The 205804-nt window shown below is 47.7% G+C and overlaps 3 protein-coding genes across 5 annotated transcripts in view; 2 read left to right on the top strand and 1 right to left on the bottom strand.

Moving 5' to 3' along the window:
• Positions 1 to 39310, bottom strand: part of SMPX (small muscle protein X-linked) — a 47423-nt gene extending 8113 nt beyond the window's left edge. The window contains exons 1-4 of one of the 3 annotated variants that reach the window (XM_068144781.1): positions 39216 to 39310; positions 33563 to 33622; positions 25309 to 25398; positions 18717 to 18870 (exon numbers count right to left, since the gene is read on the bottom strand). In XM_068144781.1, the coding sequence (XP_068000882.1) occupies positions 18730 to 18870; positions 25309 to 25398; positions 33563 to 33601 (270 nt within the window). In that variant the 5' untranslated portion in view covers positions 33602 to 33622; positions 39216 to 39310 and the 3' untranslated portion in view covers positions 18717 to 18729. Of the gene's footprint in view, positions 1 to 18716; positions 18871 to 25308; positions 25399 to 33562; positions 33623 to 39170 lie in introns of all 3 variants that reach the window. The other 2 variants (XM_068144779.1, XM_068144780.1) reach the window with 2 other exon arrangements.
• An 11638-nt stretch (positions 39311 to 50948) lies between these two features.
• On the top strand, positions 50949 to 105012 carry MBTPS2 (membrane bound transcription factor peptidase, site 2). The gene is made up of 11 exons (XM_068144782.1): positions 50949 to 51058; positions 60752 to 60900; positions 64040 to 64178; positions 68590 to 68693; positions 73037 to 73164; positions 78896 to 79014; positions 80492 to 80672; positions 84233 to 84327; positions 85854 to 86049; positions 94801 to 94876; positions 97935 to 105012. Exons 1-11 carry the CDS (start codon positions 50984 to 50986, stop codon positions 98155 to 98157), a joined length of 1485 nt encoding a protein of 494 aa, XP_068000883.1. The 5' UTR covers positions 50949 to 50983; the 3' UTR covers positions 98158 to 105012.
• A 29726-nt stretch (positions 105013 to 134738) lies between these two features.
• On the top strand, positions 134739 to 200714 carry SMS (spermine synthase). The gene is made up of 11 exons (XM_068144783.1): positions 134739 to 134855; positions 162947 to 163067; positions 170755 to 170848; positions 174464 to 174528; positions 179157 to 179332; positions 183073 to 183227; positions 185055 to 185144; positions 186773 to 186887; positions 188255 to 188334; positions 195834 to 195949; positions 197654 to 200714. Exons 1-11 carry the CDS (start codon positions 134801 to 134803, stop codon positions 197694 to 197696), a joined length of 1110 nt encoding a protein of 369 aa, XP_068000884.1. The 5' UTR covers positions 134739 to 134800; the 3' UTR covers positions 197697 to 200714.
• The last annotated feature ends 5090 nt before the right edge of the window (positions 200715 to 205804 follow it).

Raw genomic sequence — 205804 nt, forward strand, 5'->3', positions numbered from 1 at the left:
AATTAAATCATAGAACTGTCAGGATTGGAAATGACCTCAAGGATCATCCAGTTCCAGCCCCCTGCCATGGCCAGGGACACCTCACACTACAGCAGGTTGATCACAGCCACATCCAGCCTGGCTGCAAAAACCTCCAGGCATGAGGCTTCCACCACCTCCCTGGGCAACCTGTGCCAGTGTCTCACCACCCTCATGGGGAAGAACTTCTTCCTAACATCCAATTTCAATCTACCCATTTCTAGTTTTGTTGCATTTCCCCCAGTCCTATCACAGCCTGACACCCTCAAAAGTCCCTCCCCTTCCTAACACATTCAGAGCTATTTTTATATAATTAGAAGACCCTGCTACAGAAAGGGCTAAAGAAAACTTGTCTTTATTGGAACAGTTTCCAGCCTTCTCTTTTTTAAGCCTAAGGTTGTGTTAAGGCAGCTTGTTTTATAAGAAGCAGCTTGGCAAAGGGGGGAAAGAAAAGCAGCTCTGTGCAGTTAGAACCTTGTAGAGAATCAATGATTCTAGCAAGTGGACCAAGGTGCAGCAACTGCCTCCCACTCCACAAGCTTCCAAAGAGAAAAGACCACATGATGTTTACTCCACACCAGCAGCCATTTATAGATCTCTTACTCACCACTCTCCCAGCCATCCATGCAACATTTATGAAAAGGCAGCAAGAAGTCCTCTGTTTGGGAGAGGACAGGAGGGGTACAGGTGGAGATCTGGGGTTTGTATTTAGCACACTCCTTAACCAAGCTCTGCAATTTGGTTTAAATCATGCAAACTCTAAAGATTAGAATCAGCTGAGATCAAAGAATCACAGAATGTTAGGGGTTGCAAGGGACCTCAAAAGTTCATCCAGTCCAAAACCCCTGCCACCTAGAGCAGGTCACACAGGAACACATCCAGGTGGGTTTTGAGTATCTCTAGAGAGGGAGACTCCACAATGCCCCTGGGCAGCCTGGTCCAGGGCTCTGGCACCCTCACACTGAAATAATTTTCCTTCAGGGTTCCATGGAACTTCCTATGCCTCAACTTCCACCACTGCCCCTTGTGCTGGCATTGGGCATCACCCAGCAGAGCCTGGCTCCAGCTTCTGGGCATTCACCCTGCACATCTTTATCAACATGAATACCCCTCAGGCTCCTCTGCTCCATGCTAAAGAGCCCTCAGCTCCCTCAGTCTCTCCTCAGAATGAAGATGTTCCATTCCCTTCAGCAACTTTATGGCTGTGCACTGGACTATCTCATATAGTTCCCTGAGGTCCTTCATGACCTGAGGGGTCCAGAACGGGACACAATACTCCAGATGCAGCCTCAGCAGGGCAGAGTAGATCATTCATTACACTGCACGTAGACAACAGGGATGGCTGCTTGGAGAAACTCTTGCACTGATTGGAAAAATATTGATAAAAAGGGTCAAAAAAAAATCCTTTTCAAAAGGTCAAGTGAGAAATTAAGGTAATGTCTCCTATGGAGGCCTCTCCACTCTCTCAGCAGCTCAAGGTTTCATCCAATCTGGCCTTCAACACGCCCAGGGAGGAGGCATCCACAGCCTCCCTGGGCAATCTGTTCCAGAGTCTCACCACACTCATACTGAAGAACTTCTTCTTAAGCTCCAGTCTAACCCTGCTCTCCCTCAGCTTCAAGCTATTCCCCCTTGTTGTGTCTCTAGACACCCTGATGAAAAGTGCCTCTGCAGCCTCCCTGTAGGATCCCTTCAGCCATTGGAAGGCAGCTCTAAGGTCCCTCATATAACCTTCTCTTAGGTCTCCCTGGAGCCTACTTTCTCTTCTCCAGGCTGAACAAACCCAGCTCCCTCAGCCTATCCTTGCAGCAGAGGTGTTCCAGCCCTTGGATCATCTTTGTAGCCCTGCTCTGGACTTGCTCCAACAGCTCTGTGTCCTTCTTAGAAAATGTCTTCTTTCAAAGGGAAAAAAAAAAAGTGGTTTTTCCCTCTGTGGCCCTTTTCTAAGCCCTGCTAAGGTCATGGAAGTGTGTGTGCCTACATTGCCTACTTTTTTTCCCCCATTTATTAAATCAATTATTATTAATCAATAATAATGGAGGAATAATAAACTGCACCAATACAGGTTGGAGACTTTCCAGGCCTGTCTGGATGTGTTCCTCTGTGACCTGAGCTAGATTCTATGGTCCTGCTCTGGCAGGGGGGGTTGGACTTGATGATCTCTCTGGATCTTTTCCAAACCCTGATATCCTGTGATCTGTGAATATAGGGGGAAATTGTTATCTGAGCTGATGTCAAGCTACCCTCATTCTCCTCTATCACCTCTGCTTTAAAAAGCATTTGCCTCCCAGTGTAGGCATCGCTCAAGGGCATGGTCCCTTCTGTAAGGTATCACCCTGATCCTGTTAGTAAGTCCATCCAAATAGTCTGCTCATGAAGTCAGATGGCTGAACAAGCTTCACTGTTAAAAACATTTATGGCACTGAGATTAGAAAGGGATTTCCAGGACAGTTCAGTTTTGTTTCATTTTCATTCCCCACAAGGGCAACTCAGGTTCTCAAGACAAAGACTAACAGTGACCATGAAACTTCAGGAATTATTATTGTAGTAAATTAGCTGGAGGTGAGGAGAAAGTTCTTCCCAGAAAGAGAGATTGGCCATTGGAATGTGCTGCCCAGGGAGGTGGTGGAGTCACCATCACTGGAGGTGTTCAAAAAAGGCCTGGATGTGGCACTTGGAGCCATGGTTTAGTTGTCAGGAGGTGTTAGGTATTGGATAATAGGTTGGAGTTGATGATCTCTGAGGTCTTTTCCAACCTGGTTGATTCTAAGAAATTCTTCAGTATGGGGGTGGTGAGACTCTGGCACAGGCTGCCCAGGGAGGCTGTGGCTGCCTCCTCCCTGGGGGTGTTCAAGGCCAGCTTGCATGAGGTCTTGAGCAGCTGAGTCTCGTTGAGAGGTGTCCCTGCCCATGGTGGGGAGGTTGGAGGAGATGATCCCTGGGGTCCCTTCTAACCTGAGCCATTCTGTGATTCTATGATTAACAGACACAGAAGAAAAAAATAAATTATAAAACAAAGCCTGATCATGTGTGCCCTGAAGGTAATTGAATTTTGGTGCTGTTTGCACCTCCATCATTTGGGATTAAAGCTGTAGAGGTCTGCATGATGACTGTTGATGAATTTCAAACCCCAGGCCGACAAAACGAGATGCAGACAGCATCTTGGTGTGCTGCAGACACAACCTTCCTTCCTTCAGTGGAGCAAAGGAGGGGAAATGGCAAGCAAATGACTAGGCTGGATAATTATGGGAGAAAAAGAGATGAGATTGCTTGAGTTGTTGTTTGAGAGTTGGCCTGGGCTGGGGCTGCTGAAGTGTATTTAAATTGCAAGGAGCTTTTGTCCCTTAGAGCCTGCCAAGAGTCAAGCTGGTCCAAGGTTTATCTGATGGAACATTTCTCCACTGGGAAAGGTTTTATGCTTTGCAAGTGCAACTTTTTTAATGGAAACATCGTGCTTTCAGCAATTCTCCTGATGTGAGGTGGCACACGGAGCATGACTGATCTGGGCAGTTTCTTATCAGTCCCTGTGCTGGCTGTCTGGCAGCCTGCCCAAAGGTTGGTGCAGCTTTGGGATGGGAGTTTCCAAGGGCCAACAACTTCATGGAAATCCCAGTTTCTGCAATGTGACTGACCTGTTGGAGAGCAGTGTAGGGAAAAGGGACCTAGGGGTGCTGTTGGACAACTGGATGCCCGTGAGCCAGAAATGTGCCCTTGTGGCCAAGACGGCCAAGGGCATCTGGGGGTGGATTAGAAGGAATGCAGATAGTAGATTGAGAGAGGTTCTCCTCCTCCAGTTCTCTGCCCTGGTGAGGCCACATCTGGAGATTTGCGTCCAGTTCTGGGCCCCTCAGTTCAAGGAGGATCTCAGGGAACTATTTGAGATAGTCCAGTGCAGAGCCACAAAAATGTTGAAGGGAGTGGAACATCTTCCTTCCGAGGAGAGACTGAGGGAGCTGAGGGCTCTTTAGCTTGGAGCAGAGGAGCCTGAGGGGTGACCTCATTCATGTTGATAAGGATGTGCAGGGTGAGTGCCCAGAGAATGGAGCCAGGCTCTGCTGGGTGATGCCCAATGACAGCACAAGGAGCAGTGGTGGAAGCTGAGGCATAGGAAGTGCCATGGAAACATGAGGAAAACTTTTTTCAGTGTGAGGGTGCCAGAGCCCTGAACCAGGCTGCCCAGGGGCATTGTGGAGTCTCCCTCTCTAGAGATACTCAAAACCCACCTGGATGTGTTCCTGTGTAACCTGCTCTAGGTGCTCCTGCTCTGTCAGGGGGTTGGACTGGATAAGCTTTTGAGATCCCTTCACATTCTGTGATTCTGTGCTCCACACTTCTACCTTCCAGAAGCTGCTGGAGACAGTTTTTCTAACCAGGAGATAAATACTCTCCTTTTTAAACCCTAAACAGTATGATTTAACCACAGCTATTCCTGCATCTTTGTGGTCTGGCTGAGGGCAGCACCCAGCTCTGCAGTATGATACAAACCGGCACTTCTAAACGTGTTCCACAGCTACCACCTTCTCCTTCTCTGGAGACTTTCCAAACCCACCTGGGTGCATTCCTGTGCATACTACCCTGGGTGCTCCTGCTTGTGGCAGGGGGGGTGGACCCAGTGATCTCTGGAGGCCCTTCCCAACCTCTAACACTCTTTGATTGTGCGATGCTCAGTGCCCTGCTCCATTGATCTCTACCTTCACTCAGCTGTGTGACACCAAAAAACAAAAAGCCAAAACACCTAAATGCTGCCTTTCAAGCTTCATTTTGATGACTCCAAGCCCTAAAAATGATACTGTGCTCCCCATCTCCTTCAGAGCTGAAGAGTGGACCGTGAGAAGTTAAAACAACAACAACAACAAAAAACAAACCAAAACAAAAACCCCCAAAACAAATCCACCTGAATTTTCTTTTAATTTGATGTCCTGCTTGGTGATTTGACCATGAGGGCTCACCTCACCCCGTTTTTCTCTGCCACTGAAAGGATCACACAGCTACAGGCTGGGGTTGGAGTGTCTGGACAGCAGCCAGACAGAAAGGGTCTGAGGGCACTGGTTGACAGTAGGATGAACATGAGCCAGCAGTGTGGCCAGGTGGCCAAAAAGGCCAATGGCATCCTGGCCTGGATTAGAAATAGTGTGGCCAGCAGGAGCAGGGAGGTCATTGTGCCCCTGTACTCAGCACTGGTCAGGCCACACCTTGAGTCCTGTGTCCAGTTCTGGGCTCCTCAGTTTAAGAAGGACATTGAGACACTTGAATGTCTCCAGAGAAGGGCAACAAGGCTGGGGAGGGGTCTGGAGCACAGCCCTGTGAGGAGAGGCTGAGGGAGCTGGGGTTGCTTAGCCTGGAGAAGAGGAGGCTCAGGGGAGACCTTATTGCTCTCTACAGCTACCTGAAGGGAGGCTGTAGCCAGGTGGGGGTTGGTCTCTTTTCCCAGGCAAGCAGCACCAGAACAAGAGGACACAGTCTCAAGCTGCACCAGGGGAAGTTTAGGATGGAGGTGAGGAGAAAGTTCTTCCCAGAAAGAGAGATTGACCATTGGAATGTGCTGCCCAGGGAGGTGGTGGAATCACCATCCCTGGAGGTGTTCAAGGGACTTGGAGCCATGGTTTAGTTGTCAGGAGGTGTTAGGTGACAGGTTGGAGTCGATGATCTCTGAGGTCTTTTCCAACCTGGCTGATTCTATGATTCATCTTTGTAAACATTCCCCACAATGAATGGGTCAGAAGCCAAGCTCCATGCAGATGCTAAGCAATACACACAGATGTAATAAGAACAAAAACAAACCCCCCAAACCAACCAACCAACCACAACAAAAAACCAACAACAAACACCAAAAACTCCAAAGTGATTTCTAGTGCACAAGAAGTCACAATTCAGGACACAATAACTTGGTGACAAAGGGAGGGACAAGGAAATGGCAGCTCAGTCACACTGGGTATAACAATTAGCAGGCTTACAGTTGGAGCTGCTTGGCGGCTGGCACGCAGCAGCTGCTATTATTTGCATGCAGCGAGGTCCCTGAGCCACCTCGGGGCAGGATTTTGGAAGCATTTAGCTGGTTCAACATGCTAAACCCCCAAGGAGGAAGGCACTCGGATGTTTTTTTGAGTACACCTGTCTGCATCTTTCCCAGGGCTTCAAGTGTTTTAGAAGCCTGCCCTCTAGTTTCCTTTCGGCGTCACTGTCAGCATCCACTGCCACCATACAGTTCTGACTGGGATTTATCTCACTGTAACGATTATTTCCCCTTCTTTTCCACCAATAAAACCCACCCCAAACCTCACCCCAGCCTCCCCCAAACCCTGCCAACAACTCAAAGTGCAAAAGAAATTAGATTCAGCGTTAACCCTTGGGGCAAGGTTCTGTTTGAGAATCACAATGTGAGCTGGGGAAGCCTCAGTTGCATTTTAGAAGAGATGGTTTGAGGGAAAACAAACCAACAAACCACACTAGAAGCCCCTACCGAAACAACAACCACAGAGGAAAAAACCACAACATAACAAAACCAGCCAACCAAACAAACAAAAAAGAAAAAGTAAGGCAGGAAGGCAGTTAGGGAAGAAGGGAGAAAGGGAGAAAAAGAGAAAGGGAGGAAGAGAGGGAGAGAGAGGAAGGGGGAAAGAGGGAAAGAGGGAAAGGGGGACAGGGGGAAAGGGAAAGAAGGAAGGAAGGGAAGAGGGAAGGAAGGAAGAGAAGAGGGAAGGAAGGAAGGGAGAGAGAGGAAGGGGGAAAGAGGGAAAGGGAAAGAGGGAAAGAGGAACAGAGGGAAAGGGGAACAGAGGGAAAGGGGAGGAAGGGAGGAAGGAAGGGAGGAAGGGAGGAAGGGAGGAAGGGAGGAAGGGAGGAAGGGAGGAAGGGAGGAAGGAAGGAAGGAAGGAAGGAAGGAAGGAAGGAAGGAAGGAAGGAAGGAAGGAAGGAAGGAAGGAAGGAAGGAAGGAAGGAAGGAAGGAAGGAAGGAAGGAAGGAAGGAAGGAAGGAAGGAAGGCATTAAGAGAGAGAAAGAGAAAGACAGAGAAAGAAAAAGACAGAGGGTGAGAAAGAGATTAAAAGAGTGAAAGAATTAGAGAAAGAAAAAGAAAGAGAAAAAGAAAGAAAGAGGGTGAGAAAGAGATTGAGAGAAAGTAACAAATAAAGAAGAGAAAGAAAGAAGAGAAAGAAAGGAGAGAAAGAGACTAAGAGAGAGAAGGAATGAGAGAAAAAAAAAGAAAAAGCAAATGAGGGTGAGAAAGACATTAAGAGAAAGAAAGGGAGAGAGAGCAAGAAAGAAAGAGAGAAAGAAAAAGAGAAAGAGAGAAAGAAAAAAAGAAAGAAAGAGAAAGAGACAGAGAGAGAGAGAGAAAGAGAGAGAGAAAGAAAGAGAGAGAGAATGAGAGAAAGAAGTGGGGGAAAATGCAGCCTACATTAACAAACCCAGAGAGAAGAAGAAGAGAAACGACTGTCAGGAAAGCCACAGGCAGGACATGCTGTTCCTTTACATGACTATAGAGAAGAAGGTGGGGGAAGCTCATTTCTGTGGTAGCCAGGGAAACCCAGAAGAGCAGCAGCACCGGCTGCCTGCTGCTGCTGTGAACAGCAAGAGGGAGAAACGCCGCGAGTTAACACACAGACCCTTTCTGCACAGGGAGGTGACGTCCTGATGCTTTTCCCAGCAAAGACAAAGACAACAAGTCCTTGTCTGGCACAATGCTCTGGTGAGACCCGACCTTTAGTACTGTGTCCAGCTATGGAGCCTCTATTATAGGAAGGAACTGAAGTTGCTGGAAGGTGCTCATCCTCCTGGCCCTTCTCTGGACAGAGGGCTGGAGCTGCTCTGCTATGAGGACAGACTGAGGGAGTTGGGGTTGTTCAGTCTGGAGAAGAGAAGGCTCCGAGGAGACCTAATTGTGGCCTTCCAGTATCTGAAGGGGGCTACAAGAAAGCTGGGGAGGGACTTTTGAGGGTGTCAGGGAGTGATAGGACTGGAAGGAATAGAGCAAAACTAGAAATGGGTAGCTTCAGCTTGGATGTTAGGAAGAAGTTGTTCCCCATGAGGGTGGTGAGACACTGGCACAGGCTGCCTAGGGAGGTGGTGGAAGCCTCATCCCTGGAGGTTTTTGAGGCCAGACTGGATGTGGCCCTTCTCTGGACACCTTCCAGCACCTCCAGATCCTTCCTGTAACAGAGGCTCCAGAACTGGACACAGTTCTCCTGGTGGGGTCTCACCAGAGCAGAGTAGAGGGGGAGAATCACCTCCCTCAACCTGCTGGCTGTGTCACCTTATCCAGGCTGTTGAGGCAAACAGCCTATATTTGATTCCCTGTGCTGGTTACCTGCTTCTAAAAATGCAACTTTCTGCTGTTCATAAGGCTCCATCTTGACAGTACTCATATGAGTGGTGCTCCATATAAATACAGTGCACAGCTGATATGCCTACAGATAACATCACAGCACAATTGCACTGTGATTAATTGTGCCTCCTGTTTTTTCTTTCAGTATCACTCTGTGCCAAAGGAGAGGGCCTGAGACATCCCAGCACAGCCCTGCAAATATAGATACAGGAGAGATGGAAGTTAGCTACTGTTTGCACAGGATCACAGGATGTAAGGGGTTGGAAGGGACCTCTGAATATCTTCCACTCCAAACCCCCTCCCAGAGCTGGGCCATAGAATCTAGCATAGGTCACACAGGAATGCAGGTGGTGACAGCCTCATCCCTCAAGGGTTTTTGCAGCCAGGCTGGATGTGGCTGTGAGCAACCTGCTGTAGTGTGAGGTGTCCCTGCCCATGGCAGGGGGCTTGGCACTGGATGATCCTTGAGGTCCTTTTCAACCCCAACAATTCTATGATTCTCACATTCTGTGATTCTCAAATGTGATTTCTCACATTTGATTTGCTGCAGGTTGTAGCTAGCTGGTAGGAAACTTAGCTGAACTCAGGTTTCCTTGAACTTGAGACCAAGCAGAAAGTCTGTTTTTCTCTCCTTCCAATTAGTGGTTGTGTTAGCATGGCTGTGCTTGTTTCTGAGCACAAATGGATGAGCTCCATGTCCAGCCACGGATTCAATAAAGGCCAAATAAAACCTCCTCAGATCTGTTGTTCAGAGCTTACTCCCTGACTTTGTAAAATTGCTATAATATTGCTTTTAATTTAATAATCCAGTTATTCAACTGATACAAATCAATGGAGTCCTCCAGCTTTTAGCTCTCCTGGGCCTTTGTTCCTGTCCGCTGCTTTGGAGCAAACCTCGTCTTTAAATTGCTGTTGCTCCTGCATGACCCTTACAGAGCCTCTCATGGTGCAGAAATTCAATCTCAGAGCAAACAATAGCAGCAGCCCTGAATGCATTTAGGGAAGCGGAGGGTGATGGTCATACTTATCCTGCTTGCTGTCCAATGAACCGTGGGAGAAGGAGACTAAGTGGCCCATGCCTGCTGCTGTGTTAGCGCACTCTAACAGCAGTGGTGGCAGCAGTGCTGGGTGCACATGAGGAGAGAGCAGGACTGGCAGAAAAAATTGCTTTTACTGAGGAAACATCAAAGAACAAAAGCTTCCCCCAAAGCCAAACTGCTGCTGTTGCGAGGGAAGGAGGATGGCAATAAGGAGCTGGTGTTATTTCAAGGCTTTGAAAGGTGCTGCTTTCATCTGCAAGGTGAAACCAACACAAAGTGTGCACTGGAATGGAAGACAACACAAAAATCCCAAGGCTTGGAAACAAATTCACAGTTTCATAGTTTCATAGTTTCATAGTTTCATTCAGGGTTGGAAGGGACCACAAGGATCATCTAGTTCCAACCCCCCTGCCATGGGCAGGGACACCCCACACTAGATCAGGCTGGACAGAGCCTCATCCAGCCTGCTCTTAAACACCCCCAGGGACGGGGCCTCGACCACCTCCCTGGACAACCCATTCCAGGGTTTCACCACTCTCATGGTGAAGAACCTCCTCCTCACATCTAGCCTGAATCTCCCCACCTCCAGCTTCATTCCATTCCCCCTAGTCCTATCACTACCTGATATCCTGAGAAGTCCTTCCCCAGCCTTCCTGTAGGCCCCCTTCAGATACTGGAAGGCGACAATTAGGTCTCCTCGGAGCCTTCTCTTCTCCAGACTGAACAGCCCCAACTCCCTCAGTCTGTCCTCATAGGAGAGGTGCTCCAGCCCTCTGATCATCCTCGTGGCCCTTCTCTGGACACGTTCCAGCACCTCCACATCCCTCTTGTAATAGGGGCTCCAGAACTGGACACAGTACTCCAGGTGGGGTCTCACCAGGGCTGAGTAGAGGGGGAGGATCACCTCCCTCGACCTGCTAGCCACACTTCTCCTGATGCAGCCCAGGATCTGATTGGCTTTGCGGGCTGCAAGTGCACACTGAGAGCTCATGTTGAGCTTTTTGTCCACCAGCACCCCCAAGTCTCTCTCCTCAGGGCTACCCTCCAGCCAGTCACTGCCCAGCCTGTATTTGTGCCTGGGATTGCCTCGACCCAGATGCAGGACCCTGCACTTGCTCTTATTGAACTTCATGAGGTTGGCTTGTGCCCACCTCTCCAGCCTGTCAAGGTCCCTCTGGATGGCCTCCCTTCCCTCCAGCGTGTCTGCTGCACCACACAGCTTGGTGTCATCAGCAAACTTGCTGAGGGTGCACTCAATGCCACTGTCCATGTCCCCCACAAAGATGTTGAATAAGACAGATCCCAGGACTGATCCCTGAGGGACTCCGCTTGTCACTGGCCTCCACTGGGACATGGAGCCATTGACAGCCACTCTTTGGGTGCGGCCATCAAGCCAGTTCCTTAAACTGGCTTGAATGTTTGAGCTGAAATAGGCAGAGTCCAAGGGAGAGCAAACCTGCAGTTCTTTGTGCGTTTGCAAACCACGCTGCTCTGGAGGGCAGCATCCTTCTCAAAAGACCGCCAAAGGCTGGGATAGAGGATGTCCTCTGCTTCAATTAAGGGATCTCAAACCTCTTACTTTGGGATTTCTGTTTCCTTGCTTTTGGCTGAAAACAGAGTTTGGATGAAAGCACTGATGTAAGGAATCATAGAATGGTCCAGACTGGAAGGGACTTCCAAAGGGCATCCAGCCCAACCTCCCCCCAGTCAGCACGGACATCCCCAACTGGATCAGGCTGCCCAAAGCCCTGTTGAGCCTCTCCATGAATATCTCCAGGCATGGTGCCTCAACCACCTCCCTGGGCAACCTGTTCCAGTGTTCCACCACTCTCATAGTAAAGAACTTCTTTCTGATATCCAATTTAAATCTGCTCTGCTCTAGTTTGAAGCCATTGCCCCTTGTCCTGTCACTGCAGGCCTTTGTAAACAGTCTCTCTCCATCCTTCTTGTAGCCCCCTTCAGGTACTAGAAGGCTGCTCTTAGGTCTCCCTGGAGCCTTCTCTTATCCAGGCTGAATAACCCCAGCTCTCTCAGCTTGTCCTCCTAGCAGAGGTGTTCCAACCCACTGTTTGGATGTTAGAAACAAGTTCTGGACCATGAGGGTGGTGGAACACTGGAACAGGTTCCCCAGGGAGGTGGTTGGTGCCTCATCCCTGGAGATGTTCAAGATGAGGCTCAGCAGGGCTCTGAGCAACCTGATCTAGTTGAGGATGTCCCTGCTGACTTCAGGGGGGTTGGGCAGGATGACCTTTGGAGGTCCCTTCCAACCCAGACCATATTATGATTCTATGATTCCCATCTGTCTTCCATTCAATCCTAATACCTCATATCTAAACATACCTGTCACAGACTGCAAAATCAACTATTAACAGTGCAGCCTTAGACAGACAACATCTTGTGCTGCTTTTCTTTATGTTTTGAAGAAAACCATTCTGGAGGGAAAAAAATGGTTTATATCTGAGTGCATAAACACAACATATATATATATATATATATATATATATATACAGCGAGAGAGTGAGAGAGGTTACTGATGTGAAAAAACTTCCTGTATACTGCAGCAGTATGTCTCAAATATCACAGACTCACAGCTCACAGGATGTTAGGGGTTGGAAGGCACCTCTGGAGAACTGCGAGTCCAACCTCCCTGCCAGAGCAGGACCACAGAATCCAGCACAGGTCACACAGGAACACATCCAGATGGGTCTTGAAAGTCTCCAGAGAAGGAGACTCCACAACTCCTCTAGGGAGCCTGTTCCAGTGCTCTGTAACCCTCACAGTGAAGAAGTTCCTCCTCATGTTGAGGTGGAACCTACTATGCTGTAGTTTCCATCCATTGTCCTTTGTCCTATCCCAGGGTGCAACTGAGCAGAGCCTGTCCCTGTCCCCTCCCTCCTGACCCCCAGCCCTCAGATATTTATAAACATTCATTAAATCCCCTCTCAGTCTTCTCTTTTCCAGACTAACCAGCCCCTGGGCTCTCAGCCTCTCCTCACCAGGCAGTCTCCAGTCCCTTCAGCATCCTTGTTGCCCTCCCTTGGACTCTCTCCAGCAGCTCCCTGTCCCTCTTGAAGTGGGGAGCCCAAAACTGGATGCAATATTCCAAGTGAGGTCTTAGCAGGGCAGAGTAGAGGGGAAGGAGAACCTCCCTGGCTCTGCTGGACACACTCCTCTCAATGCATCCCAGGACCCTATTGGCCTTCTTGGCCACCAGGGCACATTGCTGTCCCATGCAGAGCTTGTTGTCCACCAGCACTCCCAGGTCCTTCTCAGCGCTGCTCTCTCCAGCGGGTCTTACTACAAGCCTCATGACCCACATCAGTGACCTCCCTTCATCTTTCCACACAACTGGGATTGCTTATTCAAAACAGCTGTCACTCAGCAGATCCCCTCCCAACCTGTACAGCTGCAGTTTATTCTTCTTTCCCAGTGCAGGACTCTGCACTTATCATTGTTGAACCTCATTAGGTTCCTCTCTGCCCAGCTCTCAGTCTGTCCAAGTCTCACTGTATGGCTGCACAGCCTTCAGCTGTATCAGCCAAGCCACCAGGCTGAAGCTGGTGTAAACCTAAGTATAGAGCAGGGCTCATGATACTTGTAGATGGTCTGCTCCCAGCCAGGGATCAGAAGGCTTATGCAATATCAAACCATCTCTGCAAGAGATGACAACGCATAGGGATGCATTAATTTCTGTGGCTCTCGAGTGCAAAGCTGTGAAAACACAATTAGGCAGCCTTTTATCAAATGAAATGAATCAAAACTCTAAACCCCAAATGATGAGGCACTAAATTTAGGAGAAAAGTCATTTGATTATCACATCAGAGACATGATATTTCAGATCCCTCTGTCAGCTTAATTGGTTACAAGTTAGGAGGATCTAATGAAATTATCTGAGCTGTTAATAACATAGGAAGTTGCACTTTGTGTATTTAAAAGCCTTCTTTTTTCCCCTCACTCTGATGTAGGCACTTGAAAACATTTGTGCTGAGTGCATTTGGAACTGGGTAAGGGGAAAGAGACTGGAATTGCTTATTATCAGTTTGCGTTGCTGATGATTTTACCCTTGGTCCCTTTTGGGGCTGCCAGCTCTGCTGCCAGCTTTGCCAAGCTCACTGGGATGGCTCTGGTAGTCTTCCTGCAGTGCCACCAACCGAGAGATTTCTTTGTGCACAAGGCTGCACTGCTCTGAGTTTCACACAGTCAGGAGACTCTGCCCCTTTGCTCAGTTCTGCTGAGACCCCACATCCAATCCTGCCTCCAGTTTCTGGTGTCCCCAGCAGAAGGACACAGAGCTGCTGGAGTGAGTCCAGAGAAAGCCACAAAGATGAGCCAAGGGCTGGAGGACCTCTTCTACAAGGACAGGCTGAGGGAGCTGGAGCTGTTCAGCCTGGAGGAAAGACTCTGGGGGACCTCAGAGCTGCCTTCCAATACCTGAAAGGATCCTGCAGAAAGGCTGCAGAAGGACTTTTCGTGAGGGTGTCTAGAGACAGGACAAGGGGGAATGGTTTGAAGCTGAGGGAGACCAGGGTTAGACTGGAGCTGAGGAAGAAGTTTATCAGTGTGAGGGTGGTGAGAGTCTGGAACAGGCTGCTCAGGGAGGTTGTGGATGCCTCCTCCCTGGGAGTGTTCAAGGCCAGGTTGGATGAGGCCTTGAGCAGCTGAGTCTGGTTGAGAGGTGTCCCTGCCCATGGCAGGGGGGTTGGAGCAGATGATCTCTGAGGTCCTTTCCAACCTGAGCCATTCTATGATTCCTGTCCTTCAGCATCTCCACCTACCACGTGTGGGACAGTCTCTAGGTGCAGAGAAACAGCATTACTCTCATCTCACTCATAGCTCCTGAATAGTATCACAGAATCATAGAATTGTCAAGGTTGAAAGGGACCTCAAGGATCAGGCAGTTCCAACCCCCTTGCCATGGGCAGGGACACCTCACACTACAGCAGGTTGCTCACAGCCACATCCAGCCTGGCTGCAAAAACCTCCAGGCAGGAGGCTTCCACCACCTCCCTGGGCAACCTGTGCCAGTGTCTCACCACCCTCATGGGGAACAACTTCTTCCTAACATCACAGAATCACAGAATCATCAAGGTTGGAAGAGACCACCTCCCTCGACCTGCTGGCTGTGCTTCCCTTGATGCAGCCCAGGCTCTGGTTGGCTCTCTGGGCTGCAAGTGCTCACTGCTAGTTCATATTGAGCTTCTCACCCACCAGCATACCCAAGTCCTTTTCCTGCTCTCAGGCCAGTTCCTGCCCAGCCTTTATTGGTGCCTGGGATTGCCCTGACCCAGATGCTTTCAGTATGATCTTTTTTTCCCTCTACTCTCCAAACAGTTACTAATGCCCATGGACTTGAGCTGAGCAAGGTCATAAGACCTTTTCTAAATAGCAGGATCTGTTCACATAGCAAAAAGCTGAAATTTTAGGGAATCCTGATACTCTGTTCTGAGATTTCCCAGAAGAATCTATTCTAGTGGTGCTCATTGTTTCATGCTGCAGTTTGTTCATACTAATTAGTGTGATGCAGCAGGAGTAGGGCAGGGATTGTCCCCCTGTATTCAGCATTGGTGAGGCCACACCTCAAGTATTGAGCTCAGTTTTGGGCACTTCACTACAAGAAGGACATTTTAGGGCTGGAGTGGGTGCAGGTAAGAGCAACTAAGCTGGGGAAGGGCCTGGAGAGTGGGAATGATGAACAAGGACAATGCAGAGAGGCTGGTGCTGGGCTCTTCTCACAGGTAATTAGGGATAGAACAAGAGGAAACAGCCTCAAGCTGCACCAGGGGAGGTTTAGGCTGGACATTAGGAAATATTTTTTCCCTGCCAGAGTGGTCAGGGATTGGCACAGGCTGCCCAGGGAGGTGGTAGAGTCCCCAAGCCTGGATGTGTTTAAAGGTGGTTTGGATGTGGTGCTTAGTGGTATGGTTTAGTGGTGAACTTGGTAGAGTAGCTAGCTAGTAGCTTCCCCTGGTCTTTGCCCAGGGGGGTTCTTGTGCTGTTTATCAATTGTAAACACCTGTAAATATTGTAAAATCCTGTGTATTTTGTACATATTCACTGCATTCCATTGTAGACTGCAGTTTTGCCTGTAAATTACAGCTTCCATTTGCTTCCAGCTGGGCTGATCTGGCAAAGTTAGTGTTGGGAGGGAAATTTCATCCCACTACAGTACTGTTAACTGAGAGGCAGCTCAAGAGCAGTCCATAGCATGAAGCTCTAATCAAAATCCCCAGCCCTCAGTGGACAAGGTGAGTTTTGATCCCAGGGTGGCTAACATTCTGTGTGCATAATTAATACCACCACCAAGGCACAGCTCCTAAATATGCATCTAAGACCCCTGAGGTATTCCTTTTTTCCCCTTTCCTCTCTCTGTTTTCCCCAAGTGATGCCAGCCTCAGAGGCTGCTCTGCTGATGACATTCCTCATGTTATGCAAGGCAGGATTCCAACTATGTTATGTAAGAGGCAATGCTGTGAGCAATGCAAAGGCTAAGCTGCCTTGGGAAGCTTTTGCTAGCTGTTTGTTTTTCTTGCTCTCAAAATACAATTCCCTTGCCTCTGTGCCCTGACAACAGAACTACCTGCTGCAATGAAACCACTCTCCCCAGGACACCTCGAGCTGGAAACACCAGTTTTATCTACAAGTATCAGCTTCATGGTTTCTCATGCCTTGAGACACCATCTCACCACCATCAAGACACAGATGGAGGACAGGGAGGTGATTTGAGACAGCCAGCATGGCTTTACTAAGGGCAAGTCCTGCCTGACCAGTCTAGGGGCTTGCTACAATTGACTACAGCAGTGGACAAGGGAGAGGCAATGGCTGTCATCTGCCTGGATTTCTGCAAGGACTTGGACACAGGCCCCCAAAACATCCCTCTCACTAAGTTGGAGAGGTATAGATTGCATGGATGGACTGTTCAGTGGATAAGGAATGGGCTGGATGGTCACATCCAGAGGGTAGTGGCCAATGGCTCAATGTCCAGATGGAGATAGGTGACAAGTGGTGTCCCTCAGGGCTCTGTACTGGGTCCAGTGCTGCTGAGTATCCTCATCAATGCTACAGGCAGTGGCATTGATTGCAGTCTCAGTAAGTGTGCAAGATGACACCAGGCTGTGTGGTGTTGTCATTACACCAGAGGGACAGGATGGCATCCAGAGGGACTCGGACAAGCTGGAGAAGTGGGCCCAGGTGAACCTCGGTGAGGTTCAACAAGGCCAAGTGCAAGGTTCTGCACCCGGGTCAGGTCAATCCTCATTATCAATACAGGCTGTGGGATGATGAACATGAACATAGCCCTGCATGAAAGGATGAGAAGGAGCAGTGCACAAGAAGCTGGACATGAGTCAATGATGTACAGGTTAGTTTGAGGAAGAGAAGGCTGAGGGGAGACCTTATCACCCTCTACAGCTACCTGAAAGGACAATGTAGAGAGGTAGGTGCTGGTCTCTTCTCACAGGTAATTAGGCATAAAAGAACAGAGAATGGCTTCAAGCTGCAGCTGGGTAGGTTTAGACTGGACATTAGGAAACATTTTTAACCTGCAGGAATGGTCAGACATTGGCACAGGCTGCCCAGGGAGGTGGTGGAGTCACCATCCCTGGATATGTTTAAAGGTAGTTTGGATGTGGTGCCTGGGGATATGGTTTAGGGGTGATTATTGTGGAGTAGAGTTAATGGTTGGGCTTGATGATCCTGAGGGTCTTTTCACCACTCTTGCAGGGAAAAAATTCTTCCTAATGTCCAGTCTAAGCCTACCCAGTCACAGCTTGAGGCCATTCCCTCTTGTTCTATCCTGAGAGAGGAGACCAGCACCAGCCTCTCCACAAGGTCCTTTCAGGTAGTGGTAGACAGCAAGGAGGTCTCCTCTCAGCCTCCTCTTCTCCAATCTAACCATCCCCAGCTCCTTCAGTTGCTCTCCATTAGATTTATTCTTCAGGCCCTTCCCAGCTTCCTTGCCCTCCTCTGCCCTGGCTCCAGCACCTCCACATCTCTCTTGTCTTGAGGTGCCCAAAACTGGACACAATGCTCAAGGTGTGGCCTCACCAGAGCTGAGTCCCAGGGGACAATCCCCTCCCTGCTCCTGCTGCTACTCTGAAGTGCAGATTATGTAGGAATGAGCTTGTCAATAATGACCTACCCCACTGCTTAGCACCTCCCTTACTTATGCTGCCAAAGCAAGAAAGAAAACTGGGTCAAAATTAAAACAAACTCTTGACTTCCAATGCACTGAAACTCCCTGATGAAAATTGACAGTAGGAACAGGAAGATTTAGAAATAATTGCTGTAGCTGTAAAACCACTGGGGTTATCTTTTTGGACATATTTGTGTATAATTTTGATGCTTTTACAAGATTGCATTATAGAATCACAGTGCACTGGCAATCACCCAGGGAGTTTGGAGCGATTCTACCACTTTCAGTGGCTTTGGCCTGCAGAGTCCCATCAGAAATACATAACTACAAAAGGAAATCCCTCAGCAGTGGATACCTGTAGAGTTTAATTGTACTGATGTGAGAGAGAATTCGTTTCCAAACCATGAAAACCCAAAGAATGCCCTCATTTATTAGCATTCCCCCTACACAGGCAGAGAATCATAGAATCAATCAGATTGGAAAAGACCTCAAAGATCATCAACTCCAACCTATTACCTAAGACCTAATACCTCCTGACAACTAAACCATGGCTCCAAGTGCTACATCCAATCCTTCACTGAACACCTCCAGGGATGGTGATTCCACCACCTCCCTGGGCAACACATTCCAATGGCCAATCACTCTTGCTGGGAAGAACTTTCCCCTCACCTCCAGCCTAAACTTCCCCTGGCACAGCTTGAGACTGTGTCCTCTTGTTCTGCTGCTGGTTGCCTGGGAGAAGAGACCAATCCCCACCTGGCTACAACCTCCTTTCAGGTAGTTGTAGAGAGCAATAAGGTCTCCCCTGAGCCTCCTCTTCTCCAGGCTAAGCAACCCCAGCTCCCTCAGCCTCTCCTCACAGGACTTGTGCTAGAGACCTCTCTATTGACCAGTCAGTTCACTACTCTTTGTAGAGCAGGACATCCACAGGGTGGTCAGTAACCCCTTCTTGGGGTCCCAGGCAGATGTGAGCATGGGGATCTGGCAGACAAAGATAATCTTTGCTGGATTGACATGGTCAGGCATAAAGCAGACCACTGATTATCCCATGTTCTACTCAAGGCTGCAGGTCATGCCTAAAACAGCTGAACTGGTGAATGCCCTTCTTAGATTTAGTAGAATCAGAATGGTTTGGAGGGACCTCCAAAGGGCTGGGATCAGCCTCCTTCTCCTAGAGCCATGCAAAGAACCTCTTTTACTCACCTGCTTGTTCCAGCTACTGTTCAGCTTTGGGGACAAATTTCAGCTCACTCTTTATGTTCTGAATCTCTGACAAGTTGACAGCAGGGCCTGGAAGTTTCTTAGCTCCTGGAAGATGTTTCTTGTCTTTCTCCTCCTCTGAAGAAGCAGGAATGCTCTGTACAAAAGGACAGCAAGGACCTTAACTGCCACCACAGCACTCTCTCAAGCAATGAGTATAGGTCAGTTATTTGAGGGATGGAAAAGGATGCATTTTATACTAAATGTAATCCTAATGAAAGCTGAGTGGGGTAGGGGGAGGAGAAGGGAAGAGGTTGGTTATTTTGTTGGTTGTTGCCTAAAATGTTTAAAAACACTTTAAAGAAGAATTAGGAGCAAGTGGATCACATTGAAAATGAGGAAGAATTTATAGAGTCAGACCAGAAGCAGAAAATTAACTGAGCTGATCATTTGCCAGGTTCTACACATTGGCCACAGCAACCCTATGCAGTGCTACAGGCTGGGGACAGAGTGGCTGAGAGCAGCCAAGCAGAAAGGGACCTGGGAGTACTGGTTGACAGTAGGATGAACATGAGCCAGCAGTGTGACCAGGTGGCCAAAAGAAGGCAAATGGCATCCTGGCCTGTATCAGGAAGAGTGTGGCCAGCAGGAGCAGGGAAGTCATTGTGCCCCTGTACTCAGCACTGGTTAGGCCACACCTTGAGTCCTGTGTCCAGTTCTGGGCTCTTCAGTTTAGGAAAGATGTTGAGATGCTGGAAGGTGTCCAGAGAAGGGCAACAAAGCTGGGGGAGGGGTCTGGAGCACAGCCCTGTGAGGAGAGGCTGAGGGAGCTGGGGGTTGCTTAGCCTGGAGAAGAGGAGGATCAGGGGAGACCTTATTGCTGTCTACAACTACCAGAAGGGAGATTATAGCCAGGTGAGGGTTGGTCTCTTCTCCCAGGCACCCAGCACCAGAACAAGAGGACACAATCTCAAGCTGTGCCAGGGGAAGTTTAGGATGGAGGTGAGGAGAAAATTTTTCCCAGCAAGAGAGATTGGCCATTGGAATGTGCTGCCCAGGGAGGTGGTGGAGTCACCATCCCTGGAGGTGTTCAAGAAAGGCTTGGATGTGGCACTTGGAGCCATGGTTTAGTTGTCAGGAGGTGTTAGGTCTTAGGTAATAGGTTGGACTTGATGATCTCTCAGGTCTTTTCCAACCTGGCTGATTCTATGATTCTAAGATTCTATGATGTTCTATGATACACAATTAGTTAATGCAAGAAAATATTATTTAGTGACATTATGCTGTTGTTCCTATTTGATCATTAAAAATCTCACTCAGTAACCCAGCCCCAGCTACTCTACATGCTAATATCTACCTTAATGATCTAACACAGTAGCAAGGCACAGCAGGGGAATAAATAAATTGATACAGAAGCTGTTTGCAGGGTGGGGAGGCACAAAATCGTATCAGCAGACAAAGATGCCTTGAGTTTGTACTGCTTCCTTTGATAATTTTCTTGAACAGTTAGGAAATGTGGGTAATTGGGAAAGCCTGTCATTTCCTCCAGCTCCATAGCTCGTGTTAGTACACAGCAGAGAGTATGTTACAAATACAGATTCACACATTGCATTGGCTTGGAAGGGTCCCCCAAAGCTCATTTTGTCCAAGCTCCCTGCAGTAAGTATGCACAGCTCCAACTGGATCAGGCTGCCCTGGGCCATATCAAGTCTGATCTTGCATGTCTCCAGGTCTGGGGCCTCAACCACCTCCCTGGGCAGCCTGTTCCAGTATTTCACCACTCTCATTGTACAGAACTTCTTCCTGATGTCCAACCTAAATCTATCCTGCTCCAGTTTCAAACCATTGCCCCTGGTCCTATCATGCCAAGCCCTTCTAAACAGTCCCTCCCCACCCTTATCGATCCTGTAGGTCCCTTCAGATATTGACATGTAGCTCCAAGACCCCCCTGGAGCCTTCCTCCACACTGAACAGTTCCAATTCTTTCAGCCTGTCTTCACAGGAGAGGTGCTCCAGCCCTCTGATCACCTTGGTAGCCTTCCTCTGGACCCACTCCAGCAGATCCGTGTCTTGTGTTGTGGGACCCAGAACTGACCACATCACTCCAGAGCAGAGCAGAGTGGCATAATCACCTCTCTCAATCTGCTGGCCACACTTCTTTTGATGCAGCATAGTACAAGTGGTGCAAGCTGTGACTATGGTTTGGAGATTCTGCGCTCAATAAATGGATGTTGGCTTTCCCTTCTCACCTCAGGTGTGTGCCTGCAGCCTTCCTTATATTAACCACTCCACTGAGATCAGACCTTGGTCTTCCTTCAGTTTTACTGAAGGAAGTCTGTTTCGAGTTTTACTGAAGGAAGTCTGAAGGGTGACAACAAATGCTAACAAATCCATGCATGGAAATGCTCAGCCTGAAAAGTTGTTTTCTCAAATTCCCGCCCCCTCCCCCCCTTTTCCTTTTCATGTTCATGTGTCTGCTGCACTGACCTGCAAAAATAGGCTTTTTGCATCTCACTCCACCATCTCTTTGAGCAAGACCCAGAATTCCCCTCATCTCCTTTGCCAAGGTTTTAAAATGCAGAGGAAAATGTTAAGCACTGTTAGCCAAAGCTGAGCTTGCCTGAAGCTGCTCTGAAGAACCACGAGCTGCAATGCAGAACTTAATGAGGTGAGGAAACTGCAAAGACAACTCCACTGGCAGCATTTTTCTAGTCTCCTCTTTTACAAGATCTATTTCTGTGCTCTTTCCTCCCTTTGGCTTGGTTGCATATTGGCCATAAAGTTCTCTCTAAAATCTTTCATCAGTGATCTGGATGAGGGATTTGAGTGCACCCTCGGTAAGTTTGCAGATGACACTAAATTGGGTGAGAGGCTGAGAGCCCTGGGGCTGGTTAGTCTGGAAAAGAGAAGACTGAGAGGGGATCTAATCAATGTCTATAAATATCTGAGGGCTGGGGGTCAAGAGGGAGGAGACAGGCTCTCTTCAGTTGCGCCCTGGGATAGGACAAGGAGCACTGGATATAACACAGGAGGTTCCACCTTAACATGAGGAGGAACTTCTTCACTGTGAGGGTTACAGAGCACTGGAACAGGCTGCCCAGAGGAGTTGTGGAGTCTCCTTCTCTGGAGACTTTCCAGCCCTGTCTGGATGTGTTCCTGTGTGACCTGTGCTGGATTCTGTGCTCCTGCTCTGGCAGGGGAGTTGGACTCACAGATCTCCAGAGGTCCCTTCCAACCCCTAACATCCTGTGAGACAGTGATCCTGTGATGTGTTCTTCACTCTCAGCTTCTACAGCTTACCAACACACACAAAGCTCTTTACCAGAGCTGGGGGGGGGGGGATTCTTGGCCATGGCTCAACAACAGGACAGTTCAGTTTCTGCTCACTGAGTAGGCATCTTGTGCCCACTGTGAGTGTTGATGTGCTTGAGGATAGGATGGCTCTACAGAGGGATCTGGACAGGCAGACTGTCAGCTGCACAAGATCTAGCAAAGCCAAGTGTCAGGTCCTATGCTTGGGTCACAACAACCTCACAACAACAACACTCTGCTTGGGACAGAGTGGCTGGAAACTTGCCTGGTGGAAAAGGACCTGGGGGGTGTTGGTTGACAGCTGGCTGGACATGAGCCAGCAGTGTGCTCAGGTGGCCAAGAAGATAAACAGCATCATGGCCTGGATCAGGAATAGGGTACCCAGCAGGAGCAGGGAAGTGATTATGTTCCTGTGCTTGGCATTGGTGAGGTGATACCTTGAATACTGGGCTCAGTTTTGGGCCCCTCACTACAAGAAGGACACTGAGGTCCTGGAGCATGTCCAGAGAAGGGTAAAGGGTCCTACTAAGAACAACTGGGGATAACTGGGGAGAAGGGAAGGCTGAGGGGATACCTCATTGCTTTCTACAACTACCTGGAAGGAGGTTGTACTGAGGTGGGGGTTGGTCTCTCCTCTCTAGTATAAGGTGATAGAATGAGAGGAAATGCTCTGAAATTGTGCCAGGGGAGGGTTAGACTGGATATTAGGAAAAATGTCTTTTTAGAAAGAATGGTCAGGCATTGGAACAGGCTGCCCAGGGAGGTGCTGGAGTTACTGCCCCCGGAGGTATTCAACAAACACGTGGACATGGCACTTTGGGACAGGTTTTAACAGCCATGGTGGTTTTAAGGTTGATGGTTGGACTTGATCTTCGAGATGTCTTCCAACCAAAACAATTCTATGACTCTACAAATGTGAGGCCAAGAGCTTTCATTTCATATTGTCTGTCTCATATACAGCATCCACATAACTGAGAAGCAAAGCAACATTTAATTAGCCAACCAAATCTAATTATCAGCACTAGCCATTCATTTTATTCCTCCAACACTTCCAGAATTCACACATGCTATTTTAGTTTCTGCTTAATAGCATGCAAGCCCTTCAGCAATTTAATTGCTGCAGAACAGAATATGCTCTGACTTCTTTCCAGGGGAAGAAAGCCACAATATGTGTTTAAGATCACTTTATATTTTTGGGTCTTTAAAAATCATAGAATTGTCAGGGTTGGAAGAGACCTCAAGGATCATCCAGTTCCAAATCCCCCTGCCATGGGCAGGGACACCTCACACTACAGCAGGTTGCTCACAGCCACATCCAGCCTGGCTGCAAAAACCTCCAGGCAGGAGGCTTCCACCACCTCCCTGGGCAACCTGTGCCAGTGTCTCAACACCCTCATGGGGAACAACTTCTTCCTAACATCCAAGCTGAATCTACCCATTTCTAGTTTTGTTCCATTCCCCCCAGTCCTATCACTCCCTGACACCCTCAAAAGTCCCTCCCCAGCTTTCTTGTAGCCCCCTTCAGATACTGGAAGGCCACAAGAAGGTCTCCTCAGAGCCTTCTCTTCTCCAGACTGAACAACCCCGACCCTCTCAGTCTGTCCTCATAGCAGAGCAGCTCCAGCCCTCTGCTCATCCTCGTGGCCCTTCTCTGGACACCTTCCAGCACCTCCAGATCCTTCCTGTAACAGAGGCTCCAGAACTGGACACAGTGCTCCAGGTGGGGTCTCACCAGAGCGGAGTAGAGGGGGAGAATCACCTCCCTTGACCTGCTGTCTATGCATCTTTTGATGCAGAGAATCTTCTTAAGGAAGAGTTAAGTCAGCCTGGGTTTAATGTCTTCAAGGCATTTCTCTGTACAGAGAATGCTGTTTGTATCAAATATGTTGAAATTCAGAAAAGAATCTGTATGATTGTGACAGAAAAGGTAGAGTCAGCTCTTAAATAACTAATCCTGACCATTATTGGTTGGACTTCATGATCTTGGAGGTCTCTCCCAACCTGGTTGATTCTCTTATTTAAAGTGCCTGTACCAGGTCAGAAGAGGCTGATGATTTGTACAGAAATAATCTGGCTGCTTGTTGTTAATGAGAATGAGTCACTTGCCACATCCAGTGGCCTTAAATATTGATTCTGCCACTTCGCTCTGGTGAGACCTCACCTGGAATACTGCATCCAGCTCTGGAGCCCTCAACACATGAAGGACATGGACCTGATGGAGCAGGTCCACAGGAGGGCCACAAAAGTGCTCAGAGAGCTGGAACACCTCTGATACAAGGACAGGCTGAGAGAGCTGGGTTTGTTCAGCCTGGAGAAGAGAAGACTCCAGGGAGACCTAAGAGCAGCCTTGCAGTGCCTGAAAGGGGCTACAAGAAGGCTGCAGAGGGACTGTTTGCAAAGGCCTGCAGTTATAGCATGAGGGGCAATGGTTTGAAATGAGAGGAGAGCAGATTTAGGTTGGATGTTAGGAACAAGTTCTGCACCATGAGGGTGGTGGAACACTGCAACAGGTTGCCTAGGGTGGTAGTTGAGGCCCCATCCCTGGAGATCACAGAATCACCAAGGTTGGAAGAGACCTCAAAGATCATCGAGTCCAACCTGTCACCACAGACCTCATGACTAGACCATGGCACCAAGTGCCATGTCCAATCCCCTCTTGAACACCTCCAGGGATGGGGACTCCACCACCTCCCTGGGCAGCACATTCCAATGACTAATGACTCTCTCAGGGAAGAACTTTCTCCTCACCTCGAGCCTAAACTTCCCCTGGCACAGCTTGAGACTGTGTCCTCTTGTTCTGCTGCTGGTTGCCTGGGAGAAGAGACCAACTCCCTCCTGGCTACAACCTCCCTTCAGGTAGTTGTAGAGAGCAATGAGGTCTCCCCTGAGCCTCCTCTTCTCCAGGCTAGGCAGCCCCAGCTCACTTAGCCTCTCCTAGGGCTGTGCTCCAGACCCTTCCCCAGCCTCGCTGTCCTTCTCTGGACACGTTCAAGTGTCTCAATGTCCTTCTTAAACTGAGATCTTCAAGGTGAGGCTCAGCAAGGCTCTGGGCAACCTGACCTAGTTGAGGATGTCCCAGCTGAGTGCAGGGGTTTGGACTGGATGACCTTTGGAGATTCCTTCCAACCATTCTATGATTCTATGTTCAGTTGGGGTACCTGAGGCTGATACACAGTACTGTAAGATCAATTACAAGGCTTCCTTCCATCAATGGCAGGGATTCTTCCCCCTCCTCAACCCCACCCCCCAAAAAAATAAAAATCAAAGCCCCCTTTTTTCTCACCTCCTCCACTTCTTCAGGTGTCAGCTCTTTTCTTTTATGAGGGTGGCCTGCACCAGGTCGAAATGCTCCCATGGGGATGTTAATATTAGCCTGTGAGAAAGACATGATGATGCATTATGGCACTGACTGATAGAGAAAAAACCAGCTGGTAAATGGCAACACTCAAAAGGGGCAGGAGAAGGCTGGAGACATTATCATTGTTCTGACTCCTGCCTGGTGTTGCATCACAACACCACCCCTGTGGGAAAGAGAAGTGCTTTCATCTCCACTTTAAACGTGGCAAGAGAAAAACACAGAGCTCCCCAGAAAGCTTTATAGAGGTTCTGCATTTTCAGCCTAATGCTCCCTCAGGTCACTGGGCTTAAAACAAATGCGTACTAGATACCAACCTGTCTGGAAGCAACTGGGATAGCTTTGATTTGGTGGAGGACAAAGAGAAATTCAGTGCCAGTATCAGCATTTGAACACAAATTACCCCAACCCTACACTAACACTCAAATCACTGGATCACTCCACCTCTCCCACTGACACCAGTTCTCACCTCATTTCATCACAGGTGGTTAGGAAGGAAAGCCTGCCCTGAGTCAACTTAAGCTACAAGTGTTTAAAATGTGATTTGACTGGCAAATTTTCCCCATGGGTGCTACAAACTGGAAGTGTAATGCCTTAGCCCTAGAAACATGCCTCTTGGTTGCAAAATGGAACTGTGGGAAAAGGCTTTTTGACTCCTCCAGCCCCTGGTGGGTTTTGCCTAGACATCCCAGTCTGGTCTGCAGCTCATGGGGCAGAATAGGCTGAGCTGGCTCCAGTTCTGAAAAGACCATTAACTCTCCCTCCAAAATCACAGAATTGTTAGGGTTGGAAGGGACCTCAAGGATCAGCCAGTTCCAACCCCCCTGTCATGGGCAGGCACACCTCACACTATAGCAGGTTGCTCACAGCCACATCCAGCCTGGCTGCAAAAACCTCCAGGGATGGGACCTCCACCACCTCCCTGGGCAACCTGTGCCAGTCTCTCACCACCCTCATGGGGAAGAAGTTCCTAACATCCAATCTGAATCTACTCATTTCTATTTTTATTCCATCCCCCCTAGTCCTATCACTCCCTGACACCCTCAAAAGTCCCTCCCCGACACCCTCAAAAGTCCCTCCCCAGCTTTCTTTTAGCCCTATTAAGATACTGGAAGGCCACAATTAAGTCTCCTCAGAGCCTTCTCTTCTAAAAACTGAACAACCCCAACTCTCTAAGCCTGTCCTTATAGGAGAGGAGCTCCAGCTCAGAATGTTACCCACAAGACTGCATCAATCCATTTTTTATCTGTGGCAGAAAGGTAGTAGCCATAACATAAACAGGGCTGATAATAGACATCTTAAAAGTGATGATTTTTGAGAATGACACAAAACATTGCTCAGGAAAAAGCATCCAAATGTATCTGTTTCCTGATCTGACCCAGCCTGGGTTGTTTTGAAAGTCAAACAGCATGGATCAACCAAATGCACAGTTTACACCTGCTCTTATCTCATGATCTCAGAAGGGAAGCTGCTCGTAGGAAATGTCATCAAAATATCACCACTCCCACTGGTAAAGCCTGGGGGTGAGTAGGTAATATTACAAAGAGGAAGCAGAGAACCTTCCAGCAGCAAACTGTGTTATTGTAGTTGGGCATCTAAGTGATTTGTATCAACTGAAGATCTGTGCTGGGACCACTTCTGTTTGACATCTTTATTGATGACCTTGATGAAGACACAGAGTGTGCCAGCAGTGAGTTTGCAGATGGCACCAAGTTAGGAGTCACTGTTGATCTGCACCAGGGTAGGGAGGCTCTAGAGAGGGACTTGGATGGATTGGATCCATGGCCAACGTTACCAGGAGGAGCTCCAACAAGGCCAAGTGCCAGGTCCTGCACTTGGGTCACAACAACCCCAAGCAATGCTACAGGCTTGGGGCAGTGTGGCTGGAAAGCTGCAGGCAGAGATGGGCCTGGGGTGCTAATGGACAAGCAGCTGAAGAGGAGTCAGCAGTGTGCCCAGGGGGCCAAGAAAGCCAAAGGCATCCTGGCTGGGGTCAGAAATACTGTGTCCAGCAGGAGCAGGGAGGGGATTGTGCCCTGGGACTCAGCTCTGGTGAGGTCACACCTTGAGTGTTGTGTCCAGTTTTGGGCACCTCAATACAAGAGAGATGTGGAGGTGCTGGAGCCAGGGCAGAGGAGGGCAAGGAAGCTGTGAAGGGCTTGGAGAATAAATCTGATGAAGAGCAACTGAAGGAGCTGGGGATGGTTAGACTGGAGAAGAGAAGGCTGAGAGGAGACCTCCTTGCTGTCTACCACTACCTGAAAGGACCTTGTGGAGAGGCTGGTGCTGGTCTCTTCTCCCAGGTGATTAGTGATAGAACAAGAGGGAATGGCCTCAAGCTGTGACTGGGTAGGTTTAGACTGGACAGTAGGAAAAAAAAATTCCCATCAAGAGTGGTCAGGCATTGGTACAGGCTGCCCAAGGAGGTGGTGGAGTCCCCAAGCCTGGTTTGTTTGGGGCTATGGTTTAGGGGTGAACCTTGTAGAGTAGAGCTAATGGTAGGAGTTGGTCTTTTCCAACCTGAATGTTTCTGTGATTTGCTTGGGAAGACCACACAGTGAGGGAGGCTGAAGACCTGATCTGGCCCTTAGAGACCTCTCTACTGTTGCAGTTTTGGGTTTCCTTCCTTCCTTGATCCTGCCCCAGTTTGGGCAACCACAGGTTGCTGTCTTCAGTAACAACTGCTCTCACAGCTGGAATCAATCTTCAAGCAAATTATGAATCAATTTGGCAAGAAATAAGAATCTTGCCCTGAACTCTATTTATTTGTTTCCCATTACAAAAGGGTTGGAACTAGATGATCTTTAAGGTCTCTTCCAAGCTAAAGCATACTATGAATCTCTGGATCACTGTATTTGTGCAAGGTGATGCTGCCACTTCAGTGGGGCTGGCTGGGTCAGCAGGCCCATGTAGTTTATAGACAACTGAGGATTAATCTCATAAAACTTTCTCATTCAGCATTGCTTTGGATATTCTATGATTCTATGATTTAGGAAGAAGTTTTTCAGTACAGTGATGGTGAGACTGGTACAGGCTGCTCAGGGTGGCTGTGGATGCCTCCTCCCTGAGGGTGTTCAAGGCCAGGTTGGACGAAGCCTTAGCATCTGAGTCCAGTTGAGAGGTGTCCCTGCCCATGGTGGGGATCTTGGAGCAGATGATCTCTGAGGTCCCTTCCAACCTAAGCCATTCTAGGACTCTGTGATGTTATTTTAGATAATCAAGGGCCTTACAGCTTCAAACTAGACAAGAGGGGATTTAGATTGGGTATTAGGAACACCACAAACCAGGAACCCCCTAACCCTTCCCTCTGTGGAAAGACAAGAGTGATGTTTTTTGGTAGAATAATTTTCAGCCAGAAGCTGTGCACAGCATTTTGCACACTAAGGGGGGAAGGCCAGTAATGAATGTAACCAGGAGTTAACAGTACCCTGGTCATCTATCACCCTAAACTGCTCATGGGAACCAGTTGCTATCTTTAACTTCCCCACAACTGTGTTTAGTGGCTGTTAGCAAGTGAAGATTTTAGTGTACCTCTCAACGACCTGGCTGAGGGGATTGAGTGTACCCTCAGCAAGTTTGCTGATGATACAAAACTGGGGAGGAGGTGGCTGACACCTGTCAGGCTGTGCTGCCATCCAAGGAGAGCTGGACAGGCTGAGAGCTGGCTGCAGGCAAACCTCATGGAGCTCAGTAAGGGCAAATGCAGGGTCTTGCATCTGGGAAGGAATAACAGCAGGCACCAGGACAGGTTAGGAGCTGCCCTGCTAGGATCACAGGATGTCAGGGGTTGGAAGGGACCCAAAGAGATTATCAGGTCCAACCCCCCTGCCAGAGCAGGACCATAAAATCTAGTGCAGGTCACAGAGGAATGCATCCAGACAGGCCTTGAAAGTCTCCAGAGAAGGACACTCCATGGGCAGCCTGTTCTGGTGCTCTGTGACCCTCACAGTGAAGAAGTTCCTCCTTGTGTTGAGGTGGAACCTCCTGTGCTGTAGCTTACATCCATTGCCCCTATCACAATGAGCAAGAAAGCAGAGCCTGTCCCTTCCCTCCTGACGCCCAGCGCTCAGATATTTATAAACATTTATTAAATCCCTTCTAAGTCTTCTCTTCTGCAGACTAACCAGCCCCAGGTCCCTCAGCCTCTCCTCACCAGGCAGTGCTCCAGTCCCTTCAGCATCCTTGTAGCCCTCCAATGGACCCTCTCCAGCAGATCCCTGTCCCTCTTGAACTGGGGAGCCCAGAACTGAACACAGTACTCAAGATGAGGTCTCACCAAGGCAGAGTAGAGGGGGGAGGAGAACCTCCCTGGATCTGCTGGACACATTCTTAATACACACCAGGATCCCATTGGCCTTCTTGGCCACAAGGGCACATTGCTGTCCCATGGGAAGCAGCTCCATGGAGAAATACATTGGAGTGCTGGTGGACAGCAAGTTCTGCATGGGGCAGTAATGTGCCCTGGTGGCTAAGAGAGCCAATGGGATCCTGGGGGGCAGCAAGAAAAGTGTGGCCAGCAGGGCTGGGGAGGTTCTTCTCCCCGTCTACTCTGCCCTGCTGAGACCACACCTGCAATACTGTGTCCAGTTTGGGGCTCCCCATTCAAGAGAGAGAGAGACCTGCTGGAGAGAGTCCAACAGAGAGCCAGGAGGATGATTAAGGGACTTGAGCATCTCCCCTGTGAAGAGAGACTGAGAGCCCTGGGGCTGTTTAGTCTGGAGAAGGCTGAGAGGGGATCTGATCAATGGCTATCAATACCTGAGAGGTGGGTGTCAAGTGGAGGGGGCCAAGCTCTTTTCATAGGTGCACAGTAATAAGCCAAGGAACAAAGGATACAAACTTGACCATAGAAGGTTTCAGCTCAAACATGAGGAGAAACTTCTCTACAGTGAGGGTGCCAGAGCACTGGAGCAGGCTGCCCAGAGTGGTTGTGGAGTCTCCTTCTGTGGAGACTTTCCAAACCCACCTGGATGCATTCCTGTGCAGACTGCCCTGGGTGCTCCTGCTCTGGCAGGGAGTAGTACTGGATGATCTCTGGAGGTCCCTTCCAACCTCTAATGTACTGTGATATGGTGAGAAAGATGCCACTTAGGATATGATGCACCACAAAATACTTCAGCTAGCCAAGTGCCATTACATTTCCATCCCTGCAGCACGATGTATATTCTCGAGGGGGTGCCAGGCCTACTGTAACAGCAGACAATAGCAAAGGATCATGATGGATGAATCACAATGTATAAAAGGAATGTGACATTTTGAGGCAGGGTGCCTAAAGTGCTCAATGTGTAATAGGCATCGATTCAAGGGTAAGTTCCCTGCTGGAGCAACCTCTGACAGGATCTTTAATAGATTTATTTTAAAGTTCATGTTACAATTTTTCTCCTGATTTTAAATACCTTTGGGGGGGGGGAGGGGGGAGGAGAAAGAAAACCAAAGAAGTAACATTTCTTAAAATATTAAATTTAATGCACTTTTTAAACAGACAAACAAGAAGGATGGTTCTACATTTGCTGTCCTGGAGAGCATCAAGATCAGTGTGGCCAGCAGGGCTAGGGAGGTTCTTCTCCCCCTCTACTCTGCCCTGCTGAGACCACTCCTGCAATACTATGTCCAGTTTGGGGCTCCCCAGCTCAGGAGAGACAGAGACCTGCTGCAGAGTCCAACAGAGAGCCAGGAGGATGATTAAGGGACTTGAGCATCTCCCCTGTGAAGAGAGACTAAGAGCCCTGGGGCTGTTTAGTCTGGAGAAGAGAAGGCTGAAAGGGGATCTGATCAACACCAATAAATATGTGAGCAGTGAGTGTCAAGAAGGTGCTATGCTTGTTTTGGTGGTGCCCAGTAATAGGACAAGGGGCAATGGATTCAAACTGGAACCCAAGAAGGTCCACCTCAACATAAGGAGAAACTTCTTTGGTGTGAAGGTGCTGGAGCCCTGGATCAGGCTGCCCAGAGAGGTTGTGGAGTCTCCTTCTCTGGAGACTTTCCAAACCCACCTGGATGTGTTCCTGTGCAGACTACCCTGGGTGCTCCTGCTCTGGCAGGAGGGTTGGACTGAATGATCTCTGGAGGTCCCTTCCAACCCCTTCCATTCTATGATTCTATGATTTAGAGGTTGGAAAGTCACCATAAAAATAATAAGAAGAATTAGAACTACTTCTTTAAGGGGGGGGAAATATTTGTATGTTCTTATGGAGTTGAAATGTAAAATGCAAATACTTTTTGAGTTCCAAATCATCTCCATTTTGGTCATCAGTCATGCAAACACTTCCATAGTCACTGCAACATGTAAAGGAGAGGTGACAATTTGGGCCCAGGGAAACTGATGGCAAAATTCTGCTAATTTGAACTGAATTGCAGTAGTTTGGATGCCTGTTCCAGTAGAGTTTGTTGCTGATAAAGGGAATTAGCATTTTTATAGTGCCTTTCAACTTCAGAATGCTGTCTAGCCACTGGGTAATTCATCTTCTTGATCCTCCAATCCACTGATCTAGTACTATCTTGAGGAAAGAGAGGACAGGTCAGACTTTAGACACTTCACTTTGTGTGTCTTATGTAATTTCAAGGGAACCTGAACTCATAAACCAATTTCACTGCAAGTGCATTTTACACAACCCAAGAAAACTTGGTGCAGTTCTGCAGCTCAGGAGGCATTTTGGCCTTTTGACAAGAATCAGCTACAGCATGAGCTAAATACATTTTTCATGAGGCTGCTTCATGAGGATGTTGGGATAATCCTCACTGAATCACACAGAATTAACCAGGTTGGAAAAGACCTTTGAGATCATCAAGTACAACCTATCACCCAACACCATCTAATCAACGGCTCCAAGTGCCACATCCAGTCTCTTTTTAAACACCTGCAGTGATGGTGACTCCATCACCTCCCTGGGCAGCACATTGCAGTAGCCAATCTCTCTTTCTGGGAAGAACTTTTTCCTCACCTCCAGCAGAATAGAATAGAATAGAATAGAATAGAATAGAATAGAATAGAATAGAATAGAATAGAATAGAATAGAATAGAATAGAATAGAATAGAATAGAATAGACCAGACCAGGTTGGAAGAGAACTTCAATATCATCGTGACCAACCCATCATCCAACACCATCTAATCAACTAAACCATGCAACCAAGCACCCTATCAAGTCTCCTCCTGAACACGTCCAGGGATGGTGACTCCACCACCTCCCTGGGCAGCACATTCCAATGGCTAACAACTCTCTCAGTGAAGAACTTTCTCCTCACCTCAAGCGTAAACCTCCCCTGGCACAGCTTGAGACTGTGTCCTCTTGTTCTGCTGCTGGTTTCTGGGAGAAGAGACCAACCCCCTCCTGGCTACAACCTCCCCTCAGGTAGTTGTAGAGAGCAATAAGGTCTCCCCTGAGCCTCCTCTTCTCCAGGCTAAACAATCCCAGCTCCCTCAGCCTCTCCTCACAGGGCTGTGCTCCAGACCCCTCCCCAGCCTTGTTGTCCTTCTCTGGACACCTTCCAGCATCTCAACATCTTTCTTCCATTTCTTAAACAGCTGCTTTTATGAGTATCTAACAACCCACTAAATCCTTGTGTGCTATTTGAGGACATACAAGAAGTTTTTTTCATGTAAGCATTGGCATTTACCTCATTTTCCTTTGTCTTTTGAATAAAGTGTTCTTCAATATTGGAAGCTGTGGGCTTTTTTTTTTTTTTGGGGGGGGTGGTGTTGTTTTTTTCTTCCCTACAAGAATGCAGTCATGAAAAGCTTGACAAAACCTACACCATCTTTTTAGCCTGGCAATTCTTCCCCCATCATATTAACTCTATGTAAAAATCAAGGAGCTGCAAGAATTAGCCCTGCTCATCACACTGCTCAGTCCTTCAGCTGTGTGTTGCTTAGCTGATCCACCAACAGGCATAACCTAACCCTGAAAAAAGATCACACAAGCACACAGTCAACCAATCTACCTGATCCAGGTTGTTGCTGTTTTTTTCTTTTATCAGCTCAACATCACCAGATGCTCTTTCAGATCAGACTTTGTTCAGTGCTTTCAGAGCTACCAAGCTTTTAGCTGTAAAAAAAGAATCCTACACACCGCCCCCCCCAACAGCTAGCACTTCTGTCTGAGCAAAAATAAAATGCACTTGGCCAAGGAGTGGACATTGAGATTCATATTTTATTCTATTAGAAAGATAAAGACTGTCTCTTACCTGAATGGCTTTGACATGTGACGCTGGCTGTTTTGACATTTTTAAGACAGAGGCTTATCCCTGCAAGCAAAATGGGAAAGTGTTACAGGCTCTGACATTCTGATAGCTCAGGGAGATAAGCTAGAACGTAACCCATGCAGCCTCTTGACAGGCATCCATTTCATCTGCCCAGCTCTGGTTTCCAGCTCAGTTTCAGAGTTGCTTAGTTATGCCTTCTGGATGTCCAAAGGAGACAGCACACCTGAGCTTCTCTGCTTAATATTTCATAGTCACAAATGGAGCTCTCTCTTTCACATTAAAAACTACAATGAGGAGAGATAAGGAAATACTCAACCCTTAACAGCACTGTAAAATGAGCAAGAATTCAGGGAAGCATTTGAGGGTAAACAATGTGTGATCACCTCTGTCACACACTAGCTATGTGGGATTTATCAGAGCTCACTCTTCAAATACAGCACAACCTGCTAGCAAACACTGAGAAAGGCAGGCAAAAACCATTTGCTGACTCTCAGATCCTGGCAAATATTTAATGCCCACAGATGAAGAGAAGAGAGAGGTTCGGAGAGGTTCGGAGAGGAGAGGTTCGGAGAGGAGAGGTTCGGAGAGGGGAGGGGAGGGGAGGGGAGGAGAGAGGAAAAGAAAATAAAAGAAAAAAAGAAAAGAAAAGAAAAGAAAAGAAAAGAAAAGAAAAGAAAAGAAAAGAAAAGAAAAGAAAAGAAAAGAAAAGAAAAGAAAAGAAAAGAAAAGAAAAGAAAAGAAAAGAAAAGAAAAGAAAAGAAAAGAAAAGAAAAGAAAAGAAAAGAAAAGAAAAGAAAAGAAGAATTAATCAGGTTGGAAAAGACCTTCGAGATCATCAAGTCCAACCTATCAGCCAACACCATCTAATCAACTAAACCAGGGCACCAAGTGCCTCATCCAGACTCTTTTTAAACACCTCCAGTGATGGTGACTCCACCACCTCCCTGAGCAGCACATTCCAGTAGCCAATCTCTCTGTGAAGAACTAATAAGGTGGTCAAACTGTAAATTTCTACAGTACCTTAAGGAGGCCTACAGGAAGGATGGAGTGAGACTGTTTACAAAGGTCTGCAATGATAGCACGAGGGGCAATGGCTTCAAACTAGAGCAGAGCAGATTTAGATTGGATGTTAGGAATAAGTTCTTTACCATGAGGGTGGTAGAACACTGGAACAGGTTGCCCAGGGAAGTGGTTGAGGCCCCATCCCTGGAGGTATTCAAGGTGAGGTTTGACAGGGCTCTGGGCAACCTGATCTAGGTGAGGATGTCCCTGCTGACTGCAGGGGGGTTGGACAGGATGACCTTTGGAGGTCCCTTCCAGCCCAGCCCAGCCCATTCCATGATTCTACGATTCCAACTGCAAGGGAACAAAGTAGCCTCTCACCAGAGACATAAAGATCCACCCATTTTAGTAATGAGATAAAACAGAGCAGAGTTTTCCAAATACTTTTAGGCAGGTGGCAGAAACACACTGAAGTCAAAAGACTCTGAGCCGTTCCCCCCGCCCCCCCCCCCCCTTTAAAGATTTTAATGGCCTGGATCTTTGTCAAAGACAGGTCATTTAACCATGATAATACAAACCAAGATTGCAGTGCTAAAAGGTGAAGAATTATTTCAGCAGAGAGCTCATTGAACACCACCAAACCACAGCATATTTTTGTCATTATGCTTAACCTGAGAGGAGAAGGCAAACATTGAGAAAAGTCCAAAAACTATGCAAGAAAGAACAGTAGAAATATATTGACATATCAAATGTGGGTCAAAGGCTTTGGTACTCCAAAGATTGTAACTGAAACAAAAGCCTAGATGAGTTGTAGGTTGGCTTCAACCTGGAATAGCAGCCTGGAATTTTCTCCCTGGAGCTGTGTGGGAAGACTTGCTCTTGGATGTTGTCACACCACTTTTAAATCTGTGTATAACACTGTGGAGAACTTAAAAGTAGAGATGGAACTTAAAAGCAGAGAACACCTGCCATTAGAGGTCTCCCTCTGATTGCATACTCAGCTGTAGAGTGCTGTCCCAGCCTTAAGTCAGAAGATTATAGAATCATAGAATTGTCAAGGCTGGAAGGGACCTCAAGGATGTCATCTTCATATCTTCTTATGCTTTAAAATGCTTCCACTAAACAAAGAAATCTTCCCCTATGCTCTGCTCTGGTGAGACCCCCACCTGGAGCACTGCATCCAGTTATGGAGTCCCTATTATAGGAAGGATCTGGAGGTGCTGGAAAGTGTCCAGAAAAGGGCCATGAGGATGAGCAGAGGGCTGGAGCTGCTCTGCTATGAGGACAGACTGAGGGAGTCGGGGGTTGTTCAGTCTGGAGAAGGAGGAGACCTTCTTGTGGCCTTTCCAATATCGGAAGGGGAATACAAGAAATCTGGGGAGGGACCTTTTGAGGGTGTCAGGAAGTGATAGGACTGGAGGAATGGAACAAAACTAGAAATGGGAAGATTCAGAGTGGATATTAGGAAGAAGTTGTTCCCCATGAGGGTGGTGAGACCCTGGAACAGGTTGCCCAAGGAGGTGGTGGAAGCCTCATCCCTGGAGGTTTTGAAGTCCAGGCTGGATGTGGCTGTGAACAACCTGCTGTAGTGTGAGGTGTCCCTGCCCCATGGCAGGGGGCTTGGAACTGGATGATCCTTGAGATCCCTTCCTGCCCTAGCAATTCTATGATTCCATGAAAATCCCACCCTAAGCAAAACAAACCCAGCATGCTTCCAGTAAGGCTTTTATTGTAGGTTGACATTTCCATTTACAATTTTAAAATCAGATGTAGTTTTTAAAAGCTTCAGAATTGACTTTGGGGGGGGAAGGGGGGACAGAAATGTTGGCCACTGAATTTCATGACATAATTTGCACAGATTTCAATAAGGCAAAAGGATTTACTGCACTCTCTTTCCTTTGCACAGAGATAACTGTGCTGCTAACCAGTGGCTGTATGCCAAAGACAAGGCCACAAAGATGGTCCAGGGACTGGAACACCTCTGCTATGAGGATAGGCCAGGGGAACTGGGCTTGTTCAGCCTGGAGAAGAAAAGACTCTGGGGGAACCTTAGAGCTGCCTTCCAATACCTGAAGGGATCCTATAGGAAGGCTGCAGAGGGACTTCTTACAAGAGTATCCAATGGGACACAACGGGAAATGGATTTAAATTGAAGGAGAATATGTTTAGAGTGGATCTCAGGAGGAAATTCTTCACTACAAGGGTGGCAAGAATGGGACTTTCCAGAGAGGTTGTGTATGCCTCCTCCCTGGAGATGTTCCAGGCCAGGCTGGATGGGACCTTGAGCAACCTGGTTAGTTGAGAGGTGTCCCTGCCCGTGGAAGAGACCCAATCAACCAATCAGCCAGTCCAGGTTGGATTAGATGATCTCTAAGGTCTCTTCCAGCCTAAGCAATTCTATGAAATACAAAAATAATCCCCCAGTTTATTGGGAAGATAGGACTCATCATACAGAAAGAAATGTTCATTTTCCTTCTCACCTTCTCCTCTTTCTAATCAGAATGAGAACTGGAAACATCAGCACAGGAAGCCAGCACAAACAATTTGAAAGCACTGTCCACAAAGAAATCCATGTACTTCTCCAGTGCCTGTGCACACCAATACACACTCCTTGGGCCACCTCGAGCCAAAGAGGGCAAGGGGTTACCTTGAATCTCCACTTCAAAACAAGCAGAGCAGTAGCTGCTCCTCAGTGAAGTGCTCTGGGCTCCCAAGAAGCATGCATTGGAAATGCCTGCAATCAGACACCAGTTCCTAAAGATGGATGCATGATACAGTTGTGTAGGACTGCTTTTGGAGGAGGTGATTTTCCTACCACTTCAGGCTGCCCTCATTACCGCCAGAGAAATCAGGACAGCAGTGTGCTGCTGAGTAAAAATAGACAATCTGCTCATGGTTCTCTCTCTGCCTTTCCCTCCCTTCCCTGAATTTCCTTTCAGAGCAATACTGACCACCAGGCACAGGAAAATAAATCTTAGATTACAGATGGGTCTGTTACTGGTGAGTTGATTCCTATAAACTCCTTTGTTCTTTTGCCACGCATCTCAGAGAGTCCCAAAAGTGCTGCACTGATTGTATGAAGTTAGTTCTGCCATTCCAATCAGCTCTGCAGACTTCAGAAAAATCCTCTTCACCCTCACTTCTGCAGCAAGGTTTCAGATGCACGCAGGCAGAGCAACACAGATGTACACACCCTGAACTCCCCAGTGTCTTTCTGGCCTCCCCACACCTTACCTTTTGCCTTTTATGGGCTTCATGCTGAGCCCAGCTTAGAAAGCAGCATATGGAATACAGAATTAACCAGGTTGGAAAAGGCCTTTGAGATCATCAAGTCCAACCTATCACCCAACACCCTCTAACCAACTAAACCATGGCACCAAGTGCCTCATCCAGTCTCTTTTTAAACACTTCCAGTGATGGTGACTCCACCACCTCCCTGGGCAATGGCAGAGCTGAGTTCAGTTCGGAGCTGCTTTATGGCAGACTTGCCCCAGCAGATTCTTTTGCTTCCCAGGGAAAGGACTGATGAACAGAACTACTTGTGAAACACCAGACTGCTCCAGGGACATAAATCAATGCTTTGGGGGAAAAAAAATAAAAAAAAGAAAAAGAAAGAAAGAAAGAAAGTTTTTAAAAACAAAGGACCTATCTTGTGCCCCTTTTGCTACAAGGAATTTCTGACAGGGCAAGATAATGAGCCGGCTTCATTCGATTTGGCTTTAAATAGGAGCAGATATCATAATGCCACCTTTTGTAATCCACACAAGAGATGTACAGTAACACACAGATAACACAAAGAGCCCTCCCCCCGCCCCGGGGGTGGGGTGGGGGCCCAGCTGGAAGCTGTCCTTTCTCCCCCCACCACACTCACAGCGTTAAGCACAAGGAGTGTTTCGGACACAGAACTGCAATGTATTATCTGATTAAAAGGCTTTGACAGGAGCTACACTACTGAGAGGCACAGCTAGGACAAAGAAAGAAGAGAAAAACTCCCCACACATATACTTTGCAGCTTCCAGTCTGTCCCACAGAAACTTAACTACACAGTTTAGGCAAATGTGAGCACATTTTCTGTCTCTGCTACAGCTGCCTGTTATGGTCACAATGAAAGAAGCCCTCTCTTACCATCAACCCCCCTCCCCAGGTAATATTTCACTGACTGTCACACAGAGAAAATGAGCATCTACCTACATATTACCATCAAACCCCCCAGGTAATAGCACAGAGAGAAAAATGAGCATCTTCCTATGCACCACAGCATTCAAGCTAAGACACAGCTATGCTGCTCAGGGGTTGCCAGGTATTTGACTTCCCATTTCAAATCTTTAGAAGATTCCCCCACAGACTATGCAGCAATAACTATAACAATCTCCTCTGAGCAGGCTGAGCTGCTGCACAAGACATTAAAGGAAGCAAAACCCCCACAACTATTGGCAGTCACTTTGCAGCAGTTATCAAAGAACTTTTGTCAGAAGGGTCTTCCAAGTCTTTCATTGATCCCTTCAGGATCAGCTTACTTATTGACTTAGATTGAAAGCAAGCAAGCAAGCAAGCAAACAAACAAACACAAACAAAAAGAGCTCCAAACCGTCAAGCAAGTGTGTGCACCTCCTGTGGATGCTGCAAGAGGTACCTTCTTCTGCCAGCTGAGGTATTGATCCTTTCAGTGTGTCTGAAATAGCTCCGATGCCTTCAGCCCGGACGGCACCGAGAGCTGCTCCAAGCTGGAGTGGGTCTCTGCTGAGAAGCAAAGTGTAAAAGGGAATTCCTGGCATAGCTTCCAGTTGTTCTTCCTAAATATAGTGTTTGATTCAGCCTGCAACTCGGTCCCCTGTGACACTTGACCACGGTGGAACCAAGGGCTCGTGTGTCAAGAGGGAGGTGTTGATGGGACACACCTTTGGGTCCCTTTTCCTGCCCTCCCCTCTCCCCGGTCTTCTGGGCTTTGCCCAAGTGCCAGGCACAGGGCAGCAGAAAGCCCCACACAGAGCTCCTCCCGTGGTGCTCGGGGCAGCCTCTGCTTCCCTGCTTCCACACCAGGGAAGGAAATAATTATGGAGACGTAATTATGAAGAACTCACCTCAGGGGAACTAACTGGAGGAGGCAAATGCCAGGCCAGCGTGAGGGGATCGCTGCTGGCTTGGGAGCCAACTGGCACAGCAGCTGCCTGGGGGGCTCAGCATAGTGCCCTTCTGTGCAGGATTGCTGTGCTCGCAGGGAGGAGGGCATCTGAGCTCTGAGGCCATGGAGGCCAGCTGCTGAGCCTTAGGGCATGTGGATGAAGAGAAGCTAAAGGAAGGGGGGAGGGAGTTGCTAGAGCTCACAAGTGCAAGATTATACAGTTGTGCTCATGGGGACTCAAGCATTCTCATCAGTGGTGGCTACTGAAGCAGATCTGCCACAGAAAGTCATGTGTGGGGCACAGCCTCATACTTCTACTCCTCCCATCCACTGCACCTTAGAATCGTAGAATTGGAAGGGATCTCAGGGATCATCCAGTTCCAACCCCCCTGCCATGGGCAGGGACACCTCACACTACAGCAGGTTGCTCACAGCCACATCCAGTCTGGACTGAAAAACCTCCAGGCATGAGTTTTCCACCACCTCCCTGGGCAACCTGTGCCAGTGTCTCACCACCCTCAGGGGGAACAACTTCTTCCTAACATCCAATCTCAATCTACCCATTTCTTTTTTTTTTCCAACCCCCGAGTCCTATCACTCCCTGACACCCTCAGACAGTCCCTCCCCAGCTTTCTTGTAGCCCCCTGCAGATACTGGAAGGCTACAGTTAGGTCTCCTCGGAGCCTTCTCGTCTCAAGACTGAACAACCCCAACTCCCTCAGTCTGTCCTTACAGAAGAGCAGCTCCAGCCCTCTGCTCATCGTTGTGGCCCTTCTCTGGACATGTTCCAACACCTCCAGATCCTTCTTGTAATAGGGACTCCAGAACTGGACACAGTGCTCCAGGTGGGGTCTCAGCAGAGCGGAGTAGAGGGGGAGAATCACCTCCCTCTCCCTGCTGGCTATGCTTCTCTTGATGCAGCCCAGGATACAATTGGCTTTCTGGACTGCAAGTGCAGCCAATGCTGATTTGTCTTCTTCATCACTCCTCTGCCATACCTCTCCTCCACCTGACCTATTACAGGAATGGTGGATGACAAGAGCAGTGTCATCATGGACAATAATGTCCTGGCTACTTGCTGCTGCTACTTACATCTTTTAGGAGATCAATGATTTTGAATTAGTGTCAAAGACATTTAGGGCAACTAGTGTTTGGAACAATGATTTCAGAGAGGATTTCCCTTGACTTTAACTTATTTGACCAATCTGGTGTCCCCATCATAAGAATGACACACAGATTTTGGAGCAAGTCCAGAGGAGGGCCACAAAGGTGATTCAAGGGCAAGGGCGGGAACACCTCTGCTCTGAGGATAGGCTGAGGGAGCTGGGGGTGTTCATACTGGAGAAGAGAAGGCTCCAGGGGGACCTTTAAGCTGCTTTACAATAACTGAAAAGATCCTACAGGAATGCTGCAGAGGGACTTTTCCTGAGAGTGTCTAGAGACAGGACAAGGGGGAATGGTTTGAAGCTGAGAGTGAGTAGGTTTAGGTTGGATCTTAGGAAGAAGTTCTTCAGTACAAGAGTGGTGAGACTCTGGAATAGGCTGCTCAGGGAGGCTGTGGATGCCTCCTCCCTGAGGGCATTTAAGGGCAGGCTGGATGAGACCATGAGCAGCCAAGTCTAGTGGAGAGGTGTCCCTGCCCATGGCAGTTGGAGTTGATGATCTCTAAGGTCCCTTCCAATCTAAGCCATTCTAGAATGAACTTTTGATTTCAAGTATCTTGAAGGGGATATGACCACCCAAACCACTTCATTAAACCAGTGGCTCCCTCTGTGCTGGATGCAATATTCCAGGTGGGGCCTCAACAGGGCAGAGTAGAGAGGGAGGAGAACCTCCCTCGATCTGCTGGACACACTCTTCCTAATGTACCTCAGGAAGCATACTAAGAGTATTGGTATGGAAACATGGCAGAGTTCACAACAGAGCTTACAGACTTATCTTTTACCCAGAATGGAGGAGTTCAGTGTTACAGCCTAAGGTTATGCCTTCCAGACAGCTGGGACCATGCTAAAGCAAAGCTGGAGGTAGGCAAGTGACTTTCCATAGCTTCTTGTGAAGGAACATATTGACATATTGAGATAAATTTATTTCAACTCACATTCCAAGAGTTCTGTTGGAAACCAGTTCTGGAATACACACTTCTTTCTTCCATGTGTCATTTTTATATTGTATAGGATCATAGAATTCTTGTTAGGGTTGGAAGAAACTTCAAGGATCAGCCAGTTCCAACCCCCCTGCCACTACAGCAGGTTGCTCACAGCCACATCCAGCCTGGCTGCAAAAACCTCCAGGGATGAGGCTTCCACCACCTCCCTGGGCAACCTGTGCCAGTGTCTCACCACCCTCATGGGGAACAACTTCTTCCTAACATCCAATCTCAACTGACCCATTTCTAGTTTTGCTCCATTCCCCCCAGTCCTATCACTCCCTGACACCCTCAAAAGTCCCTCCCCAGCTTTCTTGTAGCCTCCTTCAGATACTGGAAGGCCACAATTAGGTCTCTTCAGAGCCTTCTCTTCTTCTGACTGCACAGCCCCAACTCTCTCAGTCTGTCCTCATAGCAGAGCAGCTCCAGCCCTTTGCTCATCATCGTAGTCCTTCTCTGGACACCTTCCAGCACCTTCAGATCCTTCCTGTATGATCCCATCATTGGGTAAATATGCCTAAGAAATACCAGCTCAACACTGTTTCCTTCAACAAATCCTCATAGCAGGGACAAGGAATTTAATAGCCTTAGTGATGTGTAAACAGGACAAGAATCTACCTCTGTCATACACCTAACAACCATAAACTTATCCCAACTAAACTGTATTAAATTGAGGGGGAAAACATTTTCATAGGCTCATAGACTATCAGGTTGGAAGGGACCTCAAGGATCCTCTAGTCCAACCCTTCAGGGTCAGAATATAGTTTAAATGAGATGGCTCAGCACCCTGGCAAGCTGGGCCTTGAAACTGGCTGGTGTAGGGCAATCCACCACCTCCTCTGGGAGTTGATTCCAATGTTTAATAGTTCCAATGGTGAAAAAAATATTTCCTGGCCATCCAGTCCAAATCTCCCCGGTAGCAACTTGTCCCCATTACCCCTTGTCTTTACTGTGTGAGTCCTTGTAAAAAGGGAGTCTCCCTCCTCATGATAACCACCCTCTGTCTACCTGTACATAAATATGAGGTGAGGGAACCCAAATTTTATCATCACCATCAGAAGATGTAGATCTGAGTAGGTATTAAAGGGGAAAAAACCAGACACTTTTCACCCTTCTTTTGCAGGGTACCATAATTACCTTTGAACAACCAGTGGGATGCACAGCCCCATGACTTGCAGATTCATCTGCTAAATATGTGCAGCAGATGATTTAGTAAGTAAATAACGAGGCAGAAGTGCATTTCAGATGATGGATTCGGTGCCTGGCAAGGTACACGGACGCTCTCTGCTTTAAAGGGCTACGTCTCGTGCTCAGAGATCCAAGAGACACAGGAACAATTTGATTTGAAGTATGAAATTCCCAAACTAGTTAAAAATACACTTCTGCTGCATTCCTAGAAGCTTGCCTAATTAACATGCTTCCTGAAAACAGCTTGTTAAGGTTGAAAATGAAGTTGATGCTTACCAGAAAAGTGTGTGTCTCTTCATTCTTGCCTCAGACATTCCACTGTATCCATGTCAGAATTGTTTCTTTAAGCTGTCACTGCTGTATATGCTCACTGGAATGTTTTGGGGGGAAACCTCAGGAGCAGAGAAAGAAATTCCTTGAGGCTCCCAAAAGAAAAGTATTAATTTTTTTATTATACAGAATTGATCAGGTTGGAAAAGACTTTTGAGATCATCAAGTCCAACCTGTCACCCAACACCATCTAATCAAAAGGTCCCTCCCCAGTTCTCTTGTAGCCCCCTGCAGATATTGGAAGGCCACAATTAGATCTCCTCGGAGCCTACTTTTCTCCAGACTGAACAACCCCAACTTTCTCAGTCTGTCCTCAGAGGAGAGGAGTTCCAACCCTCTGCTCATCCTCATGGCCCTTCTCTGGACACCTTCCAGCACCTCCAAAACTGGACACAGTACTCCAGGTGTGGTCTCACCAGAGTGGAGTAGAGAGGGAGAATCACCTCCCTCGACCTGCTGGCTATGCTTCTCTTGATGCAGCCCAGGATGTGATTGGCTTCCTGGGCTGCATCAAGAGAGATCAAAGAAGTCACTCTTGGTTGTATAAAGGAAAATAATGATAGTTCTAAACAACCCCATTAGAGAAATAAGGGACTTAAACTAGTTGTACCAAAACAATCTCTCTCTCTTCTCGCTTCTTTGCTCTGGGAGATACTAACTGGCTTCTGCTTGACCTTAGCTGCATTGTTTTGGCTAAGTCTAACACCTAGTCACCCTGGGCAGCACATTCCAATGGCCAATCTCTCTTTCTGGGAAGAATTTCTTCCTAATATCCAGCCTAAACCTCCCCTGGCACAGCTTGAGACTGTGTCCTCTTGTTCTGGTGCTGGCTGCCTGGGAGAAGAGACCAATCCCCACCTGGCTGCAACCTCCCTTCAGGTAGTTGTAGATGGCAATAAGTTATAGTCCAAACTGGTTTAGTGTAAAGCAAACAGTGTAACACAATTGAAAATGCAACTCAACAAAGGATCAGTCACAGCCTCACTTGAAATAAGACTTTTTAAAAGTAAAAAAAGTTTAAAACCCCACATTGCTGGAGTTTTGCTCCAAATTACAAAATAGTGGCAAAATATTTGAGATCTTTGGCAATGGAAAGCTTTTCTTCCCTGTCTTAATTTTAGCCCTGTAAATGACAGTTTATTGGCAAACAGGAAGAGTGAGCCCCCAAACTTTAAGTATTTGGTTAATCAAGTCCTGTAACAACCTTAATTGGAACTGTTTGGTGAAGAATAAAGGCTGTGCTGCCATTCAGCCAGACCTGGACAGGCTGGAGAGCTGGGTGTGAAGAAACTGAATGAAATTCAACAAAGACAAGGGTAAAGTCAGGCATCTGGAAAAGAGCAACCCCACGGATAAGTTGAGGACTGACCTGTTGGAGAGCAGCATAGCGAAAAGGGACCTGGGAGTCCTGGTGGACAACTGGATGCCAGTGAGCCAGCAATGTGCTTTTGTGACCAAGAAGGCCAAGGGCATCCTGGGGTAGATTAGAAGGGCTGTGGTTAGTAGGTTGAGAGAGGTTCTCATTCCCCTCTACTCTGCCCTGTTGAGGCCACAAGTGGAATACTGTGTCCAGTTCTGGGCCCCTCAGTTCAAGAAGGACCTCAGGGAACTGATTTAAAGAATCCAGCATAGAGCCACAAAGATACTGAAGGGAGTGGAACATGTCCCTGCTGAGGTCAGGCTGAGGGAGCTGCGGCTTGGGGCTTGGAGCAGAGGAGCCAGAGGGCTGCCCTCATTGCTGGGAATAAACATGTGCAGGGCAGTGTGGGGAGGATGGAGGCAGGCTCTGCTCAGGGATGTCCAATGACAGGACAAGGGGCACTGGGTGCAAGCTGGAGCAGAGGAGGTTCCAGGTGAACATAAGGAAAAACTTCTTCCTTGTGAGGGTGTTGGAACAGGCTGCCCAGAGAGGTTGTGGAGTCTCCTTCTCTGGGGGCATTCAGAACCTGCCTGGATGTGTTCCTGTGTGACCCTCTGTAGGTGCTCCTACTCTGGCAGGGGGGTTGGCCTGGATGATCTTCCAAGGTCTCTACCAACCCCTAACATTCTATGATTGTGTAATATGAAAACTAAAGTTGCAGTGCAACTATTTTCCTTATTCAACACACCCAAGTTATTGATTAAGGTTTAAAATTAAGAAGCTTGCTATCATGGAAATAAAATGAACACCACCCATTTTCTAACTCACAGATTTGATTAATACTTTGGGGCTCTTTTTTTTTTTCCCTAGTAAAGATGGATCTACCTCGTGTAACCATTACTTGGCATGCAGGCTTGATGAAAGACAGAGACTTTTAGCAATGGCACTCAGGCACATGAGGTTAGACAGAAGTACAAAGATTTAAAACACAGTGGAGCTAGCAATTGCCAGGCATCAGAAACCATTCTTGCTCTTGCTTTTAATTCTGAATCCCAGATTGGAGAACAAATCTGGTGAAGAGTGACTGAAGGAGCTGGGATGGTTAGTCTGAAAAAGAGGAGGCTGAGGTGAGACCTCACTGCTGTCTACAACTACCTGAAAGGACATTGTAGAGGGGCTGGTGCTGGTCTCTTCTCACAGGTAATTAGTGATAGAACAAGAGGGAATGGCTTCCAGCTGCAACTGGGTAGGTTTTGGCCAGACATTAGGAACTATTTTTTCTTGCAAGAGTGGTCAGGTATTAGAACAGACTGCCCAGGGAGGTGGTTGAGTCAGCAACCATAGATGTGTTTACATGTGGCCTGAATGTGGTGCTTGGGGCACTGGTTTAGGGGTGACCCTTGTAGAGTAGGGTTAATGGTTGAACTTGGTGATCCTGAGGGTCTTTTCCTACCTGAATGTTTCTGTGATTCTGTGATTGCAGGAAGAGTATCAGACCTCAGCTGCTTTGTCAAAAGAAAAGCAGCTTGAGGGCTACCATCTGATGCTTGATTTCTTCTCCCAGTTACACCCCATCTAGATGTTTCTCAACACGAAGAAAGTATCAAGCACATTCCCTTGAGCTTCTGCTTGTACAGCTATGCAAACAACAACAACAACAACAAAGGCCATTGAAATGAGGGATGACATAAAACAGCCCACAGAAATGTTTGCTGTTGTCTAGTGGACAGGAAATCAACAGCTGTATCCAAATGGAGCTAATTTTGTTTCTGTGACGTTTGTAAGCTGCTAAATATTGATTCAACTCCTGCATGGTCTCTTTCTTTTCCATCTAAAAGGATGGAGATTATTATCACAGGCTGTTCCATCAAGAAATAATTAGCCTTGTATTAGGACAATGGTCTCATTAGAGGCTTCCACTGACCTTGTTCTCAATTTCAGAGTTCCAGCACCTTTAAATAGCGTTGTTAGCATCATCTCAGTATTTGTGCTAAGTTCTAAAGACTGAGTTGTGAATATAACCCAAACAAACGTAGAGGACCTCTAGGGAGGTTCTTCCCCCCCTCTGCTCTGCCCTGCTGAGACCACACCTGCAATACTGTGTCCAGTTTGGGGCTCCCCAGTTCAAGAGAGACAGAGGCCTGCTGGAGAGAGTCCAACAGAGAGCCAGGAGGATGATTAGGGGACTTGAGCATCTCCCCTGTGAAGAGAGACTGAGAGCCCTGGGGCTGTTTAGTCTGGAGAAGAGAAGGCTGAGAGGGGATCTGATCAATGTCTATCAATATCTGAGGGGTGGGTGTCAAGATGAAGTTGCCAGGGTCTTTGTGGTAGTGCCCAGTGATAGGACAGGGAACAAGCTGGAGCAGAGGAGGTTCCACAGGAACAGAAAGAATAACTTTTTCCCTGTGAGGGTGACAGAACAGGCTGTCCGGAGAGGTTGTGGAGTCGTCTTCTCTGGAGGCATTCAAAAGCTGCCTGGCTGTGTTCCTGTATGACCTATCCTAGGTGCTCCTGCTCCAGCAGGGAGGTTGGACTGGATGATCTCAGGAGGTCCCTTCCAACTCCTAACATTGTGTGATTCTGAGACATTATTCACCTTTTTCACAAATCAGGAGAATTCACATAGTCATCTATTACCTTTCAGTCCCATAAGAGACTTTAGCTGAAGTCCCTCCCAAGCAGTTGATTATATCTTCTGAACTGGCTCTTGTCTTCAAAGGTCACCTATAGACCTCACCCATTACAAAACTGACCCAAAGATGTATGAGAGCTAGGTACAGATAGAGAACCTGGGGACTTAGAAGCACACAAAGCAATGCACTTATCTCTTGTAATAAAGCATGAAACAGAATTGCAACTGTGCAGGCAATCAGCTCACAAGCAGCTATGGTCCTGCTGTGACAGCAATCACCTAAAGTCTTACAAAGAGAGCAAAGACTAATTTCTGATGATTCCTCATCTAAATGGCATAGTAATGGGGATAAAAGACATAGAATCATAGAATCAGCAAGATTAGAAAAGACCTCAGAGATCATCAAGTCCAACCTATTACCTAACAGCTCTTGAGAATTAAACCATGGCACCAAGTGCCACATCCAATCCATTTTGAGCACCCCCAAGGACAGGGACTCCACCATGTCCCTGGGCAGCACATTTCAATAGCTAATTACTCTTTCTGGGAAGAATTTTCTCCTCACCTCCAGCCTAAACTTCCCCTGGCGCAGCTTGAGACTGTGTCCTCTTGTTCTGTCATAGGTTGCCTGGGAGAAGAGACCAACCCCCACATGGCTACAACCTCCTTTCAAATAGTTGTAGACAGCCAGAAGGTCTCCCCTGAGCATCCTCTTCTCCAGGCTAAACACCTCCAGCTCCCTCAGCCTCTCCTCATAGGGCTGTGCTCCAGACCCCTCCCCAGCCTCACTGCCCTTCTCTGGACACATTCAAGAGTCTCAATGTCCTTCTTAAATTGAGGAGCCCAGAACTGGATACAGGACTCTTGAGTGTGGCCTAACCAGTGGTGAGCACAGGGCACAATGACTTCCCTGCTCCTGCTGGCCACATGCTTGAGATGTGAAAAAATCTGCCAGGCAGAAAGATGCACCCAGAACAAGGCAGATGAATGAATGGTTTGGGTTGGAAGTGACCTCCAAAAGGTCATCTAGTCCAGACATCCTCCACTAGACCTGGTTGCTCAGAGCCTTGTTCAGCCTGAGCTTGAGTATCTCCAGCTACCTCCCTGGGCAATCTGTTGCAGTCTTCCACCACCCTCGTGGTGCAGAACTTGTTCCCAACATCCAATCTAAATCTGTTCTTCTCTAATTTCAAACCATTGCCTCTCATCCTGTCACTGCAGGCCTTTGGAAACAGTCCCTCTGCAGCTTTCTTGTAGCCCCCTTCAGAATCATGGAATCACAGAATTGTCAGGGCTGGAAGGGATCTCAAGGATCATCTAGTTCCATCCCCCCTGCCATGGGCAGGGACCCCTCGCATTAGATCAGGTTGCTCAGAGCCCCAAGGTACTTTAGGTACTACAAAGCTGTTCCCCAAGGTCTCCCCATAGCCTTCTCTTCTCCAGGCTGAACACCTCCAGCTCCCTCAGCCTGTCCTTGTAGCAGAGGTGGTGCAGCCCCCTGATCATCTTCATGGCTCTCCTCTGGACCTGCTCCATCAGGTCCATGTCCTTCCTGTGTTGAGACCTACATCTCTCAAGTTTCTCCTTTGTTTTACTTTGGAGGCTGACACCCATTTCACCTTGGAGGGCAACAGTTTTGGAGGACCTTCTGTTAGACATCATTAAAGTCATGATGCACATAACAGAATTACAATGGATGGATAGATGCTGCATAAATGCTGCAAACTGATAGGAATAAAGAAAAATCTGTCTCTTGTTTTGCTGTGGCTCACCACTGGTAATTAACAAAGAGCTAAAAATCACAGACAAGCACTCTTTGTAGCAGGTTAACCCACTCAAGGCATATTCCTGTGAATGCCTGTGCTTTTCTTTTATATACTTACACTTAAGAGTCAAAACCCCACCTTTCCAGCATGTATTTTTGGTAACCAGGTTAAATACTGCAAAGAAATCCTGAACCTTAATGCAATCCTTTGACCTCATTTCTCTTTTAAATAAAGAGTCTTTTGTGCTGTAATTGGAACATGACAAACACAAGAAAATGGTCTCACATTCTGCTCTTTTTCTTCTCTAGGCTCAGCAATGTTGAAAGCTTTTTTCTTGTTTGGGTTTCAGCATGTCTCCATAATTCCCATTACCTGAATTCCTCCCATATACACAGAGGGTTTTGCATAATAATATTTGTAAGATGAATGAAAACATATTTAGCCTTCAAATATCTACAGATAATGCTACACAGATCTCTGCAGTGTGCCACTCTCTGTATCTCTCCTCCTGTGTCTCAGACTCCTTCTTAACTCTGATTGTTTGTTCCCTCCACAAGGAATCTCCTAACCTGCATAAGTGTTTATTGGGGCATCTATATCATCTTTAACCATCTCTTTCCTCTTTCATACATCCTTGTCTGTGCTTCAACTTCACACCCAGACTTGGGCACTCATTCTGTACTCATGTACAGCATGAAAGCATCCCTTCATTTCAAGTTATGCTGCAACATAAGAGGTTTGCAGTTTCATGCTTCACTTCAGCCTTCCTTTCCTCTGTTAAGCTCATCTTCATGCCCAACAATATAGTAACAAATATTACTCACAACATACCTGAAAACCCATTTCATAGAATCATAGAGTCACAGAATCATAGAATCGTGGAATCACAGATTCATAGAATCATGGAATCACAGATTCATAGAATCACAGATTCATAGAATCACAGAGTCATAGAATCACAGAATCCTAGAGTCATAGAATCACAGAATCATAGAATCACAGAGTCATAGAATCAGAGAGTCCTAGAGTCATGGAATCACAGAATCACAGAATCATAGACTGGTTTGGGTTGGAAGGGATCTCCAAAGTCATCCAGTCCAACCCCCTGCACTCAGCAGGGCATCCTCAAGTAGATCAAGTAGATGGAGTCACCATCATGGAGGTGTTTAGGAGAAGACTGGATGGGGTGCTTGGTGCCATGGGTTAGTTGATTACACGGTGCTGGGTGATAGGTTGGATGTGATGATCTTGAAGTTATCTTCCAACTTGGTTTGGTCTATTCTATTCTATTCTATTCTATTCTATTCTATTCTATTCTATTCTATTCTATTCTATTCTATTCTATTCTATTCTATTCTATTCTATTCTATTCTATTCTACCCTTCGCACTGGGCCAATTCTGTGAAGGCGCAGGGACGCACCCAGGTGGGGTTTAAAGGAGGCGAAGCGAAGGAGACTCCACAGCCTGGCTGGGCAGTTTGTTCCAACGCTCCGCCACCCACAGGAGAGCAGTTTCCCCTCATGTTCAGACGGACCATCCCCTCTTGCAGTTCGCACGCCCTGCCCCTCGCCCCTCCGCCCCTCCGTCCTCACAGGCGGGGAAGGGACGGGGGGGGACGGGGGGGGGGGGGGGGGGCGCCTCACTGCGCACGCGCACATCCCCCCACTTCGTGGCGCCGAGCCCCGCTCCCCAGCGCACGAGGACGTGACGTCACCCACCACCTGCCCTCGCTCGACGCGCTGCCCGGAAGCGTCCGGCCGGGCAGTACAGCTGATATACAAAGGTTCCCGGAGACGTTTAGTTCCGGGGGCTCCTCCGCATGAACCGCGGCCACCGCCACCACCTCGGCTGCGACAATGATCCCGATCCCGGTGGTGGTGTGCGTGCTGGGGGGCTGGTGCGCCATCTACCTGGCGGATACACTGCTCAAGGTGAGGGCTGCGGACGTAAAGCCGAACGGGAGGTGTTGGCCCGCGCACGCCGTGGCAGGATCGCCGCTTCCCGCCTTGCACCCCGTCGGGGGCCGGTGGGAGGGCGCCGGCAACCCCATTCATCCCGGGCGGGGACTGGAGTCGCCACTGGGAAGCGGCCTCCCTGCCTCGCCCACCCTCCTAAGCAGCGCTGCGCACGACTCCCCTTTCTCCCGTCTCAGGGGGACGGAGGCGTCGCTCCCCTGTCCGAGCCTGCAGGCCCGAGCTGGCGGCGCTCGGCCTCTGCTGTTCAAATTTAACCTCCGGCGCTAAGCTTGGTCCGTTCAGCCCCTGCCCGGGGATGGCAGGAGCCCGCGGCCGGTCAGGCTTGGAGCGGAGGGGACGGCCGCACGCCTCTCCTACCCGCCCCAGGCTATGCCAGGCTCTGCGGACGGTGTAGTTGCCGGCGAGGCTGTTACGCTGCACCCCCCCCCAGGCCTCGCTGACCCCCCTCCATGGGCTGAGGCCATCCTTTGGCCGAGGGCAAGCCTCCTCGCCCTAAACCCGGGGCCCTTCTGCCCTGCAGGAAACCAGCAGGGGTGCCCAGTGGGGTGGTGGTTTGCTTCTGCCCATCACGGAGGTTGGACAACGCCTCTCGGCCGGCTGCAGAGAGGAGATTTCGGATCTGTGTTCAAGGACCAAAGCTGGGAAATATTAAGGGAGACTGCTTCTAGTCTACTGCTGAAGTAGTTCTGTGGCGCTTTGACGTGCTTCATGGGGTGTAAAGTGTTATTGTCGTTTTATTTACCTTTAGACACCACCCCCCGCCCCCCCCCCCCCCCCCAAATTTATAAGTTTGCTGTGTGGAGTGTGTGCTTTGTAATGATTAAAACTGCAGTGTGTAAAACCATAGCAGACTTTTCCTCCCTGTCTTTGAATCTCCTTAGTTTTACTGGAGGGGCAAAAAAAAAAAGGCAGGACTCTTTAAAAATAACTTTTAAAAGATCTAAAATTTAATCCTCACAGAGGATTCTAAGACATTCTATAAGTATTTGTAAGACATTTTCCCTCTGGATGAAGAGGAGAGAGTTTGACCAGAGCATGCACCAGGACAGGCATCGTTCATGCTATCTGCAGATGCAGCTGTGCACTGCATACACTTCATTAGGTGGGGTTTGGTTTAAAGCTAGAGAGGTGCCATTTCTGAGAGAAGATGGAAATTGGCAAAGTATGTGTGCAGAATGAGATGTGTGGGGGTTAAAATGAGTGAGTTAAAAATGAAATAAAAATGGCAAGTTTGATCTGCTTTTGGCAGGGGGGTTGGACGTCCAGCTGGCAGCCCGTCATTAGTGGTGTGCCCCAGGGACCAGTGCTGGGCCCCATCCTGTTCAATATCTTTACTGATGATCTGGACAAGGGGACTGAGTCCATCATCACCAAGTTGGGAGCAGGTGTTGATGTGTTAGAGGGTAGCAGGGCTCTGCAGAGGGACCTTGACAGGCTGGACAGATGGGCAGAGGCCAACAGGATGGCATTTAACAAGTCCAAGTGCCAGGTGCTGCATTTTGGCCACAACAACCCCATGCAGTGTTCCAGGCTGGGGTCAGAGTGGCTGGAGAGCAGCCAGGCAGAAAGGGAGCTGGGGGTACTGGTTGACAGTAGGATGAACATGAGACAGCAGTGTGCCCAGGTGACCAAGAAGGCCAATGGCATCCTGGCCTGTATTAGAAATAGTGTGGCCAGCAGGAGCAGGGAGGCCATTGTGCCCTGTGCTCAGCACTGGTTAGGCCACACCTGGAGTCCTGTGTCCAGTTCCAGTGCCCTCCGTTTAAGAAGGACATTGAGACACTTGAACGTGTCCAGAGAAGGGCAGTGAGGCTGGGGAGGGGTCTGGAGCACGGCCCTGTGAGGAGAGGCTGAGGGAGCTGGGGATATTTAGCCTGGAGAAGAGGCGGCTCAGGGGAGACCTTATTGCTGTATACAACTCCCTGAAGGGAGGTTGTAGCCATGTGGGGGTTGGTCTCTTCTCCCAGGCAACCTGTGACAGAACAAGAGGACACAGTCTCGAGCTGTGCCAGGGGTGGTTTAGGCTGGAGGTGGGGAGGGAGTTCTTCACTGAGAGAGTCGTTCACCATTGGAATGTGCTGCCCAGGGAGGTGGTGGAGTCACCATCCCTGGAGGTGTTCAAGAGGGGATTGGATGTGGCACTTGGAGCCATGGTTCAGTAGTCATGAGGTCTGTGGTGACAGGTTGGACTTGATGATCTTTGAGGTCTTTTCCAGCCTTACTGATTCTATGATCTCTGGAGGTCCCTTCCATCCTCTAACATTCTGTAATGCTGTGTAATTTTTTTTTTTGGGAGGGGGATTGCATTAACATTACAGTCCAGTTTGTGCCAAGTGCAGATAGGGCCCAGCAATTTCGAAGTCAAAAATGTTCAGTTTTGTCATTCCTGTTAAATATAGGAAGAAACAGAAGAAAGTTGGAGGCGAGGAGAACGCTTGGGAAAATAAATGGCTCCCCCTGCTGCTAATGCTTGGAGAGCTCAGTAAACAAGGAGAAGCTGTTCCTTGCCAAACATTAGTCTGTAGATAGTGACAACAAAATACAAGATTTTGGCAAATTTTGCTCCAGTGCCATGGTTTAGTCATGAGGTCTGTGGTGACAGGTTGGAGTCGATGATCTTTGAGGTCTCTTCCAACCTTGGTGATACTGTGATACTGTATAGCTAAAACTGCATTCAGGTAGCAGAGCTGTTGTGCCACTATGCTGAGACCCATTGGTACAATGAGATTCTGAAGCTCTCTTTCAGCACTAAAGTAGTTCTCTTCTGTAAAATTATTCTCTTCTGCTTTTCTCATTACAACCTGGAGTAGATCTTAGAAGCAGCACAGGAGAAAAATAAGCGTCAACCCCACATTCTTCTGAGTTGACTTAGTTCCTGATTTTTGCAGGGAAAAAAAGGAAAAGGGAATGCCTGGAATGCTATCTAGCAAGCAAGAAGAGCCCAGGGGTTAAAATTTACCTTTGATCTTTTAAATATAAGTTGACAAAGCTTCTTAATCAGCAGGAAGTATGAGGGAGCTGTTGGGGTTTTAGTGGCCTTCCAGGTTGATCTGATGTGTGTGCCTCTAAGTGATAAGTTTCACTGTGAGCACCACAGCCAAGACAGAGTGAGGATTAAATAACCAGATTTATGTGGTTAGGGAACTTTGAGTTGCTTGGTTTATTGCTGGTGCTGTAAATCTCCCACCACATCCATAACCTGGGGCTGTTGCCACCCATGGCAAAAGATAATCCTTGCAAAAACCTCGAATCACTCACAGTTTAACCTAGAGTGAATGTGAGTGGAAAAAATAATAGAGGAATACTTGTCCCTGTCTGACCCTAGAGAGATTTTGTGGCAGGAGAAGGATGTGTGCTGCACACAGAGTCATGGAATCACAGAGTCATGGAATCACAGAATCACAGACCGGTTTGGGTTGGAATGGACCTCCAAAGTCAAGTCATCCAGTCCAACCCCCCTGCACTCAGCAGGGCATCCTCAAGTAGATCAGGTTGTCCAGAGCACTGTCAAGCCTCACCTTGAGTATCTCCAGGGATGAGGCCTCAACTATCTTTCTGGGCAACCTGTTGCAGTGTTCCAGCACCCTCTTGGTAAAGAACTTGTTTCTGACATCCAATCTTAGTTGACTCTTCTCTAGTTTGAAATCACTGCCTCTCGTCCTGTCATGGCAGGCCTTTGGAAACAGTCCCTCTGAAGACTTCCTGTAGGCTCCTTTCAGGTACTGCAAGGCTGCTCTTAGGTCTTCCTGGAGCCTCCTTTCTACCAGGCTGAACAAGCCCAGCTCCTTCAACCTGCCCTTGTAGCAGAGGTGTTCCAGACCCCTGATCATTTTTATGCCCCTCCTCTGGACCTGCTCCATCAGGTCCATGTCCTTCCTGTGCTGAGGGTTCCAGAGCTGGATGCAGTACTCCAGGTGAGGTCTTACCAGAGCAGAGTAGTGGCAGAATCACCTCTCTTGATGTGCTGGCCAAATGCTTATCCAGTCAAACTGAGGAGCCCAGAACTGGACACGGGACTCCAGGTGTGACCTAACCAGTGCTGAGTACAGGGCAGAATGACTTCCCTGCTCCTGCTGGCCACACTATTGTTGATGCCAGGATGGCCTTTGGCCTTCTTCACCATCTGGGCACACTGATGGCTCTGTGCAGCCTACTGTCAACCCCAGGTCCCTCTCTGTTTGGGAGCTCTCCAGCCACTCTGACCCCAGCCTGTAGCACTGCATGGGGTTGTTGTGGCCAAAATGCAGCACCTGGCTCTTGTACTTGTTAAATGCCATCCTGTTGGACTCTGTCCAGCCTGTCAAGGTCCCTCTGCAGAGCTCTCCTACCCTTTAACAGATCAACATCTGCTTCCAAATTGGTGTCATCTGCAAATTTAGTGATGATGGACTCAATCCCCTCATCCAGATCATCAGTAAAGATATTGAACAGGACGGGGCCCAGCACTGATCCCTGGGGCACACCACTGGTGCCTGGCTGCCAGCTGGATGTGACACCATTCACCACCACTCTCTGGCCTCAGCCCTCTAGCCAGTTGCACAGAGTGCTGCTGTCCAAGCCATAAGCTGACAACTTGGCCAGGAGTTTGCTATGGGGAACAGCATCAAAGGCCTTGCTGAAGTCCAGGTAGACTATTAGACACATCTGATCAAGGTTAGCCTTCAGCTTTTGAGGCCATGAAGCTGAAATGGTTCAGAGCTCTTGGAAGAGATTTTATCAGCAAAGAATGTGAAGGACTCCTGCTTGCTCCAGGTATTTATGGAGTTCCTGGAGTGTTTAGCAGTATTATTTGGAAGGCTTGCATTGATAAAAAAAGGTATTGCTGTCATAGGTAACAAAGATCACTTGGAACTCTTAAATAAGCAGTGCCAGGGCCTGTGTGGAGGAAGTTTGCACTGAAATGTAGGATACCAACATGCCTCCTACTAGGGCTTGAGGGGGTGTGTGGTGCTGTGATGATCTTACTGGGCTCAGGATAAAAAGAGCCAAAGTGTGCATGTGTTTTTGCAAAGGGATGCGGTCCTTCAGTGATCCTGAATACCATTTGCATAACTTGGGAGGAAAATGTAAATGCAAAATGAATTCTGCTGCCTTTTTGATGTGTTTTTTCTTTTTCATCCCCATTTGGCAACTGTGTGGTCAGTAATCTCCTATTTCTCATGGAAAATTTGAGGTTCTTTTTATCCATGCCTTGCTGGAACCGTGGGGCTGTGATGTGGTTGGAATGAATTTGAAGGGATGAGTTTATGGCATTTCTAGGGGGGAAAAATGGGGTTTACAAGCCCTGTGATGAGAGGCTGAGGGAGCTGGGGGTGTTTAGCCTGGACAAGAGGAGGATCAGGGGAGACTACCTGAAGGGAGGTTGTAGCCACATGGGGGTTGGTCTCTTCTCCCAGGCAACCAGCACCAGAACAAGAGGACACAGTCTCAAGCTGTGCCAGGGGAGGTTTAGGCTGCATATTAGGAAGAGGTTCTTCACAGAAAGAGAGATTTGCCATTGGAATGGGCTGCCCAGGGAGACTAGATCTTAGACTTAGGCTGGAGGTGAGGAGAAAGTTCTTCCCAGAAAGAGTAATTGGCCATTGGGATGTGCTGCCCAGGGAGGTGGTGGAGTCACCATCCCTGGAGGTGTTCAAGAAAGGCTTGGATGTGACACTTGGAGCCATGGTGTAGCTGTCAGGAGGTGTTAGGTGTTAGGTAATAGATTGGACTTGATGATCCCTGAGGTCTTTTCCAACCTGGTTGATTCTGAGATTCTATGTGATGAAAGGAATGCATTTTCAAGCTGCCAAATCAATATATCCAGTTAGCTTTAACATAATAATATGTGGTTGACTGAGTTGTTCTTTTTCCTCTCTGTAAATGAATAGGATGCACTTAATTCCCAGAAGACAGTTTCTCATCTCAGAGGTACTTAAAGCCATATGTGGCTTTGTTCTTAATTATCTGGTAGATTATGTAAGAAGGTTCTCCCCCCACTTTGGCTTACATATTATTAATTTTACAAATGTAATCACCTGCCTGATCTCTGAAGGCTAGCAAATGCTGGGTAAGCAAAGGCTGATCTGGTTGTGGATGCTAAACTTAGTAGTGCCATAGGGAGGACCTAGTGTTGATTGGATACATCACAAAGGATTTCTGTAGGTCCCCTCAGCTGACTGAACAAAAATGTGGCTGAAATCAGTGGGGTGAAGAAGGGAATGACACAGAAATGTATAGGCAGAAAGGATAAATGATGTGATAGGTGATAGAGGAACAAGTGGGTCTTGTATCCTAGGAAAATCATTACTTGAAATAGATTTTTAGTGTGAAAATGTTAATTAATTCAGCAGAGTGAGAAAAGCTATTGTGGTGGGTTGAGAGAGAAGGTAGTTCATAGGATCACAGAATGTTAGGGGTTGGAAGGGAGATCTCTGGAGATCTCTGAGATCAGGGCCATAGAATCTAGCACAGGTCACACAGCAAAGCATCCAGATGGGTCCTGAATATCTCCAGAGAAGGAGGCTTCACAGCCTCACTGGGCAGCCTCTGTGACCCTCACAGTGAAGAAAGTCCTCCTCATGTTGAGGTGGAACCTTCTGTGCTGCAGTTTCCATCCATTGCCCCTTGTCCTATCCCAGGGTGCAACTGAGCAGGGGCTATCCCTTCCCTCTTGACCCCCAGCCCTCAAATATTTATAGATGTTTATCAAATCTATCAAATCCCCTCTCAGTCTTCTCTTCTCCAGACTAACCAGCCCCAGGGCTCTCAGCCTCTCCTCACCAGGCAGTGCTCCAGTCCCTTCAGCATGCTTGCAGCCTTCCCTTGGACTCTCTCCAGCAGATCCCTGTCCCTCCTGAACTGGGGAGCTCAGAACTGGATGCAATATTCTAGGTGAGGCCTCACCAGGGCAGATGTGGTGGGTTAACACCTTTTTCTGAAAACAAAAGAAGACAGCAGGGTGGAGGGCTTGCGGGTACTTTACCCTCCCTGAAGGGCGTTTCCCCCCTGGGAAAGCTGAGTCTGTTCCACTCCCCGCTCCCTGCCCAGCTAGGGTAGAAAAAGCAGGACATCATAGCAGTTGGATCTCCTTTTTGGCTGCTGCCTCTGCTGGATGAGAGCTACTGCAGCTGCCCTCCTGCTCCTCAGCCACGTGGCTGGACCTGATCCTTTTCCCCTGCTGCTTCTGCACCTCCTCAGAGAAAGACTGGTTTTGTATTATTCTTTTCTGTCCCACTCCTTCTTGTTCCTTGCCCTTGTGAACCTTTTTTTTTTTTTTTCCTGTTATTGTTATATATATAATTTGAAGAAAAAAATTATTTGCCTCTCTACTTCCAAGCTGACTCCAGATTGTTGCTTAGTGGATTTGCTCCTTACCCTTTTTGGTTTTTTTCCCTCCTCTCCCTGTTTTGAGGGAGGAGGTGGGGGGGAGTGGGGAAGAGATTCTCAGCCTTTTCCCCATTTGAGCTTTTAACTCTCAGTTAAGGCTCAAACCACTACAATTTTTGGCGCCCAACGTGGGGCGCAAAAATGTAATGGGTTGGGGCAGACCCCCTCCCCACCACGCGCAGAAATAACGACTCAGACAAACGGATTGCAAAAGTGATGGAGAGTTTAAATAGAACGGTGAGTGCGTGCAGAAAAAAACAACTAGAAATACAGTGACAAGAGAGAGACCCCAAAACAGACCCAGAGAGATCCCATCCCCACCTGGGGGTGCACCCAAACCCCCAGGGCTCCTCCTTCCCCCCCCCCCACTGCTAGGCTAGTCTCAGCTGGCCAGATCTGAGACTGCCCATCCCCCCATGGCCTTGGGCCTAGCCAGGCCCATGGCCGGGAGATCTCTACCCCAGTTACCGGGTGGCGAGGAGGAAGGAAAGAGGAAGTGCCAGACCCCGCCATAAAACTTATAGTGGTGCAGGGGATCATGGTAGGAAATAACCTAATTTACTGTGCCCACCCACTGGGCTGGACTTCTGGACACAGGAAATACCCCTGTAGCAGAGGACACCCAGCCCAAACTACGACAGCAGAGTAGAGGGGGAGGAGAACCTCCCTGGATCTGCTGGACACACTCCTCTCAATGCACCCCAGGATCCCCTTGGCCACCAGGGCACATTGCTGTCCCATGCAGAACTTCTTGTCCACCAGCACTCCCAGGTCCTTCTCCACGGGGCTGCTTTCTAGCAGGTTGCCTCCTAACCTGTACTAGTTGTGCAAGAGGAGATCCTCATTCCCCAGCACCAGTTTGACAGTGCAGTAGGAATGCAAGGAACTTGGCAAGTTCTAAATTTGTTTAAAGAACCAGAGATGACAGCCAAAAGCTTGTGAAGATCCTCTTGGGGGAGGAGAGTGGAGTCTGTTGTGAGCTAGGCATTCACAGTGTCATCAGTAGCTGCTGCTGCTTGTAGGGAAACTTGGGAACAGTGTTCCACTTCAGATAGCTTTGAAGGCTTGTCTGGAGTATGTCAGAGACAACTCCTGCTTTGGGAACTGCTCAAGGTTAGAAGGCTGTAAGCTCTGGTAGGCTTTTCCTGAGCTGTGAGTTCCAAGCACTGTGTAATATCAAGCAGCAGTGGCAAAACTGTCTCTCAGTCTGTAATATCAGATAATACTGCAGAGAAGCATTAAACATACAATTAATGGGTCACATTCTTCATAAAGGGAAGTCTTTGGAGCTACTAGGAAGGCATTCTAGGAGAATCTTGGAATGCTGGGAAGGTGTAGTGGAGTTGCTGTTATAATGCAGGTGGATGATTTGAAATTCCTCCTGGCTTTTTGTTAGTGTGATCAAATATTTCAGAGTCCCTAGGAGACTTAGTCCTTGTGTCAGAAAAGTAGACCTCATTTTTACCCTCACTAAAGGGTACCCACAGTACTGATCCATGTCTCACCAATGTAGTAGACATGGTTTTGTTTTCAGCTGAAGACAAATGGAGCATTTTTCTTTACCCTAGTTTTAAGACTATTGTGTGAGCAGCAGGGTGAGGGAGGGGATTTTGCCTCTGTGCTCTGCTCTCCAGCTGGAGCACTGCATCTAGGTCTGGTGCCCCCAGCATAAGAGGGACATGGAGCTGCTGGAGTGGATCCATAGGAGGCCACGAGGATGTTAAGGCTGGAGAACCTCCCCTATGGGGACAGAGAGAGTTGGGGCTGTTCAGCCTGGAGAAGAGGAGGCTCAGGGAAGATCTTCTTGCTGTCTACAACAACCTGAAGGGAGGTTGTAGCCAGGTGGGGGTTGGTCTCTTCTCCCAGGCAGCCAGTGACAGAAGAGAGGACACAGTCTCAAGCTGCACCAGGGGAGGTTTAGGCTGGATGTTAGGAAGAAATTCTTCATGGAAAGAGTAATTGGCCATTGGAATGTGCTGCCCAGGGAGGTGGTGGAGTTACCATCACTGGAAGTGTTTAAAAAGAGCCCGGATGAGGCACTTGGTGCCATGGTTTAGTTGATTAGGTGATGTTGGGTGCCAGGTTGTACTTGATGATCTTGGAGGTCTTTTCCAGCCTGGTTAATTCTGTATTCTGTACACACATAACGTGCAGGATATTTACCTGAACGTCTGCATCTGTTGTTGTACCAACATTCACTGCTTGGTTACAGAAACACAGCATTTTCCTAGAAGTACTTTTTTTTTTTTTTGACCAAACTGATTTCTCATTGCTTTGCAGTCCTCCAACTCTCTGAAGGCATCCTATGAAGACTGGCTGCTGACATATGGCTTGAGTGTCTCTCCTTTTCACATGCGGTGGCAAACAGCTCTCTTCAACCGCCAGTTCTACAGCTGGGGGAGGTGGAAACCCAGATTTCTTTACTTATGGTATAAACGCAGGATTTATTTGTTTTTGTGGTGTTTGGTTGGTTTTTTTTAATTCTGTCAAATAGAGAGTCAGCAACCTAACCACATCTCTGCCTTTCAGCCTGGAAAGTATCATAGATAAGACATGGTTGTTTCACTAGGCTTGACAGGGCTCTGGGCAACCCACAGTTGGGGATGCCCCTGCTGACTGCAGAGGGGTTTAGAACGAGATCACCTTTGGAGGCCACTTCCAACCTAGACCATTCTATGATTCTGTGATAAAACCACATTACTGTGATTGCCATAATTGTACTGTGCCAGTGTAAGTCTTTTGCCTCTGCTACAGAACACAGAGCTGTATTCTAGGCTGCAGATTGAGATGTGATAAAAGAAGGTATCTGTAAACTTTGTTTACCTGTGGTTTGAACTATACATAGTTCATGAGAGTACAGTTGTTACCTGTTAAACAGCATGTAGGATCACAGGCTCATAGGATGTTAGGGGCTGGAAGTGACCTCTGGAGATCTTCTAGTCCAACCCCCCTGCCAGAGCAGGACCGTAGAATCCAGCACAGGTTACATGGGAACACAACCAGACAGGGCTGGAAAGTCTCCACAGGAGACTCCACAACCTCTCTGGGCAGCCTGCTCCAGTGCTCTGTTGGTATGGGTGCTCCTGAACTGGTTTAGAAAACTGTTGCTCAATTGCCTTCTTATCATGACTTTAGGAAGAAGTTCTTCACCAGAAGGGTGGTGAGACACTGGCACAGGTTGCCCAAAGAGGTGGTGGAAGCCTCAGCCCTTGAAGTTTTTAAGGCCAGACTGGATGTGGCTGTGAGCAACCTGCTGTAGTGTGAGGTGTCCCTGCCCATGGCAGAGGGGTTGGAACTGGCTGATCCTTGAGGTCCTTTCCAACCCTAACAATTCTGTGATTCTATGTATTCTCTGAAAATACAAAATGAGTAAGGTCTTAATTTCTTTTCATTTCCTGTATTGCTCCCCTCAGTGAGATAGTAGTAGTAGAAAGTAAAGTCTGCTTCAGATTGGTTTCTCTCGTGGAATGATCTTACTATTTCAGCCCCAAATAGTTCTCTATCAAACACTATTTTTTAATGCATATCCCTTATTACAGCAGAATGTTTCCACTAATCCCTTTAATTAACATTGCAAGTACACGTTGCTTAAAATAAATCTACTAATGCCCAGTGTGCTTCATGAAAGATGTCAGGAGAGCAGTTGTGCTGGTGTGAGAGGAAGGAAAAAGGAAGGGTTTTAGTTAGAGAATAATCTTTATCACATCCTTCAACTACTGGACAGTGCAAAATAATAATAATAATAATAAGAATAATAATAATAATAAGAAGAAGAAGAAGAATAACAGCAATAACAACAATAATAATAGAAACAACAACCACCACCACAATAATAATAGTATCATAGTGTCATAGTATCAGTCAGGGTTGGAAGGGACCACAAGGATCATCTAGTTCCAACCCCCCTGCCATGGGCAGGGACACCCCACACTAGATCAGGCTGGCCAGAGCCTCATCCAGCCTGGGCTTAAACACCTCCAGGGATGGGGCCTCGACCACCTCCCTGGACAACCCATTCCAGGGTTTCACCACTCTCATGGTGAAGAACCTCTTCCTCACCTCCAGCCTGAATCTCCACACCTCCAGCTTCATTCCATTCCCCCTAGTCCTATCACTACCTGATAGCCTCAAAAGTCCCTCCCCAGCCTTCCTGTAGGCCCCCTTCAGATACTGGAAGGCCACAATTAGGTCACTTGGGAGCCTTCTCTTCTCCAGACTGAACAGCCCCAACTCCTTCAGTCTGTCCTCATAGGAGAGGTGCTCCAGCCCTCTGATCATCCTCATGGCCCTTCTCTGGACATGTTCCAGCACCTCCACATCCCTCTTGTAATAGGGGCTCCAGAACTGGACACAGTACTCCAGGTGGGGTCTCACCAGGGCTGAGTAGAGGGGGAGGATCACCTCCCTCGACCTGCTGGCCACACTTCTCCTGATGCAGCCCAGGATCTGATTGGCTTTGCGGGCTGCAAGTGCACATTGAGAGCTCATGTTGAGCTTCTCGTCCACCAGCACCCCCAAGTCTCTCTCCTCAGGGCTGCTTTCCAGCCAGTCCCTGCCCAGCCTGTATTTGTGCCTGGGATTGCCTCGACCCAGATGCAGGACCCTGCACTTGCTCCTATTGAACCTATTGAATAATAGTAATACTAATAATAATATACCTGCACTAGGTGGACTGATGTAATTGGCAACTATATTAATAGAAAACAAAGTGGAAAGCAGAAAAATGTGCTTTGAATCATCGATTTTTCAATCTAGTCTTGCAGTTGTACCTCTTAGTTGCTCTTTAAAGGAGGCTGAGTCTCCTTCAGTATTTTTCAGCACTTTCTAAATTGTGTATGAGGAGGATGCAAAATGTATAGGAAAAGCTTATCTAAATAAATGAGGTGTGCTGCTCCATCTCTAAATATGGAATGGTGTCTCTAAATATGGAATGGTGTCTGGAGTGGGTCCAGAGGAGGGCCACAAAGATGATCAGCGGGCTGCAGCATCTCCCCTGTGGCAGCAGGCTGAGCTGCGAGTGTTCAGCCTGGAGAAGAGAGAGCACCAGGGAGACCTTATAGCAGCCTTCCAGTACCAGAAGAAGGCCACAAGAAGAATGCAGAGGGACTGTTTGCAAAGGCCTGCAGTGACAAGATGAGGGGCAATGGTTTGAAATGAGAAAAGACATTTAGATGGGTGTTAGGAACAAGTTCTGCACTATGAGGCTGTTGGAACACTGCAGTTGAGAAGTAGTTGAGGCCCCATCTTTGAAGCCGTTCAAGGTCAGCCTCAACAAGGCTCTGAGCAACCTGATCTAGTGGAAGATGTCCCTGCTGACTGCAGAGGGGATTTGAACTAGATCTCCTTTGGAGGTCCCTTTCCTCCCCAGATCATCCTGTGATTCTGTGAGCATTAATAGTTGCCTTTAGCTAATACTTTTGTCTCAGGGTTTTGCAAACGTTGGGTACATTTTGCCATAGGAGTTAGTTGTGCTCACTTGTGCTAAAGCAGTGACACATCTGGAGAATGTAATTGTGCCTGCTTGCAGCATATGTATTGCTGAACTGTTGACTTTGTTAAACTTTGCAGGTTCAACATAGGGATGGTGTTTGGGATAGTTGCCATGTTTGGCTCTGTTATCCTTCTTGGAAAGACTCTGATGCAGACCCTGACACAGATGCTCACCGAGGCTCCGAAAGCCCAGAATGATCGGATGCTGCAAGTTGTGGTAAGTGTTCTCTCCTTTGGGCTTCATCTAGCAGGTGTCAGCTGATCTTAACTAGCTTCATAAGGGGATATGTGATGCTTAAATCCTCCCATGCAAGAATATTCTAGCTCCTGGTACAGATCTAGATAAAAATTTGCACGCTCATTACCAGCCTTAGAAGTGGGGAGAAGAGTGGAGGACAAAAGAAAGCAAACATATGGAAGAGTTTATATTAGAAATTCTCTGGAGTAAGAATTGCCTAAGAGCTTTGAAAAGCCCTGAAGTGCTAAGAATACAAAACAGAGGTAAGAGATTGCTTTGAGATGGGAAATTTAGAGACACTTGAAGTTTTCAAGGCACATCCATAGAATCATGGAATTGTCAGGTTTGGAAGGGACCTCAAGGATCATCCAGTTCCAACCCCCCTGCCATGGCCAGGGTCACCTCACACTACATCAGTTTGCTCACAGCCACATCCAGCCTGGCCTCAAAAACCTCCAGGGATGAGGCTTCCACCACCTCCCTGGGCAACCTATGCCAGTGTCTCACCACCCTCATGGGGAACAACTTCTTCCTAACAGCCAATCTGAATCTACCCATTTCTATTTCTTTTTTCCATTCCCCCCAGTCCTATCACTCCCTGGCACCCTCAAAAGTCCCTCCCCAGCTTTCTTGTAGCCCCCTTCATATACTTGAAGGCCACAAGAAGGTCTCCTTGGAGCCTTCTCTTTTCCAGACTGAACAACCCCAACTCTCTCAGTCTGTCCTCACAGCAGAGCAGCTCCAGCCCCCTGTTCATCCTCATGGCCCTTCTCTGGACACCTTTCAGCACCTCCAGATCCTTCCTGTAATAATGGCTCCAGAACTGGACACAGTGCTCCAAGTGGGATAGTACACATGAAGGTCCTGTTTAATTTATTACAATGCAGAAGATGGCTGAAAACAGAAAGCAGTGTGAAGGGCTTTGTCTGACAGTGGAACCAAAGCTCCAGTAATGAGGAGGTGGCATATTTTTTTGATTTGGTCATGTACTTCTTCCCTAATTTACATTGTGAAATTGAAAGTGCTGTTTCTGGCAGTGTCTAGTCAACAGCTTAGGAACAATGGATTTAATTGTTTTATGGATTTCTGATGAGATCTCAGGAGAGCTTGCAAATACTTTTTTTCTTTCTGTGCAAGGCAGTAATAGAAGAGCTGATATTGCCTTACAGCAGTTTTAACCTGGAAGGAGTCACAGGACCACAGGGTATGAGAGGGTGGAAAGGACCTCTGGAGATCCTCCAGTCCACCCCCCCTGCCAGAGCAGGACCATGGAATCCAGCACAAGAGCATATCCAGACAGGGCTGGAAAGTATCTAGAGAAGGAGACTCCACAACCTCTCTGGGCAGCCTGCTCCAGTGCTCTGTGACCTTTACAGTAAAAGAAGTTCCCCCTCGTGTTGAGGTGGAACTTCCTGTGCTGGAGTTTCCATCCATTGCCCCTTGTCCTATCACAGGGCACAAGTGAGCAGAGGCTGTCCTTGTCCCTTCCTTCCTGACCCCCAGCCCTCAGATATTTGTAGTCTTTTATTAGATCCCCTCTCAGTCTACACCTTTCCAGACTAAGCAGCCCCAGGTCTCTCAGCCTCTCACCAGGCAGTAGTCCAGTCCCTTCAGCATCCTTGTAGCCCTCCCTTGGAGTCTCTTGAGATGCAATATTTGAGGTGGGGCCTCACCAGAGCAGATTAGGGGGAGAGGAGAACCTCCCTGGATCTGCTGGCACACTCTTCTGAATGCACCCCAGGATCCCATTGGCCTTCTTGGCCACCAGGGCACATTGCTGTCCCTGGAAAATCCCATCTGTGTCCAGATGTAGAGTGGTGGTAGCAGCAGCGTAGAGATTTATGTACCCTCTGCTGCCTGGGTTAAAGCAGGAGTACCAAACCATTTTACTCTCATTACATACCCAGCAGGCCCAGTGAACAGAAGTGAATTGTGTGCTGCCTCGATAGACCTTCCTCTCTGTGGTGACTGCATGCAGCTAGACCTGAAATGTTGTTTGAGTGAAGGAGGGCTGCATGTGCCATAAACTGAGTGCCTTTGGGTTGGTTTGTGCCTGTTGCCCCCATGCAGGGTGAATAGAGCAAATGCAGTGTGTGTTGGCAAGAGCAGGCCACAAGAACTGCTGGAACTGCCACTGCAGTGGACCCTGTCTGCACACTGCTCCTGGATTATCTCTAGAAGCAGACAGGAGCAGGCAGTCTGTGCATCCAGTAGAGCACAAGTTCAACATGAGACAGAAAATGTTTAGTTTGCATGCCAACAGGGTCTGTCCTAAGCATGTATAGAATCGTAGAATCATAGAATGGTCCAGGCCAGAAGGGACCTCCAAAGGTCACCTAGTCCAACCTCCCCACAGTCAGCAGGGACATCCCCAACTAGATCAGGCTGCCCAGAGCCTTGTTGAGCCTCACCTTGAGTATCTCTAGGGAAGGAGCCTCAACCACCTCCCTGGGCAACCTATTCTAGTGTTCCACCACCCTCATGGTGCAAAACTTGTTCCTAACATCCAATTTCAATCTGCTCTTCTCTAGTTTGAAGCCATTGCCCCTTTTCCTGTCACTGCTGGCTCTTGTGAACAGTCTCTCCCCATCCTTTCTGTAGTCCCCCTTCAGGTACATTACATTCTGGGATAAAAAAATCCTCCCTCACATCATCTTCCATTTTCTCAGCTCATTACATGGATCTGTCCACTTTTGTGAAACCAGAGTGCAATATATTGCTCATTGGAGAAAATAACATAGGAGGCAACCAACCAACCAACCAAAGTAAAGATGAGCCTTTGGAATTGAGCTGCTGTGAATTGCAACTATGAAAGCAGAAATCCAGGGTAATGTTCATAGTTTCAATGTGGTATTGATTTCTCAGTGGCTGCCTGAAAGCAAGGACAGGCTGGCACTGAAAAAGATGTCACGCATGGAGAGAAACTAATGGCATTTATGGGGATAAAGTTACCTCTCCTAACTTAACTTGTGATTCTGTTTTCTTCTCTCATTTCTGAATGGTCACAGTTGTGTTAATTCTGCCTCTGTTGTATAACTGAAGAGTTCCAGTAGGCTTTTTTGAGGGGAATGTGCTAGCCTAAGTTGACACCAAAAAGTGACCATTGTGTGGTTGCAAAGAGGTGAAGAACAAGGAAGGAGAACCTTCTTATTTAAATTAGTGTCCAGTTTTGGGCTCCCCAGTGCAAGGGATCTGCTGGAGGGAGTCCAAAAGCGAGCTATGAGAATGACTGTGGGACTTGGAACATCTCTCTGTGAAGAAAGACTGAGAGACCTGGGGCTGTTTAGTCTGGAGAAGGCTGAGAGGGAACCTTATCAATGTCTATAAATATCTGAGGAGTGGGTGTCAAGGTGAAGGTGAATCCTACAGACAGGCCAGGTTTTTTTGCCCTTGGCGCCTGTTTTCTGTCACTGAATTGCAATTCGTGTTGTGTTCATGCCAGCTGGTAGTGATGGTAGGGGACAACACCTTGCCTTGAGGCAGGGCAACTGTGGAGCAAACAGGAGGCTTGTTCCAGATCAAGCAGCAGAAGTGACCTTATGCCACTGCAGCCCAGCAGCTGAGAGGGCATGGGAACTGAACAGGAGGAAAGAGAGGGGATGGTTCCTCATACTCTGACTTGTGACTGCTCTGAAACCTGTCTGGAAGCAGTTGGTTCTCTCATGACTAGTGCAGGGAAGGACTTGGGGAGCAGTGGGAATCCACAGCAGCAGGAGGAATTTGAGGGGCTTGCCTGTAATGTATTACATCAATTAAAGCAGTATACTCATTTCAAGCACTCTGGGGTTTTAGAGGTTAGATTGCTATGTGCAGACCACCAAAATTGGAACAGCAGACAAAAATTACACTGTGAGCTTGTAAACCTGGGATAATCCCATGAGTTAGGGAGGGAGGGAGAAGGGACACACAGTTCCAGTTGTAGGCTCATGTTTTGACCTCCTAGGGCTCACAGTGCTGTCAGTACCACACAATTCTTAATCTTCCCTCCACCTACATGACTGGCTGCAGGAGATGGAAACCAATGCTCACAGTTGCCAAGCCTTTTTGTTTTGAGTGGGAGGCTGTGTACATTTTATAAGCTCCTCAAGCTTAATATAGAGCAGGACATACTCAGCCAGGGCTGGGGGGAATAAATAGGCAGGGAGAAGGCTTTTGCTCCTGGGAAAAAAAAAGTTTTTCAACCTTCAACAAAAGAATATGTATTTCAAACTCCATGGATTATGTTGGGAGAAGAGGTACCAGCTGATAGTGCTGCATGGGAATGGCTTCTATTGTGTTGCATGGCTGAAGAAGCTGAGTGAAAGCAGCAAGGTTAGGGGCAGAATTATTTGTCTTTGTACCTCTTGGTTTCCTCCCTTGTTTTGTTTTGTTGTCATGCCCACATTAACAGGTGCCTGGTGTAAATTTGCCTGTCAGCCAGCTGACCTATTTCTTCTCTGCAATCCTCATCAGTGGTGTGATACATGAAGTCGGCCATGGGGTGGCAGCTATTCGGTAATACAAACTGCTTTTCTCTCATTGTCTCCCCAGACAGCCTCATATTCCAGGGAATTTACTTAGAGGTGGATGATACACAGAATCACAGAATGTTAGGGGTTGGAAGTGACCTCAAAAGATCATCCAGTCCAACCTCTTGCCAGAGCAGGAGCACCTAGAGCAGGTCACACAGGGAACACATCCAGGCAGGTTTTGAATGCCCCCAGAGGAGACTCCACAACCTTTCTGGGCAGCCTGTTTTTCCTTCTGTTCCAATTGAGCCTCCTTTGCCCCTTGTTCTATAACTGGACATCACAGAGCAGAGCCTGGCTCTGTCTTCCTAACACTGCCCTGCACAAGTTTATCAACATAAATGAGGTCACCTCTCAGGCTCCTCCTCTCCAAGCTCAAGAGCCCCAGCTCCCTCAGCCTGTCCTCATAAGGGAGATGGTCCACTCCCTTAATCATCTTTGTGGCTTTGTGCTGGACGCTCTCAAGCAGTTCCCTGAGGTCCTTCTTGACCTGAGGAGCCCAGAATTGGACACAATATTTCAGATGCAGCCTCAGCAGGGCAGAGTAGAGGGAGAGGAGAGCCTCTCTCCACCTCACCAGGGCAGAGTAGAACCTCTCTCCACCTACTAACTACAACCCTTCTAATCCACCCCAGGATGCCATTGGCCTTCTTGGCCTCAAGGGCACTTTGCTTTGATTTCTCTAGAGAGTCTGTTTCATCTATATTTCATAGCTTCCTTACATCCTAAGTTGGGAAGGGTGTACAGTTCAGGGTAGAGTTTTAATACAACGTTTATTCTGTAGATGATGAGAAAGACTTTAGCTCTGCAAATTATCAGGTTTAAAACAATGCTTCTTTTAAGTGGTCCTCTTTTTCACCTAGCAATTGCATTTCTGCACCTGTGTCATGAAGAGGACCCCCTGTGCTGCTGCACAATGGTACTTAAAAATAGATCTTAAATTGATTTGTTTAAACTTAGCTTGTGAAGTAGCATGCCAGCAAGCTGGAGCAGTAACTCAGTTAGAAGTGGTTTGTCCCTATTAACCTCACCAATGTGTTGATTTTGATCAAAGGGGATATTTTTAATGCCACAGCTGGGGTGATTACTTTATTAACAAGTGCAGAATCCTGCATCTAAGGAGAAATAACAGCAGGCACCAGTGCAGACTAGGGGTCCACCTGCTGGAAAGCAGCTCCATGGAGAAAGACTTTGGATTAGACAGCAAGTTCTGCATAGGACAGCAATGTGCCCTTGTGGCCAAGGGAGCCAATGGGACCCTGGGGGGCATCAAGAAAAGTGTGGCCAGCAGGGCTGGGGAGCTTTTTCTCCCCCTCTGCTCTGGCCTGCTGAGACCACACCTGCAATACTGTGTCCAGTTTGGGGCTCCCCAGTTCAAGGGAGACAGAGACCTGCTGGAGAGAGTCCAGTGGAGAGCTACAAGGATGATTGCAGGACTGGAACATCTCTCCTTTTTCTTCTCTTGGAGCTATTGGAGCAAGTCCAGAGGAGGGTCACAAAATTGATCCAAAGGTTGGAGCACCTCTGCTATGAGGATAGGCTGAGGGAGCTGGGGTGTTCATCCTAGAGAAGAAAAGACTCTGGGGGGACCATAGAGCTGCTTTCCCATACTTGAAGGGATCCTACAGGAAAGCTGCAGAGGGACTTTTCATAAGGGTGTCTAGCAGTAGGACAAGAAGGGATGGTTTGAAGCTGTGGGGGAGTAGGTTTAGACTGGATCATAGGCAGAAGTTCTTCAGTATGAGGAATAGATTGCCCAGGGAGATTGTGGATGCCTCCTTCCTGGGGGTTTTGAAGGCCAGGTTGGATGAGGCCTTGAGCAGCCAAGTCTAGTTGAGAGGCATCAATGCCCATGGTGGGGAGGTTGGAGTAGATGATTCCTGAGCTGCCTTCCAACCTAAGCCATTCTCTGATTCTTCCCTCTGTCCCTCCTACCCAAGTCATGAAATCATGTCTAGACTTTAGGCTGTCTGTTCCTCATTGGTAGCATGGAGAGATCTGTTGGGTTAACTCCAGGGAATTCCTGTATTGCTGCCTTCTGAGTCATTTTCTGTAACTCTGTGCCTCCTTTTCTTGTGTCTGCACAAGAAATAATAAAGAAATGTGAATCAATTCAACACAAGGCCCAGTGTACTGGCTCAGTAAGGATAATGGGATTAGCTGATCCATGCCTGGCTTAGCTTGGAGTAAGAATTGGAAGGTAATTGTCTTGGAACATGATTGTCGTGCCTCTGTAAGTCCCTTAGGAAGTTTTCAACTTGATTTAGTTAGCTCAAAAAGTGACATTTAAAAGAATTGTGAAAGCTCTGAAACATATGTGTGTATTTATCTGTATGTGTGCTTTTAAATAATGACATCTACACTAAATAGAGTTAAATAGCAGTTATCAAACACTAACACTATTGCTTATTTAGAGTTATTATTAGCTATTACTTATTCAATTATTTAAATAGGATGTAAATAACATTTGGCCCTTTTAACCTGTTCACTTGGTTTGATTTTTTTGTTTTTGTTTTCCCCCCAAGTGACCTCCCTCTAATTTTTGGAAGTTTAAAATTTCCTTTAAATTGTATTTAGGGGAAACAGATAAATAATGAATTAGAGAAATCTCTTAAATGTTTCTTGAAAAGGAAAGCAGGTTGCCCAGGGAGGTAGTTGAGGCTCCACCCCTGGAGATATTTAAGGTCTGGCTTGGCACATATTTGAAGTCTGTCTCAGCATATATTTAAGGTCAGGATCAACAAGACTCTGAGCAACCTGCTGTAGTGGAGGATGTCCCAGCACACAGCACACAGCTTGGACTGGATGACCTTTGGAGGTCATTTCCAACCCAAACCATTCTATCATTCTTCCAGTTTAAAATTTCCTCTTAATTTCATTTAGGAGAAACAGAGAAATGATGAATTAGAGAAATCTCTTAAGTGTTTCTTGGAAAGGAAAGCAGGTTGCCCAGGGAGGTAGTTGAGGTTCCGTCCCTGGAGATATTTAAGGTCTGTCTCGGGACATATTTAAGGTCAGGATCAACAAGGCCCTGAGCAACCTGCTATAGTGGAGGATGTCACAGTATCACAGTATAACTAAGGTTGGAAGAGACCTCAAGGATCATCGAGTCCAATCTATCAACACAGACCTCATGACTAGACCATGGCACCAAGTGCCACGTCCAATCTCCTCTTGAACACCTCCAGGGACGGTGACTCCACCACCTCCCTGGGCAACCCGTTCCAATGACGAACGACTCTCTCGGTGAAGAACTTTCTCCTCATCTTGAGTCTAAACCTCCCCTGGCACAGCTTGAGACTGTGTCCCCTTGTTCTGGTGCTGGTTGCCTGGGAGAAGAGGCCAACCCCTTCCTGGCTACAACCACCCTTCAGGTAGTTGTAGAGGGCAATGAGGTCACCCCTGAGCCTCCTCTTCTCCAGGCTAAACAATCCCAGCTCCCTCAGCCTCTCCTCATAGGGCTTGTGCTCAAGGCCTCTCCCCAGCCTTGTTGCCCTTCTCTGGACACGTTCAAGTGTTTCAATGTCCTTCTTAAACTGAGGGGCCCAGAACTGGACACAGGACTCAAGGTGCAGCCTAACCAAAGCAGAGTACAGGGGCACAATGACCTCCCTGCTCCTGCTGGCCACACTATTCCTAATGCAGGCCAGGATGCCATTGGCCCTCCTGGCCACCTGGGCACACTGCTGGGTCATGTTCAGGTGGCTGTCGATCAGCACCCCCAGGTCCCTCTCTGTTTGGGAGCTCTCCAGCCACTCTGACCCCAGCCTGTAGCTCTGCATGGGATTGCCGTAGCCAAAGTGCAGCACTCGGCACTTGGACTTGTTGAATGCCATCCCATTGGATTCTGCCCATCTGTCCATTTGGTCCCTGCTCACAGCACACAGCTTGGACTGGATGACCTTTGGAGGTCATTTCCAACTCAAACCATTCTATCATTCTTCCAGCTACTTTTTCATTGATTACTTTCAAACAGCATCCTACAGGTTATACATGTATTTCTTTTTTTATTTAAAAGAAAAAATCCCCCAAATGTTAAAATATATGTTGACATGAAAGGAGTCTGTGGCTTTTTGAAAGTGTTTTTATGTGTTGCTGTTACCAGGAGCCAGGGAAGGAGCTGAGCTTACCCTCATGTTTTCAACCAGGCTCACAGAGTTGCAGAGAGCATCCTTCAGCTTCATTATCTTGCAATTGCTCATTATGAAGAATAAGCTAGTTTTATAATGACAGTTTTAATTATTCTATTTGTCAGAAAGGAGTTTGTCATTTGTTTGTTTCCAGTGGCACCACTTAACTTTGCCTTTCTTCTCTTTTTTTCTTTTGAAGAGAACAAGTCCGATTCAATGGGTTTGGCATTTTTATTTTCATTGTCTACCCTGGAGCCTTTGTTGATCTCTTCACAACTCACTTGCAGCTGATATCTCCAGTCCAGCAATTAAGGATATTTTGTGCAGGTAAAACTTTGTGCTTTTTCATTAAACCTTTGCATAGAATCATAGAACTCTCAGGGTTGGAAGGGACCCCAAGGATCATCCAGGTCCAACCCCCCTGCCATGGCCAGGGACACCTCACACTACAGCAGGTTGCTCACAGAACTGAAAAGAGGACATTGGGGTCACTTACACACATTGGCTTCAAACTACAGAAAAGTAGATTTAGATTAGCTGTTACCATGAGGGTGGTGGAACACTGGAACAGGTTGCCCAGGAAGGTAGTTGAGGCCCCATCCCTGCAGATATTCAAGGTCAGGCTGGACAGGGCTCTGGGCAAGCTGATCTAGTTCAGGATGTCCCTGCTGACTGCAGAGGGGTTTGGACTGGATGACCTTTGGAGGTCCCTTCTAATCCAGACCATTCTATGATTCCTGAGAGATCATCTAGAAAAAGTATGAGGTGATTCTGCCACTACCTTGCTCCGGTAAGACCTCATCTGGCGTACCATGTCCACCTCTGGAGCCCTCAACACAGGAAAGACATGGACCTGATGGAGCAGGTCCAGAGGAGGGCCACCATGATGATCAGGGTGTTGGAACTCCTCTGCTGTGAGGACATGCTGAGGGAGCTGGGGGTGTTCAACCTGGAGAAGAGAAGGCTCCAGGGAGATCTAAGAGCAGCCTTCCTGAAGGGGGCTACAAGAAGGATGGAGAGGGACTGTTTGCAAAAGCCTGCAGTTATACGACAAGAGGCAATGGCTTCAAACTAGAGAAGAGCAGACTGAGATTGGATGTTAGGAACAAGTTCTTTACCAGGAGGGTGGTGAAACACTGAAACTGGTTGCCCAGGGAGGTGCTCAGGGCCCCATCCCTGGAGATATTCAAGGTGAAGCTGGACAAGGCTCTGGGCAACCTGATCTAGTGGAGGATGTCCCTGCTGACTGCAGGGGGGTTGGACTGGATGACCTTTGGAGGTCCCTTTAACCCAATCCATTCTATGATTCTATATTGCAAGAGTGGGTAGCATCAATAGCTGGTAATCAGTCAGTACAACGAATACCTGCATTTTTTCACAGCTAATGATAGGTGTGTTTGATAATGACTTTCAGTGCTCTGAATTATCAAAGCAGCTGAATGAAACTCTTCTCAGTCTCCTGAAGATCTGATTTTGCAGAGACAGGCTTGCAGGTATGTGAATGGCAGCTAAGTAAAAGAGCTAGAGTAGAGAATGGCTTCAAGTATTGCTTTTACAGCCCACCTCTGCTCTGCAGCTTACAGTGTCTTAGTTGTACAGCAGATGGCATCACGAGCTCAAGAATAGTGAGGAGTCTTCTTGTAGGCCCTGTGCTATTTTTAGCATGAATTCTATGCCTAGGAGATGAGAAGTGCTGCTTATAATTAGTTAAACATTTGGATTATCTTTTGAGATCCTTTTAAGTACCTTCTGTCTTGGCTTTAACAGAAGAAGGAGTTAAAAGATTTGTAAAGCACTCTTTTTAGGGTCTTTTAAGGGTTGTGAATTGTCCCTTTTTAAGTAAAAAAGGGACCTGGGGGTACTGGTTGACAGCAGCTGAGCATGAGCCAGCAGTGTACCTGGATGGCCAAGAAGGCCAATGGCATCCTGTCCTGCAGGAGCAGGGAAGTCATTCTGCCCTGTTCTCAGCACTGGTCAGGCCACACCTTGGGTCCTGTGTCCAGTTCTGGGCTCCTCAATTTAAGAAGGACATTGAGGCACTTGAATGTGTCCAGAGATGGACAGTGAGGCTGGGGAGGGGTCTGGAGCATAAGTCCTGTGAGGAGAGGCTGAGGGAGCTGGGGTGTTTAGCCTGGAGAAGAGGAGGCTCAGGGGAGACCTTCTTGCTCTCTACAACTCCCTGAAGGGAGGTTGTAGCCAGGTGGGGGTTGGTCTCTTCTCCCAGGCACCCAGCACCAGAACAAGAGGACACAGTCTCAAGCTGTGCCAGGGGAAGTTTAGGCTGGAGGTGAGGAGAAAGTTCTTCCCAGAAAGAGTAATTGGCCATTGGGATGTGCTGCCCAGGGAGTTGGTGGAGTCCCCATCCCTGGAGGTGTTCAATGAAGGCTTGGATGTGGCTCTTGGAGCCATGGTTTAGTTGTCAGGAGATATTAGGTTAGACTTGATCTCTGAGGTCTTTTCCAACCTCATTGATTCTATGATTCTGATATGCCCAAGGATGAGACTGGTGTGGCAAGATGACATTGTTGGTGTGCTCAGCAGTGTGCCTCTCTCATTTTGAGCCTCTCATTTATTGCCCTATGGGTTGCCTAGGATTAATTGGAAGCCTTTTCTATTTCAGGCTTTACTGCTGTATTCCACACAACAAACTGTGTAGCTTGTGATGCTAAGGCCCATGTTTGCCTAGCTGTTTAAAAGTGTTCCTTGTCACCCTCCAATAGTTCCAGCACCTCTTTTTTTTAGTTAATATTATTTCCCCTTTACTCCCTCTGGCAGCTACACTGTTCCAAAGGAATTCTCCATTTCTGTCTTGGATTTGGGTCCTTTCTAAAGCTGGAAAAAAAAAAAATGGATTTTAGCATCAAAAGGGAAAACTAAAATGGATTTCAATATAAAATGGGAAAACTGAAATGGATTTTAGCATAAAAAGGGAAAATTAAAATGGATTTTAATATCAAAAGGGAAAATTGAAATGGTTTTTAATATAAAATGGGAAAACTGAAATGGATTTTAGCATAAAAAGGGAAAATTAAAGTGGATTTTAATATCAAAAGGGAAAATTAAAATGGATTTTAATATAAAATGGGAAAACTGAAATGGATTTTAGCATAAAATGGGAAAACTGAAATGGACTTTAACATCAAAAGGGGAAATTAAAATGGATTTTAACATCAAAAGGGAAAATTAAACTGGATTTTACTATCAAATGGGAAAACTAAAATGGATTTTTGCATAAAAAGGGAAAATTAAAATGGATTTTAACATCAAATGGGAAAACTAAAATGGATTTTAACATCAAAAAGGAAAATTAAAGTGGATTTTAATATCAAAAGGGAAAACTAAAATGAATTTTAACATCAAAAGGGAAAACTAAAATGGATTTTAACATAAAAATGGAAAAACTAAAATGGATTTTAATATCAAAAGGGAAAACTGAAATTGATTTTATTTGGCATCAAAAGGGAAAATTAAAATGGATTTCAACATAAAATAGGAAAATTGAAATGGATCTTAGCATCAAAAGGGAAAACTGAAATGGATCTTGGCATCAAAAGGGAAAACTGAAATGGATTTTAGCATCAAAAGGGAAAACTGAAATGGATCTTAATATAAAATAAGAAAATTTAAATGGATTTTAGCATAAAATGGGAAAACTTTCATGGATTTTAGCATAAAAAGGGAAAATTAAAATGGGTTTTAATATCGAAAGGAAAAACTAAAATGGATTTTAGCATCAAAAGGGAAACTTAAAATGGTTTTTAATATAAAATGAGAAAATTAAAATGGATTTTAACATCAAAAGGGAAAGCTAAAATGGATTTTAACCTCAAAAGGAAAACTGAAGTGGATTTGAACATAAAATGTGGAAAAAGAAATTTTATTTGAATGTCAAATGGGAAAATGATAGTTTATTTTATCATAAAATGGTGAAATGTAATTAAGTTCAAATATTTACTTAGTACTTCTGGTTGTGTTGCACCTGTATGAGATAAAGAGAATTTAATGCTGAAACATTTTATCTGTGAGGTTCATAGATTCCTAGAATGGCTTAGGTTGGAAGGGACCTTAAAGATCAACAAGTTCCAACGCTCCTGCCATGGGCAGTGACACCTTCCACCAGCCCAGGTTGCTCAGGGCCTCATTCAGCCTGGTCTTAACACCTCCAGGGAGGGGGCAGCCACAACCTCTCTGGGCAACCTGTTCCAGTGCCTCAAAATTTACTGGAAAGAATTTCTTCCTAATCTCCAGTCTCAATCTGCCCTCCTTAAGCTTCAATTCATTCCCTCTCATCCTGTCACTACAAGCCCGTGTCAAAAGTACCTTCCCAGCTTTCTTGTAGCCTCCTTCAGGCACTGGAAGGCTGCTCTAAGGTCTCCCCAGAGCCTTCTTTTCTCCAGCCCCAACTCTCTCAGCCTGTCCTCTAGGGAAGGTTCTCCAGCCCTCTCATCATCTTTGTGGCCTCCTCTGGATCTGCTCCAGCAGATCTGCTCCATGTCCTTCTGCTGGGAGCACCAAAGCTGGATGCAGTCCTCCAGGTGGGTTCTCCAGCCTGGCCTGCTCAGGTCCAGCCAACATGGATTTAGGAAGGGCAGATCCTGCCTCTCCAACCTGATCTCCTTCTATGATCAGGTGACCCGTCTGGTGGATGTGGGGAGGCCTGTGGATGTGGTCTACCTGGACTTCAGCAAGGCCTTTGACACCGTCCCCCACAGCAAACTGCTGGCTAAGCTGTCAGCCCGTGGATTGGACCATTACACTCTGTGCTGGGTTAGGAACTGGCTGGAGGGCCGGGCCCAGAGAGTGGTAGTGAACGGTGCCACATCCAGCTGGCGGCCAGTCACCAGTGGTGTCCCCCAGGGATCAGTGCTGGGCCCCGTCCTCTTCGACATATTCGTTGATGATCTGGATGAAGGGGTAGAGTCAGTCATCAGCAAGTTTGCAGATGACACCAAGTTAGGGGCAGATGTTAGTCAGTTAGAGGGTAGAAAGGCTCTGCAGAGGGACCTCGACCGACTGGACAGATGGGCAGAGTCCAATGGGATGGCATTCAACAAGTCCAAGTGCCGAGTGCTGCACTTTGGCTACGGCAATCCCATGCAGAGCTACAGGCTGGGGTCGGAGTGGCTGGAGAGCTCCCAAACAGAGAGGGACCTGGGTGTGCTGATCGACAGCCACCTGAATATGAGCCAGCAGTGTGCCCAGGTGGCCAGGAGGGCCAATGGCATCCTGGCCTGCATTAGGAATAGTGTGGCCAGCAGGAGCAGGGAGGTCATTGTGCCCCTGTACTCTGCATTGGTTAGGCTGCACCTTGAGTCCTGTGTCCAGTTCTGGGCCCCTCAGTTTAAGAAGGACATCGAAACACTTGAGCGTGTCCAGAGAAGGGCAACAAGGCTGGGGAGAGGCCTTGAGCACAAGCCCTATGAGGAGAGGCTGAGGGAGCTGGGATTGTTTAGCCTGGAGAAGAGGAGGCTCAGGGGTGACCTCATTGCCCTCTACAACTACCTGAAGGGTGGTTGTAGCCAGGAAGGGGTTGGCCTCTTCTCCCAGGCAACCAGCACCAGAACAAGGGGACACAGTCTCAAGCTGTGCCAGGGGAGGTTTAGACTCGAGGTGAGGAGGAAGTTCTTCACCGAGCGAGTCATTCGGCATTGGAACGGGTTGCCCAGGGAGGTGGTTGAGTCATCGACCCTGGAGGTGTTCAAGGGGAGATTGGACGTGGCACTTGGTGCCATGGTCTAGGCATGGGGTCTGTGTTGATAGGTTGGACTCGATGATCCTCGAGGTCCTTTCCAACCTAAGCGATACTGTGATACTGTTCTCAGAATTCAGAGGCTTCTTTAAAGCTCCTCTACAACTTTTGTAAAGGAGCAGACAACATTCTTACTTCATGACTCTGCTCACAAGTAAACTTTTAATCATTTCTCCCAGTAATAATTTCAGGAGAGTTAATTAGAAGGTAACTGCAGAATCTTTCATCTCAAACCCAGCTTTTTGCTCTTAGTGTTTATTTAGAAATGGGATGATTTTTTAAATAACTTCTTTTTTTCTTTCTTTTTAGGTGTGTGGCATAATTTTGTTCTTGGTGTTGCAAGCTTCATAGGTTTGTTTCTGCTGCCAGCCATTCTTTTCCCTTTCTATTACACGGGAGCTGGGGCACTTGTCACTGAGATTGCAGAGGTAAGAACAGATCTTTACTATTTTCATCCCTTATGACCTGAAATGTATCTGTGTCCCTCCTTCTCACAGTCACACAACCCCAGAATTGTCAGGGCTGGAAGGGACCGTAAAGATCATCCAGTTCCAACCCTCCTGACATGGGCAGGGACACCTCACACTACAGCAGGTTGCTCACAGCCACATCCAGCCTGGCTGCAAAAACCTCCAGGGATGAGGCTTCCACCACCTTCCTGGACAACCTGTGCCAGTGTCAAGGTTGGAAGGGACCTTAAAAATCATCCAGTTCCAACCCCCCTGGGAAAGGAAGAAAAGCCTGCCCTTAGTCAAATTACCCCATGGGTGCTACAAACTGGAAGTGTAATGCCTTAGCCCTAGAAACATGCCTCTTGGTTGCAAAAAGAAACTGTGGGAAAAGGCTTTTTGACTCCTCCAGCCCCTGATGGGTTTTACCTAGACATCCCAGCCTGGTCTACAGCTCATGGGTCAGAACAGGCTGAGCTGGCTCCAGTTCTGGACAGACCACTAACCCTCACCTTTAGTAAGCTCCCTCCAGAATCACAGAACTGTTAGGGTTGGAAGGGACCTCAAGGATCATCCAGCTCCAACCTCCCTGCCATGGGCAGGGACATCTCACACTACAGCAGGCTGCTCAGAGCCACATCCAGCCTGGCCTTAGAAACCTCCAGGGATGAGGCTTCCACCACCTCCTCGGGCAACTTATAGTTTCATAGTTTCATTCAGGGCTGGAAGGGACCACAAGGATCATCTAGTTCCAACCCCCCTTCCATGGGCAGGGACACCCCACACTAGATCAGGCTGGACAGAGCCTCATCCAGCCTGCTCTTAAACACCCCCAGGGACAGGGGCCTCGACCACGTCCCTGGACAACACATTCCAGGGTTTCACCACTCTCATGGTGAAGAACCTCCTCCTCACATCTAGCCTGAATCTCCCCACCTCCAGCTTCATTCCATTCCCCCTAGTCTTATCACTACCTGAGATCCTGAGAAGTCCTTCCCCAGCCTTCCTGTAGGCCCCCTTCAGATACTGGAAGGCCACAATTAGGTCACCTCGGAGCCTTCTCTTCTGCAGACTGAACAGCCCCAACTCCTTCAGTCTGTCCTCATAGGAGAGGTGCTCCAGCCCTCTGATCATCCTCCTGGCCCTTCTCTGGACACCTTCCAGCACCTCCACATCCCTCTTGTAATAGGGGCTCCAGAACTGGGCACAGTACTCCAGGTGGGGTCTCACCAGGGCTGAGTAGAGGGGGAGAATCACCTCCCTCGACCTGCTGGCCACACTTCTCCTGATGCAGCCCAGGATCTGATTGGCTTTGCGGGCTGCAAGTGCACATTGAGAGCTCATGTTGAGCTTTTTGTCCACCAGCACCAGCACCCTTGTGCCAGTCTCTCCCCACCCTTGTAGTCCTTGTAGTTCTAAATATTGCAACTTCGCTGACTTCACTGTTTCTTCTCAGGACTCTCCTGCAAATGGTCCAAGAGGTCTCTTTGTGGGAGATATTGTCACTAACCTACAAGACTGCCCAGTTTACAGCGTGGAAGATTGGAATTCCTGCCTGGGAGACATCTCAGAGAAATCTCAGGTTGGCTACTGTGTGAGTGCAGCCACCCTACAGCAATTAAGCTTTCCAGCTAGAGGTATGGCTTTAATTCCTCTCTTCATTGTTTTATAGTGAAATGTTACCAGGTCTTAGAGGCTGTTTGGGTTTTAGGATTTGTTGGATGGGGCAGATTTCTCCTATATCAAGTATGTTGTCCTGCCTTAGGCAGTGATGTGGTAGTTTTAGGCTGTGCCTTTAAAATTTTTTCACAGATCTTGAACAGAAAAGTAGTAAAATGTAAATCACAGAATCACAGAATTGTCAGGGTTGGAAGGAACCTCAAGGATCAGCCAGTTCCAACCCCCCTGCCATGGCCAGGGACACTACAGCAGGTTGCTCACAGCCACATCCAGCCTGGCCTTCAAAATCTCCAGGGATGAGGCTTCCACCACCTCCCTGGGCAACCTGTTTCAGTGGGGAACAACTTCTCCCTAACATCTAGTCTGAATCTCCCCACTTGTAGTTTTGTTCCATTCCCCCCAGTCCTATCACTCCCTGACACATTAAAAATTCCCTCCCCTGCTTTCTTGTAGCCCCCTTCAGATACTGGAAGGCCACAAGAAGGTCTCCTCAGAGCTTTCGCTTTTCCAGACTGGACAGCCCAAACTCTCTCAGTCTGTCCTCATAGGAGAGCAGTTCCAGCCCTCTTCTCATCCTCATGGCCCTCCTGTGGACATGTTCCAGCACCTCCAGATCCTTCCTGTAATAGGGACAGCTTTGGCACGGGCTTTCAGCTGGCCAGGGAAGCCAAGTAAGAACCAGTTCTTAGTTGCTGTGGGTAGATATGCTGAGATTCTGCTCTTCTCTGAAATGCAGTTTCAGAGTCATTAGGTAATAAAACTGCATATTCTGTGACTGAACCAGTCCTGTTCAGATTGAAGTAGTAGAGATTTACCACTAGACACTCAATATTGCTTCCAAGCTTGGTTGCTGTATCGTGTTAGCAGCCCATTGTCCCCGGGCTGCATTCTAATCAGACCAGTCTGGCTGCATTTTCAGAGCCATAAGCCTCCAGCAGTGAGAAATATTCCTCTGAAATTAAATGACCTCTCTTCTAGTCTCTAGCAGCTGCCATTTGTCAAAATCTTGACAGCTCACAACTTGACATAAATACAGACTATCAATAAAAATCTCTCTGGCAAATGGACCTTATATACTTGACCATAAAACAAATGGGCAGTAAGCTACTGGAGTATGAAGGTAGGCAGCAAACAATGCCCCAAGGACCCTCTTGAAATTAAAAAAAAAGAGGCCAAAAAAAAGGTGTTTCCTATGCTTCTGAGGAAACTAATTTCATGGTCATTCAGCATTCAAAAATAGATGCAGTGCCTTAGCCTCAGGGTACTTGAAAAAGGGATTGTAGGGTTCAGTGCTTGCACCTGGAAGCCCCAGGCGTAAGCTTCCATGCTGTGGCCTGCAGGTTGTGCAGAGATAAGGAAAAGGACCTGGAGGACCTAGTGGATGGAAGGTTGACCATGAGCCAGCAATGTGGTGTTGTGGCCAAGAAGGCCAAGGGCATCCTGTGGTGGATTAGAAGGGCTGTGGTTAGTAGGTTAAGAGAGGTTCTCCTCCACCTCTATTCTACCCTGGTGAGGACACATCTGGAATATTGTGTTCAGTTCTGGGCCCCTCAGTTCAAGAAGGACCTCAGGGAACTGCTTGAGAGAGTCCAGCACAGAGCCAAAAAAATGCTGAAGGGAATGGAACATCTTCCCTCTGAGGAGAGATTGAGGGAGCTGAGGGCTCTTTAGCTTGGAGCAGAGGAGCCTGAGGGGTGACCTCATAAATGTTGATAAAGATGTGCAGAGTGAGTGCCAAGAGGATGGAGCCAGGCTCTGCTGGGTGATGCCCAATGACAGCACAAGAGGCAATGATGGAAGCTGAGGCATAGGAAGTTCCATGGAAACATGAGGAAGAATTTTTCACTGTGAGAGCAACAGAGCCCTGGAACAGGCTGCCCAGGGGGGTTGTGGAGTCTTCCTCTTTGGAGATACTCCAAACCCACCTGGATGTGTTCATGTGTGACCTTCTCTAGGTGCTCCTGCTCTGGCAGGGGCATTGGATTGGATGAGATTTCAAGGTCCCTTCCAAGCCCTAACATTCTGTGATTCTGTGATCAGTGCAACCAGTAGCACAGGCTTGATCTGCCTGAGGAAGGTACTGCAGTGTTGCTGTGGCACAGATGCTTCCAGCAACTATTTTCTGTGCTTGGCTTTTTTGCAAGCTGTTGTTGTGCACTTAGTAAGGTTCAGTTCCTTTCACCATTCACACAAAGATTCTGTACCACACTGTTTAAATCCTGCTTTAGAGCATCATTTGCTCAGGTGTGTGGCCATATAGCCTTGGAAAGCTTTTAAAACCTGAAGCTTGTAAAGGCTTTGACATTTTAAAGAGAATGTTTTGAGTCTTGGTTGTTTCCATAGCCAGCCAGTGAAACCAGTGCAGTAGCAAGTAACACATTTCTATGCCAAATGTTAATGCAAGGGAGCCCTCAACACAGGAAGGACATGGACCTGATGGAGCAGGTCCAGAGGAGAGTCACAAAGATGATTGAGGGGCTGAAGCATCTCTGCTATGAGGACAGGCTGAGGGAGCTGGGGTTGTTCAGCCTGGAGAAGAGAAGGCTCCAGGAAGACCTAAGAGCAGCCTTCCAGCTGCTGAAGGGGCCTACAAGAAGGCTGCAGAGGGACTGTTTGCAAAGACCTGCAGTGATAAGTCTCTTCCAACCTTGGTGATTCTGTGATAGGATAAGGGGAAATGGTTTGAAAATAGAGAAGAAGAGATTTAGATTAGATGTTAGGAACGAATTCTGCCCCATGAGGGTGGTGGAACACTGGAACAGGTTGGCCAGGGAGATTGTTGGGAGTTGGAACTAGATGATCCTTGAGGTCCCTTCCAACCTTAAGAACTCAATGATTCTATGATTGTTGAGGCAGTTGGAGCTCTTCAAGGTAAGGCTGGACAAGACTCTGGACAACCTGATCTAGTGGAGGATGTCCCTGCTGATGGCAGGGGCCTTGGACTGGATGACCTTTGGAGGTCCAGCCCAAACCATTCTATAATTCTGTTCTCTGAGAGAAATATTTTGTAAGCTGTAATGAGCAGAACACTGCAGTGGTAGACACCCCCCCTCAAGCTGTGCCAGGGGAAGTTTAGGCTGGAGGTGAGGAGAAAGTTCTTCCCAGAAAGAGTAATTGGCCATTGGAATGTGCTGCCCAGGGAGGTGGTGGAGTCACCATCTCTGGAGGTGTTCAATGAAGGCTTGGATGTGGCACTTGGTGCCATGGTTTAGTTGTCAGGAGGTGTTAGGTCTTAAGTAATAGGTTGGACTTGATGATCTCTGAGGTCTTTTCCAACCTCGCTGATTCTATGGTTCTATATTTCAAGAGTTATTAAGATGTTTGAAATGATTGCACCCAGGTGACATTGTTAAAGAGGTGAAGTTTATTTGCAGTTGTGCCTGAAACAGGCCAGACTCTGTGAATTACTATAACTCTTCAAGGCTACAGAATGATTGTTTTACATTAATTAGAGACTAATTTCTTTTCAGGAAGTGACTCTAATGTTGATCCTTTGCTCTCTGCCCATTTCCTTTAGTCTACAGAAGGCTGGATGGCACAGTTGAGTGTTGTAGTAACAACAGCCTCACAGACATTTGCTTTTCATATAGCAATAACATGGACAACCACCTGGTAAGTGATTTAAACTGCTCATTCTTTTGGGGGAATCTAAAATTACTTGCACAAAATTAGTAATGTTTACCAACAGTTACACAGTTAAGTGCTTAAGAATACCCACAGTCTGTATTCAAGGTGTGTGTGTAGGCTGAGGGAGCTGGGATTGTTTAGTATGGAGAAGAGGAGGCGCAGGGGAGACCTTATTGCTGTCTAAAACTACCTGAAGGGAGGTTGTAGCCAGGAAGAGGTTGGTCTCTTCTCTCAAGCAACCAGCACCAGAACAAGAGGACACAGTCTCAAGCTGCACCAGGGGAAGTTTAGGCTGGAGGTGAGGAGAAAGTTCACTGAGAGAGTCGTTCACCATTGGAATGTGCTGCCCAGGTGGAGTCACCGTCCCTGGAGGTGTTCAAGAGGGGACTGGATGTGGCACCTGGTGCCACAGTTTAGTCATAGGGTCTGTGGTGACAGGTTGGACTTGATGATCTTTGGGGTCTCTTCCAACCTTGGTGATTCTGTATGATTCTGATTCTGTATGCCAAGCACCCCATGTCCTGCCCAGGGAGGTGGAAGAGTCACCAACCCTGGATGTGTTTAAAGGTGGTTTGGATGTGATGCTTGGGGATATGGTTTAGGGATATAGTCACCACATCCAAATCACTTTTAAACACATCCAGGGTTGGTAACAGTGGTGTAATATCTATAGCAGTTCTCTTTACAAGAAAGCAGCAAAAATCCTAAATGCGTAAACTTGTACGCATGCCAGGTTGTTATTGTTCTGACCTCTAATACTAAACACCTAAAGAAACAGAAAAAAGTCTGTTCCCACATCTGCTGTGCTTACAGTTTCTGCAATGGTAAACTTCCACCTGAAGGGTTTTTTTGTGGGCTCTCCCCCTCTACTCCACTCTGGTGAGACCCCACCTGGAGCACTGTGTCCAGTTCTGGAGCCTCTATTACAGGAAGGATTTGAAGGTGCTGGAAGGTGTCCAGGGAAGGGCCATGAGGATGAGCAGAGGGCTGGAGTTGCTCTGCTATAGAGACAGATTGAGAGAGTTGGGGTTGTTCAGTCTGGAGAAGAGAAGGCTCTGAGGAAACCTAATTGTGGCCTTGCAGTATCTGAAGGAGGCTACAAGAAAGCTGGGGAGGGACTTCTGAGGGTGTCAGGGAGTGATAGGACTGGGGGGGATGGAGCAAAAATAGAAATGGGTAGATTGGGATTGGATGTCAGGAAGTAGTTGTTCTCCATGTGGGTGGTGAGACACTGGCACAGGTTGCCCAGGGAGGTGGTGGAAGCCTCATCCCTGGAGGTGTTTAAGCCCAGGCTGGATGTGGCTGTGAGCAACCAGCTGTAGTGTGAGGTGTCCCTGGCCATGGCAGGGGGTTGGAACTGGATGATCCTTGAGGTCCCTTCCAACTCTAACAATTCTATGATTCTATGGTCTCTGAGGTCCCTTCCAGCCTGAGCCATTCTGTGATCTTTTGTTCTGCTGTGTTGGGAACTACCTTTACCTTTGCTAATCCTTTTCACCCCCCCTTCGCAGTATGCCTGCCTGCCAGCACGGAAAGTGATTGAGGCCAGCAAGGTTTGTCGGAGCAACACTGACTGCCAGAAGGATTTTGTGCCAAGCTTTTGTGTGACTCCTTCTTTAGAGAACCAAACAAGGCTCATCAGGGTAAAACACCCCCCTCACATTGATATGCTGTACGTAGGACACCCCTTGCATCTTCAGTACACAGGTTGGTAGCATCTCTTGCACAGTTAACCAGTAAGGATTTCTCATGTGCTTGACTTTGCCTGCCTGCTTGAAGGAGGTCTTTGGAGGGCTTGGCAGTTAAGTTAGTTAATGCAGAATCCAGATCTTACAACCAGTGGAAGAAGCATGGACTGCTCAGGTCTAAAATGAAATGTGCACAGGGCAATGAGTTGTGAAGGTAATTGAAACCATGTGTGATACCAGATGGTTGTGCCTGCAGAACAGTATGGAAGGGCTGTGGCTAGAACAGATCTCACTTAGGTTGGTCATGGGAACCAGGCATCTGCATTTGCCATACACATGAACTGCTCAAAATGCTGTTATAATATCTCTGGGGCATCTTCCCCTATTATTTTGTCTGGAGATCTGCTGGAGAGAGCAGCCCTGTGGAGAAGGACCTGGGAATGCTGGTGGAAAACAAGCTCTGCATGGGACAGCAATGTGCCCTGGGGGCCAAGAAAGCCAGTGGGGTCCTGGGGTGCATTGAGAGGAGTGTGTCCAGCAGATCCAGGGAGGTTCTCCACCCCCTCTGCTCTGCCCTGCTGAGACCTCACCTGGAGTATTGCATCCAGTTCTGGGCTCCCCAGTTCAAGAGAGACAGGGATCTGCTGGAGAGAGTCCAAGGGAGGGTTACAAGGATGTTGAAGGGACTGGAGCACTGCCTGGTGAGGAGAGGCTGAGAGCCCTGGGGCTGTTTAGACTGGAGAGGAGAAGACTGAGAGGGGATTTAATAAATGTCTATCAATATCTGACGGCTGGGGGTCAAGAGGGAGGGGACAGGCTCTGCTCAGTTGCACCCTGGTACAGGACAAGGGGCAATGGATATAAATTCCAGCACAGGAAGTTCACATTAATATGAGGAGGAACTTCTTCACTGTGAGGGTCACAGAGCACTGGCACAGGCTGCCCAGAGAGGTTGTGGAGTCTCCTTCCCTGGAGACTTTCCAGCCCTGTCTGGATGTGTTCCTGTGTGACCTGTGCTGGGTTCTATGGTCCTGCTCTGGCAGGGGGTTGGACTGGAAGATCTCCAGAGGTCCCTTCCAACCCCTAACATCCTGTGATCCTGTGAATATTAACAGGAGTGCTTAAATTACACCTAGTAACAAGGATCTGTTGCACATTCCTCTGACTATCACGCAACAAGGACAATTACAAAACAGTGAATGCCCTGAAGTAAATAACATACAACTGTTCAGTTCCTTTCTTTGAAATGGACTATGGCTCTCCTTTACACAATCACAGAATGTTAGGGCTTGGAAGGGACCTGGAAAGCTCATCCAGTCCAACCCCGCTGCCAGAGCAGGAGCACCTAGAGCAGGTCGCACAGGAACACATCCAGGCAGGTCACATAGGAGGGCATCCAGGCATGTTTGGAATAGCTCCAGAGAAGGAGACTACACAAGCTCTCTGGACAGCCTGTTCCAGGACTCTGTCACTCTCACAGTGCTGTTCTAAGGTCTCCCCAGAGTCATCTTTTCTCCAGGCTGAACATCCCCACCTCTCTCAGCCTGTCCCCATAGGGGAGGTTCTCCAGCCCTCTCAGCATCTCCATGGCCCTCTTCTGGACCTGCCCCAGCAGCTTCATGTCCTTCTTATGCTGGTTGCACCAGAACTGGATGCAGTACTCCAGGTGAGGTCTCAGCAGAGCAGAAGGGCAGAAGTAGAGGGGCAGAATCACTTCTTTGTTCCTGCTGCTTTCATCTCTTGAGGCAGCCCAGGATGTGATTTGCCTTCTGGGCATGAATGTATTAATTTGAAAGCTAACACCTTGACTTCATTCCAAACTTTGCTGCAAGTGCAACCTATGCTCTGTGTTCCCCTAGGGCTGATTACTGGGTACTGGCTTGGGCAGCAGGGAGTCTCCTGTACCATGGTAGAGTTCCATGCATTCCAGTGAAACAACTTCTAAAGTTTTGAAGGCTTAACTTTGCACTGTACAAGAGTGGCTGGAGGGCAGTGGGTTTGGGGTTATTTTCCAGATGTGATTGATGAGAATGTGGTAACCTTATTTATCTATTTATTTTTACACTTAAGAAACCAATTCCTTCCTCCTCTGTGTGAACTGTGCATTAGGAGTATGTTTTAGTGGATACCTGGTTCTTTAATGTGATCTTTGTGCCTGCAGGAAACAGAGCTTCTTAGAGTGGTGCTACATTTAACACACAGCAGCCCTTACTGGCCACTTACAAGAAATATTGCACAGCTTCCTTCTGTCAAATCTTTCTCGTGCCTCAAAGTTAAATATGGCTGCAAAAATAGTTTGGGATGATGTGGATGTTATGTGCAGCTCCTGTTTTCAGTGTAACAACAATGAAGGTGTCCAGAGAAGGGCAACGAGGCTGGGGAGGGGTCTGGAGCACAGCCCTGTGAGGAGAGGCTGAGGGAGCTGGGGTTGCTTAGCCTGGAGAAGAGGAGGCTCAGGGGAGACCTCCTTGCTCTCTACAACTCCCTGAAGGGAGGTTGTAGCCAGGTGGGGGTTGATCTCTTCTCCCAGGCACCCAGCACCAGAACAAGAGGACACAGTCTCAAGCTGCACCAGGGGAAGTTTAGGCTGGAGGTGAGAGGAAAGTTCTTCCCAGCAAGAGAGATTGGCCATTGGAATGTGCTGCCCAGGGAGGTGGTGGAGTCACCATCCCTGGAGGTGTTCAAGAAAGGCTTGGATGTGGCACTTGGAGCCATGGTTTAGTTGTCAGGAGGTCTGAGGTCTTAGGTCATAGGTTGGACTTGATTCTGTGAACATACAGAGCTGTGAGGAGTCCTGCTCCTAAATGACCTTGTGGTACTGGCAACTAAACCAGAAGGAATGATTAGAAATCATAGAATGGTTTGGGTTGGAAGGTACCTCCAAATGTCATCTAGTTCAACCCCCCTGCAGTCAGCAGGGACATCCTCCACTAGATCAGGTTGCTGACAGCCTTGTCCAGCCTGACCTCCAAGATCTCCAGGGATGGGGCCTCAACTTCCTCCCTTGGCAACCTGTTGCAGGGTTCCAGCACCCTCATGGTAAAGAACTTGTTCCTAACATCCAGTCTAAATCTGTTGTTCTCTAAATTCAAATCATTGCCCCTCATCCTGTCACTGCAGGCTTTTGGAAGCAGTCCTCTGCAGCCTTCCTGCTTGTTCTCTTCAGGTGCTGGAAGGCTGCTCTTAGGTCTCCCTGGAGCCCTCTCTTCAGGCTGAACAACCCCAGCTCCCTCAGCCTGTCCTTGTAGCAGAGGTTTTCCAGCCTCTGATCATCTTTGTGGCCCTCCTCTGGACCTGCTTCTTCAGCTCCATGTCCTGTTTGTGTTGAGGGCCCCAGAGCTGGATGCACTACTCCAGATGAGGTCTCACCAGAGCAGAGCAGCGTGTCAGAATCACCTTTCTGGATCTGCTGGCAATGCTGCTTTTGGTGCATCTCAGGATGCCATTTGCCTTCTGGGCTGCAAGCTCACACTGCTGGTTTGTGAGTCCAGCTTCTCACCCACCAGGACTCCAAAGTCCTTTTCCACAGGGCTGCTTTCTATCACCTCATCCCCTAGCCTGTATTGATAATGAAGATTGTTCCAACCCATGTGCAGGACCCTGCACTTGGTTTGAACCTCATGAAGTTCACTTGGGCTCCCCTCTCCAGCTTGTCCAGGTCCTTCTTAATGCCATCCCGTTCCTCTAGCAGGGCAGATTTGCTTGCTGCCATGAGGTTTGATCCATTACAGCCCCCACATTCATCTTATCCTATTAAAATATCTAGAGCTCAGTCTAGCAAGTACCAGGAGAATTTATTTGGGCTTGGAGGTGGCTCCAGCAGCAAGTTATGGAATTTGGATCCATGTCTAATGGTCACCAGGGACAACAAAGTGGGGAAGAGATCAGTGATCTGTTCTCAGAAACAGAAACATTCAGGTTGGAAAAGAGCCTCAGGATCACCAAGTCCAACCATTAACCCTACTCTCCAAGGGTCACCCCTAAACCACAGCCCCAAGCACCACATCCAAACCACCTTTAAACACATCCAGGCTTGGGGACTACACCACCTCCCTGGGCAGCCTGTGCCAATCCCCGACCACTCTAGCAGGGAGGTAATGTTTCCTACTGTCCAGTCTAACCCTACCCAGTCACAGCTTGAGGCCATTCCCTCCTGTTCTATCACTAAATACCTGGGAGAAGAGACCAGCACCAGCCTCTCCACAAGGTCCTTTCAGGTAGCTGTAGACAGCAATGAGGTCTCCCCTCAGCCTCCTCTTTTCCAAACTATCCATCCCCAGCTCCTTCAGTTGCTCTCCATCAGATTTATTCTCCAGGCCCTTCCCAGCTTCCTTCCCCTCCTCTGCCCTGGCTCCAGCACCTCCACATCTCTCTTGTATTGAGGTGCCCAAAACTGGACATGAGTAGGCACAACTCCAGGTTCAGGATGGTGACTTCTTGTGGCCATTAGATGTTTGTCAGGAGGCATTCAAGCTTGGGAATGAGAGGGTGCTGCAGTGTGTGTCTTTTGGAACCTTTGTACACACTGCCTGCCTCAGCCCTTTTGCTATTTTGGCTCAGAGGTCTGATCAGATGTTCTGATATCAGTCTCCAGCCTGATGAGTTGTTTACTTTGGGTATCACTTGACTTGGATGCCTCTCACTTTTCTGAGGGGAGTCATGTCCAAGATTTCTGTCTGTTGTGTTCTTCATTTCTTGGTCCAACAGACTTATTTTCTCCCAGTTCCTGAAACTCAAAGGTCTTTCTTAAGCTCAGGTAAAGGAAGATGATTCTCAATCTGTCTTGGCACAGCTGTGGCATTGTTGCCACACCAAACCCATTGTTTTTATGGGACTCCTTGGTATCCAGATCTCTCCATCTCATGCTAGGCTTGCTGGTTGGACTAATTATAGCTTCTGACTCATCAGAAGGGCCTCTGTTAACAGAGGAAGATGTGTTTATGTGACTGACTGGACCAGTTTTCTGCCTCATGTTCCCTTGGAACTACTCTCATCTTTGTTCTGGTGTCCTTGATGATTTAACCTGATGAAAATTGCACTTGGTCTTAACTCTGCTTTGGTGGGATCTCACCTGGAGTACTGTGTCCAGGTCTGGAGCCCTCAACACAAGAAGGACATGGAGTTGATGGAGCAGGTCCAGAGGAGGATTATGAAGATGATCAGGAGCACCTCTGCTGTGAGGACAGGCTGAGAGAGCTGGGGTTTTTCAGCCTGGAGAAGGGAAGGTTCTGGGGAGACCTAAGAGCAGCCTTCCAGTACCTGAAGGGAGCTACAAGAAGGATGGAGAGGGACTATTTAAAATGGCCTACAGTGATAAGATGAGGGACAATGGTTTGAAATGAGAGAAGAGTAGATTCAGCTTGGATGTTAGGAACAAGTTCTTTACCATGAGGGTGGTGGAACACTGCAACAGGTTGCCCAGGGAGGTAGTTGAAGCCCCATCCCTACAGATCTTCAAGTCAGGCTGACAAGGCTCTGGGCAACCTGATCTAGTGGAGGATGTCCCTGCTGACTTCAGAGAGGTTTGCCTAGATGACCTTTGGCGGTCCCTTCCAACCCATCCCATTCTATTAGCTTTTGGTATGTTATAGAATCATAGAACCATAGAATTGTTAGGGTTGGAAGTGACCTCAAGGATCGTGTAGTACCAATCCCCCTGCCATGGGCAGGGACACCTCACACTACAGCAGGCTGCTCACAGCCACATCCAACCTGGTCTTAAAAACCCCCAGGGATGAGGCTTCCACCACCTCCCTGGGCGACCTGTGCCAGTGTCTCACCACTCTCAGGGGGAAAAAACTTCCTAACATCCAATCTGAACCTACCCATTTCTAGTTTTGTTCTATTCCTCCCAGTCCTATCACTCCCTGACACCCTCAAAAGTCTCTCCCCAGCTTTCTTGTAGCCCCCTTCAGATACTGGAAGGCCACAAGAAGGTCTCCTCGGAGCCTTCTCTTCTCCAGACTGCACAACCCCAACTCCCTCACTCTGTCCTCACAGCAGAGCAGCTCCAGCCCTCTGCTCATCCTCATGGCCCTTCTCTGGATACATTCCGGCACCTCCAGATCCTTCCGGTAACAGAGGCTCCAGAACTGGACACAGTGCTCCAGGTGGGGTCTCAGCAGAGTGGAATAGAGGGGGAGAATCACCTCCCTCGACCTGCTGGCTATGCTTCTCTTGATGCAGCCCAGGATGTGATTGACTTTCTGGGCTGCAAGTGCACACTGCTGGCTCCTGTTGAGCTTCTCATCCACCAGCTCCCCCAGATCCTTTTATTCTTCTATGTAGTAGTGCTGTGAGGTTCTCAGCATTCTCTTAGCATATAGTTTTAAAATCTCTCAAAGGGTGACTTAAACTGTTCCTTTCCCAAGGGATGTTTGTACTGAGTGGTATTTGAACTCCTGCCTCTACATAACTCTGTGGAGATTATATCTCTTATGGCTACAACTTTTTCCCATGCTGGTAGGAGAACTCAGACCCTGGTGGCTCTGGGCAACCTGATTTAGCTGTGGATGCCTCTGCTTACTGCAGAGGGGGTTGGACTGGATGACCTTTGGAGGTCCCTTCCAAACCCTGTGATTCAATGATTCCATGAACTCACATCCCAAGTTGTTCTCTGAGGACACAGTGGCTGCTGCTGCTGCAGCAGCTGTTCAAGCCATTCTCAGGGGGATTTTCTAATTCTGCCTTAATTTACCTAAACCTCTGCTTTCTGGGGCTGAGACTCCACTGGACTATGAGTGAAGCCTTCTAGTAGGATATATGTCTGTCTTCCACCTGCCTGAGAACTCAGGCTTTCAAATGGTCCCTGAGGCTGACAGACTGAGACTGCTGTTTACTTTGAAAGACCTCATCAAGGCTTTTTATGAGACAACCCAGATGGAGCATCCCTGCAGTAACTGAATGTGCACACTTGGGAGGTCTTAAGCTACCTCAGTTTTCTTTGAAGAGTCTCTCTCAAACATCTGACATGCAGTCAGATGAAGCTTCATCTACACCTTCAAAGAAATTAGAGTACTAAAGGAGCATTTTGAGATCATATGGTGCTTGACACTGCAATTTTCCAGCCATTATTTATAGGAAGGATGCTGAGCCCCACCTCCCAGGCTGGGAGGTTGCACTAAGTCACATCTTGGAGTAACTGCTGGTACCTTCTGAGGACAAAAAAAAACAAAGCTACTTTTGTACTGGCTGACTGGTGTTAAGATGTGTTATGCAGCTGTGCAGCATCTCCTGGCCTTAGCTTTCTCAGAATAACCGAGAATCAGACAACCATAGACTCACTAAGCCTGGAAAAGACCTTTAAGATCAGCAAATCCAACCCTAACCCAACTCCCATGACCACTCAACCATGTCTTGAAGCACCAAAGCTACAGCTTCTTGAACACCTCCAGGGATGGTGACTCCACCACCTCCCTGGGCAGCCTGTTCCAACCCTTCACCACTCTGATACTGAAGAAGTTTCTCCTCATGTCCAACCTAAGCCTCCCCTGGTGCAACTTCAACTCATTGCCTCTTGTGCTGTCACTGGGTGCTTGGGAGAAGAGACCAACCCCAGCCTCACTCCAGCCTCCTTTCCAGGGAGCTGTAGACAGCAATAAGCTCTCCCCTCAGCCTTCTCTTCTCCAGACTAAACCCCCCCAGCTCCCTCAGCCACTCCTAATATGATGCCTCCAAACCCCTCCCCAGCCTGGTTGCTCTTCTCTAGGTGCTCTCCAGCCCCTCACTGTCTTTCCTATCCTGTGGCACCCAGAACTGAACCCAGTGCTCAAGCTGTGGCCTCACCAGGCTGAGTCCAGGGACACCATCACTGCCCTGCTCTTGCTAGCCATGCTGGTTTTGATCCAGGCCAGGTTGCTGTTGGCCTTCTTGGCCACCTGTGCACACTGGGGCTCCAGAACTCTGCTGCCTAACTGCCCCACTACTAGTATAAACTATGAGCTCAGTCTCAGGCTGGAGGGGGTGGATCTTCTGAAGGTACTGCAGGAGAAGAATTCTGTGGCTCTCGGAGAATGTGCACAAGCACAGTGGATGTGTGCTTGTAGCCTGCATATGTTGAAAAAAGTCTGGTAGCTCTCATCTCCTTTGATATGTTTTTCTTTGCAAAGGACTTGACTTCCACAGTGTGGGCTTTGTGAAGATAGATGTCCAGTTGCTTCTGAAAATGATTCATATCTTAGCTCTGCTCTTACTCTCATCCTGCTAGTTGTATTTGGCAGTCACTTGACTGTGATGGTGACCCATGGCTAAGAATCAGAGAATCACAGAATTGTTAGGGTGGGAAGGGACCTCAAGGATCGTCTAGTTCTGCCCCCCTGCCATGGGGACACCTCACACTACAGCAGGTTGCTCACAGCCACATCCAGCCTGGCTGCAAAAACCTCCAGGCAGGAGGTTTCCACCACCTACCTGAGCAACCTGTGCCAGTGTCTCACCACCCTCATGGGGAAGAACTTCTTCCTGACGTCCAATCTGAATCTACCCATTTCTAGTTTTGTTCCATTCCCCCCAGTCCTATCACTCCCTGGCACCCTCAAAAGTCTCTCCCCAGCTTTCTTGTAGCCCCCTGCAGATACTGGAAGGCCACAATCAGGTCTCCTCAGAGCTCATGGCTGCACTCTTCAAAACAAAACCACACCTTGGTTATCCATCCTTGAATAAATGGCATTTGAGAGCTGATTTTGCTGCAGAATCCTTATCTAAAACTCAGGAGGTGATAATCCTGGAATGACTGCTGATGCTCTGTGTGTCTTTCTCTCTTCTGTTGCAGTAAGTCTCAGCAGCTTTGTGCCACGCCAAAACTTCCTCAGCATCGATCTGCCCGTGGTGATAGAGACGTTTTGCAAGTATCCTTTTGAAGTGTGTTTGTCCTCTTGAAGCCAAGAAGGGAGCTCTGCAGAGTTTGGTGAGCCAGGAAAATTGCAGCTGGATATGAATTTAGACAGGATCCTCTGAAACAAGGCCAAGCACAGGACAAGGGGCAATGGGTGGAAGTTGAGGCGTAGGAAGTTCCATAGAAACAGGAGGAAGAATTACATCACTGTGAGGGTGACAGAACACAGGAACAGGCTGCCCAGGGGGGTTATGGAGTCTCCCTCTCTGGAGATATTCAAGACCTGCCTGGATGTGTTCTTGTGTGACCTGCTCTAGGTGCTGCTGCTCTGGCAGGGGGGTTGCACTGGATGATCTTTGGAGGTCCCTTCCAGCCCCTAACAGAATACAGAATTAACCAAGTTGGAAAAGACCTTTGAGCTCATCAAGTCCAACCTATCACCCAACACTATCTAATCAACTAAACCATGGCACCAAGTGCCTCATCCAGTCTCTTTTTAAACACTTGCAGTGATGGTGACTCCACCACCTCCCTGGGCAGCACATTCCAATGGCCAACATTCTGTGAATCTGTGATTTATGTAGAGTTTTGACATCTTTCTCCCTTCCCTGCACTGATTATTGTCCAAGTGCCAAGGTCAGAATGAAATCTCCTACTAGTGCTGTGCAGGGTAATTTTGGTCACTGCTTTTTTTAACCCTTTCTTGAAGTGAGTCTTTACAGCTCTGATGAGAAAGTCAAAGTAAGCCTGGAGAAGTGAGATGTTATCCTTAGTTTTGGTATGTTAGGGTTTCATCATTTCTGAGTCATTATGCTGAACTAAGAAACAGGATACAGCTGCTTTTCACAGGATCACAGGATGTTAGGGGTTGGAAGGGACCTCTGGAGATCTTCCAGTCCAACCCCCCTGCCAGAGCAGGACCATAGAATCCATCACAGGTCACACAGGAACACATCCAGGCAGGGCTGGAAAGTCTCCAGAGGAGACTCCACAACCTCTCCTCTGTTTTCCTTTCTATCAACAGAAAACAGAATGTAGCCAATTCAGAAAGGAGAACAATAATTCATTGAAAACTTCTGTATTAATGAACAAGGTGACATACAGAAAGGGTAGCAAGCTGGGGGCATGTAATCGAAGAACCCTTAGCCTTAGACATAGAAATATTTCTAGAATCAGAAAGGTTTGGGTTGGAAGGGACCTCCAATGGTCATCTAGGCAAACCTCTCTGCAGTTAGCAGGGACATCCTCCACTAGATCAGGTTGCCCAGAGCTTTGTCCAGCCTGACCTTGAATATCTTCAGGGATGAGGCCTCAACTCCCTGCCAGGGCAACCTGTTGTGGTGTTCCAGCACCCTCATGGTGCAGAACTAGTTCCTAACATCCCATCTCAATCTGCTCTTCTGTAATTTCAAACCACTGCCCCTTGTCCTGTCCCTGCAGGCCATTGGAAACAGTCCCTCTGTGGCCTTCTTGCAGGCCCCCATCAGGTACTGGAAGGCTGCTCTTAGGTGTCCCCAGAGCCTTCTCTTCTCCAGGCTGAACAACCCCAGCTCCCTCAGCCTGTCCTTGCGGGAGAGGTGTTCCCCCTGTTTTTTTGTGGCCATACTGTGGGCCTGCTTCATCAGGTCCATGTCCTTCCTGTGTTGAGGGTTCTAGAGCTGGATGCAGCACTCCAGGTGAGGTCTCACCAGAGCAAAGTGGCAAAATCACTTCTCTGGATCTGCTGGCATCTTTTGATGCAGCTGAGGGTGTGATTTGCCTTCTGGGCTGCAGGCTCACACTGTTGGTTCACACCCAGCTTCTCATCCACCAGCACCCCGCCAAGACCTTTACTGCAGGACTGCTCTCAAATTCATCACCCCTCAGCCTGTACTGATATTTAGCATTGCCCCAACCTAGGTGCATGGCTGTAGGAGAATTGAAGAATCTTTTGCAAGAGTAAAGGTGCTGCACAAGCTCCCCTTTTCTGGGAACACCCCAACAGCTGACCCACTTGTGTTCTGATTCAGATGTCTTCTTGTCTGGCCTTGGAGGTAGGTATTAGAGTTAACAAGCCTTTACCAGCAATAAAAAAGGACCTACCCTTGCCTCATTCTCACTCAGCCACTCAGCTTTTCTGGCTAATAGGTAAGTAGGAGGGAGAGGCCAGATTTGCTATTGTATTCCAGCCATTTACTTACTGCCCTGAGGCAGTGTTTTGGAAAATATTCCTAATCATTATTTCCTACTGAGGTCATAGGTCTGGAATACCTTCTTACTTCAGGTGTGGAATCAGAACCATAACCATCCTTTAAAACCACACAAAGCTGGGCAGTGTTAGGAGGGATTTTAGCCATCTCCTGCCTTCAGCCCAGTTGCGAATGAGGAGTTTAGTGATCTGAACCTAGAGAATACAAACAGATCAACCTCTAAAGGCAGGTGTAAAACTCATTGTACTGAGAATTTCTGTGAACCAGGATGACACCCCTATTGCAGGAAGGATCTGGAGGTGCTGGAAGGGCCACAAGGATGAGCAGAGGGCTGGAGCTCCTCTCCTGTGGAAACACTGAGAGAGTTGGGGCTGTTCAGTCTGGAGAAGAGAAGGCTCCAAGGAGACCTAATTGTGGCCTTCCAGTATCTGAAGGGGACCACAGGAAAGCTGGGGAGGGACTTTTTAGGGTGTCAGGGAGTGATAGGACTGGGAGGAATGGAACAAAACTAGAAATGGGTAGACTCATATTGGATATAAGGAAGGAGTTCTTCCCCCTGAGGGTGGTGAGAGACTGGCACAGGTTGCCCAGGGAAGTGGTGGAAGCCTCATCCCTAGAGGTTTTTCAGGCCAGGCTCTATGTGGCTCTGGGCAACCTGCTGTAGCGTGAGGTGTCCCTGCCCATGGCAGGGGGGTTGGAACTGGATGATCCTTGAGGTCCCTTCCAACCCTGACAATTCTTTGATTCTATAATAAACCCCAAAACCAACATCTCAGGTCTGGTTCTCTCTGCATGCTAGAAATGATAACAATATGGTTTGCATTACATTTGTCTTCCCATTCTCCTGGATGTTATTCATGCACCTTAACTGATGCCAACCAGGTACCTAATTTCACTGTCAGGAGCACTGGCAGTTATCAATGCTGTACCCTGTTTTGCTTTGGATGGCCAGTGGATCTTAAATTCATTCCTGGAAGCCACTCTCAGCTCCCTGATTGTAGAAAAACAAACCAGAGAGCTCCTTGGCTTTTTAGTTTTGCTGGCTGGTAGTGCACTTTTGGCTGCCAATGTTGCCCTGGGACTTTGGCTGGTGACAGCACGATAGAACATTGGCTACACTTCCATTAGGTCTCAGAGTACACAGAAATGAGGAATCCTCTGCCTTTCAAAACTTAAGTCAGGACTGAGAAAATCCTCTTTAAAATGACACTGAAGGAACCATCACTGCTGGCTGCTGGATTCAGACTGTACAACGTTGTGCCTATGGCCAGGAGCAAGCAGACAGGAAGAAGCAGGAAGCTTTTCATGTCCTCTTGAAGCAGTGTTCTGTATTTGGAGAGGTTTCACAAGGGCAAAGCCTAAGACTTCCTTAATTTAGATGACAAAACAAGGGAATTATGTGGCCTCAAAGGTGGAAGAAAAAAACCAAACCCAAACCACTTAGCTTTGATCTCATAATTGGAACAATTGTCAGAAAATCTTTGTGGGCTCTGATCATTTCTTGGCATAGTTTTGAGAGTCTTGGTTGGGTTGGGGTTTATGTTGTTGTTTTATTTTACGATTTGAGTAATTGTCAGAACATCTTTGTGGGCTCTGATCAGTTCTTAGTCAGCATAGCTTTGAGTGTCTTGGGTTGGGGTTGGGTTTTTTTGTTGTTATTTTATGATTTGAATGATTCTCAGAAAGTCTTTGTGGGCTCTGGTCATTTCTTGGCATAGCTTTGAGTGTCTTGGGTTGGGGTTTTTGTTGTTTCATTTTATGATTTGAATGATTCTCAGAAAGTCTTTGTGGGCTCTGGTCATTTCTTGGCATAGATTTGAGTGTCTTGGGTTGGGGTTTTTGTTGTTTCATTTTACAATTTGAATCATTGTCAGAAAATCTTTGTGGGCTCTGGTCATTTCTTAGCATAGTTTTGGAGTCTTGGTTGGGTTGGGGTTTGTGTTGTTTTATTTTATGATTTGAGTAATTGTCAGAACGTCTTTGTGGGCTCTGATCAGTTCTTAGTCAGCATAGATTTGAGTGTCTTGGTTTGGGGTTGGGTTTTTTTTTGCTGTTTTATGATTTGAATGATTGTCAGAAAGTCTTTGTGGGCTCTGGTCATTTCCTAGCATAGCTGTGAGTGTCTTAGTTTGGGGTTTTTTATTGTTTCATTTTATGATTTGAATGATTCTCAGAAAGTCTTTGTGGGCTCTGATCATTTCTTGGCATAGCTTTGAGTGTCTTGGGTTGGGGTTGGGTTTTTTGTTGTTATTTTATGATTTGAATGATTCTCAGGAAGTCTTTGTGGGCTCTGATCATTTCTTAGCATAGTTTTGAGTGTCTTGGTTTGGGGTTTTTGTTGTTTCATTTTATGATTTGAATGATTGTCAGAAAGTCTCTGTGGGATCTGATCATTTCTTGGCATAGCTTTGAGTGTCTTGGGTTGGGGTTTTTGTTGTTTCATTTTATGATTTGAATGATTGTCAGGAAGTCTTTGTGGACTCTGATCATTTCTTAGCATAGTTTTGAGTGTCTTGGGTTGGAGTTTTTGTTTCATTTTATGATTTGAATGATTCTCAGAAAGTCTTTGTGGGCTCTGGTCATTTCTTAACATAGTTTTCAGTGTCTTGGATTGGTTGTTTGTTTTTCTATCTGGTATTTAACCAAATTGGAATCTTCAGAAGCCCTAAAGTCTGATCTCAAAATGATGAAAAGCTAAACAACCTCCCTGGAGGTTTCTCAGGCCAGGCTGGATGTGGCTGTGAGCAACCTGCTGTAGTGTGAGGTGTCCCTGCCCATGGCAGGGGGGTTGGAACTGGCTGATCCTTGAGGTCCCTTCCAGCCCTGACAATTCTGTGAGTCTAAGTAAATGCCAATACAAAGAAATCTTTTTGCCAAACCCCCAAATATTGCATATTTGAAGGAGGTATGATGGAAGTGTTTTGGGAAGGGATGCCTCCTCCCTGGGAGGTGTTCAAGGCCAGGCTGGATGAGGCCTTGAGCAACCAAAATCTATTTGAGAGGCGTTGCTGCCCATGGCAGGAGGGTTGGAGTAGATTATCTCTGAGCCATTCCATGAAATGATTAGCACGTGTTTATGAGGAGAGAGAGGCCACGTGTGTTAGGATCTTCCCTTTTCAGCTAGCCCAAATGGCTGGCAGCACGTTGTCCTCAAGATGCAGATCAGAAGTGCCAGTGCCTGGTAAGAATGAGGCTTGTGGGAGGAGAACAAAGGCCACGCATCTGTGTTTCAGTTGTCTGTTGTCATACACAGATGAAGATTTTTTTGGCTTTTTTAAAGGCAATATTTGTCAGCAATAGCTACAAAAGAACAGTTTTAGCTCCTGAGTGCTGAAGTCTGTTGTAATAATTAAAAAAAACCCAAGTGATAAATGTGTTGTTTTGCTCAGCAAATGCTGCTGTGTTATACCTGTTCACAGCTGGGGTTATGCTGTCTGTCTTCTGATGGTGCTATTGTCAATGTACAGTAACTCCTGGATGGTTTTTCTCTTTTAAAGGGTTGTTGTTTCCCTCCAGTCAATCCAGCATGAGTTGGTCCCTTTGGGGACTGTTAAAAGTCACACAAAGTGAAAACAACTGTCAGAAACTGCTAGCAGGCTTCTGTTAGGAAGAGAACAGCAAGAAAGAAATCCTTTCCAGTGAGGCTGGTGGGACACTGGAACAGGTTGCCCAAGGAGGTCATGGATGCCCCCTCCCTGGAGGTGTTCCAGGCCAGGTTGGATGAGGCCTTGAGAGCAACCTGGGCTAGTGGAAGTTGTCCCTGCCCATGGCAAGGGGTTGGAACTAGATGATCTTTAAGCTCCTTTCCAACCTAAATCTTTCTTCTGGAGATAGCCCATCATTTCTCCTGGAAACATACAGAGGTTTTGGGGTAGTAGTTCTGAGGGGCCACTCTACCTTCTCGCCATGGACAGGAGGGGTAGGAGCATCCTAAGTCTTGCACAAAGCCTGACTCTGAGGCTATGTTCCAGGAGCAGCCTAGGTCTTGCACAAAGCCTGGCTCTGAGGATATGCTTCAGGAGCCTGCTCATTCCCATATATGACTGCTTAGCAAACTGAGTTCTGGAGAACTTGCAGTGATTCTTCTGTTGGTGTGGGAAGAAGGGCACAGAATGATTCTGGTGTGTTGGGTTTTCACTCTGGGGAACTTGCAGTGATCCTTCTGTTGGTGTGGGAAGAAGGGCACAGAATGATTCTGGTGTGTTGGGTTTTCCCTCTGGGGAACTTGCAGTGATCCTTCTGTTGGTGTGGGAAGAAGGGCACAGAATGATTCTGGTGTGTTGGGTTTTCACTCTGGGGAACTTGCAGTGATCCTTCTGTTGGTGTGGGAAGAAGGGCACAGAATGATTCTGGTGTGTTGGGTTTTCACTCTGGGGAACTTGCAGTGATCCTTCTAATTCTGTCTTTGTAAAAAAGATTAAATCCAAAGGAAACCTTTCATTAAAGTGGAATCTTTCCACTTCTCATTCTGAGTAGCCCCTCAGAATGTAACTTATTCTTTAATAGTGAATCCATCAATATTAAAGAGCATATTGAGTGAAATATAAACCAGGACGCTCTGAAAGGTTGGGTGGATACTACTCTCGATGTATATACATTTTAAATCTGTATCAGATGGAAACATTAATGCCTGACATTGGGAAATAGATGAAGCTTTTACTTGAAACTGACCAGAAGAATTCCCTAATTGCAGTCAGTCACTGATCTGATTTGGGGTTTATAAGAACTGTTTTTTTTATGTCTCAGCAAAGACATCCATAGCAAGTTCTGCTGCTGCCTGATAGGACATGAAAGTGGCTACACTCCTGAGCATGCAGGGGGCTGCATGCTTTTTGCTGATGTAGGAAAGTAAAACCAGCTTGCTTCTGACCCTCACAGTGAAGAAGTTCCTCCTCATGTTGAGGTGGTACCTCCTGTGCTACAGTTCACATCCATTGCCCCTTGTCCTGTCCCAGGGTGCAACTGAGCAGAGCCTGTCCCCTCCCTCTTGACCCCCAGCCTTCAGATATTGAAAGACATTGATCAGACCCCCTCTCAGTCTTCTCCTGTCCAGAATACACAGCCCCAGGGCTCTCAGCCTCTCCTCACTAGGCAGTCTCCAGTCCCTTCAGCATCCTTGCAGCCCTCCCTTGGACTCTCTCCAGCAGTTCCCTGTCCCTCTTGAACCGGGGAGCCCAGAACTGGATGCAGTTCAGTTCAGCTCTCTTGCAGTAAGGATTTCTTTTTGTTCAGTTTAGAACATCAACAATGCCAGCTTTTCCCACTGGCTCCGTGTACATTTTGCAGGATGGCAGAAGGTGACCTGCAGTAAATATTTCTGTAAATAGATTTCTGTGTATCTCCTGTCTAACAGATCTGAAGTTTTTTATCTGGATACCATTTATGAGAGATGAAGAATGGTCATAAAAAAAATTCATGTGGCCTAGTCTGTGTTGAATTATTGTCCCAAGATGTGAGTTAAGCTCTAGAAATAGTTCTTTGTGTGCATCCTGTGTTGCCTGTGCTGAGACCAGTTCCCACAGCCAGTCTTGCCTCAGCATTGTTCTTGTGACCTTGGTGATAAGGAAGCTGAATATAACTCAGGTAAGATCCAGCCTCAACAGTTATTTTATCCCTTCTTTATCCTGAATTTCATGTAACACCAGCTACAGTTTGGTTCTGGGGGTACATGCCCTATATTAAGGCAGCATTTGGGAACCACTGCAGTAGGGGAGTGCCACAAACCTGCAGCTCTGTGACTCTTTTCTTGTCGCTTGGGTTGTGGTCATGTGAAAACCAAATGGCAGTGACCAAGGGCAGCGAAGGAGCTCAGTTTATGGCAGCTTTGTGAAACCTTCACACTGCTGCCCCAGTGTGAAAGGCCAGGAACAAAGAGCAGGATATGACACTGCAGTTCCATTCACTCCATTGACATCGATGTGAAACTGGTGGAAAGAACTTGGTCATTAACATTTCAGAGCAGGCACAGATGTTTTCCAGCCCTCCACTGAATCTTTCAGTGGCTGCTGATCAAACTTCTATCCTTTTTTTTAATAAATACTTTGTCATTCCATTGAATTTGTGCTGAATAAGTGCTATGGGTAGTTGTAACTTACCACAGGATGTTAGGGGTTGGGAAGGACCTCTGGACATCATCCAGTTCAACCCCCCTACCAGAGCAGGACCACAGAATCCAGCACAGGTCACACAGGAACACATCCAGGCAGGGCTGGAAAGTCTCCAGAGAAGGAGACTCCACAACCCCCCTGGGCAGCCTGTTCCAGTGCTCTGTGACCCTCACAGTGAAGAAGTTCCTCCTCATGTTGAGGTGGAAGCTCCTGTGCTGTAGTTTATATCCATTGCCCTTGTCCTGTACCAGGGTGCAACTGAGCAGAGCCTGTCCCCTCCCTCTTGACCTCCAGCCCTCAGATATTTATAGACATTGATTAAATCCCCTCCCAGTCTTCTCCCTTCTCCAGACTAAAAGCCCCAGGTCTTTATTTAGTAAAATAGACTTGGGCAGTTTTACTCTGCTCACCTGTAATACTGTGTACTCTGGAGTCCTCAATATGAGGAGGACATAGACCTGATGGAGAGGGTCCAGAGGAGGGCCATGAAAATGCCCAGGGGGTTGGAGCAGCTCTGCTGCGAGGACAGGCTGAGGGAGCTGGGGGTGTCCAGCCTGGAGAAGGCTCCAGGAAGACCTAAGAGCAGCCTTCCAGTACCTGAATGGGGCTACAAGAAAGATGGAGAGAGGCTGTTTGCCAAGGCCTGGAGTGACAGGACAAGGGGCAATGGCTTCAAACTAGAGCAGATTTAGATTGGATATCAGGAAGAAATTCTTCAAAAGGATGGTGGTGGAACACTGGCACAGGTTGCCCAGGGAGGTGGTTGAGGCTCCTTCCCTGGAGATACTCAAGGCAAGGCTCAACAAGGCCCTGTGCAGCCTGATCTAGTTGAGGATGTCCCTGCTGACTGCAGGGGCATGGGACTGGATGACCTTCAGAGGTCCCTTCCAACCCAAACCATTCTGTGAGTTCTCATCTGTAGATGTTCCTCATGGGTTGGTTTTGGCAATAACACCCTGTAACTGACCTTCACTTTGATTAGTTTGCAAGTCTGGATGCTGTTTCTGAGCCATGGCTTAGAGAAACTTAGTTTTCATCCTTCTCAAGTAGTTTGTTAACACATTACATTCGGTTTTCATCCTTCTCAAGTAGTTTGTTAGCACTTTAAAATCAGTTTTCATCCTTCTCAAGTTATTTGTTAACACTTTACATTCGGTTTTCATCCTTCTCACGTGGTTTTTAACACTTAAAATTCAGTTTTCATCCTTCTCAAGTTATTTGTTAACACTTTAAATTCGGTTTTCATCCTGCTCAAGTTATTTGTTAACACTTAAAATTCAGTTTTCATCCTGCTCAAGTTATTTGTTAACACTTTAAATTCAGTTTTCATCCTTCTCAACTTATTTGTTAACACTTTAAATTCAGTGTTCATCCTGCTCAAGTTGTTTGCTGACACTTTAAGCTCCCCTTCTCCTTGAACCAAACTGCTTTTAGATGTCAGATGCTCATCCTGTGTTCTCTGAAACCTGTCAGTGGAATATGGATTGTTTTGAAATTCATTGTGGGTTTGTTTCCCTCCCTTTCCCCTCTTCTTAGCCTTATTTTTCACACTGACTCACAGCTGTGGAATGTTTGATTTCTAGACCCTTTGTTCCCACTGAGCATTGTTCATGATCATGGTCTTATTTAAACCAAACAAACAAAAAAATAGAAGTAAAAAAAAAAAAGAAAAAAAGGAAAGCAAGCTTTATTTGGGAAATGTCAAATGAATATATGGAACACTTTGAATATTGTATTGTGGCTTTGGTTTCCCCTTGTTAGTTTTTTCTCTCTTATTTAATCAAGCAAACAATAAGTATTGTTTTCTGTGGCTGATAAATGTATCCTGCAAATAAATTCATTGCTGGGTTGTTCATGTGCTTCAGTCTCTCTTTAAAAATAAGGTGAAGAGTGACAGCATTCCTGATTTGTGGCATTTATCACATTCTCTCATATAGCCTTGAATTTCTCACATGTAATTTAGGTTTTCTCTCTCTGGGTACTCTCAAGGTACCACAAAGTACTGCTGTGGGTTTCAGTGTCTGACCAGCTCTTAAAAATGAGTAATCACAGCATGTTAGGGGTTGAAAGGGACCTCCAAATAGCATCCAGTCCAAGCCCCCTGCCAGAGCAGGAGCGCCTAGGGTAGGTCATACAGGAACACAGCCAGGCAGCTTTTGAATGTCTCAAGAGAAGAAGACTCCACAGCCTCTCTGGGCAGCCTGCTCCAGGGCTCTGGCACCTTCACAGGGAAAACGTTTTTCCTTACGTTCACATGGAACCTCCTCTGCTCCAGCTTGCAGCCAGTGCCCTTTGTCCTGTCACTGGACATCACTGAGCAGAGCCCGACTCTGTCCTCCCCACACTGCCCTCCCCACACTGCCCTGCACATCTTTATCAACAGCAATGAGGTCACCCTACATGTTGATCAGATCCCCTATCAGTCTTCTCTTCTCCAGACTAAACAGCCCCAGGGCTCTCAGTGTCTCCTCACCAGGCAGTGCTCCAGTCCCTTCAGCATCCTTGTAGCCCTGCCTTGGACTCTCTCCAGCAGATCCCTGTCCCTCTTGAGGTGGGGAGCCCAGAACTGGATGCAATGTTCCAGGTGGGGCCTCAGCAGGTCAGAGTAGAGGGGAAAGAGAACCTCCCTGGATCTGCTGGACACACTCCTCTTATGGCACCCCAGGATCCCATTGGCCTTCTTGGCCACCAGGGCACATTGCTGATTTCCTAAGGAAAAATCCCATCTGTGTCCAGATGTGGAGTGGTGGTGGCAGCAGTGTAGACACTTACAGGAAGCAGTGAAGAAGCACCAGGTGGAGACCAGGCTGTGTGAGGGGTCTGTGATCATCTTGGCTGGCTGCCACAATTGTGTGCTTCACTGCTTTCTTCCTTGCAGGAGAAAAGGAGTGGTGAGAGTTAGGAATGAGATAAAATGAGGGAAAGAGTTTGATCACAACAACCCCAAGCAATGCTCCAGGCTTGAAGCAAAGTGGCTGGAAAGCAGCCTGGTGGCAAAGGATCTGGGGGTGCTGGTGGACAGCTGAGCATGAGCCAGTAGTGTGCGCATGCAGCCAAGAAGGCCAATAGCAACCTGGCCTGGATTAACCATTGTGGCCAGCAAGAGCAGGGCAGTGGTGGTGTCCCTGGACTCAGCTTGGTGAGGCCACAGATTGAGCACTGGGTTCAGTTCTGGGTGCCACAGCATAGGAAAGACACTGAGGGACTGCAGAGTGTCCAGAGAAGAGCAATGAGACTGGATAGGGGTTTGGAGGTGTCATGTGGGGAGCAGTGAGGGAGCTGGGGGTGTTTAGTCTGGACAAGAAAAGACTGAGGGGAGAGCTTATTGCACTCTACAGCTCCCTGAAAGGAGGCTGGAGTGAGGCTGGGGTTGGTCTCTTCTCCCAAGTAACTTGCAACAGGACAAGATTCAATGAGTTGAAGTTGCACCAGGGGAGCTTTTGGCTGGGCATGAGGAAAAACTTCTTGATTGAGAGGGTGGTGAGGGGTTGGCACAGGCTGCCCAGGGTGGTGTTGGAGTCACCATCCCTGGAGGTGTTCAAGAAGGTGTAGCTGTGGTGCTTCAGCACATGGTTTAGTGGTCATAGTAGTTGGGTTAGGGTTGGACTTGGTGATCTTAAAGGTCTCTTCCACCTTTAATGATTCTAATATTCTCAGCTGGTCAGAGGTGGTTTGTTCATGTAGAGGGTATTTCAGTCAGAAAGAGAGCAGGATCCTGCATTCTGCACTTTTTGAGTGGAGATATAAATGCTGTTCAGTCACTCCAAGATGAGTGTTATTACTACATTTTTTGGGTTTCTTTCAAGATAAGAGCTGACCTGCAAATAAAAGCAGCAGATTTCCATCTTTGGTGGAAACATCCTATGCAGTCTGGAGAGGAGAAGGCTCTGAGGAGACCTAAGTGTGGCCTTCCAGTATCTGAGGGGGGCTACAAGAAAGCTGGGGAGGGACTTCTGAGGGTGTCAGGGAGTGATAGGACTGGGGGGGGATGGAGCAAAAATAGAAATGGGTAGATTGGGATTGGATGTTAGGAAGAAGTTGTTCCCCATGAGGGTGGTGAGAGACTGGCACAGGTTGCCCAGGGAGGTGGTGGAAGCCTCATGCCTGGAAGTTTTTAAGACCAGGCTGGATGTGGCTGTGAGCAACCTGCTGTAGTGTGAGGTGTCCCTGGCCATGGCAGGGAGGTTGGAACTGGATGATCCTTGAGGTCCCTTCCAACCTTAACAATTCTATGATTCTCTGATTTTTATCTCAACCCAGGCTCTATCTTACTTTCAGTTAGTTTGGATGTGAAGTCAGATCTGTTTTTCCTGCTTCCACATCCCCCCCTTCAGCACAAGTTGACCTCGCAGATGCAATTATAAAAGAAGATTAATCAATCCCTTTTTCCAATGTTTTGCCCCTTGGCTTCGTTTTTCATTCCTGCAGCTGTTTGAATAACTTCAGGAGCAGCTCGGCCAAACCACCTGTACCTCTTATCATCCCCTGCAAAATCAGCACAGACAATTCATGTGCAGCAGAAACCACACATTCTTGGCTGCTTGTCTCTGATTATACCAAGTGCAAGGTCCTGCATCTGGGCATGCAGTACTCCAGGTGAGGTCTCAGCAGCTCACTCAGGATATATATGAAATGGAATATGGAAGGTGTTCAGAGAAGAGCCATGAGGACAAGCAGAGGGCTGGAGCTCCTCTCCTATGGGGACAGACTGAAGGAGTTGGGGCTGTTCAGTCTGGAGAAGAGAAGGCTGTAGTGTGAGGTGTCCCTGGCCATGGCAGGGGGGTTGGAACTGGCTGATCCTTGAGGTGCCTTCCAACCCTGACAATTCTGTGATTCTATGAAGTATTCTATTAGAATGAGATGAGCTACCCTAAAGACCAGTGGACATGACTGGACCTGCCAAGGTGGGAAAACAATTTCCTTGCTCCAATATCTTCAGTCTCCAGAATGAAGCAAGGAAGTTAATTTGTTATAGTTAATGGATCATAGAATCATAGAATCCCTGCCATGGGCAGGGACACCTCATACTACAGCAGGTTGCTCACAGCCACATCCAGCCTGGCCTTAAAAACCTCCAGGGATGAGGCTTCCGCCACCTCCCTGGGCAACTTGTGCCAGTCTCTCACCACCTTCATGGGGAACAATTTCCTCCTAACATCCAAGCTAAATCTACTCATTTCTAGTTTTGTTCCATTCCCCCCAGTCCTATCACTCCCTGACACCCTCAAAAGTCCCTTCCCACCTTTCTTGTAGAGCCATGTAAGACACATGCCTAGTCTTCTAAGCACAGCTTGTAAAAATCTTGAAGCATAAGGATGTAGAAATCAAAAGGAATTTGGAGGTTTTCTCTGCTTTAGGCTATAACAAGCTTTTGAGGCTGCTGGTTGACTGAACAGAGTGCTGCTGGGAGGAGAAGAATTCAGGGCCTCAACCCCACCTAGCTTGAGTCACTTGCTTTAGGCATTTGGATAGTCATCTTTTCCTCCCTCTCTACAGTCAATAAAGATAGAGATACCACCACAGATAACCATCTGAGGAGCAATCATGCTGTGGGGCTGCTTCTCACCCAACACACTATGGATTCAGCCTAGGTACAGCCTGCTCCACAGCCATGTTGGAGAAGAAATACATTAACAAAGAGGACTCCTCAGAGCTGGACCCTCTTGCAGCAACAAAAGCCTAATTTAAGAGTGCTAATAGCTTGATTCTGTAGGAAATATTTCTTTACAGGGAGTGTCACCAAATATTGGGAGAGGCTGCCCAGGGAGGTGGTGGAGTCACCATTCCTGGAGGTGTTCAAGAAGCTGTAGATGTGGTGCTTCAGGATATGGTTTAGTGGTCATGGTAGTTGGGTTACAGTTGGAATTGATGCTCTTAAAGGTCTTTTCCAGCCTCAATGATTCCATAATTCTGTGATTTTGGAAGCCTCACCTGTAAGTGGATGCACTGTCTAGGTCTTCCCAGTTGCTGGGAAAAGTTCTCCAAAACCTCTCTGAAACCAGGGCTTCCCAGTGACTGTGGATCAGGATGATGGTAAAGTGTTAAGGCAATTGGTGATTATCTTTCTTAATCACTATAGCTAGCCTTTTGTAGTAATTATTAGGTTCATTACCTTGATGTATTTTATTTATTCTGGTAAGGCTCAACAGGGCTCTGAGCAACCTGATCTAATGGAGGATCATAGTATCAGTCAGGGTTGGAAGGGACCACAAAGATCATCTAGTTCCAACCCCCCTGCCATGGCCAGGGACACCCCACACTAGAGCAGGCTGGCCAGAGCCTCATCCAGCCTGCTCTTAAACACCTCCAGGGACGGGGCCTCAACCATCTCCCTGGACAACCCATTCCAGGGCTTCACCACTCTCATGGTGAAGAACTTCTTCCTCATATTCAGCCTGAATCTCCCCACCTCCAGCTTCATTCTATTCCCCTTAGTCCTATCACTACCTGAGATCCTGAGAAGTCCTTCCCCAGCCTTCTTGTAGGCCCCCTTCAGATACTGGAAGGCCACAATTAGGTCACCACGGATGTCTCTGCTCATTGCACTACATTGGACTAGAAGACCTTTGGAGGTCCCTTTCCAACTCAAACCATTCTAGGAATTGTCAGGGTTGGAAGAGACCTCAGAGGTCATCCAGTTCCAACCCCCCTGCCATGGTCAGGAACACCTCACACTGCATCAGGTTGCTCACAGCCACATCCAGCCTTGCCCTAAAAACCTCCAGGGATGAGGCTTCCACCACCTCCCTGGTCAACCTGTGTCAGTGTCTCACCACCCTCATGTGGAACAACTTCTTCCTGACATCCAGTATGAATCTCCCCACTTCTAGTTTTGCTCCATTCCCCGCAGTCCTATCACTCCCTGACACCCTCAAAAGTCCCTCCCCAGCTTTCTTGTAGCCCTCTTCAGATACTGGAAGGCCCAGCCCTAACAATTCTATGATTCTATGATCTGCCCAGGCTTGTCTTCCCTTCTAGGAGAACAAGGGAGATGACAGCTCAAGTTGCAGAATATTACCACCATTAAGAATCAGACTGAGTTGTGCAAAGTCTGAAACAAACTCTCAACTCAGCCACAGTGTACCAGAAAGCAATCATGTTGTGATGGCTTGCTCATCTCTTTATTTTCAGGATTTGGATGCACTCCCTTGGTAAGAGCTCCCTTTTCTGGGTGCAATGGTGTGAAGCTGTAAGTCAGTTTGGAGAGGAGGGCCTCCAGGTCTTGATACAGAGATGGTTTGAGAGTGTGCGGTGGGTTGAAATGTCCTCCCCTCCCTACATTAACTTTGCCAGGCCAGCCCAGTTGGAAGCAACCAGTTTAAGTTCTTTATCTCTCCAATGGGATTGTTTAGGATTATCTTTGTTTTCCTTTTTACACCCCATAATGATTTAATTACATTTTTACTACTTTTCTGCTCAAGATCTGTGAAACTTTTTTAAAGGCATGGCCTAAACTACCACAGCTTGGTATGCCCTGAAATGATTTGCTTCCAGAAAAGAGAGAGTAGATTTTAAACAGAATCTCTATCACACAGCCCAAACTCAGACAGCAGCCATACAGGCTGGGAGGTGATCTGCTGGAGAGCAGCCCTGTGGAGAGGGACCTGGGAGTGCTGGTGGGCAACAAGTTCTGCATGGGACAGCAATGTGCCCTGGTGGCCAAGAAGGCCAGTGGGATCCTGGGGTGCATTGAGAGGAGTGTGTCCAGCAGATCCAGGGAGGTTCTCCTCCCCCTCTGCTCTGCCCTGCTGAGACCTCACCTGTAATATTGCATCCAGTTCTGGGCTCCCCAGTTCAGGAAGGACAGGGATCTGCTGGAGAGGGTTCAGCAGAGGGCTACAAGGATGAGGAAAGGACTGGAGCACTGCCTGGTGAGAAGAGGCTGAGGGACCCTGGGGCTGGTTAGTCTGGAGATGAGAAGGCTGAGAGGGGATTTAATAAATATTTATAAATATCTGAGGACTGGGGGTCAGGAGGGAGGGCACAGGCTCTGCTCACTTGCTCCCTGTGATAGGACAAGGAGCAATGGATGTAAGATGCAGCACAAGAGGTTCCACCTCAACATGAGGAGGAACTTCTTTACTGAGGGTCACAGAGCACTGGAACAGGCTGCCCAGAGAGGTTGTGGAATCTCCTTTTCTGAAGACTTTCCAGCCCTGTCTGGATGTGTTCCTGTGTGACCTGTGCTGGATTCTGTGGTCCTGCTCTGACAGGGGGGTTGGATTCAATGATCTCTTTGGGTTCCTTCCAACACCTCACATCCCGTGAGCCTGTGATCCTGTGAGCAACATGTCTGCATTGTGAAAACACAATTAGGCAAGATGCTAGCACAGGGTAAGAAAAAAGAGTTTGTAAACAACAGAGAAAGCAGAAACTGATGGGGATTCACAGCAGGAGGGACTAGTATCAAACAGAATAAAGTATGGCTTAGGAAATGAAGAAAGATGTGCGGAAGAAAAAAACCACAACAGTGCTTCATTCAGAAGAGGTTGGGCAAGAGACTGAGCAGTTGGAATGGCAAGATACAGAAAGATCTACTGATAGATAAATAGATAAGAGATAAAGGTGCTAAGATGAATGAAGAATAAAATGAATTTTAGGTATCAATCAGAATCACAAAATCACAGAATCAACCAGGTTGGAAGAGACCTCCAAGATCATCCAGTCCAACCTATCACCCAGCTCTATCCAATCAACCAGACCATGGCACCAAGTGCCTCATCCAGGCTCTTCTTAAACACCTCCAGGATGTTGACTCCACCACCTCCCTGGGCAGCACATTCCAATGGCCAATCTCTCCCTCTGTGAAGAATTTCTTCCTAACATCCAATCTGAACCTTCCCTGGCACAGCTTGAGACTATGTCTTCTTGTTCTGGTGCTAGTTGCCCGGGAGAAGAGACCAACCCCCACCTGGCTACAACCTCCCTTCAGGGAGTTGTAGACAGCAAGAAGGTCTCCCCTGAGCCTCCTCTTCTCCAGGCTAAGCAACCCCAGCTCCCTCAGCCTCTCCTCACAGGGCTGTGCTCCAGACCCCTCCCCAGCTTTGTTGCCCTTCTCTGGACACCTTCCAGCATCTCAACATCTTTCTTGAATTGAGGAGCCCAGAACTGGACACAGGACTCAAGGTGTGGCCTAACCAGTGCTGAGTACAGGGCAGAATGACTTCCCTGCTCCTGCTGGCCACACTATTGCTGATCCAGGCCAGGATGCCCTTGGCCTTCTTGGCCACCTGGGCACACTGCTGGCTCATGTTCAGCCTACTGTCAACCAGTATCCCCAGGTCCCTCTCTGCTATAGCTAGAAGCAGCGCTGGAGCAGCTCATGGCAAATGAAAAAACCACAAGCTGATGGAGGAGAATTGATTGAGACAGCATTAAAAAAGGAGGCCTCTATTCAGTGAAGATGTTAAGCCATGATCACAGAAAGGAAAGGTGAGAGGTTAGAACTGAGGAGATGGGATGTTCAGAGGGGGAATGGGAGAGATGACTGGGGCTTGAGACTGCAGAAGGGGTGTAAGGATGAAGGGAAGTGTGCTATTGTAGCCCAGAAAGCAAATCACATCCTGGGCTGCATCAAGAGAAGTGTGGCCAGCAGGACGAGGGAGGTGATTCTCCCCTGCTGCTCTGGTGAGACCACACCTGGAGCACTGCGTCCAGTGCTGGAGCCTCTATTACAGTAAGGATCTGGAGGTGCTGGAAGGTGTTCAGAGGAGGGCCATGAGGATGAGCAGAGGGCTGGAGCTGCTCTGCTGTGAGGACTGACTGAGAGGGTTGTTCAGTCTGGAGAAGAGAAGTCTCCCAGGAGACCTAATTGTGGCCTTCCAGTATCTGCAGGGGGCTACAAGGATGCTGGGGAAGGACTTTTGAGGGTGTCAGGGAGTGATAGGACTGGGGGGATGGAACAAAACTAGAAATGGGTAGATTCAGCTTGGATGTTAGGAAGAAGTTGTTCCCTATGAGGGTGGTGAGACACTGGCACAGGTTGCCCAGGGAGGTGGTGGAAGCCTCATCCCTGGAGGTTTTGAAGTCCAGGCTGGATGTGGCTGTGAGCAACCTGCTGTAGTGTGAGGTGTCCCTGGCCATGGCAGGAGGGTTTGAACTGGCTGATCCTTGAGGTCCCTTCAGACCCTGACAATTCTGTGATTCTATAGATAGCCACTGCTTCTCCTTCCTTCAGAGGCACTTCATCCTTTTGGTCTTTACATCTCCTTTACAGCACTTGGGTATTTACACCACAGCTGCATTAGTTATTTGTAACATTTCTTATTTCCAGCAGCTTGCAGCATGACCTTAGGGGAGCTTTAAGGTTTTGCAGCAACCTTTTCCCTACCCAACCTCTCTTCTCCAGCAACTTCCAGTTCATTCCTGCCATGACTGAGCCCCTGCACGATAGCATCTCTGCAAAGCCCACAGAAGTAGCATCTCATTGCTTCTCAGCTTGCTTTTTCCTCAAGTCAGTTGAATCCTTGCTGTAAGCAAGCAATTTCAGAAAATGAAGTAGGAATTTCCCTCTGTGTTTATGACATAACAGTAATGGGAGAGGTTTTGATTTGGTTTGGTTTGTTTGCAGTTAAAATATTTCCCTGCAGTGTTTGCTAATCAAACAGTTGAGGCACACAGAGAAAGTGGTTGTGGGTTTGACTGGAAGCCAGCTGAGGAGAGAAGGTTTCCTTGATTCAGGTGGGTTTTAGCATGGATAAAAATCAGCTCTGGGACTGGTTTGCACTAATAAATGTGTGCTTTTCTCTGATACTTTGGGGAAGGAAATCTTATTTTTATGGACAGCACATTCACAACATTTAACTCCTAAACAGTTTCTAAATAGAGCTCTGAACAGCTGTGTCCTACACAAGGATCCACTTCAAACCTGTTTCTTGTGGTCACCATTCAGACAGACTGTGTGTCCAGCAGATCCAGGGAGGTTCTCCTCCCCCTCTACTCTGACCTGCTGAGACCTCACCTGGAATATTGCATCCAGTTCTGGGCTCCCCAGTTCAGGAGGGACAGGGATCTGCTGGAGCGGGTCCAAAGGAGGGCTACAAGGATGCTGAAGGGACTGGAGCACTGCCTGGTGAGGAGAGGCTGAGAGCCCTGGGGCTGGTTAGTCTGGAGATTAGAAGGCTGAGAGGGGATTTAATAAATATTTATAAATATCTGAGGGCTGGGGGTCAAGAGGGAGGGGACAGGCTCTGCTCACTTTCTCCCTGTGATAAGACAAGGGGCAGTGCATAGGAACTACAGCCCAGTAGGTTCCACCTCAACGTGAGGAGGAACTTCTTCACTGTGAGGGTCACAGAGCACTGGAACAGGCTGCCCAGAGAGGTTGTGGAGTCTCCTTCCCTGGAGACTTTCCAGCCCTGTCTGGATGTGTTCCTGTGTGACCTGTGCTGGATTCTATGGACCTGCTCTGGCAGAGGGGTTGGACTGGATGATGTCCAGAGGTCCCTTCCAACCCTTCAAATCCTGTGAGCCTGTGATCCTGTAATCCAGGCAGTGAGAAATGCCATGCCTCATGTGTGTCGTAGGAATAGGACCAGTCAGCCTATGACACACATGCTATCCCTTAAAGTTAGGCCCCATGAATGGTTATAAAGGCAGCCTAAAGTTAATGCTACTGACAACAGGGCTCTGAGCAAGCTGATCTAGTGGAGGATGTCCCTGCTGACTGCAGAGGGGGTTGGATTGGATGACCTTTGGAGATCCCTTCCAATCCAAACCATTCTATGACTTTTAATTTTGCATGTCATGGGTTCAGGGAATTTTAAGAGATAACAGAGCTGCTTGCTCTTTTCAGGATTCATACACTGGCAAAAATAAGACTCTGAATGAATAAACTTTAGGAAAGAAAAGACAATTGCAGGTTATTGCAGAAGATGTTTTACTCTTTAAATTCTGGAACTTGTACAAGTAGCCTCCTTTTGTGTGGCTGGGCAGTCTCACACCTTTGTTTATCAAAGCAGCTGCCATCCTCATTGCCTGTGCTTTGACATACAGCAGAGTGGGTTTTTTTTCTCACAGAATCACAGAATGTTAGGGGCTGGAAGGGACCTCAAAAGCTCATCCAGCCCAATCCCCTGGCTAGAGCAGGAGCACCTAGAGCAGGTCACATAGGAACACATCCAGGCAGGTTTTGAATGCCTCCAGAAATGGAGACTCCACAACCCCCCTGGGCAGCCTGTTCCAGGGCTCTGTCACCCTCACAGTGAAAAAAGTTCTTCCTCCTGTTTCCATGGAACTTCCTATGCCTCAGCTTCCACCACTGCCCCTTGTGCTGGCATTGGGCATCACCCAGCAGAGTCTGGCTCCATCCTCTTGGCACTCAGCCTTTACAGATTTATCAACATGAATGAGGTCACCCTCAGGCTCCTCTGCTCCAAGCTAAATACCCTCAAGCTCCCTTAGTCTCTCTTCATAAGGAAGATGTTCCACTGCCTTCAGCATTTTTGTGGCTCTGTGCTGGACTCTTTCAAGCAGTTCACTGAGGTCCTTCTTGACCTGAGGGGCCCAGAACTGGACACAATATTCCAGATGAAGCCTCATCAAGGTAGAGTAGAGGGGAAGGAGAACCTTTCTCAACCTACTAACCACAGCCCTTCTAATCCACCCCAGGATACCATTGGCCACCTTGGCCACAACACCACATTGCTGGCTCATGGTCAACCTTCCATCCACTAGTATCCCCAGGTCCCTTTCCCCTTCTTTGCTCTCCAACAGGTCAGTCCCCAACCTATCCTGGTCCACGGGGTTGTTCTTTCCCAGGTGTAAAACTCTATACTTGCCCTGGGTGAACTTGATTCCATTTCTTCCCTCCCAACTCTCAGCCTGTCCAGGTGTGGCTGAATGGCAGCACAGTCTTCAGGTGTGTCAGCCACTCCTCCCAGTTCGGTGTCATCAGCAAACTGGCTGACTCTGCTCCCTCATGCAGGTCCTTGATGAATGTATTGAATAGAACTGCCCCAGTACTAACCTTTTCTTCTAATTTTGTCCAGACAGAGGCCAGAGGCTCTGTCTCTTTTTGCAAGACTGCATTTCTCTCACCATTTTCAACCTAACAGCCAAAACAGAAAAGGCCCTGCCTTTGAAAATGATACTCAGGTGTTACCAGTAGAAACCAGCTGCAGTTTCTACCAGAAATCATTTAAAGTGTATTAGGATCTTGCCTTTCAACATTTTCACCTCTTACCTCTTTGAGGGAAAAAACCTGTCAGAATCCTCATGCTGGGAAGGGCAAAAAAAACCCACAACCAAACACCCCTGCATTTGAATTCTGCATATGGTAAGCATTCTTGCCTGATTAATTTACTGATTTGCTTGTGTTGTAGGTTAATGTTGCTGGCAGTAAGAGTGGTGCTCTTTAAGTGTTGCAGCCAAAACCTCTAAGCAAACTCCATATTATCTTTTGAACCATTGCTTGATCATGGAAAACAGCTTCAGACATAATTTTGTGCTGATCAGAAGCTCTTTCAGTGCTAAATTAACTATCAGAGTGATGGAGAAAAACTAAGCTAACTTTATTTGTTGATTTATTAACCTAATGGTTAAAAAATGAAGACTATAATAAAGACTCTCTGAGGGATGATTCACATCAGCTAAGGCAAGTAATAAAGCAGCACCATGGAAAATTTATGTAGAAAATGATATCAAATACGTTGTTCACAGTGTAGGAATTTATTGTCAGCTGTTGAATTTGTACAGTTCACAGACTCACAGGATGTTAGGGGTTGGAAGAGACCTCTGGAGATCTTCCAGTCCAACCCCCCTGCCAGAGCAGAACCACAGAATCCAGCACAGATTACACAAGAACACATCCAGGCAGGGCTGGCAAGTCTCCAGAGAAGGAGACTCCACAACCTCTCTGGGCAGCCTGTTCCAGTGCTCTGTGACCCTCAGAGTAAAGAAGTTCTTCCTCATATTGATGTGGAACCTCCTGTGCTGTAGTTTCCATCCATTGCCCTTTGTCCTGTCCCAGGGTGCAACTGAGCAGAAGCTGTCCCTTCCTTCCTGACCCCCAGCCTTCTGATATTTATAGACATTGATCAGATCCTCTCTCAGTCTTCTCCTCTCCAGACTAACCAGCCCCAGGGCTCTCAGCCTCTCCTCACCAGGCAGTGCTCCAGTCCCTTCATCATCCTTGTAGCCCTCCCTTGGACTCTCTCCAGCAGCTCCCTGTCCCTCCTGAACTGGGGAGCCCAGAACTGGATGCAATATTCCAGGTGAGGTCTCAGCAGGTCAGAGTAGAGGGGGAGGAGAACCTCCCTGGATCTGAGGCACACACTCCTCTGAGTGCACCCCAGGACTCCATTTGCCATTGGCCACAGAGATCATCTATTGCTCTCTCCCCACCATGGGCAGGGATACCTTTCAACTAGATTCAGCTACTCAGGGCCTCATCCAACCTGGCCTTGAACACCCCCAGGGAGGAGGCATCCACAGCCTCTCTGGAGAACGTGATCAGAGTTCTCACCACCATTGTACTGCAGAACTTCTTCCTCAGCTACAGTCTAACCCTGCTCTCCCTCAGCACTAAGTGCATCATCCACACTCTTTTTAAACACCTCCAGTGATGGTGACTCCACCACCTCCCTGGGCAGCACATTCCAATGGCCAATCTCTCTTGCTGGGAAGAATTTCTTCATAACATCCAGCCTAAACCTGCCTTGGCACAGCTTGAGACTGTGTCCTCTTGTTCTGGTCTGGTTGCCTGGGAGAAGAGACCAACCCCCACCTGGCTGCAACTTCCCTTCAGGTAGTTGCAAACAGCAATAAGGTCTCCCCTGAGCCTCCTCTTCTCCAGGCTAAGCAACCCCAGCTCCCTCAGCCTCTCCTCACAGGGCTGTGCTCCAGACCCCTCCCCAGCCTTGTGGCCCTTCTCTGGACGTGTTGCTAGACACCCTTATGAAAAGTCCCTCTGCACCCTTCCTGCAGGATCCTTTCAGCTATTGGAAGGCAGCTCTGAGTTCCCCCAGAGTCTTCTCTTCTCCAGGCTGGACACCCCCAGCTCCCTCAGGCGCTCCTCATAGGATGGGCTGCAAGGATGTACACGTTTCCTGATATTTCTGACAACAGACGGGTTTAGGGGGTCTGCAAGAAAGCTGGAAAGGGACTTTTTAGGCTGTCAGGTAGTAATAGGACTGGGGGGAATGGAGCAAAACTAGAAATGGATAGGTTCAGATTGGATGTTAGGAAGAAGTTGTTCCCCATGAGGGTGGTGAGACACTGGCACAGGTTGCCCAGGGAGGTGGTGGAAGCCTCATCCCTGGAGGTCTTTAACGCCAGGCTGGATGTGGCTGTGAGCAACCTGCTGTAGTGTGAGGTGTCCCTGCCCATGGCAGGGGGGGTGGAAATAGATGATCTTTGAGGTCCCTTCCAATCCTAACAATTCTATGATTCAGGCTGAGAACCGTTTCATGTCAGTTCCAAAAGTCACTCTGTAATTAGTAGTGTAATATAAGTAGCGATGTACAATTGCAGTTGGCTGTACTTAGTGACTACTATTGCTTTATTGAGTTCTGGTGAAGTTTAGCTGTCAGACCACAAAACATTCATGTTTTACTTTTTTCAGTAGGTTTTCTAATTGTTTGGGAGGATTAACTAAGATTTTCTGTTCTTCTCCAAATTGGGTCTATCCATTGTAGCTCTAATTGCAAAGCATTTAGGTGAGCTAGAGATTAATCACTCTGGATTAGATTCCTGACTCTACATTTCTATGGAATTAACTTGCATGTGAAAAATAAAGATTTATATGAAGATGACAGAATCACAGAATGGTCTGGGTTGGAAGGGACCTCCAAAGGTCATCCAGTCCAACCCCCTCTGTAGTCAGCAGGAGCATCCTCAACTAGATCAGGTTGCCCAGAGTCCTGTTGAGCCTCACCTTGAATATCTCTAGGGATGAGGCCCAAACCACCTCCCTGGCCAACCTGTTCCAGTGTTCCACCTCCCTTCTGGTAAAGAACTTGTTCCTAACATCCAATCTCAATCTGCTCTTCTCTAGTTTGAAGCTGTTTCCCCTTGTCCTGTCACCTCAGGCCTTTGCAAGCAGTTTCTCTCCATCCTTCCAGTAGCCCCCTTCAGTTACTGGAAGGCTGCTCTTAGGTCTCCCTGGAGTCTTCTCCAGGCTAAACACCCCCAGCTCCCTCAGTCTGTCCTCATAGCAGAGGTGTTCCAACCCCCTGAACACTTTTGTGGCCCTCCTCTGGATCTTACAGCTTTTTGGGGGCACCTCCTGTGAACTGTAAAGTCCTTCACAAAGTCCTCTCGACTTTTTTCCTGTTGTGCCTTTAATAAGTGCAAAACTGGTCTGGCAGCCAATAAAATGAGACCATGGCCTGCTGAGTTCATCAGTGTTACTTTGCTGTACTGTTTATTCAGATGGAAAACTCAGCTCTTCTCTCCTAGAGCCATGCTGTTTCTTATTTACAACAGAAAATGAAAGGATAAGTTTGTGCAAAAAGTTTCTAGGGAGAAAAGTTTCCAAGAAGTAATCATAGCTCTGAGTCCCCACATGGCAACTCTTATTTCATGTTGAGAGTGTCTCTGAATAGAAGAAAATTAATTTAAGCTGTGCAGAGCACTCCATTGATGTGGAATTCACCTGAACTGTTCCCAGTCAACAGAAGCGGAACACATCTGATCCCTTTTAGGCATCCACTGCAGGGTGAGATGAATTGCATCTTAAAAATGGCTCTCTGCTGCTTGTGGATTCAGTCAAGACAAACCAGATCAAACACAGCCTTCTGGATGGTAGACATCTAAAGTTAGATGAGATGGGCTTCATGCACAGGGCTCCCAGGAGAGCCTGATAGGGAACAGCTGCTCTGCACTGACACTCTGGCCTTTTAGACAGGCATCTTTATTTAATCTGGAAATCCCTCAGAGGAGCAGACCATGCTTTTCACTTGGAATTTGTATTGCACTTGCAACCAAAAGGTTCACTCATGACACACATACAATGGTAATGCCTTGTCTCACACCATCACAGAGTGCTAGGGCCTGGAAGGCACCTCCTGAGATCATCAGGTCCAACCCCCCTGCCAGAGCAGGAGCACCTGGGGCAGGTCACTGAGGAACATATCCAGGTGGGTTTGGAGAGTCTGTAGGCAAGGAGACTCCACAACCCTCCTGGACAGCTTGTTCCAGTGTTCTCTCACCCTCACAGGGAAAACATTTTTCTTCCTGTTTCCATGGAACTTCCTGTGCCTCAGCTTCCACCACTGCCCTTTGTGCTGTTATTGAGCATCACCCAGCAGAGCCTGGATCCATCCTCTGGGCACTCAGCCTTCACGTCTTTATCAGTGTGAATGAGGTCACCCTCAGGCTCCTCTGCTCCAAGCTAAAGAGCTTCAGATCCCTCAGTCTCTCCTCATAAGGAAAATGTTCCACTCTATCATCATTGTGGCTCTGTGCTGGACTCTTTCAAGCAGTTCCCTGTGGTCCTTCTTGACCTGAGGGGCCCAGAACTGGACACAGTATTCTAGATATGGCCTCACCAGGGCAGAGTTGGGGGGGAGGAGAACCTCTCTCAACCTACTAACCACAGCCCTTCTAATCCACCCCAGGATGTCATTGGCCACAACACCACATTGCTGGCTCATGGTCAACGTTCCATCCACTAGTATCCCCAGGTCCCTTTCCCCTTCCCTGCTCTCCAACAGGTCAGGCTAACCCAATTCTGGTTTTGTGACCCCGTTCTCTGATTTTGTGACTGTAGTTATTAACAAAAAGAACAAAAAGCAGAAGGATAGCAGAGGAAAAAAAGTATAATGGCAATAGAAACATAATGGTGTGCTACTGCTAAGGGGAAATAGGGAAATTAGGTCCTAAAATCTCAACCATATGGCAGAGCATTTCCCCAGCACTGGTTTTCTTGAGCTTGCCATCATTCTGCTTTGCATACAAGGAAATTAGGCATCAGAATCCATGGGGTTTTGTTGTGTCCTTTTTTCAGTTGGGAAACACAGATCCTGTCCTGTAGCTGAGTCTGTAAGGCACCACTTGGGAGTGGTAAAGATATTCTAAGAAGCTGATGCAACTATCAAACATAGCTTTTGTGGCTTAAGTCATTACAGCAGACTAGCACTGACAGGCCCTATCAATATCTGAAGAGCTATATCTGGACTATGTGGCAGGCTTGATAAAGAAGATGGACAAGCAAGGCAAACCTGTTGGTTGCTACCCAAGACAGCTGGAAAGCTGCTGGCAGAAAGGGACCTGGGAATGCTAATGGACAAGCAGCTGAAGAGGAGCCAGCAGTGTGCCCAGGGGACCAGGAAAGCCAAAGGCATCCTGGCTGGGATCAGAAATGCTGTGTCCAGTAGGAGCAGGGAGGGGATTGTCCCCTGGGACTCAGCTCTGGTGAGGCCACACCTTGAGGATTGTGTCCAGTTTTGAGCACCTCAACACAGGAGAGATGTGGAGGTGCTGGAGCCAGGGCAGAGGAGGGCAAGGAAGCTGTGAAGGGCCTGGAGAATAAATCTGATGGAGAGCAAGTGAAGGAGCTGGGGGTGGATAGTTTGGAAAAGAAGAGGCTGAGGGGAGACCTCAGTGCTGTCTACAACTACCTGAAAGGACCTTGTGGAGAGGCTGGTGCTGGCCTCTTCTCCCAGGTAATTAGTGATAGAACAAGAGGAAATGGCCTCAAGCTGTGACTGGGTAGGGTTAGACTGGACAGTAGTAAGATTTTTTTCCCAGCAGGAGTGGTCAGGCATTGGCACAGGCTGCCCAGGGAGGTGGTGGAGTCCCCAAGCTTGGATATGTTTAAAGGTGGTTTGGATGTGGTGCTTGGGGCTGTGGTTTAGGGGTGACCCTTGGAGAGTAGGGTTAATGGTTGGACTTGGTGATCCTGAGGCTCTTTTCCAACCTGAATGTTTCTGTGACTGTGAAGACAATGCTCATCTGATATGGGATAGAGAATCACCTGATGAAGTGGGCCCTAGGATCAGATGATGAAGTGGGAATGGGAGAGGTCATCTGATAGAAGCTGTAAAAAGTTTTCTCAGGGGCTATTTTCAAAACCCCTTAAGGACTGCTTATAAGATGTAGCTGCTCTGAGAGATGACACAGATGATAAGGAAAAGCTTGACCCCATTTTGCTGCATCATATGATGGGTTCATGGAAAAGACTGTGGTTGGGGTGGAAAAGCAGTACCCATCTCATCTTTCCTTGTACTTGCCTTGGTGGTGAGGAAATATCAGTTGGGGAATTCTGTAGTGTGGTCAAATATCTGTAGATAAAACCACAGAAAGATAGTCTATCAAGCCTGTGGCATTTTGGCAGTTAGGAAAAGAAAATAAAAGAAACACACACACATCCACCCCCAAACCTCCCACAGTGTGCAGGTTAGAAGTATGACCCTGGACTAAGTTTAGAGGATCACAGAATCACAGAATTGTCAGGGTTGGAAGGGACCTCAAGGATCATCCAGTTCCAACCCCCTGCCATGGGCAGGGACACCTCACACTACAGCAGGTTGCTCACAGCCACATCCAACCTGGCTGCAAAAACCTCCAGGGATGAGGCTTCCACCACCTCCCTGGGCAACCTGTGCCAGTGTCTCACCATCCTCATGGGGAAGAACTTCTTTCTAACATCCAATCTGAATCTACCCATTTCTAGTTTTGCTCCATTCCCTCCAGTCCTATCACTCCCTGACACCCTCAAAAGTCCCTCCCCAGCTTTCTTGTAGCCCCCTTCAGATACTAGAAGGCCACAATTAGGTCTCCTTGAATCCTTCTCTCTCCAAACTGAACAACCCCAACTCTCTTAGTCTGTCCTCATAGCAGAGCAGCTCCAGCCCTCTGCTCATCCTCATGGCCCTTCTCTGGACACCTTCCAGCACCTGCAGATCCTTCCTGTAACAGAGACTCCAGAACTGAACACAGTACACAGGATGCTGGTGGGGAGACAAAGGTAAGGAATGGTCTGTCAGTACTTTCTGTTGCTACTCCTCAGTGTTACCAAAATACTAGTTTCTGTGAAGCTTGAAATCTGCTTCAGTGAGTTTGCTAACACAAGTAGGGTTTCCCTGAAGAACATGTGCAGGGTGCCCAGGGTCCTGGGGCCACTGGACCTGAGGTCTCAGCTCTGTGGCAAATAACTGGAGCTGTTCTGCTATGGGGACAGACTGAGGGAGTTGGGGTTGTTCAGTCTGGAGAGAGAAGGATTCAAGGAGACTTTATTGTGGCCTTCCAGTATCTGAAGGGGGCTACAACAAAGCTGGGGAGGGACTTTTGAGGGTGTCAGGGAGTGATAGGACTGGGGGGAATGGAACAGAACTAGAAATGGGCAGATTGAGATTGGATGTTAGGAAGAAGTTCTTCCCCATGAGGGTGGTGAGAGACTGGCACAGGTTGCCCAGGGAGGTGGTGGAAGCCTCATCCCTGGAGGTTTTTGCAGCCAGGCTGGATGTGGCTGCGCCAGGGGAGGTTCAGGTTGGATGTTAGGAAGAAGTTCTATACAGAAAGAGTGATTGCGCTATGCAATGGGCTGCCCGGGGAGGTGGTGGAGTCGCCATCATTGAAGGTGTTCAGGAGGAGACTTGATGGGGTGCTTGGTGCCATGGGTTAGCTGTTTGGGTGGATTGGATTGGTTGATGGGTTGGACACGATGATCTTGAAGGTCTCTTCCAACCTGGTTTGGTTTATTCTAATAAAGGTTTATTCTAATAAAGGCTGTGAGCAGCCTGGTATGAGGTGTCCCAGGCCACGTCAGGGGGCTTGGCAGTAGATGATCCTTGAGGTCCCTTCCAACCCTGACAATTCTATGATTCTAACTCCTGGGCAAAAGAGACAGAATGGAGTCTGTCTGGATGAAAGGAAATCCCGTGGTGAGGGTTCAAACGCAGCACCCTGCCTGCAATCCAGCTGAGGGATCTCAAAAAGCAGAGAGCATTAATAGCTACTAGAATTCGTAGTATCACTTATTGAAGCAATTAACTCTTATCTGAGTTTGCTAAAACTTCCTGAAATTGTTCTGTTCTGTGTGAAGTCTTACACCCCATGCTATAATTTGACTCTCAGGGGTCCTTCTTTGTAGAATTACAGGAAAAAAAAGAGTAAAAAATAAATCTTTACTCCTCTTGTACGCTACTTGAATGTGTTTCCTTCTTCAGCTCAGGGACTTTTCATGGTTTCCAGCAAGGTGTAGGCTCCATACTGCCTAAATTTAATTTCAAAGAGACAGTTTGCTGTCTCTTTTTTTTTTCCTCCTTAAGTCTCCAGAGCAATGCCCCAGGAAGCTTACAGATTTGATTATGAGCATCCCAGAAGGGGGAGATAAATTGTACTTGTTTTAGTAAACAGTAACATGCTCAGACACAGAGGCAAATTCATTAGAATACTGAGTTCTGGGTTTCTTAGCTGCATTAAATAGATGTGCACCCCCAGAAAACTTTCATTTGTCTCCTGTAAGAAGATAACACTGTTTTGCAAAGAGGTGGACTTCACCTCTGGTCATAATTCTTATTCTTACCTCAAATCATCTTCTAATGTAATTGTACATCACATAACCTCATTGAATTCCTTATCCCAACCCAGGTTGTTTGGTTGTTTTCTTGTGTTATTTTCCCTTTCTGATCTGAGGAGAGGAAGGGGGTTTGTGAGAGCAGGCTGGCTTAAACCAGGACAGCTTAGTGTGTACATCACGGCACCTCATTAAATTTCCCAGTCCTGGAGGTTTTTCCAGCCAGGCTGGATGTGGCTCTGAGCAACCTGATGTAGTGTGAGGTGTTCCTGCCCATGTCAGGAGGGTTGGAACTAGATGATCCTTGAGGTTCCTTCCAACCCTAACAATTCTATAGCTCTTATACCAGCCCAGGTTGTTTTCTTGTGTTATTTCCCATTTCTGATCTGAGGAGAGAAAGTGGGTTTGTGAAAGCAGGCTGGCTTAAACCAGGACAGCTTAGTATGTACATCACATCACCCCATTAAACTTATCTCAACCCAGGTTATTTTCCTATGTCATTTTCCCTTCTGCTCTGGGGAGGGAAAAAGGGATTTGTGAGAGCAGGCTGTCTTAAACCAGGACAGCTCCATCCCTGGAGGTTTTTGCAGCCAGGCTGGATGTGGCTGTGAGCAGCCTGCTGTAGTGTGAGGTGTCCCTGCCCATGGCAGGGGGGTTGGAACTGGATGATCCTTGAGGTCCCTTCCAACCCTAACAATTCTATGATTCTATGGTTTTTATCTCAACCCAGGTTGTTTTCTTGTGTTATTTTCCCTTTCTGATCTGGGGAAGGGAATGGGGGCTTGTGAGAGCAGGCTGGCTTAAACCAGGACAGCTTAGCATCAATTGATTACATTCAACAATACTTTGAATATAGAGAATCAGGCATGGAGAGAGAACTTCTGTGTGTGCATGTATTTTAGATAGATATATTTGATCATAGAATCAACAAGGTTGGAAAAGACCTCAAAGAACATCAAGTCCAACCTGTCACCCAAGACCTCATGACTACTAGGCCATGGCACCAAGTGATGTTGAGGTTTTGATTAGCACTGTGAGATGACCATGTTATTTGTGAGTGTCAAAGCCATGAGATACACAGGTGTTCTGGGTTTGAGCCCTGAGCTGCTCAGGACCAGGGGACAAAAAGTTATTTTACTCCTTTTCTGGGGAGTAAAAAGTTTATTGGATCGGAAGTTCAAATTGAAATTCTATTTGCAAGTATATATACCAAAGGCATTCCCTCTCCTCTGCCCTGCTGAGACCTCACCTGGAATATTGCATCCAGTTCTGGGCTCCCCGATTCAATAGGGACAGGGATCTGCTGGAGAGAGTCCAAGGGAGGGCAACAAGGATGCTGAAAGGATTGGAGCACAGCCTGATGAGGAGAGGCTGAGAGCCCTGGAGCTGTTTAGTCTGGAGAGGAGAAGACTGAGAGGAGATTTAACAAATGTTTATAAATATCTGAGGGCTGGGGGTCAAGAGGGAGGGGACAGGCTCTGCTCAGTTGCACCCTGGGTTAGGACAAGGGGCAATGGATATAAACTCCAGCACAGAGGTTCCACCTCAACATGAGGAGGACTTTCTTCACTGTGAGGGTCACAGAGGCTGCCCAGCGAGGCTGTGAAGCCTCCTTCTCTGGAGATATTCAAGACCCATCTGGATGCTTTGCTGTGTGACCTGTGCTAGATTCTATGGCCCTGATCTCAGAGATCTCTAGAGATCTCCCTTCCAACCCCTTAACATGAGGAGGAACTTCTTCACCATGAGTGCCACAGAGCACTGGAACAGGCTGCCCAGAGAGGTTTTGGAGTCTCCTTCTCTGGAGCCTTTCCAGCCCTGCCTGGATGTGTTCCTCTGTGACCTGTGCTGGATTCTATGGTCCTGCTCTGGCAGGGGGGTTGGATTTGATGATCTCCAGAGGTCCCTTCCAACCCTTAGCATCCTGTGATCCTATGATTCAGGTAGAATGAATACATTCACAAACTAGGCTGAGCCTACCAGGCCACAACCTTACAGATACCTCCACCCTACCAGTTTCAGCAGGCCTAAGAGCAGCCCCAAACTTCCCCCTTTCCCCCAATAGATTTAGACCTACCAGGCTTCACCATGTCTTGTGGTGCAGCTCAAAATTCCCCTGCCAGCCAAAACTACACAGCACCCTCCCCCACACAAACCAGAATTATAGCAGCTGTGCTTTCCCTTAAGTAGGAGAAACATCAGGAAATGCAATAAAATGTTACAGTATCCTGGGATGACCTGTTTGTCACCCTGTGACTTTTTATTGGCCATTGAAATGTGCTGCCCAGGGAAGTGGTGGAGTCACCATCCCTGGAGGTGTTTAGGAAGAGACTGGATGGGGTGCTGAGTGCCATGGTTTAGTTGATTAGATGGTGTTGGGTTGTAGGTTGAACTCGATGATCTCAAAGGTCTTTTCCAACCTGATTAATTCTATGCTATTTTTGTCTCTTTGGAAGACCTTTTCTTGTTGGAAGACCTTTTCTTTGTGGTTACCTTAAAGGTACCTGAGCCTCAAAACCCACCATGACAGTTATCCCTAAAGGAGTCCTAACACAGCCTTTGTGAACTCCTATCTCAAATGTGTCTTCACTTCAGAGATTTGCTTAGCTATTCAAGAGAAAAACAAAGTCTCTAATGCCAAGTGATCCTAGTACAGTATCACAGTATCACTAAGGTTGGAAGAGACCTCGAGGATCACCGAGTCCAACCTATCAACACAGACCTCATGACTAGACCATGGCACCAAGTGCCACATCCAATCCCCTCTTGAACACCTCCAGGGATGGTGACTCCACCACCTTCCTGGGCAGCACATTCCAATGATGAATGACTCTCTCTGTGAAGAACTTTCTCCTCACCTCCAGCCTAAACTACCCCTGGCACAGCTTGAGACTGTGTCCCCTTGTTCTGGTGCTGGGTGCCTGGGAGAAGAAACCAACCCCTTCCTGGCTACAACCACCTTTCAGGTAGTGGTAGAGAGCAATGAGGTCACCCCTGAGCCTTCTCTTCTCCAGGCTAAACAACCCCAGCTCCCTCAGCCTCTCCTCATAGGGCTGTGCTCAAGGCCTCTCCCCAGCCTTGTTGCCCTTCTCTGGACACGTTCAAGTGTTTTGATGTCCTTCTTAAACTGAGGGGCCCAGAACTGGACACAGGACTCAAGGTGTGGCCTAAGCAGTGCTGAGTACAGGGCACAATGACTTCCCTGCTCCTGCTGGCCACACTATTCCTAATGCAGGCCAGGATACCATTGGCCGTCTTGGCCACCTGGGCACACTGCTGGCTCATGTTTAGGCAGCTGTCAGTCAGCACCCCCAGGTCCCTCTCTGTTTGGGAGCTCTCCAGCCACTCTGACCCCAGCCTGTAGCTCTGCATGGGATTGCCATGGGCAAAGTGCAGCACTTGGCACTTGGACTTGTTGAATGCCATCCCATTGGACTCCACCCTGCACCCCAGGCAGGCTTTACAAGGGCCTGAATTTAAAAAAGCACACTTCTGAATTGCTCCTTGTGGTAGTTTTAGGCTATGCTTTTAAAATTTTGTTACAGATTTTGAGCAGAAAAGTAGAAAAAATATAAATAAGTCACTGTTCGGTGTGAAAAGGAAAACAGATAATTCTGAACAGCTTCATTGGAGAGATAGCTGCTATAAGACTGCTTGTACCCAAACAATTTCCCCTCTTATCATCTCTTCTCTGCTCACTTCACTCAGGAGAGAATATTAACCTGCTTCTGCTTGACCTTGCCTTCATTGTTTTGGTGAAGTCTAGCAGCTACTTTGTCTGCTCCTTTCTCCCATTTGGACATGGGGTGGGGGGCAGAAGGACAGCTTCCCTGGTCTTCTTGTGTTGCTTGTTAGTTGTAAATACCTGTAAATATTGTAAATAGGGTAGGTTGTGCACATATTCATTGCATTCCACTGTAGATTGTAGTTTTGCCTGTCAATACAGCTTTCATCTGCTTCCAGCTGAGCCTCTCTGGCAAAGTTAATGTTGGAGGGGGAAACTTCAACCCACCACACTCATAAACAACTGAAAAACTGAAACAAGGAAACAAAAAATCATCTTGTTGTTAAAGGATATAGAATAGAATAGAATAGAATAGAATAGAATAGAATAGAATAGAATAGAATAGAATAGAATAGAATAGAATAGAATAGAATTAACCAGGTTGGAAGAGACCTTTGAGATCATCAAATCCAACCTATCACCCAACACCATCTAATCAACTAAACCATGGCACCAATTCCTCATCCAGGCTCTTCCTAAACACCTCCAGGGATGGTGACTCCACCACCTCCCCGGGCAGCACATTCCAATGGCCAATCTCCATGGCAGGGGGTTTGGAACAAGATGATCCTTGAGGTCCCTTCCAACCCTGACAATTCTATGATTCTCTGGCTGCCTCTCTAAGGCCGGAGTCACAAACACAGGTCTTATTCTCTAGTGGAGCTTATGCTTTTTGTAAACAGGAAGTTCTTCCTCAGCACCATAGCTATATGTGAGAAGTTGGTTTTAACACCTGAGGTGAACTTGGGGTTGTGGCAATTGTAGGTGAAATATTTTCAGACCAATGAATGGATGAGGCACTCAGTGTCATGGTTTAGTTGATGAGATGGTGTTGGGTGATAGGTTGGACTTGATGATCTTAAAGGTCTTTTCCAACCTGGTTAATTCTGTATTCTGCCATAGGACAAGGGGGAATAGTTTGAAGCTGAGGGAGAGTAGGTTCAGACTGGAGCTGAGGAAGAAGTTCTTCAGTACAAAGGTGGTGAGACTCTGTAATAGGCTGCCCAGGGAGGCTGTGGATGCCTCCTCCCTGGGTGTGTTCAAGGCCAGGTTGGATGATGGTGTTGGGTGATAAGTTGGACTTGATGATCTCAGAGGTCTTTTCCAACCTGGTTAATACTGTATCCTATATTCTGTAATTCTGTAACACAGGCAGAGGTAGCCAGTGAAGATGAACTTGAGCAAGCCTGGTTACAAGAGCTGTTGCACTGCTTAAAAAACCCTTTGAGACTTGAGTACTTCCTTCACTGAAAGGGCTACTTCTTCACTGAAAAGGTTGTCAAACATGGGAACTTTCTGTCCAGGGCAGTGCTGGAGTCACCATCCCTGGAGGTGTTCAAGCAGTGTGTGGACCTGGTGCTTAGGGACATGGTTTAGTGCCGAGCCTTCAGTGCTGGGTGGAAGGTTGGACTGGATGAGCTTGGAGGTCTCTTCCAACCAGATAGGTTCTGTGCTTCTGTATTTCAGCCCACTGTGGTCCTGTATGGAGAACAGAGGCAATGCAGGCTAAAAATGCACCTCTAGTGCAGGTTATTGCACACCATTGAAGGCCTCTGACCTGTTGTTTTCCAATGCAAAATCATTCCCGTCATCTTGTGTCTCTAATCTGTGGAATCCATCTGTAGAGGGCAGAGCCTCAGCCCTTGCTTTTCAGCACAAAGCTTTCCCTAACTTGGAAAACAAGAGTGTCTCAACCCCTTATTTTTCCCCATTGCATTCACTTTTGCAGTCTCTCCTGGTTTCGGTGTGTAATCTTAGCACTGAGTAAAGCCTTCCCCTCTAGCCTGTGCTAATCTTACCAACATGATGTCACCCAAACGCCACAGGATTTGTGAAACATGTTTAATAGTCCAGATCTTTTGATCTTGCCTCGTAAATCAATCCCTCCATCTCTTTTAATTATTTTTAATTGCCCCTCTTTAAATTCCCTTCAGTAACAGGAAGAATACCCAAAATATCCCAGGCATGACCTAGTTAAGCAGTAGGCACAGGGTAGTTCGTGCCAAAGAGGTGGAAGAGAGTCTAAGAGCTCCTTCCTCAGTGAAGGGATCTTTCACATAGAAGCTTCTATTCTGTGGGCTTTGTTATTATGCTGATCTGTGGGACTACATCTCCATTTATTCTCCACTTTCACTCCTGGAGATTTCTCCCTCTTGTGGAATGTTTTCCTACAGCTCTACCAATATTCCCAAGATAAACCTCTTGTTTCCACCCCCCCCCCCCCCCCCCCCATAGCCCTTTTAAAAATTTAATCATAGAATCATAGCATTGTTAGGGTTGGAAGGGACCTCCTCAAAGGTCATCCAGTTCCAACCCCCCTGCCATGGGCAGGGACACCTCACACTAGACCAGGTTCCTCAGAGCCACATCCAGCCTGGCTGCTAAAACCTCCAGGGATGAGCTTTCCACCACCTCCCTGGGCAACCTGTGCCAGTCTCTCACCACCCTCATGGGCAAGAACTTCTTCCTAACATCCAACCTGAATCTACCCATTTCTAGTTTTGTTCCATTGCCCCCAGTCCTATCACTCCCTGACACCCTCAAAAGTCCCTCCCCAGCTTTCTTGTAGGCCCCCATAAGATCATGTTGCTTTGCCAGCTTTTCTAGCTCCACCTAACCTAGCAAACAGTTGTGAAGGCCCATTTATGGCTAACAACTGGCCTTTAAGAAAGCCTTCACACTGAAATAACTTCTTAGCCTTTTCAGCTCTTCACCTAAAGTCCACTACCAATCCATAAAATTTCCACCCAAGACACAGCTTTTTTTTCTACCACAGTGAATTTAATTAAAAGGATGATGCTCCACCCATCTTAAATGCCAGTCCAGAGTGGTCAGCCTTACGAAGCCAAAGGTAATGCCAAGATCTGTATGACAAATTGGTGGTGTTTTTTTTCTTTCCTTCCTGGAAACCCAGTAAAGCTGCTCCTGTATATATAAGGGCATAATTTAGCCAGGCACCTGGCAGGTATGAACAAACACATTTGAAGGTACTTAGGTGACAACATCATTATTAACTTCTTCCAACTCTTCCACAGTGGAAAGATAATGTAATAGGTTGAATTGAACAAAAGGCACTGCTTAGTTCTTTGCTGCCATCGGAGGCTAAGGCAGCAAAAAACACAATCCACTTAAGCTCCTTTAGGTAATGAGGTAACTGAAACAACTGCAGCCACCACAAGCACAGGTGAGAGATGTAAGAGATCATAAAGTACAAGGAACTACTGATTTTGGTTTAAAAAGTAAATATAAAAGGCGTGGCAGTAATAGAAAATGGAATTCATAGAACCATGAAATTGTTAGGGTTGGAAGGGACATCAAGGATCATCCAGTTCCAACCCCACTGCACAGGCAGGGACACCTCACACTACAGCAGGTTGCTCACAGCCACATCCAGCCTGGCCATAAAAACCTCCAGGGATGAAACTTCCACCACCTCCCTGGGCAACCTGTGCCAGTGTCTCACCACCCTCATGGGGAAGAACTTCTTCCTTATATCCAGTCTGAATCTACCCATTTCTATTTCGTTCTATTCCCCGCAGACCTATCACTCCCTGACACCCTAAAAAGTCCCTCCCCAGCTTTCTTGAAGCCCCTGTCAGATACTGGAAGGTCACAATTAGGTCTCCTTGGAGCCCTCTCTTCTCCAGACTGAACAGCCCCAACTCTCTCAGTCTGTCTGCATAGGAGAGGAGCTCCAGCCCTCTGATCATCCTTGAGGCCCTGGTGAAGTGGCAACAAGGATACCCAGTCTGCCCAAGGAGGACTATGTTATCCCCTGTTACAGCCAGGATCAGATGAAAGATGTAGAAGGGGAATCTGCAAAGCCCAAGCTTCTAGCTAACTAATCATTTGGGGGCGGGGGGAAGGAGCTTCTCCTGGCTGGGCTGTGTTAAATGAAGACTGGGTGGTGAAAGAGTAGTTAGCACTGACCTGTAGATGTCTGTGCATCTTTTGATGTACATCTCCAGTGAGTGTTTTGGATTTGCTCTCAATGCATGTGTGGAACTATACTGCTCAAAACAAAGGACCCTCTAAAATTGCACAATAAGCATTACTTGAAGACCTGTTTTCCCAAGTCTGGAATCACACACAATCACTTGTGCCCATGTCTTCCTCTCAAATGTACTTTTCACCTTGTACCTCTGAACTGGTCTGGCTGTCCTTCCATAGTTGTCTTGCCAGGTGTCACAGCCCCTATCCTTGAACAGATACTTTCCTTTATATGGTAGTTGATAATGAGCTACTCTATCCAGCCTACATCCTGATAATGAGCTACTTTCTCAGGCCTCCTAGTTCTCATTAGAAAATAGTTAAAAGAGTTTACCAAACATCTGCAAGGTCAGATTCAAACAGCTACAGAGTCAGATCCTAACAGGATTTTGCTATTCTGTTCTGCTATACATATTTATCTACTAATACTTAGTCTGATACATATATCTAATACCTATCCTCATACTAATACCTAGTCTAATATATATATTAATTTATCTAATCTCATGCCTATATCACCTACTGTAGCTTTTGTCAGATCTTGGTTCCTTTCATTTCTTTATAGAATAGAACATCCCCAGGGATGGGGGCCCAGCCACCTCCCTGGGCAACCTGTTCCAGTGTTCCACCACCCTCATGGTGCAGACCTTGCTCCTAACATCCAATCTAAATCTGCTCTTCTCTACTTTGAAGCCATTGCCCCTTGTCCTGTCACTGCAGGCCTTTGTAAGCCTGCACAATGCACCATGGGCACCAGTGATTGTGTGTGATTCCAGACTTGGGAAAACAGGTCTTCAAGTAATGCTTATTGTGCAATTTTAGAGGGTCCTTTGTTTTGAGCAGTATAGTTCCACACATGCATTGAGAGCAAATCCAAAACACTCACTGGAGATGCACATCAAAAGATGCACAGACATCTACAGGTCAGTGCTAACTACTCTTTCACCACCCAGTCTTCATTTAACACAGCCCAGCCAGGAGAAGCTCCTTCCCCCCGCCCCCAAATGATTAGTTAGCTAGAAGCTTGGGCTTTGCAGATTCCCCTTCTACATCTTTCATCTGATCCTGGCTGTAACAGGGGATAACATAGTCCTCCTTGGGCAGACTGGGTATCCTTGTTGCCACTTCACCAGGGCCTCAAGGATGATCAGAGGGCTGGAGCTCCTCTCCTATGCAGACAGACTGAGAGAGTTGGGGCTGTTCAGTCTGGAGAAGAGAAGGCTCCAAGGAGACCTAACTGTGGCCTTCCAGTATCTGAAGGGGGCTACAGGAAAGCTGGGGAGGGTCTTTCTGGGGTGTCAGGAAGTGATAGGACTGGGGGGGAATAGAACAAAATAAATATGGGGAGCTTCAGATTGGATGTGGGAAGAAGTTCTTCCCCATGAGGGTGGTGAGACACTGGCACAGGTTGCCCAGGGAGGTGGTGATCTTCATTGAACACAGCCCAGCCATGAAAAGCTTTCCCCCTTCCCCCACCAGTGCTTAGTTAGCTAAGAGTTTGGGCTTTGCAGACTCCCATTCTACATCTTCCATCTGATCCTGGCTGTAACAGGGGATAACATAGTCCTCACCATATTCAGCACTTCTACATGGCATTTCTCTGGGTTTGTAGTTACATGTGGCTTATATCCTTCGTGGCTTCAGCACTCTGTTTTGAAGTTACCTTTCAAAGAATTAAATCACGAAATAAACGGCTTGAAAGATTCTTTGGTAATGGTCCTTCCCTGAAACCCCGGGAAAAGCCAGCAAACACCCTTCGAGCACAGCTAGGGTAGAAGTCAACCCTGCGTCGGCTCAGCAGCCCCGGGCTGAGGCCACCCTCACTGCGGGAAGGTGCAGCGATGCCGCCTCAGCGCTGGGACAGCACAGCACGCGGAGACCTCACCGGGGTGTGTGTGTGCATGTGAACTGAATCCTAATGAACATCTCGCCTCCGCAGGATGTTGTGGGATTTACAGGCCAGCCCCAGGTCCCAGGATTTGACGCGGGAGCCGCCGGCCCGGCAGGAGCAAGCGCTACCCGCCGGGCTGAAGGCGCCGCAGCCACGGGGGAGGGGCGGCCGCGCCGCAGCGGCCACGCTCCCGGCTCGGCGGCGCTCCGGCTGGCGGCGCACCGAAACGGGCCGGCACTAAGTCCGTCCCCCGCCAACACGCCCCCCCCGCATAGCGCCCGTTCCTTTGGCACACACCAGCCTCGCTCCCACGCCGCCAGCCGCCACCCCTCCCGCTAGCCCATAAGCCCCTAACGGCCGCTGCCCTCCCGCCCTGGCCGCCATTGCCCCGCCCCTGCCGGCCGGGCCCCGCCCCGCGGCGCCGCTGCAGCCCCCGCGTACATATAGGCTCCTGGCCACACTCCCCGCGTCGCCGCCGCCGCCTCCTCCAGGCATGGCACAGGGCTCTACCTCACTATGGCAGCAGCAGCAGCGCGGCACAGCACCCTCGACTTCCTGCTTGGCGCCACAGGTAACCGGTGGGGGCGGGAGGGAGAGAGAGGAGGGCAGAGGGTGCACCCTTTCAACCCTCATCCCCCCACCGAGGCTTGGCGGTGTGTCGCGCTCCGCCTTTCCCCTCGCCCCTGCCGTCGCCGAGGAAGTGGCGCGGCCGGCCGCCTGGCTCTGTGGGCGCCCGCTCCGCCGGGACCTCCGTCTGTCGCCCCTGCCCGGCTGCGTGCCCCGTGTGTTCCCCGCCGGCATCCGCCTCTGCCGGCGAGCAGATGCTCCCCGGGGCCATCGTGCCGCTGTACCCGCCCCGGGCGGGCGGCCCGCTGCGGCCTCCTGCCCTGCGCCGGCCGTGCCGTGCGGCCGCCCCTCCGCTGCGGGCAGCCCGGCCTGGGGCGAGGCAGGGGTGTCGGGCGGTAGATGGCCGGGGGCGGGCAGCGGTGCGTGCAGGTTCCCCTGCCCCGGGTGGGCTTTCCCCTTTGGCGGCGGCCGGGGAGCGTTGGGGCGGGCGGTGGCGCGCCGCGGGCCTGGCTTGGGGGAGGGATGCCCTGGCTGTTTTCGAGCGGCCGGGCCGGGGCTCCCCGCACAGCCCGCTTCGGTTGGTGGATCCTTTGCGCCGCCCTCCAGGCGATGGCGATGGAACGGGCTGGCGGCTCCCGCCCAGCGGGGTGCGGATACAATGCACGAGTGTCTGGTCGCTTCGGTGTTTGCTCTAACCTCGTTGCAAAAGCGCGAAGGAAGTGATCGGTGATGAAACTGCGCTTTGGATGAGCTGCCCGCTGGTTTCGAAGCTTTACCCCCTAGTTATCTGCAGAGGGCATGTTCGAGCCAGGAAACGACAAAACCACTGCGCTCCTCAACGGCCAAGATGGGTGAAAAGGTTTAATCGTGGGGGACCTAGCGTGGGCTGCAAAGCTGGGTGGTGAAGTCGGTGAACGCTGAGCAAGGCAGGCAGTTGGGGCTGGCCTTCCCTTTTCCCTGGGGCCGGTGTCCCTCCAGGGATCTGACCTTCTGTGTTGTCCCTCTTTCTTTTTATTTCCTCTTCTGAAGAGAGGGAGGTATGAAAGCAATGCCACGCATTTGCAGATAAAACCTACAAACAGCTTGATTTGAGAGGGAGGTTCCTGACCCCGGCGGCTCTGCTGCGTGCTGTGCCCTTCGTGGCATTGCTGTGTTTGCACTTTGAAGAGCCAGGAGTAGAGGGGGGGAGGGTGGGGGAAAGGTATTAGTGGAGTTTTCTCAGCGTGCTTTAGAATATTCTACTATGTTTCACGTGAAAGTATTGCCATTTCCATTATCCAGTGAGATTTTTGCAGTGCAGCTTTAGCCACTCCAGTGATGACTTAATGGTAAAGGAGGTAGTCCTACCATTTGCCATGCACCTTCTGCTTGATGAGTCTAGCATGATCAAAACTGGGCAGCTAAACCAGTCTAAAAGCAGTTTTCACAGATACCACCCAACCCCCATAGTGAACTCTCTGCCTGTTTAGATGCCAGAACTGTTGTGGGGTCAAACATGATGTCAGTAACTGGCTTCTGCAGAAGAGCCAGGATTGCCAAGGGAAAGGCCAGGACTAGGTGTATTGAAAACAAGCCATAGTTGCATCAGCTGCTATGAATTAAATAGTGTGTGATAGTGGTCTTAAGTGTTTGATCCTGCTTTGGCAGGGGGGATTGGACTAGATGATACTTTGAGGTCCCTTCCAACCCTTAACACTCTGTCATTCTGTGATCCTGCCTTCCTTTCAGGTAGGTTTTCTATTCACTTTCCCTTTGAAGGCAGTATTTGGATCCTTCTCCCATCAAGAAGGACGTGTCTTCATGGAGGTATGGGGGGTGACCAGGGATACTTTGTAGATCAAAGAAGGGAAGAAGCTTTTCCTTTAGTGTGTTCCTCACATCTCACTAAGGAAGTCTGTGCTACTGGACTTGATAGGACAGTTTCGAAGTTGGCTTGAACTTTTCATGTGGAGCCTCTCCTCTAGAGCTGGTGGCTGAAAGTATAGAGAGTTGTCTGTAGAGGAGAAAATGTTGAATGTAAAGCTGTGTTTTATGTCAAAGTTACAATTTAATGCTGAATCATGGATTGTCAAATAGTTGAGTTTTGTTGTCCCATGTACCTTACAGAAAAAACCAAACCACTTTCAAACATTCTGGAGTGAAATGACCTAGGCTGGGACAATCCTTACTTACCAGTACAGTCTGGGGGATGATGAAATTGACAGCATCCCTGCAGAAAAGGACTTGGGGGTGCTGGTAGACAAGAAGCTGGATGTGAGCCAACAGTGTGCACTTGCAGCCCAGAAGGCTGATGGCATCCTGGGCTGTATCAGGAGAATGTGACCAGCAAGTCAAGAGAGGTGATTCTGCCACTTGGCTCTGCTCTAGCATGACCTCACCTGGAATACTGCACCCAGCTCTGGAGCCCTCAACACAGGAAGCACATGGACCTGATGGAGCAGGTCCAGAGGAGGGCTGCAGAAACAATTGGGGGTTTGAGCACTTCTGCTGTGAGGACAGGCTGAGTGAGCTGGGGTTGTTCATTCTGGAGAGACCTAAGAGCAGCCTTCCAGTAGCTGAAGGGGGCTACAAGAAGGCTGCAGAGGGGACTGTCCACAAAGGCCTGCAGTGATAGGACAAGGGGCAGTGTTTTGAAATGAGAGGAGAATTAGATTGTATGTTAGGAGCAGGTACTGCACTATGAAGGTGGTGGAACATTGCAACAGGTTGTCCAGAGAGGTAGCTGAGGCCCCATCCCTAGAGACCTTCAAGGTCAGTCTTGATAAGGCTCTGAAGAAGCTCATCTAGTGGAAGATGTCCCTGCTGACTGCAGGGGAGTTGGACTTGATGATCTTTGGAGGCCTCTTCCAGCCCAAACCTGTTCTATGATTCTGTGTTAACGATTTGGGGGGATTGATTTGTTTCTATGTCTTGTGTGGCTTGTCTTCATCCTTGGCCTTTAGAGTTTCTTGGAGAAAGAAGGGAGGCTGTCTTTGCACCTTAGTGAAGGGGTCTGAAGGACACAGCTGCATTAGAAGATGGGGTTTTGTCATGTGTTACATACTTCTCAGCTAGCAACTGCTTGTGCTGCAGAGTAGCATAGATGGTGGTGGGTTGTTCTCACTGGCAGGCTGAACTGGCATGTGCCAAAACCCTTCAGCATCAGCCCTGTTTTCTTCAGGCAGCCCTATTCAGGCCAGGCCGGATGTGGGTCTGAACAGCCTGATCTAGTATGAGGTGTCCCTGCCCATGGCAGGGGGATTGGAACCAGCTGATCCTTGGAGTCCCTTCCAACCCTAACAATTCTATGAGTCTGTGATGGTAATTGTTGGAGGCATTGAGAGATGCCAGCAATGTCAGTGAAATCATGGGTGTAGGGAGTTGAAAGGAGAAAAAGCCACCTTATATTGGTTTAAGGTGGGGGTTTGGCAGAGGGGGAATGCAGCACTGTCTTGGGAATGGGGCTGTATGGGATGGGTGACACAGTGTAGCTCTTCCAAAAGCTGTCAGCTTTCCCCAGAGTTTTCAATATCTTTTTAATGCACTACAAAAATCTACAAATTAGTCAAAAAAAGACACTTTTGTATTCATAACTCTTATGTCTATAAACAATTTAAAAAATGAGATGATATAATAATTAGATATAAGCAGAGCTGAATCTTTTGAGAGCTGGATAATACAACCTGACTTCTGTGGTGGCCTTGTCAAGAGCTGATAAAAGTAGTAACTGTAGAGTTCAGTCCTTTGCACAGAAGTATCTTGCTTATCAGTAGCCCCTGAGATAAGCAGACAGCTTCTGCAGGCAAGCAGCTTAGTGTTCCCTGTTTTAAAACACAAAAGGAATAGGAACGTGGACATGGATCTAATTGAGGCATAGAAGGATTTAGTCATGATTTTCACTTCTAGGCTAATGACATTTCTGTCAGTCAGGTGGAAATGAGGAATATAAGGTTCCTCAAGGTACTTAGCTAAAGCCCTTTTTTATGGAAGTATGTAGATGCCCTCTACCTTCCCAGAATTGATCTGAGATTACTGTTTGATATAAATCTGATCATCCATGTACGAATGTGTCATACAAGCATAGCTTTCTTGGTTGGGCAATACAGAAAGAGCCGAACCAGAGCATGGTGGGAATTGGAAGGGACCTCTGGGGGTCATCTAGTCCAATGCCACTGCTAAAGCAGGTTCACCCAGGGCACGTTGCACAGGATCACATCCAGGCAGGTTTTGAATATCCAGAGAAGGAGACTCCACAACCTCTCTGGGCAGCCTGTTCCAGGGCTCTGGCACCTTCACAAGAAATAGTTCTTCCTCATTCAGGTGGAACTTCTGTGTTTCAGTTTGAGCCTGTTGCCCCTTGCCCTTGTTGCATGGCACTGCTGAAAAGGGTCTGGTCTCTTTCTCTTGCCACCTGCCTTTCAGATATTTATAAGCATTGATAAGATCCACTCTGTCTTCTCCAGGCTAAACAGTCCCAGGTCTCTAAGCCTTTCCTGGTAAGAGAAATGCTCCAGTGCCCTAGTCATCTTATAACCCTCCAGTGGACTCTGCAGTAGTTCCTTCTCTCTCTTGAATTGGAGCCCAGAACTAGACATAGTAGTCCAGATGTTGCCTTGTTAGGGCACAGTAGAAGGGGGAGGATAAGCTCCTTTGACTTGCAGGCCACACTCTCCTTTAATACACCCCAAGATAACCATTGGGCCCCTTGGTCACAAGGTCAAACTGCTGTCTTAGCTTGTTATCCAGCAGGACTCCCAGGTCCTCAGGAGAGCTGCTTTCCAGCAGGTCAACCCGTAGCCTGTACTGGTGCATGGGGTTATTCTTCCCTAGGTGTAGAGCAGCCATACACTGGACCTTGTTGAGCTTCAGCATGTTCCTCTCTACTCAGCTTTCCAAGTGAATGGCAACACAGCCTTCTGGTATATCAGCCACTCTTCCCAGTTCTGTATCAGCAAGCCTGCTGTGGGGGTACACTGTGTTCCCTCACCCAGGTCACTGATGAAGATGTTTCTGTGTGGTGGAGGGAGGAAATGGTATGGAGGCTTTTGAGATTTGGTTTATTTGCTTTTGAGATTTTGGGTTATTTGGTTAAGTTGCTCTGAAAGTGTAAGCACTTGTTGGAAAATGAGGTTTTTGACTGTCTAGGAGCTTACTATTTCCAAGTGGATGTGTATGCACATGACCTATTTTTATTCAGGTAGGAAGGATAAATCATAACTCATACAGCTAGAACTGCTGAGTCTAGTTTTTGTGGATATGCAGGGGAGGAGATGACCTTTGGTGGGCAGAATCTCATCTTTAGGCCCCTCCAAGTGGTTTTGCTGCTTGCAGGATTGTGGTAGTTTAGAGGCTAGGTGCCTTTAAGCAGGGTTTACTGCTTGATTCTGACACTGAGGGCAAAAATAAGGAGAAAATCAAGCCTCTCATTAGTAGGATTCCATGTAAATAAAATAATGTAGCAGCTGGCTACAGTAATTATGTTCCAATGTTGTTGGATGTGGACAATATAGGAATCATGGAATTGTTAGGGTTGGAAGGGACCTCAAGGATCATCCAGTTCCAACCCCCCTGCCATGGGCAGGGACACCTCACACTACAGCAGGTTGCTCACAGCCACATCCAGCCTGGCTGCAAAACCCTCCAGGGATGAGGCTTCCACCACCTCCCTGGGCAACCTGTGCCAGTCTCTCACCACCCTCAGGGGGAAAAACTTCTTTCTAACATCCAGTCTCAATCTACCCATTTCTAGTTTTTTTCCATTCCCCCAGTCCTATCACTCCCTCCCCAACTTTCTTGCAGGCCCCCTTCAGATACTGGAAGGCCACAATTAGGTCTCCCTTCTCCATACTGAATGACCCTAACTCTGTCTGTTCTTATATCAGAGCAGCTCCAGCCTTCTGCTCATCCTTGTGGCCCTTCTTTGGACACCTTCCAGCACCTCCAGATCCTTCCTGTTATAGTGGCTCCAGAACTGGACACAGGGCTCCAGGTGTGGTCTCACCAGAGTGGAGCAGAGGGATGCCTCCCTCGCCCTGCTGGCTATGCTTCTCTTGATGCAGCCCAGGATGTGATTGGCTTTCTGGGCTGTAAGTGCACACTGGGAAGAGAGAATCCTTCATTGAAAAAATTGTTGACAAATTATATCTGGAATCATATTTATTGGATTCAACTTGAGAGATATTTTATGCTTTGGCTAGTGTTTTGCAGGTTACTGGAGGTTACCTTGAGCTACAAAACTCACCTTTTGGAGTTGTTTTGGTTGTTTTTTTTCAAGTGGAGGTACTAACTGCTTCTAAACTTAATTAAAAACATGCCAGGTGTCTGGTGATGTAAGGAAGTGCCTTCCTGTATCTTAGACTTTTGACTTATTTTTAAGCAGACAGGAATGCTGTCAGGTGAAGCTTTAGCATGCAGTCAGGGCTATAAAAATTCGAAGAACCCCCACATCCTTTTTTTTTTTTTTCCTGTGTGTGTGGTTTGTTTTACAGTTGTTTAGTCATACTGCATGATACAGAATCATCATAGAATCAATCAGGTTGGAAAAGACCTCAAAGATCATTAAGTCCAACGTGTCATCCAAGACCTCAGGACTACTAAGCCATGGCTCCAAGTGCCTCATCCAGTCCCCTCTTGAACACCTCCAGTGATGGTGACTCCACCACCTCCCTGGGCAGCACATTCCAGTGGCCAGTTACTCTCTGTGAAGAACTTTCTCCTCACCTCCAGCCTAAACTTCCCCTGGCACAGCTTGAGACTGTGTCCTCTTGTTCTGGTGCTGGTTTCCTGGGAGAAGAGACCAACCCCCACCTGGCTACAACCTTCCCTCAGGGAGTTATAGACATCAAGAAGGTCTCCCCTGAGCCTCCTCTTCTCCAGGCTAAACACCCTCAGCCTCTCCTCACAGGGCTGTGCTCCAGACCCCTCCCCAGCCTCGTTGCCCTTCTCTGGACATGTTCTAGCGTCTCAATGTCCTTCTTAAACTGAGGGGCCCAGAACTGGACACAGTACTCAAGGTGTGGTGGCCTAACCAGTGCTGAGTACAGGGGCACAATGACTTCCCTGCTCCTGCTGGCCACACTATTCTTGATGCAGGCCAGGATTCCATTGGCCTTCTTGGCCACTTGGGCACGCTGCTGGCTCATGTTCAGCTGCTGTCAACCAGTGCCCCCTTACAGCTGTAATAAATGGTCATACATGTTGTGTTCTGGAAGAATCCTGATTACAAAACATAAGTGTCAAAGCTAAGTATCATTTCAGTATTGAATTTGTTACCTAGGCTATTGAATTTGTTAAATATTTGAATTGCCTGCAGTTCAGCTGGTATTTTTGCCTGCAGTCCAAATACTTAGCAATGAAGTTGGTATGTTTTTAACTGCATGCCATTCAAATATTGAACTTAGCCTTTTAATTCTTATCTGTGTTTTGATTGGAAATCTTTAATGCTCTTCATAGAGCATGGGTGCAGTTTTATGTGCTTGTTACTTGATCTGAACTTCTGGAAGGGAGGAAAACGTTGACAGAGCCTTTAATTCTGCATTTCTTTGGAGCTTTATGGTTTAGTTTCCTCGTTTTAAAGACCAATTAAAAAACAAAGGCCTTCCAGAGTGGGCAGTCTCCCAGAAACAGTGTTTAAGAGAACTGGGTGAGAAGTGGTGCTTTACTGGCTCTTACTCTCTGGCATCTGGCACAGGTTGCCCAGGGAGATGGTGGAAGCCTCACCCCTGGAGGTTTTTGCAGCCGGGCTGGATGTGGCTCTGAGCAGCCTGCTGTGGTGTGAGGTGTCCCTGCCCATGGCAGGGGGGTTGGAACTGGATGATCCTTGAGGTCACTTCCAACCCTAAAAATTCTATGATCTCTGAAACCTCTACCTGAACTTCCACCTGTGAAAAGTCTTCACGAGTTCAGCTGCTTGCATGTGTTGAGCTGTAGTAAAGGCAACTTGGAATTGGTGCAGGTTTGGTTTAAGAAGTAGGTAATCAGCAGTTCTAGCTGCTGAGTTGTGCTTTGTCTTGCACTTAGTGTGGAAATCCTGGAGGAAGCAGGGAGAGGAGACTGGCATTGGAAATTCAGTGTCTCTTGCAGGGGTTTTTCCCCAAGTAAGTTGAAATCGTGTGTATGAAGGAGAAAAGGCTGAAACTAATGCTAAGTACTCAGCAGTTTCTGTGATTGTAAGTGGAGGATTCCTCAATACCCCCTGAGCACTTGGCTGTATACAGAGTTCTTCCATTTGCTCTGTAATGGGCGCTTTTGTTGCCTAAGGTGCTGGAGATGCTGGGGCTTTGTTTTTCCTGGGAGGCAGCTTGTGCTTCTGTGACTGGAGCTGACTGCAGTTTAGCACTAAAAGCACGCTGAGGTCTATTTGACCACATGGTGAGGGGAGGGTCGGCTCTGAGCCTCGCAGCTGAATTGGACTGGATCTGTCAAGTGCTGGATGGTCTGAAGTGCTGAAACACCTGATGACAGTGATAACATGCAGGTGATAGGCTTATCTCATTTCTTTACCATACTGATTTATGGTATGTTACCAGAATTTGCTGACTCTTTGGCTGTGGCTTGGATACAAGGACCATGTAAATAAAGATTAAACAAGACTCCAATAATTGCCTCTGGGGCTTGCAACATTCCTGGCTAAAGGTGTGTTTGCAGCTGACTTGCAGCTGCACTTCAGAAATAGGTCTGTGTTGGTTGTACCCTTGTAGCAGCCTCCACCAGTACCTTACAGAAAAAACCAAACCACTTTCAAACATTCTGGAGTGAAATGACCTAGGCTGGGACAATCCTTACTTGCCAGTACAGTCTGGGGGATGATGAAATTGACAGCATCCCTGCAGAAAAGGACTTGGGGGTGCTGGTAGACAAGAAGCTGGATGTGAGCCAACAGTGTGCACTTGCAGCCCAGAAGGCTGATGGCATCCTGGGCTGTATCAGGAGAATGTGACCAGCAAGTCAAGAGAGGTGATTCTGCCACTTGGCTCTGCTCTAGCATGACCTCACCTGGAATACTGCATCCAGCTCTGGAGCCCTCAACACAGGAAGCACATGGACCTGATGGAGCAGGTCCAGAGGAGGGCTGCAGAAACAATTGGGAGTTTGAGCACTTCTGCTGTGAGGACAGGCTGAGGGAGCTGGGGTTGTTCATTCTGGAGAGACCTAAGAGCAGCCTTCCACTAGCTGAAGGGGGCTACAAGAAGGCTGCAGAGGGGACTGTCCACAAAGGCCTGCAGTCATAGGACAGGGGGCAGTGGTTTGAAATGAGAGGAGAATTAGATTGTATGTTAGGAGCAGGTACTGCACTATGAAGGTGGTAGAACATTGCAACAGGTTGTCCAGGGAGGTAGCTGAGGCCCCATCCCTAGAGACCTTCAAGGTCAGTCTTGATAAGGCTCTGAAGAAGCTCATCTAGTGGAAGATGTCCCTGCTGACTGCAGGGGAGTTGGACTTGATGATCTTTGGAGGCCTCTTCCAGCCCAAATCCATTCTATGATTCTGTTATCACAAGTGGTGTGGACTCAGCCTGTGTGCTTGGCTGAGCTGAGCCCTGCAGGACTCCACAGTCTAGTTGTGACAGGCCTGGACCGAGAGCTGGCCTGCTGTGTCAGAGCGCAAGTGGAGCTTGTCAGGAGGTGTTAACACAAGAATTAATAGCTTTCCTTTTTTAGCTGTGAACTCATTGCCCTGATTCTGCTGGTTTCCACTTCTGAAGATTAAAATTCTTTATGAATGGAAGTCTGAAAAGATAATGATCTGATACTCCAACCTGATGCCAGGTACTCAGGGGCTGCTTGCTCAGACATGAAGGAGCTGTCACCCACAAAGGTGAAGGTTAGCAGCATGGGAGACATTTCCATCTTCAGGCTGCAGGAGACTACTTTTGACACCTCAGTATTTCCCATTTCAGGTACACTTCTGACCATTCCTTTTCACTGGCAAAACCCTTGGAAGGAGAGAAAAGTACTCACCACTCTGCTTAGGTTTCTGGAAGATGGTCAGGTGCCAGCTGATGAAAGTGGCTTGAAAGATGTAAGTGAACAGGAGAGCTTGGTATTATTTGGGCATGCTGAAGTTCTGTTACCAACTTCCCTTTGTCTAACTGCTTTTATGGATGGAAGGCCTACAGATACTTCAGCAAATGATAGCATTTAAAGTGTGAATAGTCTTTGTCAGCTAATGGGCTTCAGATTAGTGAAGGGCTAAGGGGATGATCAGGGGGCTGGAGCTCTTCTCCTGTGAAGACAGACTGAGAGAGTTGGGGTTGTTCAGTCTGGAGAATAGAAGGCTGTGGGGAGACCTTACTGTGGCCTTCCAGTATCTGAAGGGGGCTACAAGGAAGCTGGGGAGGGACTTCTTAGGATGTTGGTTAGTGATAGGACTGGGGGAATGGAGGGGAGGGGAGATTTAGATTAGATGTTAGGAAAAAGTTCTTCACTGGAACTGGTTGCCCAAAGAAGTGGTGGAAGCCTCATTCCTGGATGTGTTTAAAGCCAGACTGGATATGGTTCTGGGCAACCTGGTGTGGTGTGAGGAGTCCCTGCCCATGGCAGGGGGGTTGGAACTGGATGATCCTTGAGGTGCCTTCCAACCCTGACATTTCTATGGTTACTGGGAGAGAGAAAAGAAGTTAGTGGAGCTGAGGCATTGAAGCCACTTTTGATGTTAAGGCTTAAGCTACACATTTCATGAAGTGAATGTTCCAAATGTGTAAAGATGGTCTGAGGAACTTATGTGTGAGACTGTTGGCTTGCAAATGTCCCTTTGTCTACTGCTCAGCTCTGATAATCTGCTGGGGGTGAATTGTTGCAAGAAATGTAATGAAATCCATAGCAAAATTAAAATTGACCAAGCAGTAAGTCTTGAAGAGTCTGGTTTGGGACCTGGGGGTACTGGTTGACAGTAGGCTGAACATGAGCCAGCAGTGTGCCCAGGTGGCCAAGAAGGCCAATGGCATCCTGGCCTGCATCAGGAAGAGTGTGGCCAGCAGGAGCAGGGAAGTCATTGTGCCCTGTGCTCAGCACTGGTTAGGCCACACCTTGAGTCCTGTGTCCACTTCTGGGCTCCTCAATTCAAGAAAGACGTTGAGCTGCTGGAAGGTGTCCAGAGAAGGGCAACAAAGCTGGGGAGGGGTCTGGAGCACAGCCCTGTGAGGAGAGGCTGAGGGAGCTGGGGTTGCTTAGTCTGGAGAAGAGGAGGCTCAGAGGAGACCTTCTTGCTGTCTACAACTCCCTGAAGGGAGGTTGTAGCCAGGTGAGGGTTGGTCTCTTCTCCCAGGCACCCAGCACCAGAACAAGAGGACACAGTCTCAAGCTGTGCCAGGAGAGGTTTAGTCTAGATGTTTGGAAGAAGTTCTTACCAGAAAGTGACATTGGCCATTGGATTATGCTGCCCAGGGAGGTGGTGGAGTTGCCATCCCTGGAGGTGCTTAGGAAGAGACTGGATGAGGCACTTGGTGCCATGGTTTAGTTGATTCGATGGTGTTGGACGATAGGTTGGACTTAATGATCTTGAAGGTGTTTTTCTACCTGGTTGGTTCTGTATTCTGTAAAAGGGAAAGGAGTCTGTTTATGGGTTGCTCAGGACAGTGTGACAAGCATTTTACAGCTGTGTGTGGCTGGCTGTGTAACATTATGCTGAGGTAATCAATTCATGTAACTGAACTTCTAGCAGAAGTTCACTGTGGTGGGTGGAAGGGTAAGGCCGAGAAGCCTCCTCCCTTCCCCCTTGTAAAGTAAAAGGGAAAAAAAATTGAAGGGAAAGGAAAAAAAAACTCGCAAGCTGAATTAGCAAAGCAGTGGAGCTATATTTACAAAGCGATGTAGGGTTTGCAGGGGATTATTTACAAATTTACAATATCTACAATATATACAAAGATATACAACAGAGTAACACAGAAATGAGAGTAATCCCTCTCGGCAGAGAGGGGTCCCCCACCTCCGCTCTCCCCTCTCTCCCCCCCTTTCCCCAGAATGGGATAGAAAGAGAAAGAGAGGAAAGAAAGAAGTTAAAAGCAGTTTTGTGTTAATTGGAAGGGAGTTAGTATACAGGCCTGTTATCTGGTTTTCAAGGCCGAGGCCTTGGCAGAAAGCCCAGCACAGAAAGCTGCTGCACGGAGCAAAGACGGAAGCAAGACTGACTGAGAAGTGCTGGAAATGTCCAGTATAGTCCCAGCTCAGAAGTGCTTCCTCCCACTCATCCAATGAAATTAGTTTAGACTATTCCTTCCGTTTACCAACTTCCGTCCACCATGTTCCCTTTCTTAAGGGGGCAACGTCAACCGGCCACAGTCCACCCCTTCTAAACAATTTCATTGGCTGTTCATACTGTCCATCCAATCCAAAACGATATTCACAGTTCGTGAGTAAAGTTCATAGTCCATTCCGGCTATGCTCAGATGTAGATGATTCAAAAGTCCAAGAAAATCAGAAAATGAGAAAAATGGAAAACAGTTCATTTCTTCACCGATGAAGCGAAGAAAAGGGAAACAGGGATTCTCAGGGTCTCTTAGTTGACTCAGGGCTCTCAGGGATCTCAGGGTTCGTGCACCGTAGATTCCTCGTTGATTCTTCCTTTGGACGCGATGTAGCTATACAACAGTTTGAAATTAACCTCTTTCAGCTAAAGTTAAATTTCTTTGTGGAATACACTGAATTTCACCATTCTCTTGCATTACCCAATAAGTGTGACCCGGACCTTCAGCTGAAACCACCCCTCGGACAGGTTTAGCCTCTCCTGAGGGTGAAAATACCCAAACAGTTTTACCTAACAGATTCTTTTCTCTAACAACAGGAACTCTATCACCTTCTACTTTCTGTAGCAGATCTGAATGTGCAGGTCCAGCTCGGTTCACTGAACCTCTACTATTTACCAGCCAGGTTGCTTGTGCTAAATGTTTTTCCCAGTTTTTCAAAGATCCACCTCCCATGGCTTTGAGAGTGGTCTTCAACAAACCATTGTAGCGTTCAATCTTCCCTGAAGCTGGTGCATAGTAGGGAATGTGGAATATCCACTCAATACCGTGCTCTTTTGCCCAGTTCTTTACAAGGTTGTTCTTGAAATGAGTTCCGTTGTCTGACTCAATCCTCTCTGGAGTTCCGTGTCTCCACAGGATCTGTCTCTCCAGACCGAGAATGGTGTTGCGTGCAGTTGCATGTGGAACTGGATAAGTTTCCAACCATCCAGTGTTTGCCTCTACCATAGTAAGCACGTACTGCTTACCAGAACGAGAACGGGGTAGAGTGATGTAGTCAATCTGCCAAGCTTCACCATACTTGTACTTGGACCATCTGTCACCATACCACAAGGGCTTAAGTCGTTTTGCCTGCTTAATAGCAGCACAAATGTCACAGTCATGGATGACTTGTGTGATAGCATCCATGGAAATGTCTATGGATCTGTCACGAGCCCATTGGTATGTTGCATCTCTGCCTTGATGTCCTGACGAATCGTGAGCCCACCGAGCTAAGAATATCTCACCTCGGTGTTTCCAGTCGAGATCAAGATTAGAGTCCATGTCTACTTGAGAAACTCTTGCAGCTAGATCTGCCCGATGGTTGTGTTGCTGTTCCTCAGTAGCTTTGCTCTTAGGAATGTGAGCATCAATGTGTCTCACTTTCACTGGAATTCTCTCGATTCGATCAGCAATGTCCTGCCATAGGTTGGCTGCCCAAATGGGTTTTCCTTTTCTCTGCCAACCATTCTTCTTCCAGTTCTTTAGCCAACCCCATAGAGCATTGGCTACCATCCATGAGTCGGTGTAGAGATAAAGCTTTGGCCATCTCTCACGTTCAGCCACGTCGAGAGCTAGCTGGACAGCTTTTACCTCTGCGAACTGACTGGATTCTCCTTCTCCATCTTTCGCCTCTGCAACTCGGCGTGTTGGACTCCACACTGCAGACTTCCACCTTCGATTGTTTCCAACAAGACGACAGGAACCGTCTGTGAACAAAGCGTATTTCTTTTCATCATCAGAAAGGTCATTGTAAGGAGGAGCTTCCTCAGCACGAGTTACTTTCTCCTCTGGAGGTTTGGCACAGTTGGTGCCTTCAGGCCAACTTGAGATCACCTCCACTAGACCAGGTCTTTCAAGATTTCCCATTCGAGCTCTCTGTGTTATCAGAGCCATCCACTTAGACCATGTTGAGTCTGTGGCATGATGTGGTGTGGAACCTTTGCCTTTGAACATCCAATTTAAAACTGGTAATCTGGGAGCTAAGAGAAGTTGTGATTCAGTTCCAATCACTTCAGAAGATGCTTTTACTCCTTCATAGGCAGCTAAGATTTCTTTCTCTGTTGGAGTGTAATTAGCCTCTGAACCTCTGTAACCTCGACTCCAGAAACCAAGAGGTCGTCCACGTGTCTCACCTGGAGCTTTTTGCCACAAGCACCAGGTTGGACCATTGTCACTTGCAGCCGTGTACAAAATGTTCTTAATGTCTGGACCATCTCGGACAGGTCCCAGACCCATCGCTTGAATTACTTCTTGCTTTATCTGGTCAAAGGCTGCTTGTTGTTCAGGTCCCCAGTGGAAATGGTTTCTCTTTCGAGTCACATCATACAGAGGTTTCACAATCTGACTGTATCCAGGAATGTGTAGTCTCCAAAATCCCACTATCCCCAAGAAACGTAGGGTCTCTTGCTTGTTGGTGGGACTTGCCATGGTAGAGACTCTATTTACCACATCCACTGGAATGTGTCGGCGTCCATCCTGCCACCGCACTCCCAGAAACTGAATTTCTGTGGTAGGTCCTTTCACCTTGTCTCTTTTGATGGCAAAACCTGCATTCAGAAGAATGTCAATGATTTTGTTACCTTTCTCGAAGACTTCCTCAGCAGTTTTACCCCAGACGATGATATCATCGATGAACTGGATGTGTTCTGGAGCACCTCCTTTCTCCAGAGCATCATGGATCACTGCATGACAGATGCTTGAGCTGTGGATCCAGCCCATTGGCAGCCTGTTGAAAGTGTACTGGATTCCTCTCCAGGTGAAAGCAAACTGAGGCCTGCATTCCTCTGCTATGGGAATAGAGAAAAATGCATTAGCAATGTCTATGGTAGCATACCACTTGGCCTCTTTGGATTCCAGCTCATACTGTAGTTCCATCATGTCTGGTACTGCTGCACTCATAGGTGGTGTCACTTCGTTTAGGGCTCGGTAGTCTACTGTCAGACGCCAGTCTCCATTCTGCTTCCGCACAGGCCACACTGGACTGTTGAAAGGTGAATGAGTTTTGCTGACGACTTTCTGACTCTCCAACTGACGAATCAGATTCTGAATGGGCAACAAAGAGTCACGGTTGGTTCTGTATTGTCTGTGATGCACAGTCTGAGAAGCAACCGGCAGTTTAATGTCCTGTATCTTATGTTGTCCCACAACTGCAGATTCATCAGAAAGTTCAGGTCTGGCAGACAGCTTCAATTTTTGTCCATCAATTTCTATTGAAGCTACTCCAAAAGCCCATTTGTAACCTCTAGGGTCTTTGAAACGCCCTTCTCTCAGAAAATCAATTCCCAAAATACAAGGTGCATCAGGTCCGGTCACAACTGTATGCTTCCTCCATTGTTTACCAGTTAAACTTATATTAACCTCTACCTTACTTAACTCTTGAGATCCACCAGTGACTCCCAGAATAGTTATAGACTCTGATCCCTGATAATTTGATGGTATTATGGTGCACTGAGCTCCTGTGTCAACCAAGGCCCTGTACTTCCGAAATTGTGAAGTGCCAGGCCACTGGATGTACACATCCCAATAGATTCTATTATCTCTGTTATCCCTCTCCTCCCCCTGGCGGGAGGCAGGGCACCCCTAGTTATGGGGAACATGCGCACATGTGCATTGCACATATTGTGCAGGGTTGTAACTTTGCATGTTATAACTGGAGCCACTATTGGTGCCATAAGAGTTGTTCTGGGGAACTGTGGAAGTAACAGCTACCCTTCTGGTATTGCTACCTTGGGTTCTGCCACTTTGCAATTCCCTCAGTCTCCTGAAAAGATTAGAAGTTGGTTGGCCATCCCAGCGGTTCATGTTCTCACCAAACTGATCACGCAGAGTTATCCAAATAGTTCTACGTGATTGCCTTGGTGGTCTGTTTTGGAATGACCTGTTTTGGAACGACCTGTTTTGGAATGACCTGTTTTGGAATGACCTCCTTGGAGGACGTGTATTCCTCACAGATGAAACTTGTACCCACCTGGAGGAAGAATTGAAATTATCCCTTTGTGCCAATTGGGATATGGAATTTCTAAATTCATCTTTTAACTCTCTTATGCAATTCTGTATATCACCAGACATCGTTTTAATGGCCGAAACCAAAGAGCCACGTGTCATGCTATCCTCCAATTGTCTCATTTGATCACTGAATTGGCCAACCGTGGGAGAAGCTCCACCATAACTTCTTGACACAATTCTGCTTGCCAGAATGTTTGCATAATTGGAAGGAGCAAGTTTGATGATCTTTTTAGCAAGACCAATACCCACAGGAATGTCATCAGGATTCAGAGTTTCATGTTCACCATAGAGTAGCTCTCTAACAGCAAATTCTCTCAAGCGCTTAATTCCCTCATCTATGGTAGTCCAGGGTTTAGGATTCCATGGAAGATCATCTCGGGAAGGGTATCTCAGGGCAACCGCTATTAAAAGGCGTATCCACAGATTAACCTTACCGAGAGCTTCGCCTAGATGTCTATCTATTCCATTGTCCCTTGAGAGAGTTCCTAACTGAGCTGCTGACTTGTCTCCAACTGTTAGAGCTGAAGCACCTGTATCATAACATCTACTAAGCCAAGCTAGAACTGGCTCCTTATCTGCCCTGGTGAAATCTTTACGGACATTTCTCAATTCTTCCCGTGGTGACGAACAGTCCGTAATATCATCTTCCTCCTCATCTCCCTGAATTCTTTGCCCGTAAAATCCTGCTGTCATTCTCCTAAGGATCTCTTTAAGCTGAGAACCACCTTTGCCAGCTGCCTTCCTAGCTTCATCTCTATCCTGCTTTGATCTCACTAGGTTAGCTAGATCTTTAAAACAAACCTTCTCTTCCTCCTGAGCAGGATCTTTTAGAGTAGAGGGCCCCTCACCAGGATCAGTCTCCTCCTCTTCTTCTCCATCTTTGCCCTTTCCAGCTCTAGTCTTTAAAGGAGCCACCTTAACTGGAGCTGTGTTTGAATTTACAGCCACCTTAATGGAAGCTGACAGGTCCTGAGATAAATCAGCTGCTGGGGCAGTGACTTCCGGTCCCACCGAGGGAGTGGGTGGAAGTGACGTTGCTCCATTAATGGCCGACGGAGAAGAAGAAGGAGAAGGAGTGGGAGAAGGAGTAGGTGCCATGTTGATACCAGCCGATGCCCTTGGCTGCTTGCCAGAATCAGCAAAGTCATTTAGAGCTGCTTTACCAATTAACTTTTTAGCCTTCTTTTTAACTGACACGGGTTCTCCACAGTCCTCGTCACTAGATGACTCTGGGACTGATCGAGAGCCACGGCGTTTTCTTTTTGATCTAGTTTTAATAACAAAACATGCCCTGGACACCTTTTTCTCTCGCCACAAGGAATACAGAGAAAACACATTAGTTATCACCAGCAGCAGAATTATACACATCACATAAATCATCTTTGGATCCCAGGCATCACCTAAAGTTACCGTCTCCTCAGGCGGAATCTTAAAACCCTTTATCTCAATTGGGAGAGTGGTGGAGGTAACATTCCTGTATCTCACTGGCCATAACAAATTAATACATTTTCCATACCATAATTTAACTCTATACATAACCCACATATAAATTGTCCGCACCAGATATTTACCCAGGTAATCCAAAATCAAACCCAAACAATACCTGTAAATCAGAGCCCCAAAAATTGAAAAGAATAATCGCTCCACAAACCACAATACCTTCATGTTTGCTAATTCAGCTAGAAAACACTAAATCAATCAAATAATAAATTAAACTAATTATCTGCCGCACGTTGGGCGCCAATAAAAAAAAATGTGGTGGGTGGAAGGGTAAGGCCGAGAAGCCTCCTCCCTTCCCCCTTGTAAAGTAAAAGGGAAAAAAAATTGAAGGGAAAGGAAAAAAAAACTCGCAAGCTGAATTAGCAAAGCAGTGGAGCTATATTTACAAAGCGATGTAGGGTTTGCAGGGGATTATTTACAAATTTACAATATCTACAATATATACAAAGATATACAACAGAGTAACACAGAAATGAGAGTAATCCCTCTCGGCAGAGAGGGGTCCCCCACCTCCGCTCTCCCCTCTCTCCCCCCCTTTCCCCAGAATGGGATAGAAAGAGAAAGAGAGGAAAGAAAGAAGTTAAAAGCAGTTTTGTGTTAATTGGAAGGGAGTTAGTATACAGGCCTGTTATCTGGTTTTCAAGGCCGAGGCCTTGGCAGAAAGCCCAGCACAGAAAGCTGCTGCACGGAGCAAAGACGGAAGCAAGACTGACTGAGAAGTGCTGGAAATGTCCAGTATAGTCCCAGCTCAGAAGTGCTTCCTCCCACTCATCCAATGAAATTAGTTTAGACTATTCCTTCCGTTTACCAACTTCCGTCCACCATGTTCCCTTTCTTAAGGGGGCAACGTCAACCGGCCACATTCACTATTTAACCTTTTCAAACAAGTTTTTCTCCTGAACACTAGATGGAAGTGGAATGTTGCCTTTTTAAGTGCTGCCAACAAAAGCCTTCTGCCACATCACTCTACTCAAATGTGGAGCCAAACTTGCTATTCTCAGGTGTTGAGTTTAAAATTGTAAGACACCTTGCCAAGCTGTAGTTAGGATTGTAGCTACTGTGTGTAGCACAGAGTCAGATTAGTCTTAGTCTGGATGTGCTTATTGGTGGTACTCTGAGATGTAATACTACTATTATTCCACAGTTTGGTAATGGATGTTTTTAGTACTGTAGTATAATTTCATGCCCTCTTAAAGCATAAACAGTAAGGCTTAAACTTCACTAATGTTGGGGTTGCAGTTTTATTGAGGCTGAGCCATGAAGATACTGAAGGCAGTGGAGCATCTTCCTGCTGAGGAAAGGCTGAGGGAGCTGTAGCTCTTTAGCTTGGGGAAGAGGAGACTGAGAGGTGACCTCACTCATGTTGATAAAGATGTAAAGGAAGGAGCCAGGCCCTCCTCAGGGATGTCCAGTGATAAGACAAGGGGCCCTGGGTGCAAGCTGGAGCAGAGGAGGTGCCATGGGAACAGAAGGAAAAACTCTTTGCCTGTGAGGGTGCCAGAGCCCTGGAACAGGCTGCCCAGAGAGGTTGTGGAGTCTCCTGCTCTGGAGACATTCCAAACCCACTGGATGTATTCCTGTGTGACCTGCCCTAGGTGGTCCTGATTGGGCAGGAGGGTTGGACTCTCAGTGATCTCTGGAGGTTCCTTCAAACCCCTGACGTTCTGTGGGGTTACAGAAAACTTCAGGAGCTTCATCCTAACAAACCATCATGAGGTATTCTGTACAGACGACCACTTTGGGTTTTGTGTGTGCAGTAAGTTAACTTTTTGGTTGTTCCAAAACAAGAAATTGAGTGGAGGAAGATTGAAGGAATAACTTCTGCAGTGTGTTTGGTTATTTTTTTTTCCTTTCTGTGGAAGTGGATGGAGCTCAGAGATGTGTAGTGGTTGCTGTTGATCTAGACTTCTGCAGGGCTGTCCACACTGCTCAGATGAAGTTCCTGCACTTGCTGTTGTGGCACAGTGTGGCTTTGTTTGCCTGCATTTGCTGGGAAGCTAGAGGTCCTCACAGTAGGAGTGTGGTGGATGTTATATGGAAGCCCTTTAGGAAAGGGCAGCTTCCACTCTTGACCTTCTGTAATACAGAACAATGAAATGGAGTAAGTGCAGTGGGGAAGTTGTTGGTCTGCTTTCTCCTGGATGGGTGAACTGTTCCATAGAATCATAGAATGGTTGGGGATGGAAGAGACCTCCAAAGCTTGTCCAGTCCAACCTCCCCACAGTCAGCAGAGACATCCCCAACTAGATCAGGTTGCCTGGGCAACCCGTTCCAGTGTTCCACCACCCTCATAGTAAAGACCTTGTTCCTAATATCCAATCTAAATCTGCTCTTCTCTAGCTTAAAGCTATTGCCCCAGTCCTGTCACTGCAGGCCTTTGTAAACAGACTCTTCCCATCCTTGTAGCCCCCTTCAGATACTGTAAGGTTGCTGTTAGGTCTACCCAGACCCTTCTCTTCTCCAGGTTGAACACCCCCAGCTCCATCAGCCTGTCCTCATAGCAGAGATGCTTCAACCCCTTGATTGTTTTTGTGGCCCTCCGCTGGGCCTGCTCCATCAGCTCCATGTCCTTCCTGTTGCCTTCTTTAACCTAATGCTGAGCTTTTTTGCAGACTTCTGTGTGCATCAACATCATGAGCTTGGTTTTCAGAGTTGTAAATTGATTGGAAGGAGCCATTTTAGTATAGATTTCAGATTGCTACTGAATCTGCTTCCATGGAGCTAGCAAAGACAGTGTCTTCTTGGGGGGAAGAGGGTATAAGGGAGCAAGGTGTCCTGATTTCCAAACTTAATATCTGGGAGGTGCTAAGCCAGCTGTTTTCCGTTTGCATCTGCTGTCTTTGTGCTGGGGAGTAATGGAAAGAGGGGCTTTGGGGTGTGCTTGGATGGGGTCCTTGCATTCTTGTGAGGCCTGACTTTTTGTAGCAGCAGTTGAAGGAAAAGGTCTGTTTCAGGCAACCAAGCACCGATGTAGGCTGGGCAGGGACTGGCTTGAGAGCAGCCCTGAAGAAAAGGACTTGGGGGTTGTGGTTGTTCCTTTGCTTCTGGCTGAAAAGTTAATGCTGGGGGAAACTTCAACCCACCACAGGGGTGCTGGTGGGTGAGAAGCTCAACATGAGCCAGCAGTGAGCACTTGCAGCCCAGAAAGCCAACCAGAGCCTGGGCTGCATCAAGAGAAGCATAGCCAGCAGGTCGAGGGAGATGATTCTCTCCCTCTGCTCCACTCTGGTGAGACCACACCTGGAGTATTGTGTGCAGTTCTGGAGCCTCTGTTACCGGAAGGATCTGGAGGTGCTGGAAGGTGCTCATCCTCGTGACCCTTCTCTGGACAGAGGGTTGGAGCTGCTCTGCTATGGAGACAGACTGAGGGAGTTGGGGCTGCTCCGTCTGGAGAAGGAAAGGCTCCAAGGAGACCTTCTTGTGACCTTCCTGTGTCTGAAAGGGGCTGCAAGAAAGCTGGGGAGGGACTTTGCAGGGTGTCAGGGAGTGATAAGATTGGGGGGAATGGAATAAAACTAGAAATGGGTAGATTGAGATTGGATGTTGGGAAGAAGTTCTTCCCCCTGAGGGTGGTGAGAGACTGGCACAGGTTGGCCAGGGAGGTGGTGGAAGCCTCCTGCCTGGAGGTTTTTGCAGCCAGGCTGGATGTGGCTGTGAGCAACCTGCTGTAGTGTGAGGTGTCCCTGCCCATGGCAGGGGGGTTGGAACTGGCTGATCCTTGAGGTCCCTTCCATCCCTGACAGTTCTGTGATATGTTGTCATTCTGAACTTTTATTTGAGCCTGTGATGTTTCTGTGGGCAGGCACTAGTGTGCTCTCCACACATGCAAGCAGATGCTTTTAACCAGGACAAAACTTCTTCTGAAGTTTTCAGCTTGTTTTTTTTAAGGAGGAAAACCCCCAAACTTCTGTGTAAGAGTTAGTGAATAAATTATAACCAATCACCTGCAGTTTGATGTCCTGCTCTCTAGCATGCATGGGGGGGGAGGGAACTAGCAGGATGAGACTGTCAGTTGTCTATAAATTGTGGTGCCTTTGTCTTTTTGCTTCTCAAAGTGTCTGTTTTAGTGCCTAGAGGAAATGTAGCACTCCTGAAGTACAGACACACTGGAGCCTCACGTCTCTCTCCTCAGGTCTGACTATTAAATATACTAAACATTTTACTTGCTAGCACACCCCTAATTCTTTAGTTCTTTCATGATCAAGACTGAGATACCATATTGACATTGGAAAAATGCCTTCTGTGGGTGAGAGGAGCCCATGCACACTTATAACCCTGGTTACTGTATTACCAGTGGGTGGTGGTGAGGGGAGGTATTGCGTGGCCTGCCTTGACTCATGTGAGCTTGGTGCCAGAACAGTCATGGGTGCTCCTGCAGCAGGCTGAAGGCCTAGGCTCTTGCTGCTCTATCTTGAACTGCGCCTGGGACCTCACCTGAATAGAAATCATAGAATTGTAGAATACTTTAGGTGGGAAGGGACCTCCAAAGGTTCAATCCCCTTGCAGTCAGCAGAGACATCCTCCACTACGTCTGGCTGCACAGAGCTTTGTACAGCCTGGCCTTGAATATGAATATCTTCAGTGCTGGGGCCTCAACTACCTCCCTGGGCAACCTGTTGCAATGTTCCACTAACCTCATGGTGCAGAATTTGTTCCTAACATCCAGCTAAATCTGCTCTTCTCTCATTTCAAACCATTACCCCTTGTCCTATCACTCCAGGCCTTTGCAAACAGTCCCTGTGCAGCCTTCTCACAGGCCCCCTGGAAGGTTGCTCTTAGTTCTCCTTGGAACCTTCTCTTCTCCAGGCTGAACAACCCCAGTTCCCTCAGCCTGTCCTCATAGCAGAGGTGCTCTTGATCATCTTCATAGCCCTCCTCTGGACCTGCTCCAGCAGGTCCATGTCCCTCCTGTGTTGAGGGCTCTAGAGCTGGATGCAAAATTAATCTGTCTTCCTAGGTGTGTTCCCTTCATTTCCTATGTCTGACACACTCCTACTTTGTCTCTGCACTTTTCCTGTGAGGTTCTTGGAAGATCTGGAATGAAGAGGTAGTGTGCCCATGTGTGAGGATTTCAGACTTGCCCAGTGCATTGACTTAATATATTGAAAGGATTAATTCATGCACCTCTGAACCAAACCAATATGCCAGTCATTCAGTTTGCTAGGTTGCAGTTTGGATCTTACTAGACACTAATCCTTTAGTATACTCTTAGTCCACTCTTTATTTCCCCCTCTTTGAGGCTGTAGCTACCAAGGGAACGATTCGGCAGAGATCTGGAGGCACAAGTGCTTTGTGTCTTCTTGTTTTGGTTGTTACACTCTGGCTTGCTAGAGGAAATGGTTCCAAATCAGGGTAGGAAATATTTGAAGTCAGGAAAGGGGTAAATATTTTTTGATGAGGGCTGATCTGTTCCCATAGTTTAAGAAGATCTTGCGAAGCCCTTGGTATGAGGTCTTAAACTAGAGTATTTTTAGAAGTAGCCTGTAGCTCAATAGCAAATCACTTGGCTCAGCCCAGTGAAACTAACCAGTGTTGTGCATGAGGACAGACTGAATGCTCTCAGTAGGTCTGGCTTTTGAGCTGTGCTCATGTTCACAGATCACTGTCAAACATTGTCTTGGCTCCTAATATTTCAGAGATGTATTTCCAACTGCTGCAAGTCATCTGTTCAAGTGTGCTGGGATTCCCAAACTGCCTGGCTTAAAGGGGCATTAACTTTCTCGAGGAAATGTCTCAAATCCTGTCCTGCACTGGTTGTGTTTCTGAGCTTTAGAGTTGGAACTTTGGACCTTTTCATTCCTTCTAGCAAGTGATTATCAAATAGCTACAGCAGTGCTTCATGCTTGGTAACCACAGCTTTGTTTCCTTTGCTCCTGAATAGGAGAATGGATTGAGTACTTGAATTAACATTTTGGGGATTCAAACCTGTTCCTACTGTTCTAATCACCATTGTCCGTTCTGCTTATCAGGGCTTGGTTACAGCCTATCTGAGCTTGGGACACACATGGATTTGGGTGAGAGATGCTGAGATTGCTGTCACTTCCTGATGCCCTCAGGCAACCACTGAAGCCTGAAACATATTAAAATGAAAATCAAACTTGGGAGAATTAATTAGCCCTCCAAGGCAAGTCCTGTGTGGTACAACCAAAAGGAGACCTGGTGAAAGAGCCTGTTCCTGTTGTTTATTTCCTCACTCAAGTTAATTGCCTAATAGGAAGAAGTCAAGCTTGTGCCTGGCTGCTTAGCCAAGAAGTCTGCTACTGAGTATACCAAACCCACCTTGATGCATTCCAGTGTGACCTGCTCTGGATGCTTCTGCTCTGGCAGGGGGGTTGGACTGGATGATCTTTTGAGGTTCCTTCCAACCAATACCATTCAGTGATTCAGCAGCTTGAGGGTTTAATGTGTTCACGGAGCAGAGCAAAATCAGTGACGAGTTGTCCTGCAGCCTCTGCTAAGATGCACCTAGTACAAGTCCTTGAAGCTGTCAAAAGGAGATAGGTTAAATGCAGTATGAACACAAATTATTTTAGAGGTTTTCTCTATCTTGCTACTTCAGTATCTTGGAGCTGCAGAAGTTGTCTGGGGACTAGTTGCCTATTAGTTCAGATTGGGTTTCATGCTGATACTGTGGCCTTCCAGTATCTGAAGGGGGCCTGCAAGAAGGCTGGGGAGGGACTTTTGAGGGTGTCAGGGAGCAATAGGACTGGGGGCAATGGAGCAAAACTAGAAATGGGTAGATTCAGATTGGTTGTTGGTAAGAAATTCTTCCCCATGAGGGTGGTGAGAGACTGGCACAGGTTGCCCAGGGAGGTGGTGGAAGCCTCCTGCCTGGAGGTTTTTGCAGCCAGACTGGATGTGGCTGTGAGCAGCCTGCTGTAGTGTGAGGTGTCCTTGCCCATGGCAGCAGGTTGGAACTAGGTTATCCTTGAGGTCCCTTCCAGCCCTGACAATTCTATGCTATGTTGGTGTGAAAGGGTATGGCATGCATTTAGTGATGCTGTGATGATAACATAAATGTGTGAGGGAAGGAAATGAGCAGGAGTTCTGTAAAAGCTGAGGCAGAAGATAAAGCAGTGTGAGCCAAGGAAGCCAATGCCAAGCCAGAGGAGGTCACCACATTACCTGAAGTGACAAAGATTGGTGTGAATGTTCAGGCTTGGGAACAGCTGCTTCTACCTTCCTCCAGCAAGTGTTGATGCATGCCCCAAAGCTGCGTGTTTAAAGCGAGCCGTGCAAAGTTCCTCTCCCAGTGCAAAGCCACAGAGGCTAGAACCAGTTCAAGAACTGTGGCTCTAATTATGATCCCATTTCTTTTTGTGCTTTTTGATCTTCCAAAACCATGTTGGCTTGATTTGTCAGCCCACTAACTAACCACTGTGACCAGAGTTAGCTACTAAGCAGAAATGTTTTGAGCCTCAATTACTGCCTGCGCTGTGGTGGTTGGTACCTAACCAATGCTGGATAGCAGGTAGAAAAGCTTCCTGTCTTCATAATTTGCACAAATAGGGAAGGTAGAAAGTCTACTGTGGGGTTTAGTGATGGTAGAGGAACTGATCTTTGTTATTGGTATAGATTTTTTGGGGGGTTCATTTCTTTGAAGCTTGTACAAATCAGTCCAGGCCTGGAAACCGTTGCTCATTATGCCTGCAGGCTACACTTAACTGCTTTCCAAGGTATATGAATTTAGGGGCAAGGAGGAGAACAAAATTCCCTTGGGAATAACTCCTTAATAGGTCAAGGCAGGGGAAATTACCAAATACTTCAGCACTGAGGTTATAAACTGTTCATAATGTGGCTGTGCCAGGTGATTCCTCTGACAGGCTTGAAACCTTGCTTAAGTTATTGACATATAAACAAAGCCACCACAGTCATTCAGCATGGGAAGCAAAACCACTTTTCAGCCTGGTGAAGAAGAGGCTCAGCTGCCTACAGCTACCTGAAGGGAGGTTGTAGCCAGGTGGGGGTTGGTCGCTTCTCCCAGACAACCAGCACCAGAACAAGAGGACACAGTCTCAAGCTGCACCAGGGGAGGTTTAGGCTGGATGGTAGGAAGAAGTTCTTCCCAGAAAGAGAGACAATAAAAAGCATTTTTTAAGACAATAAAAAGCATTTTTGTAAATATATTAACAATAAGAAGAGGGGCAGGAAGAACCTGCACTCCCTAGTGGACCTGGAGGGGAACGCAGTGACTGAGGATGAGGAGAAAGCTGAGGTCCTGAACACCTTCTTTGCCTCAATTTTTAACAGCAAGGCAGGAGTTCAGGACGAGTGGCCTCCGGAGCTGGGCGATGGGGTCGGGGAGCAGTGTAATGCCCCGGAAATCCATGAGGAGTTAGTTCGGGACCTGCTGAGCCACTTGGATATTCACAAGTCCATGGGACCAGATGGGATCCATCCTAGGGTGCTGAGGGAGCTGGCAGATGTGCTAGCTAGGCCACTCTCCATCATTTTCCTCCAGTCCTGGCTCACAGGTGAGGTCCCAGATGACTGGAAACTGGCCAACGTGGTCCCCATCCACAAGAAGGGTCGGGTGGAGGAACCTGGAAACTACAGGCCGGTCAGCCTGACCTCAGTGCCAGGGAAAGTGATGGAGCAGATTATCCTGGCGGCAATAACTGCGCACCTGAAGGATGGCCAAGGGCTCAGGTCCAGCCAACATGGATTCAGGAAGGGCAGATCCTGCCTCTCCAACCTGATCTCCTTCTATGATCAGGTGACCCGTCTGGTGGATGTGGGGAGGCCTGTGGATGTGGTCTACCTGGACTTCAGCAAGGCCTTTGACACCATCCCCCACAGCAAACTGCTGGCTAAGCTGTCAGCACATGGATTGGACCATTACACTCTGTGCTGGGTTAGGAACTGGCTGGAGGGCCAGGCCCAGAGAGTGGTAGTGAACGGTGCCACATCCAGCTGGAGGCCAGTCACCAGTGGTGTCCCCCAGGGATCAGTGCTGGGCCCTGTCCTCTTCAACATACTCATTGATGATCTGGATGAAGGGGTAGAGTCAGTCATCAGCAAGTTTGCAGATGACACCAAGTTAGGGGCAGATGTTAGTCAGTTAGAGGGTAGAAAGGCTCTGCAGAGGGACCTCGACCGACTGGACAGATGGGCAGAGTCCAATGGGATGGCTTTCAACAAGTCCAAGTGCCGAGTGCTGCACTTTGGCTACGGCAATCCCATGCAGAGCTATAGGCTGGGGTCGGAGTGGCTGGAGAGCTCCCAAACAGAGAGGGACCTGGGGGTGCTGATCGACAGCCACCTGAATATGAGCCAGCAGTGTGCCCAGGTGGCCAGGAGGGCCAATAGCATCCTGGCCTGCATTAGGAATAGTGTGGCCAGCAGGAGCAGGGAGGTCATTGTGCCCCTGTACTCTGCTTTGGTTAGGCCGCACCTTGAGTCCTGTGTCCAGTTCTGGGCCCCTCAGTTTAAGAAGGACATTGAGACACTTGAGCGTGTCCAGAGAAGGGCAACAAGGCTGGGGAGAGGCCTTGAACACAAGCCCTATGAGGAGAGGCTGAGGGAGCTGGGGTTGTTTAGCCTGGAGAAGAGGAGGCTCAGGGGTGACCTCATTGCCCTCTACAACTACCTGAAGGGTGGTTGTAGCCAGGAAGGGGTTGGCCTCTTCTCCCAGGCACCCAGCACCAGAACAAGGGGACACAGTCTCAAGCTGCGCCAGGGGAGGTTCAGAGGTGAGGAGGAAGTTCTTCACCGAGCGAGTCATTCGGCATTGGAACGGGTTGCCCAGGGAGGTGGTTGAGTCATCGACCCTGGAGGCGTTCAAGGGGAGATTGGACGTGGCACTTGGTGCCATGGTCTAGTCATGAGGTCTGTGTTGATAGGACCTCGAGGATGAGTCCAACCTTTCCAACCTAAGTGATACTGTGATAAAAAGAGCCTGGATGAGGTGCTTGGTGCCATGGTTTAGCTGATTAGATGGTGTTGGATGATAGGCTGGACTCGATGATCTCAAAGGTCTTTTCCAACCTGGTTAATTCTATTCTATTCTATCTAGACTGGCCATTGGAATGTGCTGCCCAGGGAGGTGGTGGAGTCACCATCCCTGCAGGTGTTTAAGAGCAGCCTGGATGAGGCACTTGGTGCCATGGTTTAGTTGATTAGATGGTGTTGGGTGATAGGTTGGACTTGATGATCTCAAAGGTCTTTTCCTGCATGGTTAATTCTGTGTTCTGTACTCCAGGCTGCCAGCAAAAACTGTTCAGCCTTTTGGTAAGAAAGAAACAAAACCCAAAAAATCCTCAACCAAGCAAACCCCCAAACCTTCCCCCCTCCAACCCCACCCAACCCAAAAAACCTCACCCAATCCAGAAGTGATTTGAGTGGAAGATGCTTACTAATAATTTTTTTCCTCTCTCTTAATCTCACAGCTGATTGCAATGCTGTTCTTAAAGCTCTACAGCCCATTTTTCAGGAGCAGGGAATGACAGAAACAGTTCATAACTGGGAAGATCATGGCTATTTAGCAACCTATATTCAAAAAAATGGCAGGTGAGTGGTTTTCCTTTTCCTCCCTGTTGGATTCTGTCCCCTCTGTCCTACCTTACAATTATTTTTCTCCCTATATCTGATCTCCTTCAAAGGTGTTAATTTACTAGCCTCTGTCTGAAGTGGCTAGGTTCAGAATGCTGATAATCTTGTCTGTATCATCTTGCAGTGTGGGTATCAGAGAGTTGCATTGCTCACTCTGGGCTATATTGATGTAGTAACACTGTGCAGTGTCTTATCAGGGCTAACCCTTCCACATTTGACTGGGAGCATCCATGACCTCCCTGGGCAACCTGTTCCAGTGTCTCACCACCCTCATGGGGAAGAACTTCTTCTTAACATCCAATCTGAATATACCCATTTCTAATTTACTTTCCATTCCCCCCAGTCCTATCACTCCCTGACACCCTCAGAAGTCCCTCCCCAGCTTTCTTGCAGCCCCCTTCAGATACTGGAAAGCCACAAGGAGGTCTCCTCAGAGTCTTCTCTTCTCCAGAGTGAACAACCCCAACTCCCTCAGTTTGTCCTCATAGGAGAGAAGATGCAGCCCCCTAATCTTCAGTGCTCCATCTTAGATAATGATTTAGGCTGCAAGGCACCTCAAGGATCATCCAGTACCAACCCCCTGCCACGGGCAGGGACACCTTACACTAGATCAGGTTGCTCAAGACCTTATCCAACCTGGCCTTGAACATCTCCAGGGAGGGGGCAACCACACCCTCCCTGGACAACCTCTTCCAATGTCTCACCAACCTCATGGGGAAGAACTTCTTCCTGATCTCCAGTCTAAATCAGCCCTTCTCAAGCTTCAATCTATTTCCTCTTGTCCTATCATGATGTGAGAGTTGGTGCTGTTCATGAGCAGGGGTTTTGTGAATATGAGCAAACGTATTTTTAACCAGCCAAAGGTGACTGAGCCAGTACAAGACAAAGATGCACAAGAGATGTAACAAGCTGGGTACTAATCCCATGAAAAATGTTTGAGATGAGATAGTGACAGGTTGCTAAACTGTGTCTACACTCCAAAGTCTGCAGAGATAATCCCAGTAGCTTGCAGTGTGCCCTATGCTACAGATTGTTTGAAATCTGGGCACTGCTGATGACACAAGACCAAATGCAAGGCCCTGCGTCTTGATTGGGGCAGTCCCAAACACTGATACAGGCTGGGCAGAGACTGGCTTAAGAGCAACCCTGAAGAAAAGGCCTTGGGGGTGCTGGTGGATGAGAAGCTCAACATGAGCCAGCAGTGTGCACTTGCAGCCCAGAGAGCCAAGCAGAGCCTGGGCTGCAGCAAGAGAAGCATAGCCAGCAGGTTCAGGGAGGTGATTCTCCCCCTCTGCTCCACTCTGCTGAGACCCCAGCTGGAGCACTGTGTCCAGCTCTGGAGCCTCTATTACAGGAAGGATCTGGAGGTGCTGGAAGGTGTCCAGAGAAGGGCCACGAGGATGAGCAGAGGGCTGGAGTTGCTCTGATATAGAGACAGATTGAGAGAGTTGGGGCTGTGGATGTCAGGAAGAAGCTCTTCCCCATGAGGGTGGTGAGAGACTGACAGAGGTTGCCCAGGGAGGTGGTGGAAGCCTCATCCCTGGAGGTTTTTGTAGCTAGGCTGGATGTGGCTGTGAGCAAACTGATGTAGTGTGAAGTGTCCCTGCCCATGGCAGGGGGTTTGGGACTGGCTGCTCCTTGGGGTCTCTTCCAACCCTAAGAGTTCTATGATTCTGTGATGCTGTGAACAGCCCAGTGTGTGGCTGTTGAAGGAATTGGAGCTGATCTAGGGATTAAACCACGCTTTCCTGTTGTCATTACCAAAGCACCAGAACCCTCTTCTCCTTTGTCTGAAGCTAAGCAAGCAAAAGTCACGAGTCCACTCTACCTGGTCCATTTACTTTGTGATTCACTCTGACAAAGGACCTAATTGAGGGAAGTTCATCTTGAAACGTTTAATAATGGGGTTGTCAACACAAGAGTGTAGAGCTGGGTGGGAAATAGCTCCCTTGAGCCACTCAAGTCTCTCTGTAGTGGTGGGGATGGATATATACTTCTGTGCCTTTGCAGCCTCCTTACCCAAGTGCTGTATGAGTCAGTAGCACATGCAGGGCAGGAACTCTTCCTCTGAATTTTGAGACTCCAGCAGTCATGTTTTTTATGGGCTTTGTGTTTTCAGTTGTTCCCCATGAGGGTGTTGAGACACTGGCACAGGTTGCCCAGGGAGGTGGTGGAAGCCTCCTGCCTGGAGGTTTTTGCAGTCAGGCTGGATGTGGCTGTGAGCAACCTGCTGTAGTGTGAGGTGTCCCAGGCCATGTCCGGGGGGTTGGCAGTAGATGATCCTTGAGGTCTCTTCCAACCCTGACAATTCTATGATTCTATTTTAGAATGCATTCAAGGGTCACCTGAAGCAGCATGCTTTTACTGAAGCATCAGTTACTCTGGCTAAGACTGGACAGCTAATTTTAGGAATGGGAAGTCTCTATCTCTTTTAATGTGTATGATCCTTTGTACAGAGTCATAGGGCCCAGTATATCTTAACAGGTTTCAAGTCATTGAGTCGAGGGTGGGGAGAAATTTCAAGCTAGCCTTTGGAGATTAAGCATCTCCTCAACTAATGCTGAATTTCAATAGCATCACTGTTTGTGACCAAGTACTCTTCTGATCCTGCCTACAGCCACCAGGGTTTTTCTGGTTCCTTGTGCATCCCTGCTCCCCCTGTTTGTAGGGTTCTCTCTGAGAAGTCTTTAGAAACCCACAAAACCTGGAGCTTGGAGTCTTTCTCTCTACAGCAGAAGATTGTCTGTTGGAAAAGCTTTGTCCTTCCTTATACATCTCCATTTTTAGCTTGTGTCTGAAGCCTTGTTTAGAGAAGTGTAATCCTGCTGGCATTTGACTTCACTGTTCACCACAGTGCCAGATTTATCCAGTTGAAGTCGGTGTGTGTGTCACTGAGGTGGTGAGGAACGCTAACAGCACGAAGGGAGGGGTGTGTTTACTTTGTTAGTCTTTTACTAGCCACACTATGTGCTAGTCAGCATGTTTTAAAGGAGGAGGATGAGCTTTCCTCAGCTCTTTTGTTGCAGGCTGAAATGCTTATTCATGTAGCTTACCTAGAAGACAAAAAAATGTGATGGAGGTTTGGAAGCAGTTGCTAAGAACCAGCAACAGTTTAGAACCCTGCTAGCTTTCATTGGCTTAATTACCTTGTGTGGTAGAAAAGAGAACAGCAGTCATGGTGTGGTGGATAAATTGTGGCTGCTTATTACTTAAGGTCCCTTAAATACTCTAATTAAGATGAAGAGCATTTAAAAGAGAGAGTATTCTGCATTTTGGGATTTTCCACTATAAGCAGGTCTTTGTTTCCTCCCTCCTGAGTAATTGGGCAGCTGTTTTTGTTGGCAGGCTGGCTCTTAAATACTTGAATTATTTTCTGGTTACTCAGTTTGTCAGCAGATGAAAGCTTTGAAGAGATGTTTGTGTGTACCTAGCTGTTTAATTTTGGGGGTGCAGCAGTGGGAAATGCCTTCTCTCATGTGTGGGGTTGCAGGGTTTCTTACTTAGCACAGGTAACTAAGGTAAGATACCCATTTGTTGTTTAGAATATGTTGATCTCTCTGCTTGTGGTTCCCTCTAAAGAGGATGCTCATCCAAACCCTCTGTTTCAAACAGTTAAATCCCACGTGCACAAATGAAAAATTATTTCCTGACATTTTGGTCCTTCCAGTTGTTTAGGTGGCAAGATGGATGACAGGGAATGGATTGAAGCTTGAGGAGGGCAGGTTTAGACTGGAGATGAGGAAGAAATTCATTCCAGTGAGGGTGGTGACATTGGAACAGGTTGCCCAGGGAGGTGGTGGTTGCCCCCTCCCTGGAGGAGTTTGAGGCCAGGTTGGATGAGACCTTGAGTAAGCTGCTCTAGTAGAAGGTGTCCCTGCCCATGGCAGGGGGGTTAGAACTGGCTGATCCTTGAGGTCCCTTCCAACCCTAACAATTCTATGATTCTGTGCTCCATTCTGAATTGAGACTAGGTATCTTCAAGGCCTATTCCCGCCTAAACCATTCTATAAGATGCAGCACTCAAGATTATAGGGCTGCAGCACCTCTCCTATGAGGGTAGACTGTGGGAGTTGGAGTTTGTAGAAGAGGAGGCTCTGAGGAAACCTAATTGTGGCCTTCCAGTATCTGAAAGGGACCTGCAAGAGAGCTGGGGAGGGACTTTTGAGGGTGTCAGGGAGTGATAGGACTGGGGGGGGATGGAACAAAACTAGAAATGGGTAGGTTCAAATTGGATGTTAGGAAGAAGTTGTTCCCCATGAGGGTGGTGAGACACTGGCAGAGGTTGGCCAGGGAGGTGGTGGAAGCCTCATCCCTGGAGGTTTTTGCGGCCAGGCTGGATGTGGCTGTGAGCAACCTGCTGTAGTGTGAGGTGTCCCTGCCCATGGCAGGGGGGTTGGAACTGGATGACCCTTGAGGTCCCTTCTAACCCTAACAATTCTGTGATTCTGTGCTCCATTCTGAATTGTTTCTGCACTTGAGACTTGTTTTCATGCAACCACAAAAAGCTTTGAGCGCACTGCCCTGGAAGACCTGGCAGGTACACAACAGGTACAGCAAGAAAGTGGAGCCTTGTTAGCAGGGAGCTGCTTTTCACATGCAGATTTTATTTCCTAAGGAAAAGGATCCCTCACTGAGCTCTCTTTACTTGCTGCTTTTATCAAAGGGTATGCAAGCACACCCCCCAAAGGTGTGCCAAATGTTTCATTTTGAAAACTGGGATTAAATGTTTCAGTAAGACAAGATGCAGGAGGGGGAACCTCTTGGAGAAAACTTCATTTCCATATGTGGTGTGGTTTTTTTGCTTTCTCCTCATTTGGATTTTGAAGTAAACTTCTGGATGCATTTTCATAGATGGAAAAACTCAGGCAGTCCCCATCCCTGGAAGTGTTCAAGGTGAGGCTGAAGGCTCTGAGCAATCTGATCTGGTTGAGGATGCCCCTGCTGGTTGCAGAGGAGGTTGGGCTGGATGACCTTTGGAGGTCCCTTCCAACCCAGACCATCCTGTGATTCTCTTCATTGTTTAACAGTCTTCTCAGGGATGTCCAATGACAGGACAAGGGGCAATGGGTGCAATCTGGAGCAGAGGAGGTCCCACGTGAACATGAGGAAAACCTTTCCCTGTGAGGGTGCCAGAGCCCTGGCGCAGGTTGCCCAGGAGGGTTGTGGAGTCTCCTTCTCTGGTGACATTCAAAACCCACCTGGATGTGCTCCTGTGTGAGCTGCTTTAGGTGCTCCTGCTCAAGCAGGGGAGTTGGCCTGAGTGATCCTTCAACATCCTTTCCAACCTCTAACATTCTGTGATTCTGAGAAGTGAGTTTCCCCCTGGTTTCTTTGTCAGTCCTTCCTTAACTCTTCAGCACTACAAACCACTGCTGTCCAGAGCCAACAGACTGTTTATACTCTGAAATCACTTCAGTGAGTTTCATTTGATCTTTTTACTGTTAAATATTTACAGTTTTCAGATAACACTTGCAGAATATTTGGGTTTTGCTGAGTACAGCTAAGGATATCTGCTGGCCACAGCAGTTCCCACCGTGAAGAGGTAGAGTTCCTTTTTGAGGCTGATAGTTTAGGAAAGGAGCTCTGGGACAAAAAGAAAAGGTAGGAGCAGTGGGAAGATGAGAGGTCAGCTGAACTTTGTTTCAACAAGAGTTGCTTTGTGTTTTGCCTTTGAGGCTGAGTGGGATAAGAGCAGAGAAGGAAAGAAAGGGACATTCACAGAACTGTATCTCACTGGAGATTCTCAGTGTTGTAGTAAGAGACAGCCACTCCTGAATACTCTTATCTTTGCTTGATTCTTCTGTTCCCATTCCCTCCTCTGCCCTCTACTTCCAGTGTATACTTTTCCTCCCTTCTTTTATGTAATCCCCTTGTAGCTTTTCTGTTTGTTGTTTCTTCTCCCTTCCCCAGTGTGGGAAAGATATCACCACTGCTACTCTGTTTTGATTTTATTTTGGCCTTCTTTCTAGTCCTTATCTTTTCTTTTGCTTGTTGCAAAGGCTAGAAGGTCCTTTGTCTACCCAACACCTAGTATGCTGAAGCCTTGCTCTTTGTTCTCGAACTGTTCCTTGCAATAAATACAACATCCAGCTGAAGCTTTGTCTGCCTTGCATCTATGTTCATCAACAAGAATTTGCTGCTGTGATTTCTTTGCCAAAGATGTGATTTGCTCTGGGGCAGTTATTGTTTCTTTCTCCTAAATTTTTATTCAGCTTTGAATGGGTCCTCTGTGAGTAGTTGCTATAAAGATGTATTGTGTTTTAAGATACAGAGGAAGGAGAGTGTCCAGTTCTCTTGAGGCTTTCTTTCAGTTAAAATCAAGCCAACACAGCACAACTATTCAAGCAGGCCCTCTTTAAAGAGCTGTGACCATGAGGATGATCAGAGGGCTGGAGCACCTCTCCTGTGAGGGCTGGCTGAGAAAGTTAGTTGTTCAGTCTGGAGGGGAGAAGGCTCCAAGGAGACCTGCTTATGGCCTTCCAGTATCTGAAGAGGGCTACAAGAAAGCTGGGGAGGGACATTTAGGGTGTTGGGTAGTGATAGGACTTGGGGGAATGGATCCAAGCTAGAGGAGGGGAGATTTAGATTGGATGTTAGGAAGAAGTTCTTCCCCATGAGACACTGGCACAGGTTGCCCAGGGAGGTGGTGGAAGCCTCATCCCTGGAGGTTTTTGCAGCCAGGCTGGATGTGGCTATGAGCAACCTGCTGTAGTGTGAGGTGTCCCTGCCCAGGGGGGTTGGAACTGGATGAAACTTGAGGTCCCTTCCAACCTTGACAATCCTGTGATTCTATGACTAGTAGGGAGTAAGCTTTCCCCTCATACCATAGTTCCTCTGGTTTAAACATCTTGTTTCACTGCCATGCTGTTTTTATTAGCTATGTAGTGACTGCCATGCTCTTGCAACACTGCTGCTTGGTGACTTGCAGGGGAAGACTGGAGCTGGCACTGACAACACTTACAGATGGCTGGAAAAGAAGCTTGTGTTCCAAGTTTAATGTAACTTGTTTCAGACTTTTCTTTCTTCACACTCTACTTTTTTTTTGAGTGTCCAGCAAATCCAGGGAGGTTCTCCTCCCCCTCTACTCTGCCCTGCTGAGACCTTATCTTGAGTACTACATTCAGGTCTGGGCTCCCCAGTTCAAGAGGGACAGGGATGTGGTTTAGAGGGTCTAGCAAAGGGCTACAGGGATGCTGAATGGACTGGAGACTGCCTGATGAGGAGAGGCTGAGAGCCCTGGGGCTCTTTAGTCTGGGAAAGAGAAGACTGAGAGGGGATTTAATCAATGTTTATAAATATCTGAGGGCTGGGGGTCAAGAGGGAGGGGACAGGCTCTGCTCAGTTGCACCCTGTGATAGGACAAGGAGCAATGGATGTAAGCTGCAGCACAGGAGGTTCCATCTCAACACAAGGGGGAACTTCTTCACTGTGAGGGTCACAGAACACTGGAGCAGGCTGCCCAGAGAGGTTGTGGAGCCTCCTCCCCTGGAGACTTTCCAGCCCTGTCTGGATGTGTTCCTGTGTGACCTGAGCTGGATTCTATGGCCCTGCTCTGGCAGGGGGGTTGGACTCGATCTCTTTGGGTCCCTTCCAACCCCTGACATCCTGTGATCATAAAGTCCCTGTCTGTCTCTTCCCTTTGTAGCTTTGCCAATTTGAGAATTCACCCTCATGGATTGGTGTTGGTGGACCTGCAGAGCTACAGTGACCATGTGAAAGGAAGAGAAGAAGTTGATAAGGTATGGCTGATGCTCAGCACACTGCATGAAGAGTCCCTTTTCTGCAGGCTTATCCAAGCATAGCTTGGCAAAAGAGTTTTGAAGTAGTTTTAAGATTTTTTTTTTTTAGGAAGTATCAAACCTGAATTCTTGCAAATGAGGAGTAGTAACACTTGTAGTAGTTAGCTGTAGGTGTGCACACTCTTTTGCATACCCTGGGCTAATGTGCTCTGCTGTGAAAACATAGCTGCCTTAGTTAGTGCTTAGATGTCTCTAGGTACCCAGGGCAATGAGAAGTGATGTTTAGCACACAACCTTGTGTATTAGTGTGTGACTGTTACTTTTTACTCACTTACTTGAGAGATGGGGAGCCTCAGTACTCAAACTTCTGCCCCACAGAGAAAAAGAATTTCTTCCCTGGTGTGAAGGCTACAGGAATTGTTTTCTGCCATTGAAGGGCCAGAAGTGTCCAATGCAGTTGGGCAGGCTGGGGATGGTCCTACAGCTCTGCCCTGGACAAAATTAAATTCTCTTGGTCCAGCAGTAACTTTACTGGGGAGCTCAGGTAGTTTCAGGTGCTCTTTGGCTTTTGGAGGTCTTAGCAGTCACCTCCAGCCCAGTGAGGGGTTGGGGAGAAGCCCATGAGCCCCTAAGGAATGAGATGTGGTTCCTGGTTCCCTTTTAGTGTGCCAAGTTGGAGACAGTGGTTTTAAACTGAAGCAGGGTAGATTCAGGTTGGATGTTAGGTCTTTATAATGAGAATGAAATACTGGAACAGGGTGTCCAGGGGTGTGGTTGCAGCCTTGTCCTTGGAGACATGCAAGACCAGACTCAGTGTGACCCTGACAGCCTGATCTAGTTGGAGGTGTCCCTGCTGACTGCAGGGGGTTTGGACAAGAAGACCTTTAGTTTCATAGTTTCATTCAGGGTTGGAAGGGACCACAAGGATCATCCAGTTCCAACCCCCCTTCCATGGGCAGGGACACCCCACATCAGATCAGGCTGGACAGAGCCTCATCCAGCCTGCTCTTAAACACCCCCAGGGACAGGGGCCTCGACCACCTCCCTGGACAACACATTCCAGGGTTTCACCACTCTCATGGTGAAGAACCTCCTCCTCACATCTAGCCTGAATCTCTCCACCTCCAGCTTCATTCCATTCCCCCTAGTCCTATCACTACCTGAGATCCTGAGAAGTCCTTCCCCAGCCTTCCTGTAGGCCCCCTTCAGATACTGGAAGGCCACAATTAGGTCACCTCGGAGCCTTCTCTTCTGCAGACTGTACAGCCCCAACTCCTTCAGTCTGCCCTCATAGGAGAGGTGCTCCAGCCCTCTGATCATCCTTGTGGCCCTTCTCTGGACACCTTCCAGCACCTCCACATCCCTCTTGTAATAGGGGCTCCAGAACTGGGCACAGTACTCCAGGTGGGGTCTCACCAGGGCTGAGTAGAGGGGGAGGATCACCTCCCTCGACCTGCTAGCCACACTTCTCCTGATGCAGCCCAGGATCTGATTGGCTTTGCGGGCTGCAAGAGCACATTGAGAGCTCATGTTGAGCTTTTTGTCCACCAGCACCCCCAAGTCTCTCTCCTCAGGGATACTTTCCAGCCAGTCACTGCCCAGCCTGTATTTGTGCCTGGGATTGCCTCGACCCAGATGCAGGACCCTGCACTTGCTCTTGTTGAACCTCATGAGGTTGGCTTGTGCCCACCTCTCCAGCCTGTCAAGGTCCCTCTGGATGGCCTCCCTTCCCTCCAGCGTGTCTGCTGCACCACACAGCTTGGTGTCGTCAGCAAACTTGCTGAGGGTGCACTCAGTGCCACTGTCCATGTCCCCCACAAAGATGTTGAATAAGACAGGTCCCAGGACTGATCCCTGAGGGACTCCACTTGTCACTGGCCTCCACTGGGACATGGAGCCATTGACAGCCACTCTTTGGGTGCGGCCATCAAGCCAGTTCCTTATCCATCTAGTGGTCCACCCATCAAACCCATGTGTCACCAGTTTGGAGACCAGGATGTGGTGCGGGACAGTGTCGAAGGCTTTGCTCAGGTCCAGGTAAATGACATCAGTTGCTCACCCCTCATCTATTAATTTTGTCACCTGCTCATAGAAGGCCACCAGGTTGGTCAGGCAGGATTTGCCCTTGGCAAAGCCATGCTGACTGCTCCCAATCGCCTCTTCACTATTCTTTTGAGCGAGTAGTGACTCCAGGAGGATCTGCTCCATGATCTTTCCAGGCACAGAGGTGAGACTGACTGGCCTGTAGTTCCCTGGTTCCTCCTTCTTACCCTTTTTGAAGATGGGGGCAATGTTTCCCCTTTTCCAGTCTGTGGGGACTTCACCAGACTGCCATGACTTTTGAAATATAATAGAGAGGGGTTCAGCAACCTCATCTGCCAGTTCTCTCAGTACCCGTGGGTGTATCCCGTCGGGTCCCATGGACTTGAACACTTTCAGGTTCTTCAGATGATCACGAACCTGATCTGCACTTACAATGGGCAGTTCTTCCTCCCTGTCCCTGGCTTTGACTTCCATAACATCAGGAGTGTGGCTAGAGGCCCTTGCAGTGAAGACTGAGGTAAAGAAGTTATTAAGTACCTCAGCCTTTTCCTCATCACTTGTGACCATGTCACCATTTTCCTTTCTGAGGGGGCCCACACCTTCCCTAGTCGTCTTCTTCCCATTAATATACCTGTAAAAGTTCTTAGTGTTCCCTTTAATCTCCCTGGCTAGATTCAACTCAAACTCTGCTTTGGCTTTCCTAACCAGGACTCTTGCTGCTCGGGCAGCTTCCTTATCTCCCCCCTGTTCTAGCTGTCCTTCCCTCCACTTCCTGTAGAGTTTCCTTTTAAGTAATAGTGTGTCCAGTAGCTCCTTGCCCATCCAGGCAGGCCTCCTAGCATTCTTCCCTGCTTTTCTCTTTGTTGGTATACAGAGCTCCTGGACACAGAGGAGGTGGTCCTTGAATACTGACCAGCTGTCCTGGGTCCCTCTTCCCTTCAGGGCTTTGTCCCACGACACTTTGGCTAGCAGATCCCTGAAGCGATCAAAATCTGCATGCCTAAAGTCTAGGGTCGTGAGCTTGGAATACTTCCTCCTGATTGCCCTGAGGAGATTAAATTCAACTGCTTCATGGTCACTGCAGCCAAGGCCGTCTATGAGCCTCACATTGCTTACCAGCCCTTCCCTGTTGGTGAGAACAAGGTCCAGCATAGCACCATTTCTTGTTGGTTCCTCTACCATTTGGAGGAGGAAGTTTTGGAGGGTTTCTTCCAAGCCAATGCAATGTGTGAACTAGATATTGCAGGGAAATAGGCCACTGCATTGGCATGAATTAAACCTTACAGGGTTCTCGTCTTCCCTCTTTGGCTGTGCCTGAAAGGTCTGGTTGTGTTACCCTGCAGGACAGCAAAAGGCAGTGATGACAGCTGCTCCAGTACACTCATTCTTGCTAGTAAAGGGGGTAAGGCAAGCAGCTAATTATTCATAGGCTTCTAATGTTACATTTCAAAGCCTTGCAGTGCAGATGCTGTATTTTATTGCCTTCCAAGTAGCCTAATCTAACAGAAACTTTACACAAAGTGATCACCTATAAATTCCACCTCCTGACTGTTGTTTTGTTTTTTCTTTCAGCTTCTAAACAAAGTAGAAGAAAGAATGAAAGAATTGTTCCATGGTAACATAAAAAGGGTGAAAAGGTAAGTTTGCACATCTGCTTCTGCCTGTGGCTTGTCTGTGTGCCTGCTGGAGAGAATAAGCAAATGATGCTTTGCTGTACCGCAGGGAATAGCCCTGGAGTATGACTTTATGCATGTGAAATTTCCCCTGTCTTGTCAAATTGTTTTTATTGAAGATCCCAGGAGGTTTCTAACATCATAGAGTCATAGAAATCCTCCAGGAGCTGTATTTTTGTGACAGATTAATCTTATTTTTATTTTCCTTTTGGTGTCATACCAACTAGGACATTTTCACCACCTAATTGAATGTCACAGTTGTAACTAAAAATAAATTTATCAAGAGGAAAAAAAGAGAGATAAAGCTGAAGAATTCTCATTCTCTTCCCTTTTTTCCTTGAGAGATCAAAAACTGTAAGATAATCCTGAATTTCATGAGACTTGGGATTGGGATAAGCTAGGGAAATCATTCTGTTTGAACTCTATGGTTCTTAGAAGTGTGTCGTTCTACAACTGAGCATAAGTCCCTCACAACATGAAATGCAGGCTTCTGAAACTGGAGCTTCTCTCTCTCCGATATTTCCATGACATTGTGTCTAAATCCTAACTACATGTGACTTAAGTTGTTTAGCTTTTACCACAGAGCAGTCTTAGCATGTGAGTTTCTGCAAGGGACCTCAGATCATCTACTCCAACCCCTCACCTAGACTTGGCTGCTTAAGGCCTTATCCAGCCTGGCCTTGGAACACCCCCAGGGAGGAGAGGCATCCACAGCATCCCTGGGCAGCCCATTCCAGAATCTCACCACTCTTGCACTGAAGAACTTCTTCATAAGATACAGTCTAAACCTACTCTCCTCAGCTTCCAACCATCCCCTCTTGTCCTGTTGCTGGATACCCTGATGAAAAGTCCCTCTCCAGCCTTGTGTGGGTTCCTTCAGGTACTGGAAGGTTGCTCTAAGGATCCCCTCGAGTTTTCTCTTTACTGTTTTCACACAATAACTTAACTTCAAGGTTTATCTCTTTCCAGAAGAGCAGTGTTGCTAAGAAAATCCCCGGTTTGTCATGATGCTACCCAGATGGCAGCCAGAAGGTGCCCAAGCTCCTGCCCTACCTCACTCCCAGTCTGGGCCCCAGTACCAATATCATTAACTTTCATTTTTCAGTATTGTACTTTGGGCAAGGGTTACTGCTTTAGTTTGCTGCAGTGGTGGGAGAAAATGCAACCAGGAAGCAAAAAGATACTGACCTGGAAGGAGTGGGGAACCAGGGGTGGCAGGGGGATAGGCCAGGGCATGATTCATACCCTCTGGGCCACATCCCACAGCTTGTAGACAAGGTGAGCAGAGATGATGATGGCTGGTGTCAGTATCAGCCTTATGATTGCTTGGCTGGGCTGTACTACTGAGACAGCTCCAGCACCAAGCTGAGTGTCAGGAATCAGTAAAAGACTTCGGCAAGCATAGAATCATAGAATGGTTCGGGTGAAAGGCACCTCCAAAGGCCATCTAGTCCAAGCCTGCTGTGGTCAGCAGGGACATCCTCCACTAGATCAGGTTGCTCAGAGCCTTGTTGAGGCTGACCTTGAAGATCTGCAGGGATGGGACCTCAACTACCTCCCTGGGCAACCTCTTGGAGTGTTCCAGCACCCTCATGGTAAGCATGGGCAGGGCTGCATCATAGCCTAGGATGAGGGGCAGTGGTTTGAAGTTAGAGAAGAGGTGGTTTAGACTGCATGTTAGGAACAAGTTCTGCACCACAAGGCTGGTAGTGATCTAGATAGATTAGTTTAGTATAGAATCAATAAGGTTGGAAAAGACCTCAGAGACCATCAAGTCCAACCTGTCACCCAACACCTCATGACCACTAAACCATGGCACCAAGTGCCACATCCAGTCCCCTCTTGAATACCCCCAGGGCTGGTGACTCTACCACCTCCCTGGGCAGCCCATGCCAACGGCTAACAACTCTTTCTGAACTCCCTAGAGCAGTAGCTCTGGCATGGATCTTGTCACACACCCCTCATTCTCTTTACTTCTTGTTTTAAATCTGCTTTGCATCCTTCTGTTAGCTTCACACATGCATCTCCACTGGAATTAATGCTGCTGGCAAAGTTGTTTCTGCCTGGTTTTGTTCTTGACTGCTGTGTAGCTGATCACCCTGTGCTGCCCTCCTGTGGCTTTCTCTGAAAGCAGAGAGTATTTCTGTAATCATCCTTGAGAATCACTGGTCAATTTAGAAGCTGCTCTGTCTTCTGCATTCACCCTTAGAATAGAATTAACCAGGTTGGAAGAGACATATGAGATCAAATCCAACCTGTCATCCAACACCATCTAATCAACTAAACCATAGCACCAAGCACCCCATCCAGTCTCTTCCTAAACACCTCTGGTGATGGTGACTCCACCACGTCCCTGGGCAGCACATTCCAATGGCCAATCTCTCTTGCTGGCAAGAACTTTCTCCTCACCTCCAGCCTAAATCTCCCCTGGTGCAGCTTGAGATGGTGTTCTCTTGTTCTGGTGCTGGGTGCCTGGGAGAAGAGACCATTATCTGATGTGGATGGGGGAAATCCGAAGTCTGTGCCTGCGACTTTTGATCATTCACTGCCATATCAAATACAGGTTGACTTTATAGGTGAAGCACTGATTTGAACCAAGATACTTTCATGTGGAAGGGAAACTAACCAAAACCCAAACACCCCCCTGCAAAACCAAGACCGACCCACGAAACCAACCAACCAAAGCCCAAACGAACCAACCCCCACCAAATAAATCCCACAGGAAAACAACAAACAAACCAAAAACCACCAAACCAACCCCAAAGCCCTCAACCAACCAAAGAAAATCCAAACCACCCCCAAGAAAATCCTCCAACAACAACAAGGAAAGACCCCCAACAACCCAACCCCACCAAAACAATCTGTGCAGACCCTGCAGATGCTGAAAGCACTTCTTCAAGGCATGTGAAAACTGTCAGCTGCTACCAAGGGGTGTGCTTATTTTACTGAAGAGTGACCTGACTCAGTTTGAAACATTACAGTTGTTCACTTTCCATAGAGTCTTAGGATGGTTTGGGTTGGAAGGGACTTTCAGAAGTCATCTACTTCAAACCCCGCTTAATGTGAGCAGGGACATGAACTAGATCAGGTTGCTCAGAGCTTTGTTGAGGCTGACTTTGAAAGTCTCCAGGGATGGGGCCTCAACTACCTCCCTGGGCAACCTGTTACGGTGTTCCAGCACCTTCATGGTGCAGAGCTTGTTCCTAACATCCAATCTAAATCTGCTGCTCTTCAATTTCAAATCATTGCCTCTCATCTTGTCACTGCTGCCTTTGCAAACAGTCCCTCTGCAGCCTTCTTGTAGCCCCTTCAGGTACTGAAAGGCCGCTACTGGATTTTCCTGGAGCCTTCTCTTTTCCAGTCTGAGCAACCCCAGCTCCCTCAGCCTGTCCTTGTAGCACAGATGTTCCAGCCCCTCCAGTCATCTTTGTAGTCCTCTTCTGGCTCTGCTCCATTAGGTCTATGTCTTTCCTGTCTGTATTATCAAACATCTCTCAGTACAACTTCATCAGGGTGAGAGCCACTGCTGTCAAGGCAGTGCCATTCTTAGAGGAGCTGAATGTGGTTTTCTGCTTGTTTTCTGTATCTCCACTGTATCCATTCCTAGTCACAAGCAATTCTTCTGCAGGGCCTGGTAAATTACTGTGATTCTGTTATATAGATTCACAGAACATTAGAGGTTGGAAGGGACTTCTGGAGTTAATCCAGTCCACCCCCCGTGCCAGAGCAGGAGCACCCAGGGTAGTCTGCACAGGAATGCATCCAGGTGGGTTTGGAAAGTCTCCACAGAAAGAGACTCCACAACCTCTCTGGGCAGCCTGCTCCAGAGCTCTGGCACCCTCATTGTAAGCAAATTTCTCCTCATGTTGAACTGAAACCTTCTGTGTTCCAAGTTTGTCTCCTTTGTTCCTTGGCTTATTACTGTTGCCCACTGAAAAGAGCTTGGCCCCCTCCACTTGACACCCACCCCTCAGATATTGATAGACATTGATCAGATCCAGACTAAACAGCCCCAGGGCTCTCAGGCTCTCTCCACAGGGGAGATGCTCAAGTCCCCTAATCATTCTCTTCTCTCTCTGTTGGACTCTCTCCAGCAGGTCTCTGTCTCTCTTGAACTGGGGAGCCCCAGACTGGACACAGCATTGCAGGTGTGGTCTCAGCAGGGCAGAGCAGAGGGGGAGAAGAACCCCCCTAGCCCTGCTGGCCACACTTTTCTTGCTGCACCCCAGAATCCCAGTGGCTCTCTTGGCCACAAGGGCACATTGCTGTCCTATGCAGCGTTTGCTGTCCACTAGGACTCCAAGATTTTTCTCCATGGAGCTTCATTCCATCAGGGCAGCCCCTAACCTGTCCTGGTGCATGCTGTAGAACTTTTCCATAAGGAAAATCCACTCATACTTAATCTGTGCTTCAGCATGCTAGATTGAACATACATGGATAATGGGTTTCTTATCTTTTGAGTGTTAAGTCTTGCAAGTTGTTCTATATACCCCTTATTGGTGCTGTTTGATTCCAGTGAATCTCCAGGATGCCTAGGAGGGATTAAAAGAAATAAATCTGAATTCTTTTGTTATCTTTTCCTGTCTTTCTAGGCTGCCAGCCATTTTGAGAGGAGGTGTGATAGACAGGTACTGGCCCACAGCTGACGGGCGCCTCGTGGAGTACGACATAGATGAAGTTGTTTATGATGAGGATTCACCTTTCCAGAACATCAAAATCCTGCATTCAAAACAGTTTGGGAATATTCTTATCCTCAGTGGGGATGTTAGTAAGTATGATCTCATTTTAGTGTCATAGAATCAATAATGTTGGAAAAGACCTCAAGGATCATCAAGTCCAACCTGTCATCCAACACCTCATGACTACTAAACCATGGCACCAAGTGCCACATCCAGTCCCCTCTTGAACACCTCCAGGGGTGGTGACTCCACCACCACCTCCCTGGGCAGCACATCCCAATGGCTAACAACTGTGAAGAACTTTCTCCTCACCTCCAGCCTAAACTTCCCCTGGCACAGCTTGAGACTGTGTCCTCTTGTTTCAGTGCTGGTTGCCTGGGAGAGGAGACCAACCCCCACCTGGCTACAACCTCCCCTCAGGTAGTTGTAGACAGCAAGAAGGTCTCCCCTAAGCCTCCTCTTCTCCAGGCGAAACAACCCCAGCTCCCTCAGCCTCTCCTCACAGGGCTGTGCTCCAGACCCCTCCCCAGCCTTGTTGCCCTTCTCTGGACACGTTCAAGTATCTCAATGTCCTTCTTAAACTGAGGGGCCCAGAACTGGACACAGGACTCAAGGTGTGGTAGGAAGTGTTGGTCGGCTTTCTTTCTGTGGTACAACCCCTATGCTAAGGGTTGTGGTTGTGATGCTGGAAGCTACATGTATGTAAGCTGTTCTAGTATGTAAAGTGTTTTAACCAGAAATGGTGACCAATGGGTTATTGAAAGTAAAAGAGATTTATTAGTTTTCTAAGGTCATCTTTGCTGTGCAAGCTGACACAGGAGAATAGAAATCAAAGTGTAACTAGCAGAGCTACTCTTTCATGTGGGCATTTACATAGAGTCATAGAATTGTTATGGTTGGAAGGGACCTCAAGGATCATCTAGTTCAAACCCCCCAGTTCAGAAACTAGTCACTGGGAAAATCCATTACAGATAAAGCCACACTCTGGGATGTGTCAAGTTCTTACATCATAGAATCATAGAGCTGTTAGGATTGGAAGGGACCTCAAGGATCATCCAGTTCCAACCCCCTGCCATGGCCAGGGACACCTCACACTACAGCAGGTTGCTCACATCCAGCCTGGCCTTAAAAACCTCCAGGCAGGAGGCTTCCACCACATCCCTGGGCAACCTGTGCCAGTGTCTCACCACCCTCATGGGGAAGAAATTTTTCCTAACATCCAGTTTTAATCTAACCATTTCTATTTTTTTTTTTTCCATCCCTCCTAGTCCTATCATTACCTGACACCCTCAAAAGTCCCTCCCCAGCTTTCTTGCAGGTCCAGCTTCCTGAAGGTTTGTGTTTAATAATAGAACAAGCTACTATATCAGTCTTCAAAATGAAATGTTGTTCTAAAAATGAATTACAGATTGTTAGGGGTTGGAAGGATCTGTGGAGTTCAAGTCCAACCCCTCTGCCAGAACAGGATCACCTAGGGCAGGTCACACAGGAATGCATCCAGGCAGGTTTTGAAAGTCTCCAGAGAAGGAGACTCCACAACCTCTTTGGGCAGCCTGCTCCAGGGCTCTGGCACCCTCACAATGGAGAAGTTTTCTCCTCAAGTTGAGGTGCAGCCTTCTGTCTTCTAACTTGTACTTGGGTTTTCCTTGTCCTGTCAGGAACAGAAACTGATGTGGGTGGGATAACCCTGCTGCTGCTCCTTTAATTCTCTAAGGGCATTACCTGCTTGGTAAGATACAGGGCAGCTGTTTCTTACACTGTGTAGCTGCTTGGCTGGTGGGCATCTTCTCACTTAAACTGTGCAGTTGAACTGTAACTTAACAAGAAAAGTGACCCAACCGTTATAGGAGAGTCTTTGTGTGGTGCTCTGTTCCTGCTGGTCTTTTTCTTGTTGAAAGTGAGCTTAGGAGAGGATGGGCTGCTGCTCTTTCAGTGGAATCCCTGGAGGTGTTCAAGAGGGGATTGGGCATAGCCCTTGGTGCCATGGTTTAGTAGTCATGAGGTGTTGGGTGACAGGTTGCACCTGAGGTCTTTTCCAACCTTATTGATTCTATGAAATGTGGGTCAAGGAATACACTTTGTAACATCTCCCAGTGCTTAAGTGGAAAAGTACTGACTGAGGTAAGTGAGGGATGTTGCTCTTTATGGCTTGAATTCCTAATCTCAGTCTAATGGCAGAGTAATTGAGGCGTTTGACTGTGGCTTCCTGAAGTCTCCAGAAACACCTCTTAGTCCCTCTAGTTGCAGAAAGCTTCAGTGGAAGTGGCAGCTGAAAATTGTTAGCTGAATTTGTTAGCAAGGTACTTTCTAATTCAGTTAGGATTGTGTTTGAAAATCCCCAAATGAGGTATTCTGTGCTCCTAGCCAGAAATTTTCATCAGAGCTTCATCTGAAGATGAGATTGTGTTGTCACAATTAGCTTCATATGAAGGGAAGTATGCTATTACTTACTTGGCTTCTGGGGGATTTTTAAAGTACTGCATTGTGTCATTTTGTTACTATCCACTGAAGCAGATTGCCAGGCAGGTGATAGGAGGTCACAGAAAACATCCAGTTGGAAAAGACTTCCAAGATCATCCAGTCCAACCCTTGACCCAGCACTGAAGGGTCAACACTAAACCATGTCCCTAAGCACCAGCTCCACACATTGCTTGAATGCCCCCAGGGATGGTGACTCCAGCACTGCCCTGGGCAGAACATTCCAATGTTTGACAAACCTTCCAGTGAAGAAATATTTCCTATGATCCAGCCTGAACCTCCTCTGCTGCAGGTTGAACCATTTCCTCTGGTCCAGTCTCTTGCCACTAGGGAGCAGAGCTGCTCTCTCCTTCTTCCAACCTCCCTTCAGGTAGTTGCAGGGAGCAATAAGGTCTCCCTTGAGCCTCCTCTTCTCCAGGCTAAACACCCCCAACTCCCTCTGCCTCTGTGCTCCAGACCCCTCCCCAGCCTCGTTGCCCTTCTCTGGACATGTTCAAGTGTCTCAATGTCCTTCTTAAACTGAGGGGCCCAGAACTGGACACAGGACTCAAGGTGTGGCCTAACCAGTGCTGAGTACAGGGCAGAAAGTGTGGCCAGCAGGAGCAGGGAAGTCAGTTTCTGATGCTTCAGGGCTCCTCAGCAGTTAGGTGTTGTGGTGGATTGTACATACTCACTGCATTTCATATTGCTAGATTGTAGTTTTGCCTGTAAGTAATAGCTTCGCTTGCTTCCATCTGAGCTAGTCTGGCAATATGCTTTTGGTGGGTAATTTCAACCCACCACAGGTGTGAATGGTCATACTTATGCTTCTGGGCAGGCATCCACTGGGGGTGGGGGGGCACAGTGCATCTGGGTTGCTCTTTTTTCATAGAATCCTAGAATTGTTAGGGTTGGAAGGGACCTCAAGGATCAGCCAGTCCCAACCCTCCTGCCATGGGCAGGGACACCTCACACTAGTTGAGATCCAGAGTGTGCTTCCTAAAATCTCCTGATTTATCTCTTGCACTACTAGCCTGAGGGAAAAACCCCCTGAAGGATCAAGTATGGACATCCTGTCCTGGGTACTGACAGTTTTGGTGCTCTTGGCATGCAGTACTTGCTAATGCTGAGGTAACCATTGCTGGGTTTGCATTGAGAACTAAGAAACCCTTTGTGGGATTCTGAGGAGGCTCTGATCCCCATAGCTTTGGTGACTGCCCAGCTTCCTGTTACCTAGCCTGTCTCTGAGAGCTAGGCTGTTTCTGCAGATTCTCTTGCTTGGGTCTGTATTTTATCACCTTTTGGATTGCTATCAAGTTCATACCTGTTAAGAATTGAATTGCAATGTTTCTGTCCAACTCTTTCCATTCAGATCTGGCAGAGAGTGACCTGGCATACACTCAAGCCATAATGGGCAGTGGGAAGGAAGACTACTCTGGGAAAGAAGTGCTCATCCTAGGAGGTGGTGATGGAGGTATACTGTATGAGATAGTCAAACTGAAGCCAAAGATGGTTACTATGGTAGAGATATCCTTTGACAAATGACTGATCTTTCAGCTTTTTTTCATCCTGTATTTTCTGCTGGTGCCTTCGCCTTGAGTACAAGGAACTGTCACATTCTCATTTGGGGGGGGAATATGAGGGCTAAAATGAAATTTTTGTCAGCCAAGAGAGACCCAGTGACTACCTATTGCCACATCATGTAGCATGCACTTTCAAGTTCCTAGTCCATACTAGAGCTCTGGAGTAGCAACAGAGGAACACTTCTGTCATAAGACTGTCTCCACTACTAATACAAGACAGGTCCATCAAGTCTGCAGTTTGAGTTCTACCTTCTTGGGTAGTTTTAATTTTCTGAAGAAAAGCATAAAACCCAGAAGATTTAGTCTTGAAGTCAAGACTTAGTGGATTGTGTTACAGAATACAGAATTAACCAGGCTGGAAAGGACCTTTGAGATCATTGAGTTCAACCTATCACCCAACACCATCTAATCAACTAAACCATGGCACCAAGTGCCTCATACAGGCTCTTTAAACACTTCCAGTGATGGTGTTGGTGAGAGAATCACAGGATGTCATGGGTTGGAAGGGGCCTCTGGAGATGATCAAGTCCAACCCCTCTGCCAGAGCAGGACCATAGAATCCAGCACAGGTCACACAGGAACACATCCAGGCAGGGCTGGAAAGTCTCCAGAGAAGGAGACTCCACAACCTCTCTGGGCAGCCTGTTCCAGTGCTCTGTGACCCTCACAGTGAAGAAGTTCCTCCTCATGTTGAGGTGGAACCTCCTGTGCTGTAGTTTCTATCCATTGCCCCTTGTCCTGTCACAGGGCACAAGAATGACCAACTCTTGTTCTGTTTTAAAAATACTGATTAAAACTTGATTGAAAAATCAAGTTTCTAAACTACTTGAACTACAGAATGTTGAAATGTGAAGCAGTCAGCCATCTGGAGTGCTGATCATATGAGGGTTTAGATTCCCCTTGCTACTAGAAATAGAATCATAGAATAGCTTAGGTTGGAAGGGGCCTCAGAGATCATCTACTCCAACCTCACCTCCATGGGCAATAGTCTTTTACATGCAGGTTAGTGTCTTAACTTAGCTTTATGGCATTTTTTTTAATGCATCATCCTAGTGTTCACATTTCACAATAATGGGAGCCTCAGGTACCAGAAGCACTGATTAGAAGCATAAATAAGCACTTTCTAATCCTCTTAAGAATCCAGAAGTAAATGCACACTGCAACAGCCAACCTTCCCTATACTGAGGTACACATAGAACTGTTAGGGTTGGAAGGGACCTCAAGTATCATCCAGTTCCAACCCCCCTGCCATGGGCAGGGATACCTCCCACCAGATCAGGTTGCTCAGTCACATCCAGCCTGGCCTTAAAAACCTCCAGTGTCTCACCACCCTCATGGGGAACAACTTCTTCCTAACATCCAATCTCAATCTACACATTTCTAGTTTTGTTCCATCCCCCCCAGTCCTATCACTCCCTGACACCCTCAAAAGTCCCTCCCCAGCTTACTTGTAGGTCCACTTCAGATACTAGAAGGCCACAATGAGGTCTCCTTAGAGCCTTCTCTTCTCCAGCCCAAAGAATTCCAGCTCCCTCAGTCTGTCCTCAGAGGATCTCCAGCTCTCTGCTCATCCTTGTGGGTCTTCTGTGGACATCTTCCAACATCTCTCTGTTCCTTTGTGAACATCACCTCGATGAGAACTTCTGAGGAAAACAGAATTGTTCTTTTTGAAGGAATAGAGGGTGTTGTTTTTTCCTTTCTGAAGAAGCAACAGAAGGTGTTAGCTGGGTGTGCTTTCCTGGCCTGTAGAATGCCTTAACCAGCTTCCAACATCGACCAGATGGTGATTGACGGGTGTAAAAAGTACATGCGGAAAACCTGTGGAGATGTCTTAGACAATCTGAAAGGAGAATGCTATCAGGTAAGGGATTTCTGTTCTCTTACATGAAAAGCAGCATTTCAAATGTTATACCTAGCCTGGAAGAGTGCCATGGCCAAGTGTCTGGCAAGTCTTCTAAGATTTTTCTTCAGTTTGGAAAAGATGTTGGGTTTTTTACCTTAATGGGGCTTCTATATTTGGTTAACTGGCAGTGGGATTTGTTTTGGGAGAGTAATTAGTGGCAAAATACTTTTAACTATCCCTTTTCAAACTCCTTTTCATGTTCCTTAAAAGCTTTGACTGATTAGTTTGACTGTTTCTTAGGACAAATATTCAAAGCTGAAGTATCAGCTATGCCTGTATTGAAGTCCAAAGTTGGACAATGAATTGTAAAAGAAGAACACCAGCATAGAATCAACCAGGTTGGAAAAGACCTCAGAGATTATCAAGTCCAACCTATCACCTAACACCTCCTGACAACTAAACTATGCCTTCAAGTGCCACATCCAATCCTTCCTTGAACACCTCCAGGGATCAGGACTCTGCCACCTCCCTGGGCAGAGCTCTTTCTGGGAAGAACTTTCTCCTCACCTCCAACTTAAACCTCCCCTGGCACAGCTTGAGACTATGTCCTCTTGTTCTGCTGCTGGTTGCCTGGAAGAAGGGACCAAACCCCACCTGGCTACAACCACCTTTCAGGTAGTTGTAGAGAGCAAGGAGGTCTCCCCTGAGCCTCCTCTTCTCCAGGCTAAGCAACCCCAGCTCCCTCAGCCTCTCCTCATAGGGCTGTGCTCCAGACCCCTCCCCAGCTTTGTTGCCTTTCTCTGGACACATTGAAGTGTCTCAATGGCCATCATAAACTGAGGGGCCCAGAATTGGACACAGTACTCAAAGTGAGAGGAGCTAATCTTGGTCCTGATAAATCACTCTGGTCATTGACTTTTCCCTGTTCCATGCAGGTTATCATAATTGTTCTTGGGGTTTTTTTTCCCCCTCCCTGCCATTTTTAAACTCTCAAGCTTCACTTCTTAATCAAAAAACTCTACCCAAATAGCAAACCTCCAGAAGCTTAGATGCATCACAGAATGTCAGGGGTTGGAAGGGAGCCAAATAGATTATTGGGTCCATCCCCTCTGCCAGAGCAGGACCATACAATCTAGCTCAGGTCACACAGGAACACATCCAGACAGGTCTTGAAAGTCTCCAGAGAAGGAGACTCCACAACCTCTCTGGGTAGCCTGTTCCAGTGCTCTGACCCTTACAGTAAAGCTGTTTCCACTTGCATTGAGGTGGAACCTCCTGTGCTGCAGCTTACATCCATTGCTCCTTGTCCTATCACAGGGAGCAAGTGAGCAGAGCCTGTCCCCTTCCTCCTGACCCTCAACCCTCAGGTATTTATAAACATGGGTTAAATCCCTTCTAAGTTTTCTCCTTTCCAGACCAAAAAGCCTCAGGTCCCTCAGCCTCTCCTCACCAGGCAGTCTCCAGTCCCCTAATCATCCTTGTAACCATCACAGCACTCAGGCAATGACAGAAGGCAATGTGAGGTGGTAGATCAATGGTTGGACTTGATAATCTTGGAGGCTTTTTTCCCAACCAAAATCACTCTCATGATTCAGAATCAGTTTTAGGGCATTTTGAGGACTAGCTCAAGAATTTCATTCTTACAGGTTCTAATTGAAGACTGTATTCCTGTACTGAAGAGGTATGCCAAAGAAGGGAGGATGTTTGATTATGTCATCAATGATCTGACAGCTGTTCCAATCTCCACATCTCCAGAAGAAGGTTAATCTCTTATGCGTTTTCTTCTCAATAGGAGTTTATTTGGGATGATTCTGCCTCCTCTGATGCATGATAGTTAGCAGTTTGCAACAAAAGTACTTGGATTCTTTTACTTTTTCAGTACCAAATCTGGGGCAGGAGGGGAAATGACAGCAACACATCTGTTAACCTGCAATTTATCCTTGAGTGTTAGGAAAATTCAAGGGCTGAGGAAATCATTAAACTCTTCTGGAATAGTCCTGTATCACAGAATCACCAAGGTTGGAAAAGACCCCAAAGATCATCAAGTCCAACCTGTCACCACAGACCTCGTGACTAAACCATGGCACCAAGTGCCACGTCCAATCTCCTCTTGAACACCTCCAGGGATGGCGACTCCACCGCCTCCCTGGGCAGCCCGTTCCAATGATGAATGACTCGCTCAGTGAAGAACTTTTTCCTCACCTCCAGCCTAAACTTCCCCTGGCACAGCTTGAGACTGTGTCCTCTTGTTCTGGTGCTGGTTGCTTGAGAGAAGAGACCAACTCCCTCCTGGCTACAGCCACCCTTCAGGTAGTTGTAGACAGCAGTGAGGTCTCCCCTGAGCCTCCTCTTCTCCACGCTAAACAATCCCAGCTCCCTCAGCCTCTCTTCATAGGGCTGTGCTCCAGACCCCTCCCCAGCTTTGTTGCCCTTCTCTGGACACGTTCAAGTGTTTTGATGTCCTTCTTAAACTGAGGAGCCCAGAACTGGACACAGGACTCAAGGTGTGGCCTAACCAATGCAGAGTACAGGGGCACAATGGCTTCCCTGCTCCTGTTGGCCACACTGTTCCTAATGCAGGCCAGGATGCCATTGGCCTTCTTGGCCACCTGGGCACACTGCTGGCTCATGTTTAGGCAGCTGTCAGTCAGCACCACCAGGTCCCTTTCTGCCTGGCTCCTCTCCAGCCACTCTGACCCCATCCTGTAGCACTGCATGGGGTTGCTGTGTCCAAAGTGCAACACCTGGCACTTGGATTTGTTGAATACCATCCTGTTGGACTCTGCCCATCTGTCCAGTTGGTTGAGGTCCCTCTGCAGAGCCCTTCTGCCCTCTAACAGATGTAGTTGAGAAAGCATTTGGAGCTCATACTACAGTAAAATTTTATCCACTCTTTAGCTTCTTGGGAATTAGAGGAAAATTACAGTGGGGGAAAGAAAACAAAAGGGATTTTTGTTATTGCCACTGGGTATGGGTTGTGTGGGGTTCTGTATTTTCTTGTTGGGGTCTTTTTATCTTTAAAATGTGTAGGATAGGTCCCCTCTAAGCAGCAGGTGTGTTGAGTACATGCTAGTGACTGAGGCAGTCATGTGCTGTTGTGGTTTGAAATCGAAGCTCTCTCCCTGCAGATTCTACATGGGAATTTCTGCGCTTGATTCTTGACCTCTCAATGAAAGTCCTGAAGCAGGATGGAAAATACTTCACACAGGTATGGGGTCTGGCTTAAAAAAATAAGAGTGAAGAGTGCATGTGTACTGCAATTTGCTTTTTTTCAGATTAAAAAGAATCAGAGAATCAACCAGGTTGGAAAAGACCTCAGAGATCATCAAGTCCAACCTATTACCTAACACCTCCTGACAACTAAACCATGGCTCCAAGTGCCACATCCAAGCCTTTCTTGAACCCCTCCAGGGAGGGTGACTCCACCACCTCCCTGGGCAGCACATTCCAATGGCCAATTACTCTTTCTGGGAAGAATTTCTTCCGCACCTCCAGCCTAAACCGCCCCTGGCACAGCTTGAGACTGTGTCCTCTTGTTCTGGTGCTGATTGCCTGGGAGAAGAGACCAACCCCCACCTGGCTACAGCCTCCCTTCAGGTAGTTGTAGACAGCAATAAGGTCTCCTCTGAGCCTCCTTCTCCAGGCTAAACACCTCCAGCTCCCTCAGTTGCTCCTCACAAGGCTGTGCTCCTGACCCCTCCCTAGCCTCCTTGCCCTTCTCTGGACGTGTTCAAGTATCTCAGTGTCCCTCTTAAAGTGAGGAGCAGCCAAGGAGACCAACTCTAAAGCAGCTGAGAAAAATCTACTTGCAAGCTGATTCTTTCAACAACTGGTTAGGTTTTTTTCTGTTGCAAGCTGACCTCTTTCTTGTTGTTTTAGTGCCATTCATAGTCTGACTTAAAAAGCATGGTTTCAAGAGTCAATTAGGTATGCTTCAGAATGTTTTTAGCTGAACAAGCAGAACAGATCTGATTTATAAGCAGATGGGTGGTTTTTCAGAATCACAGAATGTTAGGGATTGGAAGGGACCTTGAACAGAGCACCAGAACAAGAGCCCCTAGAGGAGGTTGCACAGAAATGCATGCAGGTGGCTTTGGAGTGTCTCCACAGAAGGAGACTCCCCATCCTCTCTGGGCAGCCTGCTCCAGGGTTCTGGCACCCGCACAGGAAAAGGTTTTTTTCATGATGTTCACATGGAACCTCCTCTGCTCCAGCTTGCACCCACTGAGCAGAGCCTGGCTCCATCCTCCTGACGCTGCTCTTTGCATCTTTTATCAACTTGAATGAGGTCACCCCTCAGGCTCCTCTGCTCCAAGGTATAAAGAGGTCCAGCTCCCTCCGCCTCAGCAGGGTGATGTTCCACTCCCTCCATCATTGTGATTCTGTGAAGGAGTCCAGCAAGCAGTTCCCTGAGGCTCTGCTTGAGGTGAGGGGCCCAGAACCAGACACAGTATTCCAAGTGCAGCCTCACCAAGGCAGAGTAGAGGGGGAGGAGAACCTCTCTCAACCAACTAATCACACCCTTTCTAATCCACCCCAGGATATCATTGCCACATGTTCATGCTTATCACCTCTTCACTGAGCTCTGTTGGAGTTTTCAGAACATTAGGGTGAAACTGGACCTCCAGAGATCATTGAGCCCCACCCCCCCCAGAAAATGTTCTCCTCGATTCAGAAACTGTCAGCAGGCAGTCTAGAGCTGTCTAACTCAGATAATTTACCTGAGGTCCTACAAAGAACTATGTTTTGACAGACTGCCCTTATCAAACCTTGACGATCACCCCACGGTGATGCTCTGAGCAATCTCCAAGTGCTGCTGCAGGATTTCCTTTCACCGCCAGGTGGCGCCCGCTAGCCACCATTGCCTAGCAGTTGCTTAACCCGGAGAGAGATTCTGCTTGTCAGAGGTTTTGCAGAGTCTTTATTTATATTCCTAGGGGATGCATGAACGTAATTGGCCAATTTTAGCATGAAGGAGAGGATCTTCTGATTGTTTCAGCTCTGGAAAGATAGTAAGAGTGGTTTATGGATCTCTCTCTCTGTTGTTTTAAGTCAGTGCTTATTGACAGGGGCATGGAATGCTTTCATACTTGCTCTATGCATCCCCCAATGGTCATCACAGAACCGAAACTGACTTGTATGGGTAGCAGCCTTGCTTTTCATGTCCTTGGTTTTTCAGCTGCTTCTTCCATATTGAGAGGCTTTCAGCCTACAAAGGGAGTTGTGCAGGTCAAGGGCTCTATAGCTCAACTTGCAGCCCTCTCTAAGTTTAACACTTGAGACTTGTTTGAAAAGGGAGACCTCATTCCTGTCTACCACTACCTGAAAGGACCTTGTGGAGAGGCTGGTGCTGGTCTCTTCTCACAGGTAATTAGTGACAGAACAAGAGGGAATGGCCTCAAGCTGTGACTGAGTAGGTTTAGACTGGACAGTAGGAAAAAACTTTCCCCAGCAAGAGTGGTCAGACATTGGCACAGGCTGCCCAGGGAGGTGGTGGAGTCCCCAAGCCTGGATGTGTTTAAAGCTGATTTGGTTATGGTGCTTGGGGCTCTGGTTTAGGGGTGACCCTTGTAGAGTAGGGTTAATGGTTGGACTTGGTGATCCTGAGGCTCTTTTCCAACCTGAATGTTTCTGTGGTTCTGTAAAACCTTACTGTTGACTATAACCCCACTACTCTGATGCTTAAGGATCATATGGCTTCCTGTATTTGTATTCCTCCTCTTTCTGAAGCTGCTGCTTGGAAGTGTTTAGTGTTGCAATGTGGGTCTGCGTCTGAGAGATGCTTGGAGTTGCTTTCTGCAAGGGAAACCAGCTACTTAATAGGTTCCCAGCTATCACAGGGAGAGATGTGAGTGTGAATGATGATAGCCATCAGATCAGGGAGGTGATTCTCCCCCTCTACTGCTTTCTGGTGAGACCCCACCTGGAGCACTGTGTCCAGTCCTAGAGCTTCTGTTACAGGAAGGATCTGGAGGTGCTGGAAGGTGTCCAGAGAAGGGCCACGAGGATGAGCAGAGGGCTGGAGCTGCTCTGCAATGAGGACAGACTGAGGGAGTTGGGGCTGTTCAGTCTGGAGAAGGCTCCAAGGAGACCTCCTTGTGACCCTCCACTATTTTAAGGGGCCCTACAAGAAAGCTGGGGAGGGACTTCTGAGGGTGGCAGGGAGTGATAGGTCTGGGGGGAATGGAAGAGAACTAGAAATGGGTAGATTCAGCTTGGATGTTAAGAAGAAGTTGTTCCCCATGAGGGTGGTGAGACACTGGCACAGGTTGCTCAGGGATGTGGTAGAAGCTTCATCCCTGGATGTTTTTGCAGCCAGGCTGGATGTGGCTCTGAGCAGTCTGACCCCTTCCAACGCTAAAAATTCTATGTCTAGGATTCTGTGCTGTAAGGACTTGACACATCCCACACTGTGACTTTATCACTAATGCATTTTCCCAGTGACTAGTTCCTGAACAGATTAAGTGTTTTTTATGCTCTTGGACCTGCTAAAGGCCTGTATGATTTTTAGATTGCCCAAGTGATTTTTATTTTTCCCTTTTGTTTCATAACTTGTTCAACTTCAGTGTGTTTGCAGATACTAATGTGATGTGGGGCGGCTTTATTTTCTGAACCATCACCAACTTGCACCTTCCCAAAAGCATGTAAGGATTGTCCCAACAGCTGTGAGGCTATGCTCTGTAAGGTGTGGAAGCTACCGATTGTGAGGTTGTCCCTTTCTGTCTGGGAATTACTTGAAGCTGAGAAAAGTGTTTTGGCTTTTTGGTTGTTCATTTTAGTTTTGTTTTCTGTGTGAAGTTTTTTGGTTGTTTTATTGGTTTTTTTTGCTCTGCTGACCTAACCCTTTGAGGTTGAGCAGGCTGTCACTGCCATCCTGTTTATGAAGTGGAACCTTTAAAAATACCTCTCACCAGGAATTTGCTCCTTCATAGCCTGGGTCATTTCAGCCCAGGCAGGGCAGAAGCTGTCTTGGACCACTCACAGGTTTGGGTTCTGGTAAACAGCACTAACCACTGGGGCAAGGGCTCAGATGTCTCCCACAGGCACACGTAGCCCTTCAGCAAGCTTTCACTTCCTGGCTGCTCTCTAATACAGAGTTGCCCTGCCCTCTAAATGTCCAGACCACTGGGATGTTGCTCCATAGTTACACTCCTTTTTTTGGCCACTGTGTGGGTTTTCTAATTAGCACTTCCAAAGAGGGGAGCAGGTTTCTTCCTTCAGTGTTGAAAGGAGGCTGGAAGAACGGATGCAGAGCAGCCTCTGTATGAGCCTGTGTGATTTCTTGGCAGTTTAGGAGTCTTGAAGGGACAGACATTTCACTTCCTCATCTTACCAAGAGTTCAGTTTTAGTTTCATTAGTAATTTGGCCACTGGATATACTTTCAGTGAGATTGGCCTCCATTATGTCCTCAAAAGCCATCCCTGTCACCCAAAAATCATAGAATTGTTAGGGCTGGAAGGGACCTCAAGGATCATCCAGATCCAACCCCCCTGCCATGGCCAGGGACACCTCACACTACAGCAGGTTGCTCACAGCCACATCCAGCCTGGCTGCAAAAACCTCCAGGGATGAGGCTTCCACCACCTCCCTGGGCAACCTGTGCCAGTGTCTCACCACCCTCATGGGGAACAACTTCTTCCTAACATTCAATCTCCCAATTTCTACTTTTGTTCCATTCCCCCCAGTCCTGTCACTCCTTGACACATTAAAAAGTCCCTGCTCAGCTTTCTTGTAGCCCCCTTCAGATACTGGAAGGCCACAATAAGATCTCCTCAGAGCTGTTTCTTCTCTGGACTGAACAACCCCAACTCTCCGTCTGTTTCTGTGGCAGAGCAGCTCTGGCCCTCTGCTCATCCTCATGGCCCTTCTCTGGACACCTTCCAGCATCTCAACATCTTTCTTGAACTGAGGGAGCCCAGAACTGGACACAGCACTCAAGGTGTGGCCTAACTAGTGCTGAGTACAGGGCAGAATGACTTCCCTGCTCCTGCTGGCCAGGATCAGGGAAGTTTCATCCTATGAAACTTCCTCTGTAACAGTGGTGTGCTCCAGAAATTACCTAGCAGTGTTTTCTATTTCTGTCTTAAATTGCACACAGGTTGGTTTTTACTTTGCTTTTGCATTCCATCTGCTGTCAAAACAAAATGATATGTTTGGTAAAGGGTGGCTGCTGGTGTCCCCTGGATAATAGCAGGTTACTAAACAAGTGCTACAGTAGTCTGTTCATTGTTGGCCTTTGTGCAGTTGGGGCTCAATTTGGGTTCATCTCTTCCCTTTTTTTTTTGTTTTTCACAAGTCCTTTCTGTTTTATGCTGTCCCAATCCAAATTGGGGCATTTAAGTCTGTAGAAGAGAAGACTGAGAAGGGATTTAATCAATGTTTATAAATATCTGAGGGCTGGGGGTCAAGAGGGCAGGGACAGGCTCTGCTCAATTGTGCCCTGTGATAGGACAATTGTTGATAAATAAACATTTATCAGATGGATGTAAGCTACAGCAAACAGGGACCTGGGGGTGCTAATGGACAAACAGCTGAAGGGGAGGCAGCAGTGTGCCCAGGGGGGTCAAGAAAGCCAAAGGCTTCCTGGCTGGGATCAGCAATGGTGTGAGCAGCAGGAGCAGGGAGGGGATTGTACCCTGGTACTCAGCTCTGGTGAGGCCACACCTCAAGGGTTGTGCTCAGTTTGGGGCACCTCAATCCAAGAAGGACACTGAGGGGCTGGACAGAGTGCAGAGAAGAGCAATGAAACTGGGGAAGGGCCTGGAGAATGACGCTGATGAGCAACTGAGGGAACTGGGACTGCTTAGTGTGAGGAAGAGGAGACTGAGGGGAGACCTTATCACCCTCTACAATTACCTGAAAGGACCTTGTGGAGGGGCTGCTGCTGGTCTCTTCTCACAGGTACAGAGTGATAGAACAAAAGGGAATGGCCTCAAGCTGCACCAGGGGAGGTTTAGGCTGGACATTTTTCCTAATGTTTTCCCAGCAAGAGTGGTCAGGCATTGGAATGTGCTGCCCAGGGAGATGGTGGAGTCCCCAAGCCTGCATGTGGTTAAAGGTCACTTGGATGTGGTGCTTGGGGATATGGTTTAGTGGTGATCTTGGTAGAGTAGGGTTAATGGTTGGACCTCATCTCAAGGGCTTGTAGTGGTAGGGAGAAAGAAGGAAAATACTGGAGCTCGAGGAGGGCAGACTTAGACTGGAGATTAGGAAGAAGTTCTTTCCAGTGAGGGTAGTGAGACACTGGAACAGGCTGCCCAGGGAGGTACTAGATGCCCCTTTCCCTAGAGGTGTTCAAGGCTAGGCTGGCTGAGGCCTTGAGCAACCTGGTGTGCTGGAAAGTTTTCCTGCCTGAGGCAGGGGTTTGGAACTAGATGATGTTGAAGGTCCTTTCCAACTTAAACCATTCTGTGAAAATCTGTTTTAAAAATAAGTGCTAGCATACTTAAGCAACCCTGAAGAGAACAGTTACTGAGTAGACGTTACAGGTAAAGAACACATGGTGGTTCGGATTTAAATTGAAGCTCTAATGTAATGGTTCCTGCTGCTAATGAGAAGAGAGCTGATCCAACCCTTTCTGGGAAAGATACTCACATTATTGCTTCCTGTAGGCAGCATGCAGACAAGCTGTTCAGTATCTGACCTGGAAATATTAAATACTAGGAACAGTCTCCTTCTCTGGAGACTTTCCAGCCCTGTCTGGATGTGTTCCCGTGCAACCTGTGCTGGATTCTATGGTCCTGCTCTGGCAAGGGGGGTGGACTTGATGATCTCCAGAGGTCCCTTCCAAGCCCTAACACCCTGTGAGCCTGTGAACAGCATGGTTCAAGTTCTGAGAGCCTTGCATTAATGTCAGTCATAGAATCAACCAGGTTGGAGAAGACCTCAGAGATCATCAAGTCCAACCTATTACCTAACACCTCCTGACAACTAAACCATGGCTCCGAGTGCCGCATCCAGTCCTTCTCAGAACACCTCCAGGAACAGGGACTCCACCACCTCCCTGGGCAGCACAGCCCAATGGCCAATTACTCTTTCTGGGAAGAACTTTCTCCTCACCTCCAGCCTAAACTTCCCCTAGTGCAGCTTGAGACTGTGTCCGCTTGTTCTGGTGCTGGTTGCCTGGGAGAAGAGACCAACCCCCACCTGGCTACAACCTCCCTTCAGGGAGTTGTAGACAGCAATAAGGTCTCCCCTGAGCCTCCTCTTCTCCAGGCTAAGCAACCCCAGCTCCCTCAGCCTCTCCTCACAGGGCTGTGCTCCAGACCCCTCCCCAGCCTTGTTGCCCTTCTCTGGACACCTCTGAGCATCTCAATGTCTTTCTTGAACTGAGGAACCCAGAACTGGACACAGGACTCAAGGTGTGGCCTAAGCAGTGCTGAGTACAGGGCACAATGACTTCTTTGCTCCTGCTGGCCAGGAGCAGGGAAGCTTCATCCTATGAAACTTCCTCTGTAACAGTGGTGTGCTCCAGAAATTACTTTGCAGTGTTACCCTGCAGTGTTCAGGGCCAGGCTGGTTGAGGCCTTGAGCAGCTCAGTCTAGTAGAGGTGTCCCTGCCCACGACAGGGTGGTTGGAGTAGATGATCTCTAAGGTCCCTTCCAACCTAAGCCATTGTGTGATTTTATAGATTTATCTGCAATTCTGCTTCTTCCTCTGTGTGATCCTAACTGGGACTTCTCCCATTTGTTTTTGTCTCTTGCAGGGAAACTGTATCAATCTGACGGATGCCTTGACTCTGTATGAAGAACAGCTTAGCAGGCTTTATTGTCCTGTGGAGTTCTCAAAAGAAACTGTTTGTGTTCCCTCCTACATGGAATTGTATCCTTAAAGGCTGAGGGGTGGGGGAAGAAAGAGTGAAGAATGTTGTGTGAATAAATCAAGCAAGCCTAGGCTGCTTGGGGGTAATGAGCTCAAGTCCAAGGAGGCAATTCTAACTTAAACACTATTTATGGTTCTCTTTTTTTTTCTCCCCATAGTAAATGAAGTTCTGCAGTTTCATTTTGAAGGTTATTGCAGGAGTTGTTATTGTTAAATGCCATAAATTCACAGCTGGTGAAAATGATCAGCACCTTACAAGACCAGGCTGTGTTTTCAATTACGTTTTTTTGAGTGTTTCTATGGGCACTGTTTGTGTCATGTAGGATGGGGGTAATGCTGCCTGGGAGGTTTGGCAAGACTCTGGAGTTTGGTGCTAGTCCTTTTCTCTGTCTTTCAACACAGAATCATAGAGTGGCCTGTGCTGGAAGGGACCTCCAAAGGTCATTCAGTCCAGCCCCCTCTGCAGTCAGCAGGGACATCCTCCACTAGATCAGGTTGCCCAGAACCCTATTGAGCCTCACTTTGAGTATCTCCAGAGATGCGAAACTGAAGAAGTTGTGGCTGTTCAGTCTGGAGAAGAGAAGGCTGCAAGGAGACCTTATTGTGGCCTTCCAGTATCTGAAGGGGGCTACAAGAAAGCTAGGGAGGGACTTTTGAGGGGGTCAGGGAGTGATAGGACTGGCGGGGAGTGGAACAAAGCTAGAAATGGGTAGATTGAGATTGGATGTTAGGAAGAAATTCTTCCCCATGAGGGTGGTGAGACACAGGTTGCCCAGGGAGGTGGTGGCAGCCTCATCCCTGGAGGTTTTTAAGGCCAGGTTGGATGTGGCTGTGAGCAACCTGCTGTAGTGTGAGGTGTCCCTGGCCATGTCAGGGGGGGTTGGAACTGGATGATCCCTGAGGTCCCTTCCAACCTTAACAATTCTGCGATTTTTGGGTGACAGGGATGGCTTTTAAGGACATAATGGAGACCAATCTCCCTGAAAATACCCACTGGCCAAATGATTGACTAAACTAAAACTGAGCTCTTGGTAACACGAGGAAATGAAATGCCTGTCCTAATAATTCTGTGGGGCCCCAATGATCTCCCTGGGTAACCTGTTCCAGTGATCCATTACCATCATGGTGCAGAACTTGTTCCTAACATCCAATCTAAATCTCCTCTCGTTTGAAGCCACTGCTGTAGTTTGGAGTTTGTTAGCTTACTGGAAATGTTTTCCAAGGCAATGAAGTAAAATTTGCAACTCAATTAATTTAGAAGCCTTCTGCTCAGTTCAAAACAAACAATGCAGAGAGTATTCAGTGGGCCTTCTGAAGATGCATATTTTAAAGCACATGCATATTGCATTAAGGCCTGACAGCTGTAAAGGCATAAATAACTACTGTCTCTGACACTCCAGGCTACAAGGGCAAATACCTTCATGTCTTCTCTTTTTTGTCTTGAAAATGTTAAGATGAAAGCTGAGATTGAGTGGAGAGCTGACAGCAGTTAGAAGCAGGAGGTGTTTGTTAGTCAGCGAGGGGCCCGGAACGGTATCAAGATTAGAGACAGGAGGGAAGCAAAGTGAACACCCAGAGCAGAGGGAAGGCTGTGGCAGCTTCCCCACACTTAACATAGTATGAACAAATCAATTGTCTGGGACAAACTCTGCTTTTACTCCTTTTTCTTGTTTTTCCTTAACTGCTCCTTGTTTTTCCCTCCAGATGGGTATTCTACACTATCTGGAAGAAACAAACCAACACCTGACCAGGAAGATGATTTGATAACTCTCCTACATGTACATGCTGCATGGAGCATATATAGGCCTGCCACTTGCTGCATCTATTTGGCATCTTGAACCTTTTAAATTATATGCTGTAGATGATCCTGAAACTTAGTCATGCTATTGATTGTGAATTCTTTAAATGTTTGGTTTTGGTTTTTTTTTCTTTTTCTATTATTAATTTAAAAGCAAATGGGGAGGGGGGGGAGAAAAAAAATGTATATTTTGATGAGCTCTAGGGTGTTATTTTTTTGAAAGTCAACTTACAAGATAAATAAGCAGCAAACCTTTATGGCTGCTGAATGCACTGAACCTTTAGAATGTGATCCTTTTTGTTTTGTTTGGGTTGGGGTTTTTTTTTTTGTGTGTGTGTAGATCTTCTCAAAGTGATTAAAAGAAAAAAAAAAAAAGATAAAACCAGACATCTTTAGCATTTCATCCCTGAAAGGGTGGTCCATGGAGTTTGCTGGTTTGGTTTTTGTGTTCTTGTTTTGTTTTTTCCCACCAGATTTTATCTGTGATGCTTTTGAGGAGGGCTTTTAGTTTAGTTTTGTTTAATCAACACTGCAGTGCTTCCATAGAGAAGGGCATCATCAAACTGGGGGGGGGAGGAATGGGGAGTGGGGAGAAATAATAATAACAAACCCTTCTGAAAGGCTACCCAAAGCCCCTTCAGTGTGGGGAGGGAAGACAGCTAGTCTGGAGTTTTCTCTCTTCATTTCCTTCATCATTGCAGTAATCCCTTCTGCAGGAGAAGAATCTTTGCCCTTTCACCTGCTGGAATTCTGTAGCTGCAGCCATATTGATTATTTGGATTTTTGATGTGGATTTCACAGCAGGTTAGAGAGACACTTTGAACTCTTACCAGCATGGAAATGAAAGCTGCCTTTCCATCCCACCCACTGCAAGAAAGGGAGATTCCTGTGGACATACCTTATGGGCAGCACTAGTGGAGGAAACATCACTTCAGAGGGCCAAGAAATGTGGGCATGGTCTAGATTGGTGTGCAACCAAGACTGAATGCTTGAGGCAGGGTAAATCCTGGTTGGATTGTTGCAGGTTGACCAGGTTGGGTGGGACTCTTGCTGAATTGGATTCACTTGCAGCATAAAAATCAGTGGAAGACAGGTTGTGTGGCAGTTTTGTTCTACAAGGCTTTCCTTTCTCTCCTGTGGTCTGGAAAGTGATATTTTGGTCAGAATGTCCCATGTGTTGACTGAAACTTTGCTTTCAGTGTTAAAAATCCCACTTAAAAGGAGGTAGGAAGGATATAACCATTCTCTGTATTGCTCTGCATTTCCTGGGTAGACTAAAAAGTGCACTCTTTGCCTGACCAGGTTCTCATCCTGAACCAAAATCATGTTTTGGGGTTTTCAGGTGTTTAATTTTTATCCTAATATCAGCATTTGGGATTTTCCCCTAGTATCAGCATTTGGTTGGTTGGTTGGCTGTGTTGGTTGTTCTTCCCCCTTAATATCAGCATTTTCTTAGTTTTTATTAGAGGAAGTTGATTCCTCCCCAAGATTCTCTTAATGAAAACAAAGCAAACTTAAGAAGCACTTTGGAGAGCTGTGTTTCTGGAGATCTATATTCTTAAGTCATACATAAAGGCTAATTCCCCTGTAGCCTCATGAAATTCCAGTTGCCTATGTAGAATTCCAGAGGGAGATTGGGAAAACTTGCCAAAAAAATTAAAATTGGGAGTATGATTTTTTTGTTCTGTGAAGTTGTGCTGTTAAGATGCTTCCAGTTTGGCCAGTCAAGAGAAGTGTTCTTCACTCTTCTTCTTCATTTACTGCACTTAATCCCTTTAATCTACATGGGGCCCAGTTCTTCTGTGGCCTACAGCTTGTGCATTCCCCCCCACCAAATACTCCCAAAGAGCAGAACCTCCCTCTAAAAAGGAGGGGGAGAAGTCTGTTTTGCATTTTCCTGAGTGTTTTAGCTCTGTGTACATCCCAGAAATTGCCTTGATACTGCCTAGAGTTTAGCAGCAGCCCTTTATTTATGATACAGGGCTGCAATCAGTATATTTGTGTAGCTGCAAATGAAATCCATGTCCTCCTGTAACCAGTTCTGTGTATCCTTAACTTGGCAAGAATGAATATTCCCACTGATTCTAACTATGATTCCTTACAGAGGTGAACTGAAGCACACACTGGGATGCAGCTTACAGCATAAGTGTTCCCGAGTGAGGTTGTAGATGTAGAAATCAGTCACAAGAAGTGGGGGTGGATGGTTTTCAAGCAAAGGAACTTGTGACCTGGGAGATCCACACCTCATATGCTTGCTGTCCCAAGCCTAGCACTGCTCTTCAGCATAGCAGAGAGATCTTGGGAGCACAAGAGATGCTGTGATCAGCTCCAGGGGACCTGAATTACACATTGAGAGGTGAGAAGGAGCAGTGCTTGCAATTTCTTTTTCCTTAACTGATGCAGTCTAAAGAGTTGGAGGGAGTAATTTTTGTTTCTTTAAACCTTTTTTTTATAACATACTGTTTATTTTTTAAGTGCTAGATGCAGACTGAAGCAATTCAGCAAACACTGAATACTGTATATGTATATTTTTTTTCTTGTCAGTTGCTGGATCGATTCTGAGCAATTCTATACAAGCTGTCAGTTGTTGTTGTTGCTGTAGTACAGATTACTTTATTTCATTATTTTCTGAAAGGAAACCAAGCCTTTGTGTTAGAGACTTCACATGCAAAGTGCTACAGCTAATCAGTTTTCAGCCTAGTCAGTTCTCCACATTTAAGGCCAGTAGGGAAACAGCTATGGCTGCTGCACTAAAAACAGCTCCCCAGGTACGGTTTAATGGTAGGGGGTTCTTTTTTTCTTTTCCTTAATTATTCTTTGCACTAAATGCTGCTTCCACCTAGAAATGTGATCTGAAAGTCTCTTTTAGAAACTGGAGTGATGGTAGTTTGTGCAAAGACAAGACTGCTGGCGTTGTATCGGCTGCACCAGTGCAGTGCACGTGTTACAATAAAGCTACACTCTTACTGCTTGTGTGTTTGGAATTGTTAAGTAGGATCAGAGCACTGTTAGGGTTGGAAGGGACCTCAAGGATCATCCAGTTCCAAACCCCCTGCCATGGCCGGGGACCCCTCACACTACAGCAGGTTGCTCACAGCCACAGCCAGCCTGGCTGCAAAAACCTCCAGGGATGAGGCTTCCACCACCTCCCTGGGCAACCTGTGCCAGTGTCTCACCACCCTCCTGGTGAGACATAGAATCATACAATGGTCCAGGCCAGAAAGGGACCTCCAAAGGTCATCTAGTCCAATCCCCTCTGCAGTCAGCAGGGACATTCTCAATTAGATCAGGTTGCCCAGGGCCTTGTTGAGCCTGACCTTTAATATCTCCAGGGTTGGGGCCACAACCATCTCCCTGAGCAACTTGTTCCAGTGTTCCATCAAGATCATGGTAAAGAACCTGTTCTTAACATCCAGTCTAAATCTGCTCTAGTTTGAAGCTATTGCCCCTTGTGCTGTCGCTGCAGACTTTTGTGAAGAGTCTTTCTTCCTTCCTATAGCCCCTTGCAGGTACTGGAAGGCTGCTGTTAGGTCTCCCCAGAGCCTCCTCTTCTCCAGGCTGCCAAAACCCAGTTCCCTCAGCTTGTTCTTATCATAGAATTAATAAGGTTGGGAAAGACCTCAGAGCTCATGAAGTCCAACCTATTGCCTGATACCTAACACCTCATGACTAACTAAACCCTGGCTTCAAGTGCTCCCAAACCCCTGAATATTTCTGTGACCCATTCCATCAGGTCCCTATCCTTCCTATATTGAGGGTTCTACTAACTACCTCATGGGTTCAGTGTTAAAATGACACAACTGGTGGGTATGATGCTCACCATTGTACCTAGGTTGTGTTTTCTTTTCCTTCTCACCTAACAAAGGTACTTAATCATCCTTTTATCTTTTCTCCCAGGTAAATAAAACCAGTTATTTTCCATGTAGTACCTTGCTCAGATAAGATACAGCACACTGCAGTGGGAAGCATCACTTGAGACTTCAGTGATCTTTGCATAGAAAGTTAATTTTGCTGTAGTGTAGATGTGAATGTTTTTGGAGGTAAGTGTTAAGTTTTGGGGCTTGTTTCTGCTGAGGAGGCAAGTTGGCTTTGGGTGATAGCACGACTCATTGCATGGCATAGAGAAAAGATAGACTTGGGGGGGAAGGGAGACATTGAGAATGATGCAAGCTTTGGCAGTTTAGGGAAGAGGGAGGGGGGCAAGATGGAAAGGATAGGCACATTGGAAAAAGCTACCTTGAGGTGTAACTGAGGAAGATGAGTAATGGCAGACAACAGGAGTGTGACCTCTAAAGAGCCTGCAGGGAGATGTACATAAACTTCAGCCAACTGAAAAGAAGTGTTTAGAATCGCAGAATGGTCAGGGCTGGAAGGCACCTCTGAAGGTCATCCCTCTGCAGTCAGCAGGGACATCCTCAACTAGATCACGTTGCCCAGAGCACCATCGAGCCTCACCTAGACTATCTCCAGGGATGGAGCCACAACCATCTCCCTGGGCAACTTGTTTAGGTGTTTCACCACCCTCCTGGTAAAGAACTTGTTTCTAATATCCAATCTCAATCTACCCTTCTCTAGTTTGAAGCCATTGCCCCTTGTTTTATCACAGCAGGCCTTTGTGAACAGTCTCTCTCCATCCTTCTTGCAGCCCCCTTCAGGTACTGGAAGACTGCTCTTAGGTCTCCCTGGAGCCCCCCCAGCTCCCTCAGCCTATCCTTGTAGCAGAGCTGCTCCAACCCCCTGATCATTTTTGTGGCCCTCCTCTAGACCCTCTCCATGTGGTCAGGTCCACATCCGTACTATATTGAGGGCTCCAGACCTGCACACAGCACTCCAGGTGAAGTCTCACCAGAGCAGTGTGGCAGAATCACCTCTCTGTATCTGCTGGCAATGCTGTTTGTGATGCAGCCCAGGATGTGATTTGCCTTCTGTGCTGCAAGCTGACACTACCTGCTCATGTCCACCTTGTCATCCATCAGCACCCCTAAGTGTAGTCATAGTAAGGGTGTTATGAAAAAGGAGGAAGGCTGAATGTTATGAGGGGTAAAAGCCTCCTGGAGGGTAGGATAAAGAGTGATTTTTTTTTAGAGTGCTTACATGCAGGATGGGGAAAGTTTGCCTTGTTTTCACCCTTCAGAATTTAAGGTGTTGACAGCTTGCTGGAGGCAAGAGGACAAGTGAGGAGTACTCAATTTCTTATTTTAATTTAAGAATAGGAGGCTGTGGATGATGTTGCCTGAGGGTAATAGGAGGACACTGACAAACTTTGCCCCAAGAGAAGACAGCAGTGGTTGGAATCATTAAAGGAGTTGCTGAAGGACCAAATGGGAGAAGTAGCAAAGGAAGTAAGTGCAGAAGTGATCACTATTAGCATGGAGCAACACAAAAGCTCCTTTCAGAAATGTTGGATGCTTTAGGAAGCAAGGAGTTAGGAATGTGGGATGGGAATGGTGGAAGAATGCTAAGAAGGTCAGATAGTGGTCATAGGTTTTGGTGGACTTGAGCTTCAGAGGTAGAAATGGAGTTGGGGCTGTTCAGTCTGGAGAAGAGAAGGCTCTGAGGAGACCTAATTGTGGCCTTCCAGTATCTGAAGGGGGCTCCAAGAAAGCTGGGGAGGGACTTTTGAGGGTGTCAGGGAGTGATAGGACTGAGGGGAATGGAACAAAACTAGAAATGGGTAGATTCAGGTTGGATGTTAGGAAGAAGTTGTTCCTCATGAGGGTGGTGAAAGACTGGCACAGGTTGCCCAGGGAGGTGGTGGAAGCCTCATCCCTGGAGGTTTTTGCAGCCAGGCTGGATGTGGCTGTGAGCAACCTGCTGTAGTGTGAGGTGTCCCTGCCCATGGCAGGGGGGTTGGAACGGGATGATCCTTGAGGCCTCTTCCAACCCTGACAATTTTGTGACTATGAAATAGGAAGGAGAGTGTGTGAAATGCACATCATAAATGAAAGCATGGGATGTACTCCTGTGCAGTGTCAAGGGAAGAAAGGATTCAGGAGCAAGAGCAAGTGAGATTTGAAGGAACTGAGGCAATGAGTCAGGAAGGAGCCAGAAACTGAACAAGCAAACAATTATGAGGAGAACATCGGGACAGACAAAAAGTGCTGCTCAAACTGCTTTAGCTTGTTGCCTGTGGTTTTGGAGGGAGAAGGAAGAGAGTTTGGAAATGGTACAGAAGTTTGGGTTTAGGGTTGGTTTTGTGTTGGCTTTGTTTGGTTTGGTTTTTTGGTTGGTTTTTTCCCCAAATGAGTAATGATTATAAGATAGCTCCTAAATATTGTAGGCGGACAACTTAAAATGCTAGAAATGAAATGATGGTGAAAGACAAATCTAGGTGCTGGAGCCAGTGCAGAGGAGGGCAAGGAAGCTGGGGAACCTCCTTTAAACACATCCAGGCTTGGGGACTCCACCACCTTCTGGGCTGCCTGTGCCAATACCTGACCACTCTTGCTGGGAAAAAAATGTTTCCTAATGTCCATTTTAAACGTACCCAGTGGCAGCTTGAGGCCGTTCCCTCTTGTTCTGTCACTAATGACCTGTGAGAAGAGACCAGCACCAGCCTCTCCACAAGGTCCTTTCAGGTAGTTGTAGAGAGCAATGAGGTCTCCTCTCAGCCTCCTCTTTTCCAAACTATCCATCCCCAGCTCCTTCAGTTGCTCTTCATCAGATTTATTCTCTAGGCCCTTCACAGCTTCCTTGCCCTCATCTGCACTGGCTCCAGTTGGTTCCACTTCAACACAAGGAAGAGTGAGGGGGCATCTAATCAATGTCTATAAATACCTGAGGGCTGGGGATCAAGAGGGAGGGGACAGTGGATATAAACTACAGCACAGGAGGTTCCACCTCAGCATGAGGAGGAACTTCTTCACTCTGAGAGTCACAGAGTACTGGAACAGGCTGCCCAGAGAGGTTGTGGGTGATTACAAGGGTGATTAGAGGGCTGGAGCTGCTCTGCTATGAGGACAGACTGAGGGAGTTGGGGCTGTTCAGTCTGGAGAAGGCTCTGAGGCCTAATTGTGGCCTTCCGGTATCTGAATGGGGCCTGCAAGAGAGCTCGGGAGAGACTTTTGGGGGTGTCAGGGGGTGATAGGACTGGGAGGAATGGAGCAAAACTAGAAATGGGTAGATTCAGATGTTAGAAGTTTTTTCTTCATGAGCCTCCTCTGGAGGCTTTTAAGGCCTGTCTGGATGCGTTCCTGTGTGACCTGTGCTGGATTCTATGGTCGAGGGGGCAGAGGTTCCTTCCAACCCCTAACATCCTCTGATCCTGTGATATCACCACTCTTTGGACCCAGTGATGATTTCACAGGCATAGTCCAAGTTCTTGGTGGTGGGTGTGCATTCCAGCAGGGTCTCCTGTGGTAAATGTAACCTATGCGCTCCCGAAGATGAGATCCTTTTGCGCCCTTCTGTGGTGGTGGTGGTGGTGTGGATGACCTCTCCAAATGCCCAAGGGAGGTGTTCCCCAGGCCCCTGCACTGCAATGTCTGTCACCTGGTGCTGACACAGATGATTTTAAAGAAGGAATTTCCACCTCTGCAGGAATTGTCATCCAGCAGCTCTCCTGGAGAGCTGTCTGTTCCAGACCAGGTATGTCACACCTTGTTTGAGACAACAGAGTTAAGGGCCCAGTCTTGCCACTGTGCATTGTGGTGAGGCAGCAGAGGTCTGGGCTATTGCCCACTGCCAGGGGCCAGTTCCTCTAATGCCTCACAGCTCTCTCAATGAAGAAATAGTTCTTAACATCCAACCTGCTGGTTGGGGATGAGTTAAACTTTCAGAGTTCTGAAGCAACACAGGTTGGAAAGGAGAAGGCTCTGAGAGAAGCCAGAGAAGGGCTGCAAGGGTGATTAGAGTGCTGGAGCTGCTCTGCTATGAGGACAGACTGAGGGAGTTGGGGCTCTTCAGTCTGGTGAAGAGAAGGCTCTGAGGAGACCTAATGGTGGCCTTCCAGTATCTGCAGGGGGCTCCAAGAAAGCTGGGGAGAGACTTTTGAGGGTGTCAGGGAGTGATAGGACTGGGGGGATGGAGCAAAACTAGAAATGGGTAGATTCAGATTG

The sequence above is a fragment of the Melanerpes formicivorus genome, unplaced genomic scaffold (assembly GCF_026170545.1).
Source record: "Melanerpes formicivorus ecotype bairdi unplaced genomic scaffold, bMelFor1.0.p_v2 SCAF_11, whole genome shotgun sequence".
Lineage (NCBI taxonomy): Eukaryota > Metazoa > Chordata > Aves > Piciformes > Picidae > Melanerpes > Melanerpes formicivorus.

Bases quoted from the DNA above. Each gene is read 5' to 3' on its own strand.
- SMS (XM_068144783.1), top strand. From the start codon at position 134,801: ATGGCAGCAGCAGCAGCGCGGCACAGCACCCTCGACTTCCTGCTTGGC. The intron at 163,068-170,754 runs GTGAGTGGTTTT...TTCCCTTTGTAG, and splicing joins TATATTCAAAAAAATGGCAG to CTTTGCCAATTTGAGAATTC. The intron at 188,335-195,833 runs GTATGGGGTCTG...TGTCTCTTGCAG, and splicing joins ATGGAAAATACTTCACACAG to GGAAACTGTATCAATCTGAC.
- MBTPS2 (XM_068144782.1), top strand. From the start codon at position 50,984: ATGATCCCGATCCCGGTGGTGGTGTGCGTGCTGGGGGGCTGGTGCGCC. The intron at 60,901-64,039 runs GTATAAACGCAG...TAAACTTTGCAG, and splicing joins CCCAGATTTCTTTACTTATG to GTTCAACATAGGGATGGTGT. The intron at 80,673-84,232 runs GTATGGCTTTAA...CATTTCCTTTAG, and splicing joins ATTAAGCTTTCCAGCTAGAG to TCTACAGAAGGCTGGATGGC.